Here is a 219,869-nt window from a genome sequence, read left to right on the forward strand (position 1 = left end):
GTAACAATAATAGCTGTGAATCAGTGATTTCACCACCAAATAACTCCTGCGAAGTGTCAAATGTAGCGGATGTGGTACTTGGAGTAGCACTGGTGGCTGCGGAAGATGAGGTGTTCTGTGTTAGTCAACCACATCCTGACAATCTTGGGAGTTGATTGGACATGCCTTCTTCTGAGCATTGTACTTTGGGCCAGGGCCGCTCGAAATCACGTCAGCACGACCTCGAACAGATCTGCTGGGAGGACTGCCTCTGGGTCTGCCCCTGCCTCTACCTGTTTTGTCCATACCGGGGGGGGGGGGGGGGGGGATGAAGTGAAAGGTATGCACTGACTTGACTAATACAATGTGCAGTCACACAGGTGCAGTGAAAGGTAGCAGTGACTGGTATTACAATACAATGTGCAGCTGTCACACAGGTGCAGTTAACAGGTATGCACGGACTGGTATACTAAACAGCGTGTGATCACACAGGGGCAGTGAACAGGTATGCAGAGACTGGTATTACAATACAATGTGCAGCTGTCACACAGGTGCAGGTAACAGGTATGCACGGACTAGTATACTAAACAGCGTGTGGTCACACAGGTGCAGTGAACAGGTATGCAGGTATTGGTATTACAAATGTGCAGCTGTCACACACAGGTACCGTGAACATGTGCAATGACTGGTGGTATATCACACTGCTTGCGCTCACGTAGGTAGGTGCACTGAACAGTGAACAAGTGCAGTAATTGGAATTACAAATGTACACCTGTCTCACACACACACACACACACACACACACACACACACACACACACACACACACACACACACACACACACACACAGGTACCGTGAACAGGTGCAATGACTGGTGGTATTAACAATGCGTGCGCTCACGTAGGTAGGTAGGTAGGTGCAGTGAACAGGTGCAGTGATTGGGATTACAAATGTGCAGCTGCCTGTCACACACACACACAAAGGTACCCTGAACAGGTGCAATGACTAGTGGTATTAATGCGTGCGCTCATGTAGGTATAGGTAGGTAGGTGCACTGAACAGTGAACAGGCGCAGTGATTGGGATTACAAATGTGCAGCTGCCTGTCACACACACAGGTAGTCACTGAATGTGCTGGGCCTGGCAGTGGCACAGTAGGAATTACCAAGGCTGTCTATGCAACACAAGTGTCTGTGGGACACACACAAAAAAAAAATAGATCACAAGAACAAGATTAGCTCTCAAAAGAGCTGTTGAGGGGTGCTTTTTTAGCAATAAGAATCAGCAAGGAGCAAGCTAACAAGCCTACAAGAGCCTAACTAAGCTTTCCCTATAGCTCTCTCTGCAGCAGCAGCAGCAGCTCTCCCTTCTCTAATTACTGTAGGCACACGAGTGAGTCCAATGCCAGATGCTGACTGCATTTTATAAGGGGTGGGTGGGGCTCTAGGAGGGAGTGTAGCCTGATTGGCTACAATGTGCCTGCTGACTGTGATGTAGAGGGTCAAAGTTGACCCTAATGATGCACTATGGGGGCGAATCTAACTTCCGTAAAAGTTTGCGGCTCTCCGCTCCCGTTCGCCGGCGAACAGTTCGGGCCATCTCTATTCTATTGGTCCATTTTCAAGCTGTATAAAATTGTATTTGGAATTTGCATAATCCTGCATCAATTATTTGCATCTCATTGGCACCATCCCTAGGAGGCACTAACTATAAGGGCCACTGCACACCAAAAACCTCTAGCATATCTGCAAACACTAAAGATTTTTGGAGCAGATTTTCAGAGCGATTCTAGGCATGTTTAGAGAGATTTTCTAAACATGCCTAGCGTGTTTTGGAGCGTTTTTGTGTAGCAGATTTTATATTTGGTAACAGTAAAGCTGCAACTGAACAGCTTCTGTAACAAAAACGCTTGAAAAACCACTCTGATCTACCGTTTTTCAGAGCAGTTTTCCACTTTCCTATACTTTACATTGGAGGCAGAAACGCCTCAGAAATCTAAATAATGCTGCAGGACCCGAGTTTGCATTTGGGGGAAAAACGAACCGCTCTGGTGTGCACCAGCCCATTGACATACATTAGCCAAGCAGTTTTTCACCCTCAAGCGTTTTAAAAAACGCTCAGAACCGCTCTTGGTGTGCACCAGCCCTAAGATGTGAAGGGAAAAAAAAACTTCATTGGGAATGCAAACATCAGATTATAAGCATTACCTACTTTACAGGATATAAAAAAAATGTTAAATATTAAATGAGTTATAAGCAATGCTCTTCTAAGTCTCCACATTTCTCTACTGTAACTGTTGGTTTAGCTGCAGCCAGAAAATTGTAATAAAGAAACAAAGTGCACCCTCTGGTGGTCACTAATAAGAGACGTGATAAGCTAAAATGGAATTATTTTGCATGAACAAAGCTATGTGTAAAATTGTAGGTATTTAGCAACAACAATGTTATATTGCAAATACTATATGCAATGTTTTACTTTGTTCATTATTTGTATTATATATTTTTCACTGAATGTATGTTGCCACTATACTTGCATAGTGTCCTTGACTTGTAATATACACACTGTCTGTCCTTGTATTGTTTTTGTTTGTGTTTGTTAAGCAACTGCCAAGACAAATTCCTTGTAGGTGCAAACTTACTTGGCGAAATAAAATTGATTCTTGATTCTGATTCTAAAGAAATGTTGTAAAGAAAATTTGGTACTTTTCCCCCCTCCAGGCCGCCATGGATAGTAGGGAAAGATAGCGATCGCTGAGGTGGCGTTAATTACTATTCCCCCTCTGGAGTTACATCTTTCCCTACTATCCATGTCGGCCTGGAGGGGGAATAGTAATTAGCTGTTAGCAACTAGCTGTTGCGCCCGGCTAACGGAAAAGTACCCAAAATTCTACTGGTACAATAAAACGCTTATGTTGTAATTGTCTTCTAACAAGTACCAATAAAAAGTAAAATTTGATTAAAAAAAAAGAAAAGAAAAAAAAAAAAGGAACTAGGATGTTTAGAAACTTCAGAAGCAAAGCCTTATATTTCACCAACACACTTCAAAAAAAAGTGCTTACATATAAATACACATATGAAAAGCTTCAGTTAGCTACTGCCATTCTGATGTCAAGACGTTGTAAAAGGCCCTTTTAAATTGTTCAACCACGGTTAAAGGACACCTGAAGTACTGTAAGAGGGATATAATGGATAATTGGGACTGACATTTTTAATTCCTTTAAACAATACAAGTTGCCTGGAACAAGCATGCAGCATATGAGGTGTTTGACTGGATTAGCTGCATGTTTGTTTTAGGTGTGTAATTCACACTACTGCAGCCAAAGAGATCAGCGGGACTGCCAGGCAACTGGTATTGTTTAAAAGGAAATAGGACAGCCTCCGTATCTTTTTCACTTCAAGTGTCCTTTAAGGTCCCCATTAACGATAGAATTTTAGCGAAAAATCGACCTTCCGATCCAATAACTGCGATCGGAAGGAACTGAGTGATCAGGCCCATAATTGGAATAAGAAATATAACCAATCTGATCCTTTCAAGTAGAATCTATCCACAAAACAGATAGTTAAAAGGATCTATAAATCCATTGTTTGATGTTAATTGGTCCCATCAACACTATCCAATCTAATCGATCAAAATCATTTGCTAAAATTGTATTGTTAATGGGCACCTTCAGCGATTACTGCAAAGATGTCAGTATTCAGGTAAAACAAGTGAGATGTTCGGTATTTTACGTCCAGCCTGGAGCTGTCGGTAACTAACAGCCATTCGGTAAAATAGAAATGAAAAGGAGCTGGCCTATAGGAGGAGCCACCCTGTCCAACTACTCACCTCATTGGTACCAATACACTGCCAGGCAGGACATCAAAAAAAAGAAGAAGAAAAAAAAAACACCATGCAAGAGCATAGAGGTTTCCCCTGTAATAGGGAAAGACTCTGGGCTAGTACACACCAAGAGAGCTTCTAAGTGCTTTTAAAAGCAGTTGGCTAATGTATGGGATGGATTACACCAGAGTGATGTGATTTTTTTCCCAAACGCGGGTCCTGCAGCATTTTTGAAGCGATTATGCCTCTATGTAAAGTATAGGAAAAGAGAAAAATCGTTCTAAAAACACTACAACAGAGCGACTTTCCTAGCATTTTATGAAAGCTGATCTCTTCCAGGTCAAAGTGTAGAAGGATAAAATCACACAAAACGCTCCAAAAATAGAAAAATGCCAGGCACATGCCTGGAATCGATTTTAAAAAGTGCTTCAAAAAACACTGTTTGCAATTATACTAGCAATTTTGGTGTGCCCTAGCCCGGATACAGAGAAGCAGATGGACTAGATGAGGCATGCAGATCTACAGTGATGCCAGGGAGATGCCTTGTACTCTATTACAGAACAGAAGCATCAACTTGCAAAGGAACGGCTGATGTTTTTGGCAGACCACTTTGTACCAGAAGAATCATCACACAGAAGTGGGAGAACATCACCATAGCGAAACACAGCTTGCTGCCGAGACGTATTCCACTGCTGGTTAGATTTCTACTTTTTACCAAACAGGACTTCATGATTTTGAGGCATGTTTTCTGGTAAATTACTGAATTATTACTGCTTGTGTGAAAACCTTAGTGAGTTTGGAAAAACCAGTCCAGCTTGTCCCCAGTGCTGGTATAAAAGTTGACAGTGGAAAGTGCAAGAACTACCTTGCAGCCTACAACCTAGTAGAGAAAAACAGCCTGAGAACAGGCACTGCCTGTTCCGATTGACTTTTATGGTGTCAGGTACCCACAGTGTATATGGTGTGTGGGATTACCATGTAAGTTATTGCGTACCACTCACTGGAACTTAAGCAACGGATGCTAGGCATTATATGCCTAGGAATACCGCTCTCATAAGAACATCTTTATACAAACAGTAAACCCTGCCAGCAAGCTTCTCTATGGTAAACTGACCTTTACCAGCACATCTGCAGTGTGTTATTACAGTCCACCATAGTGATGGGTCGTTCGCGAACGAGCCGGCTCTTTGAAGTGAATCAGAGGAGCCGATGCTCACTCTGAGAAGAGCCGATGCCTCAGCCGCCCCTTTTAGCTCTGCAATAAAGGGCGCTGAGGCATGCTGGGAGATGTAGTCCTCCTCTTGCAGCTTGTAGGAGTGTATGGGGCGGAGCAGAGCAGTAGCAGGAGGGATTGCCCCAGTCAGAGAAGCAGTCTGGAGTTGTCATGGAGATGGGGGCGGGGCTTTTACTCCGATTCTGAATGGTGTCTAGTGATATTTAATTAAGAGCCGATTCAGAGCCGTAAGAGCCGGCTCTTTAATGGGAGCCGATTCAGAAGAGCCGATTCTCTGAGAAGAGCCGGAATTCCCATCACTAGTCCACCAGACAGGCTTGCAGCATACTGCCACTTAGTAATATCCAATCTGTAATGTTACATACTGCACAGTTTACAGCAGAGGCTTGCGGTTCATGAAGTTGTCCACAGTGACACCTAAAGTGTGTCAAGAGAAGTCCAAGCGTGATTGCCAGCAAAGGCAGTAGTTATCGGCCGTCTCAGCTGACTTGAGTCAGCCGTGTGTACAAGGATTTACCCATTTTTACTTGATACTCATTTTGTTGCAATTTGAGTGCATTTCACTGATCCAGTTTTGAGGTTAACTTCCCTGGCAGTAACCACAAGGTATATTCAATAATTAAAGCGCAACTGGAGATAGGTTTAAAACAAGCCGTTTCACTTACCTGGGGCTTCTGCAAGCCCCCAGCAGCCATCCTGTCCCGCGCCGGTCCTCCACGAACCTCCGTTCTCCTGCCGCCAGCTGCTTTCGGTTTCGCCTGCGTGGCTCTGGCCATGCGTATCCTTTCTTCGTGTTCCAGTCCGCAATAGTGCTATTGCAGGCGGGAATGCGTAGAAAGGATACGCTTGGCAGGGCTGCGCTGGCCTCGACTTACAAGTCGAGGAACGGAGCAGCTGTGGGAGAACAGAGGCTTGTGGAGGACCGAGGCGGGACAGGACGGCTGCTGGGGGCTTGCAGAAGCCCCAGGTAAGTGAAACAGTTTGTTTTATTCCTATCTACAGTTCCGCTTTAAGAGCAACTCGTTTTCCACAATGCATCAATACCAAGTATACAAATCATCTCTTTTGCCCCCGAAAGCAAGGCTGCACATCCAGAACCGCTAGTGTGCCTCCCTATTATACAGCCGCCGGGAGATTTGGGCACAGGATAAAGCTGATAAACTGCTTACCCTGCTGCTCCTGCACAAGGTCCGGCGGTGTTAATTACTATTCCCCCTCCAAGCTGCCAAGGATAGTGAAGGTAAGATGTAATTTGGCTTCCAGCTATTGCTGGTGGGCGAATTACAGTGTTTTTACAGTAATTTGGGGTCTGTCTTTTGACATTTCCCAAATTACTCACCGAGTGCCACTATAGCTATAATTCCTATTACAGCCTATGGTGGCACCGGCTGCACTTAAATCTCCTGCGCTATTTGTACAGTGCTTCCGCTGGTGTATAGTGAGCCTGTAGCTAATAAATATTACATAGCCATACCCATCGGATGTATTGGTCCTCATCAGTTTATGGTATGGATTTACATGGCTCTCGGGCAAGATAGGCGATTTCAGCGCCAGCATTGTGTGGCTACTTTGGGTGCTGCACAAATTAGCGAACAAAGGTAATTTGGTCGATGGCAATAGCTGGCGCCAGAATCACGTGTTTTCCCCGAGTTGCTACAACTCGGAGGGGGAATAGTAATTACCATCAGGCAGGAGTTTGTGCCGGCACAGGGTGAGCAGTCTTTCAGCTTCAGCAATAAGGAATGTACCCCTTTATGGCATAGGGCTTGGACCAGTACTAAGGAATACTCAGACAGCTCATGGTGACCCGGAACTGCCTGGAAGGTATAACGGGCTTAAAGAGACCAAAAAGCGGCAATTCAACTGTAAGGGGTGCTGCACACTACAAGAGCTTTTCTAAGCGCATTGTGATTTTAAAAGCTCTTGCTAAATGTTATCCTATGTGTGTATTCTCACTGGAGCGATGTGATTTTGTAAAAATCACCCATAGCATTGCATTAGCAAGAACTTTTTAAATCTCTAGCATTTAAAGTGAACCAAACACCTTTTTAAGCACATAGGGAATCTCAATAGCACTTGAAAAACGCATGTTAAAAATATGTCTCATTAAAATAAACTTCCATTTTACAAATAAAGTTTAGCACTTCAATGTTATCTTCCTACTTCAGCAGGCCTGCCTGTACATCCCCAGAGATTTCAGGCTGCCAAGGATTTCAGGTAAGGGTTTTATTGCATTCATTACAAGGAGTAAACAATACCTTTTGACCAACAGAGGGGGTAGGTAATTAGGCCAACCTCTCTTCAAAGACCTCATCTAGAGGGAATGTGTTAAGATAGCATCTATGACTACTGTACATAATATAGATAAGGATGAGGGGGGGGGGGGACATGGTGGCTCCTATAGCCAGGATAAATTCCAGTGAAAGAAAGGGTGCTTAGTTCCCTTTAAAAAGCTCTTGTAGTGTGCACCAGCTTAGTACACACCATACAATTTTCTGTAAGATATTCTGTTAGATTTACCTGCCAGATACTTTCCAACATGTTGGAAATTATCTAACCATCTATCTGCCTAGCAATTAAAGAGAGTCTGAAGCGAGAATAAATCTCGCTTCAGACCTCATAGATAGCAGGGGCATGTGTGCCCCTGCTAAACCGCCGCTAAACGGGGGTCCCTTCACCCCCAAATCCCCCTCCGAGCAGCGCATCACCTCTTCCGCATAGAGGCAGGGCCAACCCCCTTTTTTTCCAATCTACAGAGAGCAACATCTTAATCCTGAGTGAGGACAGGTCTAATCTCCTCACCTGCATATACAGTGGTTGCCTGAGAGGCAACCCATGTTTGTGAGTATTTCTATCTCACGCTTTATTACGTGTTCTAATACATACTACATTATATTGGGCTCTCTGTGTTTCTTGTTTTTATTAAAAACTAAGCTTTCACCTCTATCATATTCATTTTAACATCCCACTTTCCTGGATCCAGTTGTTATAGGTACAGTGTGCATTCTGTGTAGGGCAGGCCTCAATATGGGAAACTACATGCAATTGGGGCAACTATGCTCCTTGTATTTATATTTTCAATTGAAAAAACCATGATCTTTTTTTCAGGTTTTTTTTTTTGTGATGGAAAAATCTGATAAAAACTCAGGCTGGGAGCACACTAGACAGTGCAGAAATCATGCGTTTTCTGCATTGTGCGTTTATTCTTAAGGCCAGTTTCCACTAGCGCGAATCCGCATGCAGACAACGCATGCGGATTCGCATAAGCAATACAAGTGGATGGGACTGTTTCCACTTGTCAGTTTTCATTTGCGTTTTTCTGTGCAGGATTTTTCTGCACGGTAGACCCTGCAGAATTCGCCTGCGTGTGGAATGCAGGCAAATCGCAGGCAATGTATTTAATAGGGAAATTGCATGTGTTTTTTGCATGCGTTTTTCCCCGCGATTTCGCATTGAAAGTAATGTAAATTGACACAGGCAGTGACATGGTTAAAAATCGCATATACCCTGCCTATGCAAAATCGCGGCAAAAACGTATGCAGAATCGCATCCGCATGCGATTTCATCAGCGGTGATATGGGGCGATTCCGCACCGCAATAGTGGAAACAGGCCCTTAATTTTTCGTATGCTTTTGCGTTTTATTTTTTTCAAAATTTTCCCTTTTGAAAGGAATAAAATCCAGTATATTTTTAAAATAAAAATGTATGTAAAACACAGCTCTCTGCATCTTCATTTAGATACATTATGCACATTTTACATGCGTTTTTGAAAACTATGCAGCAAGTTGTGCACTTGTAAAAATGCTTATACAGTATATGTATGTGCAGTTTTCAATGTAGCTCAAACTTTCCTTATCAGCAAAAACACTGGTTTTCTGCAACACTAGCGATTCTGCCAAGTGTGCCACCAGCCCTAAAGGACAACCAAGGTAACATCTAACATGATGAGATAGACATGTGTATGTGTGGTGCCAAGCACACAAATAACTAGGCTGTGTTCCTTATTTTCTTTTTCTGCCTGAAAGCAGAGCTGGGACAAGGTCCTTCAGCACCCAAGGCTGAGACTGCAAAGTGCGCCCCTCCATCCCTCCCACCCCAGCCGTCACACACTGATTGCTATTAGACTAAGAAGCGCCACAGGGCCCACAATCTCCCCAACACCTTAATATCTAGTTATCTGGCTTACAGTCACTGCCATGTATCCCTTTTTCTTATTTCTTTCTGCTTCAAACGCAATTAGGAATGACAGCTGAATGAATTGTGCGCCCCCTCCTACACTGTGCCCTGAGGCTGGAGCCTCTCCAGCCTCTGCCTCGGCCCGGCCCTGCCTGAAAGAGTTAAACATCAGGTATGCATGTGACAATTTCTGTCTGGGTCATGACCAGGTCAGACTATAGCATAACCCTCACTGATAAGTAATTACAGCAATAAAATACTTTCCTGTCAGTAAATGGTTTCTGAGAGCAGGCAAGAGATAAAAAGGTTCAAAAATTCATAGATTTGAGCTCTAGCATACTTCAGCGATGGTGGCATTGAGCAGAGACAATGAAACCGTAAAAACTTAAAAACTAGATTTAAATATAAAATAAAACTGGGATATAAAAAAAAAAAAAGTGATTTTTTTTTTGGACAGGGAAGATAGATACAATTGTTTTTTTCATCGGTGTATTTCACCTCTGATGTCCTTTAATGTTTTATTACATTGTTTTAATGTACAGTCTAAAAAGCATGTAAAGTATATGGTATATTAGTTTGATTTTTCAAATTATTCAGTCAAGTGGAAAAATACAGGTTTGCTAAATCACTGAGTGCCACACCCCCGCCACACTGTAAACGTGTGGTGCATTGCAGTGCACTGCACTAAGCTGCATTGCAAAGCGGCCTTTACACCTTGACTGAACATGGCCTAACAGTTTTAGAGACAGAGGCTCTGCATGACAACCAGGTATTGTTTAAAAAGAAAATAAGTGTCAGCCTCAAAATATCCCATTCGGTTCAGGTATGCTCTAGTGTTCCCCAACCCTGTCCTCAAGGCCTACCAACAGTGCATGTTTTGTGGAAATCCACAGAGGTATTTAAAGAGAACCCGAGGTGGGAATTTATTATGCTAGAGGGGCACAGAGGCTGGTTGTGCACACTAAGACCAGCCTCTATTGCCCCATGGTGTGCCTCAAAGACCCCGCCCTGCGCGCCGCTATACCCCCGCAGTGCTGTATTTGTCTGTCAGCGCCACTCCCCCACCTCCTCCGTATCGGCGCTACCCGCCTGCGTCACTTCCCTCCAATCAGCGGGAGGAAAGGGACACAGGCGGGTAGCGCGGATAAGGAGGCGGGGGAGCGGCGCTGACAGACAGCACTTAGATAAACATTGTCGCCAGCACTGCGGGGGTATAGCGGCACGCAGGGGGGAGGGGGCTCTTTGAGGCACACCATGGGGCAACAGAGGCTGGTGATAGTGTGCACAACCAGCCTCTGTGCCCCACTAGTATAATAAATTCCCACCTCGGGTTCTCTTTAATCAGCTCTGCTGAGACACTAATTACCCCACCTGTGCATGTTGGTGGTTTCCTGCAAAACATGTACTGTTGGTGGGCCTTGAGAACAGGGTTGGGGAACTCTGCTCTAAAGCAAACACTAAGCATCCAGCACAGGAGATTTGGGCGCAGCCGGCACTACCATAGGCCGTAATAGGAACTACGGCTATAGCAGCGAGCAGAGTGTTACTTCTGCGCCGTCAGAAAACGGAGCTGAGGTTACATTTAAAACACTGTAATTTGGCCTCCAGCAATAGCTGGAAGTCGAATGACATAATTCCCCACTATCCATGCCGGCCTGGAGGGGGAATAGTATTTGACATGGCCGGGACTTGTGCGGCACCAGGATAAGCCATATACCGGCAGTATCCTGCGCCGATTCATCTTGTACGCACTTTAAAGTGTACCTGAGCTTTGGCTGGGTAAAATGAGATGCTTACCTAAAGAGAGGGAAGCCTCTGTATCCTATTGCGGCTTCCCTTCCTGCTTTGATGTCCCCATCGCTGAGCGTGGCCCCCCAGAAGATTAGCAACAAGGCATTGTCACGCTGCGGAGCGTGGTTACCGTCAACGACGGGGGACATCAGACCACTGAGGGAAGCCTCAATAGGATCCCGAGGCTTCCCGCTCGGGATCGCTTTAAGGTGTCTATATACATCAATTTCACCATTTTATTGCCTGCAGATTCAATCGCTGATTGAATCGGACTGAATACCCTTAAAATGTCCGATCGATCAAATTTTTAACAATTTTAGCCAAAAATCAATTGAAAGATTTAGCTCAATTGGGCCAGGCAGGAGCAGCAGTAGATCCAGTGTCGCACTGTATCGAACAGTGCAATGCGGTCATTAGATCGATTTTCAATAGGCTCCCTGCTATAATCTATTGAAAAATGATGTGCTGTGTGTGGTAGGAGTAAATTCCTTTCAGAGGGGAAGCAATCATTTTGGAACATTGGCTTAAAATCTATACTGTATGCAAATGGCAAGCTTTATTGAAGTCGAAATCAGCACACACTGCAGCTGGTTTACTATAAAAGTTAAAACATAGTGTAACAGCTTGTACTGTACTTATAGGGATTGCCATGGTGCAAATTAAAAAATGCAAGTGAACACTGCTTTTGTCAGGTCTTCACTGAAGGTAACCTTGGATTATATAAATTGTTCATTAGACTAAAGCTACTTTAAAGTAGGCAAGTAGGTTCACACTTGTTTTAAAAATATATCCGTGGCTCCATTTTTGGGCCCAGATCAAAAACAGAGCCACGGTTACAAACCTTAAAAATAGCAGCCTTCTTTACTCAGTTTCAAAACGGATCAGTCTGTGCTCAGGGGGATCCGTTTTGAAAAACTGAACGGACTGTCTGGATTTGCACGATTTTCACGGACCACGGATGGGTAGTGAAAATCAATAGTAAACCAGATCCCCCTCTACACAGGCAGCTTTGGACACAGAAAGGGATCCATTTTCTGTATCCCAGCCTGTGGGTGGGAACCGGGCTGCCCTGCTGGAGGGGGTAGCAGCTACGACAGGGGTGACAGTGGTCGGCGGGGAGGGGGTTCTCTCCCCCCCTCCTCTTCTCACCTGGGTCCCCCGTCCCCACTCCACCTCCAGCTATTTGTGCAAAAGATGTTAAAATGTAATGTAGGCAGCGAGCGAGGAAGCTTACCTTCTCTCCTTACTTCCTCCGCTCGCCGTGTCACTTTCTGCAATGCCACCCTACGAAGTATGGAGGGCAGCATTGCAGGAAGTCAAGCGGCGGAACGCAAGGAGAGAAGATAAGCGTCCTCGCTCGCTGCCGACATTACATTTTAACAAGTTTTGCACAAATAGCTAAAAGTACAGATGTTCAACTCCAGTCCATGAGGGCCATATCCATGCCAGTATTTAGGGTGACTTGAGAAATTCAGTGTTCTACTTGATGAATCACACCTTTCATCATTCAGCTCACTCAATTAATTTGAGTTGTGCCACAAATGTGTGAGAACCTCAGCCCTTGAGGACTGGAGTTCAACACCCCTGATCTAAAGGGCACTAAAGTACAGGATCACCATTAACTATCATGACAGGGAAGAGGTTAAAGACCCTTCCCAGGCAACTGTTAATAGTGTGGTGTTCTTCCTTATCACTATGCATTGCATTTTAGGCTATGGTGCTTCGAAATACCTTTTATTGTTCGAAAAGCAGCAGCAGTCTTATGACCTCCATGAAGATTTGTTTTTTACCAAAGTGTGGATGCCTGTTGACATGGGAGGTGTAGCTGAGCTACTGCTTACCACTCCTGCCAATCAGGCACAAGGAGTGTGACTGAGTTGCCACTCAACCCCTCTCTTATAGGGGTCAGTGGTAGGTGGGCGTTTGGATGGCCCAACTCACAATGGCTGCAAAGAGCTGCCTGATCACTGGGAATTACAAAGACCACAATTTAAAAAAAACCCATAACATTTCTAACACTGTAACCACTTCAGGACCACAGTGCTAAACCCCCCTAAAGACCAGGCTATTTTTAGTTAAATTGGCCACTGCAGCTTGGAGGGGCATTTAAGTCAGGAATATAAAAATGAGTTTTACTTGCCTGGGGATTCTACCAGCCCTCTCCAGCCATCCCGTGGCCTCACAGTCACTCACAGAGCCTCCGGACCCCGCCGACAGCTAGTTTTGTTTTCGCTGACAGGCCCAGACAGGGAGTCGGCGTGCTATCTGCACCTGCGCAGGCCTGGCCACGTGTTTCCTTCTTCATGTTCCTGTCCTCAATAGCATCCTGCACAGGCGCAGAACACTATTGCGGACGGGAAGGCGTGAAAGATACGTGTGGCCAGGCCTGTCAGTGAAAACGAAACTAGCTGCCGGCGGGGGACCGGAGGCTCCGTAAGTGACTGCGAGGCCACGGGATGGCTGGAGAGGGCTGGTAGAAGCCTCAGGAAAGTACAACTGATTTTTTTATTCCTGGCTTAACCCCCCCCCCCCCCCCCTGGCGGTTTGTCATAATCCGCCAGGGGGCCGCAAATACGTTTAAAAAAAAAAAATTTCATGTAGCGAGACGAGGTCTCGCTACATGATAGCCGCTGCTCAGCGGCATCCCCCCAGCCCCTCCGATTGCCGCCGGCGATCGGAGATCAGGAGATCCCGTTCAAAGAACGGGATCTCCTGGAGGGCTTCCCCCGTCGCCATGGCGACGGGGCGGGATGACGTCATCGATGTGACGTCAAAGGGGACTCCGATCCACCCCACGGCGCTGCCTGGCACTGATTGGCCAGGCAGCGCACGGGGTCTGGGGGTGGGGGGGGGGGCGGTTGCGGCGACGCGTATAGCGGCGGATCATCGGCGGCGTTCGGGCACTGCACGCAGCTAGCAAAGTGCTAGCTGCATGCAGCAAAAAAAAAATTTATGCAAATCGGCCCAGCGGGGCCAGAGCGGTGCCTCCCGGCGGCATAGCCCGTGCTCAGCACGGGCTTACCGCCAGGGAGGTTAAGGGTCTCTTTAAGGCCAAGCTGCAGAGCCGCACAACTTAGCACACTAGCGATTTCCCCCCCCCCCCCCTTTTCCCCACCAACAGAGCTGTCTGTTGGGGTCTGATCGCCCCCCGTGGTTTTTTTTTTTTTAATCAATATTTATAGTACTTGCTTTTTAAGAAAAATGCCTATAGGGCCCGTTTCCACTAGGAGCGGTGCGATGCGGCTACGTAGCCGCATCACACCGAGGGTGTGCTGAAACACATGCACGGCAATGGAAGAGTTTCCACTGCGTGCATGTTGTGTGGTGCAGTGCAGAGCGATCCGAAAATCTGCAGCATGCTGCAGATTTTCGCACGGCCGCATCGGCCCACAGCCACGTCCCAACTCCTCCATGGACTTCCGCATCGGGAGATGCGGAAGTGATGCGGCCGGCGGGGGTAGGTAGCGGCATTCGCATCACTTACTAGTGGAAACGGGCCCTAGTTTTTTTATCTGGTCTTCCCTGCTCCTTCCCTTCCCCCGTAGGCCAATCAGCATGATCAGCTGTCGTAGGCTTCAGCCTATGACAACCGATCACTCCCCAGCGTCAGGAGTGGACAGCCGTGTCACACGGCTGTCCCCAGTACAGCGCTGCTGCTGCGGATCACAGCGCTGTACATGTTAATTAGACGGTGGTTTCGCAGTCTAACAGTCTCCCGACCACCCCCGAGCAGGAGATGCACGCGTAGCCTGCGTGCGATCTCCTGCAAACTGCAGGCCCAGGACTTGACGCCAATTGGAGTTAGGTGGTCCTTGGGAGGTTAATCTAAAAGCTGGTAATGCATAGGTTGGGGAAAAAAAACATTAAGGTTTTGCTTGGCTGTAGGTTATGGTTAAAGCTATAAGGAGGAGGGAAGGGGTATTAAGAAAATGGCAAGGACTCCTGTTAGGCAGGCTAGGGCTCTCGCAGAATCCAAAAGCAGACATTTCTTTCCAATATTTATATTCACCTGTAAGAAACCATCCTTAAAGAACACCTGAAGTTAGTAATATGGAAGCTGCATATTTATTTCCTTTTAAACAATGACAGTTGCCGGCCAGCCCTGTGGATCTATTTGGCTGCAGAAGTGTCTGAATCACACCAGAAACAAGCATGAAGCTAATGTTATCGGAACGGACAATATCATCAGAAATAGCTGATCGGCATGTTTGTTCAAAGTTCTATGGCTAAATGCATTAGAGGCAGAGGATCAGCAGGACAGCCAAGCAACTGGTATTGCTTAAAAGGAAATAAATAAGGCAGCCTCCATACTCCTTGTTACAGACGTCCTTTAGCTACCAGTAAACTGCAAAAAGAGCAACCTGGTTTTTCCCATCAAACAACCTTCCGGGGAAAAGTGTGTAATGGCATTGGTTTGCAGAAAGATGACAAAGCGCTTAAATAGAATGACCAATTTATTCCAAATTAGTTTAAAAATGACCTTAAAATGTCATGATACAGAAATTATGAAATAAAAAAAAACAAAAAAAAAGGAAAACAACCTAAAATACAAATTGTTGACCCTGTTTTCTGAAAGTTTTTAAATGTTTAAACACATGAGAACGCCAGAAATATTTATACCAGCCGCGCGTTCCATGCACATGTTGAGTAGATAACACATTCCTGACGTTGTGGTCCAAACAACGAGGCTGGGAAGAGTCTCCATATACTGGATAGGTCAGAGCGCAGATATGTAGCTGCCCAGACAAAGGGCAGTTAAGCCTAGCAGCTCCATATGAGTAGGAAGAAGTCAAATGTTATAAATATAGCAATAGCCTTCAAACACCCTGCTAGAATTCTGTGCAATTTTGAAGGCTAAAGGCTTCACCTAAACTAAACTCTCACTTAACAGGTGGAGAAAATTGGTCCGAGTATTATGTACCTACTAGAATTCCCAGCTTAGCCTCGTACTGCCTTAAAGCGGACCCAAACCAAACATTTTTTTTAATTCAAAATATTTAGTTGCAGCACTCTGACACATACAAAGATAAATAAACACTCCTTCAAACCTATGAGTATTTCAGTGCATGCTTTTTACCCTTCTCTTTGCATAACTAGGGTTATACTGGGGGCAGCCATTAGCAATTCCTCCATTGCCAGACACCTTATACTCCACCAGTTTGCCGGATTTTTTGCCGGCTATATGAAAGGAAGGGAAGGGTTTTTCGAATAAATGTAAAATATTTCATATTTGTCATCATGCAGCTGAAAAAAGGCTGCCATTTATTATTAGAATTTAGAAACTAGATTTTACTTCTGAAATCTTGTATTTTTAGTTTGGGTCCACTTTAAAGTGAACCAGAGACGAAGCACCCTCATGTATTTCACCATATATATCAGTGGGAACATAAGAGAAAACCCCTACCCTGCTACACCTACCCTGCTCTCCATTTCATTCTTCACTGCTCAGCCCGCTTCTAATCAGCCCTGATAAAATCCCTGACTGAGCATTCAGTCTGGCTTTGCTCAGGAATCATTATAGCAGAGCCACAAAAGGGCAGGCTTGGGTTTGAAAAGACATCAGAGAAGACAAACTCCGCTATAATGATCCCTGATCAAAGCCAGGCTGAATGTTCAGGTGGGGATTTTATCAGGGCTGATTAGAAGCAGGCTGGGCAGTGAAGAAGGAAACAGAGAGCAGGGTAGGCATTTTCTCTAATGTCCCCACTGATATATATGGTGAAATACATGAGGGTGCCTCATCTCTGGTTCACTTTAAAGCCTCTGTGCTCCCTGTGGCACTCTTCCCTAAGGAAAATGGATGAAGCCTTGCAGGAAGGACAAGAACCACCACTAGGTGGCATATTTCATTTCCTGCAAGCTACATTGCACTTGGAGCAGCTCTTCCATTGAAAGCAGTATGTGCTATAACAGATTTAGAACTATTTTATCTCGTCTGTTCTCCAATACATTGTTATAGTTACTCATGTGGAGAAGGATGTGCTCCATTTAATTAGGTAATGAACACATAAGGCTCTGATTTGCTGGTCATGATTATGTGTCACTTCTGCTTTAAAGCAGGAAGTAATCACAGAAAATCAGAGCTTTACAAAAATCAGTCACCTGATCAAGTTGGTCACATGCTTCTCTTCCGCTCTGATCCCTGCATCAGTTGTGCTCCATCAAAAGCTGCATGCACAGCCCCAAGACGTGTGCCTTCTTGATAGTGTTCCTGTTACTGGGAGCGCTCTGTGTTTGCACTTGAAGAACTTGAACCAGCACTTGCGCCAAACTCTCGACTGAGGTGCACAGCCATGGCCGTGCATGCGCAGTGGCTAGCAACTGGCGAAATCGGCTAGCTTTCTAAGGTGGCACAGCAGCTGAAGGGAGCAGTGTGGGATGATGGCGAGGAACCAGGAGGACTACTGGGGGCTAACAGAAGCCCTAGATAAGTTAAAGTGGGAAAAAAGGTTCTCACTTAACATACTCTAAGTCAGTTGGCTTTATTAACCAAGAATGTCCAGGTGGAGGTCAAGCCATTTATTAAAACATCTGCTATAGCAAAGAAGAGATACTGCAACCTTCTATGGGATCCTGTTGCACTACAGCTTAAGGTAGCTGAAGGGTTAAATAATTGGCAGTAGAAGGACTGCAGTCATTGTTCTTGAATTTAGGACAGCCTTTACTTAAAGGACAACTATCGCAAAAACAGTAGGCAGTTAAAATCTGCCAGAACCAACAGGTGTTGGGCCAGTCCATCTCCCCATGGGGTATTCTCAGGGTTTTCTTTGTTTTCAACAGCATTTCCTGAACAGAGGTTGCAAAGTCTAACTGACAAAATGGTGTGCAAGTGGCCCGGCGGATCGCTCAGAAACAGCCTATCAGTCCACCGACAGACTGTACACACGCTGTACTGTCTGCTGAAAACACGCCCAGCAGGAGGTGACGACGGACCAGTTGCTGCCTTTGATCAGGCGTGTGTACGGACCTTTACTATTTTGGCAGTTAAACTGCTGTTCAGGAAATGCTGTTGAAAATAAAGAAAACTCAGAGAATCCCCCATGACGAGATGGACTGGCCCATAACTGCCTACTTTTTTGTGACAGTGGCCCTTTATTAAAGTTCATATGACATCTGCTGCACAACTGCTGATTGAGCAACCATTCAACAACCATTGTTATACAACCAACTTTTGACACCAATTTTCACTGAATCCAGACCTGGATTACAGGATCCCACATGCTCTCCTACAATCTCTAGCCCTAGAGAACCCTAGTCAAGCAGTCATGTGTCTTATGAATCATGGAAATAATTCAAGGGTCAACTTGTGTCCACTTCCAGAGAACGCATCAGGAATAAAGAAACAAAAAAACCTTCAAATTTATTGCTTGGCTTTAAATGTGCTCCAGTTTAACCTAAAAAACAAACAAACAAAAAAAAAAACCTAGCTGAATAAATGAGATTACACATTACACCAAGTACAGACCACCATCAAAATACCTATTGCATTACTAGCTCAAAGTGTCACAACGCAGAAACACTTTCTGTAAATTCCCATCTTCCTCCAAAGAAGACCCACATGGAATAAAAACGGAAGGAATGCCGTACGTCCTTCTGCAAATATGCATCAACACTGTGTATTGCTCGCAACCAAAACTCATCTTCAATGGAAACGCCTTCCCCAGAACAAGGGAAAGTTGATTGGCACCCATATTTATGTCGATATATATGCACTTTTTATATAATCTATGAGCTCCCTAAAGAAAAGATTTTAGGGTAAAATAAAGACAAGCAAACATTTTTTTTTATCTTTACAGATACAATTCTCTATATTTAGAAATTATCAAATTATCACATACATGTTTTTAACTTTTAAACTTTTCGTTTGTTTCTGGGAATGAACCATCAGCTGACCTTATCGCCTGGACAAGTGCTTTTGGTAGGCCACAGTGTAAAGAGGAAAGGGAGGGGAACACCTCTATCCAATGTATGGTACAGCGCATGGAATTGTACCATAAACACATACTTTAAAAAACTCAAGAGATAAAAACAAAACCAAGTGATGCAAGCAGATTGGCCAAGAGGATTCCCAATGGAGTAATAGTAAAAAATACTTTTTTTTAAATCATACTGCAGAGATGGGGGGGGCAGTGAGGAATACAAAAACTAACCTTCCCCAGGACTGCTATAAGCTACGGTTTTGATATCTTTTTTTACGGAAAGGAAGCCAAACCACCCAGAGAGTAGAAGATAAAGCCGGCGGCCGTAAAGCAGCGTACTAGGAGAAAAATAAAAAAATAGCCTGTGTTTAGTCAGTTGCTGACTGCAAACAGAAGATGTAGCGAATAGGCTCTGTTGCTGAAGCCTTGCATTTGTAAAGAAAATTGGCAAATGAATCAGTATAGCCATCATAACAACAAAGAACAAAGCACCCCCCCCCCCTCCTCCCCATCCCTGGCCGAGGACATAACAGAAAAAAATATATATATATGACCGATGAGGCCAGAAGGGCACAGACAGGCCTTTCCAAGTCATATAGCTGAATGAGTTCAGAGATTGGCAATAGAGGAAATAAGGAAAGCTTTAGATAAGCAATGGAAAACTGGCAGTGGAGTTTATCGGACAGTCACACCAAGCTTCTCCAGAACCCGAACTCCCTTCTCCTGGTACTCCTGCCGGGTCATCCAGAAGTTGTCTTTATCTTTCATGATGTCTGCTAAAACAGCGCCCCCTAAGAATACCATGTGCTTACGGCGAGGAGGATCCTCAATACGAATCTTGAATTTCTGCAATGAGAGGAAACATCATCAATATACAGTAACTGTAGTAAAAACAAGGAAAGCATCTTGTTCTACTCACAAATTAGTATTTTATCATTTAAAAAACTTTTACAGTAAAAGCTCTATCTCAGAGCTGCAAGGATCAGCAGGTGTCAGCGTCAGTAACTCAACCAGCTCCCTGTAAATTGAGGTCGGAAACTGCGAAACTTGTGGGCTGGGTCAGGTAGTTTTCTCTTTTAGGGAAGGACGTGTTGGCTCCCCCCTCTAAGCTCCTCCCAAACTACCTTATGCAGAAAAAAAACTGGTGTAAAATTGCACTGTTTGTACAGAAAGTACCACTACATGACTGAGCCAGATAAGTACTTTCTTTAATGCATATGATGGTGAATTTGAATAAATCTGTAATTGCTTAAAAATATTAGAGTCTGAAGCCAATTCAAATACTTGTTTTTACCTTTTATTTACGTTCATGAATATGAGCAGTCCGAAAACGATGCATTGCCGTGGCAGAACGAGGGCTACCCCCCAAATCCCTGGGGGAAAAAAAAAAAAATCAGGGAGCGCTTCCTGGTAGAGGCAGAGCTTTGCTCTGTAGCTCTGCCTCTACTGGAGTCAATCCCCGACTCACCCCGCCCCTCTCAATCTTCTTTCACTGAGAGAAGCGGGGAGAGGAGGAGATCCACACGGAGATTGATGACGGAGATTGAGGTTAGAGACAAAGCTACAGTGCAAAGCTCCGCTTCCCTAGGCAGCAAAATCCACGACCTCAAAAGTTGTGGAATTTTGCCCTGGGATTTGGGGGGTATAAAGCCCTCGTTCTGCCGTAGGAATGCGGCATTTTGGCACTGCTCATATTCCTTAACATAAATAACAGGTAAAAACAAGTATTTAAATGGTCTTCAGGCTCTCTTTAAACCATGAGAAATTAAGCCAATTTTAATTGGCTGGGTGGCATTATAGACCCTTCAAACTAGCAGGGTGTCACTTGGAGTGCTGCTTATGCTCTGGTACCTTGAAGAGTGCGTTTTAAAATGCCTGAAAAGCGCTTACAGCGTGATAACTAACTAGATCAGGGGTAGGCAGCCATGAAGAGGTGGAGATCTACAGTCCAAAAGTGGGCAACACCAAAGGATGGCAGCAGCAACAAGGCAAAATTCGGGTGATAGTCAAGCTGCCATAGTTGTATACAGTAATACAGAGGTATGGCAATAACGATATTGTAACAGTATTAACAATACCAGACACCTACCAATGACATACAAATACCAGCAACAGGGAGAGATTACCAATGACCGTATAACCATCATTCAGAATCAGATTGAAATGGACCTGAACTCTAGCACAGGACAGAAGGAAAACAGAGACATGCACCATGTTTGTATTTAGAGAGTTTAGCCTGTTTAATTCCCCCTCCTCTTTGTCTAATGACAAGTTGTAATTTGATCTCTCCCCTTTGTCACATGACTGCCATGGCAGAGATAGCAGTTAAACTCATTTAAAAGCACAGGATGTTAACAATAGGTCTGCTACCATGAATAAGGAAGTAGAAACAGTGTTGATTTTAGGATTTGTATCAGCTGTAACAATGACATGTTTTTCCTTTAAAGGTTATTATGCTGTTGTGTAGCAGAGTTCAGATCCACTTTAAGGTTAAATGGGACCCTAGGAAAAGTTAGATCTGTGGGTGCACCTTTGATGGCCACCTATGTATTGAGGGGTAAGATGTGGTGGGAACTAGAATCAACTAGGCCCCTAGTCTTTCTCCAGGCCCTAGGCAAATGCCTTGTGGAAGATCCGGCTCTGCCTTCACTGGCCCAGTGCATCAATAGCTCCCCCCCAATATGGTGCTGTTCCCCCATGAAATCACTATACCACGGTGCTTCTTTGCACCTCCCCCTTACATCCCCCCACCTCATGCTTCCTTATACCCCTGGGGTGCCTTTACTATGAGGCAAGAATGCTGGCCACAATGTGCATCCTATTGGGCCATGAATCTATTATTTACCATCTTTAGAAGGTAAATAAAAATGCCAGCTGTTCATGGTATTGTGAAATCTTACCGACAGCTTGTCAACATCTCCTTTTAGAACTCGTTCTAGATAGAGTTGTTTAAGTTCTCTCTCCAGGCGAGATGGAAGACCGGGATACATTGTGGAGCCTCCAGACAGCACAATGTGCTTATAGAACTCTGGCCTGCAAAGAGAAACAAGATGTCAGACAAACAGATACTAGAGACCAGTCCATCCTGCTGGAAGATGCACTTCATGTTAACTAAATGGTATGCTGAGGTTTTTTTTTTGTTTTTTTTAAATTTAAAAGAAAGACACCAGCAGTCATTGTCACGCCACACCACACCACAGGATGACTAAAAAACCCTCAGGCCGGGGTCACACTTGCTAGATTTACACGCACTATACTGCATACAGCAAAATGTGCAGCACCGCAATAGCCAACAAAGAGAATGTCCCGCTTGCTCTCTGCTTTTTTATTATGCATGATGGGTATATCCCCAATAACAATGCATTTCGCTGCAATACAGAAAAACATGAACAAATGTGGTAAATCATGGACAATAAAACACAATCGCAGCCCACCAGGAAGCCTGATATTGCACAGAGAAGTGTGAGAGCAAGCGTGACCACTACCTCAGAAGAGTAAATCCAGAAGGTCCACACACTCGCTTGTAGACTAAGTCTGCTTTTATTCAATAGACGTGACACAATTCCATTCCATTATGGAGTGTGCAGACCTTCTGGATTTACTATTGACTGTCCTTTTGGTCCTGCACCTCCACAGTGATGTGCAATTCTTCTTCTGATCACGGACTACCTCAGAAGAGGTTTCACCTGTATCAGGACTCCTGTAGTAATGGATGTTTGCTTTCTGCCTTTAAGTGAGTTAACGGTTAAAACAGGAAGCCAAGCCATGTGTTTCCAATATTGTGACACTTGAAGCGGATCAGAGATGAAAAACTAACTATAACAAGCAACTTATCTATATTTATCTAAAGTTTAGATAGTTTACACAGCAAATCTAGCTGCAAACAGCTTTAATAGAATATGATTATTTCTTCCTGTGATACGACAGCAGCCATGTTGTTTGTAAACATTACACAGAGGCAGGCTTATCTGCATCTTGAGCAAAAAACACCTAATCCTCCCCTCTGCCTCTGAAATCTCTGGCTAGTAATACCTCCCCCTCCTCCTGCCCAGACTGAGCTCCCATGAGCCCTTGCTACTGTCTGAAAGTGCCTTGGCTCTCTGAAAACCTGTGGGTGTGGCTTGTTTAGTTTATACGGAATTTGAGTATTAAAACAAAAACAAAAAAAAGTATTTGGCTTGAGGAATGCCCTATAAACAATAGGAAAGGAAAACAATTATGCAATGTGTAAAAGTTCATCTCGGTTCCACTTTAAAGTAGAGGCAGAACTTTTACCTATGATTAGGAGTACAACATATGCAAATATCTGACAAATCAGAAATGTATTGCCTTAAAGAGACACTGAAGCGAAAAAAAATATATGATATAATGAATTGGTTGTGTACTATGAATAATTACTAGAAGATTAGCAGCAAAGAAAATATTCTCATATTTTTATTTTCAGGTATATAGTGTTTTTTCTAACATTGCATCACTCTATAATATGTCCAGATTACACAACACTCAGCATTCAAAATGAGTCTTTCAGAGCAGTCTGTGAAGTAATAAACTCTTCTCTGCTAGAGGAAAAGTAAACAGTTCAATTACAGTTCAGATAATAAAAGTCAGATAACAGCCCGCTCCATGACCAAGTTGGTCGGAGAGCTTAATAGCTTTTTTGCATAGAGATAACAACTGGAGTTTCTCAACTCTTCCTGCACTGGAAACAATTAGACTGATGTATCTGATCTTAATGTTTTTTTTCTTAGCTGTACTACACATACAAATCATAATATCATTTTTTTTTCGCTTCAGTGTCTCTTTAACCAGTCAGATTTTTTTTTTAAAACATTTGCAAACTGGAAAAAGTTAAAGATGGAAACTGAGTGGTTACCATGGGCAACATTTTTACACTATTCACATTATTATATGGCAGCCTCCATATTCCTCTCCCTTCAGTAGTCCATTAAGTACAGTCCTGCAGTGTCAAAGGTAGAAGAACCGTTGACTCAGCTGTGATGACGTGATGCGCATATACGGTCTTTGCTTGTACATCAAGTCAAAATTTCATATAAACATGTAGTTCTCTTGCAAAGCGCTCTTAAAGGATAACCAAAGCTGAATCATACAGTAAAAACAAAGGTAGCAGGCATGTATATGAAGTAGTTCTCATAATGGCACCCGCAGTCGGGAGCGCTCTGCGCATGACGTAGTTATGACGTCACCGGCGTGCAATCAAGGACGCGCGCAGCCAGACCTGGGCACTAATGCCAGAGCTGCCCGATCAAGAAGTGGCTGCAGGGGGCTTTTGCGAGCGAAAGGAGGCTGAAGGAGAAGGGGGGGGGGGGGGGTTTGTCATGAGGACTACTTCATATACAGGTCTGCTTTCCCTGTTTTTACTGTATGCTCTGGTATCCTTTATACCAGGTTTCTTGCTATTACTTTTTTTACCTTTACAATATGACTGTTTTGTGAATTAGAGCAGCATCTACAGTTTGAGTCTCCAGCACCATCTACTGGTAAAATCCATTACTGCTACGCCCTCATGTTTTAATCATTCGGTATTATTTTAAACCAGGAGCAGCATGAAACTCACTGTTTTGTGTCAGGGGTCTGTGGGCAGCCCTCCCCAACATCATATTGACTCACTAGCAATGGATTTCTATTTCCCATAAACATTTCCTTTATGCATTCCGACAATGAGACAATACAGGGATTATTTTACTCATAAGTAATGATGCTTTGCCACATTTTTTAAGAGAACAAGTCACATTGCTTTACTTCCTGCCCCTTAACCCATTAGCAGCTTCAAAGGAATTATCTGGTTTAAGAGAATTCCAAACGTGTTGTGCTGTAAATTCTTGGAATGCTTTGATGGCTCTCTGCTAGTAGAAGATATAGAAACAGAAAGCAGGTGTCCACTATTATTGTCTCACACTGCTCCCTAGTGACACCTGGCCATAAACACACATTACAGAAATACTAATTAGCATCCAGGAAATGTAACAAATGAAAACAAATTGCTAAAATAAATTGGCCTGGTGCACTTGCAAGATTCTAAATAAATTGGCTGCTAAAGTGTTCAATGGGTGCACAGTTTTTTCTGCTAATAGGGTCAGTTTGTTCAGAAGCTTGCATACCACAAGGCAGGCAATGTGCAGCCTTTGACCTCTTTGCCACATGCGGTTCCACATCTGTGATTCTAGAGCCGGCAGTGTTAACCTTTCAGTGGAAAAAAAAAAAAGAACGCAATCTCTCACCGAGTATCAATGTCAGCTGCCTGGATGGTGTTGAACAGCAACTCAGCAACGCCAACGCCTTCCACGTTGATAAGATGAGGCTGGAACAGAGCTTCTGGTGCTTCAAAGCGCTCTCCCCCTACTTTAATAACCCTGCCATCTGGAAGCTGTGCAATAAAAAAAAAAGGAAAGAACATTTACAATGCCACCCTTTTATTCCTGAAACCGCTGCACTTCTCCAGTCCTTATTAGCGGAGAGAGATTTTATTGTGCCCTCTGGTGTCAGAGGGACCTTGTGCTTTGCCTGCGCAGTAACTAGCTCACTGTAAGTGCTTGGCAATGCTTCAGTCACAATCATCAATGTTATTACCGACAACACTTTCATACACCAAATACATCAATTAGTGAAACACATAATAAGCAGTGAACAAAGGCATTGCTGTAGTAGTAATAAAGTTATTCCTATTTACAATGATTATGAAGCTTAGCAGGGCAATTTTATGCTATAGTCTCAAATGAAAAATAGAACAGAGGGCACAATAACCAAGTTTATAACATTTTAAAAATGCACGTACACACAAGATGTACATTTGACCTATAGTAAAATGCACTGTTACTTATTGCCTAAGCAGCTGCCATTGCAGCTCTGTACTCGCCACTAGAGGTCCAGGCTTCACTGCAGTCACATGACAGTGAAGCCTAGACAGGTAGCGCCAAATACAGAGCTGCAAGGGAGATGGGAAGATCTATACAGTTATAGTAAACACGGTATGAAACTACTGGAACAGAAAAAAATATATATAAATGGGTTTGAAGCTACTGGAAGGGTTAATACTAAAATATCCACTTCACTCATGAGCGAATTGATAAGATTGCCATACCAACAATGCTGACAATATTCTGCTGTATCCAGGTGGGGGAAGCAGAGAATTTTCTCTACTTTGTATGCACAGCAATTATTAAATTACAAGACAATCTGATCATTTCTCATGCAGCAGGCAATCTTATCAGTTAACTTTAGTGATATGTGACTATGCCCTTGAATTACTTTTTTTTTTTTTAATTTATTATGACCAGTCTTTTTCATTTTTTCCATGTTTAAAGTGGACTTGAACTCAGAACATCCTCTCTGCTCTAAAAGATACACAACAGCATAATAACCTTTAAAGGGACTCCGAGCTCAGAAAAAAAAGGAAAGTTGTACTCACCAGGGGTTTTTTCTAGCCCAGTGCTGGTCGGGAGGTCCCACGCCGGCGTCCTGGCTCCTCTCCTTCTCCCCGCTCCGGAATGGCTGGCAGGCCGCAGCCCGGGCGACACTCTCCCGAGTGTCGGGCTGCTTCTTCCGCATATGACGCGGATTACGTCACACGCCGGCCGCCTCGCGTCATCACGGCGGCCGGCGTGAAAGTACTGCGCATGCGCGCTTTGTTCGCGCATGCGCAGTACTTTCACGCCGGCCGCCGTGATGACGCGAGGCGGCCGGCGTGTGACGTAATCCGCGTCATATGGGGAAGAAGCAGCCCGACACTCGGGAGAGTGTCGCCCGGGCTGCGGCCTGCCAGCCATTCCGGAGCGGGGAGAAGGAGAGGAGCCAGGACGCCGGCGTGGGACCTCCCGACCAGCACTGGGCTGGAAAAAGCCCCTGGTGAGTACAACTTTCCTTTTTTTTCTGAGCTCGGAGTCCCTTTAAACAAAAAACAATTTTTGTTACACCTGATACAAATCCTGAAATCTTCTACTTCTCGATTCATGGAAGCAAACATATTGGTAACATCTTGTACTTTCAAATTGCCATTTCTGCCATAGGCAGTCATGTGACACGGGGAGATCAGATTACAATTTGTGATTAGTCACAGATTAAGGGGATTAGATAGGCTTAACTATCTAAATACATGAAGGGTGCATTTCTCTGTATTTCTTCAGTCCTGTGCAAGAGTTCAGGTCCACTTTAATGTTTTAGAGCAAAAATGTTATTTTGAGTTTCATACCACTTTAGGTTAGGAGCGGAATAAACCAGATCAAAAGGAAAGAGAATATTTACAACAACCAATCAGGTTTTAGCTGTTAGGCTGGTTTCACAGTGGGATGTTACAGGCGCACGTTAGAGCAGGCACCCCACCGCACAGCAATGAAAAATCAATGGGCTGTTCAGTGCCCACGTTGCGTTACTTAGTAACGCTGCGCCATAAAACAACGTACTGCATGCAGTACTTTATAAGCGGCAGAGCAGCGTTAGACTACTTGCACATGCTCAGTAATGTTGGGGTGGAGCGGAGAGCGGCCGGGCACATGGCTAATTAATATTCAGTGACGTGCAGTGTTTACTTCCTGGAGCGGCCGCTCTGTGCGGCGATTGGCCGGGCGGGATCACGTGATGCCGCATGCGTCCAAGAGTGCGCATCACGGACGCCAGAGTGAGCTGCACAACGCGGCTCACTCTGACGTCCACATCAGAAAGCACCAGGCGTTGCGTTAGGGGCACGTTATGCGACCTTAACGCCCCCTAAAACGTAACGTCCTGGTGTGAAACCAGCCTTAAAGGGAACCTAAACCCTAGGGAAAAAAAATGTGTTTCACTTACCTGGGGCTGTTACCAGCCCCCTGCAGCTATCCTGTGCCCTCAACATTACTCCTGGATCCTCTGGTCCCTCGCCGGCAGATACTTTTGTCTTTGCCGACCGAGTCGGTGGGCTGCCACGCATATCATTACACCCGTTACCCCGGAAACAGGATGCTATAGAGGGTGTCACCACGCATCTTTGTACGCGTTGACACCCTCTATAGCGTCCTGTTACCGGGGTAACGCGTGTAATGATACGCGTGGCGGCCTGCCGACTCAGAGTCGGCAAAAATGAAAGTATCTGCCAGCAGGGGACCAGAGGATCCAGGAGTGACAGCGAGGGCACAGGATGGCTGCAGGGGGTTGGTAAAAGCTCCAGGTAAGTGAAACTCATTTTTTTCCCTAGGGTTTAGGATCCCTTTAAGGAACCCACTAATAGTACAATGTTGACAGTACAATCTTACCAAATCCATGCAGTAAGCGTCCAAACAGGGTGAATATACTTTGAACAGAAAGAAATCTGAGCAAGAGTGGACCAGTAGCTCACAGCACTCTCCATAAATCTACCTCAGTGTGTATTCTGAAAAAGATATACTGGGAATGACCACAATGATGATGTGCTGAATGCTGGTTGTCCAATACTCACTGTGTAAGATTCTACAAGCACCGTCGTTTCTAATGCCAGCTTTTGCTCCTGCTCTATATTGTACCCAACATAGCAGAGCTTCTCCTTGATCATACGGACAGTCTCAAAATCTGCAGAGTGATTGAAGGCATATCCACGCAACAACAGCAACTGCAAAACATAGGGCCCAGTTATTGAACAATTTTTTTGCAAAGTTTTATTTCAGTCGAGCTTAACGTGGAAGTGTATATATAGCCATAGAACGCTGTGCTAAATCAGCATTCAATGAGACATTGAAAATGCTCCTAATCCTTCTCACATGCTCATTTCAGGATCAGCATCCCTGAGCCTAGGCTGGAACAGAGGAGTGAAGAGAATCTAACCAAAATAGATAAAGACAGCAATAACCTCCCTGGTGGTATGATTATTTCTGGATTTTAGGGTCCAAAAGTGGTGCAAATGTTTTGCATGCTTTTATACCCTAAAACCAGGGGGGGGGGGAATCATACTGCAGTGAGATCTGCGGCAGCCCCTGCACTCACCTCCCTGGGATTCAGCGCTGCAATTCCCCCTCAGTCATCCAGGTGTTGCTGTAACCTTGTAGTGAGATTGCCGTCTGTCTTCATGATGAAGAACAGCGATGTCATCAGAGGGATCCAAAGCCTCCAAGGACCGAAAGGAGAATGGCTGCCAGCGTCTGGATCCCGGGGGAGGAGAGTTGAAATGCCCACTGCACTTAAAGAGACTCTGAAGCGAGAATAAATCTCGTTTCAGAGCTCATAGTTAGCAGGGGCATGTGTGCCCCTGCTAAAACGCCGCTATCCCGCAGCTAAACGGGGGTCCCTTCACCCCCAAACCCACCCCCGCAAACGTTAGTCGTAGAATTGGTCGTTCCTGGAGGCAGGGCTAACGGCTGCAGCCCTGCCTCCAGTCGTGTCTATCAGCGGCGCATCGCCACCTCTCCCCCGCCCCTCTCAGTGAAGGAAGACTGAGAGGGGCGGGGGAGAGGCGGAGATACGCGCTGACAGACGCGCGTGGGGCAGGGCTGCGGTGGTTAGCCCTGCCCCAACCAGGAAGAGATTCCCGGCTGCACCGAGGGGATTTGGGGGTGAAGGGACCCCCGTTAAGCCGAGGGATAGCGGCGTTTTAGCAGGGGCAAACATGCCCCTGCTATCTATGAGGTCTGAAGCGAGATTTATTCTCGCTTCAGACTCTCTTTAAGAGTTGCATAGACCTCCCGGCAGCTACCCAGAGTCTTTTTTTCCACTTCGATCCTGACTCTGGGTTTCCGCTAGGGATGTTGAACACCTCTTATTTGTGTTACAGTTGAATTTTAATTATTTCCTGTCCTACATTAAAGAGGAACTGTCAGCCATACTATCTCAGAAAAGAAAAAAAACATATGTAGAGATATATATATATACATACATACATACATACATACATACATACATATATACATACATACATACATACATACATACATATATACACACACATTAGAGATAACCCCTACCCTGCTGTTTAATCCTTCACTGCTCAGCTTGCTTCTTATCAGCCCTGATAAAATCCCTGACTGAGCATTCAGTTTGGCTATGCTCAGGAATCATTATAGCAGAGTCTGTCTTCTCTGATGTCTTTTCAAGCCCAAGCCTGCCCCCCCCCCCCCCCCCCCGGCTCTGTTATAAGGACTCCGCTATAATGATTCCTGAGCAAAGCCAGACTGAATGCTCAGTCGGGGATTTTATCAGGGCTGATCAGAAGCAAGCTGAACAGTGAAGAATGAAACAGAGGGCAGGGTAGGTGTTTTCTCGAATGTTCCCACTGATATGTATGGTAAAATACTTGAGGGTGCTTGGCCTCTGGTTCCCTTTAAGTGTGGCCATTTTGAAGCCAATCCTAATGTCATTTCCTGCCTTACTCTCCTCTGCCTGATTTGCCCGCCCTTCACTATAGAAAGTGCATCGTCTCAGCATGAGAAATACTGGCCAATCAGAGAGGAGCAGAGGTGTGGGAGGGGAAACCAGGAGGGAAAGAGGCTTCAGCCAATCAGGATGCATTAGTTAAAAAAAATAAAAATAAATAAAAAAAAGAGTCAGGTAAACTGGGAAATGATCATTTATCAACAAGAAAAGTAATAGTGATTTTAGCTTTTGGATTGCCTGGTTAGCACCCTTATTACTTGTTTACCAGATAAAAATAAAAAATAGATTTTTGATTTTATGCCTGACAGTTACACTTTAAGCCTGAATCACGTAACCAGGACTTAAATCCCAAGGGTTGGTACATGCCTGCCCATACATGATACAGCTGTAACAAAAAGTATACGTTTCCCTCTGCTGCTATAACTGTAGGGACAATCAGGATACAGAAACAAAAATCCGACAGATCTTGTAACATTTCCCTCGACCACTCAAAAATCTGGATGACCCTAGACTAGAGAAAGAAAAAAAAATTCCGGTATATGTGGAGACCATAAAATCAGTATCTTATACATTCATGTCACATAGGTGACTAATCTTGGTGACTTGTCACTAGATGCTGTGACTAATTTCCAGAATTAGACATGCATCAGTAGCAACTGTTGCTGATCTCCTCTTTCTAGTGCATGTAACCCAGCAACTGAACGTTTTCAGTGTTTGTGAGGGGCCGCACTGTCACTGGCGATATTCACTCCGTATACAAGACTCCAAGGGGTTATGGTACATACATCAAGGGCTTAAAAAAAAAAAAGATCAAGGGCTTGGAAAAATTGGGTGGGTGCTAGTATATATTTTGATGACCACTTCTATTATATGGCTTAGTTTGAAAAGTCAGTGGATTTGATTGCTAGGTACTACAATCATATCAGTTATCTACTTATTTTAATACTGTATATACTCTGTGTAATGGCTTTTGAGCCCTGTTCTCACTGAAAAGGTGACAGTACAGCAAAAAAAAAAACAAAAAAAAAAACCTCTATCTTGTACTACCCATTCAGACATCTTGCACACTACATGCAATTCTGATTTTTATACGATCAGATTTTTTTAGTCAAAAATTACAGCAAGCTGCTACACTTTTTTAAATCGGAACAACAAAATCTGAGATATATATATAAATAAATCGGAATACCATTTAGTGTGCAAGAGGCCTCAATTGCAGTATGCAATGCATTTGCTGATCGCACCTCACTGCATTAGTGGTAAGAAAGCCCATAATACTGTGGTTACAAGAAAGCTGGTTACGAGAAAGCTGAAAAAGTTTGATTTAACCAACATTGGGATACGGACAAAATAATGAGTACATTAGTCCTTCACAGGGCTACTCTAGTAGAAAATATAATTCTGGAAAGGACCGCTGTCATGAACTACAAGCAGTTTGGAAAAATTCAAAACAGACTGGTAAAATCTAAAAGTCCTGCATGTGTGGATTAGCACAGCAAGATATTATACAGTCCCATGTCCATTCCAACTAACCATATATCTGTGGGTGCTGTAAATCATTCTATTTAAAAATGGATGATGGAAAACAAACATTGACAAAAATCTGTTTCATTATCCAGTTTTAGTAGGCATGGTAACAGTCAAGTATGCTTTACATTTTTACCACAAGATGTCACTGCAGACTCATCTACAGTACAGCAGAGTGTTTATGGAGCACTAAGGTCAGTGATTTGTCAAGTCCAGCATACATGCACATAAAGGCACTCATGATTACCACATTATCCTGAAGGGTATACAGAGTACCCTAAATCAGGGCAATTACCAGGATTTACAGGTATGACTCAAGGTATTAAAGAAATGATATTTGTCACCTGCTCTCGTAAAACTGACAGGGAATGGCTCCTATTTAAAAGAGGAACTCCAGTAAAAATAGAATAAAAAAGTGCTTCATTTTTACAAGAATTATGTATAAATAATTTAGTCAGTGTTTGCCCATTGTAAAATATTTTAAATCCCTTATTTACATTCTGACATTTATTACATGGGGACATTTTTACTGTTAGCAGGGGACGTAGCTGCTGCATGCTTTTTTGGCAGTTGAAAACAGCTGTAAACAGCTATTTCCCACAATGCAACAAGGTTCACAGACAGGAAACTGCCAGGAGTACCACGGTCCTCAGAGTTTCTTGTGGGAGGGGTTTCACCACAATATCAGTCACACAGCGGCCCCTGATGGTCTGTTTGTGAAAAGGAATAGATTTCTCATGTAAAAGGGGGTACCAGCTACTGATTGGGATAAAGTTCAATTCTTGGTCGGAGTTTCTCATATACACTGAGCCATTCACACTTGTTTAAACCATTGTGGTGAGTGGGCCGCACTTCTGTGCAGTCCGTGATAATCCTGGGCAGGCGGATGCGTTCCCCATATAGCCTATGGTGGTAACTCATCGGACAGGGGTAACAGGCGGACTACAGTGGACAATCGGAAGCAGACACTATACTGTCCACTCCTACTGGCTGGCTGTGCATGGTTGGTCTGATGGCAGATGGGAACTACCGAGTCTCAGCCAATTAGGCTCTAGGCCAGTACACAGTAATTTTACCACATCCATGTATTCAAAATCTCTTGGCCCTCATACTACATGGAAGTGGTAAAATCGGCCAACCATTGGCCAATGAAAATTAGATGTGTGTATGCACCTTCAAGGTCACCAGACACCCGATGTAACCAAAAGATAGATCCCTGTCAAATCAAATCTGATCAGAGAAGGATCAAATCCTTCCACACACTAGGCTTAGATTTAAAGAGACACTGAAGCCTCTTAAAAACCTGTTTTTTTATGACAAAATCCTGATTAACATCATAGCCCTACCTAAACCGCCCTATCTATCTAAATCCCCCCAAACTCACGCCCTCTCCCCTGCACAATCCACGACTTTCTTGGTCGTGGATTTTGCTGCTGTTGGAGGTAGAGCTATCAGCCGCGTATCTCCGCCTCTCCCCCGCCCCCGTTAGTGAAGACAGAGAGGCGGGGAGAGACGGCGATCTGGGCTGACAGACGCGCTGAGAGGCAGAGCTGCGGCTCATAGCTCTGCCTCTCACGGAGGCGCTGCTCAGATCGCCCCCCCGGGGAGTTGGGGGGGGGGGGGCGGATTTAGATAGTGTGCAGCGGCGGGAATGCAGCGGTTTAGGTAGGGCTGATATGTTAATCAAGATTTTGTTATAAAATGAGGATTTATTAGAGAGACTTCAGAGTGTCTTTAATCATTAAACCTAATAAAAATCTATCGAACTGCAGCAAGGCCCCTTGCACACCGCAAATCCGATTTAGGATTCCTATTTGCGATTCCGATTTTCCCTGGATGCTATTAACACAAGAAGAAAAATGCAGAAAAAAAATACAGCATATCAGTTGAAAGGGTCCGCACCGTCTAAAATATAAGTATTTATTGAAGCTCTTTAAAACATCATAGGCAGAAGATAAATGTGTGCCGGGTCACCATTGACGCATGGCGTTTCGGATACAATCCTTCCTCAGAATGGTTCCAATGCACACTATCTGTTGGCAACTGGATAGTGTGCATTGGAACCATTCTGAGGAAGGATTGTATCCGAAACGCCGTGCGTCAATGGTGACCCGACACACATTTATCTTCTGCATATGATTGGGGTGGTCACGGCACGTCAAATTCATTGGTGCGGATGTGATTGAATCATTGATATACAGTGGAGTAATACAACCAGTACGATGGAAGAATTGGGCGATCGAGCATCCAGTATTTCGTTTTCCTTGACAAATGAAGATGCAGCAAGCAATATGGCCCCGATTCCGGCTGGAAAGGGCTTTTTGAAAAAACCTGACCCGAAAATTGCTAAGAGCGATTTGGAGGCCCTGAAGAAACGTTATGTGGATTTGGATACACACGCCAAAGCCCTGGTGGAATACTACAGAGAGGGGAAAATTCCAAGGAACATACGGGCCCAGGTATCTCCAATACTGTTTCCGAAATGTAAGGACTTTTGTAAGACTTGGGAGCAAATTTGGAACAAAGCGGCGTTTGACGCTATCCTTGTGACAGTTCAGAGAATTATGAAAGAGTTTCCGCAATTGAATGGACAGATCTCAAATCTTAAAGTTAAGCTAGCAGAGATGCTGGAAAAGGCTGAATTTGACAGATATAATCAGGCTCTAAAATCAAAAATGAAGGAGTATGAGGCAGTTTTGGAGGATGCAAAACGTAACAAGTTTCATCGTGATGAACAAGACTATCAGACGGGTTACGTCTATCTTTGGCAAAGAGGTGGGGTTCACGTCCATTTTAGACGGAACAAGCCCAATAAACCAAGAAAATTTAAGAAGCATCCTAAACCTCTGGCTCCTGGGGATCCTACTCCTCAATCGTCATCTGATTTTTTACAATCGACAGACGACCAGTCACTGAACTCCGACAGTGCAAGCGGAGGGGAGGAAAGAAATACCAAAAAAAGAAACAAAGAGAAGCCGAGAGGAGGCTCCTCGATGGAGTTGAGGAATCGAAAGTTATTCCAGTCGATTTGGTGGTCAATATCTCTGACCATAAGCTCACACAAGTTGAACATCAAGTTCTAAACTATGGATTATCATTTTGTCCGTCTCATTTTCCAGATTTCTTTCAATTAGACATTGAGTTACAGAGATTTTTTAGAATTATTACGTTGAAACATTTTTTTGCTTCGGGTCCAGTCTTTTCAACTCCAAATACCGACCAGACTGAAGCTATCAACCTGAAAGAATGGGGTTTGAGGAATAAGAGCTCATTTTAACCTAGCAGTCATGTAGTGATTGAGAAGTTCATTTCTCAGGTTAAAATGGGTACCGGGAGATTACAAGTGGATTTTGAAGCCAAGAAATTGACACATTGAGAACAATGTAACCAAGGAAGAAAGATTGGCGATTAAACAGTTAAGGAAGAACTCTGCAATAACCATACGTGCGGCTGATAAGGGCGGAGCAGTGGTCATTCCAAATACTACATCATATAAGGAAAAGATTCTTTCCCAATTGAGTGATGAGGAAGTCTATCAAAAAGTACTTAGTGATCCTTCCAATGAGATTAAGAAAAAGATTGAACGTTTACTCACTCAAGCGGAAGAGAATATGTTGATTAATGGAGAATTTAAGAGATTTTTAATGAAAGAACATCCGAGGATTCCAATTATCTATACATTACCCAAGATTCACAAGGGACTACAAAACCCTCCCGGTCGTCCAATAGTATCGGGGGTGGACTCAATCTTTTCTAATATAGCAATTTTTTTAGACAAAATCCTTAATCCCATAGTACTTACTCTGGACTCTTACTTAAAGAGAACCCGAGGTGTGTTTAAAGAATGTTATCTGCATACAGAGGCTGGATCTGACTATACAGCCCAGCCTCTGTTGCTATCCCAAACCCCACTAAGGTCCCCCTGCACTCTGCAATCCCTCATAAATCACAGCCGTGCTGTGAGGCTGTGTTTACATCTGTAGTGTCAGTCTCAGCTGCTCCCCCGCCTCCTGCATAGCTCTGGTCCCTGCTCCCGTCCCTTCCCTCCAATCAGCAGGGAGGGAAGGGATGCAGGCGGGGATTGGAGTTCTGCAGGAGGCGGGGAGAGCAGCAGACTGACACTATAGAGATAAACACAGCCAGCTCTGACAAGCTGTTTGTCAGCAGCGTGGCTGTGATTTATGGAGGGATTGCAGAGTGCAGGGGGACCTTAGGGGGGTTTGGGAAAGCAACAGAGGCTGGGCTGTATAGGCAGATCCAGCCTCTGTTTGCAGATAATATTCTTCAAACCCACCTCGGGTTCTCTTTAAGGGACAGTCAAGGATAGTGTGCATTGGAACCATTCTGAGGAAGGATTGTATCCGAAACGCCGTGCGTCAATGGTGACCCGGCACACATTTATCTTCTGCCTATGATGTTTTAAAGAGCTTCAATAAATACTTATATTTTAGACGGTGCGGACCCTTTCAACTGATATGCACAAATCCCTGTGACTCCAGGGGTGGTCACGGCACGTCAAATCCATTGGTGCGGATGTGATTGAATCATTGAAAAAAAATACAGCATGCAGTACAGATTAAAAATCACAGATCGCATGTAGTGTGTAAGAGGCCTTACACTGCTCAATGTGGTACAACGCTATGGGCCAATGATCTGCCGCAGCTCCAAGCCTGTCGGTGGATATCTTCCGTCCCAGTCAATCGACCGATTCTGGGTCATGGGGACGGCATGTGGGGGCTCTATCTTGAATTTTTGATCCAAGTTATCAAATCTACCCGGGATCAACTGGAAATCAAATCAATAAGCATATGGGCTATCTTTACTCATAAGTTCACTGCTGACCTGTCCTGCCCTAACAGGCAAAAGCTGAAGCAGTCACAGAATAGGATTTGGTGCATTTCACTTGTGCATTACCTGAGATGAAGATAATGGTTACTTTATACTTACCCTCCAGCCCCATGAGGTGTGTAGGATCCCTCACCATCCTCTTCTAATACCCCCCCACCCCACCCCGACCTCCCATGCCCAGGAGCATTCTGTGCCTGGCACTAGAACACGGCTGACCACACACACACCTGATGGGGCTAGAGGAAGCCCCAGGTAAATCTAAATATAGCCATTATCGTCATCTCAGGTTCTCTTTAAGCTGCTGCATTAAACAGCTTTTTCCAAATGTTATTTGAACACATCTTAAATATGCATGCACCCAAGAGTCAGTTTACTTTATATACTTTATCTTAATTATGGGTTACCCCATTTTGATAAATTTTACACATTTTTCAGTAAGGAGAGGAGTGGCATAAAAGCGTCATTTTGCAACTTTCAAATTGGAAGGCAAAATCATTTGCTTTGGCATGAGTGAGGATTACAACCTGACTGATTTTATTAAATGCTCTGGGACTATCCGTAATTAGAACTACACCACACTTGTGGCTGCCCAAGCCTAATACAGCATAGTTTTAATGTCGCCCAATCCCAAGCACGAGACACAATAGCGCATCCCCACCCACACAGAAATCCGCTGTTTAAAGACACTTGAGTTCTGTATCTCGGTTAGAAGCAAATTTCACTTGACCCCCTAATCACTGTGAGCCTATCACAGTGGCCAGGAAGCAAGAAAAAATGAAAAAAAGACTGGTCCTCAAAGGTCCAAAGAGGTTAAAGGCCTATTTCCACTGCCTCGGAATCCTTGTCATCCAAATCGCATGCCAGTGCGATTCAGACGCCATGCTGCATATTACCGCAGCACGCACCCGAATCCCTATAGCCGTGCATGGCACAGCTACAGGGGTTCATCTGCATACTCATGACTGCAAGTCTTGCACGATGCACGCCGGGTCAGTGGAAAACAGCTGTTTGTGTCCATCAAAAAGGAGCATGGAGCTTGTTTTGTTAATACAAATCAATGTAATCAAAATGTAACCAGCATAATGATCTTAAAATTTTTATAGGTCTATAAAAAGTAAAAGAGGAAGAAACCTACTAGCGTGGACTACTACTTTAAATTGTAGCATGAAATAAAACAGGAGGGTTTTAAATGTACACTTATGCAAAACGTTTCATTCCATTCTATGATAGAGGAAACAGAATTATGCAGAATGCTATTTGCAATATATCTTCTCAGGAAGAGAACTCGAGAATTATTTCATGAACTACTGCAGTGGTTATTTTAAGCCAATGATTGCTTGGTCACGGCACATCATGTGACTTACAGACTGTGAAAAAGCTATACATCTTCATAAGCCTTATCTGCTTTCCAGCATCCCACGAGTGTGCTAAAGTGATCTGATCAGATAATCCTGCGGGAAGAGAGGAGCTGTTCCTTTCAGCCATAATGAAAATCCATGAGTAATGATGGCTCATCACTATAGATTTCAGAGAACAATCCCCCACCCTATCCGTACTCGCAGATATAGTGCTACTGGAAAGCGGAGGGGCGGAAGTGCCATGTAAAATAAGACCCAACTCGTCTGTGCGTTTTGAAATGTGTGCACTGTGTATTATGGCTTGTTTCTCCTCCGCTAGGGCACCTCAAGGTATATAAAATAGCCAATAGCTTCTCTGGTTTGCGGCACACCCCTCCAAGCTTAAAGTGGACCCGAGATGAACTTTTATTCATTTCATAATTGTGTTCCTTTCCTATTGTTTATAGGGCATTCCTCAAGCCAAATACTTTGTTTTTGTTTTAATACTCTAATTCCCTATAAACTAAACAAGTCACGCCCACAGGTTTTCAGAGAGCCAAGGCATTTTCAGACAGTAGCAAGGGCTAATGGGAGCTCAGTCTGGGCAGGAGGAGAAGGAGGTATTGCTAGCCAGAGATTTCAGAGGCAGAGGGGAGGAGGGAGGAGGGGGGATTGGGTTTTTTTCACAAGCTGAGTGCTCAAGATGCAGATAAGCCTGCCTCTGTGTAATGTTTACAAGTAACATGGCTGCTGTCATTGTATCACAGGAAGAAATATTCATATTCTATTGAAGCTGTTGGCAGCCAGATTTGCTGTGTAAACTATCTAAACTTTAGATTGTTAGTTACTTTTTCATCTCCGCTTTAAACATTCTCTGTATCACTTTCTGGCAGGATCTGATTTGAGGCTTCTTCCAGTCCCCTATAAACCCCCCACCACCACCACTGTTGTGCTGCTGTCCCCCTAGACTAGACTACTAGTGAGTGGCCCTGACAGTGTGACTCCTCAATTGCTTTCCCCGGAATCATTAATGCGCAGTTTGTGAATACTTAAACTGCACGTGTGCAAGACGCTGCCAGAACATGGGAATGTGACTAAAGAGGCGCACATGGCGATCTTTCTGAAGGGGCACAACAGAGGCGACCTGGAGGACTCTGAGGGACCTGATAGAATGCTGGGGGCTGGAAGAAACGGACGACAATTTAGTCAATTGGAAATCAGTAGCACAAGTTGGTCAGTTGATGGTGAAATAATGTCCTGCAACAATTTTTTTCTGATCGCACTTATCTGATCACTTGGACAATTGTTAGCTGAAAAATTATACCATTAAGTGGGCACCATGGATGAGCGCCGGATAAATTCCAAATGGGATAAGAGAGCTCAGAGCAAATATGACTACAAAATTTATTAGAGCGTTATGACAATGTAAACAAAACAAGACATGCATTAAAAATCCCCCCTAAAATCAAAGCGATATAGCTGGGCTTCCAGCAGGATCTTAGCATGCGTAGAAATTATCTTCAGGCCCAACTTATGCAAAAAATGGTAATCACCACTGCTCTGCTTAGAGTAAGCGAATCTTCAATTCAAAATTGCCTGTACAACGCTGGTGGTTAGATACAGCACACGGGGGGGGGGATTCTGAAGATTCGCTTACTCTAAGCAGAGCAGTGGTGATCACCATTTTTTGCATAAGTTGGGCCTGAAGATAATTTCGACGCATGCTAAGATCCTGCTATCTATAGGAAGTGCACTCCTATTAGGGACTCATGCTGGAAGCCCAGCTATATCGCTTTGATTTTAGGGGGGATTTTTAATGCATGTCTTGTTTGTTTACATTGTCATAACGCTCTAATAAATTTTGTAGTCATATTTGCTCTGAGCTCCCTTATCCCTTTATTGTGATTTATCAAATTTGAAGGTGAGATGAGCACTACATGATTGTAGTTTTTTCAGGTGGATATCCCGTGCTTGATGTTCGTTGTCCAGGGAGAATTCCAAATGGGTTTCATTCGGAATTCATCCAGATAATTAGAGCACCTGAGCAGGCGGGTGAGGAGGGGTTAACTTACCCATCAGCCGTCTTTAATGCGCTCCATGCTGCGATCCAATTCGCGGGTTAACGTGACTTCCACGCTTCCTCCTGTGTTGAAGGAAGCGTGGTAGTCACGTGGGTGTGAACTGGAACTCAGCGTGAGAAGTGACGTGGGACACATTAAAGTAGACAGACGATGGGTAAGTTAACCACCCCCAAAATTCGGTAGAATGATGAAAACTTGGGTCATCAAGCAACAGGTCATAAAACAATCAAGTCTGTTGGACAGCTTATGTTCTCAACTATTATTCAGCCTTAGTAATGCAACTCCATGCTATTTAAAGGGAACCAAGAAGCACTTTTCTTTTCCCGATTTATAATAGCTATAGGAGCCGCCATGCCCCCCCCGCCCCACCCCCTACCCTTCTGCCCATTATTTATCCACAGGAAAGGTGTGAAGAAAGCATCAGTGGCTTCTGTAAACTCTTTGTACCCGTGTTTCCCCAAAAATAAGACACTGTCTTATATTAATTTTCCCCCGAAAAGATGTGCTAGGGCTTATTTTCAGGGAGGGCTTATAATTATGAGGATGACACTACTGTATGTGCTCCCTCTTGTAAAATGTGCCCCCCATGTAGTCAGATGCGCCACCCCCCTGGTAGTCAGATGTCTCCCCACCCCCCCGGTAGTCAGATGTGTCCCCCGTGTAGTCAGCGGCAGCCCCCAGCATCCTCTACAAAGTGGCGAGTGGAGCCCAAAGTCCCCCATTTGCTCCCGCCCTCCCTATGCAGAGTGGCGAGTGGAGCGCAACCTATAAACCTACAACGGCTCTTGTCATGTGATGCACGCACGTCCAGGCGCATCATGTGACGCGCCGGGAGGTGCGTGCGTCACATGACAAGAGCCGTTGTCAAGGAGAGGAAGCCGCGCGCTGCTGAAGAGAGGTGTTAACGCTGGCCCCTCGGAACCCGGTGAGTTTCTTGTTTGCTTTATAGGTTGCGCTCCGCTCGCCACTCTGCATAGGGAGGGCGGGAGCAAATGGGGCACTTTGGGCGACCAACTAGGCCTTATATTCCGGGGATGGCTTATATTACAAGCTTGCTTGAAATATAAGCTAGGTCTTATTTTTGGAGTAGGTACTATTTTCGGGGAAAGACGGTAGCACATTTTTATCTACCACCCCTGCTGAGGTTTTATTTGCCATTACTAATGTGTGCAATAAAACAATTTTGCCTCCTTCACACAAAGATTTTCTGGCGGATTTATTGCCAGATTGATTATTTCCAACATGTCCGATCTGATTTCCGGTCGATTTTCCGTTAACCTCTATGGATAATCAATCAGAAATCAGATCGGACATGTTGGGAATAATCAATCTGGCAATAAACCTGCCAGATAATCTCATTGGATGTACCAGACATAACATCAGTTCTTTATGCCTGAAACTTCTGTGGTCGGACAAGCCCAGGAAGTAAGGATAATAAATGCCTCTGCTAAACTTTTAAATGTAGAAAGGAGGAGGTAAAATTGATTTTTTAATAAATGAGTCACATTGTTGACAAGCATATTAAATGTGCTATTGAGATGTCCTGGGTGCTAAAAATGGTGCTCTGTTCACTTTTAAGACCTGCTTATGACTTCCCAAAAGATATTACCTTTATAAGGTAGCGGGTGATGTCCCTGCCCGCAATGTCAAGTCTTCTGGTGAGGTGAGGCAAAGAGAAACCTTCGTAAACTGGGCAGATGTGAGTGACGCCATCCCCGGAGTCCACCACTACACCGGTCAATAGACCTGCACAGAACAAGAACAATGGTATGTAAGGAGTCTCAGATTCAGCAGGTGTGTCTCAGTTACATATTAGCCAGGTGATAGATATTTCAACACAAGAGCCGTGTTTTACAAGGTTTACCCTACTACACAACTCCAGCATCTAGTTATGCTGACCTCTGATTACTTTACACAGTCACTGAGTTACCAATAGAGCTGTGAGCCAAGCAAGAAAACTGCATCAGTATACAGTGCCTGCTCACACCTTCAAAGATTTGCTACGCCAGATAAAAGCAACACAAAAAATTCACTGCATTGTGCAGAGCATTCACTCTTCATTACTTACATGTAGAGATGATCAGCGAGATGCAAATTACGCCCAGTAGATGCAAATTGTTATGCCAATTTAACCAGCTTGAAAACAGAACAGTCAAATGTTGCTGCGGGAAAAATGTGTGAAATTTGGAAAACAACTTGAAGTGTGTTTTTTGGAAACAAGCATTTAAGGTGGCCATATACTGTATCACTCCATGTATAGCCAGAAGAGCCTATTAGATACATGCCTCTCTGGCAGCGCTGTGGAGTCGGTACAAAAATCATCCAACTCCGACTCCCAAAATGGCTCAGACTCCTCAGTCTAATACTTTCCAGGGCTGTGGATTTGGTACAAAATCCTCTGACTAATCAGTTTGTGAAACCACAAAACTCAAGACTACAGGTACCCAAAATTGCTTAGACTCCTCGACTCCAACTCCACAGCCCTGCTCGCTGGTTGAATCTGATCAGAGAAGGAGCTATTTGCCTGGCCACACACAGCACAACGATTTCCTATAGATTTTAGCATGAACTCTATTAGAAATCAGCCTGCCACCCCCCAAGTGTAAATGCAACCCCAATCCCGGTAGGGGGACAGGAGTCATGTTGGTGGATAGGCGAGACTTCACACTGGCACAGGGGAGGAGGAATCATTTAAAAAACAAAACAGGTTCTCTTTCGATTTAACAAAATTTTAAAATCAAAAAGTAAAGTGGGGAGCAATATCAAGTACTGTATTGGGCACCCTTAGAATGCCTGCCAAACCATCATGTGGATCTTTAAACAAAATTACTCTTTGGTCTTTCCAAGCAAAAATAAAATTAGTACTGAATAATGAAAATAAAATCCCTATAACAATTCTTTTAAAAGTCCAAACACTATCGATGAGCGCTAGTGGCTTGCGGCAGCGATTTCATGAATTGCGCTTATTTTTTGCTGTACATTTTCATGATTTTTGAGCGATCACAATTAGCGCTTTTTTTTTTTTTTACATTGCATGCACCGAGTTTGCGTTTACTTGCAAATCGCCAGCGGTCGTGGCAGTGAGATCACTGCTATATACTTAACATTACACTAATGCTTTTGTGCTCACTGGCGATTAGCAGAAAACGGACACTAATTGCCACAATGTGAATGTGCCCTCAAAGGACCACTATCGGAAAATAGTCAAATTTAAAATACATGTAAACATATACAAAGGAGGATAGGTTTCTTCCAGAGTAAAATAATCCATAAATTATCTCTCTCATATGTTGCCATCGCTTACAGTAAGTAGTAGAAGTCAGAAGTGACAGAACTGTAAGATTTTGAACCAGTCTCTTCATGAGAGATTCTCAGCACGGCCATTATTCTTTATAAAGACACTCCCTGAAAAGGATTTATACAACGATGCTGAACAGCCTCCCTGCAGACTTTTTTTGGCAGCTGGACACAGCAACGTCCATTCACTAAGTGCTTTTGAAACTAAACAAAACCATGAGAATCCCCCATGAGGAGATGGACTAATCCAAAACCTGTCGGTTCTGTCAGATTTCTACTACCTACTGTAAGTGACAGAAACATAAGATAAAAGTAATTTATGGCTCATTTTACTCTGGTAGAAACTTACTTCTAATTTGTACGGGTTTACATGCATTTTAAAATTTCGCGATAGTGGTCCTTTAATGTAGAATGCTGAGAAATCCTGTCTTGGGAGGTGCTTAACCTAATCACCTTTATGCATTACTTATTCCTAGGGATATTAATGACAAAATTCAGCGAAATGCCTTTTATCAAATACAAAAAGCAGCCACACAGCACTAGCATGAGAACTGCCGGGGCCTGGAGAGAAGGCATGGTCACATGACAGTAATTATGTGCCTACTCCACTTTAAGGAGAGCCTCACCAAGCTCCACTACAATTTTAAACATGGCCAGTAGTAAGGATTTCTATTAAATATTCTGCACCTGCTCAAAACCAGCTCTACCCAAAAGTTTATTATACAATCACTATTCCTTTTTAGACACAAAGCTTGATTCAATTGTACACCACTGTACTATACTTCAAAGAGAACAAGGGGGTAAGTTCAAAGTGCTTTACAGTGCTACAACATAAATGTGCAACATCCTAGAACATAACAAATCTGCAGATTTGTTATTTTCTATTAAGTTGCACTTGGCACTAAACCCTGACAAAGCCCCTTTTGTTTATGGGGTGAAACACGTTGGGTTGTGGTGGGGTGATGCATTAGTAATAAGATCAACTCAGTCTGAGCAAAAAGGGTATACTACAATATAATGTAAGCGGAAAATAAGCTACCTAACTCTAGGCAATCTACCTTCCCTTTCCCATAATAGTAATTTTTTTTATCTGTATATGCAGGCTCACTTTAAAGGATACCAGAGCCAAAAGGCTCTGGTAAAAAGAGAAGCTGTACTGAGTAGGGGGGCATAATCAAATACTCAACCACCCCTCCCCAACCCCGATCCCCTCCGGTCAGTCTCGTTCCAATGGGAGACTCCAAACCCGGACATACTGCACCGCACATGCACAGTATATCTTTTCTGCTCCCCTGTGGGCGCATAGTGATGTCACAGGACCGGTGTGAGAGCTGATTGGAGACGCAGGGGGAGCGAGCGCGCTCTTGTCCTGTGACATTCGGCGCAGCCACGGGGAGCAGAACGGACATACTGTGCATGCACAGCGCAATATGTCCGGGTTTGAAGTCGTCCCAAGAGTACGGGTCTGACCGAAGGAGAACGGCTCTAGTATCCTTTAGGCATAATACGTTAGAAAGTTACATTTTAGTTGTTCTCTTTGAAGTATAGAACTGTTGTTATCACTATTCCATCCATAGCTTTGAATGAGCAGGTCAGAGAAACACCCCACTGATTTTATCTCAACCAACTGAGAAGATATAGCCTCGGTGCATATAAATAAAAAAAGTAGTAAGGCGTCAATGATATTGGCAACCATACACTATTTGTGTGCTAAGGTAGGTTTGCAGAAAATAGCCACATTTCTTTTCAAAGGAAAAAAAATAACTTTATCTTTGGCATGTTACCATTTCCTGAATGCAAAACATCCATCTTTAACCAGTAAACTCCATCTCTCTGAAGGCAGGTGGTTGATCAGCCCACTCTGCAGCCAGCATGTGTTATAAATAAAGCCTATACTAGCCAGTCATATGAGCAGAGCCATTATGAAGAACCATTATCAGGGCCTAGCACGGAGTAATGGAGTAAATTGCAGTCACCATGGAAACTGGGTCTTTTTTGTAAGCTTTTTTTCTGGAAGAGGGCTAGTTAACTGCGTAGGATGAGAAGTAATTATACATTGTCACGCTCCCATGTTCACTTGTGACAAGCAAAAATGCCAAGAACTGTTCAACAGCTTCTCTTGTATCTTTTTTTGTGAATTTATCTTAACATAAAGCAAAAGTGTTGTGTAAGACAGAATAATTACATTTTTACCTAATGTGACCTAAGAATCTGGCTGGATGTATGCAGTTACCATCTACGGTTCATCATAAGTAGCAGTAGGACCAGCATCAATACACTGAGGAGCTTTAGGCCCCGTTCACACTTGCGGTTTTGTCAAAACCGCACCGGATGTCCGGACCGCACCGTATCCGGACCGGACCTGATCCGTACGGTTCCTATCCGGATCCGGTCCGGATCCGGTCCGTTTGCATCCGGTTTCCGTGCGGTGTGAACACGGTTGCGGTCCGGATCCGGTTTCTTAAGGAGATAACAACCTGTAAATACCTGGGGTCTGGGAGGTCAGCAAAAGGGTCTGGGGTCATTGTTGGAGACAGGTGGACGTGTGGAGACCATCCGTGGATACAGAGACTGCAGTTGGGACCATGGATCCAGGCATTTTTTACTCGTATACCTGGGAATTCTCTGTTGTTCGCCTCCTCGTTATCATATCAGACATGTTGCTGCCTAGAGCTCCAGCATGAAATCGCTGCTGCCCCACTCTGTGAACGCTGGGCCCATGTGGTCCCCATCCAAAATGCATAGGAAGTGGGGTAGAACGTCCGGTTTTTGTAGCCAGTGTGTTGTGCGCTCTCCGGTTCTCATTGCTTTGTATTGGCCGGATGGTGCAGTCCGGCTCCGCCCCGGATACGGCTGCCGGAGGAGCCGGACCAAAAAATAGCGCATGTTGGAACGGATGCCGGAGTCCGGATCCGGTCCGGCTCCGGTCCGGCAGAACGGACGCATGTGAACGGACGCATAGGCTTTCATTGCTATTGCCGTGCGTCCGTTCTGTCCGTTCTGCAAGCGGTCCGGCTCCGGCACGGCGATTCCGGACGGCCACCGCTAATGTGAACCGGGCCTTAGAGGATCTGTCTTACTAAAAATGCCAATCTAAACTTATAAGTATGGATTACCTACCTTGTGCGTATAATGTAAGGACAGCCTGGATGGCAACATAAACACCTGAAAACTGGTAAGTCTCAAACATAACCTATAGGGGGAAAAAAATATAAAAAAGAAATTACAAAATGATCACGTCCCGTTTAGAACAGCAATTTGAACTTTACATCAAATCCATGAATCAAAATCTTACAGGCATAATCATTGGTCAAGCACTGGTAGATTACATCTGGCTATTGGGGATTCCTTATACGGGCACATCTGGAAGGCTCTATAGCATGGGTCCCCAACCTGGGGGCCGCGGCCCCCTGGGGGTCCTTGGGCAGATTTCTGGGGGGCCGCGGCTTCTACCTCTCCCCCCGCGGCCGCCACTCCTGTTACATTATGAGCGGGCGGCCGCTTCCTTCCTTATATTCCTCCAGCTGCGGCTCTCCTCTTTACAGCATGTCGTATTACAGCAGCGCTTCCTGCGCGGCTGCTGTAAGGAGCCAAGGGAGCCGGGACAGCGGTTCCCATGGTAACGGTGATGCGTATCGCCGCTACAGGAAGCCGCTACCCCGCCTCCTTCCACTGTACTTGCTACACTGGGCTAACTGTACTTGCTACACTGGGCTAACTGTACTTGCTACACTGGGCAAACTATACTTGCTACACTGGGCAAACTATACTTGCTACACTGGGCAAACTATACTTGCTACACTGGGCAAACTATACTTGCTACACTGGGCAAACTATACTTGCTACACTGGGCAAACTATACTTGCTACACTGGGCAAACTATACTTGCTACACTGGGCAAACTATACTTGCTACACTGGGCAAACTATACTTGCTACACTGGGCAAACTATACTTGCTACACTGGGCAAACTATACTTGCTACACTGGGCAAACTATACTTGCTACACTGGGCAAACTATACTTGCTACACTGGGCAAACTATACTTGCTACACTGGGCAAACTATACTTGCTACACTGGGCAAACTATACTTGCTACACTGGGCAAACTATACTTGCTACACTGGGCAAACTATACTTGCTACACTGGGCAAACTATACTTGCTACACTGGGCAAACTATACTTGCTACACTGGGCAAACTATACTTGCTACACTGGGCAAACTATACTTGCTACACTGGGCAAACTATACTTGCTACACTGGGCAAACTATACTTGCTACACTGGGCAAACTATACTTGCTACACTGGGCAAACTATACTTGCTACACTGGGCAAACTATACTTGCTACACTGGGCAAACTATACTTGCTACACTGGGCAAACTATACTTGCTACACTGGGCAAACTATACTTGCTACACTGGGCAAACTATACTTGCTACACTGGGCAAACTATACTTGCTACACTGGGCAAACTATACTTGCTACACTGGGCAAACTATACTTGCTACACTGGGCAAACTATACTTGCTACACTGGGCAAACTATACTTGCTACACTGGGCAAACTATACTTGCTACACTGGGCAAACTATACTTGCTACACTGGGCAAACTATACTTGCTACACTGGGCAAACTATACTTGCTACACTGGGCAAACTATACTTGCTACACTGGGCAAACTATACTTGCTACACTGGGCAAACTATACTTGCTACACTGGGCAAACTATACTTGCTACACTGGGCAAACTATACTTGCTACACTGGGCAAACTATACTTGCTACACTGGGCAAACTATACTTGCTACACTGGGCAAACTATACTTGCTACACTGGGCAAACTATACTTGCTACACTGGGCAAACTATACTTGCTACACTGGGCAAACTATACTTGCTACACTGGGCAAACTATACTTGCTACACTGGGCAAACTATACTTGCTACACTGGGCAAACTATACTTGCTACACTGGGCAAACTATACTTGCTACACTGGGCAAACTATACTTGCTACACTGGGCAAACTATACTTGCTACACTGGGCAAACTATACTTGCTACACTGGGCAAACTATACTTGCTACACTGGGCAAACTATACTTGCTACACTGGGCAAACTATACTTGCTACACTGGGCAAACTATACTTGCTACACTGGGCAAACTATACTTGCTACACTGGGCAAACTATACTTGCTACACTGGGCAAACTATACTTGCTACACTGGGCAAACTATACTTGCTACACTGGGCAAACTATACTTGCTACACTGGGCAAACTATACTTGCTACACTGGGCAAACTATACTTGCTACACTGGGCAAACTATACTTGCTACACTGGGCAAACTATACTTGCTACACTGGGCAAACTATACTTGCTACACTGGGCAAACTATACTTGCTACACTGGGCAAACTATACTTGCTACACTGGGCAAACTATACTTGCTACACTGGGCAAACTATACTTGCTACACTGGGCAAACTATACTTGCTACACTGGGCTAACTATACTTGCTACACTGGGCTAACTATACTTGCTACACTGGGCTAACTATACTTGCTACACTGGGCTAACTATACTTGCTACACTGGGCTAACTATACTTGCTACACTGGGCTAACTATACTTGCTACACTGGGCTAACTATACTTGCTACACTGGGCTAACTATACTTGCTACACTGGGCTAACTATACTTGCTACACTGGGCTAACTATACTTGCTACACTGGGCTAACTATACTTGCTACACTGGGCTAACTATACTTGCTACACTGGGCTAACTATACTTGCTACACTGGGCTAACTATACTTGCTACACTGGGCTAACTATACTTGCTACACTGGGCTAACTATACTTGCTACACTGGGCTAACTATACTTGCTACACTGGGCTAACTATACTTGCTACACTGGGCTAACTATACTTGCTACACTGGGCTAACTATACTTGCTACACTGGGCTAACTATACTTGCTACACTGGGCTAACTATACTTGCTACACTGGGCTAACTATACTTGCTACACTGGGCTAACTATACTTGCTACACTGGGCTAACTATACTTGCTACACTGGGCTAACTATACTTGCTACACTGGGCTAACTATACTTGCTACACTGGGCTAACTATACTTGCTACACTGGGCTAACTATACTTGCGACACTGGGCTAACTATACTTGCGACACTGGGCTAACTATACTTGCGACACTGGGCTAACTATACTTGCGACACTGGGCTAACTATACTTGCGACACTGGGCTAACTATACTTGCGACACTGGGCTAACTATACTTGCGACACTGGGCTAACTATACTTGCGACACTGGGCTAACTATACTTGCGACACTGGGCTAACTATACTTGCGACACTGGGCTAACTATACTTGCGACACTGGGCTAACTATACTTGCGACACTGGGCTAACTATACTTGCGACACTGGGCTAACTATACTTGCTACACTGGGCTAACTATACTTGCTACACTGGGCTAACTATACTTGCTACACTGGGCTAACTATACTTGCTACACTGGGCTAACTATACTTGCTACACTGGGCTAACTATACTTGCTACACTGGGCTAACTATACTTGCTACACTGGGCTAACTATACTTGCTACACTGGGCTAACTATACTTGCTACACTGGGCTAACTATACTTGCTACACTGGGCTAACTATACTTGCTACACTGGGCTAACTATACTTGCTACACTGGGCTAACTATACTTGCTACACTGGGCTAACTATACTTGCTACACTGGGCTAACTATACTTGCTACACTGGGCTAACTATACTTGCTACACTGGGCTAACTATACTTGCTACACCGGGCTAACTATACTTGCTACACCGGGCTAACTGTACTTGCTACACCGGGCTAACTGTACTTGCTACACCGGGCTAACTGTACTTGCTACACCGGGCTAACTGTACTTGCTACACCGGGCTAACTGTACTTGCTACACCGGGCTAACTGTACTTGCTACACCGGGCTAACTGTACTTGCTACACCGGGCTAACTGTACTTGCTACACCGGGCTAACTGTACTTGCTACACCGGGCTAACTGTACTTGCTACACCGGGCTAACTGTACTTGCTACACCGGGCTAACTGTACTTGCTACACCGGGCTAACTGTACTTGCTACACCGGGCTAACTGTACTTGCTACACCGGGCTAACTGTACTTGCTACACCGGGCTAACTGTACTTGCTACACCGGGCTAACTGTACTTGCTACACCGGGCTAACTGTACTTGCTACACCGGGCTAACTGTACTTGCTACACCGGGCTAACTGTACTTGCTACACCGGGCTAACTGTACTTGCTACACCGGGCTAACTGTACTTGCTACACCGGGCTAACTGTACTTGCTACACCGGGCTAACTGTACTTGCTACACCGGGCTAACTGTACTTGCTACACCGGGCTAACTGTACTTGCTACACCGGGCTAACTGTACTTGCTACACCGGGCTAACTGTACTTGCTACACCGGGCTAACTGTACTTGCTACACCGGGCTAACTGTACTTGCTACACCGGGCTAACTGTACTTGCTACACCGGGCTAACTGTACTTGCTACACCGGGCTAACTGTACTTGCTACACCGGGCTAACTGTACTTGCTACACCGGGCTAACTGTACTTGCTACACCGGGCTAACTGTACTTGCTACACCGGGCTAACTGTACTTGCTACACCGGGCTAACTGTACTTGCTACACCGGGCTAACTGTACTTGCTACACCGGGCTAACTGTACTTGCTACACCGGGCTAACTGTACTTGCTACACCGGGCTAACTGTACTTGCTACACCGGGCTAACTGTACTTGCTACACTGGGCTAACTGTACTTGCTACACTGGGCTAACTGTACTTGCTATACTGGGGTAACTATACTACCTAACTAATTATACTAGGCAACTATAGTCCTTATACAGGGGCAACTGTGTTAGCTACCTATACTGGGGGCAATACCTACTTGCCTATATACTACACTCAAAATCAGGGGAAAGAGGGGGGCTGCCACCGCCACTAACCACGCCCCCCCCCCTGGGGGGGGGGGGCGAGAAAAGTTTGGTCGGGATAGTGGGCCCCGGGCTTAAAAAGGTTGGGGACCCCTGCTCTATAGGACCCAGAGCCTTCCCTCTCCTTAGGGGAGTATCTGCATTTTTTTTTTAATTAGGCTTCAGATTCCCTTTAATACTGGGGGGCACACTTCGGAATCTCCGCTTCTAGTGCTGGAAAACATTGTCCCGGGCCCTGTCTGCAAATTCAACTTCCTGTAAGCTACAAATCTACAGCAGGCTGTGCCAGCATGACAGTCAACACAGGCCACCTGCCCATTATTTGTGCATATATCAGAATAAAGAAGAGGTGCTTTGCTTTGGCCAATGTCTGTCACCACAGTTTGCCACCACCTTCAGCCACATTTTCTACTGCAATGCTGTCCCATAAAAAAAAAAAAAAAAAAAAAGGCACTGGGTCCACCACTTTGCCTCTATACACTATTTACTTAATGGTATAACCATTAACATTTTCCATCATTCAATTCTGGGTCAAGTTTGGCTTTAAAGGAGTTATCAGGCTTATTAGAGCAAAATAAGTGCTACTCACCCGGGGCTTCGTCCAGGCCCAAGCTCCCAGCATGTCCCACGCCGCAGCCGTTTGCCGCCTCCCGGTCCGCGGTGATGACGTCAGGTCGGTCTGTACTGCGCCTGTGCGAGTGGCGCCATTACTCATCGCCACATGGACCGGAGCGTACTGCACAGGTGCAGTAGTTCTGCACCTGCGCGGTACGCTCCGGTCCACGTAGCGGTGATTGACAGCGCCGCTCGTGCAGGCGCAGGAGGTCAGCCTGACGTCATCACCACGGACCAGGAGGCAGAGGCGGGGAACGGCTGTGGAGAGAGCTGCAGCGTGGGACATGCTGGGAGCTTGGGGCTGGATGAAGCCCCTGGTGAGAAGCACTTATTTTGCTCTTATAAGCCTGATAACTCCTTTAAAAAGAGAATCACTAATAAAAAAAAAAGTTCCCCTGCGAGGTACTCACCTCGGTAGGGGGAAGCCTCTGGATCCTGTTCAGGCTTCCCCAGTCCTCCTGTGTTCCACGGTGGTCTTGCTGCAGCCCACAATGTACAGCCGACAATTAGGCTGTGCAATATTTACCTTTCCCTGTTCCAGCGGGGGCGCTGTTGCAGCTCTCGGCTTGGAAACAGCCGATCTAAGTCAGGTCAGCTCTACTGTGCAGGCGACTTGCGCATGCGCAGTAGAGTGGATCCGATTAGGATCGGGTATTTCCGCCCATTTCCGAGCCAAGAGCTGCTACTACGCCTGCGCTGGAGTCGGGAAGGTAAATATTTACATGGCCGCTGTTCGGAGGGGCACTGTGAGACCACCGTGGGACACAGGAGGATGGGGGAAGCCTTGATAGGATCCTGATGCTTCCCCCTCCTGAGGTGAGAACCCCCCGGGGGAATTTTTAAATGTTACAGATCCTCTTTAACAGTAACTGGGTCTCATTTTTTCCACTTCAGAGTGTATACACTAGATCATCGTTGTTCACTTCTTACGGGTCTCTTTCATTTACATTAGAACTGGCCTCTCTTCCAGGAATTGCTGACATTCACCAGTCAGCTACTTCTATTCACCAGCTGAGGGCTTGCTAGTGCTTGGCACTGGGAGTGGACAAGCTTCTTCACGGCAGTTTCGGGGCCAAATTGCACCAAAGCCGAGGGTGTAAAAGTTGTGCACCCTTTCCTCCCACTCCCGTGGACTCGCAAACCCTTACTCTTTGAAGGGAAGTAAGAGGTATACAGAGGCTACGATATTTATTTCCTTTTAATCAAAACCAGTTGCCTGGCAGCCCTGCAGGTCTATTCCTCTGCAGTAGTATCTGAATAACACCAGAAACAAGCATGCAGCTAGTCTTGTCAGATCTGTCTTTAAAGTCTGAAACACCTGATCTACTGCATGCTTGTTCAGGGGCTATGGCTGAACGTATTAGAGGCAGAGGATCAGTAGGGCTGCCAGGCAACTGGTATTGCTTAAAAGGAAATAAACATGGCAGCCTCCATATACTTCTCTCTTCAGTTCCCCTTTAAGGGCAGTCACACAGCCACAAGTAGATCCGCCTACTTACTAATGACCAACCGCTCATGCAGGAGGAAGCATGGACCAGGAGAACACAAAGGCAAAGAGAGCCTGGAAAAGCCAACTCCTCCATAAGCGATGCGCACTGACAGCCGTCTGTACCGCTACAGGACATCGGGTGTCATCAAATGGTGGTGACGTGATGATGGCTTGATGTCTGACGCAGGCAGCAGAGGAGGAGTCAAGGAAGGTGATCAAGCTGGTAATCTTCCATTTGGCTGCACCACTCATCACCAGCTGTTATGTCCTTCTGCCTGCGCCCCCCTTTTTCTACTTTCCAGTCTGCGCCCAGGGCGGCCACCCTGCCCAAGAAACGCCCCTGAACTGCTTCCCCCATGAAGTTGAATCTGAGCACAGTGGTTGCCTTCCTCAGATGCAACATGGAACTGTTTTTGGCTGCCGGGTAATGCAGCAGAGTGTCTAACGTGACATGTAATTCCAGGTGCTTGTGACTGGCAACCAGGAGGCTAGAAAAGTGGCCTTGAGGCAACAGACTAGAACAGCACAAGGCCACATAAGTGACAATTTTAAGCTAAACTTTTACAGATACTGTTTACACAAGTTTGTGTGAGCATGCATATTGCAGTCACTGCCAGAACATTGGCCCATCGCTGAATACTAGCTCATCCAGATTATTATGACACTAGCCTAAAGAGGATTTACCTCGACAATCTTCTCGCGGTTTTTGGTTGGGTTCATCGGGGGTTCTGTTAGGAGAATTTTACAGTCTCTGGTGTCTATGTTCAGTTTCTCTGGCCCAAACGTGTAGTCCCACAAGTGCTTCATGTCATCCCAGTTCCGCACAATTCCGTTCTCCATGGGGTAGTTCACTTCCAGCATTGAACGAAGCTCGCTGGCCTCATCGCCAACCATGAGGTCCTGGAAAGGCAGACGCAACACTCAGTCTTGATCACACACAACTATGTACCAACTGATTGATGAAGTATTTTATAGTGCATAGCAACCCAATTATAAATACTAAAACGGTTAAAAAAAAAAAAAAAAAAAAAACCTAAATTTATAAATACACATACTACAAAATAAAAAGATTACATCAAAAATATGCATATTAGTTTGATCATAATGATAGCTCCTGTGAGCTATGATAGCCCTATGACAATGCCACACATATTATTGCCATGAAATGTCATGTTTTCAATAATAGGTATACATGAGCAGCCAATCTTGCAGGCCGTCGAGTTATTTCAATGTTCTTACTGGAAACTGATCAGATGGAAATACCAAATCAATGATAATGTGTATGATGGCTGGCTCTTCTGATGGAGCCCTGGTTCTCAAGCAAGCCTCTGATCTTGTCACATTGTACTAAATGACTTATTACTGTACTATGTATTTATATAGCACTGACATCATCCATGGTACTTTACAGGGACCTTAGTCATGTTACTAACTGTTCCTCCGGAGCAGCTTACAATCTTATCCCTATCATGTCATAATCTACTTTTCTTACAGGGACTATATTGGGGGGGGGGGGGCCTCCAGCTTAGTAGTATACTTGCCCAGATTTGAACCTGAACTCTAGTAGAGAGCGTGCTATCCAGTATTTCAGTGATATTCAACATTATATATATCTATCTATCCATCCATTTCTGAAAGCCAGTGTTTACCACATACCTTCTGGTATAGGTCAAATTATCCCAAGCACCCCTTAATACATATAAAATGTATTAATAGTACATCCTGCAATGTATGGAAATTTGAAAGCATGCCATACACTAAAAAAAAAAAAAAAAAAAAAAAGTTCTCAGTTTAGAAGATTTTTCATTTTCTAAAACTCAGATTTAAAGGCTCGATCATGTGCACGTCGCCTTAAGCCTCCTGCGCAGTTCTCGAAAGACTTAACTGTGCATGCGCAAGATGCTTATGGCGACTCACACATGATCAAGCCGGGTGCGGACAGGCCTGGCATGCGCAGTTACGTCTTTGGCTGAAGTCGCCAGGATAACGGGACTGCCAGAGAGACCATGGAGGGGAGCCCAGAGGGACCTTGTGGGCTACGGGGGACTAGAGGAAGCCCCAGATAGGTCCAGATTTTTTTTATTTCATTTTTTAATTACTACTCAGGGTCCTTTTAACTATAATAAGCATAAGTAACCCCTGAAGCCATCAGAAGCACTCATCAAGGTATGTACACCAGTCACTACACCATGCTGTTTACAAATGCACAGGGACAAGCACATGACTGATTGAAAGTTACAAACCTTGCCCATTACTCAACAGTCTAAGACTTCAATGAGTGTTTCCCATGAGTCTACAGCTGAATTTACTACTGATTCACTGCAACCTGACATTCCAGAACTGGTTAAACCTGCAGCAAGAAGTTGCTAGCCTGGAATGCAGGAAAATGCATTCTATCAAGGTAAAGACAGGCCTTTTGTTTAAACAGGTAGAATCGTTGCACACAGGAGAAATACACAAACGCTTTGAGTATTTGAATGCATGGCGAAGAGTAATCTACTAAGAATAAGCAATACAAACTTCTGAAATATTTGTGAAATGTCACCTCTGTAAAAAAATAAAAACAATTAACGTGCATCAGCACTGAACAAATGTTTATGTAATTTACGTTATTAAAATTTAGAGAGCAACGAGTTATCAAAACTGATTTAAGCACAAAATGCATTACATTTTATAGGGAACTTGAAGTGGGAGTGTTATAGAGGCTGCCATTTATTTCCTTTTAAACAATGCAAGTTGCCTGGCTTTCCCCCTGATCCTGTGTCTCTAAGGCCAGGGTCACAGAACCATATGGTGTTTCCCACTATGTTCTATGGGGAAAATGCATTTGATTCTGCTAAGTGTGACCCTGGCCTAATAAACAAGCAGTCTGACTGGATTGACATGCTTGCTTCAAGTGATGCTAGACTATCAATAAGAATGAAAGGCAACTGATTTTGTTTAAAAGAAAATTAGTAGAGCAGCCTCCATACCCCTACACAGAGCAGCAGAGCTGTGGAGACGGTACAAAAATCTTCGACTCCAACTCCTCAGTTTATGAAACCACGACTCCGACTCCAGGTACCCAAAATGGCTCCAACTCCGACTCCTCGACTCAGACTCCTTAGTCTAATACTTAACAGGGATGTGTATTTTGTACAAAAATCATCCGACTCCTGAATCCAACTCCTCAGTTTATGAAATCAACGACTCCAACTCCAAGTGCCCAAAATTGCCCTGACTCCACTCCACAGCCCCGCAGAGCAGGAGCAACTGTTACACTATTCGCACACCTGCATTACGTGACAAGCAGCCCACTGGCGGTCATAGAATAGGGGTGCCCATAAATTACTCTATTTTCATAATAATCAAATTTGGCAGGAATCAATGCTGCACCATGGCCACCCAATCGATTTTTTTATGCTGGAAAAAAGTTAGTTGGGAGGGCGCAGTTTGTTGGGTCGCGGCAACGGCATTTAATTTCCCGATGACCAATGGACCCCCAACTGGGCTCTCCCTCCCCAAGTGTATGTGTACCTCCCGGCCAGTGGTGAATGTTGCAGGCTCACCTATCATGCCGGCGTGACTCCTCGCCGCCTCCTGTGTCTGGTGTCCTTTCAGATTGCCACCACGAGTGCCTGTGCCACATGAAACTGCCACAGGTAGTGACGTCACTACATGCTGCAGTGTCACGGGGTACAGGGGCACGCGGTGGCAATTCAAGGATGCCGAAATCTACTCAACAGCACTGAAAAGGCTTGGTGTTTCTTAAGTTTCACAGCATCAGAACTTTGCTTTTCTTACCCAAGCCTCATTTTTAGCTGCGCAGAAGCTAAGCTCTGCCCCATCAAAGAAATCATCCGTGCATTTTCCCCCTGATGCTATGCAAAGCATGCTGGGATAGCGGATGTTCTCGTTGCCCAGCGCACACAACTGGGAGAGGTAATCAGGACACAGGACAGTTGAAACTGTGTCTCATGCTCCCTGTCACCTTCTTTCAACCAAACAGATGGCTGCCCCCATGAAATCACAAACATTTGCCTGTTCTTTTAAAACAGGGTGGGTAAGAGATTAAATTACCTATCTATTTTAATTAGCATAACTAATGTAACTTAATGACAGTATGATTGTTTAGGCTGAATATCCTCTTTAACCATGGATCTGGGGGGGGGGGGGAGGGGGTCATATGGAGGCTGCCATGTTTAATATTTTTTGTTTAAAATGCTATCTGCCATGACCTGCAATTAATAATGGCTTTGGCCCTCTGCTCCGGTTATTTACTTGTCTTGCTATATGTTCATGCTGACACCATGACCAATAAAGTATATTTTGTTTTCAGACAATCTTGACTCCACCAGCTACATGCATGTTACAGGTGTGCAGACACTAGAGTCAAAGATTATCATGAACATGTCTTCCTCTTTACCTTTTAACAGTTTCTCACATCTGTATAAAACCATCAGCATGGAGCATGTGCTGCTGATACTGTATGGTGTAGAAAGAGCCATCCACGTATTAATCAGCTTCACATGCCAGGAAACACAATCTCTGGGATATGCAAGTGCACACTTTACACACAAGTTAGTGTCAATTTAGCTGACCATTGCAAATACAAACCTTAACTTATATTTATGCATGTTTTGCACAAGTAAAACAAAAATATAGCACACTGAGCACACTAGTCTGTTCCTCTAGGCATGCATATTGAGGTCATACATAGACCAATTTTTCAAAACTGTTTACAATCTCCTGTCTTAACTTGGAAAAAGAGAAAGGAAGAAGATCTCACAGTGACTGTTGTAAATGGGATAGATGGCCCCTTAGACAAGTCTCACCTTAAAGGGAACCTAAACCGAGAAGGATATGGATCTTTCCTTTTAACCACTTGAGGACCTAGGGCTTTCTACCCCTTAAGGACCGGCCACTTTTTTTCCATTCAGACCACTGCAGCTTTCACGGTTTATTGCTCACTCATACAACCTACCACCTAAATGAATTTTGGCTCCTTTTCTTGTCACTAATAAAGCTTTCTTTTGGTGCTATTTGATTGCTCCTGCGATTTTTACTTTTTATTATATTCATCAAAAAAGACATGAACAAAAATGATTTTTTTTAACTCTGTGCTGACAGTTTTCAAATAAAGTAAAATTTCTGTATACATGCAGCGCGAAAAATGTGGACAAACATGTTTTTGATAAAAAAGAAAACCCATTCAGTGTATATTTATTGGTTTGGGTAAAAGTTATAGCGTTTACAAACTATGGTGCAAAAAGTGAATTTTCTCATTTTCAAGCATCTATGACTTTTCTGACCCCCTGTCATGTTTCATGAGGGGCTAGAATTCCAGGATAGTATAAATACCCCCCAAATGACCCCATTTTGGAAAGAAGACATTTTAAAGTATTCACTGAGAGGCAAAGTGAGTTCATAGAAGATATTATTTTTTGTCACAAGTAAGAGGAAAATGACACTTTGTGAGGAAAAAAAAAAAAAAAAAAAAGTTTCCATTTCTTCTAACTTGCGACAAAAAAAAAATGAAATCTGCCACGGACTCACCATGCCCCTTTTTGAATACCTTGAAGGGTCTACTTTCCAAAATGGGGTCATTTGTGGGGTGTGTTTGCTGTCCTGACATTTTGGGGGTGCGAAATTGTAAGCACCCCTGTAAAGCCTAAAGGTGCTCATTGGACTTTGGACCCCTTAGCGCAGTTAGGCTGCAAAAAAGTGCCACACATCTGGTATTGCCGTACTTAGGAGAAGTAGTATAATGTGTTTTGGGGTGTATTTTTACACATACCCATGCTGGGTGGGAGAAATATCTCTGTAAATGACAATTTGTTAATTTTTTTTACACACAATTGTCCATTTACAGAGATCTTTCTCCCACTCAGCATGGGTATGTGTAAAAATACACCACAAAACACATTATACTACTTCTCCTGAGTACGGCGATACCACATGTGTGGCACTTTTTTGCACCCTAACTGCGCTAAGGGGCCCAAAGTCCAATGAGTACCTTTAGGATTTCACAGGTCATTGAGAAATTTCGTTTCAAGACTACTCCTCACGGTTTAGGGCCCCTAAAATGCCAGGGCAGTATAGGAACCCCACAAATGACCCCATTTTAGAAAGAAGACACCCCAAGGTATTCCGTTAGGAGTATGGTGAGTTCATAGAAGATTTTATTTTTTGTCAAAAGTTAGCGGAAAATGACACTTTGTGAAAAAACACAATTAAAATTAATTTCCGCTAACTTGTGACAAAAAATAAAATCTTCTATGAACTCGCCATACTACTAACGGAATACCTTGGGGTGTCTTCTTTCTAAAATGGGGTCATTTGTGGGGTTCCTATACTGCCCTGGCATTTTAGGGGCCCTAAACCGTGAGGAGTAGTCTTGAAACGAAATTTCTCAAAATGACCTGTGAAATCCTAAAGGTACTCATTGGACTTTGGGCCCTTTAGCGCAGTTAGGGTGCAAAAAAGTGCCACACATGTGGTATCGCCATACTCGGGAGAAGTAGTACAATGTGTTTTGGGGTGTATTTTTACACATACCCATGCTGGGGGGGAGAAAGATCTCTGTAAATGGACAATTGTGTGTAAAAAAAATCAAAAGATTGTCATTTACAGAAGTATTTCTCCCACCCAGCATGGGTATGTGTAAAAATACACCCCAAAACACATTATACTACTTCTCCCGAGTATGGCGATACCACATGTGTGGCACTTTTTTGCACCCTAACTGCACTAAGGGGCCCAAAGTCCAATGAGTACCTTTAGGATTTCACAGGTCATTTTTGTTTCAAGACTACTCCTCACGGTTTAGGGCCCCTAAAATGCCAGGGCAGTATAGGAACCCCACTAATGACCCCATTTTAGAAAGAAGACACCCCAAGGTATTCCGTTAGGAGTATGGTGAGTTCATAGAAGTTTTTATTTTTTTGTCACAAGTTAGCGGAAATTGATTTTAATTGTTTTTTTTCACAAAGTGTCATTTTCTGCTAACTTGTGACAAAAAATAAAATCTATGAACTCACCATACTCCGTACGGAATACCTTTGGGTGTCTTCTTTCTAGAATGGGGTCATTTGTGGGGTTCCTATACTGCCCTGGCATTTTAGGGGCCCTAAACCGTGAGGAGTAGTCTTGAAACCAAATGTCGCAAAATGACCTGTGAAATCCTAAAGGTACTCATTGGACTTTGGGCCCCTTAGCGTACTTAGGGTGTAAAAAAAAGTGCCACACATGTGGTACCGCCGTACTCAGGAGAAGTAGTATAATGCGTTTTGGGGTGTATTTTTACACATACCCATGCTAAGTGGGAGAAATATCTCTGTAAATGACAATTGTTTGATTTTTTTTACACACAATTGTCCATTTACATAGAAATTTCTCCCACCCAGCATGGGTATGTGTAAAAATACACCCCAAAACACATTATACTACTTTTCCTGAGTATGGCGGTACCACATGTGTGACACTTTTTTGCAGCCTAGGTGCGCTAAGGGGCCCAACGTCCTATTCACAGGTCATTTTGAGGCATTTGTTTTCTAGACTACTCCTCGCGGTTTAGGGCCCCTAAAATGCAAGGGCAGTATAGGAACCCCACAAGTGACCCCATTTTAGAAAGAAGACACCCCAAGGTATTCCGTTAGGTGTATGGCGAGTTCATAGAAGATTTTATTTTTTGTCACAAGTTAGTGAAAAATGACACTTTGTGAAAAAAACCCAATAAAAATCAATTTCCGCTAACTTTTGACAAAAAAATAAAATCTTCTATGAACTCGTCATACACCTAACAGAATACCTTGGGGTGTCTTTTTTTCTAAAATGGGGTCACTTGTGGGGTTCCTATACCGCCCTGGCATTTTACAGGCCCAAAACCGTGAGTAGTCTGGAAACCAAATGTCTCAAAATGACTGTTCAGGGGTATAAGCATCTGCAAATTTTGATGACAGGTGGTCTATGAGGGGCCGAATTTTGTGGAACCGGTCATAAGCAGGGTGGCCTTTTAGATGACAGGTTGTATTGGGCCTGATCTGATGGATAGGAGTGCTAGGGGGGTGACAGGAGGTGATTGATGGGTGTCTCAGGGGGTGGTTAGAGGGGAAAATAGATGCAATCAATGCACTGGGGAGGTGATCGGAAGGGGGTCTGAGGGGGATCTGAGGGTTTGGCCGAGTGATCAGGAGCCCACACGGGGCAAATTGGGGCCTGATCTGATGGGTAGGTGTGCTAGGGGGTGACAGGAGGTGATTGATGGGTGTCTCAAGGTGTGATTAGAGGGGGGAATAGATGCAAGCAATGCACTGGCGAGGTGATCAGGGCTGGGGTCTGAGGGCATTCTGAGGGTGTGGGCGGGTGATTGAGTGCCCTAGGGGCAGATAGGGGGTCTAATCTGATAGGTAGCAGTGACAGGGGGTGATTGATGGGTAATTAGTGGGTGTTTAGGGTAGAGAACAGATGTAAACACTGCACTTGGGAGGTGATCGGACGTCGGATCTGCGGGCGATCTATTGGTGTGGGTGGGTGATCAGATTGCCCGCAAGGGGCAGGTTAGGGGCTGATTGATGGGTGGCAGTGACAGCGGGTGATAGATGGGCGGCAGTGACAGGGGGTGATTGATGGGTGGCAGTGACAGGGGGTGATTGATGGGTGATTGATAGGTGATTGACAGGTAATCAGTGGGTTATTACAGGGGAGAACAGATGTAAATATTGCACTGGCGAATTGATAAGGGGGGGGTCTGAGGGCAATCTGAGCGTGTAGGCGGGCGATTGGGTGCCCGCAAGGGGCAGATTAGGGTCTGATCTGATGGGTAACAGTGACAGGTGGTGATAGGGGGTGATTGATGGCTGATTGATGGGTAATTAGTGGGTGTTTAGAGGAGAGAATAGATGGAAACACTGCGCTTGGGTGGTGATCTGATGTCGGATCTGCGGGCGATCTATTGGTGTGGGTGGGTGATCAGTTTGCCCGCAAGGGGCAGGTTAGGGGCTGATTGTTGGGTGGCAGTGACAGGGGGTGATTGATGGGTGATAGGTGATTGGCAGGTGATTGACAGGTGATCAGTGGGTTATTACAGGGAAGAACAGATGTAATTAATGCACTGGTGAATTGATAAGGGGGGGTCAGAGGGCAATCTGAGCGTGTGGGCGGGTGATTGGGTGCCCGCAAGGGGCAGATTAGGGTTTGATCTGATAGGTAAAAGTGACAGGTGGTGATAGGGGGTGATTGATGGGTAATTAGTGGGTGTTTAGAGGAGAGAATAGATGTAAACAATGGATTTGGGAGGTGATCTGATGTCGGATCTGCGGGCGATCTATTGGTGTGGGGGGGTGATCAGATTGCCCGCAAGGGGCAGGTTAGGGGCTGATTGATGGGTGGCAGTGACAGGGGGTGATTGACGGGTGATGGACAGGTGATGGACAGGTGATGGACAGGTGATGGACAGGTGATCAGGGGGGATAGATGCATACAGTACATGGGGGGGGGGGTCTGGGGGGGGGGAGGGGGGTCTGGGGAGAATCTGAGGGGTGGGGGGGTGATCAGGAGGGAGCGGGGGGCAGGGGGGGGATAAAAAAAAATAGCGTTGACAGATAGTGACAGGGAGTGATTGATGGGTGATTAGGGGGGTGATTGGGTGCAAACAGGAGTCTGGGGGGTGGGCAGGGGGGGGGGGGGTCTGATGGGTGCTGTGGGCGCTCTGGGGCAGGGGGGGGGGGGAAATCAGTGTGCTTGGTGCAGACTAGGGTGGCTGCAGCCTGCCCTGGTGGTCCCTCGGACATTGGGACCACCAGGGCAGGAGGCAGCCTGTATAATACACTTTGTAAACATTACAAAGTGTATTATACACTTTGTATGCGGCGATCGTCGGGTTAACATCCCGCCGGCGCTTCCGTATGGCCGGCGGGATGTTGCGGCGGGCGAGCGGCGCCAGGCGGAGGATCGCGTCACGGATGACGCGATCGCTCCGCCCATGCCCATACAAGGACCGCCGCCAATTGTCAATACGGCGGTCCTTGCGGCGTCCACTTCCCGGCCGCCAATTGTATATACGGCGGTCGGGAAGTGGTTAAAATACCAGTTGCCTGACTCTCCTGCTGATCCTGTGTCTAATACTTTTACCACAGCCCCTCAACAAGCATGCAGATCAGGTGTTCAGACTGAAGTCAGACTGGATTAGCTGCATGCTTGTTTCAGGTGTGTGATTCAGCCACTACAGCCAAAGATCAGAAGGACTGCCAGGCAACTGGTATTGTTTAAAAGGAAACATCCATATGCCTCAGTTTAGGTTCCCTTTAATATATGGCTGTCAACTGCAGCAATAGCAGCTTTGTCCCACTTTGAACATCTGCCAGGAATCGGGCTCAAACTCAAGTGGCTTGTCCCAGAGACTCTGCCTGTGGTCTGATTCGTGCCACCAGAGAATGCAGGTGAAACGCGTATAAAGATACATGTTACCACCCACGATAGCGTCCTGCACCAAATCGAAACTAGATGACAGCGAGAGACAGGAGGAGACGTCACTGACGACGAGGGAACAGGATGGCTTCAGGGGCTGGTAGATGCCCTAGGTAAATGAAAGGTATTTTTTTTTCCGCCACAGTTAAGGTTCCCTTTACAGACTATAACCCCTTTCACACTACTAAAAACTGAAAAGACATTTCCTAAAACTGCTTTAAAGGGAACCAGAGAGGATGAACTATACATACCTGGGGCTTCCTCCAGCCCCATACGCCTGGATCGCTCCCACGCCACCGTCCTCCGCTGCCTGGATCCGCCGCCACCGGGTCCCGTCATTGCCGCGAGTCGGCAAGTCGGCCGGCGGACGCGGCCAATTCTCCGCATCACAGCGTGCTCTCCCCATACAGATACGCATGTGGCTGCTTACTGCGCAGCCGCATGCGTACATGTATGGAGGGAGCCCCTGTGATGCGGACAATTGGCCGCGTCCGCCGGAAGTGACGGGCCCGGTACCGGCGGATCCAGGAAGCTGAGGACGGCGGCGTGGGAGCGATTCAGGCTTATGGGGCTGGAAGAAGCCCCAGGTATGTATAAAATCTTTGCCTTTTTTCACCCCTCGTTCCTCTCTGGTTCCCTTTAAGGCTTGCATTCTGATTGCCCCTGGTAATGTTCTGAGAATGCAAACGCACATCATGGCGTGCAGAGCAGCCCTATCAGAAATACACAAAGTTTTCTTGTTTAAGTAGCAGGCAAGTTATCAGTTCAGGACACCAACATGCAAATGTTGCTAGGATCTGACCAAATGCAAGAACAAATCCTGGATTAGTTCTTAACACAGCAGAATATGAATGATGCACAGCCAATTAAGGGTCCTCAAACACAACTCTGCGACTTACCATCTTTTTCTTATTCTACTTGAAGATTTCATTAAAAAAGGAGAAGCAGAAGTGAAAAATATCAGATAAAAAGACAAAATGTTTCAACAAACACGAAGCACAGCACACATGTCTATTCAATACACTCTAAAGATAAATGGCCTACAGGTGTACCTATAAAAAATAAAAAAATAAAAACACTGATGGATTAAGTTATAAATACTAGAGAAAAGGTGGTGTGCCATTAGTCTATCAAGTGCAAGGTCAGGTACATGTTCTTCAATGAGGCTGGGCTCAAGAAAACCAGGAAGTGTTCACTGTTACTGGAAACCTGGCTGCACAATGCATCTAGGTCTAGATCGACATAACTACATTTCTGTAGTAGGAGACAAGGCAATGGAGGTCGTCACTGCAAGCAATCTGGTTTATTCAATGTATAAGTAGCAATCAGCGACATGTAAAAGTGCTGTCCAGTGCAACAAGTAACATACAGTGCAAATAACGTTCCTGGTGGGCAGTCAGTGGGTGGTGGGTGCTGTCGGCTGTCAGGCAGCTGTGCCCAGCACCCACCTTCCACTGACTGCCCACCGGGACCGGTATGTGCACAGTGTTTCTTGTTGCACTGGACAGCACTTTTACAGATCATTGATTGCTACTTATACATTGAATACACCGGATTGCTTGCAGTGCCGACCTCCATTGCCTTGTCTCCTACTCCTGCATTATTTCCTGTGGTCTGAGCACGCTAGCTTGGTCTTTTGCCTGACCAGCCAGCTCCGAGTGGTAGAACTGCAACCTTCTTCAAGTACACAGCAGTGCCAACGCTTGGTTTCCTGCTCCTTACTTTTTACTCATAATTATATTTCTTCCAGGAGAGCCATGACTGAGAACATAAAGGTGTCAGCTTTAAGGCCTACTACCACTGTGAGCTATGGTTTTTATCATTGTGTTTCAATAGATAAATGGGATATTATTGAAAAACTAGTGTTGAGCAGACTTTTGTATCCTGTTGTAAGGATAGAGTGTCATCTTCGTCTTGCACTGCCGCACTAGGTCTACCACTGTTTGATTTTTCTGTGGGTGTCTGAGTGGAGATTTTGCATTGGAAAGGGTGAAATCCTGTTCTTAGCAGCATGTTATTTTTCAGAAGGGCCTAAAAACATTTCCTTTTGAAATATTTAAAGAACACTTGAAAATAAACTACAAATTCTGATTTAATTTATACTGTGTTAATTGACTTACTCCAGAAACTCTACATGCTGGTCAGTGTGCTTACGGTTACCATCCTTTTTAATAATTAACTGACCCTTTATCTGAATACACCCTGTAGTAAGTACCAAAGTCTGTGCATGCTCACATTTGAGCTGGGCATGTGCAAGTTCCGACCACGCATGTCCAGTAAAGGGAAACACTCGTGTGTGAGGGAAGATACGCATGAGCTCCTCTTACTGGGCATGCACAGTTCCAACCCATGCATGTTCAGCTCAGATGCACTTCGTCCACAGTCCAAGAGATGAGAAAGACCCTGAAGTCAGGAGTAAAGTGCTCTGGCAACCTAAGAATGTTATATTAAGTTTCAGCACACTTCAGGAGTGCTTCAAACACAGAAGGCAAGCCCCCATAATGTGAACTAAACAGTTACCTTTATTTCAATGTTTCCCACTTTGGCTGTGGACCGAATGACAGGTCGCCCGACCAGGGCTGGGAAGATGTGTTCTGGAAAATTGGATCCTGCATATCCACATTTCACAAACTGCAAAAAAAACAAAAAAAAAAAACAACACATTAGATACGGAATGAACACACTATATAAATATATAGACTAGATGTATATTGCTTTTAATTAACCAACAAATTGAAAAAAAAAAAAAGATACGCAATGAAGTCCATGCAATTGATATGCAAGTAGGCAGGTTTGAACTGGCCATACAATAAAGCCAGAGCAATAAAACCTCCATATATAATTACAAATTACCTTAAAGAGAATCTGTATTGTTAAAATCGCACAAAAGTAAACATACCAGTGCGTTAGGGGACATCTCCTATTACCCTCTGTCACAATTTCGCCGCTCCCTGCCGCAGTAAAAGTAGTCAAAAACCGTTTTAAAAAGTTTGTTTATAAACAAACAAAATGGCCACCAAAACAGGAAGTAGATTGATGTACAATATGTCCACACATAGAAAATACATCCATACACAAGCAGGCTGTATACAGCTTTCCTTTTGAATCTCAAAAGATCATTTGTGTGTTTACATTCTGTCCCCTTCTTCTCTCATGCACTGAACATTACAGGCTTCCTGCAGACAGCTCTGCCTGTGCCGGTGTTTGTAATTCCTCAGTATGTGTGTCAGCCAGCTACTTTCACAGCCTAACAGAGAGGAGGATTTTTATCCAGCACTCTTCTATCACTGATAAGATAGCAGAGAAGCTGCTGGCTTATGTAAATAAAACACACACTGGAGTGTGCATAGAGGAACAGACCAGCACGGAAGAGTTGGCAGCCTTCCAGACACAGGCCGACAAGTCTGACAGGGGAAAGATACATTGATTTATTACAGAGACTGTGATAGTACAAAGTGCTGCAGTGAGCCAGAACAGATTAGAATAGGTTTAGGAACTTGTAGGATGGTAGAAAAAAAACTTTGTAATTTTTGTTACAGAGTCACTTTAAAGCACACCTGAACCAAAAAAAAAAAAAAAAAAAAAAAAAACCCAAAACAAGAATTAGCTTATAGGGGATATAGACAAGTGGCCTCTCAGTATCTTTTTATTCAACGCCTTATGCTGGGTACACACTGAGATTTTCTGGTCGATTTACTGTCAGATCGATTATTTCCAACATGTCCGATCTGCTATCCGATCGATTTCCGAGCATTTTCCGATCGATTTCCTATTAAAGTGCACAGAAAGCGATCGGAAAATGCTCGGAAATCGATCGAAAAGCAAATGTTGGAAATAATCGATCTGACAGTAAATCGACCAGAAAATCTCAGTGTGTACCCAGCATAAGGCGTTGAATAAAAAGATACTGAGAGGCCACTTGTCTCAGTGTGTACCCAGCAACAGGATTGCTCTGTAAAAGCTTTGACCTGGCCAGCCCTGCAGCTACAGGGGATACTTTGTCCCGGTCACATGTCTCCTCATTGCAATAACATTGCAAAACCAAATTTGGAGATGTATGACCAGTTCCATTCTTATTCATAAGCATGATTTATTTACTGTACAGTTTATTAATTGTATTAATGGTAAAAATTTTGTGGATTGTCTTTACAATAGAACTTTGAATTCACAGGTAACTTTCCGTTACCCAAGATTACAGAAAAATTATATTAGCTACACATACAAATACATACAAAGCTGATTACAGGGAGGGTTAGTGGAAAAATTAATTTAGTTTACATGTCCCTGATGACTGACGTTCAGCTGCCCGATGTCTGAATCTAAGGATTCCCCAAGGCACTATTTATGTGAGCGTAAGATTCTCAAAGTCCCATAGGGATTGAATAATCTGTACAAGTTCAAGCACAATGTTTCTGCAACACTAGTAAAACTTCGATTAATGGGAGGATTTACCGTAAGCAGAAAATGACTGTAGCACAGCAAATGACTGTAGCACCCTAGCTTTGGCAATGGTTGGGTACAGTGTGGCTGTTCCACTGTGGTTCTAATGGGAGGAATAGTACTTCACCTAAGTATTGGTGTTCACAGCTTGGTAGAGCACAGATGTGTCACAGGTTTGCTTATGGGAGGAGTTGCATAGAACTAGACTGCTCTACCACTGTTCTGACGGGAGGAGTTGGGCAGAGCAGACCTTTTCATGCATTTGCTAAGAGTCGACCACTCTATATAGCAGAGTTCTTTGACCCAAATGCTGGTGGCAGAAGCTGTGTAGAGCTCCGCCACCCTTATATAGATAGAAAGAACCATAGAAAAAAAAATCATAAAGGATTCGTGCAAGGTCTTTACGGTACAAAAATATCAAAAATCTTTATCGACACAAATACAAAGGGATTCCATAAAAAAAAAAATCTCTGTAAGGAGCTTCTTGCGGATATATAAATTCTTCCAATACAGGAATATAGCAACAGAAAGAACTTTGATGTAGACTTAAGCTCAACACACACCATACAATCTTGGTTGTACAGATTTACCAAATCTATGTAGTATAAGGGCCAACAGATTGAAAATACCTTGAATGGATTATTGGATAAGCTCTTATACTACATGAAAGTGGTAAGATTGAACAACCAAGATTGTAAGGTGTGTGTTGAGCCTTAGTGCAATATTAATGAGGCAACGACACTCGTTTCGGGGACACAAGGCCCTTCGTCAGGCTAAATGCACAGAGTACTATCTGGTAGAAAGTCCAGTTGCTAACATAAGAGCACTCCTATGTTAACAGCTGGACTTTCTACCGGTCATCAGGATTGTGCAATTTACATCTGGTTGGTGCAGATATTTTACTACATTCTCTGATGCTCCTACCGTGCATTGTCCACAGGGTTGATAGTACTCTGTGCATTTGGCCCGACGAAGGGCCTTGTGTGCCCGAAACGAGCATGTCATTGCCTCATTATTATTGCACTAAGTCTACATCAAAGTTCTTTCTGCTGCTATATTCCTGTATTGGAAGAATTTATATATCCGCAAGGAGCTCCTGACGATATTTTTTATGGAATCCCTTTGTATTTGTGTCAAAGATTTTTGATATTTTTGTACCATAAAGACCTTGCATGAATCCTTTATGATTTTTTTCTATGGTCCTTTCTATCTATACAAAGTTTATAAGTGGGTGAAGTGGATGACCCTAAAAAGGATCGAAAGGTTTTTTCTCCTTTTCCTGTATATGTAAAAAGGACGCTACTCCCAACTATTCTATTATTAGAGCTCAGCCACCACCATGTGTAATGAAGGAATGAGGACTCCAGGAGTGCAGTTATGGGAGGAGATAGAGTATAGAGCAGTGCTATGCCACAGATGCCCTGGTAGGAGGAGCTGTAAAGAGCTCAGCCACTCCCATGTAATGAAGGAAGGATTCCAGGAATGTAGTTACGAGAGGAGTTGTACAGAGCAGTGCCACACCACAGATGCACAGATGGTAGGAGGATCTGTAAAGAGCTCAGCCACTCCCATGTGTAATGAAGGAATGACTCCAGCAGTGATGTTATGGGAGGAGCTGTATAAAGCAGTGCCACGCCTCAGATGCACAGGAAGAAGGAGCTGTATAGAGCAGGGCTGCTACTAAAAATTAAATAGAAAGGGGGCTCTATAAAGGTGCTGACAAAAAGACACTGTAAAGAGAAGACTCCCCACTGGTCTTTCTAATGACAGGAGTTGGGTATAGCAGGGTTAAGCCCCAAACACACAATTATTGTCTGCACAGATTGGGACTTGCTTTAAGCCATGTAAATGCACTAGATTATACTTGGCTAGGGCAGCCAATAAAGGCCACCTCAGGCGAAAATCTAGCATGTGTATTCAGGCTCCCGAATCTTCAGCAACACCCAACGGGCCCCAAGCACACTGTTCTTCCACTCGCCACCAGACGCTATTCCATCATGTGCTGCAAGCTGGCAGATGATGAAGTGGCTTCCAGTGGGCTGAGCTTCATACAACCTCAGGGGGCACCTGCACACATGCTAGGTTCTTGGCTCAGATGGTCCTGAATAGCAGCTTTAGCCAAGCGTTTTCTAGTGTTTGCAACTATCTTACACATACAGTACGATATTCACTTACAATCTGATCCATGTTACCAAATAATCATTTTGTTCAAGATTCTTAAATTAGATCTGCAGTAGACTGATCAAAACCTCTGGTTGCGTAATGCTCAGACATGCAAGTATGGATGGCTTTTGCATGTACTGCATACACTACACATGTGATGTGTGAAAAACTGGACACCACTCAGATCAACTGCCTGAAAGAATAGCGGCAAAGCCACCGATGTATGTCGGTCCTGAAGGCTAGACCAACTTCTGATGCAATATATTTAAGGTAAGTACTAAGTAGGGATGATCAATGAGATACAAATGCTTCCAAAATTATGCAAATTTTTATGCAAATATATTCAGTTTAAACCTGGGTTTAAATTGATTGGTCCATTTTCAAATTGATTGTTCCATTTTCAAACTGAATATATTTGCATAAAAATGTGCATCAACTCAGAAGATTTTGCATATTTTTGATCATCCCTAATGGTAAGAATGGGATGATCAAAAATTGGCAAGCTATTTTGTGACATACTGATTCACATGAAGTCGTTACTTTATAGAAAAGATTTGTAAATCAATTCTAACAAGTACACACTTGAAAAATAGAAAAAAATTAGGGGCAGAGGAATCCAACATGCCTGACAATACTACAGCCGACCAGTGGCAGTAAAATGGGCTTACAGTCATGTCAATTTAATTCCTCCTTTAAAATGAATTGTGCAAAAAACCAAAGCCGTGGTATGTAACTGTATGTAATCCAGTTCACCCAACTGCTTCCTCCACTGCATAATTATATTGGCGATTCCCTATGGTAAACTCAGAGGCTGGGTGATGTGATATTATAGTTGCTCTCCCTGCACGTTCATAGAGCTGAGGATGTAACTATATGTGCCGGGCAGTTTTCTTTACCTCTTTTTCCACAAACAAGTTCTGAAAACCCCTGGTACCATGTCACACACTACTGCCACCAAAATGTGTCCTGGAAAGTTATGCAAACCACACAAATGTATGCAGCTAACAGGGGTGTATGCAATACAGGCTGTCCCCTACTTACACACAGGTTCTAATCCGGGAGATTGCAAATAAATTTGTAAATTGGTCCTGAGATAATATATGGTGAAACATGGATAAATGATTCAGGCTAGGTTTCCACTTGTGCGTTTTTTGTGTCAGATTTTTCTCTCAGAAAATTCGCATTGATTTTGCAACTAATGGTGGTGAATGGGGCCATTTCCATTCAATGCAAATGTTCGATAGCGTTCGTACGCGTGAAAAAAAATCGGAGGTCCTGTATCATTTTTTCGGGCATCGCGTACAATGCGAATTTTCGCGTTACTTGCCTGAAAATTCGCATTAGATCTATGTTACAGGAAGTTGTCAGCAGTCATGCCTAAGCTGTTACTAGGCAGATTATGTATATTTAACTAATGCGAACTATCGCGTACGAAAATTCGCATAAAAACGCGTACAAAGTTACATGCACATTTTTTGCAGGTGAAAATGTCACGCTACAGTGGAAACGTAGCCTCAAGGTCCTTTTCCACAGGCAGCTGAACTGTGCGCTCAGCGAGTATTTCCCAGGCAGCAGTTAGCAGTTGTCAGAGTTTGACAGTCTTTTCACTGCCCATCAACTGCTCCTGGAAAAGGGCCTTTACTTTCAGACAACTCTGGATTTGGACATATCATATAAAGTATGTTTTTGGTTTGTTTTCAATGTGCTTTAAAGTTTTTTTTTAAACTACTTTTAACCATTTACACAATACTGTAACATTATCGTTAAAAAATAAAGAAAAAGAACAGTATTTTATATTTTGCATATGACGACAACTTTGCATCTCTGAAACGTAACTCAAGTCATGTAGGTAGCAAAAAGAAAATGGGAGGCACTGTGCTTGCAAAAAGATATACCTTTAATCCTCGGTGGGGAGACACATCTGGGTGAACAGTGGGGGTGAGGGAGGCCTGACAGCTGTTTCGCTTAAAAACAAAGCTTCCTCAGAGGCCAAGGGTAAGAACCAACCTTGTCCTCTGAGGAAGCTTTGTTTTTAAGTGAAACAGCTGTCAGGCCTCTCTCACCCCCACTGTTCACCCCGATGTGTCTCCCCACCGAGGATTAAAGGTATATCTTTTTTGCAAGCACAGTGCCACCCATTTTCTTTTTGCTACCTACACAGTGCTTTGCTCAGAGCTGCACGTGCATGCATTGAATACGGAATCCGGTGAATCGGACCCATGCATTACTGTTGACATCTAGTGCCAGTCTTTTCTTCTTATCTTTGTGTAACTCAAGTCATGTGTAAGCAAGGAACGGTCTAATGGAAACAAACAGCTTGAAAAAATAATTTTGCTCCATTGTTGCTACGGACCAGCTTCCATTACTCCACAGCAGCCTATGTAATGCAGGCACTCCCTTTAGACTTTGTACACTCTAAAGCCTAAAAAGAGCAACATTGGGTAAGAAGAGGAATTGATAAGCTACTGCTAACGCCTGCTCATGAATGACTGGAACTATGAGGGAGCAGAATGTCAGCAGGCTGTCTGCATAACCAAACGCTGACAGCAGGGGAGGCCACTTTGAAATGTTGGTTTTTCATTTGTAACATGGTGACAGCTCCATGTACTTTTGGTGAGGAATATATATCAGCAAGAATAACTGAAGAACTACTGCGCAGTACAGACCTGATGACTTCGGCTAGACCATGTGACCCGCGCTGCGAAGCGCATAAGAAGCCGACCTTACGTTGCTTCACGCAGTACTGCGGAAGTATGAAGGTCTCATAGACTCATTGCCCAGTAAATATACCGCACTGCCCCAGTGTGAAAGGACCCTCAAGGTTCAGTTTTTATAGTAAACCCAAAACCATGGCATTATACTGAGTGGTGTGCTGATTCCTACTACCATTGTATGAAAGCACCTTAAAGAAAACCTGAACTGAAAATTAAAAGTCAAAATAAACATACACAAGTCATAATTACCGTACTTCCCGTGTATTCTACTCCTCAATCTCTTTCTCCTCTCCTGCATCCTGTTTGTCCACTGTGGTCAAGGGAATTCTCTGTCCTCCATTTTGAAAATGGCCATTGCCCCCTAACAGCTTCCTGGTTAGCACACTGTTAAACTGTAACATCGCCCACTTGAGCCATAGAGAAACATAGAAATTACCTGGCACATCAGTTGTCCTCTCAGCTATAACTGACAGCAACTGATATATTTCAATTCTGACAAAATGTTGTCAGAACTGGAAGGGATCGTTGTCAGAAGAAAATGGTGAGCTTCTGAGAGGAACTGATGGCAAAGGTCACTATGTAATGTTCATTTGAGGTTACCTTGTGTGTCTATTCTAAATTTTACTCAGTTCAGGTTCCCTTTAAGGGCCCATTCATACTAGAGCGTTTTGCCGCAATTTCGGCAAAATACTCAAACGCTAGCGCTTTTTAAAAGCGCTAGTGTAATAAAAGTCTATGGGCCCGTTCTTACCTGGGTGATTTGCGCTATTCACCGCAAATCACCCAAAATCGCCAAACACAAACGCGTCGCCTGCACCATTTCCAGGCGATTTCCCGGCGATCGCATTTCAGTGCTATAGAAGCGCTAAACGTGATCGTGGAAAAATCGCCACAGTGTTCAGTGATTTTTCCATGTGAAATCGTGGAGAAAATCACTTCTGCAAAACGCCGGCAATAATCACCGGCGTTTTGCAAACTCAAGTGTGAATGGGCCCTAAAGCCAGCTTTCAAACCAATTAACTTTTCTGTAGGTTTCTGAATTATGGGCGGCAACTAAATCACCCAGAGGAAATCTGTGTGTGGGGAGAACAACATAGCCCCATGCAAATATTCCTGGCCCAGATCTAAACAGGAAATCCAAGTCCCGCAAGGTGAGATTGTTCTCCCCTAGGCTTTCATGCATTTTCTTTGAGCAAAAGTCGTTGGGAGGGGTGTTAATTACCGAGTCCTCCAAGTACTCCTGAATCGTATATATTGCTTAACCTACTCCAGGTTCACTTCGCTGTGTTCTCCACCCTGTCAGTTCTCCCATCCCCCCACCATAACCTCTTGTATATGACGGCATTTTTGCCGCTATGGCGCTGACCAGGAAGTATAAAGTAATTGAGGGCACAGACAAAATAAAAATCTAAAACTAAAAGAACAAAAATAGCAAAACTTAGGCATCTTTTCCACAGGCGTCTAAAGCCAGCGAATTCACCGGCTGGGCGTTTGGCACAGCCAGTAAATAGGTGGTCCTACCCCCATAAAGTTGAATCTGAGAATAGCAGTTGCAGTCCTCAGATGTGACATGATCGGTTTTGGCCACTGGGTAACGCCACTGCATGTAAAACATGAGGCGTGCAGTGTTCTCACCAGAACTTTTTTCCAGCCGGGTGGCATGAAATAGTAGCCGGGTGGGGCAATATGAGAGAATGCAGAACCGATGCTTCTGTGCGCAACTCTGCTTATAGCCTAGGAGGAGTTGAGCCGAAGACAGCCGGGTGCTCATCAAAACTAGCCAGGTGGAGCACCCGGCTAAAAGAGCCTTGGGAGAACACTGGCGTGGTGTTACCCAGCTACCATTTGGCTCCATGTAACTGCAGCCAAAACGCAACTGTGGTCGGCAACTGAGAAGCTGGATTGCCTGTCAAGAAAGCAGTACAGCCGCCTGTGCAAAAGGGGCCTATTTTTAACCCTGAAGTGCACTTCCGTACAACACAAAATGAAGTGTAACATGAAAACTGTGAAATACCACTATAGCAATAGTCAGAGCAAAGATATGCTGACCTGCAAGTAGGAACTGTGACACTACATGCCTCACGCACAAGCAGACAAATTACACACTACTCACATACTAACAGAGCAGCCCTGCAGAGCCCAATTACTGCAGCTTATATGAATGACACAGACTATCCTCTGCAAACAACACATACTGCTGTACACTGGGCCTCAACGCAGTGACGCTTCATAAGGACATGAAAGATTTCAAGCCCATTCACACACATGCGGAGGATTACCACACTGAGTGATGGCAGAAACGCTCACTGAATGCCCATCTGTGTGAATGGGCCGTAACAGATATAGGCCTCAATTCACTAAGCTTATCTCCTGTCTTTAATATCTCTTCTAGAGTTGTTACCATGGTGATAAGGCATGTAGTATTCAGGAAACATTTTACCTCAGGCAAGCCTAAAGTTAACTCTTCTGTCTTTAAGTTAACTCTCCAATCCTTAAAATAACTCCAGAGTTAAAGATAGGCTGTTAATTAACTGCATGTGAAAATAACTACAGATGAGGTAAATTAACTACAGAGGAGGTAGCGTAAGGAATGAAGAGATAAGATAACTCTCTCACTGTGTGAGGTAAGTTTTCTCTTGCCTTATCTCCAGCATGATCTTAGTGAATTAAGGCCGTAGTGTTCAGGAAACATTTTACCTCAGGCAAGCCTAAAGTTAACTCTTCTGTCTTTAAGTTAACTCTCCAATCCTTAAAATAACTCCAAAGTTAAAGACAGGCTGTTAATTAACTGCATATGAAAATAACTGCATATGAAAATAACTGCATATGAAAATAACTGCATATGAAAATAACTGCATATGAAAATAACTGCAGAGGAGGTAAATTAACTGCAGAGGAGGTAAATTAACTGCAGAGGAGGTAAATTAACTGCAGAGGAGGTAAATTAACTGCAGAGGAGGTAAATTAACTGCAGAGGAGGTAAATTAACTGCAGAGGAGGTAAATTAACTGCAGAGGAGGTAAATTAACTGCAGAGGAGGTAAATTAACTGCAGAGGAGGTAAATTAACTGCAGAGGAGGTAAATTAACTGCAGAGGAGGTAAATTAACTGCAGAGGAGGTAAATTAACTGCAGAGGAGGTAAATTAACTGCAGAGGAGGTAAATTAACTGCAGAGGAGGTAAATTAACTGCAGAGGAGGTAAATTAACTGCAGAGGAGGTAAATTAACTGCAGAGGAGGTAAATTAACTGCAGAGGAGGTAAATTAACTGCAGAGGAGGTAAATTAACTGCAGAGGAGGTAAATTAACTGCAGAGGAGGTAAATTAACTGCAGAGGAGGTAAATTAACTGCAGAGGAGGTAAATTAACTGCAGAGGAGGTAAATTAACTGCAGAGGAGGTAAATTAACTGCAGAGGAGGTAAATTAACTGCAGAGGAGGTAAATTAACTGCAGAGGAGGTAAATTAACTGCAGAGGAGGTAAATTAACTGCAGAGGAGGTAAATTAACTGCAGAGGAGGTAAATTAACTGCAGAGGAGGTAAATTAACTGCAGAGGAGGTAAATTAACTGCAGAGGAGGTAAATTAACTGCAGAGGAGGTAAATTAACTGCAGAGGAGGTAAATTAACTGCAGAGGAGGTAAATTAACTGCAGAGGAGGTAAATTAACTGCAGAGGAGGTAAATTAACTGCAGAGGAGGTAAATTAACTGCAGAGGAGGTAAATTAACTGCAGAGGAGGTAAATTAACTGCAGAGGAGGTAAATTAACTGCAGAGGAGGTAAATTAACTGCAGAGGAGGTAAATTAACTGCAGAGGAGGTAAATTAACTGCAGAGGAGGTAAATTAACTGCAGAGGAGGTAAATTAACTGCAGAGGAGGTAAATTAACTGCAGAGGAGGTAAATTAACTGCAGAGGAGGTAAATTAACTGCAGAGGAGGTAAATTAACTGCAGAGGAGGTAACTTAAGGAATGAAGAGGTAAGATAACTCTCTCACGTGTGGAGGTAAGTTTTCTCTTGCCTTATTATCTCCAGCATGATCTTAGTGAATTGAGGCCATAGGCTGTTACTCTCTGCCTCATGAACAAGGCAGACCATGCCTGTACTAACATGTATTACGTAAGTGTTCTGAGAGATTACACTACGCTGCTTGCATGCTGGCACACATGCTGACACATGAACAGAATTCCACAGATTACATATGCAGCCAATGATCCGCCCGTCACAATACATCTACAAGCACTGCACAACTAATGGCTCTGGGTGTGCACTCAGCTCTCAAGAATGAAAAACAAGTTTCATAGGATTTAAAAAATTTTAAGAAAAAAAAAACCAAACGTTCGGTTTTAGTAGAAGTGGAGTGTGTTAGCTCTGCATTATTGCTGTCTTCATTCTTAGGTTAGAAGTACTTTTAGGGGGGAGCCAATTAACTTATCTATATGTTTTTTGGATGTGAGAGGAGATTGGAGTGGTCAGAGGAAACCCAAGCACACACTAGGAGAACATACAAACACCGTGCAGTCAGGCGCAATAGACAATATAGTCACATTGCAACAATTTCCTGTAAGAAGGCGGGGAAGAGCCGCCGCCATGAGCCAGCGGTCGGCGGCTCTTCCCGCATTCAGTAGCCGCACACACGGGGAGGCAGCCGCCTCCTCCCAGCGCGAGGCGGCTGTCCCCGTGGAGAGGCGGGCGAGAGGCACTGAAGCCGCCGCGTTGGACGCGGCGGCTGGTACACAGGTCCCCGCTGCGGAGACACCGCAGAGCGGGGCTGCTGGGACTCATAGTCCCTCAGTGTTCAGAGTGACGCGCGCGCGCGCACTCAGGGGAAATTTATGACAGTACTAAGGGAATCAGCTGACCAGGCTGGTCAGCTGACCCGAACTTTGCTTCCCATTGGTCCAGCACTTGGGAGGTGCTGGAGAGGCAGGTGTGTATATATACTGCCGGGTCTTCACTTGCTCTTTGTCTGGCGTTGCGTTCACATACGTGGGAGCACCCAGATCCGTTAGTGTGCCGGGACCAGCTGGAGCTGTAATCCTACACTAAGTTAGATTCTGTTGATAGCTTAAAGTACTAGTTTGATTGTGATTATTTGTTATGACTCTTGCCTGCCTTGACTATCCTCCTGAACTCTGACCTTGTACCTCGTTATATCTGATACTCTGTTGCCGACCCCGGCTCGCTCCTTGACTCTGCTTCTGCCTCCTGATTTTGTACCCCGATATCTCTGATACCTCGTTACTGAACCCTGCCTGTACCTTGACTCCGCCTTTGCCTACTGATTTTGTACTTTATCTGTCCGTGTGTATACGACCTGGCTTGTCCGACCTCGAGAACCGACCTCACGATTGGAGGCGGTTCCCCGTCCTGTTAGTGACACTCCCGCCTGAGTGCCACTTTCGGACTTTCCTTCCCACTGTCAGTCTGACTCCTCCCGTCTTGGAGAGCTCAGACCTGCGGGAGGAATCTGTGCAGTTCTCCTTGCTGCACTGAGGCTTGTCCTCTGTATTACTGTTGCACCAATCACAACACTCTACCCTGGTGACCAGAGGTTAGCTAGTATATTGGATTATCGGTGATACTGCAGATCACATATAATCTGGTATACGTCTGTATTTCCCGTGATACTGCAGATCACCGGTAATCAGACCTCTCTGTGCTTCACCGAGCGTTACATTTCCATTGCAATAATGCACATCATACTGTGTGTTACCTGCCAACATACAAGGGTGCATTGCAAGCATAGGTCTATGGACTGTATGTTGCTTTATACACGTCGCACACATCAGCGACGTGCCATGTGACATTTTGTCACCAATGTGTTGCAATCCTATTTTGCAGGATGCACAACACAACAGTTGTAGTGTGAAAGTGTGTGAGTGAAAAAAAAAAGGCTGTACGCAGCCTTGATATAGAGTCACCTACCTGCCACTGTTGTAGTTGACAGAATATACACTGCTCAAAAATATAAAGGGAACAATTAACAACACAAAGTAACTCCAAGTCCATCACACTTCAAGGGAAGGTCTTAGGTCTCCACCATTGCAGGACAGCATCTTCTGTACCTGCGCAAACACGCTCACATAGCTTGGAGAGAACTGCGCCTGAGCATAACTCTCCCGGCCACTGGAGTGCAATTGCGAGCGGCCATGCGCTCGCACAGGTGCAGAAGATTCCGACCTGGTGAGGTGAGCATCTGCAACAGAGGGGACCCCGGGACACCAGAGCTGCGGCAGGAAACCTATCACCTGCCAGGGTTTGGAGGAAGCCCCGGGTACTTAGAACTTGTTTTTATTTATTTTTTTATTTGTGTCCTTAAATTGGCAGCCATGGCCACAGGATTCTGGCCTGGTATAGCCTGGGACACTGGTGAGCATCGTGGGAAGTCCGGGACCTGGAGTTTTTTTTTCCACCTTGCCGCTGTCTCGGTCTGTTGTCTGTGCAAGTACAGGCTGAGTGTGCTGCTACCCAGGAGATCAGGGCTCCACTGAGGTAGGACACCGCGCTGATCTGGAAACCTTTGGCCTCGCTGGATGCCGGCTCCATCCATCGGCTGCTGCTCCTCCACCGCAGCAGGGGCCTCCAGGATACAGCCACTAAACTAGAAGTAAGGGCCGCCACAGCCAGATTCTTCTGTGACAGCCAGATCATCTTGACCAGCCGTGCTGAATGCTGCCCAGGAGTCGGGACCCACCACAGAAATTAACACTACTGCACCTTTTGAGATGGAAAACCTTGGCCAGCATTGACAGCAATCGGGATCCTCCGCAGCATCAGCCATCACCGCAGGTTTCTTTCATGAAGAACTAGGTCATCACTACTGAACCTTTGCCTCCCTCTGTCCCCCTTCCCCATGTCTCCTTAGGGATGACAGATTATTGCCAAATGTGACTGGTGGCACCATAGTATGGCAGCCACAGCTCTCGACTTTTGTCCTTCCAGAAACCTGTATGAACCAAAAACAATTCCGGGTACAACCCCCTGTTTGTACTTGGCAAAATAAATTATTTTGATTGACAATTTCACATGCTGTTGTGCAAATGGAATAAACAGGTGGAAATTATAGGCAATTACAAAGACATCCCCAACAAAGCAGCGGTTCTGCAGGTGATAACCACAGACATCTTCTCAGATACTATGCTTTCAAGGTGATGTTCTTGTTACTTTTGAATGCCTGTGGTGCTTTCACTCTAGTGGTAGCTTGAGACGGAGTCTACAACCCACACAAGTGGCTCAGGTAGTGCAGCTCATGCAGGATAGCCCATCAATGCGAGCTGTGACAAGAAGGTTTGCAGTGTCTGCCAGCGTAATGTCCAGAGCATGGAGGCGCTACCAGGAGACAGGCCCATATATCAGGAGACGTGGAGGCGACCGTAGGAGGGCAACAACCCAGCAGCAGGACCGATACATACACCTTTGCACAAGAACAGGAGGAGCACTGCCAAAATGACCTCTAGCGGGCCACAAATGTGCATGTGTCTGTTCAAAACGGTCAGACTCCATGAGGGTCCGACATCCACAGGTGGGGGGTGCTTACAGCCCAACACCATGCAGGTGGCACTTGCCAGAGAACACCAAGTTTGGCGAATTCGCCACTGGCACCCTGTGCTCTTCACTGAAAGCAGATTCACACTGATCACACAAGACAGAATCTGGAGATGCCGTGGAGAACATTCTGCTGCATGACTGCTTTGGCAGTGAGTTAGTAATGGTGTGGGATGACATTACTTTTGGGGGGGGCGCAAAGTCCTCCATGTGCTCACTAGAGGTAGCCTGACTACCATGAGGTACCGAGATGGGATCCTCAGACCCCTTGTGAGACCATATGCTGGAGCAGCACATTCAATTATGTAAAGAACAAAGTATTTAATAAGAATATTTCATTCATTCAGATCTAGGATGGTTTTGTTTTTGTGCTCCCTTGATTTATTTTTTGTGCAGTGTAAATTACAGTTCAGAATACTCCCGCCGGATTTAGTAAACTAAATTTGCTGCCTTTTCAGCACATCTCTAAACCCCCACAATGTTTCTGGAGAGAGTTTTTTTTCTTGAAGTCCTGACAGGACGTCTCAGAAAGGTGCATTTTCTCTTCCTATACTGTGCTGACTGCACGCTGCGGCTTACATACCATATATAGAAATGTGTGGGTTCACTTCCTATTGAGTCATGCACAGCTAAAGCACACAAAGGCAAAAAGATGTAGCATGGCACATTCTCTATTATCCGAGAACTGCTAGGGAGCTGCTGCAAAGTCTTGTGCAATTTACCATTTAAGAATCAGAATTAATACAGCCTTTACTTTATCCAGCACAGCCGATTACAAAATGGAAAACAAAGCATTTATGTGATGCTGGATAGTAAATAAAATCCCTATTCATATAGAAAGAAATTAACCATTTCATGCAGATCTGCCAAATATTAGAGCTAAAATAATGGCTTTGACGTTAAGACCTATGTACAACACATGTGCACAGCGCTCCTGGCTAAGGGTGCGCAATCAAGGACGCGTGCCACTGGGCAGAGCCTGCACACTGTTCGCTGACCTGGCCGACCCGGAAGTAGCTTTGAGCTGCCTTTAGAAGGTAACGTAGGGGGATGGAGAAGAAAGGGGGGACAAGTGGGCCTGAGGGAGTTTTTTTTTTTTTTTAAATTTAGGAGCACTAAGGTATCCTTAAAGGAGTTATCAGGCCAAAAATAAATAAATAAATAAATAAAATGGGAGTGTCACTTACCTGGGGATTCTACCAGCCCCATGCAGCCATCCTGTGCCCTCGTAGTCACTCACTGCTGCTCTGGTCCCCCTCCGTCAGCTAGTTTTTTGTTTTTTTTGTAATTTTTACGCGTTGAACCACTAACGAGTAAAAATGTATGTGTTAATGTTCCTGCACCAGCGGGAATGCGTAAAAATGTACGCAATGCGGCCCGCCGACCCAGAGGTCGGCAAAAACTAAACTAGCTGACGGAGGGGGACCAGAGCAGCAGTAAATGACTACGAGGGCACAGGATGGCTGCATGGGGCTGGTAGAAGCCCCAGGTAAATGAAACCCTTTTTATTTTGGCCTGATAACTCCTTAAAAGTGCCTAAACACTGACATTCCTCAGCAGATTTGATCACTGTGATTTAATCAGTTAAAAATTGTTGCCCCAACATGCTGTCTGATTGTAAATCTGATGGATCTTGCAGAACTCGACATTACCTACTGGAAAAGGGATCTCTGCTGATTGATAAGCGGGGGAAGTGTCCCCCCCCCCCCCCTCGTCAATCCCGCCCTCCCTGAGGCCAGATGCAGGGAGCACAGCGAAGAGTTCCAATACTCACCTCTCCAGCTGTCATCTTGTCCCCATGCCCATAGTGACCTGGCGGCATGGCATGTCCTCACGTACTCACACCACCGGTTCACGGGGTTACTACAGGCACCGGGAGATGGTGGCAGCACACAGGAAGGAGCATGCCGTATGAGATGAGTGAGAGCCTCACGCTAATATTTTGCACAGGGCCAAAAAAAAAAAAAAAAAAAAAAAAAAACACCCAAAAAAAACAAACAAACAAAAAAAAGCAGAATTAGCAGTATATGTCTTTCTGTTATCTGCCTTGACAAAGGGGACCCTAAGTGGCCCCAAAACGATCGTCGGCCTTGCAGGTCGGACATGTATTGCACATGTGATGGGACAATAAATTCAGCACTGGTTGTTCCTTTAGGGCCAGTTTCCACTAGAGCGGTTTCGCCGGCGATTCTGCAGAGTTTTCCCGCACATGATTCGCACGGGGAAACTCTGCCATAGGGGATGACTGCGCCGCAGCGGAATCGCTTGCGGGAGCGATTCGCCCGGAACCCGCCGCGGAGGCTGCGAATCCCATAGCCGTGCATGGCACGGCTCATGGGATTCGCCTGCGATCCTGCCCACCGGCTCAGTGCAGCGTGCGTCTGCGAGACGCACGCCGTACTAGTGGAGATGAGCCAAGCCTGTGTGTGGACTTCATATTTTAGAATTAGCAGGGAGGAAATCTGGGGGAGCAGTAGTAATTAATAGGTTTTATGCTGGATTCTATTAAAAATCTTTGACCAGATGTGGATCAGAAAGGGAATAGGCATATGAAGAGAGAGTTTGCCAGTGTATGGAAGGCTGTACAGTGCAAATCACAGAGCATAAGCCATTAGTCACAAGGGTGACACTGCTGCTCCAGGGACCGTAGCTCGACCACCAGGTCACTACTCTGACTTGTAGAGTGCAAAGTTCAGACTGCCAGTGATTGTGTGAGGAAGAGGGGGGAGCTTGAGGACACAACAGGTAGTCTGAAAAAGAGGCATTGTGCACTGGTGATGACTTGCAGCAGGAATTTTAAAATTAAATTTTTTTAAACTGAGGCGAGAAGAATAAATATATTTATTTACTGTTATACAATACCAGTTGCCTGGCAGCCCTGCTGGTCTCTTTGGCTGCAGTAGTGTCTGATTCACATCAGAAACAAGCATGCAGCTAATCTTGTCAGATCTGACAATGTCAGAAACACCTGATCTGCATGTGCTTGTTTAGGGTCTATGGCTAAAAGTGTTAAGGCAGAGGATCAGCAGGATAGCCAGGCAACAGGTATTACATAAAAGGAAAAAAATATAGCAGCCTCCATATCCCTCTCACTTCAGTTGTCCTTTCCAAGGCAGAAATGAAAGGGGGGGGGGGGGGGGATAGGGGTGACATCCCATGTCGCTGCATTTGTCTGCTGGGAAGTTTTTTTTCCCAAAGATAGCCATGACCCTGGGGTCACGATGCTGCCCTGTCTTAGCTCTCTGCTTTGGAGCTGTGCGGGGAAGGGACGTTCCTAACACCGGAGTGGGCCTTTTGGTAGATTAGGGGGGCAGTGGAGAAAGGGGGAACAGAGAACAGATGACAGAGGCATGTCATTAAGGGAACATGCCTCTCTGTACCGTTTGTTATTAAAAATCTGCCGCCTTGGATACACTTTAAATCAAACATGTGTGCAGCGTTATTTTAAATGTGTAGCTATTTAAATGTATTTTCTAATAAAGGCATTAAACCATGGAAATAGTACTAACTACACTAATTGCAAAGCTGTGAGAGGAATCCTCGTCTTCCTTGTGTCATGCTCTTAGCTGGCCTCGAGTTAATCTCCACCATTCATTTTATGCACTGGATAATATGCTGTCACTGTGTAATAAAAAGGTAATATAATAATACAGGAACAGCAGCAAGAGTAAAGTTTGTGAAATAAAACAATGACAGCCTAGGAAACGGACTGCTTCATGAGGTCAGAAGGGAAGGTGTATGTGCATTCCACAACAATCTAATCAGGGCAAGTATCAGCGCAGAGACTGCATATGGGGACTGCTAAACTATGCTGCACCCATGATAAACCACACTACGTCCTGAGGTGGATGCAGAAACTGTGTCCGTTTTTTGTATACATAGTTCACAGAACTGGAAATGAAAAGCAGATTACAATTCTCAGATGACAAAATCCTGTTTTTCTAGGTGAAGCTTCTTCTTGATAGTAATTGGAGTGGGCCGGGTCCCAGTGTTCAGGGACACTAGTATCCTAATAAGTAGGTTTTCCACAAGGAAATACAGGAGATCAACAAAACCTCTTTGTAAGTTGGAGAATGTATCAAGGTAGACACACACACACACACACACACACACACACACACACACACACACACACACACACACACACACACACACATTCTCCCAAAGGCCCCCTGGTGAAAAATATTTGACCAACAGATAAACTACGTCTTTGGTCCTTCTCAGGCAGTCTTCAGAAGTACTTATGTCCCCAAGCACGATCCATACCGCACAGTAGCCTGTCCAAGCTCACACGTGCCCAGTACGGATGTGCCCCTCTGCAGAAGCACTTGGTGATGCAAGTGCTTCAGAAGAGTCCCGAAGGTACATAATCTGAATTGGGGACAGCGGTGGAACAAGGTTGCGGAGAGAGGCAGAGAAGGCTCTATGAGATCCAGAGCCTTTCTAAATAGATATCTAACTTTTTCCTACAGCTCGCTTCAGGTTTGATTTAAGGTAAAAAAAGTGTCCCATAGTCCCCTAACATAGGATAGGCAATTAAAAGGTTAAATTAAATTACTCACCTGTTCACTATGAAATGGGTATTATTCTTAAAGCCCACCCGCTATGGAAACCCAAGCCACGATGAGAAGTCCGGAGCTTTGTGGCCACCCCCACCTGTGTTGCAGTGACCTGCCTCCAGCTCAGCGGCCACCTATCAGTCCACGGCAGCCGAGCATGGGGCGAGCCAAGACAACACAGGTTAGGATGGCCACATCCCCGTGGGTGTGTTTAACTGCTTCTTCTGTGGCAAAGGTAGAAGCAAGATGGAGGGCCACGAATATGGGGGGGGGGGGGGGGGGAGAAATCTAGTGAGCTGCTCTCCATAAATAAATGCTCGCTGCCCCCAAAACACACACACCACTTACGAATCTCAATCAACCCCCCTCAGACTGAGAAAGCTGTAAAATTATATATGTCATTGTTGTACCAAGCATAAATATATAAAGTAAATAAAACTAGTGTTAAACAGAGTTTGTCAACTTCTCAAAGGAATTTATGAAAACAGAAGTAAAAAAAAAAAGTAAACACTCCAGCTGTATACCATTAACAGGTCTGCACAGCGCAGAAACTCAAACAGTAATTACCGAAGAACAGAAAGGTGTGGACTGGCTGCAGCCTCGTGCAGGAAGAGCTGTATTTGTGCAGGCTATCATTTCTCATAAGAGCTCAAAGTCTGCTTCCGCATTTATAATCAGAAAGCAGAAGCCACAGCTCCATTCCTCTGAGTGAAAAAGAAGCCAGTGTTATTACTCCTCTGCTAGACAATAGTCTACTGTGTACCTACTACCACCACTCATACCTCATAAGTATGTTATTAGGCCTGCACTGTGTAATTGCTTCATAGGCTCAACTCATTTACAGAGAAGATGTCAGACATGACAGGGATGCACAACTAAGGGGTGTATTCCTTAAACTGGTAAGTAAAAAACAACGTGTCAAGTATTACCACACCATGATAAGAGTGTAATGCACTATATTACATGCAATGCGCTTTACTTATTGTGCAGTAAGATAACACACATTTTTCTGCTTACTGCAGTTTAGTGAAGACATCCCTAAACTCCAAACTTTGCTGGGGAATTGGGATAGAAGAGAACTTCTGCTGGATTTTTATTCTCATCTGTTTCCAAAGAATTCCCCTCAGGTATTCTCAATGTCAGAAACAGCAGGAATGGAGAGTCTAAAGCGAAGTACTCACCTGGCGATACATGGAGATGGATCAAGCGACGTCTCCCTCACGATGAGCGCTCCACCCATCCATGTTCCTGCAGGTATGCGCGATGTTGCACGATGGGCACGACAAGACTTCAAGCGATCGCAGTACTTTGCATGAGAGTCATCGGGTATCTTAAAGATCCGATCCACCGTGACTGTCTAAGCGACAGTCACGCGATTGTGCACCTATACCCACGTCACGAGATCCCATAAACCGCTTCTTGCTCAACAAATCGTCGGTAAAATCGTTGGAAGAATCGCGAGCTGGGTACGGGCCTTTAAGCCAAAGACACAGACAGCAATAATGCATTTTTCCTCTAAACTGACGAGACTCATACCTACAGATGTCACCTAAGACAGGAAGTTAACACCAGTACACATGCTAGATGAAAACTCCCCTCTGTCTAGAATCCAGTGTGTGTATGGCAGCCACCAACTTCTCTTTACCGCTCAGCCAGCAACCCATCTAAAGCTCCATCTACACGGAGCGATGTTCCTTAAATGGTCCGATTTTGCCGCCGCCGATTCCCTGCTCGTTCCCCACGAGGGGACAATGGCAGGGAATCGAGCGAAAGATAAGCGACGCGGGGGGATGCGGATCACCTCGTATAGACGGGGCTTTCAGCCAAGAGCATTGTTCCATCGCAACCATGTGTGCAGAAATGATTTCAGTGGTGTGTGTGTGTGTGTGTGTGTGTGTGTGTGTGTGTGTGTGTGTGTGTGTGTGTGTGTGTGTGTGTGTGTGTGTGTGTGTGTGTGTGTGTGTGTGTGTGTGTGTGTGTGACACAGAGGAGAAGGCAGGCAGTTAGAGCAAACCAAATTGGGAGGGGACTCCCACATCAGCAAGGCTGCTTACTGACAGAGAAAAGCGGTCACGTGATATAATACACTTCCAGGAGGCTTTCAAATAGAATGTTTCCTCTAGTATCTACATGTTAGCAAGGTAATCAGGACTTTTTATTTTGCCACAGAGACCCTTTTAAAGCCGATACACACCATGCAATTTCCCATCAGATAGATGGGTTGATAGATAATTTGACAGATCTGCTCACTTCTATTCAAACCGATCAGAAAACCAATCGGAAATCAGATTCGATCTGTTGGAAATTATCTATTCGACCCATCTGACGGGAAATTGCATGGTGTGCATCAGGCTTAATGCTGGGAATACATGGTGCATTTTTGCAGCAGATAGATGGGTTCGATAGATAATTTTCGGCATGTCCGATCTCACGTTGATTGCTTTGCCACTCGATTCCTGATACGAGCGGAAGATAAGCGAATCGAGCGGCATAAACCGATTGAGCGGCAGAAACGCATCGTGTATTCCAAGTCGATGAGACATTTGCAGACAATGCCTAGCTCAGTTTTCTCTTTGTAAAAACAAAAAGGAAATCGGAAATGTTTTTCCAAAATCGAATGTCATTATTTCCTCAGATGTGATGGCTGGTGACATCCACATCAATGCATAAGATAACATCACTTACACATTCACACGGATGGTTTGGCGGCAGCTAAAGTCCTGCTGATTCACTGCAACCTCATTTTTCCCAACTGGAGCATTCAAGCAGTAGTCTGGATCTGCAGTTATCCAGGAGCTCCACAAACGTTGCATGTGGAGGCCAGGCAGGCAGCAGTGCTAGGCAGATTTCAGAGAGATTTCATGCTGAAATTGAATGGAGATCGGCCTGCAGTGTAAGGGCTGGCAAGAGATCCCTTATCGATGATTCGATCGGAGAGATCTCTCATGGTTGATTTGCCAATACGTCACCTGATGTGTGAGCACTAGAGATGATCATGGATGCAAATATTTCAGAGTTTAGGCAAATTTTTATGCAAGTATATGCAGTTTGAACATGGACCAATCAATTTAAACCTATTTTGAAGCTGCATATATTTGCATAAAATGTGCATACATTTGCATCAAGAAGTAGTTACATGTCATTGATCATCCCTAGTGGGCACCTTCAGTGTATCAGGTGCAGTTCTGTGGAATTTTTGCATAATGCAGTGTTCCAAAGCCAGTAGAAAAATATACCTGGTGTCCTAGAGTACTCTGGGAGAATTCTGTATAGCTAAACATCCTAGGCTAGGAGGGTAAGGCTACATACAGCAATATATAAATATAGGAAGGGTTTTTGATGCTGAAATAAAAAACAGTGGGTTGTCTTAATATCACTATAATGCCTCTATGTATTTAATCTGCATAAAACAGCCATTCCAAATTACAGTATTCTGTGTATGTGGTAAAAAAAAAAAAAAAAAGGTGCGAGGAAATTTGGGCGCTGGCAATAGCCAAAGGTAGACAACATTGACCAATATTCAATTTACAGTGGTAATATCTGTCAGTAAAATACCAGTAAATATTACCAATATTTTACTACAGCTAAACCTAACCTTACAGTACAGACCCCTCCCCCCTCCATTGCCTGACTCCAACTTTAACCCCCCCTCCCCAACCAGGAAACCTAAACCCAAATGAAAAAAAAAAAAAAAAAAAAAAGTTTCTCTTACCTGAAGCTTCTACCAGCCCCCTGCAGCCGCCCGTGCCCGCGTCGTCTCCGTACAATCCTCCGCTGCAGCAATGTTTCGTTTTTGAGCGACTGGCCAGTCACTCAAATACTAAACTTAGCTGTGGCGGGGGACCAGAGGATCAAACGGAGAAGGCGCAGGCACAGGGCGGCTGCAGGGGGGCTGATAGAAGCCCCAGGTAAGTGAAACCTCTTCATTTGGTTTTAGGTTCACTTTAGCCACCTATCTCCTGTCACCACACACTCGGCTGCCCATTAATGGCAATAAAACATAGCACAGTATCAGAAAGACTATGTTAAACAAACTCAAAGAACAAAAAAGGAAAAAGAAAAAGCAGAAGCAAATGTTGGAAGAAGGAAATTGCTAAAAAAAAAAAGTGATACAGCAGAAGCTAAGTAGCACAGAATGGGGGAGGTGGAGCAACCGCCTGGGATGTGTTACTGCACAAACTAATACAGTAGGAAACATTCTTATGTCCTAACCTACTGGAGTTCCCACAAAATAAGAAAAGCTGTAGCACAGGTGTTTGGGCAGTCATATTAACTCTGTCATTACATGAAGATCAAGATGCAATCCTGGAATTCCATAGCCCGGCTGATGCACACACTGTTTACTGGACATCTAAAAACGGAACCAGAGACGAAGCAAATTAAAAAATAGGAAAAGCTTTTATACATACCTGGGGCTTCCTCCAGCCCTAAGCCTGGATCGCGGCGGACGCGACCAATTTTCCACATGCACAGGGGCTCCCTCCGTATCCTTGCGCATGCGCCTGCGTAGTATGGAGGCGTATGCGTAAGGATATGGAGGAGCACCTGTGCACGTGGAAAATTGGCCGCGTCTGCCGGCAGTGACGCACTACGCGTGCGTGTCGACTGGCCGAAAGTACAGGACCCGATACCGGCGGATAGAGGCAACGGAGGACGGCAGCGTGGGAGCGATCCAGGCTTATGGGGCTGGAGGAAGCCCCAGGAATGTATAAAAAAAAAATATCCCAACGTCTCTGGTTCTCTTTAAGGAATTATGATTCTTAAAATAGCTTTTCACAATAATTGTCAAACCAAACGGATGGGAAATCTGCCTGATCCGCCCACTACAATATGATCACTGCAAGACACTCAGTTCCTGGGATAATCAGTTACCAATCTCACAACACAAGACGGACACTATGCATTCATTCTACATATGTATAGCTGTCTGAATGTACCTAGAGGAAAGGGTGAGGTTAAAGCTGGCCATACACTAGACTATTTTACCCACTGATATAAAGCAGATTTCACCACAGTGATCGAATCTGCTAGAAATCGGTAATGCCAGATCGATTTCCATTCGATTTGGTCGGTCGTACAGGACGGAAAATGTTGTTCCATCACCGGCAGGAAGAGAGCATGTCACTAGTGGCGTTTGATTTGACGATGACCGACCAAGAGTATTGGCAGTACTATCACCTGTGCCGCTGTTTTCATCATGCCACGGGGTCTCCTACTCCGTGTCCTCTTCTCTTCCTGGTCACATGACACAAGTTGAAGTTTAAACAGAGGTCCGTCAGCATACACATCAGACCTCTATTTTTTGACCTGCAGCTTGAGTCACATGTCAGTTCCAAATATGGCTGCGCACAAGGACACTATCATACAGTTTTCCACAGTCCAAGTGGCAGGCGTTACGTCTCCTTCACAGATCAGGCAAATACTCCACTTCAGTGAGATACCACCACACCACCCCAAGCAGTGGCCACTCACCGTTACAAAAGACCCTCAGTTAGATGGGTCCTCAGCGCTTGCGGGGTTATTTGGCCACCCCCTGCCGTATCGAGCGATTCCATCCTCGCCACTGACTGCTACTGTAGCTGGTTCCTTTCACCTCAAAAAGACATATACAGAGCTCCCATAGCGTAAAATTGTACGTAATAATTAAAAAGAATTTGCACTTACAAACATATCCGGGGTTAATCCGCATAGAGTTTTTATGGGCTCCACCCCAAACGTTGGCCGCCGGGTTGGCTATGGAGCGCTGTTCTTTCGCCTGCCCCTCTGCGTCCACGTCTATCCCCACGGATAAGAGTATCGGCCACGCTTGCTTGACCGGTTTCGTCGCACCAGGCAACTCTTCAGAAGCATGCGCAGCCTACGCCTGCCTGAATAAAAAAAAACCTCTGCTTCGATAAGGAAACCCTCCCCTCCCTCACCCGGAAGTCAAACCCTCTCCTCCAATAGTAGCCCTCCCAGCTCCGGAAACAGCCTTCCCGGTCACTGGGCGGTTCCACTGTGCGTCTCAGGGTAGTTCTCTACCCTCCCAGATCGAGCGCTTACTTCCTTCCCACATTGCGTCATCGCGTATAGGTTTCCATAGCTAACCCAGACTCTCTGAATGCGGCATACACTACGCCGCAGTGCGTACATCTCCGCACTCCTGGGCTTCACGTACCGCATTACTATGCGTGCGTCTCTGCCCTCTATCCTACTGTGATGGTATTGTTCCCATCTTCCCCATTCTATCCCTATACGCCATCTATGCGCTCCAGAGCCCTCCCAGTGGCCATTTACATTTAAGTCAGATTATATATTCACATATAGCTTTTCCAATTACTTTAACTCATCATCATTCGCATAGCTAATCCTGTTTAGATGTTCATACAATTAGAGTATATTCTGATGTTACTCTTGTGGGCTGGTCGTGTTCACTTCTTATATTTTACATACAATAATCAGATTGGATTAAATATTTTAATTAAAGCTCAAAATAATATTAATGCAAACTGGGCTGCATCCAAGTCTGCAGATCCTCATGTGCCCCTAAACATAGCAGCACCCTCAAATGCATATATATATATATATATATATATATATATATATATATATATATATATATATATATATATATATATATATATATATATATATATATATATATATATATATATATATATATATATATATATATATATATATATATATATATATATATATATATACACATACACACACACACACACACACACACACACCTGGGGGTGTCGTTCCCACTCCCCACCGTCTGATATAGCTTGAGTCACTTGACCAGGAATTCAGATAAGTTAAAGGGGCACTATGGCAAAAAAAAAAAAAAAAAAAACAGACAAATAAGAAGTACTTTTTTTTCCAGAGTAAAATGATCCATAAATTACTTTTCTCCTATGTTACTATCACGAACAGTAGGTAATAGAAATCTGACAGCAGTGACAGGTTTTGGACTAGTCCATCTCTTCATGGGGGATTATCAGGGATTTATTTATTTTCAAAAGTACTTAGTGAATGGCAGTTACTCTAATAAAATCAAAACACAAGCGCCTGAGACCTCCAAACTGTCAATATCCCTAATTCGCCTCCTCTTTCGAGCTTAACCACATTACCAGGAACTAGATACTAAAGGAGAGGCGGGCGTACCACGTGGGCCGAAGCCGGAAGTAGCACGCAACGAACGGTGGCAGCAAGCACGGTGGGACTACAGGAATCAGCCAGCCTGGCCAATGTAGCAGGGGAGAGCCCGCTTGCCAGCAAAAACTCTATGCTGTACTATCTACATGATACATGTGAGTGCAATATGATTTTATATTCCAATAAATGTAACACGTTTTTATGCTATGAGAGGCTATTCCATTGAGCTTTTAGAGAGTGTTTGATGAACTTGATCAAGACTGTGGAAGTTTCTGAAGTCATCCAGGTGTTAAGTTGCTAAAGTATCACATAAGTAGAGACAGAAAGGAAGAATGCTGGCACTGCAGTCAACCAGGTGTTGCCAGAGAGGTGGGGACGACCCGGTAACAGTCCCAAAGCTACATTAGAACCACTGGTGGGTCTTAGTGGACATTGAGTCCTGCACATAGGGTGTGGTGGAGGCTATACTATCTGGCAGAACGTGAATCAGAGTGTATACAGGAAGATTGAACTGTTACTATATGGAAAAAGCATATGAAACCAGGAGTTAGCTTACCTGGTAACGACATTTTAAGTAACACTCCAGGACAGGTACACATTGAGACTTGGCTCCTCCCAGGAACAGGAAATATCCCTCAGCCTCTCTATAAATTAAACATGGACCAAGGGTCAGGCAGTATATCATCAAGGAACAGGAACAATATACATTAACATAACCCTACTATATTACATTAAAATACATATAATATAACATGTATATCATGCAATATATGATATATATGGGGGTGGGTACCCCCACCTGTCCTGGAGTGTTACTTAAAATGTCGTTACCAGGTAAGCTAACTCCTGGTTTTTCCAGTAACACTCCAGGACAGGTACACATTGAGATGATCAGCAAGAAATCAATCACCAACCTTAGGGTGGGCTAACTGCCTTTAAGACAGTTCTTCTGAAGCCTTGATCGGTCTCCGTTATCCGGTCCAATCGATAGTGCTTCCTGAAGGTTCCCAAACTCTTCCAGGTCGCAGCCTTGCAGATGTTCAGCGGTGAAGCACCTGCCCTGTAAGCCCACGTTGTTGCGGCTGCCCTGGTGTAATGGGCCTTTAAGGTTCCCTGGAGGATCCTTACCCATAATTTGTATGCCTCCAGAATACAATCTTTAATCCTTTTGGCAATTGTTTTTGTAGCGGTTTTTAATCCTTTGGATTTTCCTGCATCATTTATGAACAGTGATTCTGATTTTCTGAACTCTAACTTTCTCCAGGTAAGTTATAAGGTTATCTTTTTCTGATTTTGGATTAATACAGAAAGATGGCAATACGATCACCTGTGTTCTGTGGAACATGTCACCAACCTTTGGTAGGAATTCTGGGCTTGTCCGGCGAACTACTCGATCATTAAAGGAGGAACAATATGGTTCTTTGTATGAGAGAGCTTGGAGTTCACTAATGCGCCCAGCTGAAGTGATCGCTGCCAAAAATACTGTTTTAAGAGTACACATTTTTAATGAATCTTCATTAAACTCAGATGTCAATGCTTGCGACACTAAAGATAAATCCCATTTCGGGAATGGTTTAACCATAACTGGTCTCTTGATTTTACAAATCTGATTATAAAAAGGGTCTAAAGCTATCTTTTTATCCACACAAAAAAACTGATAGGGCAGAAATTTGGACCTTAATTGTACTTAAGGCCAACCTTTTTCCTACGCCCTCCTGCAGAAATTCTAAAATTGTAGCCATTTCTGTTAACTAAAAATTAGAGTTTTCTAACCACAAAATAAGAGTTTCCCAATCCTTTTGGTATATTAGAAGAGTATTGTCTTTTCTACTTTTCAAGAGAGTATTAACTACTCTTGAGGACAATCCCTTGACTTCAAGCACTGCCCTTTCAGAAACTACGCTGTAAGTTTTCACTTTTCTAGGTTTACTACAGCCTGGTCTTGTACCTGTATCATGTTCTCTGACACTGGTATTTCCCATGGTTGGTCTATTAACATTGATAGGAGAAGCGGATACCCTGCCCTCTTGGGCCAGTTAGTAGCAATGAGAATCATGTGACAGTCTGATTCCATATCAGAGTCAGGCATCAATTGCTACAGGATTGTCCATTATATTAAGGGAATGTAACTGTTTGCACTTCCTGTTGGATTTGTTTGTGAATAAGTCCAGTTGGGCTGGCCCCATTTTCTCACAATTATTTTGCATAAACTCTGATTCCGAGACCACTATGTGTTCGTTATCTGGAGTCTGCTTATCTGATCTGCCAGAACATTGAGCGACCCCTTCAGGTGCCCTGCTGTTAGTTATAGCAAGTTTTGGTCTGCTATGTCAAGGATCTCCAAGGTCAAAAATAATGACCTGGTTCCCCCCTTGCGATTCAGATATGCTACCACAGTTGCATTGTCTAATTGTACTTGAACATGACACGCTTTCAGAATATAAAATGTGCTGATTAGTGCCATTTTTGCCGCCATCAGTTCCCTGAAGTTCGATGAGTGTTCCATCATTGACTGATTCCAGACACCCTGAACCTGAAAGGTGGCCACATGTGCCCCACATCCTGACAAACTTGCATCTGTTGCCTTGTGTGAGGTTTTGAACTACTTGCCACCATCGTAAACTTTTTTTTTTTTTTCTTTTTTCACTTGGGGATCCACTGCCACCATATTGTCTAGTGTATCCTGTTTGTTCCAATTGGTAACATCCAATATTGTAGAATACTGGTATGCTTCAGAGCCCACTGAGCTCCTGGCACAACTGAAGTCAGAAGACCCAGAAGCTGCATGATTTGTCTGAGTGTTACTGACTGACATGCATTGAACTTTGTTTACAATCATCTGTATCTTTTCCTGTGGAAGAAATATCTTTTGTTGTACTGAATCTATTATAAACCCCAGAAACAAAATACTCTGTGTTGGAACAAGCTGCGATTTCTCTTTGCTCACTATCCAGCTTGCCTCCTGCAGTTGATGTAATACAGTCTGTGTTCCTCTATCAGAAGATCGTCCAGGTAAGGTATTATGATAAGGCGTATTCTGTACATTGCAGCAATCAATTCTACCATAACATTAGTAATTTTGAAGCTGATGTTATGCCAAATGGGAGGCAGCAAAACTGAAAGTGCTGAACCCCTTTTTCCATTTGTACTGCAAATCTTAGGAACGCTTGAGATTTTAACTCGATTGGTATATGTCAATAAGCATCCTGAAGATCTATGCTTGCCATAAAGCCGTTTGGCATCAGAAGATTTCTTATTGAGTAAATCGACTCCATACGAAACTTTTCGTATTTTATGTATGGGTTGATTGGTTTTAAATTCTAAATGCAATAGTATTCTGTATTTTCCTTACGGCTTTTGGATCAGAAATACTTCTGAATAGAAGCCCTCGCCTCTCTGATCCACAGGCACCACTGATACCACTTTTCTATCTAGCATGTCTGTGATAATCTCTTGTAACATTTTCTGATGTTGAGGCAAAGTTAACTCTTTAGTGAAATTAAACTTTTTTTTTTTTTTTTTTTTCCCTGGTTTTTAGGTTTGTCTGTTTTGACGAAAAAAACACCTCTTCCCCTGTTTAAATTGTCTCTTTTTAGGGAACAATTTTTTTCTATTAGCAGTTCTTTCAAGAACTTCTAATTCTGGGTCGAAAAAAGTATCACCCACTACTGGAATGGAACAGACTATCTTTATATGTCATACTTCTATGCAATGTTTTAATCCATAAATGTCTTCTTGCTACATTAGAAATACCCGCTGCTTTTGCTGTTAACCTTATTGACTCTGAAGCTGCGTCAATTATATAAGCAATTGCCTTATGCATTGCTGTCATGGAGTTTATTAATTGATCTTTAGGTGTATCCTTATTAATATCTTCCAATTGCTGCAACCACAGTGCTATCACACTTGCTACACAGGTTGTAGCAGCTGAAGGCCTGAAGTTAGCACAGATAGCAGGCCACAGTATTTTAAATACATATTCATTTTTATCTGATTGGTCCTATAAGTGTCCAAGATCCTCAAAGGCCAATTCATCATCCTTATTGCCTTGAGAAAAAGTTGCATATAGTTTAGGATTCTTGTCCCACCTTTTGCAATCTTTCTCAGAAACCGGAAACAGTCTTTTAAACCCCCTAGACATGAATAACTTTCTAATGGGGTTCTTCCATTTACTTGTAATAAGGTTGATTGATGAACTGGAAAACACAGCTCTTGTGGATTTTCCATACCTTCATATAATTCATCATGCATTGAAGCAGGTTCAGTAACTGTTTTACTTAAATTTAAATTTTCATATATGGCCGTTAATAAAATGTCAGTTTCCGCCACAGGGAATTTAAACTTTGACGGTTTATTTTCTATTTCTTGCCCCTCATTAGAGTTTGCAGAATCACCATTATCACTAATTTCCTCTTCATCAGAACATTAATTGATTTATTAGTCTTCCTAGTAGCTTTTTTATGCTTAATGATTTCCGACACCTGAGGCAGAGTCGCCTTATCAGCTTGAGTATTAGCTGGTGTGTCAGGTAGAAGGTGTAGTAGTAGCTTTAAATATCTTTACAGTATCTTTTAAATCTCATCTCAAAACATGTATGTCTCTTTGAGATGCAGATTCCTGCCTCATTACTTTGTAAGTGCAATCTCTGCATAGCAGTTTTGTTAATGCAGGATTGACTTTTTGAATTACACACAGGGCACTGTTTAATTAGTTTAGCAAGGTCAGGTACTTTAGTCGAAGTGCCCTGCAAAAAACACAAAACAATATTTAGTTCCACATAACAGCTTTAAAGCCCAATGCACAAACAAATAGTTATATCTGCTTAAGGCTTATATGCTTATATCTGTTAATCAAGTAGTATAAACACTTTCAGCTTTCCTCCACAAAAAAATGCATGGAAAATGTAATTCATTTGCAGACTTTAAATGAGCACACAAAAAAGTCCTTAAATTAAATCCTCACAACTTATCATATTACTCTTTAACACAGCAGAAAAGTGTGAGCACATTGCTTAAACAAGATGATGCATAATCTGTTTCACAAAGCAATGCCTTTGTGCAGCACAACATACCACCAAACAAATTGCTGCATGCGGAAAAAGCGCTCCCACAAGAGTCACCACCGCAGCCCGGGTCCCAGCAGAGCAATCTTACCCGTCCTGGCTCCTGCTCTATCTCCGACATCCTTCCACGATGTGCCAGACGCTGGGACTCCGGACGGCCACTCCTCTCCACCCGGCAAACCGGTAGTGGCGTCACGCGACCCGGGAGTTCTCCCCGAGGTCGCGGCCGAGAGACTTCCGCAAACCGCCTCCGCCATGCGTATCTGTCGGACGCCACTATCGTGCCGCTGCCTCCGCTTGGTGTGTCCTCAGAGCGACCCCTCCTGAAGCGATGCCTATCCATCATCCAGGCCGACCGACAGGGCGCAATATCCCGCTGAAAGCAGCTACCTTAAGGCAACCCCACAGGTACTTCCAGGGACAGCAGATACTCTGTATCCAGAGAGCATGCTGCTCTGTGCCAACACATTCCCTAGCCACCCAGGCTCTCCGGGACAGCGAGCACATAGAGAGACCTGGTTCCTGGACCAGGAAATATCCAATACTGCCTGACCCTTGGTCCATGTTTAATTTATAGAGAGGCTGAGGGATATTTCCTGTTCCTGGGAGGAGCCAAGTCTCAATGTGTACCTGTCCTGGAGTGTTACTGGAAAAAAACTATTGCTGCTGTATGGACTAAATATATATATATGTCTGTTAATGCATATTTGTGTACCTGAGTAGAGCCACCTCTGGAAGGTGTATTTTTTTATTCAAAAAGAGGAGGCGAACCAGGGATATTGACAGTTTGGAGGTCCCAGTGCGCTTGTGTTGTGATTTTATTAGAGTAACTGCCATTCACGAAGTACTTTTGAAAATAAATCCCTGAAAATCGCCCATGAAGAGATGGACTAGTCCAAAACCTGCCACTTCTGTCAGATTTCTACTACCTACTGTAAGTGACAGCAACATAGAAGTAAAGTAATTTATGGCTCATTTTACTCTGGGGGGAAAAAAAAAACGTCCTTATTTGTATATGTTTGCACATATTTTAAATTTTACAATTTTTCGCCATAGTGCCCCTTTAATTGGCTTCCCTCTAAATTGGCCCTAGACTACGATACATAAACTATTCAATGCATACAAAGACATATGGCTATGGTAGGGATCAGATTGTGAGCCCGTCTGAGGGACAGATAAGTGACAAGACAATGTATTCTTTACAGTGCTGCTGAAGATGTCGGTGCAATATAAATACTAAATAATAATAATAATAATAAGTGCTAAACTGGCCAGGTTTGCAAACAGATAACCCATACTAATTCCCGATTAGCAGTCTACGGGCCAAACCCCGTCATCCTGACCCATGTGACTAACCAGTTGAGCTGTTCCTTTCCTCTGGTTATGCGTGCCTCTAGCATATGAGCTGCCAGGTAGCACATCCCCGTCTCTAACATCGCTTACCAGTCCACTAAGGCACCCGAGAGCAATATGCCTGCTTGGAGGGCTTTCCTTTCCAGGTTATGACAGATCCACATGTCACAAGGACAGGAAGATGCATGCACTGTCCTGCACAGTGGATGGAAGACACAGAAACATGGCCGATTTTCATGGTAGTAGTTGCATCAATCTGAGTGTTGAGAAATCTGATACTGCCCCATACTACTTACCATTTATGAAAAAAAAGCCTGCAGGCTGAACTACAGCTTACGAGAACACCCCAGAACACCCCATGAATGACCCCTTTATCAATTCTCCTTCCAATTTAAAAGATTATCTTATATTCTCATTTCGTAAGTGAAACTAGAACATAGGAAAACCTGCCCCGGCTGCCATTGAAACATTAGATATCCTATTGTAATAAACTCCAAAGCATACACCACGGGCTAGAAACTGTCTGCAAGCCAAACATTCTTTTGAACCACTGAAGAAAACAAAGATGAAAGTTCTTAGTGTGAATATAGAAATGATGCATTATTATCCGGCACATTTAGAAGCTTTTCAGATGGAGGCACTTAATCTGACCATAAAGCAGCTCAGTAGTCCATTAACAGCATTTACAGTCAATGATGGAAGATTAAAGCTGCCCATACATCTAGCTATTTTGGCAGCCAATCGACCAAGAGAGATCTCTCTCTGATCGAAACCAAATCTGTTGGCCGCTATAAACCACAGGCCGATTCCCTTTTGATTTCAGCTTCAAAACTTTCAGGAATTGGCCTTGTGATGTCACCACCGGCCGCTGTCCCCAGTTTATGACCCCCCCCCCCCCCCCGGTGCAGTTATACTTTGCCTGTCCGCTCTGAGTGTCCTCATTGTACTTTGCATTTGCGTCCCCACGCGGTTGCCGGAATTATAGCACATGGCGCACGTGTGAAGTCACGCGCACCACATGTGCTATATGCCGGTAGTCATGTGGGGCCCAAATGCGGAAATAGGGCACTAACACTTAGTGTGGAGGACACTAGGCGCACCAGGAATGGCATAAAGATTAGTGGTAACAGTAGCCCAGGGATTCCGTCCCATTCGCAATTATCCCATGCTGTTACCACCGCGCACCAGATCGAGCATGCTGGACCGAGATTTTCCAGCTTATCCGATAGATACATGCAACCAATTACGGCCGATAACTGTCTAATCAGACTCTTGGCAGCACAAATTCATCAGATTAGATATGAATTATCAAATATGATGAAGGTTGTTAGTTTTGCTACAAAGTGTTGTAGTAAAAAAGAAAAACAAAACCACCAACAAAGTGAGCAGCTTCCTAATGCAATACACTATTTTATGCAGAAGGTTTCCTACTAAGAAACTACGCTGTATTTTTTTGAATACAGATTTAAATTATTTTATTATATAACCTTGTCCTCAAATCCCTCCATGGGCATATATTGAGCAGGTAAAGTAACAGACTGGAACCTATGTCAAACATACTTAATTAAGCCTTAATATTTTAAATGTATTTACAGGCATAAAGAGTGATAATTAGAAGTTGCCAGCTGTATGTTTTACTATTCTCTGCCCTGTAGGTTTGCTATTTAATTCATGCTTTTAAGTTAACCTGTAAGACCAAATCGGTATATTTATTTGCATAAACTGCATACAAGAACAGTAATTACCATACAATATGACTGTAGTGCATACAAAGAGCAATGTTTGTAATGGGACGTAGCATAAACCGCAAAACTCACCCTTAAGGTCTGTACACACGCCGGACTGGAGGCAACGACGGGTCCGTCGTCACCTCCCGCTGGGTGGGCGTTCCAACGACAGACCGGCGTGTGTACGCACTGTCGGCGGACTGATACGGCTGTTTGAGCGATCCGCCGGGCATACTATTGGGCATCGGCAGCTTCCTATTACAGCTGGAGGGGAGTGCAGATCCCCACCGCTAGGCCCAATACCCTCGTCCTGCCCGCTACCCTCCCCGGCTCTGCGGCCCCCCACGGGGGCGGGGCGGTTGTCCGGCGGCAATTTCTTTTATAAATTTGCCTCAGGCGGCAAAAAGTCTGGGGCCGGCCCTGGCAGCAGCACCACTTTCCACCATCAGAATGTCACTACCACATGGAGCCACACCCAAAATGTTTCCGGTGTTCCAGGTCGTATGCCACCACAGCGGCACAAGTCAATGCATTTTGTCCCGCATATATGGGGCTTCCTTAGAACACAGACCAGCAAGAAAAGACGACTGGGTCTCCACCTGGAGTTAAACAAACACAGAACATTTATATTGCGCTTTCTCCTGGCGGACTCAAAAGCGCCAGAGCTGCAGCCACTAGGACGCGCTCTATAGGCAGTAGCAGTGTTAGGGAGACTTGCCTAAGGTCTCCTACTGAATAGGTGCTGGCTTACTTAACAGGAAGAGACGAGATTCGAACCAAGGTCTCCTGTGTCAGAGGCAGAGCCCTTAACCATTACACTACCTAGTCCCCAATGCAGTTATAGCAGAAAACTTTTTATTCCATAGCAGCAAAAAGCACACAACGTTTCGGCACTAGGCCTTTGTCAAGTGTTTGCCTTTGCCTAGTGCCGAAACGTTGTGTGCTTTTTGCTGCTATGGAATAAAAAGTTTTCTGCTATAAACTGCATAAATCCAGGTGGAGACCCAGTCTTCTTTTCTTGCTGGTCTGATTTATGTGCACCTTGTTGGATCCAGGTGCAGACTGGTTGACTCCCTGGTGTTGAAACCCTATTACACAGTTTTTTCTATGGGTTCCTTAGAACACAGCCCATCTTGAGAAGGCACCAAGAAAGAAGGCGTAGAAAAATGCTTTAGCACAGCTTCTCTTGTGAGAGCAGCTATACTAACTGAATGTAAACAGGTATCCACTAAACTGTCACGATCACCTGACTAGCTATGTAAAATATATTCGCTATAGGCTCACTATCCACCAGCATTTCTAGATGTGCAGCCTTGCCTCCAGGGACCTAAAGAGATTTGCATATTCAGGAGTGATGCATCATGGGAAACCACATGCTTGCTTAAAGAGAATCTGTATTCACAAAATGAAGTATAAACAAACATCCCTGCCTGTTTGGGGTAATCTCCTAGCCCCTTCTGTAATATTTTTGCTGCACTCCGCTGCAATAAAGAGGGTAAAAAACCTGTTTTATAAACTGTTTTGTAAACAGAAAAAGATGGCCACCAAAACAGGAAGTACATCAGCAGAACAGTGAACTCAGTTAACACACAGTAAATACGCAGAGAATTCAGTGAGTTACACATTGAATTCAGTCTTCAGAGGTTATGTGCAAGTTTTGAAAGAGCTCTGTGTCAATGAAGCATGACAAGCTGTGTCTTGGCTCTGCACTGGTGTCAGCCTGATAGGCAGATTCCTCCTCAGCCAGCTATTCTTTGTTCAGTTTATCAGCCTCACAGATAGCAGACAAGCTGACAGTGAGAGCAAGGGACATTGTCTGTGAGGAATAATCCTCACAGGAGCACTGGAGGGGCTTGGAAGGATTTAACTTGGTCACATTACTGAAGAGTTGGCAGCCTTCCAGACAAAGCTGACAAATCCGACAGGGGAAAGAGAAGTTGATTTATTACAGAGATGGTGCAAGTAGAAAGTGCTGCAGTGAGCCAGAGCACAATGAAACAGCCTTAGGAACTTGTAGGATAGGAGAAATACTGCTAAAATTTTTGTTACAGCGTCTCTTTAAAGACAAATTATCCCAAATATCTTATATTTTAAGAAGGCAAAATTACATTTAACAATGATTTTTAATAGGAGTTTTCTATCTCATAAGAGCATTTGAACTGCGGACAGCGGGAATGAGAACCCAGAGAGGAACGGAAAGGGAGAGATCCAGAGCCCACCCTCCATAGGAGTAGCAGACTTTTTTTTTTTAAACCACTTCAGCCTTCAGTGTTTTTTCACCTTACGCATGCGAGCAATTTTCACATTTCGCGCTCCTCCCATTCATTTGCCAATAACTTAATCACTACTCATCACATCTAAATGATCAATATTTAGTTTTTTCGCCACCAACTAGGCTTTTGGGGGGTGGTATTTATTTTCAGCAATTACTTTATTTTCTATGCATTTTAACGCGAAAAACAAACAAAAAAACCACTATATCTCCATTCCCATCCACCATGCTTTTAAAATAAACAATGCTACATAAAATCCACACGTTATGTTCCCATTTGTCCTGGTAAATCCAACATTTAAATTATGCCCCTAGTGCAATGCATGAAGATAATATATTATTTAGAAGTAAAGGTGTATTTTTTCTGTGTCGTATTTCACATTGTACCCTAGCAAGAATTTCAAGCCCTCATTTGCAAAAAACAACAGTAATACACCCTTCATGGCATACATATTAAAAAAGCAGAGTTCATACATGTAATATTTTATGTATTTTAACTTCTGTCAGTTTTTACTAGCTTTTTATTTTTGTACTGAATATATGAAAATAATAAAAAAAAAAAAAAAAATTCCCTTTGATTCAGTTTGTTACTAAATGTAATTCCCCCAAATCCCCTAAAATGTATTCTACCACATGTCACAGTTAAAAGGATACCCTATATATGTCATCTGATAACTATCTGGGCATCTAGCATGCCATGTATGAAGAAGTGTCCATGTGGCTTTGGACGGGCCAATTTTTTCCCACAAAGCATTTTAGTGCCATACCCACAAATGCCACCATTATGGAAAACTAACAACCAGAGCTAGTCAAAAGTGGGTGTTTTGTAAGCTATAATTTTTTTCTCCTCATAGTGGATTGAGTTTGTCACTACCTATTTTTATGTGACAGGGGTGCAAGCTATAAGACACATCAAAATGTATTCTACAACTCATTAGGATTAAAATTAGGTCACCTATACATCATTTGATAAACTTTATGCACAGCAATTCATTATTCTCAAGGTGCGCCTATGGCTTTTTTGCAAGCCATTTTTTTTTTTTTTTTGCACTAATTGTTACAGCATCATTTTTTGTTTGCATAGCACCAGAAGTATCAGGACACCAGAAAAAGGACACAGTTGTGGAAAGCGAACAACCAGAGCTATTCAAAAAAGTGGGTATTTTGTAAGCTACCGTGCCCAAGTTTGATCATAATTTTGAAAATTATTTATTTTTTTTTCATGATGGATTGACCTGGCCAATCTTCATTATAAGTCTATGGGAGCAACGCCTGGTACAGTAAACTGATATAATAAAACTTCTGTTATTAAACTTTTTTTGCCCCCTACGTGATGCTGACTCTGGATATAGTAAGCGGTGGGCGGCGCATGCGTCATATGTCAGTGTGATACCCATGGTTGGCTGCTCTCTTCAGGCTGGTTGCAGAGGAGTTGATGCCTATTAACATTTGTAAGACAAGAAGAATGGAACAGGCGCTGGATATACAGTACGGTACAAATAAGCAGTTTGGGGAAAATGAGGAAAAATGTGAACATAAACAAAAGAGGATGCAGTGTTACCACTTCCACTTTGTAATCACTGATAAAAGTATCGTCACAGTCCTCCCACGGATTGTATGCACTCCCGTTATCTCTTCCCTTGTCGACAATGGCGCTCCTGGTAGCGTGTGGAGCATACCGGTAGTACAGGCTACTTTCACTTGTAGTGCAGTTCAGAGCGGGTCTACTTACTGTATAACTAAGGAGAGTAGAGAGGAGAGTGGCAAGACCCGCCTGCAGAGGTATCGGAGCAACTCGCATGACTGCTGCAATTTTTCAAGGAGCGATACTGAACTAGCGATTTGTCCAGCCTGGCTATGTAGCCCTAAGGTATACTTAACCTTGCAGTCCACCAAATATGCAAGTCCTTTGCAGCAGAGAACGTACCAGGGCATTCTGGGCCATTTTTAGGACAATTTCTGCTATAGTAAACCACTTTTCCTGGTCCCTTGAAGTTTAATATAATGAGATTATACTGTATGACATTAATAGACCCATAGTAGTTGGAGTCAAAGTGCATAAAGAAAAAAAAATCCCCCATACAACCAATCCAAAAATGATCCAAAAAAAGAGATATCAGCTTAATACTCATTTTTGTATTAGGCACATTATTTTATCAGACATGCCCAGTTATGTACTGCAGTGCAACACCATAGATTGCACCATTGCCAGCATTATTTGCGCATTCCCAAAAGTGATCCTATTGTTAGATTCATGGGAAATTGCATTATTATACTTCACATGTTCTTATTTAACTTTCGAGTTTTCTGTAGCACAGAAGCCTACATAAAAGTTTTAAGACAGATCATACTGATGTTTTGGAGTTTCATAGAGCACACAAGTAGAAGGTGAGGGAAAGTGTAAAGTGGCTGCCTCAGCAGACATCAGAGCTCTGGGACCAGATGTGCACATCTTAAAGTGGAGGAAGGACATACTTGTGGTTAGCAAATTTTATTTACAATACGGGCTTTCTCCAAATCATACCAGAAGGAGTTACTTCTCCTGGGCTGGCAAACAAGCATCGAGCACTAAGTGAAACAGTACAGATCCTTAGAGAATTGCAAATCTGCTGAAGTTTAGGACAGGAAAGATGAGTCAACTCTTTCCATAAGATGGGGGAAAAAAAAAAAAAAAAAAAAAAGGAAAGAACTCAAAGTTTATGCACAGCACAAAAGGAACTAAGTTAACACAAATCTGCAGAATGCCTGTTTGATAGAAAATATTTTTAAACTTCACTAAAGTTTGTTTTAGGGCCAGATCATACTAAGTTTGCTGCACTGCAGTTTATAAGACCAAACAGTAGACAAAGCAGAAAGGTCCCAGGACAGGAATTATTCTACATGGGCCAGTCTATGTAACTGGAAGTAATTAGGATTGTCAGTTGACTGAAACAAACAGAGAAGCAGCATAGGTCACATGACTGAGCTGCTCATGGCAAATTCCAGGCATTTAAAACACACCTGAAGTGTTTTAAAGATGATATAGTGCATTATGTATACTTACCTGCTTCCTCTGGCCACCTTGCTGTCCTCCCCAGTTGCTCTTAAATTATCCAGTTGTGCTACACTACACATGCTCTGTCCGCCCAGTCACGTGCGATCATCACTCTCCTGTGGCTGGGAGCATACTGCACAGGTGCAGGACGCTCCTGGCCTTGGGGGTGCGCACTGCTAGGCCACGAATGGGCATTGTTACAAAACTTTACCAATTTAACAGAGCATAATTAAGAAATTAATTTTTTAATAGATAAACTTGGCTGAGATAGTGTTTCAGTTCAATGGTAACCAAGGTTACTGCTATTAAGCTCTGTGCACACCTCGAAAATAGTTATCTGAAACTATCTATCGTGACCATTTTAGATGGACTTATCCTGTACAAAGACACTGCTCAGCCGTTTCCTCTGTGGAGAGAGAGGCACAAGCAGGAGCAAGAAAGAATGATCGGGCATGGTTTTCTAGCATGCCCGATAGCCAAGAAGCAGTTGGCGGGCGACATCTGCATACACTGACAAGGTGTCTGAAATGATTATGAAGAATCGTTTCAGATGCCCTAAGCTGAAAGCGTGTACAAGACCTTAGAAACTGCCCATGGGACAAAGACTTGTCTCAAGTTTAACCATCTAGATAGGACAATCCCTCAGATGACGGGGTTTGAAGCAGAGTTCTGCACAGGCCAACAACGCATTCTGATGCTATGGAGTAGGGAGGAGGTGTGACTGGCTGCACACCATGGAGCAGACTGGGTGAAAACAATGGTTTCAGGCTGCGCTTGGACGAAATTGTCTGGAAGTCCAAAGTGAATATGGAACTAGAGAAGAAAAATAAGGTAGAATAGAAGACTGAGATTAAGTCTTGAGCAGTTGGTCAATGAGATGCAAATAATTCCAGCTTGCATGCAAATTTATAGAGAACACGAGGCAAACCTCAGGTAGGAGAAAAAAAAAATAACATACTTACCTAAGGAGAGAGAAGCCTATGGCTCCTCCTGAGGCTTGTCACGCCATCCTCCGCCACTGCAAAGGACCCTCCTGCACACCATGACCGCACTCCTCTTCAAGCATGAGTACGGCCAAGCTTTTTGCTTGAAGAGGAGCACATTTGCAAGCTTGGTATTCGACAAGAGCTTGTCAGATTCCTTTAAAGGGTCTGGGCTCTGTATGGTGGACTGGAGGGTGGCATGGGAAGCTTTTAAGCTCTAGAGGCTTCCCTGTCCTTAAGTATAAGTATTTCATTTTCTTACCCGAAATTCACCTCAGGCACTCCTTAAAGTGCCTGAGGTGAATTTCCAGAAAAAAAAAAAAAAAAAAAAAAAAAAAAAAAGCGCTATTGTGGGCCACAACACGTACAAAAATACGCGTTGCTGCATTACGTACGCATAGATATGCGGCAATGCGTATTTTTGTACGCGTTGTGACCCGCAATAGCGCTAATTACAGTCGGGAATGCAGAAAAAGCTACGCGTAGCCAGTCCTGACGGGCCTGTCGGCAAAAACGAAACTAGCTAGCAGCGGGGGACCACAGGATTAGTGAGTGACTGCGAGGGCACAGGACTGCTGCAGAGGGCTGGTAGAAGCCCCAGGTGAGTAAAACTCTTTTTTTCTGGCTTAAGTGTCTCTTTAAAACAAATTACATGCAGATTGGAATTGGACAAATCAAAAGCACTTCTTATTGATTTTGATTGGCCCAAGCCCACACAACTTGCATGCAAGCCACAATTATTTGCGAATCATTGTCATCTCTAGTCTTTCAACAGTTATTTCTGTTTATTGTACAAACAATATAACAGTATCAGCATTATTCCTTTTATACTCAGCACTGTAATACACAGTATGGCCTAGTGCACACCAGAGCGTTTCGGCTGCGGTTTGCGATCCGCATGCGGGTGCGGATCCGCTTGGGTAATGTATTTCAATGGGCTGGTGCACACCAGAGCGGGAGGCGTTTTGCAGAAACGCATACTCCCGGGCTGCTGCAGATTTTGGATTGGGGAGGCGTTTCTGCCTCAATTTAAGTAGAGGAAAAACGCAAACCGCTCTGAAAAACGTCACTTCAGAGCGGTTTGCCAGGCGTTTTTTGTTACAGTAGCTGTTCAGTAACAGCTTTACTGTAACAATACATGAAATCTACTACGCCAAATCCGCTTCCCAAAACCGCAAAATGCTAGCTGAAACACTACATAAAAATAAGAAAAAGCGTTTCAAAATCTGCTAGCATTTTTTGGTGTGCACCAGGCCAAAGAGAACCTAAGAAAAGCAATAATGAAATGTTTGTAAGCACTAGCAGAAACTCAATAACCGTTCTTGGAGACAAAAGCAATAGTTACTATTTAACACAAGATAAGCTGGCGCCGGGCAGCCCATATCGCCCTTCGGTGTTACCAACAGACAAAAAAAAAAAAAAAAAATTTAAAAAAAAAAAAAAAATGTAAAATGTACACAGTGGGGCCAAGTACTGTATACATATTCCGTGAGCATATTGTCACATTTTTCCTTCAAGGTTATGAACTGCATCCTGTGTAGGAACCGGACAGCTACATGACAGGTACGGAATACCAAGTAGCTGCTCAGAGCACAATCTGCCTACATAAACTAAGCTATTCATATAATACATAGTATCTTTACTGTGCGAAATTCATCGTATATAAATATAAAACTAGTGCCTTCGTTAACAGATTCTGAATGAAATTGGGTCAGGAAAGTCTACAACTTATATTGACTCAGTGGGGGTGACTGAATATCTCTTTGCTGCATTTATCAAAAATCTGGATGAGGCATAAATGCTCAAATTGATTTTCAAACATATTTCAGCTAAAATTTGACCAAAACCCAGTGATTCACGAAGGTGATAAGATTATAGCAGTGTATGGCTAGCTTTAGGAAAATAATACAACAACTTGTCATATCAGGGACCCGTTACATAGTGTATAGCCAGCTTTAGGAAAAGAATGCCTGTGTAGGTTTATGTAAAGCAGCTTTTCTCAAACTTTTTTTTTACCCCGGAGGAACTCTTGAAATAATTTTTGGATCTCAGGAAACCCCTGCATTAACGGAGGGAGAGGGGATTTATTTTATATTACTCGTCTCTCTTTCCTCTTCAACTGCTGTACACGTATGTTTAGTTCCAGCACTTCACATGCCACATTTTTATTCATAGCCAATGTGTCATAACAGTTCCGTGGCCATTGCACCAGTGAAGAACGAATAGGGAAGCAAGATTTCAGGATGGGAAGAGAATGAGTGAATAGGACATTTAAAAGCTAGAGACGTAATTTTGAAACTTTCTTAACCTGCTTGCTGAGGCAGCTCACATCGAAAGAGAAAAATGCCAGTGAAGCCCTGAAGTTTCCTCAAGAAACCCTGGGGTTCCGGGGAACCCTTGTTGAGAAAGCTTTCATGGAAAATTGTAGAGACAGAAGTATGGAGGCTCTCATCTCTTTTCTGTTTTAAAAAGGCCAGGTAGCGGGCTATCATGCTCAGTCATCTCTGCGTTACCCATCTGGAACAAGCACGCAAAAAACCTGATCTGCAGGTTTGTTCAAAGTCAGTAACTTGGATCAGCATGACAATCAATTGGAATTTATAAATAACTATGGCAGTTTTCCATTTTCCACAGTTTAAAGAGAAACCGTGACCAAGAATTGAACTTCATCCCAATCAGTAGCTGATACCCCCTTTTACATGAGAAATCTATTCCTTTTCACAAATGGAACATCAGGAGGCTCTGTATGGCTAATTTTGTGGTGAAGCCCCTCCCACAAGAAACTCTGAAGACCATGGTCCTGGCAGTTTCCAGTCTGTGAACCTTGTTGCATTGTGGGAAATAGCTGTGTACAGCAGTTTCCAACTGCCAAAAACGCAAGCAGCAGCTACATTACCTGCCAGCAGTAAAAGTATCAGCATGAGATAAATGTCAGAATGTAAATCAGGGATTTAAAAGCTTTTACAATGGGCAAACACTGACTACATTATTGATACATACTTATTGTAAAAATGAAGCACATTTTTGTTGCATTATTTTCACTGAAGTTCCTCTTTGAAAAAAACCTGAAGCGAGTAAAATTATTTAAAATAAACACATGTAGCTGCAAATATTACATACTAACCTCACCGTCAGTTCCTCTCAGAAGTTCACCATTTTCTTCTTACAGTGATCCCTTCCAGCTCTGACAATATTTTGTCAGAACTGAAGTATACCAGTTGCTGTCAGTTATGTATCAGCAGCTGTCAGTTACAACTGAATGTGCAAGGTAATGTCCATGTTTCCCTATGGCTCAAGTGGGCAATATTACAGTTTAACAGTGTGCTGACCAGGAAGCTGTTATGGGGTAATGGCCATTTTTAAAATGAAGGACGGAGAATTGATCACAGTGGACAAATGGGACGCAGGAGAGGAGAAAGAGATTGAGGAGTAGACTACACAGGAGGTAAGTATGACCTCTGTATGGTTATTTAAACTTTATTTCAAGTTCAGATTCTCTTTAAAGTGGTATTGTCACCATAAAAAAAAAAAAAAAAAAAAAACACATTTCAACAGCAACTGGTCTGAGTGTATTAAGTGATAAAGATGCTAATCCTGCATTCAAAACTTGCAAAACTTTTTCTGCTGTTATGGTTTGTAGTTATCACACACTTTAGGAGCACTGGCCCTAGTGCCAAAGAGTTGAATGCTGGGAGTTCTTTTTATCTATAATATATTCCTCTTCTTCCATTTATTTCCCTGCCTAGCTGCTTATCAGAAACACCCTCTGATTACTTGTGTTTACAAGCAAGGCTGAGGTGACTCAGTGATTGGATGTGTAAATAAAAAAAAGACAGTGCAGTTGTTAGTATACCCCTCAGTGGGAGTGTCTGAAGACTCTGGGAGGAGGGCAGCTAATGAATACACAATGAGCAAGAGAAGGGAGGGGGGAAAACAAGAGTCAGGGAGGATAGGATGTCAGCATTAGCTTGGCAAGATGGCCACTGCCTAGAATAGGATTTTCTGCTTTTCCTTTATAAAATTCACAGGAATCATTACATGGATAGCACAATACATCTGTTATGTAAGTAGAAGTAGTATTTATCTACTTATGTGTTTTTTATTTCTAGGTTAGCATGGGTGTCGCTTGTTCTTTAAAAAACCCTGTAACATCAAAAAGTTCCCCTGGGGGTACTCACCTCGGGAGGGGGAAGCCTCAGGGTCCCAATGAGGCTTCCCACGCCGTCCTCCGTCATTCGAACAGCGGCGATGAAAATATTTACTTTCCCGCCTCCTGCGCAGACGCTGTGGCAGCTCTCGGCTCCGAGATAGGCGGAAATACCTGATCGCTGTAGGGTCTGATCTACTACGCAGGCGCAAGTCTCCGGCGCAGTAGAGCGGACCCGACTGAGATCGGGTATTTCCGTCTACTTCGGAGCCGAAAGCCCCAACAGCGCCCCCGTTGGAGCCTGAAAAGGTAAATATTGAACAAGCTGTCAGATCCGTCGGGCCGCTGTTCGGAGGGCTGCAGCGAGTCCCCCGTGGGACAGAGGACGGCGTGGGAAGCCGCATTGGGACCCTGAGGCTTCCCCCTCCCGAGGTAAATACCCCCCAGGGGAACTTTTTGACGTTACAGTGTCTCTTTAAGGAAGAACAGCCCTGATGAGTCAGTGGTATGGGCATTACATAAGAATAAGGTTGCAATTTATATATTTTTTTCCCCAAAATTAATCAGTTTCAGAAGGTTTAAACTCTCTAGCAAGCTGACTTATGTATTTAGAGGAGTCTAGAAATAGTTTTTTGCATTTCCCTTAATGCTGTAAGGACAACCAATTTATCTTTAAAGAAAACCTGAACTGAAAATTAAAAGTCAGAACATACACAGGTCATACTTGCCTCCTGTGTAGTCTACTCATCAATCTCTTTCTCCTCTCCTGTGTCCTATTTGCCCACTGTGATCAATGGCTTTCTCCATCCATTTTGAAAATGGCCATCACCCCATAACAGCTTCCTGGTCAGCACACTGTTAAACTGTAACATCACCAACTTGAGCCATAGGGAAACATGGACATTACCTGGCTCATCAGTTGTCCTTAGTTATAACTGACAGCAACTGATATATTTCAGTTCTGACAAAATCTTGTCAGGAGTGTACAGAATTGTTAGAAGAAAATGGTGAGCTTCTGAGAGGAACTGATGGCGAGGTAAGTATGTAATATTACTGTATGCAGGTACAACATGTGTTTATTTTAAATAATTTTACTCAGTTCAGGGTCCCTTTAAAGCCAATCTACACTTATGTTTTTGGTCCTTTTCTGATAACCAACATTAAGGTGGGCACTAAAAACTCCAACAACTATTATACTTGCCTGGACCCAGAAATTTGAGCATTGACTTCACACTGGGACTTCCAACTGGGTCTCATCTTCTGAAGGCAGATATGCACATTATTACAGATGCTCATTCTCTTGTGGTCAGTGCTGGGAGGAGGCATGGCACCTATGCCACTAACTGGAGGAGAAGCCACTATTACAGCCACTAACCTCCTCTTAATCTATAAATGGGTATGTGGACTCGCAAGTTATGTGGCAGGACGGGGGTGGGAACACAGAAGTGATCAGAGCAGAGGTAGATTAAAGATTGCCAGGCCATACACTGTATAATGTGGAAAAAAGGCACTGCTATTACTTTCTGTATTCCAATACTTTGTTAACAGGCTTGTCACAAGTTGAATAAAACGTGCTCTTGCAGACATAAACATACGGTACCAGGTGGTGGTTGGTGATGGGCACTGAAGCCTGGGTGCCGTTTTGCGCTTAGAATGCGGTTCAACAGAGGCTGCACTATATAATATTTAGTGCAATTTCACATTCTAGCATCAAATTAGGTAAAAAGTTATGTTTACGACCAGAGCACACAGACGCTGTAATGTTGATCATGGTTTTAGTCCGGTCAGCACCGCGGACAAGGAGTTTATGGGTAGTTTTAGCTTTCATGCCTATCTCTGCCCAGATGCTGAAGTCAAAGATTACTAACAGTAACTCAGGAGATGTATTTATTTAGCCAATTTCCCCATCCGTGTGCACACTGGCTATGGAGTAGCACTTCCTACTATGCAGGTCTGCACTTGCCTTGCATTCCTTATGGTCACTTAAAAGGAACAGAAGCTCTGTGATGACCTTTGCTTAGTAATATTGCTACTCTTAACATGAACTAGATGTACCCAAACTGAGCATGCCGTATTTAACATAGCAGCAAGTCTAGCAAGATAAAAGACACTATGTTATTGTAAGTAACATCAAAATGTGTGACAAGGGCAATTTCACACAAATGCAGATTAATGTTTCAAGAAATGTATCCTGTTATTGAAATCCAATCATACCCTTTCTTCATGGAGTAATCAAACCAAGAGAGGCATATCATTCATCAGGTTTTTTTACTGCCATCTTTCTACTGGGGTGGTTTGCTTCCTTCCCTGCACTGTCCCAAGAACACCAGGAGCTCAATTATGGGAAGAGCCCCCCCCCCCCCAAACACACTGGCAGTCCATATATGAAGGGTAACTACACTTATAAATAAATATATTAAACTGGCCCAAACTGCTGCTACCTAATCAATAACGCGAGGCAGTTGAGTTTGGCACAGTGCTGCGCCAAACTCCGGGCACCAGTGCTGCGTGGATGATTTTGGCATCTGGAGTTTCAGCCGGGTGATGCACAAATTACTAACAACAAAAATAATATATCGATATAGCTGGTGTCCAAATTATGTGTCCATCCCCCAAAATGATTGCAATTTGGCGCACTCAGATGCTCAGCATACTTTATGTAGCAGTTTCCTCAATAAACAGTAGGCTTAAATGTGATCTTAAGTAAAATAGTTTCCCTGAAGTTTGGTTTGCATAAGGCCACGTTCACAGTGGAGCGGCGCGATGTAACAGACATTTTAACATGCAGTATAGTTCTGCGATTGTAAGTCTATGTGACGCTCAGAGAGCATGCAGTGCAATTTGATTCAACAGACTCAGGTACTCCAACCCAGAACATGCAATGCATTACAGCATACGTTAATAGTGGCATAGAATCACACTTTATTGACTGTATGCTTCATTGTATGGGCAGTACGGTGGCATAGTGGTTAGCGATCTTGCCTTGCAGCGCTGGGTCGCCGGATCCCAGCCAGGTCAACATCTGCAAGGAGTGTGCATGTTCTCCCCGTGTCTGTGTGGGTTTCCTCCAGGTACTCCAGTTTCCTCCCACCTCCCAAAAACACACAGATAAGTTAGTTGGCTTTTGCCTAAAATTGGCCCTAGACTTTGATACATGCACCACATGATACACACATAGACGTATAACTATGGTAGGGATTAGACTGTAATGCTGGGGATACGCGGGTCGACCGGCGGCTCGATTAGCCGCCGGATCGACCCGAGCCGTGTCCCCGCGGGGATCGATAGCCGCTCGTCCCCGTCGGTGGTCCTTATCAGCCCCTCGATTCCCTGTCATTGTCCGCCGGCGGGAATCGAGCGGGCGCGGGTCGAGCGGCATGATCGGGCCAGCTGAATATTATCAGCTGGCCGGATCAGCTGGTCGATACACTGTACATTAACGTACCGTGTATCCCCAGCATACGACCCTCTGAGGGACAGTGACAAGACAATATATATTCTGCACAGCGCTGCAAAAAATGTCGGCGCTATATAAATACTAAATAATAATAATAATAATAATAATTATATGCGCCACAACGCTGCACAATTTGTGATGCGACTTTTCCCCGTGTTGTGTTCCTTTTTGTACAGGAAATGCAAAGCAGTTCCTACTTATGCCAACTTCACAGTGGGCGCTTCATTACATTCCCTGTAAAAAACAAACACAACGGAGGGTAAGAGTCACATTACACATTATGTGCGCGTTGTGAAGCATACAGTCTATGAAATATATGCTTCCCTGCCACTTAATGCATGCTCCCACATAGGCATCGCACCGGATGAACTTCGCATAGACTTACAATCGCAGAGCGATTCTGTGCCTTAAAAAATGCCGTTGTTACTTTTCACCACACTACCCCACTGTGAACACAGCGTTATACTATCCGCATGTTAATATTCATTATTAATTTAGTATTTATATAGCGCTGACATCTTCTGCAGTGCTGTAGAGAATATATTGCCCTGTCATTTAACTGTCCCTCAGAGGGGCTCACAATCTAATCCTTACCACAGTCATGTCTATATCATGTAGTGTATGTATTGTAGTCCAAGGCCAATTTAGGGCGAAGCCGTTTAAGTTATGCTTAATGTTAATTACTTATAGCTCTAAGAGCAATATCATTTATAAAGTTAGGAAAGAAAAGTTTACCAGAGAAGACTGCCAACACACTATAATCCCGAGCACACTTTAGACTTAAAAAAAAGAGCTTACTGAAAGATTCAGTTCCTCTTAATCACTATGCTTCCTTTATGACTACAGAAAGCAAGGGCAAGCTTAGATTACAATAGGAAGTCTGAAAATAAACACATTTACAAGTCAGACGATTTAAAATATAACATTTTGGAGTAACATCGACGAGAGTTAGCAAAGCCTACTAGCTTGTGAAAGCCTCATAAAATGAACACCTTTCCTCCAATCTAAATAAACCCAGCCCAAGCATACCTGATAGGAAAAGGGCAGATCCTGACTTGCTTCCCGGCCACATGCAATGTTCTATTACATATTGTTAATTGCTATGTCACACTAGGGATATCCCGCAAGCTAATTTACTAACAATTAGATAATAAACCATTTAAACAGATGTAAAATGGCACATTTCACTTCCCTGAGCAATTTGATCCAATGCATAACACTCTTGAGCGTTTTCAAAACTTTTAAAATGATTTTAACTGGAATCGGATTACACAGCAAGTAGGGAACTGTTATCTACACAGCCATCTAGCCTCTTCCTGTCATTGTGAAAACCAAAAGCTAAGCCTGGTGGCTCAAAGTCTCACAATCATACAGAGATACAGACTACCCCAGAAAGCTCATGGTGAACTAGAACTCAGGAGTGTGTAAGGGGCTCCAAAGGACCAAAAAAACCTCCTTAGTAAAATGTTAAGCAAAACAAATGTTTGCCTTCTTAAAACAGAAGAGATTTGCGACAATTCAGATTGTAGTTAGCTCTGAGATTTCTTGCACAATGCTTCACTGCTGCATATGCTAATCATCTTTTGTTGTTCCTGTAAACTAACCACACCTCCAGAACCGCTGGAATATAATGATGTGTCAGCTTGTTAATTGTACAGAACCACAATAATCCATAAGCACGATCACAGCACAATCCTAAGCCTATATTTTGTAATGGAAATAAGCCTGTATAACACTACAGTACATAAAATCTATAGACCAAACATACAAAAAAAAAAAAAGATCTGGCTGCTACTTTTTTTCATATTTGTGGTTTTGAGTGCTTTTGCAATCCCCAATTGTGAAATCCTGGATGGCTACCTGTCACAAACAATAAGTAGTTTCGGGGCTTGTGTTACAGTAATAAATGCAAAAAAGAGACAAAATAATTTATCAAGATGCAATACTTTATATCATAAAATATATTACTGCATACTGTACTTCAGTCCTTCAGGATGCTAATTCATAGAATTATTTTTTTTTTGCAAATGGCATGCAGATTACTAATGCCAAACAAATGCAGAAGCTGCTGATTGATTGGGTCATTTTCAGACTGTATGCAATAAGCATCTCTGATCATTTCTGATTAAGAGCCAACTTGAATTGCACCCCCCTGCCACCTCAACACATGTCAAGGTATGCAGATCCTTTGATCTGGCTAGGGCCTGCAACGTCTCTCCCTATCCAGCAGGCGGGGACATGAAGGAAGGCGTTAACCCCTGCCCTGCCTGGGCCTTCTCACAGAAGATGCAGGGAAACCCCACTGGTATATGAAGGAAATGTCAATGCAAACGACCCTGGTGCTGAAAAGGATTGCTTGGCAGATCTCACATGCTTCAAACAGAGAAAGGAAATCACAAATACACTTAGATGAATGACAGGAGTAAATGGATGACACTGCATATGGGATAGTAAAATCTTCACCGCCAAAAAGAGACACAGGGTGCATAAATGATGCAGAAAGGTGATGATTGGCATGAAATGTAAGGAACCAGAGTTGGCACAGCCCATCAATGGAGCATGCAGCAAAGCAATCCTGGCACAGGGGACACCAGGCATTATAGACAGCCGTCACTGGAACTTACAGAGAGTACACTACATGATATGAGTGTGGGCACTGGGTGGGTAAGATCAGAGTGGGCACTGCCCATTGGAGGATGAAGCAAATAAGAGGAGACTCCAGGCATCATCTACAGCAGTCACCCAGTGCTAACACATACAAAGGTTATACTACAGAATGAGCATCAGTGTGGGCACAGGGTGGCTAAGATCAGAGTGGGCACTGCCCATTAATGGAGGATGCACCAGTGCACTGGAGAGACAGTGACAACTAGGCACCACATAAATATGTCCCCCAATAAAGCTGGCACATAGAGGCTGTGCATTTTAGAGATGATAAGCACAGGGCGGCAGGGATAAGAGGGGGACACAGCCCAGTAATGGAGGATGCAGCAGTGCTGCCTGGGCACAGGGGTGACAGACATAAGCCAGTACATACAGAGGATGTATTCATAGTAAACTGCGATGAATACTGGTATGGACACAGCACGGAAATAGAGGCTGTGGCAGTGTGACATGAGAATAGCAGCAGCCCGGTGACACCAGCCCAGGCTGTGCTGCAGATGGCCACTGACAGTGGGTGTGAGCCCATCCCTCGCAGACAGCACTGACAACCAACGCCCAGCGTGCGCCCGGCTGCTTCACTCACCCCCGTCCCGTTGTCGCACACCACCACCTTCCTGCCCTGGCTGTCCATGTCGCTGCCTCCCTCCTCCGCCCGAGCCGCCAAGCTCTCAGTCACTGACTAGACCGGAAGTGCCTCCCCCGCCCGACACCAATACTACTTCTCCTTCTCCTCCGGTAGGTGGGAGCACGTGATGCGCCGCGTCACCAGCAGCCTCCGCCCAAACGGCCAATCAGGAAGACGGCGAGGACTCTTGCGGCGAGAGTGGGCGAGCGGAAACAGCGGTTGGACGAGGAGGAGAGGAAGACGGAAGTTCATTCATCCATTGCAGACGTGGGGACGCCATTTTTCTTACTGGCAAATTACACTAGCCCTTTAGCCATTAAAGTGACACGGAGAGAAATCTTAGCAATAGATATAGGCAATGGAAAGTCTTAGTAAGGTGAGCCTGCGTGAAAACTAAAGTACATTTTCAGCTGTTCCAGAGAATAAGGATCATGAAAGGAGAACCAGGGGTCAAAATATCTGGACTCCTGCTATTCTGTTAGCCATTCATAATATTAAAAGGCCCATAGGACAGCTTGAAACCCTATTAAAGGGTACCTGAAGCCCCCCTGCCAGGGCTGTGGAGTCGGAGCAATTTTGGGTACTTGGAGTTGGTGTTGGAGTCGGAAGATTTTTGTACCCACTCTACTACAGCCCTAACACCTACTGCTGGTGCCAGTGTTGTTAATTTTTTTGCATCTGGGTGCAATAATTTATAGGTATAAATATCAGAAGTGAAACCCAACCATTGACTTTAATGTATTAGCATCAGAAAATACAACCCAAACTAACCCTATTCTCACACAGAACCCTCCTATGGCAACTAATAACCCCCCAAGGAAGTAATAACCACCACCAACCCCTTGGTGGGCAACTAATATTCCCCCTTAGAGGGGATGTATAGCTCCCCTCTATTGGTCAGCAACTAATACCTCCCCAGTCCCCACCCCCCTCCCAAGGGAAATAAACACCGGTGGTTGCAAATTCTTACAGTCGGGATAAGTGAAAGATGATGCGCAGTTATGCACAATACTTACAGCGCGCATGCGCTGTACGGCAAGTCACACAATTTTATAGGTGGCAATGTTTTTCATTACACCGGGATCGACAATTCTACATCTTACAAAATTTCATTTCTACAACCACGTTATGCTTTGTAACAATGGAATCAGTTGCATTACAATGCAACTCATGAGGTGTAAACTGTCCATAGACTTTCAATGGCACCACATTACAGTGCGCTAAACAATGTGAGTTACAATGTAACAGAATACCAAGGCAGACAGGGTAACAAACATTGCAGACCAAAGTAACTGGAGTAAAGCTAGGAGAGAACAGGGCTGGGTGGACTGTCTAGCAGACATGACTGGGTAACAAGACTGACATATCAGGACGGGGACAGTTTGTGGACTGGCCAGGTATGCAGGACATGGTAGCAAGACTGAGTGTCTTGCAGGACAGGGACAGGTTGACAACTGTACTCGCAGGTAAGATATGATAGCAGAACTGACTGGCAGGAAGAACAGGTAGAGGTTACAGCTAGAAGGCAATAGCGAAACAGGAGCAGACCAGGGTAGCTGAGGACCAGGAGGAACGGGTGAACATCATGCAGGAGCTGTGTACGCTAACAACATATGAACCGAGCAGCATTTTTAGCCCCCAGGGCATCTCAAAAGCACATTAAAAATGCATGCTAACAATGTGGATCATAACTAAAAAAGTTTCCATTCAACCTCTTATTTTTTCTTTTTACATTTAAATGTTTGTTAGAGATTAATTGCCCTACTTTCATGGCTTGCGGTCTGCAGAAAGAGCAGGTAGATAAAGACGGCTGTAATTAGCAGTATAATGTGCAAACAAAAGCATTTCAATATCGGGTTGGGGTTGGGGGGATATAGAACACTGCACTTCAAACAGTTTAGAGACGTCACACTTGATTACGTTAACACCTTCCCCTGGATAAATAAGGGCAGATGAAAGGTGAGGGGGGCAGCTCCTACAGCTATTAGAAAGCAGGCAAACTGCAGAGAAAAAAAAGCTGCTTGGATCCCTTTAAGCAATGTTTACCCAGGGTTTAAATAACATTGGCTTTTGAGCCAGTGTTGTAGCCAAATCGCTTGCTAAGTCCAATAATGGAGCCAAGCCCCACATGTGCCCAATGGGGAAGTAAGAAGTACAGCGAAGACTCCAGGGTCCTGCATTGGTCAAAGTAATCGCTCGATAACTATGACTCCCGGTGAGTATCAAAGCTTGACACAAAATGCATGCTCTACTGTGTATTCTCCATAGAGGCAGGGTGGGTCAGGAATGAGTGAGCAAACAGGCCTAAGGCCTCTTGCACACTGCAAGTGATTCCGATTCAGATTACGCTTTTTAATCAGTTTTTACATCCGATTCAGATTCCGATTTGCAGTTTGCTCCCTGCACACTGCAAATCGGAATCTGAATCGGATGTAAAAACTGATTAAAAAGCGGAATCTGAATCGGAATCACTTGCAGTGTGCAAGAGGCCTAAAAGGCGGCATATCCTATCAAAAGTCAGAGAACTTCTGGACTTGCCTATATGGTTTATTGTCACTCACTTCTCTTATCTTGCTCAAGGGATCAGTTTGATGAATCACGGTCACATAGTTTGGTTGTAATAATAAACAACACGTTGCAGTCAAAGATGTCTTTTTAATGTGTCCATGTAGAACACATGAGAGATATTTGAATTGTGATTTTTGTGTATAGTTGCCCCCTCATTCTCAGAATGTCAACATTCATAGAGATGATTTACTGAAAGATCATTGATTTAATAAAAATGGTCTGTCTTGTGATAAAGGACACCTGTCACAAAGCTATACAATCCAAACCGAAGACATTATTTAAAAAAAATCACTGGTTGCATTCAAGGACATAATAACAAAAGTTGTTTGGGTGATACCTTTAATGAATTCCTGTATAAAAGTTCTTTGCAAGCTTTCGAAACCTTAAGTTTCTTCTTCAGGCATGATACAGAACTGAATCAGATCCGTACAAAAGTGATGTAACAAAGGCTTATATATGATTTTGTAGGGTATACACAAATTTGACATCATCATGTTACACACACAGCTGAATAGTGTACTGGTCAGGGTTTCTGCCTCTGACACAGGAGACCTGGGTTTGAATCTCGGCTCTACCTGTTCAGTAAGCCAACACCTATTCAGTAAGGAGTTCCTTGGGCAATACTCCCTAACACTGCTACTGCCTACTGAGTGCACTCTTGTGGCTGCCTTACAAGTACTTTGAGTCAGACAGGAGAAAAGAGCTATACAAATATGGAATTATTATTAGTTCTAAAGGAGGAAGACTGTGTAACATGATGTTGTCTTTTCATGGCATAACAATGTAAATTCATCAGTGTACAGCTTGTATAATAGTGTAAATGTGCTATCCCATCAAAATAACTGAACACGCAGCCATTAATGTCTAAACCCGCTGGCAGCAAAAGTGAGCACAACCCTAAATGAAGACAGGTTCCTCTCAGAATTGGCCTCACCATGTCAAATCCATATGTCATATGGTATTCTGTTACGTTGTAACTCCAGAGGTTGTCTTTTGGAAATAGATATATGAGTGCTGCCAGCATTGCTGTATAGGTTGCAGGGGGGACTGATTTATCCAATCATTTTTCATATTGTTTCATATTATAATAGGAAAGGATCCTTGGGACGCACTGTTACATGGAAATTAGTAGGTTGTTCAAAAAACACTTAGATAAGCTGGTGACTGTTTTGTTCTTAGCAGCTAAGGTAACCATTGCCAAACACAGGAAGTCAGTGGTTGGCCCCTATAAAGAGGTAAAAGCCAGAATTAATTTTTGTTGTTTTTATTTATATACCAAAAACTCACTTGTAAATTACTCGATAAACATAAGCAGTTCCTTAAAACTTGGCAACCCTGGATTCAAATGGACGATCTGTCCCTATATACCTTTGTTACGTTACATTACACTCCTTCACTGTAATTTGATTTTCTCCTCCGCTCTTCTCTTGAAGCCCTTTGTTGCACGCTTTTTTCTGCCGTGTTATCTTCCTCTTTCTCTTGGGTCATCCTGGCCAATTTTTTATTCACTTAAAGTTGCCTTTAAAAGAGTAGCTGTCAGCCATACTATCTCAGAAAAAACACATATATAAGTACTTGCTCTGCTTGTATAACATATGTATTGCACTGTTCAAAATTCGATTTTAGTGATTTTTCTAAAGTAAAAAAGAGAAAATCCTTCTTAGCATTTCCCATTTAAAGTGTGGCTATTTTGAAGCCAATCCTGATGTAATTTCCTCCCTTAGTCTCCTCTGCCTGATTTGCCCGCCTTTCACTATAGAAAGCGCATTGTCTCAGCATAAGAAATATTGGCCAATCAGAGAGGAACAGAGGTGTGGGAGGGGAAAACAGGAGGGAAAGAGGCTTCAGCCAATCAGGCTGCATTAGTTAAGTCTGAGGGGAAGTAGAGAAGCAAAAAAGGACAACCCAGCATGCCCTGCAACTTCCTTTTTGTGTACCACATTTTGTGTGTACCAAATAAGAGTCAGGTAAACTGGGGAATGATCATTTATCAACAAGAAAAGTAATATTGACTTTAACTTTTGGATTGCCTGGTTAGCATCCTTATTACTTGTGTACAAGTTCAAAATAAAGAATTGATTTTTTATTTTATGCCTGACAGTTACACGTTAAGAACACAGTCGATGGTATGATCCCCAAAAAACAAGCCAACAAGAAATTCACTGGTAAGCATCTGAGGAACTGTAACTTACAATAGAGTAAAAGAGTCAAATAAAAGATTGTGCTCCCAAATACAAATTGGAAATCACAAGGGTTCGCAGTTTCTGAAAAGTCACCAGCTCTTTGCTTTATATTCCAAATAAAAATATGTTGCTGCGCTCTAAAACCACTTATCCCCAATAACAGAGGTATCATTGGTTTAACCTGCAATAAAAAAAAAAAAAGAAAGAAACTACACATAGAGCTAACTACTGTATGATTGGAGGACCCTGAAACCAGCATACACGGCACTCCACCGGGATGTGCCCAACATCAGGAAGCCACAAAAAACGGTCCCCCCTTTGTGAGAACACTGCTTGCTCAATTGCGTATCAGTACTAAAAAAAATTTCCCGTTCCAGGTCTGTTGTGTAATCATCCAAGACAGTTCAGGTAAATAAAAGCTTTTAATAGACAAGAGGTAACAGGATCGGCACCACAATCACTGCACTGCAGAATACAGATGCTAGCAAAGACAAAACAGCAATTTGAAATGAAGAACGAGAGAGAAAAAAGAAGAACAATAAAATAATGTATAGCCTGTGTAAATCAGGAGGGTCACGATAATTCCCAATATAGATAAATAATATATTTTTGATACTGTTAGAAATCTAGTCCTCAGGCACATCGTGCAGATTAGGAAGGCTACGGATTGAGGATGCTATAGCTCCCAATATTACTTTCCCATGGTTCCCATCTTTTTGTCATCTGGCCTCAGGATTCCGCAGAGATGCCGTAAGCTTTTCTATCAATTTGGTCTATCAATTTGGTTTTTACTAATATCGCTGACAGTTTTGGAGGGGCAACCTTTTTTCCAGTTGGAAAACAAAGCAGATGGAGAGCCCCAATAGTGCAATATGTCAAACCAATTGGTCAAAAGAATAAATATATCAGAATATACTCACAAAAGTGAGTTACCTCTGGTAACCACTCAGTAGGCAGGTGGGTAGATAAGACCCAACCCCACTCAAGTTAAAAATTTAGCTCTCCCTAGAAGTAGAAGAAAAGGGTGTAACACCCCTCCACCAAGGGTGGACACTCAGGATAAACAATTGTTTAAAATGAGGCGCCAGATAAGGCTAAAATAGTTAAAAACTGTTCAAAAAAAGGGAGGCGCTCATACCTGGTCTTGATCTTTACAAACTCCATATACTGCCTGATGAAGTGGGATGTAACCCATGAAATGCGTTGCTATCACTCAAAAGTCTATTTGAATAAATACAGTATATTTTTCAGTGAATAACTGATCGTGTGTCTACTTGTGGGAGGTAAGTACACCACTACCTCCCCCTTTTTTAAATGGTTTTTAACTATTTTATCCTTATCTGGCACCTCCATTTTGAACAATTGTTTTTCCAGTTGGAGAATATACAGTAGTAAGCCTTGCTGCAATAAACATGCAGTTAATTAGTATATTATCAAATTTATGAGCATCAGAAGTAGATTTATAACCAATATCATAATTAAGGGATCCATTGGTAATGAAACTACTACAACTATATGGATTAATTTTTTAGATAATATTTTTTTTTCCTGCCAGTAGGTGAAATAAATGGGACAGTACCAAAAGATATTCTCTATCGTTCCCTTATACCCACATTCTCTCCAGCATAGTTCAGAAGTGTCCGGATATATCCTTGAGAGGAGGGCTGGAGTCAGATACAATCTGAACAATGTTTTATAGATATGTTCTTTAATTTGGACGCATGGAAGAATCTTTGGCATTTCACCAAACAGTCCCAGTCTTCCATAGATATTGGTTGAGAGAAGGCCTGTTGCTAAACTCCTTCTGAAGCAGGGTTAGTTGGGAAGCCGGTACTACTACTGGTAAAATCTCAAGCAGATATAGAAGCCTTAAGAGTCCAGTCCTATGACTTTAAGAAGTCAAAAACACTTCAAACTTCCCAGTTGATCTCACAAAGATTATACAGATTAAAGTTCATCTCACAGAGAGTGACACTGCAGTGTCCGTCCCCCAAATATGAAGTGACTCACCAGATGGAGCAGCCTATGCTGGGCCCGTCTGCACGTCAGGGGTATTGGCCAGCCCTCAGCCTCTCCGGCAAAACTCCACTGCTGGGCTCCACAGGACCAACTTAACCTTGCCCTGCCTTGCCTAATGAAAGCCACTCAGTTCATGTGCTATGTAGTAGTACAACTTTCCGATGGTGGACCACCGCGTCCCCGCCTGTCTGCGCGGATCGATCCCCACTCGTCCCCGCCAGCGCTCCTTATCAGCTGCTCGATTCCCAGCTATTGTACGCCCGCGGGGATCGAGCGGGGAATCTATCCGGCGGGTCATCGGACCTGTCGGATATTATCAATCGAGCCATCAGCGGCTCGATTTATAAGGAAGAAACTCCTCGTGTATGCCCAGCATAAGGTCCTAAGGTGTCCTAAGGTGTAGTGGAACACCTTAGCGGTGTTCCACTACACCTATAGTTATATCAATATACAGTATTATGGTACAAGCAAATGGAAATAACAAGGAGCCCAGGAACCCAATTATGAAAAAATCGTCTTCATCTTTAATATTCCAAAATTGCAAAAAATATATCAATAGTGTCTTCAATAGTGAATAATATCTCCATCCAATAACGGTAGTAAACAACTCATGCCTTGGTCATTCTGCTTCCTTGTGGATCCGGTTGTTGTTCTCAGGGGTGGCTTTTTTAGTGGCTTTGTCTTGTCCAGATTAATTTTTGTATTACTCTTGTACTTTCCAGATATACATTGTATTTATCAGGCCTGAAGAAGGGTTGTCAAACCTGAAACAAGTTGGTGTTGTTGCCTAAGAATACAAGTCTTATATCTTTCTATAGCCTCAATGGGCTTGAGTTGTTTACTACCGTAATTGAATGGAGATACTATTCACTATTGAAGACACTATTGATGTATTTTTGCAATTTTGGATTTTAAAGATAGATAAGATTTATGTTTTGTAATTGGTTTCCAGAGCTCTTTGATATTTCCATATCATTGTAATCTATTGTTGCCACTTGCTTCAGCCAGTTGAAATGCTGAATCAACTGGTAATTTTCCTAATTGGGAATCTTATCAAATGATCCCAACAGGTATTCTCTCTGAAAAGGAAGCGTGTGCCTTCAAGACACCTTATGCTGGATACACACCATGCGTTTCCGCGTTCGATGCGTTCGTCGATACGCATCGATTTGATTATTTCCGACATGTCCGATTCAAGCTTCGATGGATCGTTAGGTCGATTTGCCATACTTTACATGGCAATCGACCTAAAAATCATCGAAATGCGTTCGGAAATGCTCGGAAATAATCGAATCGACGCGTATCGACGGACGCATTCGACGCGGAAACGCATGGTGTGTATTCAGCATTACACAGAGGCCTACATTTCAGAGAAGCCTCTGTTAATTATAAAAGGTTTTCTGGGTGGTCAAAGATGATTCTCATTAACCGCAAGCACTACACCATAGTACTTCTGCCTGGGAGCAGACAAGATTGGATATCAAAGAGACTCATTTATTACAGCAGCCTTGCCTTCTGGAAACACGTTACTTATTCATATGAGCGCCGGTCTAACATCAGAAAGATTTCTTTCTTTTACAATGTTTAAAGGGGATCGGATAACTGGATGTCTTAATTGTCATGTTTGCTGTGATGGCCAACACCTAAGGATACCCTGATAATAGTTAAGATGCCATTAAGCAAACACTATCAGGTTTATTTAATAAGTCATTGCAAAGAGCAATTTTAATGAACGTAGACCAACTTTCCATAGCAACCAGACTTCACTGTTTATCAGTACAGAGAATTCAAATTGGTGAAAAATGCTGGCTGGTTGTTATGTGACATCATATTGAGTACATTTTTCTACAACAAAAATGTGGGAACTTAATTTCAACATACAAACCTGCATGTCAGCTGTGTATGTAAGTTGTTCTCTAATCTCTAGGCAGTAGAGTATGGCCTCGTTCACAATGGGTGCGTTGAGAAATGTGTAAAAGCGCATGATAAAAACGCATGTGTTTGTGCGCGCTTTACTGCGCATTGCGGTGCGCTTTTTTTACGCATCTTTTGCTTACTGTAGCAGTTGTCAATAAAGTTTTCATATAAAAATGTGCTTTTTTTTTAAATTGGGATAAAAAAACGCATGCGCTTCTATGCATTTCTATGCGCTAAAAAAGCACACCCATTCACTTGCATTGATGTGCAGTTTACAGCTCAACGCACAGGAATGCATGCAGCACTACGTCAGCTCAGCGCATAGATGTGAACCAGGCACATTTTATTACATGGGAAAGTCAATACCTTTCTAAACACACGTTAAAAGCGCACAAAAAACGGGCCTGATGTGAACAAGGCCTAAGGGCCCAGTCTCACTTGACGTTGCAAAACCGTTTTGCACGGGTGATTTTACCGTGGTTAGCGCGGTAAAATAACTGTACACTCTTGCGATTCTGGAGCGATCGCGATCAGTGCTTTTTTAAACACTGTATTGCGATTGCTCCAGAATCGCTGAAAAATTCTGCCTCAAGCAGTATTCCCCAACCGTGTGGGGAAATCTATGAAGGTAGTTAATCATCTTCTGGGACACAAATCAGCCCACCTGTGAATGTCTGTGGTTTTCTGCAAAACATGCATTGTTGGTGGGAGTGTCAAGGTGTTATGTTGTAAGGGGCATAACCATAACCCATGTGGTCCCCCAATAAGATTTGATGATGCCCAGGGCCGGATTTGGGGGCAGGCACCCAAAGCCTGGGACTAGGGCGCCAAAATTCACCAGAATATGTGGGGCGGGTGACAGCTTAACTGTATCTGGCTGTCACCCGCCATAGCTGAAAGCCACTACAAGTCCGCAGCCAGCCGCCCTGCTTTGCTGTGTCTCTAGCGTTGCCTGTGTTACAGCTAAGCTGGCGGGGCGGCTGCTGGATACGAGTGGAGCCAGCAGTGCAGACTTTGAGGATGGAGACAGCGTGCAGCAGTCAGTGTGAATACGTTCATACAGTAACGATGGTACACTCGGCAGCTGCAAGCAGATGCTTTTTCCCAGAGTCCAGTGTCAGCCCTGAGCCCGCCCAGCCAGGAGTGTGGAGTGGTTCTCGTTCCGTACCTTATGCTGCCGATGCCCAGTTTTCTACAAGTCACAGGTCAGGACGCTATTCTGTCACCTCTGTCCCCTGTGCCTTTAGCTTTGAGGTCAGAGGTCAGGAAGCTGCCTTGCTGCTTGGGCCAACACTCGTGATCCACGCAGTAGAGGAAGGAGAAAGGCTTGGTAAGATACATCAGTGCCTGTTCCCCCTGCCTGTTTAGCAAAGGGAGATATGCATTGCTTAAAGAAAACAACCCCCCCCCCCCCCACACCCTTAAAGTAAACCTAAGGTCAGAAGAAATAAATAAATTATATATATATATATATATATATATATATATATACATCTGTGGCTTCCTCCAGCCCCCTTCAGGCTGGTCGGTCCATCTGCATCATCCACATTTAGCCCTGGTAATGCAGCCAGTCCGTGTACGCTCAGTCCGCCGGCGCTTTTTACCCCATCGTGCTCCTGTCACCAGGGGCGTTCTGCATGGTCCAGGCATTGGTAGCATGATTTGGGGGCACATATGCGGCTGAGCAATCCGACCCCCAACCCGACTGGCAGAATTACTGGGGTTAATTGGGGACGATGCAGGTGGCGGAGGAGGATGGCGTGGGACCGATCAGCCTGAAGGTGGCTGGAGGAAGCCACAGGTAAATATATATTTTTTAAATTTCTTCTGATCTCAGGTTTATTTTATAACAAAAAAAATGTAGATATATGGACAATTATCTCATTAGTGGGATGCCTGTATGGGTAGTCCTGAGGTTTCCTGCATCTTCGCGTACCCCACCATTACAGTGTTAACCCCCCTCTATGGTCGCATTGGTTTCCTCAGTGTGCATGTGTGGCCATCCATACTGGACATGCGAGATTTAAGTCTGTGCATAACGAGTAGAAGAAAGGTGCCTGTGCACACAAGTGCCTTTATTCTACTGGGCATGCACGGACCTTATTTGTGCATGCCCAGTACAGGCACACTTGTCCATGCCAGCGCTCACACACACTGAAGAAACCAGGAGGCCCAGCACTGGCATGATGCGGTCCAAGAAGACCTGGGAAACCTCTCAACCATCCTGAGGCTTCCCACTGGTAAGGTAAGTAACTACATATAAACGTATTTATTCTCTTTAGGTTTGCTTTACACAAAGAATATTAAAATACATTTTAGAGAAAAAAAACTCACAATTCAATATGTGTAGAACAAGTAAATTAATTGTTAATTATCATCATGAGTTTTATTTCCTGACGCACTTTTGGTAGAGAACATTCTCCCAGAGTAAAACAGAATGCCTTCAGGAGGCTATGGAAGTAACATTAATTTTAATGATTTCCAGACCTCCCGCTGGAGCACTAGAGAATTGGCCCCCTTTACTGTCTGCTTTGCTGCCCATATAGCAGTGCAGCTCTCTGTGTCCATGGGAAACTTACAAGCTCAGCTCTGGCCACTCCTTCCTTTCTACACTGCGTAATGTGCATGTGCCAATTACTGACATATGCAATATGCGTTGCATGGGTGTGTGGGATGACGCAGAGTACAGCAGATCTTTTAACTTCCCTCCGGGGTAACTAGAGATCTACACTGCTGTACAGAAAGCATAGATTATAGTAAAGGGTGTCATAACCTCTAATGCCCCATGGGAGATATGGAAGTCAAATGATCCAACATTACTTCTGTAGCCTCCCCGCGGGTATTATATTTAATTTAAAAAATTTCAGCTTATATTGTGGGAGAATGTTTCTGTGGAGGGTGTAGTTGGCAGGGGCGGCGCCAGGGGGGCGCTTTTGGTGCTCAAGCACCCCCTACAATTGTCCAAGCACCCCCTGGCTTGAACTGACTTCAGGCGTCTAAGAGACACCGAGTCATTTCACAGCGGCAGCCCGAAGCAGCAGAGCAGGGCTATGGTAAGATGGCTTCCGAAAGCCCTGCTCTGCAGACTTCGAAAGCCCTGCTCTCAGCGCGGGGTAATGCAGACAGGAAGTCACGTGATGTCGGGAAGGAAGAGGATCGTGGGAGCTGCACGCCACAAGGAGGTTGGGACAGGAGGTCTTCTGACTGTAGGTGAGTAAATGGGTTTATCTTTTTCAACAGATGGTGCTGATTGTGGTCATAACTTCTGAGGATTGTGCTGATTGTGGTCAGAACAGCTGAGGATTGTGCTGATTGTGGTCAGAACTGCTGAGGATTGTGCGGATTGTGGTCAGAACTGCAGAGGATTGTGCAGATTGGGGTCAGACCTGCCGAGGATTGTGCAGATTGGGGTCAGATCTGCCGAGGATTGTGCAGATTGGGGTCAGATCTGCCGAGGATTATGCAGATTGGGGTCAGACCTGCCGAGGATTGTGCATTTAGGGGTCAGATCTGCCGAGGATTGTGCATATTGGGGTCAGATCTGCCAAATTATTGAACGTGTTTTTTGTTCAAATCTGCTCACATTACGTGTATTTTCTTGAGAAAACCTGCACAATTATGTGAATTTTCTCGGGAAAGGGTCACCAAAACTTGGGCCCTCTGTCTTTGCGTTGCACTTTTAAAGGCAACCCGAGGTGAGAATAACATTGAGGCTGCCATATTTATCTCCTTTTAAGCAATACCAGTTGCCTGGCTGCCGTGCTGGTCCTCTGCCTCTAATTCTTTCAACCATAGACCCTGAACAAGCATGCAGCAGGTCAGGGGTTTCTGATAATATTGTCAGAACTGACAAGATTAGCTGCATGCTTGTTTCTGGTGTAATTCAGTTCACTACTGCAGCCAAATAGATCAGCAGAGCTGCCAGGCAACTAGAATTGTTTAAAAGAAAATAAATATGGCAGCCTCCATATCACTCTCACCCCGGGTTCACTTTAAATTACAGTTAGCTAATATAGCTCATCCGGTCATGGCCACGCCCATTCTTCTTGCCGCGGCGCGCTTTGCGCGCTGCATGTTGTAGCCACACCCATTTTTGGCACGCCCATCAGCTACCCCGGAAATTGACCCAGCATCTGCATAGCACTCCCCCCAAAAAAATCCTGGAGCCGCCACTGGTAGTTGGTGACGTTGTTATTGGACAAGGGGGCCGGGGGGGGCGGGTTGGAGACAGCGGGCCTTGGGCGGTGAAAAGTACAAATCCGGCCCTGATGATGCCCCCTCAGTCATATCACCACCTGTGTGCAAGGTGAAAAAATAAAAATGATGGCAGCACCTGACTAGTTGACACTAGCCTATTTAATTGTTTTTTTTTAATTTAGTGACTTGTAGTGTGAGAGATCTAGAGTATACATGTCAAACTCTGGCCAGCGGGCCACATTTGACATGCAGAGCCATGGAATTTGGCCCTCAAGTGGTTTCCCCACTTTGCATTATGTTTGGCCCTCTCCAGACCACCAAGGAAACTATATTGGAGGTGAACCTCTAGATTACCAGGGAAGCCATATGGGGGAGGGAGGAGGAAAGCATTAGACACCACGGAACTGTATAGGGCTTGATGGGGGACCACTGGAAACCAGGGAACTGTATAGGGGAGGGAGGAGGGCCACTACACTCCAGGGAACTGTAGAGGGGAGGAAGGGGGGGGGCGCACTAGACAACAGGGAACTTTTTAAGGAAGGGAGGTGACCACTAGATATTGAGGTTGGCCTGCAACTTAGTCCCAGTGTTCAATTTTGGGCCACCTTGTATTTCAGGTTGACAACCAGTGGCATAGCAATAGGGGGTGCAGAAGTAGCGACCGCATCGGGGCGCTTGGGCTAAAGACTCAAACACAGTATTAGCTCTTTATTGGTCCTGTGCTGATAATATTCACTTCTATAGTTGATTTGAATAGTAGTGATCATTAAAACACAGTTTCCCATGCCCTTCTTGCACCTCTGACACTGTGGTTGTCCTTGATTGGTTTTGGTGTGTTGTACTGGTTGAACGTGATGGACGTATGTCTTTTTCAACCCAAATAACTATGTAACAATGTATCAATTGTTATCTATAGCATGCTTGGGGGCCCCCAATGCTAAACTTGCACTGGGGCCACAGGGCCCACTGTTGACAACCCTGATCTAGAGCATAATCCCCAGGCTGCAGACTTGTTGCAGGTGGATCAGACACTTCTAAAGATCAGTATGATTGCCAGGGAGTTGGAATTTTTTAAATACTGTATATTACGTACAGCACGCTCCTGATTTCGCTCCCTATAGATTTACAAAACTTTTCAGAAGTAAAAAAAAGATCACATGACTGTAGAATGGGAAAAAAAACTTTCAGAAATTGTTTCCACATTTCAAATGCTTGCTGTCAGTGCTGAGTAATCATCGTTGGGAAATCAAGAGGTTTGGCGCCTTTTATTTAATAGAAAGCTGCGGGATAAATTTAAATAAAGCCAGTGAAAAGAAAAGCTTTGTGTTTACCTTCTTGGCAGTGGCAGTGCTGTCAGATATGTACACCAAACACACCTCTGTTCCTGGAAAGCCCAGAGACAACTGCAGGAGCCAGAATAGTGACCACTGAGAAGGATGCTCTGCCTGCTGCCAGCTCTGCTTTTGATCCCTGTCACTCTATAGTTTGTTGTGTAAACTGTTGTTGCCAAAAATGATAATTCATGGCGATTTCAGGTAACAATCTACTGTGCGTGCACATATTTAACAGTGTGGGCTACCTCCTCTTTGTAAAACCTTTTGCTGTTGCCAGCTGGGAACCTGGTATGACCATTGCATCTATCACATTCTACTAGTAGATTTCAAAAAGCTTTTGGGTAGATTGAGCACACATGCACAGAGCGGAGGGTAATCTTTCCTGACGCGTTTCTCTCAAAGATAACACATGCAAACGGCCAGAAGCAGAGATTGTGGCAGCGATATTTTACAAAAGTCACTATTTCAAAGTCAGCAGTTGTCACTAGGGGTATGTTGCATTTGCAACGTAGGCCTCAATTCTTAAAGGGCTGTGCACACAAAAAAAAATCTGGTTGTTAAAATACTGCATTTGGTATTTTAGACTTTTGTTTGCTAGTTCATAAAATTGTTCACAGGTGCGGTAGAAGTTCTGTAATTTACCCCCCAAAAAACCTGTGCGGTAACAGCAGAGCAGTGTGGAGTTATCTCTGTTTTGTTACATGCTGTTCCTGCAGTGAGGGCATCCCTGACATCCCTTTGTTATACTGCCTCTGCTCCCTCTGAATCTGTCCATTAGCCTTTCTTAACATTTTATTTTAATGCCACAGCTTACATGTCATTAGCCTTTCTTAACATTTTATTTTACTGCCACAGCTTACATGAACTCCAAGAAACTTTAAACATGCCCTGCTTAGGTGATTTCCCCACTAGCTCCTCTGCATCTTCAAACAGGAACCTAAAGGGTTAAACATCTGAAGGGCCGCAGGGGAAATATCTTTTGTTCCATTCTCTCTCCTCCGCTGCCTGGGGGTAGAAAAGCTTGGCCCTCCCCAGAAGGCTTCGGATCCTATCACAGGGACTTGCAGGAGGCTGTTTCTATTGGCTTTCTGCTCCTGTCAGCCACAGGTAATCCCTCTCTGCTTCTGTGAGTCACGACTCCGCACAGTCTATGCACTGTTTTCAACATACCAGAACTGCCAGTAATGTTTTTGAGCTTTACCGCATGGTCTAGTCTTTATGAATTAACATTTACTGACATTTAGCGATATGTGAGGTATTTACTGTACAAGTCGGTAATTTACCTCGCTGCTCAGTAATTTCTGCATGCCATGCGGTAACAGCCTTTATGAATTGACATTTTGCTAAGTGCTTTGGAAAGTCAGATGTTTTCTGCATTACCTCATGCTCTATGAGTCGAGGCCTTACTGTTCGGTACTGAATTTTTTCTTCAGCCCTTTTTAAGACTAAAAATGAAAGTACCGACAACTTTCCAGTGAATTGAAGCACTGCTTTCTTAAAGGTATGTGATCACTTGTCTTTGTAGAAAGTGCAACACTAATAGTGCCTCGGTGCAGGACAATGGGTTTAATCATTTAAATAATTCCTGTTCCCTCCATGTGCCAGAACATCCATAACTATTTGCTTAAAATTGATAGCAGATGCCTAACATCTGAGTTTTTCTCCAAGTTTTTCAGAACCCTGAGCAGAGGAACAAAATGGAAATCTGAACTTTCTTGGGGCTTTCTTCAGCACCCTGTAGCCTGCGAAGTCCATTAGCGTACTCTGGGTCCCCTCCATGGTCCTGCTGTTGGCTGCATTGGGTGCGCAACTTCAGCCGATGTTGTGCACAACTGTGCATGTGCAGCCTGTCCGCTCAACCAGCTTGATCACAGGCCTGTCGAGAACCGCGCTTGCACAGAACACTCACGACTATGGGCACGTGATTGAGCTGCTGAGGGACCTTGCGGGCTGGAGGAAGCCCCAGGTAAGTTCAGATTTCCATTTTATTCCTCTGCTCAGGGATATCCTTTAACAGTTCTTACTGGCTCCAGGATTGCACAGTCTGGCTTTAGAATATTGTAATAATTTCTTGATCATTGTATTAGACACGCTTACATACAGTTGTCTGGGGTATTTGCCTCTCATCAGTACAAGGTATTGATTTGCATGTATCTGTATTTGGTAAGGCTTGCAATAGGATTAATACAGAGTAAGGCCTTGTTCACAGTGGTCAGTTGCATTACAGAATAATTCCACATGTTAACTCACTGCCCATACAATTCAATGGACCTGTTTACAATAACAGATTGCGTTATTCTAACTCGCTGTATGCAAGCTTTGTATGAATGTCTATCTTCAGTCTCCATTGCAGTTCACATTCATTATATGGGGTGTAGCAATGGGGATAGCAACCATAGAGTTGCTATGGGGCCCCTACCTCACAGGGGGCCCGCAGCAGGATGCCCCGCTAGGTGCTGGAGGGGTCGCAGCATGAGGGGAGAGCTTGGTGGCACGTCGGTGGGGAGGGGGGATGGCCCCCCCCTCCCTCACCTCGGGCTCTCCCCTCTGCGCTCCCCCCCAGCATTGAATAAACATTGTATGCAGGCGGAGGCGGCAGGGCATATACATACCTTCCGTGCGCTTCACCGATGCGTCTCTCTCTAGCCTCTGACGCGACTTCCTGTTTATACCGGAGGGGTCAGGCTGCGACCCCTCCAGCCCTCAAAAACGGCCCTGAGCAGGCCCGGGGGGGGGGGGGGGACAGGGGTGGCCTAACCTGGGGGGTGCCGCCTGTCAATCGCTACCTAACCTGGGAGTCCCTGTCACTCACAACTTAACCTGGGGGGCGCCTGTCACTCACTACCTAACTGGGGGACGCCTGTAACTCACAACCTAACCTGGGGGTCCCTGTCACTCACAACCTAACCTGGAGGTCCCTGTCACTCACAACCTAACCTGGGGGGGCGCCTGTCACTCACAACCTAACCTAACCTGGGGGTCCCTGTCGCTCACAACCTAACCTGGAGGTCCCTGTCACTCACTACCTAACTGGGGGTCCCTGTCACTCACAACCTAACCTGGGGGGTCCCTGTCGCACACAACCTAACCTGGGGGTCCCTGTCACTCACAACCTAACCTGGGGGTCCCTGTCACTCACTACCTAACTGGGGGTCCCTGTCACTCACTACCTAACTGGGGGTCCCTGTCACTCACTACCTAACTGGGGGTCCCTGTCACTCACTACCTAACTGGGGGTCCCTGTCGCTCACACCCTAACCTTGGGGTCCCTGTCACTCACTACCTAACCTGGGGGGCTCCTGTCACTACCTAACCTGGGGGTCCCTGTCACTCACTATCTTACCTGGGGGTCCCTGTCACTTACTACCTAACCTGGGGGTCCATCACTACCTAACTGGGGGTCCCTGTCACTCACTACCTAAACTGGGGGCTCCTGCCACTACATACACTTGGGGTCCCTGTCACTACCTGAACTGCAGGGTCCCTGTCACTACCTGAACTGGGGGTCACCTGTCACTACTTATACTGGGGGGCTCCTGTCACTGCCTGAACTGGGGGGCTCCTGTCACTGCCTGAACTGGGGGGCTCCTGTCACTGCCTGAACTGGGGGGGGCTCCTGTCACTACCTAAACTTGGGGACTCCTGGCGCTACCTTAACTAGGGGGCACCTGTCACTACCTAAACTATCCAGGCCAGCCAGCCCAGCATCACCACCAGCCCAGAATCACTGTCAAAAAGGCCACAGCATCACCACCAGTCAGGCCAGCATTTACTTCAACCAGCCAAGCACAGCCTAGCATCACCGCCAGCCAACCCAGCCACAGCATCACCGCCAACCCAGCCACAGCATCCGCCACAGCATCACCGCCAGCCAACCCGGCCACAGCATCACCGCCAGCCAGGCCACAGCATCACTGCCAGGCCTTTCAGCCCACACATCATCCCCAATCCAGCCAAAAACAGTATTGCCAGGCACAGCAGCCAGTACAAGAGAATTCAGAAGCCAGGTAAGAGGTGTCTACCATATTAAGGGGGCATTCTACCTATTTATGTGAAATGCTGTCTATTTATGTGCCTCATGACTGCTGAATTTGTCTTGTTAGGGGCCTCATGATTGCTGAATTTGTCTTGTTGGGGGCCTCATGATTGCTGAATTTGTCTTGTTGGGGGCCTCATGATTTGTTGGGGGCCTCAAGATTGCTGAATTTGTCTTGTTGTGGGCCTCATGATTGCTGTGATTGCTGAATTTGTCTTGTTGGGGGCCTCACGATTGCTGAATTCGTCATGTTGGGGGCCTCATTTTTGCTGAATTTGTCTTGATAGGGCCTCGTGATTGCCTAATTTGTCTTGTTGGGGGTCACATGATTGCTAACTGTGAGACTATGGGAAAAGCTGAATCATCATCATATGAGACAATAGCATTAAACCTACTTTTTTAGCTTTTTAAAACAGAAAATAAAACTAGGAGGTTGTAAAAAAATGAATTTATTTTTCAGGAGTAGGATGGATGAAATTGTTTATCTTCACAGTTTATTTTCAACTTGGATTTTCCATAATGTTCATGTATGAGTTAAAACGTTTGTACAGTATTTAGTTTAAATTGCTGTTGCCACAAGGGGGCCCAGTGATTTCTAGTTACGCCCCTGACTACTACCTAAACTGGGGACACCTATAGACCTGGCTACTTATACTGTACTTAGAGGGGTGTGGGAATGTTGGGGTGGAGGGTCCTGGAGGAATGTTTGGGTGGGAGGTCCGTGGGGTTGGAAGGTCAGGGGGGGGGGGGCCCATACATTTTTTTTGCTATGGGGCCCAGTCATTTCTAGCTACGCCCCTGCAACTGACCACTGTGAACCTAGCCTAAGCTGTAAAGTTATGGTGATGAGCTATAGGTGTGCTATAAATTAGTGGTTCTATATGGCTTACAGAGCCAGAGGCAAAAAAATATGATTTGCAAGGGTTCACTAAGGGCCGGTTCAGACAGCTGGCAATTTTCCCCGTCGCTTACCATCAGGATCCGTCACATCCCACATTGAAGGGAATAGAGGCGATCATCTCAATGCATTTATCAACTATTGCAGCCAGTTGCGCGAGTGCCAAAGTCGATTGATTTTTCCGAGATGCTGCATGTAGGTTTGTGGTTCTGTACCCCCTCAGGCCCAGAACGTGATGGGATGATGGCAACTGATGCCAAATGCTTCTGAGCATGCCGAAATAACTGCCGGCAGCCGGCCATATAAACCGTTCTTCACCTTCCTGAAGTGACACATTGTAGTGGCTAAACTTTGTACAAGAGGAAGCGATTATATGTGAGTACCTACTCTATATTTTAAGAAGGCAATGCTTCACTTTGTATCGTAATTCAAGCAACTCTAAAGTGAAAATAAACTTATAAGATAATTAATTATATGTGTAGTACAGATGATAAATACAACATTAACCACTTGCCGACCGCGCACTCATAACGCGCGTCGGCAAAGTGGCAGCTGCAGGACCAGCGACGCAGTTCTGCGTCGCCGGCTGCAGGCTAATTAATCAGGAAGCAGCCGCTCGCGCGAGCGGCTGCTTCCTGTCAATTCACGGCGGGGGGCTCCGTGAATAGCCTGCGGGCCGCCGATCGCGGCTCGCAGGCTAAATGTAAACACAAGCGGAAATAATCCGCTTTGTTTACATTGTACGGCGCTGCTGCGCAGCAGCGCCGTAAGGCAGATCGGCGATCTCCGGCCAATCAGCGGCCGGGGATCGCCGCCATGTGACAGGGGACAGCCTGTCACTGGCTGCACAGGACGGATAGAGTCCTGTGCAGCCCAGATTGCTAGAGGGGAAAGGTAGGAGAGGGAGGGGGGGAATTTAGCCGCGGAGGGGGGCTTTGCGGTGCCCCCCCCCGCAACACCCAGGCAAGGCAGGAGCGATCAGACCCCCCCCAGCACATCATCCCCCTAGTGGGGAAAAAAGGGGGGCGATCTGGTTGCTCTGCCTGCACCCTGATCTGTGCTGGGGGCTGCACAGCCCACCCAGCACAGATCAGCTGAAACAGCTCTGGTCCTAAAGGGGGGGTAAAGGGTGGGTCCTCAAGTGGTTAAAGGAGCAGCAGAGAGCCGGGCACTCGGTAACTTCCTTAGACTTTATTATCCTTGTATGGAAAGTTCTGCTTTGTCAGAGTCATGTATGTAAACAGTCTGTTTGCATACTGTATGTGCCTCTGACAACGCAGAACTTTTTTGCGAAATGGCTGTCAGGCCAAAGATGCACCCCCACTGCTGTTCATTGTCTGTATTTTAATGTACAGTACCTTAGATGCATACAAGGATAATAAAGTCTAAGGAAGTTACTGCTATGTTAAGTTACTACTACGTTAAGGAAGTTACTGTTACTGCGTCGCACATGCACGCTGCTACGTCATTATGTGCGGCCACGGGGGAACAGAAAGGACATACTGCCTATGTGCGGCGCAGTATGTCCAGACTACAAACCAGGAGAGTCATCTAACTTGCGGAGAAGACTGGGAAGGATTACAGGAGAACAGCAAGTACAGTGTCGGACTGGGAGGTGGAAAAACTGAGTAAATCCACCTGCTGGCCAAGCAGCAGTAACCCTGTGTTATTACTCCCAATAGAAACCTGCAGCGAGTCTTCACTGTGAGCAGCAACACATTATTTGCTGCTTGGCCAGCAAGGGGATTTACTCAGCTTTGCAAGCTCCCAGTCCGACACTGAGGAAGTAACAGTAAGTATTAGCTTATACTCCCCTACCCACTGCATATTCATTTTTTTTTCCATCTGGGTGCATATGTAATATTTTTTTTTTCACCTGAGTTATCTCCTATGAGACAATTTTAATCTTCTTTTTAAACTACCAGTAAATTCTCAGCATCTTACAATTAAAGGTAAAGGCAAGTTTAACCACTTTAGGATTTCACAGACGCATAACTACGCCCCTATTAACTTAATGAGCGGATCAGGGGCGTAGATAAACGCCCTTGCCGCTATTGTGGTTTGCGGGCGCGCCCCCGCGTGCCCGCCCACAGGTGCGCGCCCCCGTGCGTGCACATGCGCGCGCACCAGCTTCTCTTATCTCTGGGAGGGATTGATGAATGGGAGTAATTACTCCCATCACCAATCAGATGCCTGTAACCATGAATGAGCACTGCTATAAGCCAATAGCAGTGCTCATTCATTTGTGAGGTTTACAAACAATGTTGCCAGCACTTGAGAAGATACAGTTACCTTGTAATCACTCCTGAGAGGATTACAAGGTAACTGGATCTTCTTTACTTATATTCTGACTGCCACCTAGTGGATTTTATAAATATACCAGGACTATATACCCCTGATCTACCCTGATCAACTCTGATCAACTCTGATCAACCCTGATCAACCCTGATCTAATCCTTGCCTCCCTTGCTGTTTTTTTTTTATATATAACATACTTATTTGTGCTGTATTTTTGTGGACTCTTTTTTTTTTCTTTCTTTTTTTTTTTTTTTTTTTACAATTTGCCTCTATACAATTATATAGTGTATAGCCTATATACATTTTCTATAAAGATGGCAAAGAGAATGTATTCTTTGCAAGAGGCGTTCGCCATTCTGGAGCGTGACAGTGACAGTGACAGTGACAGCAGCAGCAAATCAGCAAATTTGAGGATGATTTGGAGTCCACAGATATTGATTGGCTGCCGTCCGAGTCAGAAAGCGACTCAACGGACAGCGATTCTGAGTCTTCTGGGCCATCCACAGCTCAGCCATCTAGGAGCGAGGGGCAGGCAGGGGGCATTAGTGACACTGACACTGCTTCTGAAAGAGGGTCACCTATAGCTACCTGCAGCAATGCCATCCCAAGAGGTCAGAGGGCTGCCAGGCCAAGGCAGAGCATGCCAGCAAGGGTACCACAGAGGGAACCGCTACCCTATGATCTAAGCCACCCACAATGGTCGGCATCTAATATGGAGACCCCTAACCTCCCTCCCTTCACAGGCAGGAGTGGCCTATTAGTGGACACCAGCAACATGCACCCGATTGACTTTTTTAAACTTTTTTTGCCAGAGAGCTTCCTGCAGTATGTCTGTGATCAGAGCAATATCTATGCCCAGCAACGCATAGCAGACCATCCCACCTGTGTGTTAGCTTCCCACTGGACCCCTGCAACTACCCGCGATTTGAGAGTTTTTTTGGGATTGACTTTCGATATGGCCCTTTGTCCATTACCTGAACAGCAACTGTACTGGATAAAAAATCCAATCCTCTGCATCCCAATTTATTCGTCCAGAATGTCCAGACGCCGCTACCAAATGCTGCTAACCTGCTTGCATTTTAGCAATAATGCAGACCACCTCCCACCTGACAACCCAGCCCATGACCGACTATTTAAATTAAGGCCCTTCATCGACCATTTAAATAGAACTTTTGCAGAAAAATACATGCCAGAGCAAAGAATAGCCATCGATGAGTCCTTAATCCCTTTCCACGGGAGGCTGGCAATCAAACAATATATACCCAGCAAAAGGTCACGGTACGGGATAAAACTGTACAAGTTGTGCGAAAGTGGGAGTGGCTATATCTATTCACTAAAAATTTATGAAGGGAAGGACAGCTTAATACAGCCTCCTGGATGCCCTCCCTACATGGGTACAACAGAGAGGATAGTACTGGACCTCCTCAACCCTCTACTCCACCAAGGTTACCACCTTTACGTAGACAATTTTTATACGAGTGTCCCACTATTCAAACATTTATTTTCAGTCCAGACTCCAGCCTGCGGAACTGTCAGGGCAAATCTCAAAGGCCTGCCATCAGAGGTTGTTCATAAAAAACTGAAGAGGGGGGAGACCTGCAGCCAACGGAGCAACGAGCTGCTCGCTTTAAAATATAGAGATAAGCGCGATGTCTTAGCCCTCACCACCATCCACTCCGAGACAACAACAACTGTGAGGACTCATAGTCGGGAAGTAGTAAAACCACTGGCTATCGCTGAGTACACCAACTTCATGGGGGCAGTGGACTTGTCAGACCAGGTTTTGGCACCATACAGGCTCAACAGGAAGAGGAAGATCTGGTACAAAAAAGTGGCTCTATATTTTTTCCAGGTGTGCCTCCAAAACGCCTTTGTCCTGTACAAAAAATAAGGTAACAAGGACTCTTTTTTACAGTTCCAGCAGGCAATAATTACATGTCTCCTTTTTGAATCTGGACAACCTGCCCCAAACCCAGACCAACTTCGTGCAGAAAATGTTGCCAGATTTGAGGGAAATCATTTTCCTGCCCCACTACCCCCAACTGCATCAAAACCATACCCCCAAAAAAGGTGCAGAGTTTGCAGGAAAAATCACGTTCGAAGGGACACACGGTATTATTGTCCGAAATGTCCGTCCAAAGCAGCACTATGCCTTAATCCCTACTTTGAGACCTATCATACAGTCCTTCATTATTAGTTTTTTTTTTTTTTTTTACCCTTTCACTGCCCTTTTTTTATGGTATCATTGAACTGTATTTGACTCTCCGGATCTGACCTCTGGCATGGCTGACAACCACTCTATGGAATTTGACCCCTGGCATAACTAACGACCACCCTCTGAACTCTGGCATGGCTGCCGAATTACCCTCTGACCTCTGGCATGGCTGATCTACCAAACTCTGACCCTTGGCATGGCTGCCAAACACCTTCGGACCTCCTGACTTCCACCTTTCTACAGCTTCTACAATGGTGAGTACCAATTTGTGTATGTTTAGAGACATTCTGAAGCCCTCAGTATACTTTGCTAAAGCCTTGTGCACACTTTCAAGTATGATTATTGGCCAATCACTGATCAATTTTACTATTGAATCTTGAATAATATGAGTTGATTGTGTAGGTAAACCCTCATACTACAGTATGAGCGTTTACCTACACAATCTGCTCATACTATTCAATATTTGTTGACTCTCATACTACATGGTAAGGTGGTACAATTGGTCAGTGATTGGCCAATCTTAATTGAAAGTGTGTACTGGACTTAAAAAAAGAATGACACTTTGGGGAGAAAATTGGCGTTGAAAAAGCTGTTGGTGCTACCTGTGGTTATCAGTGTGCGGTATGCCCAAGAAGCTATCTGATGATGTATATAGGAAATCATTTTAACCGTGACAAGCGAGAGAATATAATTTGGGATGTAGTATTGTTGAAGTCTATGTCATGTGATTTTTTTTTCTCGCCAAACTGAAGAAAACTGTAAAAAATGCTATTTTCAAACTTCTGGTACAATTTCAGCAAAAAGGCATGAATCCAAATGTTACAAAATATGTTTATCTGAGTAGGCCTAGGTCTCTAGTTTTCAGAATGGTTTGGTTTATGACCTGTACTGAATGTTCTGAGACACCAGGGGCTTTGCCAAGAAAGGATGACTGTATTACTTTTGTTGCAAAAAATGGCCTTGAAAAATCCAATGGTGCTACTTGTGGTTATCAGTGTGCGGTGTGCCCAAGAAGCTATCTGATGTATATAGGGTATCATTTTAACCGCGACAAGCGAGAGAATATAATTTGGGATGTAGTATTGTTGAAGTCTATGTCATGTGATTTTTTTTTCTCGCCAAACTGAAGAAAACTGTAAAAAATGCTATTTTCAAACTTCTGGTACAATTTCAGCAAAAAGGCATGAATCCAAATGTTACAAAATATGTTTATCTGAGTAGGCCTAGGTCTCTAGTTTTCAGAATGGTTTGGTTTATGACCTGTACTGAATGTTCTGAGACACCAGGGGCTTTGCCAAGAAAGGATGACTGTATTACTTTTGTTGCAAAAAATGGCCTTGAAAAATCCAATGGTGCTACTTGTGGTTATCAGTGTGCGGTGTGCGCAAGAAGCTATCTGATGATGTATATAGGGTATCATTTTAACCGTGACAAGCGAGAGAATATAATTTGGGATATTTGACAACTGAAACCTATGTCATGTGAATTTTCTTTAGCAAGAAACTGAATGAAAAGCAATAAAATTGTTATTTTCATATACTCGTCACCAAAATAAAACGCTTGTAAAAAAAACCCACAAGTGACATAATTGAAAATACAATACATAAATAGCTACCTTAGTCACTCAGCTTTTTAAATATGTATGCCATGATGGTATATTACTGTTACTTTTACAGATAAGGGCTTTTAATTACTGATAGAGTACAATGAAAAAACAGAAAACAGAAAACTGAAAAAATGTACCTTTATTTCCAAATAATATATTGTCGCCATACATTGTACTAGGAACAGATAACCGGGACAAGTGGGCGGATAAAATGTGTTGGCGAAAAAAACAAGCTATAGATCATTCACATGTGATGAGTAGCAATAAAGTTATCAGTGAATGAATGGGAGGAGCGCTGAAATGTAAAAGTTGTTTTGGTTTTAAGGGAAGAAAACCTGTGATCCTGAAGTGGTTAAGTACCTTAAAATTTGTGAAAAAGTACTATCAAATCTATTTTGAGTATTTTCTTGATTTCTGGTGGCTTAAAAGAAATTTTATGACAAGTTGTGAAAATATCACCAAGTAGAAAACTCAGGAAAAAAGTTTCTCCTGGGTGATATTTTTAAATCTATCAATAATATGCATTTTAAGCTATCAGAAAGCAAGAAAATGCTCAAAATAATTTTGATAGTACTTTTTCATTTACTTTTTGGTACTTTTTTAGTTGAAGGTTATTTTAATGTGAAGATGAAAAATGATCTCCTAGGAGAAAACTCAGGTAAAAAAGTGAATTGGCCCCTTGTCAATAAAATGCCATTTAAACCCCCGGCAAGCAAGTAAATACACAAAATAATTTTGATAGTACTTTTACTACTACTTTTAGTACTTTTTTCATTGTAAAATGCTGAAAAGTTATTTTAAAGAGAAGATGAAAAATTATCACCAAGAAGAAAACTCAGGTGAAAAAGAGAATTGCATATTGACCCTGGCATCCTTTAAAGTGACACTGAAGCGAAAATAAAATGATGATACAATGAATTGGTTGTATAGTACGGATAATTACTAGAACATTAGTAGAAAAGAAAATATTCTCATATTTTTATTTTCACATATATAGTTGTTTTTTTTTAAACATTGCATATTCTCTAATATTTGCAATTTACACATTACACTCAGCATTATAAATGACTTCACAGTGCAAGCTAGTGAACTTTTGAACTTTCCTCTGCAGAAAAAACAAAACAAAATACAGTGTCAGACATTTGAGATAATAAGCTTCAGAAGACAGAGCTCTCTGCGACTTTGAAAGTCATAGAGAGATCAGTGGCTTTTTTGTATAGATAACAACTGGAGTTTCTTAACTCTTCCTGTACTGGAAACAATATTAGACTCATATCTCTGCTGCTAATGTTTTCTTTCTTAATTGTACTACACATACAAATCATTATATCACAAGTTTATTTTTACTTCAGATTCCCTATAAGCTGTAAAACAAAGCAGAAGTAATGAGCCTTTGAACTTTCCTATAGCAAAACCTTAACTCAAGCTGTCTCTTACTGTTTCAGAAAACAGAATTGGCTTCAGCCAAGTCGGTCGACTAGCTCAGAGAAGTTCATTTGCATAGATTAGTACAACCCTCCTGCCGCAACTCTAATAACACCCGAACCACACCCCTAATCAAACATACCACAAAGAATTCAGAAGCAAAAGACATACTCCTATATTCATAAATAATAATTATAATAACAATGTAATGTTTATTATATTAATATTTGAAAATAAGAAATATATCAATTTAAAGGGTAGGAATAAAGTTTAGAATCAATTAAACACTTTTTTCAGTAGAAAAATAAATGTATTTATATGGATCTGTTCAGCAGTCCTGAGAGAGGGACAAATGAAGAAGAAAGAGGGACAGGGGGATTTAATTCCCCAAGAAGGACTGACCCTCCAAAAAATATACAATTGTCAAATATGCAGAGCATTTCAAACTGTGCCAATAGGACGTAATAGTGCAGATAATAAAATTCAAAAAAGCATCCTTCAGTAAAAGAGCTTTGCTGCAGTCTGAAGAGTGTGAAAGTGATATTAAAGATGGCTTCAAATTTTAAAATTCCACTGCCGAGCAATGAATTAGTTTCTGCAAGACAAAGACAAGTAAAGAGTTGTGTAATGCTGTAACAAATGCATTCTGGGATTGATAATCAGGCTGCACATGAATTCTGTCCTGTAGCACAGCACCCTCTGCTGTTATTTCTTTAAATTATCTTCAAAATAAAGAGCGATTTTTGCTTTGTTTTTACCTTAAAGAGAACCCAAGGTGGGCTTGTGAAATCATATTAGGACACAGAAGCATGTTCTGTATACAATGACCAGCCTCTGTGTCCTTTCATTCTGCATCCAGCCCTTCCCCCTGGGCTCTGCTGTCCCCCATTAAAAAAAGCTCCAGGCTAGCGACACGCAGATTGTCGCTAGCCTGCTATTTACCTCTGCTTGTCAGTCACCGCCGTTCCCCCGCCGCCTGTATAGCGCCGTTCCCCGCCTGTGTCCCTTCCCTCCCTGCCCCTGTAAGCAGATTGGAGGAATCGGCTTACAGAGGTAGGCTATTACATGGGTAAAAGGGATGCTAACCAGACAATTCAAAAGTTTAAAATCAATCTTACTTTTTTTCCAAATAGGTTTTCTCTCCCCATGCCCCCAGGCTCTAACTTCGTACGCAGACGCAAAAGAGAAGTGACATGGCATGCTGAATCATCCTGTTTGGCTGAAGCCTCTATCACTCACCTCTCTTATTGGCCACCTGGCCTCCCTTCTCTGTGGTGGTCGCAGCAGGAGCTAGGGTGCAGGGAGGGGGACCAGAGGCTGTCTCCTTTCTCTGTCCTCGGCCCCCTCCTCCAGTGTCATGTCCGCCCCCTATCCACACTCCTGCCGCATCTGCCGCCACCGCATTACCCCTCCTCCCCGCGCTGCACATTGGGGAAGGATAAAGGCGGCGCACACTGACTCACCTAATAATGGTTCCAGGCGTTGCAGTTCCCTTCTATTCACCCTGCACTCTCTGCAGTAGTAGATGGACCGGCAGAGCTTGGATCCATTAGTAGGTGAGTCTGTGCCTGCTGCATTTATTCTTCCCCGCTGTGCAAAGAATCAGTGCGCGGAGGAGAAGCATGTATTTTACACTACACTTTATGTGTGTATTTTTTTAATACTAGATTTCCTCACACTCACTGTCTCTATGCTTAGAACGCGCGCGTTACCAAAATAAAACCCTTGTGAATAAAAAGCGGCCGCATTTTCAAAAAAAAAAAAATAATAATAATATTAATACATAAATAGTTACGTTAGGGACTACACTTTTGTATGGCGTATTACTGTTGCATATATGTATATATGGGCTTGTAATTAGTGACGGACTGCTCTATACCAGAGTAATTCCTGACACTGCGCTAGGCAGGTTCCCCTAGTGCAGTTAGGATTGCTCTAAGCTGAACTTCAAACAAAGAGTAAGGCTGACACTCCTTCAGGAGTGTTTCACAGGAAGGAATCGTTATGACCAGCCACGGTCTGTGATATCACATGGTATATATAGAGCAGGCCTACAAGGGATGTGGCTAGGCAATTTGCATGACAAACGTATGCAAATTCCTCAGCAACAGCAAGCTGAAAAACTGACAAAAGGTCTCTCTTCCAGAGACCTGCAGAATGCAGACCTGAACAATGGTCAAAAAGCTGCCTGCCTGCACAGGCAGCTGAGCAGATCATTACAGAAGCATTTTATAATTGAAAAAGTACCCAAAAGTAGGTGAAAACGTACTATCAAAACTATTTTGAGTATTTTCTTGCTTGCTGGTGGTTTAAAAAGCATTTTATGACAAGGTGTGAAAACTTGGAGTAAACTAAGGAGAAAAAGTAAATTGCATATGGGCCCAGATGTTTTTTCCTAGGAGATTTTTCATCTTCAAATTAAAACAACTTTCCAGTACTTTTCATCTAAAAAATAAAGTACCAAAAAGTAAATATAAAAGGACTATCATAAATATTTGGAGCATTTTCTTACTTTCTGATGGCATAACATGCATTTTATTGACAAATTTAAAAATATCACATAGGAGAAAAGTCAGGAGAAAAAGTGAATTACATATGGGCCAAAGACTCAAAACAGATACTGACCAACTTGGACAGTTTATCAAATGCACATGTAGAGAAATGGTTGGAGTGTGTTGGAGAGGTAGGAGCATGCTTGGAGTGTCTTAAAGAGGCACTTAAGTCACACAAAAAAATTAGTTTTACTCACCTGCGGCTTCCCTCAGCCCCCTGCAGCTGATCGGTGCCCTTGCCGTGTCTCTCCGATCCTCCCGTGCCCGCCGGTGACCACTTCCGGTTTCGCCGTCAGGACCCGACAGGCTGGGAACGCGAGTGATTCTTCGCGTTCCCAGCCACAATATCGCACCCTATACTGCTATTGCGGCAAGGAAGCCGGTGTCGAACTAAAATCTACACATGAGCAAGGCCCGCTTTGGATACTTGCATAAGCCAAGCCAATGCAATCTTGAATGATCCGGAATGAACAGAATTTCTAGATGAAAGTGAAGTGGGTTTATACCTGAACTCATCAAGTGATGATGATGATGGAATAGATGGCATCGATACAATGGATGTTTTGCACCCAGTATCTTTTGGGACAGTTATGATCTTCAGATTTCAAGGACTGAAACAAGTTGCAGTGCAACACTTGTGACTTCTGCAACTATGAAGATCTGATGCGCATAGAGATACAAAAAGCTTCTGACCACAATGAAGAGAAACTTGGGTTTTCTAATTTGTGGCTAAACAAGAGTAACAGCACTTTGAGTGTGTTGTGCACAGGACATGAAGACCTCCCTCTAACAGGGTTCAAAATGGCTTCACTAAGCTGACAAATGTACTACTTTCCTGCTGTATTTAAATTGGGTGGGAGTTGACTATTGGCCTAATTTTGAGGGCACTCCAGTAACTGGGATCTGTAAGTTATTCCGGTAACCTGAATGTATAGAAATGTGTAGTATCAGCATAGTTCAGAATCAAACCAGGTGTAAAACTAGACATGACTAGGCCCTTCTCCTCCCAGGCCAAACTACTACATTAGACAACCTTTTTTAACCCTCCCATCTAGAATTGAGTACTTAACAGTATGTGCCATCCATATGTGCGCGGAGAAGCATATGCTACATGCTTCCGGCAATGGATACCATCATGGGCGTCCGCAGAAAATTTTCCAGGGGGGGGGGCAAAAAGGTAGGGAAGAAGTGGTGCAGCGCGCCGCAAATTTTTGAGAAGATGTGTACGCCGAAAAACCTGAGGGCTATGTTGTACGGCGTGCGTAGCGCGCCGCGCCGAAAAATGGGTGCGGCCATGGACCAGAATGTGGGTGTGGCCATGGGTGGTGACAAATTTTAATTAACTTAGCAATGTGGGACATTAGATTAGGACAGTGGTGGCGAAACTTTTGGAGGCCGAGTGCCCAAACTGCAACCCAAAAGTCACTTTATCTATCGCAAAGTGGCAACAGCAATTTAAACTTCATACAAACGTTTTAACTCATACATGAACATTATGGAAAATCCAAGTTGAAAATAAACTGTGAAGAAAAACAGTTTCATTCATCCTACTCCTGAAAAATGTATTCTTTTTTTAGAACCTCCCAGTTTTATTTTCCGTTTTAAAAAGCTAAAAAGTAGGTTTAATGCTATTGTCTCATAGGATGATGATTCAGCTTTTCCCAGAGGCCCCCAATAAGACAAATTTAGCAATCATGAGGCCCCCAACAACTCATCAGGCTCCCAACAAGACACATTCAGCAATCTTGAGGCCCCCAACAAGACAAATTCAGCAATCATGATGCCCCAACAAGACAACTTCAACAATCATGAGGCCCCCAACAAATCATGAGGCCCCCAACAAGACATTCAGCAATCTTGAGGCCCCCAAAAAATAATGAGGCCTTCAACAAGACGAATTCAGCAATCATGAGGCCCCCAGCAAGACAAATTCAGCAGTCATGAGGCACATAAATAGACAGCATTTCACATAAATAGGCAGAATGCCCCCTTAATATGGTAGACACCTCTAAAATGGCTTCTCAATTGTCCTCTACTGGCTGCTGTGCCTGGCAATACTGTTTTTGGCTGGATTGGGGATGACGTGCGGGCTGAAAGGCCTTGCATGATGCTGTGGCCAGGCTGGCTTGCGGTGATGCTGTGGCTGGGTTGGCTGGCGGTGATGCTGTGGCTGTGCTTGGCTGGTTGAAGTAAATGCTGCCCCCTAGTTTAGGTAGCGCCAGGAACCCCCTGTCAGGAACCGGCCCGCGGCACGCCTGCGTATACGGTTCCCGACTGCGGGTTTGACCAGATTAAGCGGGGAACAGCCTTATTTAAGCTACAAACAAGGCTGGAACCCCTCAAACACTTCCCACTGCCACCACTAGCTTTGCTAGACACGTCCCCTCAGCTGTTGAGGGCTGAACACGCAATCTGCGTTTTCGTATTTGGGTCAGCTTTGTGCTTAGGCCGAATACGAGAACGCCACGCACCCACACACACAGTACAGTTGTACAGTAACACAGCACAATCAGACAATGATTTGTAATGCAAGTTACACTGTCGTGCAGCAAAACCACTAACAGTCGTTCCGAACGATACTGTTAGCTACTCGCACTGGCGTTTCGTACGTTGGGTCAGCTGCGCGCTTTAGGCCAACGTATGACAAACGCCCCCACACACAATGCAATTACAACTTTATATGGTAGTGTTGCTCAAGCATACAATTAGGCACGGACTTATACACAGCTACATTGCAGTCTCCTCTAGGCTATGAGTGTTAGTTTAGTACGGCAGAAGTCAAGCTTATTAAATAATAATTTAATATTCCAGAAAAACATGGGACAATGCAGAACAGAATATATACAAAAGATTACCAAAAACAAAGTAAAAAAGGTACAAAATTAAGAGTTACAAAGATAACACACAAAGCGATTTTGCTTACCAAAATACAGGAATCCAGATAGAAGAATCTTGGACTTTTGTGGACGGACACAATTCTGGTTAGACCAGGAGTCCACTAGCTTGGGCCAGGAGACCAGCAGCAGCTACCGTCAGAAGAGAACTGATTTGAGGTAGCTGTCCCCTGGTTTTTATAATGAAATATTCGCCTCGAGGCTGTAAGCCTGTGTGGATGGGGGGAGACTAGATTTAATTACATCCTCAGTCATAATTGGATATTCAGAGATCCAACATCCAATATAGTACCCACACCCAACAAAAGACTTCCTTAGCCCAATTTCTCCAGGTTACAATGTCTATACATCAAGAGATTGTTAAGTGAGGCTTTTCAACTCCACCAATAATTTAATTTCCTCACAGTGAAATAGGGTTTCTTCACCACAAGCTGACATGTTTTAGACTTTTCCTGACTAGGCTTGCTTTGTGTATTGAGACAATGGGCCGTCTCCTGAGTTCAAAAAGCCAGGCAGATAATCCCATTAGCAGAAACTCAAAGCACCTCATATGGTCAAGACAATACCCACTTCCTTGCCCCAAGCAATCAACAGCAACAGCTCCCTTCTAGCAGACCTACATGGAACACAGGCAGAAAAATGAAAGAATATGTTCCTGTACCTTACATCCTAAGCACCCCAATATATTCCTGACACGCCCCCTCTTCCAGACGGCGCCGGCAGATGATTCTAACGAATCGTCCTGCCAAAGCTGACACTGACGGCCGGGCCTGGGGGGGTAACTCCTTAGCTCCAAGCTACAGGAATGGAAAAGTTGGTCAGGTTGCTGCAATGTGTCGTTGCTCTTGGCAACCTGACGTAACCAACCAGGGGAATGCGAGTCAGTGACGACCGTGAATTCGCGACCATAGAGACAGTGCTGCAACTGGGGAAGGGTTCCAACCGTCGCTACACGCACTCTCTCTATAGTGGCAGGAGCTATCTCTCGGTCCCTTTGGGGAACGAGTATCTGCCGGACTGCCTCCTCCACTTCGGACAGCTCCGAGGGAGTAACTTCCCAGAACCCTCTCAGCCTGCCCCTCCCAGCTGGTGACCTGCTGGCTAGCCCCCTGAGCTCTTCCAGGCTGCTGTCAAATCGAACAGCCCCAGAGAGCTCAGTGCTGCTTGTCACACATTCCAGGAAGGCTGCAGACGGAGAGGCTCCTAGGCCCTCAGGGCCAGGTTCCGAAGTGGATGTCGCTGACCCAGCGACAGTTGTCACTTCAGTGGACAGTCCCTCTGCTGTAGACTCGCTAGCGCTGCGGGTTACCACGGCAGCTGAGGGAGCGCCCACCTTACACATATCATACCCCACATCACCTTTGGTCTTGAAACCATCTGAAGGGGAAAGATCTGGCCTGGTGCCATCTGCCCCTTCAGTGGACAGTCCACCTGCTGCAGCCCAGCGACCACTGCTGGTTGCTCCTGCAGCCGACGGAGTGTCCACAGGACAAGCATCATTATGTAGCACAACACATATGATATCAACATTATCCGTCTTATACATATTGACATTTAGAACATCACATAAAACATCCACATTATCTGTATCATTACACACATTGCTACTCAGCACTTCACAATTATCATCAACAGTTCCTGCATCAATCGCCTCGATAGTCCGTGCGTCATAAATTACATCATCAGTTTCTGCATTCTCTGTGTCAACAGGTCCCACACCATTTGGCCACAAGATGCCGACAAAGAACCCTGAAGAGAAGGGAGATGTAAATTTGGTAGATAAATAAAGATATGTAGATTGAATCTGGGATAGACGTAATAAAAACAGATTATCTGCATGAAGAGCATGGAAATGAAACTCTGACAATGTATGTGATACTATTTTTATGTGCTTTTATGTATTTTATGATCGTAATGTAATGCGGGCTTTCCCTTATGCTGCACAATTAGGGGATCCAGCAGCCACATTGCTGCACTTGTTGGAACGCACTGCGTGCGCACACCCGGATGGGCAGATCTTACTGCCTATGGGGAGGTAATATGTGGAGAGGAGGTTGCAGCTTACCAGCATTATAGCTGGAGGGAGGGCCTTTAGCGTATATTTAACCTGACGTCCGGGTAGCAAGCCACGCCCCTGCTGAGTCACACGCTGTGACGAAACGCGTCGGGTGGAGCTACCTCGGACTGTCAGGACACTACGAGCGCACAGTGCGGAAGCAAGGGATGTTTGCATAACGGACTGGCGGCGGATTTGGAGCGGCACCAACGGGCCTGACCGGGAGGCACGGGGGAGAGCCCATTCTTAAAACTCTGTGCGCAGTCATATGACCCCAAGTTTGTGAGTATTTTTAAAGTATTAAACGTCATTTTTACAAACGGAGCTGTACTATGTGAGGTTTTTCCCATCTCATGAGGTACAATTGCACATGGAATAACGGTGGCATTAAGGAAGAAGGAGAGGAGGAGCAGATTGATCAATCAGGGAGGTCTGGTGTGATCGAGTAGGACATCGCAGAGTGCGTTCTTTGACCAGTCTCATAGTGGTCAAACAGGATCTGGTGAGTGTAATCACTTATATAAGAACGGGAAATTGTGTGGAGCGCTATCTTTTACATCCAAAGAAGGTCCCACTCCAGGCCTAGGCACTGGAGACTCATTAGGGCTGGCTCCTAGTACACAGTCCATAGCCCCTGGGGCCTCGCCAGCATTCCCCACTTGCACAGCATTATCACACAGTACCTTGCAAGAGTCCTGAACGTCTGCTGGGGATGCAGGCCCCACAGGGTTTGGAGTAGGCTCATACCGGGCCACTAACCGTCCCAGGTCAGTACCCAGCAAAACGTTGGTGGGGATTTTGTCGGTTACCCCAACTTCTTTCAATCCGCTGCCGGCCCCCCAATCCAGGTGGACCAAGGCGGTGGGTATTGCAGGGGCGACACCCCCAATTCCTCTGACAGCAATCATTTTCCCAGGTATGTACTGCTCCGGGTTCACAAGCAGGGGATGTATGAGAGTCAGCCCAGTGGCAATTGTACCCCCAACCGTGACCAGCTGCAGATTCTCTGCATAGCCAGTGGCATTCCTGGTAGCACACAAAGCAGTTGGGACTTCACGGGGGTTTGAGGCCTCACTGGATTTTGGGGCCTCCCTCTTCCTCTCTGGGCAAGTCGTGCTGATATGACCCACCCTGTCACATACAAAGCATTTCCGAGTGTCAGTGGATGGTTGCTTGAATCCAGGAGACAGCGGTGCTTGCCTCCTCTGGGTGCTGGGTGAAACAGGTTTAGCAATCTGCTCTCCCCTCCAGCTGGATGGAGTAGCCCTCCGGGACTCGGGTGCTCTATGGGCCGTGTAGGAATTGGCCATTTCCGCAGCCTCATCCACTGTCTTTGGTTCTCGATCCAGCACAAACAGCCGGACATCAACAGGACACGTGTGGAGGAACTGGTCTTTTATCATCAGTTCCTGCAGGGCATCCAAGGTTTTCACTGACAGTCCTTTTAGCCACTGCTGGAAGGCAGTGCGCAGGTTGCAAGCATGATCCAGGTAACTGTCATTAGGACCTCGCTGCACTGTCCTGAAACGTTTGCGATACACCTCTGGCGTGAGGTGGTATCGCGCAATAATGGCTTTCTTAATTGCCTCAAAGTCTGTTTCTTCTTCCTGGGGGAGCCTCACAAACGCCTCCAGGGCCTTGCCTCTCAGCCCTGGTGTGAGGTATCTTGCCCACTGCTCACGGGGCACCCCATACTGCCGACAAGTCCTTTTAAACCCCTGTAGGAAAGTGTCGATGTCAGAGTCCTTGTCCATAGCGGGGAACTTATCCAGGGGGATTCTGTGGACTTGCTCACCTTCGCGTTCTGCGGGTCCAGCAGACCGGTTCTGCTGCTGAAGTTTAGCCAGCTCCAGCTGGTGTTGCCGTTCAGCTCTCCCCTCCTCTGCCCGGCGTCTTTCACTCTCGGCCTGGCGTCGCCGTTCAGCTCTCCCCTCCTCTGCCTGTTGGTGCAGTAGGATCAGCTTTAGGCGCAGTTCAGGATCAGCCGAGTTCAGTAGCTATAGATCAGCTTCCAGAGATGGCATCTCCCTGCTCGGTGGATCGTCCAGGACATCATCTCCACTCGCATTCTGTGGCGGGAGCGATTCCTCCTCTGGCGTGTCGTGAGCTGCATCCGCTGACGTTGAAGCACGGGCTTGCTCTGCCTCATACTCCTCGAGGGCACGAACCAACTGCTCCTTCGTCTGGCCGCTCACCGTCTCGATGCCTCTGTGCTCACACAGGTTGAGTAGCATCTCTTTGTTTTGCCTTGCATAGCTGGATGCTTTCTGAGCCATCGTGTTGCAAAAAAAAAAAAAAAGAGAAAAAAAAAAGGGGGGGGAAGGGAAAGCAAATACCAAGTGTGTATCTTTGAACAAAAAAAAGTATATAGATTCTGCACTGAGTAGACTTCTGTAGGCTAGTTGCTTCTAGCAAGCTTCCAGCCTTTAGTACTCAGAATAGCGAGCTAAACTGCGTACTAATGTACTAAACGTTCCCACCACTGCCAGCCAATTATGTCAGGAACCGGCCCGCGGCACGCCTGCGTATACGGTTCCCGACTGCGGGTTTGACCAGATTAAGCGGGGAACAGCCTTATTTAAGCTACAAACAAGGCTGGAACCCCTCAAACACTTCCCACTGCCACCACTAGCTTTGCTAGACACGTCCCCTCAGCTGTTGAGGGCTGAACAAGCAATCTGCGTTTTCGTATTTGGGTCAGCTTTGCACTCAGGCCGAATACGAGAACGCCACGCACTCACACACACAGTACAGTTGTACAGTAACACAGCACAATCAGACAATGATTTGTAATGCAAGTTACACTGTCGTGCAGCAAAACCACTAACAGTTGTTCCGAACGATACTGTTAGCTACTCGCACTGGCGTTTCGTACATTGGGTCAGCTGCGCGCTTTAGGCCAACGTATTGACAAACGCCCCCACACACAATGCAATTACAACTTCATATGGTAGTGTTGCTCAAGCATATAATTAGGCACGGACTTATACACAGCTACACTGCAGTCTCCTCTAGGCTATGAGTGTTAGTTTAGTACGGCAGAAGTCAAGCTTATTAAATAATAATTTAATATTCCAGAAACACATGGGACAATGCAGAACAGAATATATACAAAAGATTACCAAAAACAAAGTAAAAAAGGTACAAAATTAAGAGTTACAAAGATAACACACAAAGCGATTTTGCTTACCAAAATACAGGAATCCAGATAGAAGAATCTTGGACTTTTGTGGACGGACACAATTCTGGTTAGATCAGGAGTCCACTAGCTTGGGCCAGGAGACCAGCCGCAGCTACCGTCAGAAGAGAACTGATTTGAGGTAGCTGTCCCCCGGTTTTTATAATGAAATATTCGCCTCGAGGCTGTAAGCCTGTGTGGACGGGGGGAGACTAGATTTAATTACATCCTCAGTCATAATTGGATATTCAGAGATCCAACATCCACTATAGTACCCACACCCAACAAAAGACTTCCTTAGCCCAATTTCCCCAGGTTACAATGTCTTTACATCAAGAGATTGTTAAGTGAGGCTTTTCAACTCCACCAATAATTTAATTTCCTCACAGTGAAATAGGGTTTCTTCACCACAAGCTGACATGTTTTAGACTTTTCCTGACTAGGCTTGCTTTGTGTATTGAGACAATGGGTCGTCTCCTGAGTTCAAAAAGCCAGGCAGATAATCCCATTAGCAGAAACTCAAAGCACCTCATATGGTCAAGACAATACCCTTTTCCTTGCCCCAAGCAATCAACGGCAACAGCTCCCTTCTAGCAGACCTACATGGAACACAGGCAGAAAAATGAAAGAATATGTTCCTGTTCCTTACATCCTAAGCACCCCAATATATTCCTGACACCCCCAGGTTAGGAAGTGACAAGGACACCCCCCCAGTAAAGTAGTGACAGGGACCCCCAGTAAGGTAGTGACAGGGGACACCCAGGTTAGGAAGTGACAGGGGACCCCCAGGTTAGGAAGTGACTGAGACCCCATTAGGCAGCGAGTGACAGGGACCCCATTAGGCAGCGAGTGACAGGGACCCCTTTAGGCAGCGGGTGACAGGGACCCCTTTAGGCAGCGGGTGACAGGGACCCCTTTAGGCAGCGGGTGACAGGGACCCCTTTAGGCAGCGGGTGACAGGGACCCCCTTTAGGCAGCGGGTGACAGGGACCCCCTTTAGGCAGCGGGTGACAGGGAGCCCCCAGGTTAGGTAGTGAGTGACAGGGAGCCCCTTTAGGCAGCGGGTGACAGGGAGCCCCTTTAGGCAGCGGGTGACAGGGAGCCCCTTTAGGCAGCGGGTGACAGGGACCCCTTTAGGCAGCGGGTGACAGGGACCCCCCAGGTTAGGTAGTGAGTGACAGGGACCCCCCAGGTTAGGTAGTGAGTGACAGGGAGCCCCTTTAGGCAGCAGGTGACAGGGAGCCCCTTTAGGCAGTAAGTGACAGGGACCCCTTTAGGCAGCGGGTGACAGGAAGCCCCTTTAGGCAGCGGGTGACAGGGAGCCCCTTTAGGCAGCGGGTGACAGGGACCCCTTTAGGTAGCGGGTGACAGGGAGCCCCTTTAGACAGCGGGTGACAGGGAGCCCCTTTAGGCAGCGGGTGACAGGGAGCCCCTTTAGGCAGCGGGTGACAGGTGCCCCCTCTCTCTAGCCGCCGCTCTTCCCCCTCACCTTGCAGCAACTTCAGACCTCGATCAGCGGCAACCCGACCAGTAATGCGTGCGCCGGACGCACCCGCTCTATATGCGGAAGTGATGTCACTTCCGCATATCAGTGCGGGCGCTGGGTCCTAGCGCCCGCACGATTGGTTGCCGCCTGATCGAGGTCTGACGCGGCAGCCAGGAGGGGATGAGCGGCAGCTACAGGGGGGTGAGCGGCGGCCAGGGGGGGGGGGCAGCGGGCGGCCAGGGGGAGGCAGTGGCACCCCCCTGGCTCTATGTGCGGATGCCCATGGATACCATCTACTCTTCTCTCTTCATAGCACAGCTCGGTGTGCAGCCACATAGCTCCATTCGGCTCGCAGGTGTTCCTTCATGTGCAGCTGCATACTGGGCTGTGGAGGAGAGTGGCTGTGACCCAGCACCTGAATTGGGCAACCCTGCACTACTCTTCATATTAGACATGGGCAGAGAAGGCGTCCCCCCACAACTGTTGGGTCTATTGTTACATGCCTGGTTAAAACACGCGTTTTTATTTTCCTACCACTGTATTCATTCATAATATGTAGGATTCTTTAGAATTAGAAGCACATGGGCACACATTTTGTACTCTATAGGTTAGCCAAGAAGTGGTGGGATTCACTGTCTACAGAGTGTATGTTTCAATTTTCACTGTTGATTTGCATAATTGTATGTAAGCACAACATCCTCTATGGATCGCTGTCGTCCTCTGTTATCAGTATCACTTAGGCTTCTTGAACTAGCTTAAAGAGGAACTGTAGCGAAAATCTTAAAATTTAAAACACATACAAATAAGAAGTAAGTTTCTTCCTGAGTAAAATAAGCCATAAGTTACTTCTCTCCTATGTTAATGGCATTTACAGTAAGTAGTAGAAATCTGACATTACTGACAGGTTTTGGGCTAGTCCATCTCTCCATAGGGGATTCTCAGCATGGCTTTTATTCTTTATAAAGACATTCCCTGAAAAAAGATTTATACAAAGATGCTGGCCAGCCTCCCTGCTCACCGTACACTTTTTTTGGCAGTTGGACGGAGCAACTGCCATTCACTAAGTGCATTTTGAAAATAAAGAAATCCCTGTGAACCCTCCCACGAGGAGATGGGCTAGTCAAAAACCTGTCAGTTCTGTCAGATTTCTACTACCTATTAAAAGTAACAGCAACATAGGAGAAAAGTAATTTATGGCTCATTTTACTCTGGAAGAAATGTACTTCTTACTTGTATAAGTTTACATATATTTTACATTTTCGGATTTTCACGACAGAGGTTCTATAAGGATACAATTGCCTGGTTAGACACCAGGAGCGTTGCTAGGATCCTAAGAGATCCAGGGCACTTTTGGGCACTCTAGATGGAAGCCAAATTTACATTAACTTAACAGCGGGCTAAATAGGCCTGCCCAGCAAAATGATGGATGAAGCCCCATCTGCATTAATACAAAACAAACAAATATGCAGCATATCACATACGTAGGCAGTGCCATTTAAACATAACGAGTTCCCCCTTAGCATTCCCTAACCATCTAGTGGACCCCCTCCCATGCTCCCACGGGCCTGCTATTGAGGCACCACAACTCCTAGCATGCCCCCATAGAAAAAACACAGTTCCCTGCATGCCCCATAAAGGCATCACAGCACCCAGCATGGCACCACAGCACCCAGTATGCCCACATAGAAGCACCACAGCACCCAGCGTACCCCCGATTGATCCACCACAGCTTCCAGCATGCCCGCCATTGAGGCACCACAGCTCACCCAGACTAAGGGACATCCAGGGCACCCCAGAATAGATCCGGGGCACGTGCCACTGATCTTTGGGGCTAGCAATGCCCATGTTAGACACACTTGATCCCCTGGATGCTCTAACTGTCCTCCCTACACAGCTCAACTTGCACCTGAGATAGTGTAATTAGAAGAAAAGTACATGACTTCATCCATGGTGCCTGTATTTAGGCCTAAAGGTAAGCATTACTGTCCTCATGAGGCTTCTTTACTTCTACCCAAGGTATGGATTCTCATTTATGCCTGCCTTTACTCCGACCGATCCCAGAAGGATCAATAAAGTTAAAGACATCATTGACTAGTGATAACTTCATGGACATTATTTTGGCCCACATTCATGATGTTCCTTTTCTGCAGAATCAGTTCCAATCCATATTATAGTAAGTTTGAATATATTCCTTTACTTCTCAGCTGTATTGGATAAGTTAATAGTAATTGGTAGGACTCCAGAAATTAAGGTATTAAAGGAGTACTGTAGGGGGCCCTTAGGGAAAAAGAGTTGAACTTACCGGGGGCTTCTAATGGTCCCCCGCAGACGATCTGTGCCTGCACAGCCACTCGCCAATGCTCCGGTCCCCACCGCCGGTTACTTCTGGAATTTGCCACTGTGCCTGCGCGACCTTCTTCTTGCTCTCGCTGACATCACGGGAGCGTACTGCGCTGGCCTGCTCCTGCGCAGTACGCTCCCGGGGACGTCCGCGTGAGTGAAGAGGAGGCCGCGCAGGCACAGTGGTTTTGCGACTTTAAAGTTGCAGATTCCGGAAATAACTGTCAGCCGTGACTGAAGCATCGGCGAGTGGCTGCGCGGGCACAGGACGTCTGCAGGGGACCATTAGAAGCTCCAGGTAAGTGCAACTCTTTTTCCCTAAGGGCCTATACAGTACTCCTTTAAGTAGCAGCATCATTTTATTGCATTTATCTTCCCTTTCAAAGAGATATTGAATTTATTCCAGACATGGAATGGTTCTGAAATTGCAAAAGTGTCCAGTGATTTTTACCGCGCTAATCGCGTAAAATCACTCGCTCAGAGTTTTGTGATTTTAAGTGTGAATGGGCCCTTAGGGCTCATTCACACTAAGGGCGTTTTTGCCCTTTTTTCAAGCGCAGACGATTTTCAAAATCGCCCTAAAAATGCTTGTGCAATGACTGCCTATGAGAGAGTTCACATCTGAGCAGTTTGTTTCCGATTCGCTCAGCAAAGAGGTGCCTGTACCATTTTTGAGGCAATTTTGCCTCAATGGAAGGTATAGGAAAAATGCAAACGCTCACAAAATCGCTTTGTGCAGGGATTGCGTTCGCGTTTTTAAGAATAAATACATTGTATTTATTCTTTTCCGGGTCAGAGTTCACTTCCTGACTTGAGTCAGGGAGTGAATTTAAAAACTGCACTGGAAAAGCGCTTCAAAAAGTGCTTTTACCGAAAAACCAGGGCGCAGTGGAGCGCCAGGAAGGGGGAAAAAAACCCTGCACAAAATCTCAAAACTCTTGCATTTGCGATTACGATTTTAGATGTGAACGAGGCCTTAGTGTGCTTTGTGGACTTCCAGGAATTTTTTTTTTAATTCAACTCAACTGTTTTCTGTGACTTACTCCATAAAGCGACATTTGTACCCATTTTTTCGGTCAACTGAACTCAGTACAAGACAGACAGCCAAGATGGCTACATATTTGTTGTACTGATGTGATTGATGACGTGAATTTAATTACTATCTATCGTTCTATGTTGAATCATGCAAATGGAAAATGAAAAATATCACAATAAACACAAGTGTTTAGTAAATGGAGCTGGTGACATAAGTGCCTGTTTTCATCTGGATATCCGTTTCCCAGCAGAGAAAGGGATGCTGCATGACATGACTTGTAGAGGCCCTTTTTACACTTGCTTTGCAAGCGTGCAATGCGTTACCCTGTTTTGCCACAGGGTAGCGCAATGACAATGCAAAGCAATGAGATCTGGCACACTTACCACGTTGCGCCGATTCCTGATCGGCGGAGGAGCCATTTCAAAGTCAACAACATGTTAGTGACGACACAGTGGCAACAGAATGCATGTAAGTAAATAAATATACATTGTATGGCATGTAAACATCTGATATAGTAAACAGAGTGTATGTTTCAATGGGTGTAACAATCATCCCTGCGACCCCTGCCATTGGGGGGGGGGGGGGGTGCGGAGGCTTTGGGGGCCCCTCCTCCTGTCTCTCCCTACCGCAAGTGCAGCCAATTCGCAAAAAAAAAAACCCACCCCGTTCACTCACAAAAAACACCCTTACCACCTCCTCCTGCCATGCAGAGTAGCAAGTAGCGGAGTGTCTGTCATTTTTTTCATGCTTCCAGACGCTGCTTCATAGCAGAACACTTTCTGCTGCCATTTGCCGGCTCCCGATCACGTGACCCTCATGGGGTTCGGGGACCAATGGGGCCCCATGCTATCATTTTTTGGAGGGGGGCCCTATTCCATCTAGTTACGCCTCTGTATGTTTCCCTGCAATACGTGTTTTTATTCCTAAGGTGAAGGACAATACAGTCACAAAATTCCAGAGCAACACACTCTTCATTTGCTAGAGAAAAGAAGCAGTAATTATTAGACAACTGGATAATAAACGTTATGTTAACCAATATCAATAACTGCACATGCGCAATTCAGCTATATATGCACTATATATGCATGCAATTCTGGCTTTTTGAATCAATTCAACTCATTTTTCAAAGAATCAGTTTGTGCAAGGTGCTGCTTCTGGAATATGGGGTCCATCAGAATGCCAAATACTATACAAACAATTAACCTGCTGCTCAGAGATTGTAGCGAAGATGAAAACTTTGCACATGGCACATTACTTTAAACACACAGGACTTAACCCCCCCCCCCCCCCCCCATTAAATAATATCAGCTTTTTGGTTGGAGGGGTCTTCACTCATTGCATGAGTACAATTCTCAATACACACTGCAATGATCGTTTACGCAGTCCTTGCCAGGCATGTGCTATAAAGCATGAGAACTGTTTTTGCTCAAAGTATTGCTTCATCGTGTCAATATTCGGTCAGCAGACCCTTAATTTTACTTACAGTTCAGCAATGAATACAAACAATTCCTTCTATGTATCCAACAAGGCTGCAAAATGTATATCCACAGGCTTAAGGAACAACGGAAAGTCTATATGTAACCATGCTGCGTCTGCAGCACTCACCACCCTCATGCATATATGTCGACTGTGACGCCTTCAGTATGTCATATCGAATCAGTGATCTGTTGGATTGGCTGGGGTCTGCCAACTATCAACTATCTAACGATCATGGATCTGAGTCGCGGATACTGGCAGATTCCATTCGTGTCTGAGGCACGCAAGGAATCTGCATTCATCATGCCATTTGGCCTTGACGCCTTGATGCGGATGCTTTTTGGTGTGAGGAATGCCCCTGCCACCTTTCAACAGGCATGGAAAGCCCTGTTGGAAGGCAAGCACAGTTGTGCAGTCGCTTACCCGGATGACATCACTGTGTTCCGCCTGACATGGGAGCAACACCGCGATCCCTTGTCCCTGGTACTAGGAAAGCTGTCAGCTGCCAATCTGACTGTTGGACCGGACACAGATTGCCACGACAGAGTTACAGGCCTCTCTTGGGACGGCAGGGAGACTTTATTATATAGTTTTTCATAGTTCGCTAGCAGGGGCACCACCAGCGTACAAGCGAGGCACTCCTCGCTTGGTGCTCTGCTGCTGGCGGCCGCCCATCGACCTGCCCTATGCGGCCCTGGGGCTCCACAGTTACTCACGTAACCCCGTTCCTGCGCAGACTCCTCCCGCCACACTATTCTCTTGTCACCGGGCCTGCTCTATCCTTCTATCAACGACACCGGGGAACGCGTCCTATTTCCATGGTTACCCTGCAGCGCCTCTCATGATGTCAGGATGCCGACGGAAGTAACCATTGTCATAGGATGCAGCAACAGGAGAAATGCGCGGGGAGAGCAGGAGAGCCCGGCGAGAGGAGTCCACATTGGAACGGAGTTAGGTAAGTCACTCTGCCACATATACTAGGGCACCACCTGGCAACTTATACTGCAGCACCTATAGCTCACTTTAGTTTAGTGTAGCGTTTAGTGGAAACAGGCCCATAGGCATTCATTGGAGTCAGTTTTTCTGCATCCATTCTGCATCCAATCTGCATGTAGTGGAAACAGACCCTAAATGTCAGAATATAAATCAGGGATTTAAAAGATTTTACAATGGCCAAACACTGACTAAATCATTTATACATAATTATTGTAAAATGAAGCACTTTTTTATTACATTATTTTCACTGGAGTTCCTTTTTAACCACTTCAGCCTACAGCTTCGAAAATCTTATGCATCCAAGCAATGTTCACCTCCCATTCATTCGCTAATAACTTTATCGCTACTTATCAAAATTAATTGATCTATATCTCGTTTTTTCCGCCACTAATTAGGCTTTCTTTAGGTAGTACATTTTGCTAAGAGCCACTTTACTGTAAATACATTTTAACAGGAAGATTAAGATAGAAATGGAAAAAAAACATTATTTCTCAGTTTTTAGCCATTATAGTTTAAAATTAATACATGCTACAGTAATTAAAACCCATGCATTTTATGTGCCCATTTGTCCCGCTTATTACACCATTTAAATTATGTCCCTATCACAATTTATGGCGCCGATATTTTATTTAGAAATAAAGGTGCATTTTTTCAATTTGCGTCGATCACTATTTACAAGCTTATAATTTTAAAAAATGTAATAAGATACTCTCTTGACATGTATATTTAAAAAGTTCAGACCCTTAGGTAACTATTTATGTAGTTTTTTTTTTTTTAATTGTAATTTTTTTTATTATTTTTTTTAATACAAAAATGTATTTGGGTAATTTTAGTTTGGGAGGTAAATAGCCAATTTTAGATGTAAAATAATGTATTTTTTATTCAATACAGGTATGTGGGTGCAGTTTACTATTTGGCCACAAGATGGCCACATTCAAAAAGTTCCTAGATGCGAACGATGTCGCATCTAGGAACTAAAATGAAGAGAAGTTGTTTCCTGGGGGCAGAAATACCACGCTCTCTGATGAGAAAGCGTCGGTATTTCTGCCGGGGACTTGGATCGGTGAATGGGAATTATATTCCCATTCACTGATCGGGGGGGCAGCGGGAGGTAGCGGGGGCGCGCGCGGGCGCGCGCCCGATCGCGCGCAACACACGGCTGCAGCACCACTGCCTATCTGGACGGATATATGCGTCCAGATATGGCGAAGTGGTTAAATACCATTATGGGAGATCATGTGACAGTCCAGACCTCCTCCTAGCAACAGTCTGTGGAGAAATACCATTCCTGGAGAAGTGAGCCCTCTGCTGGTGGGCAGAGAGAAGTTCATGCTGCCAAATCCCTTAGAAGAATGATGACATCTGCTGGTGAAACAAAGGTAGTTTATTCATGACATCACCAGCAGATGCAGATTGTGACAATATAAAAACATATACAAATAAGAAGTATGTTTCTTTCAGAGTAAAATGAGTCATAAATTACTTTTATCTTATTTTGCTGTAACTTACAGAAAGCAGTAGTTTTCTGACAGAACCAACTGATTTTGGACTAGCCTATCTACTCGCGGGGGATTCTCAGGGTTTTCTTTATTTTCAAAAGCACTTAGTGAATGGCAGTTGCTCCGTCCAACTGCCAAAAAAATGTGCAGTGAGCAGGGTGGCTGGCCAGCATCTTTTTATAAATATTTTTCAAGAAGTGTCTTTATAAAGAATTAATGCTATGCTGAGAATCCCCATATAGAGATGGACTAGCCCAACACCTGTTGGTAATGTCAGTACTGCAAGTGACAGCAACATAGGAGAAAAGTAATGTATGGCTCATTTTACTCTGGAGGAAACATGCTTCTTATCTTTATGTGTTTGCATGTATTTTAAATTTTAAGATTTTCGCGACAGTGGTCCTTTAAAGGGGTTCTGTAGGGTATTATAAAAACAAAAACTGACACTTACCTGGGACATCTACTGGCCCCCTGCAGCTGTCCTGCCCCATGCCATCCTGGATGATCCCCCGTTCCCCTACTGCTGGTCACCGTCCAATTATTTGTCTAGTTAGACGAATGCAAATGGCCCTACGTGGCCATGGCTGCTTGCGTCCTTGCTCCCACTCAAGTGTCCAGGAGCTTCCTGCACAGGCGCAGTACGAAGTTTTCTTATACTGCGTCTGCGCAGGAAGCTCCCGGAGACGTGAGCTGGAGTTTATGAAAATAACATAGTACTGGAACAAACCTGCCAAGAGAGGGACGCCCACCAAAACTGACAGACCAGGCAAGGACGGTATTCATTTGAGAGGCAGCACAGAGACCAAAGGTACCCCTGTGTCAGGCTCTGTCTCTGCTGGTGACATCTATGTAAATACGCTTCATGAACTTCCTTTCTTCACCAGCAGATGTCAGTATAAACTCATCTTGAATCATGTTGTTTCTCTGCCTGCCAGCAGAGGGCTCACTCCTCCAGAACTTGTACTTCTCTACAGACTATTGTTGGAAGGAGATTTGGATGATCACCTGATGTCTCTGCCAGGGGCGTAGGAATAGACCCTGCAGCCCCTGCAGTTGCAGGGGGGCCCCTAGCAAGTCAGGGGCCCGGAGGAGGAAAGGCTGTCACCACCGGCGTACCTACCGGGGATGCGACTCTCTCAGCCGCAGGGGGGCCCGGCCGCCCGGGGCTGCTCTGGGGCCCGCTCACTGTCCGTGGGGGGAGCGCTGCTCTGGACCCCCCAGCAAGGTGCTCAACTGGCCGCAGCGTCTAATAGACGCTGCGCCAGTTCATTCCCCGCAGCCCCGCTTCAGCAGCCTGCATAGTCTCCGGCAGGCAGAGCAGGGCTACGGCAAGATGGCCACCGAAGAAGCCCTGCACTGGAGACTATTTGTGTCTCTAGTACAGGGCTTCGGCAGCCATCTTGCTGTAGCCCTGCACTCTGCCTGTCAGCACGGGAGATGTGCTGCAGGAGGATCGTCGGGGAGCTGCGAGCCAGATGCCGGGAGAGGAGAAGACTTCTGTCAGGTAAGTGAATTGTTTTTTTTTCACAGGTGCATTTTTTTTCTAGTGTCTGCTGCCTACATTGTGATTTTCTGGTCACTGCTGCCCACATTGTGATTTTCAGGTGTCTGCTGCCCACATTATGATTTTCTGGTCACTGCTGCCCACATTGTGATTTTCTGGTGTCTGCTGCCCACATTACGATTTTCTGGTCACTGCTGCCCACATTGCGATTTTCTGGTGTCTGCTGCCCACATTACGATTTTCTGGTCACTGCTGCCCACATTGCGATTTTCTGGTCACTGCTGCCCACATTGCGATTTTCTGGTGTCTGCTGCCCACATTATGATTTTCTGGTGTCTGCTGCCCACATTACGATTTTCAGGTGTCTGCTGCCCACATTACGATTTTCTGGTGTCTGCTGCCCACATTGCGATTTTCTGGTGTCTGCTGCCCACATTACGATTTTCAGGTGTCTGCTGCCCACATTGCGATTTTCAGGTGTCTGCTGCCCACATTGCGATTTTCAGGTGTCTGCTGCCCACATTGCGATTTTCAGGTGTCTGCTGCCCACATTACGATTTTCTGGTCACTGCTGCCCACATTGCGATTTTCTGGTCACTGCTGCCCACATTGCGATTTTCAGGTGTCTGCTGCCCTCATTACGATTTTCAGGTGTCTGCTGCCCACATTACGATTTTCAGGTGTCTGCTGCCCACATTACGATTTTCTGGTGTCTGCTGCCCACATTACGATTTTCTGGTGTATGCTGCCCACATTAGGATTTTCTGGTGACTGCTGCCCACATTAGGATTTTCTGGTGACTGCTGCCCACATTGCGATTTTCTGGTGACTGCTGCCCACATTGCGATTTTCTGGTGACTGCTGCCCACATTAGGATTTTCTGATGTCTGCTGCCCACATTACGACTTTCTGGTGTCTGCTGCCCACATTACGACATTCTGGTGACTGACTGCTGCCCACATTAGGATTTTCTGGTGACTGCTGCCCACATTAGGATTTTCTGGTGACTGCTGCCCACATTACGATATTCTGGTGACTGCTGCCCACATTAGGATTTTCTGGTGACTGATGCCCACATTGCAATTTTCTGGTGACTGCTGCCCACATGGCGATTTTCTGGTGACTGCTGCCCACATTGCGATTTTCTGGCCCACATTACGATTTTCTGGTGAACACTGCCCACGTTACGATTGTCTGGTGAATGCTGTCCACGTTACGATTTTCTGGTGAACGCTGCCCACATTACGATTTTCTGGCCCACATTACGATTTTCTGGCCCACATTACGATTTTCTGGTGAACACTGCCCAAGTTACGATTGTCTGGTGAATGCTGTCCATGTTACAATTTTCTGGTGAACTCTGCCCACATTACGATTTTCTGTCCCACATTACGATATTCTGGTGAACGCTGCCCACATTACGATTGTCTGGTGAATGCTGCCCACGTTACAATTTTCTGGTGACTGCTGCTCACGTTACTATTTTCTGGTGACTGGTGCCCACATTACGATTTTCTGGTGAACTCTGCCCACATTACGATTTTCTGGCCCACATTACGATTGTCTGGTAAAATGCTGCCCACTTTACAATTAATTTACAGTGAAACGCTGCCCCATTACGATTATTTGGCACCTATGGGGGGGCCCCATCCAAATATTCGCAGGGGGGCCCAGTGATTTCTAGTTACGCCCCTGGTCTCTGCACAAGGATATAAGCCAAGCCGGAGGACTACTCAAGTGCTAGCTCATCGTTTGTTCTGGCCCTCCTAGCCTGAGTTACTGGCCCTTGAATCTTGTGTTCTGTTTATCCTGTGTTCTTGCTGTCCTGTGTATGATTGACCTCTAGCCTTGCTCTCGACGATTCTTTGCCTAAGCGACTACATTGTATGGTTTGATATCCTGGTTCATGTTTTGCCTGTATGACTGCTAATTAGCTTGCTCCTTCTGTACTGCAAATTATCTCTTGTATTTATTTGTAAATATCTACTGTGTATATTTAACCAGGTTCCGGGGTCTGTGTGCACACAATAGTATATATACATTGGGTAGCTCAGAATTACTCCTTATGCAGGGAGATCTACTTGTATATACTCCGGATGGCATGTGTAATTCAATCTGAATACATTTGCCTACAGAGTTATTATCTTGTGTATATGTCTAAATATAAATATATGGACTCCTGCGCACTATGCAAAGATAAATTTTTTGTTTTATTAGAATAAAATCAATTAAATGAATACAATTCACAGTAAAAAATGCTCAAAGATGCCTCTACCAAATATTAGAAAACACACCCTTAGCTGTCTAGCAAAATATCCTGCGAGCAATCTCACACCTCATCCACACCACCATACACACTGCGAGATCTCGCACAGATAATTGGACAGATCACAGGGATCGCTCCTGCAGTCTTCCTGTAGATAGAGTCTCCTTCTGGCTCCTAAATCAAGATAAAATTCACAATATGTAAACACCATTATCCCTAGGTAGATAGCATAAGACATCAAAATCCACTTAAGTGTATCTCCTTGTACTCACGGCTCCACTCGATTAGCGTGTCTTATGCTGGATACACACCATGAGTTTCCGCGTCGAATGCGTCCGTCGTTACGCGTCGATTCGATTATTTCCGAGCATTTCCGAACGAATTTCGTTGATTTTTAGGTCGATTGCCATGTAAAGTATGGCAAATCGACCTAACGATCCATCGAAGCTTGAATCGGACATGTCGGAAATAATCGAATCGACGCGTATCGACGGACGCGTCGAACGCGGAAACGCATGGTGTGTATCCAGCATAAAGGACCACGATATGCTGTACTCTCTACTTTATGGGAGAGTGGCCATAAAAAAGCCATTACTTAGCGTTAAAAGTAAGAAAGCACAAGGAGGCGCATGCACGCGCATAACCAAGATGGCCTCGAGTGACTGAGCTCCGCTCTGACAGCTCCGTAAGCTGACTCCCAGACGAGCAACCACTAACTATAAGAGCAAGAGTCTTCCATTCTCGGGTTTGGGAACTGTAGATGGCTAAAGACAAGGTGAAAAAAGCCACTTCGAAGAAGGGAGAGGCCGGTAAGATGGAAAAGTTCCTCCGGGACACAAGAAGCCAAGATGGCGCCCAGGCCACCCAAAGCACGCCACAACCACCACGCAACGCTGAAAAGCAGAATAAGGCTACTCAAACAAGTCCACCTCAGCCATCTCGTTCCACTGAGAAGCAGACAAAAGCTACACAACAAAGCCCACAGAAGTCTGACATTCTTGGACATATCGAAGAGGTTCTCGGTAAACATAAAACGGAACTCTTGGCGAGCATGCAAGATATGATTAACTCCTCCACAAAAGAGCTAAAAGCAGACATTGCGGCTATCGGTGAGAGAAAAAACTCACTTGAAACCAGAGTGGATGATTTTATCACTCGCCACAATGCTTTGGAAGATGACTCCGCAAATGTGCAGGCAGATATCCGCTTCCTTCGGGCTAGCACAGGAACATTCCGAGACAGATGGCAGAATGGCAAAATACGTGTGGTCCCGAATTCGGTGGAGCAGGACGAGTTCCGTGAGTACCTGACTCGTTTTTTCTCTGCTATGGTCCCAGATCTGCCATCTGAAATGTGGCGTATGGATAGGGCCCACAGAGCCCTGGGAGGCTTCCCTAAAAACTCTCAAGCCCCGAAAGACATAGTCTTACGATTTCACTACTATGGAAGCAAAGAGGCCTTGCTCTCGGCTACACAAAACATGCCTCGTATTGAATTTGATGGAGACATACTAGGAGTCTTTAGTGACTTATCCCCGGTCACATTAGAAAAACGACGACGGCTCCGACCGGTGGCACAGGCTCTTAGAGATGCGGGCATAAAGTACAAATGGGGATTCCCCTTTTGCTTGCTGGCTACGAAAAATAACAGCCTTCAGGACATAGACGATGCCCAGACCTTCTTGCAAAGCATGGGTCTAACTATCCCTCTCTCTCAGCTGAAGTCTGATCGGAGGGCCTCATCCTTTCAGGAATCTGTAAGGCCACGTTTACACCCAGACTGGACTGTCCACAAACCACAAAGGCAAAGCTCAAGAGCTAGCACAATGTCCCCTCCAAATTCACCACCTCTATTGGAAGAGCAAACGGATTAACACACTGCATTCTACCTTGTTTATAAACTTTACTATTGGAGAACTTTGCTTTTCCCCAAGCCTCTACAAAATGGAGAGGGCCTAGTCCTGGCACTTCGTGCAAGCCGTTTGCTCCTCTCTACTCTGCTTGGTGCCACTCCGCAGAATTATGTGGGGTATGAAGAGCACTGCAGATTCGCCTGCCCTGGAGGGCCGGCTGGTTCCACTATATTACATTTTGATAGCTGCACACACCCCCGCATACCTACTTTGGGATCTGTTACCTCTTGTAGTGAGACAGGAGATTTCAACATAGCTTTAACTTGTTATATACTGAGATGGTGAATATTATGTCAATCAATGCTAAGGGTCTAAATTCTTCTAGGAAACGTCAACTATTATTTAAAGAGGCTGCTCATCAGAAAGCTGACATTATCTTAGTCCAGGAGACACACTTTAAATGGTTATCACACCCGAGATTGTATTCTAAACATTATCCTACCATGTATTACTCATCGAGTCCAGCTAAAAAGGGGGGAGTAGCTATATTAATGAAATCTACAGTTCCTTTAAGATCTTTTGTAGATACTAAAGGCCACTACATTTTACTGGAAGGCCTCCTCGACTCTCTCGAGGTGGTTTTGGGTTTTGTATATGTTCCATGTGGAGATCAGGTGAATTTTCTTAGAAAACTTGGGAAAAAACTTGAAGGTTCTGCAAATGGTAACTGGATATTGGGTGGAGATTTTAATGGAATTCTTTCAGCGGAATTGAATATGACAGATCTAATATCACTAATATCACTGCTCAAGCAAAAGTAAACCTATTATCTAGAGAATTTAGAAGGTGGGTAAGGCAACATCACTTGGTTGATTTATGGAAGATTCAGCATCCTTTCTCTAAGCAGTTCACATTTTATTCCAACCCCCACTCCTCATACAGCAGGCTGGATTATTTATTGGCCTCAAAGACATTTATTAGTAGACTCATTAGCTCTGACATAGAGTTGATCACCTGGTCGGGCCATGCCCCTATTACCCTTTCTATTGTCACGGTCACTAACCTTGGTCTGGCGGCAGGTACACATGGGGGTCCAGCACGTGCGTGTGTGTTGACATGCTCTCCTTCCGGGGGGCGCGTTGATGCACGTCGCGTCCGCTGACGCATGCGTATGGAGGTCCGCATTGGACGCAGATTCTTTGTGCACATGCGCTGGCGTGACGCGTAAGCACGTACGCGCATGCGTACACCACTTTGGTGCCTAGAGGCCTATTTAAACCAGGAAGCAGCACTCACAACTTGCTGTAGTATTGCAGCTTGTGTTGTTAAGTGACCTGATCGTTATCTGCCCTGATTCCTGTTGATGATCCTGGATTGTATGACTATCCGTTCCGTTGCCGACCTCTGCTCTGTCCGACTTCCCGCTCTGGTATTGATCCTGGCTCGTCTGAGAATCCGATCCGTTGCCGACCTGTGCTCTGTCCGACTTCCCGCTCTGGTACTGACTTTGGCTTGTCTGAGGATCCGATCTGTTGCTGACCTACGCTGTGTCCGAGTTCCTGATCCATTGCCAATCTCTGCTAAACTAACTGACCGAGAGCTGTTCTGGAGACTACCCGTTTTAACATTAAGACTCCCTGGTGCTGGTTCAGCCGGCCCACCGTTTCTTCATCAGAGATACACTTCATCAGCCACTGAAGTACACGGATTATCTGCATCTCCAGCTCTCCTGCCATTCGCTGCCTTGCGCTTCCTGTTCCAACTTCAGGGGCAATTGGCAGTGACCTGCAAGAGAAGCTGTCCTCCACGTCTCGGTATTCGAAGATTCAGGTACGTGAGTTCAACTAACCTGACACTATACTTACTAAGAGTCAACTAAAAGGTGCGTTTTATTGGAGACTCAATGATACTCTGCTTAAAGATGAAGAGATTTGTCATTCTATATTACAATCCCGCATTGAATATTCCCGCCTTAATAAAGGCACTGTTTCTCAGGTGTCTACTCTGTGGGAGGCCCACAAGGCCTTCATTTGAAGATGTTTTATCAAAGAGGCTTCCCGGAAGAAGCAAAGTGATGTTGCCTTATTGAATTGGTATAAGTCTCAATTGCAGCAAGAGGAGAGTCGATACAGATCACACCCTACAAACACTAACTTCGCAAAATGGCAGACAGCTATAGCTAAGGTTTTTGATTTACAATCTCGCAAAGCGGAGTAGGCACTATCCTGGACTGGGCAATTATTTTATGAGATAGGAAACAAACCCCATACACTGCTAGCTAGAAAATTAAGAAAATTCAAAAATCAGAGATCAATCTATGCTGTTAGGAACAATAGAGGGATACTGTCTGCTGATCCAAATCATATCTCCAAAGGTTTTCAAGACTACTATAGAAGTCTATATAACCTGACTACTGATGCAGACAGTGCTTCCACCAATCATAGAATGACTGAATTTTTAAATGGAGATCAACTCAAGGAACTTAATGAACCAATTAACCTTGAAGAGATTAGTCTAGTGATAAAATCTCTCCCATTGAAGAAAACCCCCGGTCCAGATGGGCTTTCTTACGCTTACTATAAAAAATTCTTAGGAGCCCTTCTCTCACATACGGGCCCATATGCAATTGACTTTTTCTCCTGAGTTTTCTCCTAGGTGATATTTTCACAGCTTGTAAATAAAATGCATTCTAACTTACCAACAAGCAAAAACATACTAAAAATAATTTTGACAATAGTTTTTCAACTACTTTTTGGTACTTTTTCAATTGCAAAATGCTGAAAAGTTATTTTAAATACAAGATGGAAAATTATCTCCTAGGTATGCAATTCACTTTTTCTCCTGAGTTTTCTCCTAGTTGATAATTTTAAACTTGTCAATAAAATGCTTTTTAAGCCAGCACAAAGCAAGAACATACTCAAAATAATTTTGATAGTACTTTTTCACCTACTTTTTGGTACTTTTTTAGTTGAAAATTGCTGAAAAGTTATTTTAAATCGAAGATGAAAGATTAACACCTAGGAAAAAACTCAGGTGAAAAGGTGAATTGCATATGGCCCATGGTGTCTATGTTTAACTCTTATATGGAGGATTCTCCAATCCCAACTGATATGATACGCTCCCTGATCACCATGATACATAAAGAAGGTAAAGACCCAAGATGATTGCAATTATAGACCAATCTCACATCTTAACTCTGATTTGAAGATTTTTTCTAAGATCCTAGCTAACAGATTAAACCCTATACTTCCCAATTTGATACATGGTGATCAGGTGGGTTTCATTTTACAAAGGCAGGCGGGTGATAACACAAGGAGGGCGATAGATATAATAGACTGGTTGGGGGTCTGTCGGAGGCCTTCTCTGCTCCTTAGTTTGTATGCGGAGAAGGTCTTCGACAGACTTCTGTGGCCATACCTGTTTAAGGTATTGAGCTGCTTTGGCTTTGAAGGAAAGTTTCTTCATTCTGTGAGGGGTCTTTATTGTATCATATTTGCCTTTTTGTGCATAAGTATTATTTTTATAATTTATCATTTAGAAATTATACGTTCTCAAAGTACACTTTTTTTCTCTGAGAGCTGACTTTGCATTTTATTTATAACTGCTTTTTTCAGAAATGCTTTCTGATTGTCTGACTTTGTTCAGCAGAGCCTGCAGTGTCAGAGAAGTGTTTATTTACATTCCTCACTTGATACAATTAAATACAAGATAACATTATCTACACTTCGGATGAGTCCAGCTTTGCTGGCAGGGAACTTGTAAGTCCTGTGTGTAACCCTTTGAATGTTGTTCTAGTAAAAAAAAATGCTGGTTGTATATAATATGCTGTAAATAATCTATTAAAGCAAAGAACAAATGCTGGGTTTCATTCCGCTTCAAGGTAAACCTGAGATGGGCAATGTCAAAGATTGTATACTTACCCAGGGCTTCCTCCAGCCCCATGAGCACCAATGTGTCCCTCTACTGAGTGCCTCCGTTCGCCTGGTATTGGTACCGGTAATCTGGCTCAGTCGCGCCAGTCAGCTCTTCTGCGCATGGGCGGAGGGGCTATGTATACACAAAAGAACCGACTGGTGCCACTGACCCAGATTACCGGATCGGATACCACGTGAATGGAGGAATTTGAAAGGACGGCGAAGGACGCATTAGTGCATATGGGGCTGGAAGAAACCCCAGATAAGTATACAATCCTTTAGTGTGCCAATCTCAGGTACACTTTAACTAATTCAATAAACTGTTTTAGCTGGAGTTCTACTGTAAACATTACCATCAGCATTTTTCTCCTTTTCCCACCTTAAAGAGAAGACCATACTTGGTAAAAGCTGGTGAATGGTAATAATTGGTAATACTATTTGCTCACTGTTCTGCTTTACGAAATCCTGTGCAATACAGTGGCTTATGTAAAGATCACATGAAATGTTTTTCCTGTTTATGCAGTTGTACAATGCTCCACTTTTTACCCTACAACTGATGCAATGAATAGGAAGTATATAGTATGGAGAGATATCGTAGGTTATTGAATTATGAAGCCCATTATTATGCACAGTTTGGTAAAGGGAGGGGCATCCACATCATTTCCCCCCCTTTCAACTCTAAGGGCCAGTGCACACCAAAAACCTCTAGCAGTTCTGCAAAACGCTAGAGGTTTTTGAATCAGATTTTAAGAGCATGTTTAGGGCTCTTTCACACTAGAGGCTGCGGTAGAAAAAGCTGAAAGTCAGCCTTTTGCTTAACGCCAATACATAGCATTTTCAAAGCGTTTTGAAAGCGTTTTACAGCTCATATGAAAACATCCTTTTTTTGTTTTTTCTATAAAAATAAGTGAACAAGTCAGCTGTAAAACGCTTTGAAAAGTTTTTGAAAACGCTGAAGTTGGCGTTTTCCATTGACTATCATTGAAACGCCAACAGCCAACTTCGGCTGTAAACAGCCCTGAAAAAGCTCCTGGGAGCGTTGAAACGCAAAGCTCAAAAACGCTGAGTTAGATGTGAAAGGTAAAATGAAAGTCTATGGACTTTCATTTTACCTTAGAAAACGCCAACTTCGGCTGTGGCGTTAAAACGCCGAAAAAGTCCTCTGGGGCCCTTTTCCACTAGCGCGTTTGCGCTGGCTGAATCGGAAAGTCGCAAACCGCTAGCGATTTTACAATCGCTACGGTTTGCTTTTTAACATAGGAATCGCAGTAGGTCATTTCCACTACCGCGATTCGTTTTTTACAGGAACGCGAACGCGCGGCGGAGCGATATTTGCCGCGATTTTGCTATGCAGTGCATAGCATAGCAAAATCGCGGCCGCAAACGTCGGGAAATTGACGGTAATTTTTTAGATTTTCGATTCAGCAATCGCTAGCGTTCAGCGTGAACGCTAGCGACTGCTAGTGGAAAAGGGCCCGGTTTTCTAAACATGCCTAGGATTTTTTGGAGCGTTTTTGTGTAGCAGATATCAGATATTGTTACATTAAAGCTATTACTGGACAGCTTCTGTAACAAAAACGCCTGGAAAACCACTCTGATCTAGTGTTTTTCAGAGCGGCTCTGGTGTGCACCAGCCCATTGAAATACATTTCCCAAGCTGTTTTCAAACAGCTAGAATTTTTTAAAATGCTCCAGAACCGCTCTGGTGTGCACCAGCCCTAACAGCTCATTGCTATCTGCTTTCATCACTGCGCTGCCAAAGTGCCAATGCCTCTGTCTGTAGATGAATTGTGGGCAAAAGCTGACAAGTAGGGATGATCAATGAGATGCAATTTTTTCAGAGTTTATGCAAATGTATGCAAATTTGTAAGCAAATATATGCAGTTTGAAAATGGACCAATCAATTTAAACCTGGGTGAGACTTGATTGATCCATTTTCAAGCTGCATATATTTGCATAGAAATTTGTATAAACTGCATTTTACTGATCATCCCTACTGACAAGTAGGATTGAGAGCTAACTCCCCTGGCAGTCTTGCAAGATATTTCCTCAAACTTCATCTGGTTCTACAAATTATCACCAAAACAGTATCACAAATTAATCGATCCCTGAATTGATCTATACATTTGTGATTGAAAGGAAACAATCGATGAAATGATTGATAATTTTGTGATTGGAAAGAAACAACTGATACATAGATCGTTTGTTGTCAATTGGCACCATCCAAAACAAGCTGGAGGACTACAGATAGCAGCTGTAACTAAGCGCATACAGGTTTTAAACTATGTACATCTATACAATTTCTGAACAGCACACAATACACATTTTAAGTAACAGCTGAAAGTCGGTAAAACAGATCTAGTGTAACTACAGCGATCTCTCCCTGAAGCATACACTTCTCTCCCTGTCTCTCTACCTCCTATCACTCAGACGACGCAAGATGGGGTGATAAACTCCTCCCTCCACCCCCCTTTATATCTGCCTGTGGTGGGATCTGTCCTCATTGGCTGCTAAGGCTTGATGTGCATCTTGGGAGCAGATTATTAGTTCAGCAGATTCCCATTCTGCGCTTTCCACCAAAATGTAGGCGCCGTAATCCCCCTATGCAGGGTCGTTACTAGATGGGAGCAGTCCCAGCGATCGCAAGGGGCCCAGAGCAGTTTTGGGGCCCCAATTACTAACCATCCCTTCTTCTGATACAGTGGACTATCCTTTAGATCCGGTGTTTTTGCTGCTTCACTTGTTATGGGTGCAAAGATCATGATGGCCTCACTTGTCGTATGACTCTTGTGAGATGGACCCCAAGGCCTTGAAGGGCAACAAGGGGAAGCAAGGGAACATTGGTGGTGGGCCCATCAATGTTTAGCTGGAGGGCCCCATGAATTGTAGTTACACCACTGCCCCTATGTTTTGCCTGCGACCGTTCAGTGAGAATAGACTGCATGGAAAATCACTGGGAATTCTTGTGGGACACTTTGGTAAGCGAGAAAGGACCGAATCGCCACGAGATTAAACTTGATTCTCGCTTGCTCATCACTACTGACAACTGCTTCCCTCCCCCTGAACATAAATAATGTCCCCTTGGTGCTCAATTCTTCAATGTTTCAAACCTATCACAACTCTTCCTTTCGGCTGGGTGCACACTTAGCAGTGCGGGAAACGTTGCGTTTTTATTGTGTTTTCTATGCGTTTGTGTTTTACGTTTTTTGTTTTCACACAAGTTTTTTTGCATTTTGCCTGTGTTTTAATGCGTTTGCGGTTCGCATATACAAACGCATATGCGCTTTTCTATTGCGCTTTATGCAAATCTCTAGGAAGACAACAGGAAGCGAAAATACATCAGAAAACATTGTTTTTGTTTTGTTTTTTTAAACGCATATAAAAACGCATTAAAAATGCATACAAAGCGCATTACATTGCGTCACCATTGACTTTTATTATGTGCGTTCTTTATGATGCTTTTGAAAAATATGCAACAAAACCAGCGTTTTTAAAAACATTTCAAAAATATGACCAATGCACCACACACGTATGTTCAATTTTTCCCCAATTATGATAAAAATGATTGGAAACTCTGAGAAAATTGCTAGGGTGTGTATATTAATAAATTGACAATCCAACACACACCATACAATCTTTAGAAAGATTGAAGAAAAATATCTGGCATTCCGGATCGATAAAAATCGAAGAAAACGGGAAATCCGATCGGATTTTTCAGTCGAATGAAAAAAAAAGCTTTCGATTTGTTGGGAGATCTGATCGTTTTTATCGAATTGCCGTAAAATCGGATCATTTTATTGTATCGTGTGTGGCCACCTTTATGGTGGCCATACATGGTACAATTTTTTCACTTTTTTTTTCAATTAGATAATTTTGTTTGATTATTCCATTACATCAAATATAAAGATATTTCCAACATGTTCGATAGGATTTTTATAAAAGAAAAAACAAACAAAACAAAACAAAAAACAACAACAGGATAATCGTTCTTGATAAAAAAAAAAAGATTATTTTTTACTTTCATTTGTTTCGATCGTTTTGGTTGAATAAACCGGAAAATCGATAGTTTTTATTGTACCGCGTATGGGCACCATAACACTAAACAATTTTCCCCTTCTACAGGTGCCCATACACGCATCGATTTTCTTATTCAATTTCCTACAGACTTGAATTATTTGCCAGGAATCAATACCTCAAATGTCAGATCAATTGACCAAAAATTCATCTAAAGTATCGATTGGATGGAAAATTTAGGTTGATTGGAGGCCGGGTGAGACCATCAATAGATCAATGGCCCATAGCGGTAGATCAATGGCGGGGTGAGAGCATCGGTAGATCAATGGCCCATAGCTTTGCTCTGCATTGGGCAGTATGATGCAGCGGTTCCATAGATTTTCAATAGATTTCCTGCTGGATTCTATTGGAAACTGGTGTGCAGTGTGTGGTACAAATCGATTCCTTCTGAATGAAATCTTTTCAGGAAGGAATGAATCATTGTGGAACATTGGATGGAAATCTATATGTGTATGGCCAGCTTGAGGCCGGTTTCACACCAGCAGTCTGCATTTTGGTGCAATCGAATGATTGCATTGCACCGCAACCCTCAAAATAGGCTTCAGAGATATCCGCGGTAATGTAGTTTATGGCTGCAAGCCAAACTATAAGTGAGGCTCCCTAGCACTGAGGGCTAGTGCACACCAAGAGCGCTTCTGAGCACTGTTAAAAATGCCAGCGCTTTGAAAAGCGCTTGGCTAATGCATTTGAATGGGATGGATCACACCAGAGCGATGTGATTTTTCTCCCAAAAGCAAATGCATGTCCTGCAGCATTTCAGCTCATTTCTGAGGTGATTCAGCCTCAATGTTAAGTATAGGAAAGTGGAAAATCGCTCTGAAAAGCGCTAGATCAGAGCGATTTTCCAAGCATTTTTGTTACAGAAGCTGTTCAGTAACAGCTCTACTGTAACAAAAAATAAAAAAAGCTACACCGAAACGCTCCAAAAATCTCTAGGCGTGATTAGAAAATCGCTAGGCACATGCCTAGAAAATCACTTCAAAAAGCGCTGAGCATTTGCAATTACGCTATTGCTTTTTGGTGTGCACTGGACCTCACGTCCTGTGGCTGAACTACGAATTGCTCGGAAGTGTATTGAAAAAATACGCTTCCGCACATGTGCACTGCAACGTGAACAATGTTAAAATATGTGCATCACCATTGACTTACATGATATCCATTCACTCCACCTTGCCGCGCATGCTGAACAGTAACTGATGCTTTTGCGTCAGGTTGGATGCTTTCGGCGCATCGCATCCGATCTGCAATGTCAAAATGACTTTAATTGCTTCAGCGTTACCATGTGGTAAAAAAGGGTAACACAATGAAAACATCCTAGTGTGAAAAGGGCCTTAGGCTAACATAACTGGTGGCAGATTCCACAGAACCTGTCCAAGTCTGTAACATATCAGTAGGGCTTGTTATATGTGTTTGGGCTGGTGAGGTGTATCTGGTCTGGTAATAATTTGTGCATAAAACCTATCAATCAATCTGTTATTGGTGCTTCCAACACTAATGAATATAGGCTACAATCTTCATATTCATGAGATATTCATAATTGTATCAGAAAGGGATACTGTTTTGCCGTTGACTGATACTGTATTTACCAAATGATTGCATACATCCTACTACACTTGTGCAACGTCTTTGTATTAACTAACAATTAGACACGCTGCTACTCCTAATTGGATGACTCAAACCTTACGCACAATGAATGTACAGCTCGGTGTTTCAGAGACATGCAGCGCAACCATGAATCACCCAGCAAAGGACCTGTTTTAACATGAGCAAGTCATACAGGAACATTTGCTGGGAACACATTAGATGTGCATTTCAGAATACAGGCGGTCCCCTACTTACAAACAGGTTCCGTTCCAGGAGGTTGTTTGTAAGTTGAATTTGTTTGTAAGATGAGTCATGTCATTCATCCTCGGTCTCATTGGCAATGACGGAGAGCAAGCATACGAGATAGAGCATATCTGCAAATGGTGCTATGAAAACAAGCTAGTACTTAGTGCAGCAAAGACAGTAGAACTGGCTGTGGACTTCATAAATAGCCCCCACATACTCAACCCAGTCTATATTGACAGGATTGAAGTCTCCAGAGTGTCTAGGGCTTGACTCGTAGGCACCACCATCACCAAGGACTTGAGGTGGGGGAGAACTCCATCAAAACCCAGCAGAAGGCTCAGCAAAGGCTGTTCTTCTTAAGACAACTGGGGAAGTTTGGAATGCTGCGGGATCTGTTGACCTGCTTCTACACGGCCACCATTGAGTCCATCCACTGCTCCTCCATTATCATGTTATGTGGGTGCAACTGCAAGTGAAAGGCGCAAACGTCAAAGAGTCATCAACTCTGTGGATCTCCTACATGCCTCAAGACTGAAGTTGTAACGATTGCAGAATTATTTCCATGGTCAGCGCACAAGATGTGCGCTGACACTGCGGAAATCCTCCACAAGCGTGTAATTTAACAGAACCCAGCTATGGTGCTCTGCACCTGTAGAGGGAAATTCCCACCGGCAGATGGAGCTGTGGAGTGCAGAGGAACACAGCCTCTGCCCTGCCACAGATGCCAGATGGGAATTGTACGAGTTGAAGCAATGCAGGGCAAGATAGCCCTTAAAGAGAGAGAGAGCACAGAAACAGAATGTATGTGTGTCCACCAATCTAGTCGCCACCCAGCGACGGTGAACACACAACAGCGGAAACGAAGTGGGAACGCAATCGCAAGAGTGGTGATTGCCAATAGTGACACAAGACCGAATCAGACAGAGCACAAGTGTAGCAAGAAAGACATAGCAAATAACAATGATCAGAACGTCAAAGAAAATAACAAACGCTAAATAACAAACGCTAGCTAAACGCGAACTCCGCACTCATTCGCAACAACGAACACTTTAAAGACACGATCACCGCGCGTTAGGCGCCCAGTAATAAGCGTGCCACCCTAACTAACCAATGTAACACAAACACGAAAATAGAACTCGCGAACGCTTGCTAAACGGTTACCTCACCAAGCCTACAGCAAGCGTTCGTACCAGACAAGACAGAGAGAAGGAGTAGCCAGCAGAAACCGCAGCTCTGGCCTACACTCCCAGACAGAGCACAGAAGGAACCACCGCCACTACCTCTAGGGCGAATGCGATCCAGACAAACAAACAGATGGAGCAACCATAAGCAACCGCTGCTCTGGCTTGCACCCCTACAGACAGAACGGTTTCCTGTCGACCACCGCTGGCGACAAGACAATCGCAACAGACAAACAGTTATAAGGCAAAACAGATAATACAACCTGACTACGCTAGAAGGGATGCCTAGTGCAGTCCCTAGGAATTACTCTAAGATCATCTTAGCAAACAATAGCAAAAGGCTGATACTCCAGGTGAGTTAGCAGGAACAAACCATCATGACCAGCCAGGAATTCTGGGAAGAAATGGTTTTTATACTGCAAGCCATCAGAGGAAGCAGCTAAGCAATTTGCATGACAAGTGGATGCAAATTCCTCCCCAGAACAGCAACTCTGCAGCTTGCAGAGTGGAGACAGGTCTCTTTTCCAGGGGAATATCTCAAAATTACTACAAAAATGGATTAATTATTTAGCATGAATTTTGTATATCTATGCAGTATTTATCAAAAAATAGGTGCAGACACTGGCAAAACCAGTGTATATATATATATATATATATATATATATATATATATATATATATATATATATATATATATATATATATATATATATATATATATATATATATATATAGACAAAATATAGACAAACCCACAAAAGCTACCAAGCCAGTATATGTCGCACACTACTAATATGAAAAGAAGTACCCTGCAATAAGATCATGCAAAAATATAAAATTCTTTATTTTAATTAGAAAAAAGTCAAATAGTGCTAGTATAGACTTAAATCAGTGAGTGCCAGACCAGACTAGAGCCCACCCATATCACCCATCCCATCATAATATAGATATATAGACTACCTCACTGAATAAGGAGGTCTAACTTGATGGTAGCTACTTTTTACACTTGTTGCTGCAGCGAAGACAATCATCTATGCACTGATGTTGCTCTCTTTGATATATAGCCGGAATATTAGACTCACTGTGTCTTGAAATATATACTTTTTTGAAAGCATGCTATATATATAATATTTTTTTCTGATGGTACCACAGCTCTATTGATGGACATTAGTGAATAGCAGGCCATAGATTGTTACCATTGGTAGTCACAATGGACTTTACTAGAATATGATTCTTATGTGACAGATTTACCATGTGCACATTGGTTGAATTTTAAGCTGGCGGCAATATAAGCGTGATCATATTGGTCCTATACTTTTTCTACCTCTGTGAGAGTATTATAATTGTTGTTTACCTGGTCATTACCCATTAGGGGGGCTCAGGATACCTCACGAAACGATTACTGGAGGTAGTGTGGGGTACCAATATGGTCCATTTTTGAGGCGAGGGTTTTTTTTATGATGGGATGGGTGATATGGGTGGGCTCTAGTCTGGTCTGGCACTCACTGATTTAAGTCTATACTAGCACTATTTGACTTTTTTCTAATTAAAATAAAGAATTTTATATTTTTGCATGATCTTATTGCAGGGTACTTCTTTTCATATTAGTAGTGTGTGACATATACTGGCTTGGTAGCTTTTGTGGGTTTGTCTCTTTTCCAGGGACCTGCCGCACTCAGATTTCCAAAATGGTCAAACAGCTGTATGCCTGTGCAGACAGCACAGCCGATCATTACAGAAGTCATGGGCAAGAAGGATTTTGAACAACCCCTCCCATCCAGGAAGGCGCTACTTCAAGCACCCCCTTCAGGTCCATCTTCACCAGAACCACCAGGCACAGGAGCACCTACTTCCCACAGGCTGTCTTTCTCCTGAACTCTATCCCCGGCAATATCCCCTAGCACCCATACTCTCCCCTAGAGACACTCAGGTGTCTCTCTATTGTCATTCCTCCTTTAGACTCTCTCTGTAATTCTGCATGTATTCTGTATAAATGTATATTTCTGTTATGTATAATTGTATGTCCTCAGTCTGTCAATTGCACTATTACCAATGCCGGGTGTGCCACAAATTATTCTGGGCGCGACTTTGGTCATACTTGGTGAATAAAGTCAATTATGATGTGTTTTATATGGTGAAACATGTATACATTTATATTTGGCCAACTCTGGATTTGGAAATATAGGGCTTGATTCATTAAATGGAACCTAAACTGAGAAGGATATGGATGTTTCCTTTTAAAATAGGACCGGTTGCTTGACTCTTCTGCTGTTCCTGTGTCACTAATACTTTTAGCCACAGCCCCTCAACAAGCATGCAGATCAGGTGCTCTGACTGAAGTCACACTGGATTAGCTGCATGCTTGTTTCAGGTGTGTGATTCAGCCACTATTGCAGCAGGACTGCCAGGCAACTGGTATTGTTTAAAAGGAAATACCCATATCCCTCTCAGTTAAATGGGAACTTCAGCCTAAACAAACATACTGTCATTAAGTTACATTAGTTATGTTAATTAGAATAAATAGGTAATATAAATTTTTACCCACCCTGTTTTAAAAGAACAGGCAAATGCTTGTGATTCATGGGGGCTGCCATCTTTGTCATGGGGGCAGCCATCTTTTTGGTTGAAAGGAGGTGACAAGAAGCAGGAGACAGTTCCAACTGTCCTGTGTCCTGATAACCCCTCCCAGCTGCACATGCTAGGCTTCAAATGTCAAATTCAAAATGAAAAAAAAAAAATTGCACCAAAACAGAACGAGAGCAACAACATCAGAAATCCCATCATGCTTGGCACAGCATCAGGGGAAAAATGCCCGGGCAGTTTTCTTCTGTGCAGCTAAAAATGAGGCTTGGATAAAGGTGCATACACACGTCAGATAAAAGTCTTTGGAAAATGAAAGATCACAGACCAATTTTACCCCCTTCCATGTAGTATGAGAGCCATACTCTACACAGTCTATTCTATGGAGCTGAACTCCCCATCAGATAGAAATCTTTGCAAGATGCTGCACACAAAGATGCTGTACACATGCAACAGATCAGTATCTGCAAAGGATCCGTTCCTGCAAAAGATCCGTTCCTGCAAAATGCATTAAAAGCCTATGATATCTGCTGATCTCATACACACCTTGTTTAATGGACAATTATCTGCAGATCAGATCCATCAGGTTGGATCTTCAGATCTGCAGATAATTGTCTTATCTGCAGATGATGGTCCGTTAAACAAGGTGTGTATGAGATCTGCAGATATCATAGGCTTTGAATGCATTTTGCAGGAACGGATCTTTTGAGATACTGATCTGTTGCATGTGTACAGCATCTTTGTGTGCAGCATCTTGCAAAGATTTTTATCTGATGGGAAGCTCAGCTCCATAGAAAAGACTGTGTAGAGTATGGCTCTCATACTACATGGAAGGGGGTAAAATTGGTCTGTGATCTTTCATTTTCCAAAGACTTTTATCTGACGTGTGTACCCACCCTAAGAGAAACAAAGTTCTAATGCCGTGAAACTGTTAAAGAAACAACAGGCCTTTTCAGTGCTGCTGAGTCGATTTTTAGTCCGGAGGTTCACTTTAAAGAGGAACTCCAGTGAAAATAATGTAATAAAAAAAGTGCTTCATTTTTACAATAATTATGTATACATGATTTAGTCAGTGTTTGCTCATTGTAAAATCTTTCCTCTCCCAGATTCACATTCTGACTTGTATTACATGGTGACATTGTTACTGTGGGCAGATTATGGAGCTGTTTCTAGCTGGTCTGGCTTTAACAGACAGCTATTTCCTGTCTGAACATTGTTACATTGTGACAGTTTGCCCAGAGTACCGTACGGTACCAGAGCCTCTTGTGGGAGGGGTTTCAGCACAAAATCAGTCATACAGCGCCCCCTGATGGTCTGTTTGTGAAAATCATTATTTTTCTCATGTAAAAGTGGGTATCAGCTACTGATTGGGATAAAGTTCAATTCTTGGTCGGAGTTTCTCTTTAAGGTTCCCTTTAAAGCTAAAGCAGCACATTAAAGCAGCAGCACATTAAAGCTAAAGCAGCACAGCTGCAATGAGAAGAATACGGAGGCTGCCATATTTATTTCCTTTTAAACAATACCAGTTGCCAGGCAGCCCTGATGATCTATTTGGCTGCAGTCATGTCTGAATAACACCGGAAACAAGCATGGAGCTAATCTTGTCAGATCTGACAATAATGTCAGAAACACCTGATCTGCGTAGGCTTGTTCAGGGTCTATGGCTAAAAGTATTAGAGGCAGAGGATCAGCAAGACTTCCAGGCAACTGGTATTGTTTAAAAGGAAATAAATATGGCAGCCTCCATATACCTCTCACTACAGTTGTCCTTTAAAATGAAGGAGCGGCCGCTATGCACGCCTTACATAGCAATGGCTGCTATGTGAGGAGCGTGCCTTCCTTAGTTATGTGCATTGCTTATATAGCAACAGGCTTAACGTTAAATGTGGGTGGTCCCTGTGAAGTATTGCGACTCGATACTTCACTAGCGACCACTTCTATGTTAATTAACACAGTAGCGGCCGCTAGTGAAGCATTGCGGTGGCGATACTTCACAGGGACCACCCACATTTAACGTTAAGCCTGTTGCTATATAAGCAACGCACATAACTAAGGAAGGCACGCTCCTTAGCTATTGAATAGCGCTACATGAATTACACGCATCATTGTGCGCGCAAAACTTCATGTTAACATTTGTCAGCTGTTTGCTTATATAAGCTTTCCTCAACAGCACTTGCTTCAGAATAGTGTGAGACTGGGCAAGTAAGTGTTATTTGTGTGTATGTGTCCTTTACAATTTTCTCCTGTTTTTGGCCTCTGTGTAGTTTTTCATTTTTTAAAAGTAGTAATTAAATTGTGTTGGTCATATGTACAATGCCAAGCAACCATAACTTTTATTACTTGTATATCACTGTATGCATTGTAACACGTGGATACGGTGTAGTGTGACTTGTGTTGTGTGCTGTGTAATGTGTGCTTTCTGGGAAACTGCAGCACACTGTTGGGGACACTGTGAAGCTGGGACACAGTGTGTGCTGGAGCTGACATAGAGGTAAAGGGGACAATTGGCCCAGGGCCCCTGAGCTCTGAAGGGGATACTGCACTGCTGGACCCCAAGTTGCCTCTCCCTCCTCCTGCACCCCAGGTTCCCCACCATAGGGTACATGTATTTACATAGTGTTGTTGGCCCCTAAGGCTGCTTTCACAGTGGGACGTTACAGCCGCATGTTACAGCAGCCTGTAATGCAGCCCAACTCACGGCAATGAAAAATCAATGGGCTGGTTCACAGTGCCCACGTTGCGTTTGAGTATAACGCAGCACGTTAAATGAAAGTGCAGCTTGCTGTGCGTTATACTCGTATGTAGCTGCGTTCGGATGTTTGCACATGCTCAGCAATGTTTGTTTGTTTTTTTTAAATGTGCCGCATGCGCCGTTTTCGTTTGATTCATATGCGTCAAAAAGTATGCATCACGAGCGCATCAAGAGACACATAACGCAGTGCAATGTAACGTCCAACTTCAAAGCTAACATGCGTTGCGTTAGGGGCACGTTATGTGACCTTAACGTCGCATCAAACGCAACGTCCAAGTGTGAACGAGCCCTTACAGATGCTCAAATGTGCTTGATCACATAAATTAGTATTTATGACATTTAAAAAATATGAATAGTCCTGGACAAATACTTTTTTAATATTTTTGTTTACATTTTCCTTCAGTGATGGAACCATTTGAGGTTTGGCTGGATGAGTGCATGTTAGGTAATGAATGCTAACTTTGCTATGTATTTTAAGCATACACTATTAAACTACACACTATTTAAATTAATAACACATAATTTTGTATGCGCGTAATTCTTTAATGGTGCTAAGTATTATGCGCATTGAAAACATCACCGCTCTTGATTATTTCACTATCAATCCCTATCTAATGAACGCGCTCTACCGCACTTGCTGATAGCGCTTGTGGTGTTACGCTTGTGGCGTTACGCCATACCTGCATTATGAAATAACACACTATTTAGTAATAAATGTTAACATGAAGTTTGTGCTTTTAATTTGTTTTAAACTACTTGCAACAGTGGGCGGATTCACTAAACTGCAGTAAGCTAAATAATGTGAGTAAATGATGAGTAGGGCAGAATGCAATACATTATATGCAATGCGTTCTGCTCTACTGGTCAGCAACCTGCGAGTGCATTGTTCCCCTCCTTACTTCTCCTGCTCTGTTGTTCACCATGCCATCATTCCTCTTCCCATCCCATTCCCATAGCTACAGAAGCATCAAGAATGGATTTATCATTTTTCTCCTCTAGCCGATCTTCCTTGTGGCTCCTTCTCCATGTGCAGCAGCATTCCTCCCTATCCATGTGCAGCCCCTACTCCCATGGGTGACATACATGTACAGCAGCCACTCTGCTTTCATGCACAGCTCCCCTCTGCCATAAGTGGCTCTCCATTTGTAGTAAGAGATGTCGCGAACTTCCGCGGAAGGTTCGGTTCGCGGAAAAGTTCGCGAACCGCAATAGACTTCAATGGGGAGGCGAACTTTGAAAAATAGAAAAAATTATGCTGGCCACAAAAGTGATGGAAAACATGTTTCAAGGGGTCTAACACCTGGAGGGGGGCATGGCGGAGTGGGATACATGCCAAAAGCCCCGGGGAAAAATCTGGATGTGACGCAAAGCAGCGTTTTAAGGGCAGAAATCACATTGAATGCTAAATTGCAGGCCTAACGTGCTTTCAAACATCTTGCATGTGTATACATCAATCAGGGAGTGTAATTAGAGTACTGCTTCACACTGACACACCAAACTCACTGTGTAACGCACCGCAAACAGCTGTTTGTTGTGTGTTGTGACGGCCATGCTGGACTACTGCGCAACATGGCGAGATTGCTCTTCCTCACTCAATGATGTCAGGTAATGTGTGACTTCCTTCTCAACTTTCCATGGCATTGTTAAAAAGCTTACGTTTTGTTTTTAAATTACATTTTCTACTTGCTGTGTACTTGTTCAGTACCGCTACAATGAGAATCCTGTGGAGGCGGGCAAGTCTGCCATTGTGACCCCGGGTAATGGCCGGGGAATGAGGGGTTTGAATCCGGTGTGGAGCCTGAGCAACGGCTACCACTACACATCCAAGGAGGGCAGCCGGCAGGCATGCACGCCCGCCCGCCCCGAGGTAGTGACCAAAAATAACAATACAGAAGGAGGACTTTCGAGGCCCTGCTGTGTATTTGAAATGAATGTACTTTAAATCCTTTAACGAGAACCAGTTATGGCGGGCAAAGATGACACCACATTCCTTTCACGAGAATCATATGGAGGCGGGCAAGTCTGCCATTTGTGGCCCCGGGTAATGGACGGGGAATGAGGGATGGAATCCGGTGTGGAGCCTGAGAAACGGCTACCACTACACATCCAAGGAGGGCAGCAGGCAGGCATGCACACCCGCCCCGAGGTAGTGACCAAAAATAACAATATGAGGAGGACTTTCGAGGCCCTGCTGTGTATTTGAAATGAATTAACTTTAAATCCTTTAACGGGAATCCGTTATGGAGGGCAAGTCTGCCATTGTCACTGCGGGGAATGAAGGTTGGATTCCGGCCCGAAGTGGGAGCCTGCTGAGACCCATGCTGTAGCTGCCCTGACCGTGCTTTGCAGACCAGGCATCTATGGTCAGATGGACCCTTGAGCCAGCGGAAGACAACCCAAGTCGAAAGCATTTGCCAAGAATGTTTTACGGAGGGCAAGTTTTTTTGCCCTTTTTTAAAATTTGTTGAAAATGATAGATGGTTGTATTTTTAAATTGTTTGAAAGTTTAGATGGTTGTATTTTTAAATTGTTTGAAAGTTTAGATGGTTGTATTTTTAAATTGTTTAAAAGTGTATCCATTCTTCCTCCCCCCAGCCACGAACAATACCATGGGAACGTGGAGAAGCAGAAGCCCCCTGTGACGGCTGCCGCGGTTGTTCTCCGCAGCTTGTCTTTTGAGGGGTGCTGCTTTTCCTCAGGTGTTCTTGCCATAGCTGTTTGTGCTTTCTCTCCAGGTTCCTTCGTAAAGAACTTGTCCCTACGTGACAGTTGGCCTTTCCACGGCTCAATTTTTGCTGGCAGAGACAACAGATGGCTTTGCTCCGATCTGAGACACACACGTGAAAAAATTTCAAAACCGCTGAACCCCCCTGGGGTGATGGCGCTAGGGTGGCATCAGCAGCTGACGTTGAAGGGCATGTTGGCTGGCTGGCCATAGCTGCTGATACATGGCGCTGGACACTGCCCCCAGCTGTTTCTGAGGACGAACTCCCTCTGCTTCTATCATGGAGTCGTCTCCTCCTACTCCTCTCTGACTCCTCCTCTGAACTGTCCCCCTGGTCATCTCCTCTACCGGGAACATATGTGGTATCCATATAATCGTCATCATAATCCTCCTGGCCAGCTGCGCTTTCCTCAGACACCTCCTCAAGTGCACCAACTTCAGGTGGTCCACCATCATCCCCATCCACACACGTTACGTCCATACTATCGCCACTTAACTCAGACGTATGAGGTGGTGTACCTGCGCCTTCTTGTTGTTGTTGCAGTAGTGGCTGGGAATCAGAGATTTCACCACCACCACCAAATAACTCCTGCGAAGTGTCAAATGCAGCGGATGTGGTGCTTGTTGTAGCGCTGGTGGCTGCGGGAGATGAGGTGTTCTGTGTTAAATACTCAATCACCTCCTCACGATTTTGGGAAGTGATGGCACGTGCCTTCTTCTGAGCACTGTATTTTGGGGCAGGTCCGCGAGAAATCAGAGCAACACCACCTCGCACAGCCACAGACCTGCCGGTGCCTGGTGGCCTTCCTCTGGGTCTGCCTCTACCTCTTTCTCTACCTGGTTTGTCCATTTTGTCCATCTCGGGGGTATGCTAGCTATATGCAGTGAGGTGGGTTCTCACTCAACACAACAGGCAGTTAGATGCAGTGAGGTGGCCAGGTGGGTTCTCACTCAACACAACAGGTAGTTAGATGCAGTGAGCTGGGTTCACTCAACACAACGCTAGGTATATGCAGTGATGAGGTGGGTTAAGTAAACACAACAGGTACTGGGTAGTTAGATGCAGTGAGCTGGGTTCACTGAACAGTAAAGGTACTTAAGATGCAATGAGGTGGGTTCTCACTCAACACAACAGGTAGTTAGATGCAGTGAGGTGAAACATGTTTCAAGGGGTCTAACACCTGGAGGGGGGCATGGCGGAGTGGGATACATGCCAAAAGTCCCGGGGAAAAATCTGGATGTGACGCAAAGCAGCGTTTTAAGGGCAGAAATCACATTGAATGCTAAATTGCAGGCCTAACGTGCTTTCAAACATCTTGCATGTGTATACATCAATCAGGGAGTGTAATTAGAGTACTGCTTCACACTGACACACCAAACTCACTGTGTAACGCACCGCAAACAGCTGTTTGTTGTGTGTTGTGACGGCCATGCTGGACTACTGCGCAACATGGCGAGATTGCTCTTCCTCACTCAATGATGTCAGGTAATGTGTGACTTCCTTCTCAACTTTCCATGGCATTGTTAAAAAGCTTACGTTTTGTTTTTAAATTACATTTTCTACTTGCTGTGTACTTGTTCAGTACCGCTACAATGAGAATCCTGTGGAGGCGGGCAAGTCTGCCATTGTGACCCCGGGTAATGGCCGGGGAATGAGGGGTTTGAATCCGGTGTGGAGCCTGAGCAACGGCTACCACTACACATCCAAGGAGGGCAGCCGGCAGGCATGCACGCCCGCCCGCCCCGAGGTAGTGACCAAAAATAACAATACAGAAGGAGGACTTTCGAGGCCCTGCTGTGTATTTGAAATGAATGTACTTTAAATCCTTTAACGAGAACCAGTTATGGCGGGCAAAGATGACACCACATTCCTTTCACGAGAATCATATGGAGGCGGGCAAGTCTGCCATTTGTGGCCCCGGGTAATGGACGGGGAATGAGGGATGGAATCCGGTGTGGAGCCTGAGAAACGGCTACCACTACACATCCAAGGAGGGCAGCAGGCAGGCATGCACACCCGCCCCGAGGTAGTGACCAAAAATAACAATATGAGGAGGACTTTCGAGGCCCTGCTGTGTATTTGAAATGAATTAACTTTAAATCCTTTAACGGGAATCCGTTATGGAGGGCAAGTCTGCCATTGTCACTGCGGGGAATGAAGGTTGGATTCCGGCCCGAAGTGGGAGCCTGCTGAGACCCATGCTGTAGCTGCCCTGACCGTGCTTTGCAGACCAGGCATCTATGGTCAGATGGACCCTTGAGCCAGCGGAAGACAACCCAAGTCGAAAGCATTTGCCAAGAATGTTTTACGGAGGGCAAGTTTTTTTGCCCTTTTTTAAAAATTTTTGAAAATGATAGATGGTTGTATTTTTAAATTGTTTGAAAGTTTAGATGGTTGTATTTTTAAATTGTTTGAAAGTTTAGATGGTTGTATTTTTAAATTGTTTAAAAGTGTATCCATTCTTCCTCCCCCCAGCCACGAACAATACCATGGGAACGTGGAGAAGCAGAAGCCCCCTGTGACGGCTGCCGCGGTTGTTCTCCGCAGCTTGTCTTTTGAGGGGTGCTGCTTTTCCTCAGGTGTTCTTGCCATAGCTGTTTGTGCTTTCTCTCCAGGTTCCTTCGTAAAGAACTTGTCCCTACGTGACAGTTGGCCTTTCCACGGCTCAATTTTTGCTGGCAGAGACAACAGATGGCTTTGCTCCGATCTGAGACACACACGTGAAAAAATTTCAAAACCGCTGAACCCCCCTGGGGTGATGGCGCTAGGGTGGCATCAGCAGCTGACGTTGAAGGGCATGTTGGCTGGCTGGCCATAGCTGCTGATACATGGCGCTGGACACTGCCCCCAGCTGTTTCTGAGGACGAACTCCCTCTGCTTCTATCATGGAGTCGTCTCCTCCTACTCCTCTCTGACTCCTCCTCTGAACTGTCCCCCTGGTCATCTCCTCTACCGGGAACATATGTGGTATCCGTATAATCGTCATCATAATCCTCCTGGCCAGCTGCGCTTTCCTCAGACACCTCCTCAAGTGCACCAACTTCAGGTGGTCCACCATCATCCCCATCCACACACGTTACGTCCATACTATCGCCACTTAACTCAGACGTATGAGGTGGTGTACCTGCGCCTTCTTGTTGTTGTTGCAGTAGTGGCTGGGAATCAGAGATTTCACCACCACCACCAAATAACTCCCGCGAAGTGTCAAATGCAGCGGATGTGGTGCTTGTTGTAGCGCTGGTGGCTGCGGGAGATGAGGTGTTCTGTGTTAAATACTCAATCACCTCCTCACGATTTTGGGAAGTGATGGCACGTGCCTTCTTCTGAGCACTGTATTTTGGGGCAGGTCCGCGAGAAATCAGAGCAACACCACCTCGCACAGCCACAGACCTGCCGGTGCCTGGTGGCCTTCCTCTGGGTCTGCCTCTACCTCTTTCTCTACCTGGTTTGTCCATTTTGTCCATCTCGGGGGTATGCTAGCTATATGCAGTGAGGTGGGTTCTCACTCAACACAACAGGCAGTTAGATGCAGTGAGGTGGCCAGGTGGGTTCTCACTCAACACAACAGGTAGTTAGATGCAGTGAGCTGGGTTCACTCAACACAACGCTAGGTATATGCAGTGATGAGGTGGGTTAAGTAAACACAACAGGTACTGGGTAGTTAGATGCAGTGAGCTGGGTTCACTGAACAGTAAAGGTACTTAAGATGCAATGAGGTGGGTTCTCACTCAACACAACAGGTAGTTAGATGCAGTGAGGTGGCCAGGTGGGTTCTCACTCAACACAACAGGTAGTTAGATGCAGTGAGCTGGGTTCACTCAACACAACGCTAGGTATATGCAGTGATGAGGTGGGTTAAGTAAACACAACAGGTACTGGGTAGTTAGATGCAGTGAGCTGGGTTCACTGAACAGTAAAGGTACTTTAGATGCAATGAGGTGGGTTCTCACTCAACACAACAGGTAGTTAGATGCAGTGAGGTAGCCAGGTGGGTTCTCACTCAACACAACAGGTAGTTAGATGCAGTGAGCTGGGTTCACTCAACACAACGCTAGGTATATGCAGTGATGAGGTGGGTTAAGTAAACACAACAGGTACTGGGTAGTTAGATGCAGTGAGCTGGGTTCACTGAACAGTAAAGGTACTTAAGATGCAGTGAGGTGGGTTCTCACTCAACACAACAGGTAGTTAGATGCAGTGAGGTGGCCAGGTGGGTTCTCACTCAACACAACAGGTAGTTAGATGCAGTGAGCTGGGTTCACTCAACACAACGCTAGGTATATGCAGTGATGAGGTGGGTTAAGTAAACACAACAGGTACTGGGTAGTTAGATGCAGTGAGCTGGGTTCACTGAACAGTAAAGGTACTTAAGATGCAGTGAGGTGGGTTCTCACTCAACACAACAGGTAGTTAGATGCAGTGAAGTGGCCAGGTGGGTGCACACTCAACACAACAGGTAGTTAGATGCAGTGATCTGGGTTCACTCAACACAACGCTAGGTATATGCAGTGATGAGGTGGGTTAAGTAAACACAACAGGTACTGGGTAGTTAGATGCAGTGAGCTGGGTTCACTGAACAGTAAAGGTACTTAAGATGCAGTGAGGTGGGTTCTCACTCAACACAACAGGTAGTTAGATGCAGTGAGGTGGCCAGGTGGGTTCTTACTCAACACAACAAGTTGTTAGATGCAGTGAGCTGGGTTCACTCAACACAACGCTAGGTATATGCAGTGATGAGGTGGGTTAAGTAAACACAACAGGTACTGGGTAGTTAGATGCAGTGAGCTGGGTTCACTGAACAGTAAAGGTACTTAAGATGCAGTGAGGTGGGTTCTCACTCAACACAACAGGTAGTTAGATGCAGTGAGGTGGCCAGGTGGGTTCTCACTCAACACAACAGGTAGTTAGATGCAGTGAGCTGGGTTCACTCAACACAACGCTAGGTATATGCAGTGATGAGGTGGGTTAAGTAAACACAACAGGTACTGGGTAGTTAGATGCAGTGAGCTGGGTTCACTGAACAGTAAAGGTACTTAAGATGCAGTGAGGTGGGTTCTCACTCAACACAACAGGTAGTTAGATGCAGTGAAGTGGCCAGGTGGGTGCACACTCAACACAACAGGTAGTTAGATGCAGTGAGCTGGGTTCACTCAACACAACGCTAGGTATATGCAGTGATGAGGTGGGTTAAGTAAACACAACAGGTACTGGGTAGTTAGATGCAGTGAGCTGGGTTCACTGAACAGTAAAGGTACTTAAGATGCAGTGAGGTGGGTTCTCACTCAACACAACAGGTAGTTAGATGCAGTGAGGTGGCCAGGTGGGTTCTCACTCAACACAACAGGTTGTTAGATGCAGTGAGCTGGGTTCACTCAACACAACGCTAGGTATATGCAGTGATGAGGTGGGTTAAGTAAACACAACAGGTATTGGGTAGTTAGATGCAGTGAGCTGGGTTCACTGAACAGTAAAGGTACTTAAGATGCAGTGAGGTGGGTTCTCACTCAACACAACAGGTAGTTAGATGCAGTGAGGTGGCCAGGTGGCTTCTCACTCAACACAACAGGTAGTTAGATGCAGTGAGGTGGCCAGGTGGGTTCTCACTCAACACAACAGGTAGTTAGATGCAGTGAGCTGGGTTCATTCAACACAACGCTAGGTATATGCAGTGATGAGGTGGGTTAGGTAAACACAACAGGTACTGGGTAGTTAGAGGCAGTGAGCTGGGTTCACTGAACAGTAAAGGTACTTAAGATGCAGTGAGGTGGGTTCTCACTCAACACAACAGGTAGTTAGATGCAGTGAGCTGGGTTCACTTAACACAACGCTAGGTATATGCAGTGATGAGGTGGGTTAAGTAAACACAACAGGTACTGGGTAGTTAGATGCAGTGAGCTGGGTTCACTCAACACAAAGCTAGGTATATGCAGTGATGAGGTGGGTTAAGTAAACACAACAGGTACTGGGGTATATGCAGTACTGGGTAGTACAATGTGCAGCTCCCTGTCACACACACAGGTAGTCACTGAATGTGCTGGGCTGCTGGCAGTGGCACACACAATATCAATTAGCAAGGCTGTGCATGCAACAAAAGTGTCAGTTTGACACACAGAAAAAAAATGTACAGGTTGAGCTCTGAAAAGAGCTGTTGCTGGGTGCTTTAAAAGCAATAATAATCAGTCAGGAGCAAGCAAAGCAGCCTAGAACCTAACTAATCTGTCCCTAGGAGAAAAAGTCTGCAGCAGCTGTCCCTTTCCTCTCTCTAGGCTCTAGCAGGCACACGAGTGAGGCTAATGGCCGCCGGACCCTGCCTTATATAAGGGGGGGGTGGGACTCCAGGGCTTAGTGTAGCCTGAATTGCTACAATGTGCCTGCTGACTGTGATGCAGAGGGTCAAAGTTGACCCTCATAGTGCATTATGGGGCGAATCGAACTTCCGCAAAAGTTCGCCTGGTGCAGGCGAACGCGAACCCCCTAAGTTCGCCTGGAACCGTTCGCCGGCGAACCGTTCGCTACATCTCTATTTGTAGTCTTCCTTTTCCATTTACAGCCTTCTTCTTCATGCACAGCTAACTAGGGCAGCAGCAACCCTTCTTCCAAGTCCAGCCACACCCTAGGGCAGCAGCTACCCAATACCTGGGCCTTTGTGGCCATTCCAGAAATCCAACCCTGAAAAGCATTACTTTGCTACAGCAGAGTGAGGGGTTTGTACAGTGCTTGGTTCCCTAAGTGTTGCTTGAGGGATTGAGTCCTAATTCCTTTGGATGGAAATCACTGAATGTGCATGCACTGTATGATTTATTTATTCAACATATCCTATAAACCTTGTCTAATCGGCTACATGCCAAGATTGGCCCTACTCCGTATCAAATAAATTAGATTATAAGCCCCTTTGAGTTATACACAACAGCCATATAAGCAATAAACAAAACACTCCTTATCACCATTGACCTCTGATCCCAATCAGAGAGAAGATGTTGGTGCTGCCTCTTCAGCAGGTACACCACTACTGCTAATCCATAGTCAAACAAATCATACTGAAGATGTCACACCAAGGGCTCAAATTTGGGTTTACTTTATCAATATGCAATACACGTCTTTTGGTACTTGATGACGCTTCCCCACCTGAGTACCTGTAATAAGTAATGTGTTTACCTGAGGAAGGGTCAAAGTATCCACAATACCTAAAAAGTGTGTTACTCATCCATGAAATAAATGCTTTTTGAGCATTTGAGCCTGTTGGAGTGTCTTAATGAATTGGTTTTACTGGATCTATAATGAGCCATTTATATAGCAGTGACATCCTCCACTGCACTTTACAGAGTGCACAGCCTTACCACTAAGGGCCGGTTCACACTTGTTTTAAAAACGTGTTCATGGAATACGTTTTTAAAAGCTCTGCAGAAATGCTGGGCGCTGATTCTATGTTGAAAATAGGACCCGCTCCCATTCGTGCAGAAACACGGATCGCACACCGATCCGTGTTGCATGGAATGAAAACGTCACGGAGAGTCCGGATTTGGCACATTTTCCTGGACTGGACGAGAAAACGTGTCCAATGCAAGCCTATAAGTATGGACACTGTCTGCTCTCACTAGGCTAGTCGCTGCATCCGCATCGCCCATTTTGGGCGCATCCCATTGCGACGTCATACTCACGTGTCCCGCCATCCTTCACCGCTGCTCGGTCCATTCTAAAGAGCCTAGAGGCCGACAGAAGCATGAGGATTCTCCATTGCGCTGCGATAGACCAATAGGAATTCTTAGCAACAGAGAGAATTCTCAGTGGTTCACGTTGAACCAATTAAAATTCTTCCTGTTGCTAAGCAGAATTGGCCTGTTGCAGCCTATGGAGAGCCATGCGTCTGATGGCCTCCAGGCTGTGGAAGGACCAAGTGGTGGGACGAGCGGTGGCGGCGAGAGGTGAGCAGGGACGTGACGTGATCAACGTGCGTGCGTACCCGAACATGCTCTACCGTCTAGATGAGATCCGTGTCAAGGGGATCTGTTTTTCAAAAAACCGGATCCGTTTGATACGGATCCGATCTGGAACCTGACAAGTGCGGACCGGCCCTAACAGTCCCTCAGAGGAACTCACAATCTAATTCTTACCACATTATTAGTCTAATGTCCCTATCATAGTCTAAAGCATTCTACACATGCTAGATTAAACTTGGCTGTGGCTGATAAGGACCACCTCTGTTGCCCTCTATGAAACCTTATCTAGACAGTTATTCTCCAAAAGAAAGTTTTGTTGGTTGCCCTCTAGGCAACCTTATCTTGTGAGTACCCTTACTTATTACATTGTAATCTACATGCTTTAAAAATACTATACTATTGGGCTCCTGTTGTCTAAGCTGTGCTTTGCTTTTTTTAAGGCAGCCAATCCTTATTTCTCATGTACAGCAGCCCCTGACCACCCTCGGCAGCTTGGCCAGCAATCAGCCTGCTGGATCAACGTGGCTGAGTGCTGATCAAGTTCTTGTTCTCCAAACTCATCCATCCCCATGACATACACACAAGTAATATGGCCGTGTGCTCGGTAAGAAAGGGACAAATGCAGGACATTCTTTAGGTGGAGTTCACAGGAGGTGGATGATATGTAGATATTGAGATTTGAACAAGTGTCAGGAACTACACCGAGGCAGTACAAATGGCATATGACAACATAGATTGTTATGTCAGGAGGGGAGTTTCATCTCCTGGTGGAAAAATAATTATTTCAGTTTTGTCCATACTGAGTTTCAGAAAGCAAGAGGGCATGGGATAGGACATAGCTTTGAGACAGTTGGGGACACAAGCTGTTAAGCCTTATCTACACGGGTAGATGAGGCGGCGATCCAATCGCCTCTTCTGCGTCCCCAACGCGTCCCCACTCGCCGTGCGTGCGCCGGAATCAATACCCGCTCGATTCCCGCTCGTCCCTGCGCCGCTTATCTTCCGCTCGATTCCTGCCATTGTCCCCTCGCGGGTAGCGAGCAGGGAATCGGCGGTGGGGAGATCCGTCCTGTCGGATCTTATCAATCGAGCCGCATCAGCGGCTCGATTGATAAGGAACATCGCGTCCGCATCTACGCGTGTAGATGCGGCTTTAGTGTAGCTTAATTAGGAGACAAGAGATGGATTTGGGTGTCATCAGCATAGGTGGTACTGAAAAACCAAGAGAGCTGGTAAGCCGACCAAGACCATAAGTATAGATTGAGAAGAGATGGGTCTTGAGGACTGAGCCTTGGAGCACCCCAAAAGAGTGGGGGACAAAGACAAGGAAGGTGGTGACAGATTGCACACCTCTGATGGTCGTATCTGAGAGATGGGGGGAAGGCCAGGAGAGAGCAAGATCCTGAAGGCCCAGTGAGGAAAAGAATTAGAGAAGCAAAGGATGGCTCAACGTGTCAAAAGCTTAGAAGAAACCAAGAAGGATGAGTACAGAGTAGAAGCCTTCATTGAATGCTTTTACTAGCGCTGTTTGCGTTGAGTGATTGTGGCAGATGCAAGTTTGGAGTTGATCAAACAGGGAGTCAGCATTGAGGTGACACACCAACTCTGAGTGAATGTGTAGCTCAAGTAGTTTGGAAGAGAAATTAAGGCAAGAGATAGCCCTGTAATTGGGATGGGTACTAGAGTCCAGAGAAGTTTCCTTGAGTAAGGATTTTACAAGAGCTTACTTCAGTGTGGATGGGAAAGAAAGACAAGGGGACTTTTCAGGATCACCTCTGTTGTGGAGGACGGGTGAAGCCTCTTTCGGATCCCCCTCCTGAGGTATCTAACTTTTTTTGTCCTGCTTCAGGTACCCTTTAATGTTAATGGACATGATGAAATCCCCAATAATAACTGAAGGGATGTCAGTTAACAAGAAGAAAGGAATCCACGACAAAAAGTGGTCCAGAAAAAGGGTGGACCGTTATTTTATTAAAAAAAAAAAAAAAAATTCAGGTACAGTTTACATTTAACTTTAGAATGAAGGTACAGTATGTAGGTAAAAGTGCTGCAGCAAAACATAACTGTCCCACAGTTCATCATATGTACACTGGGTCCCTGGCTTGAATGTGGACCAGGACACTCTCTCCAGGGTTTTTATGTTCTCCCATGTTTGCATGGGTTCTTTTACTGGATAGTCTGGTTTCCTCCCCAAAACATACAATTATTTGGCTTCCTCTAAAATTGGCCTTCAAGGAAACCCGAACAAATTTTTTCTTAAATTTCACTTACCTGGGGCTTCTGCCAGCCCCCTGCAGCCGTCCTGTGTCCATGCCATCACGGACCGATCCACCAGTCCAACGCTGAGGCTAAGTTTCATTATCGCCGACTTGCAAGTCAATGGCCACTGTGCACTGAAGCCCCGGGTAAGTGAAACTCTTTTTTTTTTAAAGTTTGTTCAGGTTTCCTTTAAGGTGGCCATACACTGGTCAGTGCGCCCAACACATAGATCTCTCTCAGATTATGATCAGAGAGGTATCTATCTGTACTGTACCCAAATTTTTAATAGACTTCAGCATGAAATCACTTAAAAAACTATGCGCACTGCCTGCCAGGTGTCTACACCTATGTCCCTCGGCCATGCAGTGTAAAAGCAGCGGAGCTTACACTCACCTGTCCATTGGTGCATGCCTTCTCTACACTACCAGGTGCTCCTCCCTGTCTCTTCTGTCCCGGGGCACCTGTGTCCCGTGACTAAACGCTAGTGGCCAAACACTAGAGCCACCGTGGCACTTCCCTTACCGGACCACTAGAGGTCTCTAGTGTTTGTCACGTGACATAGCCGCCCCAAAAGAGAAGCGACAAGGAGGAGTGCCTGACGGTGGAGAGAAAAAATGGGAGAAAGCGCAGATGGACAAATTAAAGTAAGCTCTGCAGCCTCGGTTGTACTGAAATCAAAAGCCGCTTGTGGTGACCAACCTCGTCACCAATCAAGCAATATCTTTTGTTTGGCGCCATCAACTGAATTGATCAATTTTGGCCAAATATCACTTGATAGTTAATCATTTGAAGCATCGATTTCTAGCAGATTCATTCAAATGACTGAAATGGACAGATATTGATGGAAAATATGGCCACCTATAGACTATGATAGGGACATATGATTATGATATGGATTACATAGTGAGCTCCTTTGAGGGACAGCTTCCCTTGTTTCCCTCAAAATAAGACAGGGTCTTATATTAATTTTTGCTCCAAAAGATGCGTTGGGGCTTATTTTCAGTGATTGTCTTATTTTCTATGAGCATCACCTCAAAACCTTTGGAGCCAGAGCCTTCTGTCATGCTTCCCCTACACTTTGGAACTTCCTGCCACACCCAATCAGGACATCCCCATCCCTTCATCCAAACGGAAAAAACACCTGTCTAGTCTGGCATTTATGAACACCTATTTCCTCTGTAACCCAGTCCATCCTGCAGCCCTGTATTGATCTGAGACATATCTATGCAATTTGAGTCCTATGGGAGAAAAGCCGCGCATTGCAAATGTTAATGTATTGTATATAACAATCAACCTTTATTCTTGAACAAAAGACAACATTTATTGAAATATAGTCATGCCATCCCATTCTGGAACATCAACATTTCAACAATTCAACAACTCTTCAAACCCTATAAGGAGCCATACACCTAGAAATGATGGGCAGATTCGACCAAGAGAAAAAACTCTCTGATCGAATCTACTTAGAGATTAGATTTGTTGGCTTCCCATTCACTGCAGGCCAATTCCCGATCAATTTAAGCATGAAATCTCTTGGGATTCGGCCAAGCCTGCCACGTCCACTGCATTCACCGCTGATCCTCTAATGTATAAATGTGCATGTATATATGTATTTTTTCCCCCTCCTCCTCCCCCGTTGTTTACATGGTGTATTAAGTAGATACCAGCAGGTTGGCCCTATGATATTGTTGGTATTTTAAAATGTATTTTATATGTATGTCTGTATGTATCTGTGCAATACGCTGGAGTCCACTCCCCTTCCACTAGGGCTATTCCCCTTTAAATATGTAGTCACATGTGGAGGTGTGGTAGATAGGGGGCGTGGCCTCCAGGTATTTAAGACCATCTGTGATGAGTCACAATAGCTACGACTAAGGACCCCGTGGGGTCAGAAACGTGTCCGCAGCTTGCATGCTGTTCTATTGTTGCTATTTTTCTACGATGATTTAATAAAAGGACTGGTTTTACTCTATGGAAGGTGTGCAGAGGAATCCTTTTGATCTATATATACAGTGGGTTGCAAAAGTATTCGGCCCCCTTCAAGTTTTCCACATTTTGTCATATTACTGCCACAAACATGAATCAATTTTATTGGAATTCCACATGAAAGACCAACACAAAGTGCTGTACACATGAGAAGTGGAATGAAAATCATACATGATTCCAAACATTTTTTACAAATAAATAACTGCAAAGTGGTGTGTGCATAATTATTCAGCCCCCTTTGATATGAGTGCAGTCAGTTGCCTATAGACATTGCCTAATGAGTGCTAATGACTAAATAGAGTGCACCTGTGTGTAATCTAATGTCAGTACAAATACAGCTGCTCTGTGACGGCCTCAGAGGTTGTCTAAGAGAATATTGGGAGCAACAACACCGTGAAGTCCAAAGAACACACAAGACAGGTCAGGGATCAAGTTATTGAGAAATTTAAAGCAGGCTTAGGCTACAAAAAGATTTCCAAAGCCTTGAACATCCCATGGAGCACTGTTCAAGCGATCATTCAGAAATGGAAGGAGTATGGCACAACTATACACCTACCAAGACGAGGCCATCCACCTAAACTCACAGGCCGAACAAGGAGAGTGCTGATCAGAAATGCAGTCAAGAGGCCCATGGTGACTCTGGACGAGCTGCAGAGATCTACAGCTCAGGTGGGAGACTCTGTCCATAGGACAACTATTAGTCATGCACTGTACAAAGTTGGCCTTTGTGGAAGAGAGGCAAGAAGAAAGGCATTGTTAACAGAAAGCATAAGAAGTCCCGTTTGCAGTTTGCCACAAGCCATGTGGGGGACACAGCAACCATGTGGAAGAAGGTGCTCTGGTCAGATGAGACCAAAATTGAACTTGTTGGCCAAAATGCAAATCGCTATGTGTGGCAGAAAACTAGCACTGCACATCACTCTGAACACACCATCTCCACTGTCAAATATGGTGGTGGCAGCATCATGCTCAAGGTGTGCATCTCTTCAGCAGGGACAGGGAAGCTGGTCAGAGTTGATGGGAAGATGGATGGAGCCAAATACAGGGCAAACTTGGAAGACAACCTCTTGGAGACTGCAAAAGACTTTAGACTGGGGCGGAGGTTCACCCTTCAGCAGGACAATGACCCTAAACATAAAGCCAGGGCAACAATGGAATGGTTTAAAACAAAACATATCTATGTGTTAGAATAGCCCAGTCAAAGTCCAGATCTAAATCCATAGAGAATCTGTGGCAAGATCTGAAAACTGCTGTTCACAAACGCTGTCCATCTAATCTGACTGAGCTGGAGCTGTTTTGCAAAGAAGAATAGGCAAGGATTTCAGTCTCTAGATGTGCAAAGCTGGTAGAGACATACCCTAAAAGACTGGCAGCAAAAGGTGGTTCTACAAAGTATTGACTCAGGGGGCCGAATAATTACGCACACCCCACTTTGCAGTTATTTATTTGTAAAAAAAAAAAGTTTGTAATGATGTATGATTTTCGATCCACTTCTCACATGTACACCACTTTGTATTGGTCTTTCACGTGGAATTCCAATAAAATTGATGCATGTTTGTGGCAGTAATGTGACAAAATGTGGAAAACTTCAAGGGGGCCGAATACTTTTGCAACTCACTGTATGTACATTTATACATTACCTGTCCTGTGTCGCGGTACCTGTCTGTCTTCCGAACCACTGCTCTTCCCTATACATACGTGGCACATGTGACGTCACACGTGTGCCAGCGTGCAATGCGCCGCCAGAGTCTATGGGATGTGTAGCAGAGAGTGGCAGATTCGGAAGATGGATGGGCACCGCGACACAGGACAGGTAATGTATAAATGCACCTATATACGGTACATTAGTGGAACAGCACCGGGAGTTTTCTCGCTTGTCCCGATATCGCTCCCTGCTACAGCCGTGCACCCAACAACGATGGCCCAACATCTTGCAGTATGTCTGACCGATTAATGCGACCAATTTCGGCTCAAAATTGGTCGCATCGACGATCGGCCATGCATTTGCCGGCACCGATTTTCAGCCGGCAAATGCAATTATAATTCAATTATAATGATCGGAACTGTATGGTCAATCGCCAAGTCACCTGATGTATGGCCACCTTTACAGTAATTCCATCAAGAATTTCTTGTGACTCCATTTCCTTTTTTCATGTACAACAATCAACATGTATCAAGAGCCCGGAACTTGCCAACCCTTATTGTTTTAGTTACTGGGTGTTTTGAGTGTGATTATTGCGGTGGTGTCTGCGTTATTTGGTGATGGGTCTAACTGTTGTCTAGCTGTCCTGTAGCATTCTATTGCCAATTAAATTTACTTTTCATGTGTATACAGTAGCTGCCTGAACACTATTTACATTGACTTTTAATGAACTGTAACTACAGCTTACTTTTGGAGTAGGGCTTCAAGTATCCTCAAAAATGATACTAGGGTTTAGTTTTGGTGAAATGGGGTAATAACAAGACTATATTCAGTGTAAAGTGCTGCAGATGTTTGTGCTATATAAGAATTAAAAAAATAAATCAGGCTTATGTTAAGGTCGCATTCACAGTACCACGTTGCGGAGCTGCGGTATAAAGTTTTATAACGCAGTTTACCGCACTGCAATGCTAATCCTATGGTGCGTTCAATGTAGCATTGATAACTCACAGCTTTCAGTGCGTTACCTCTTAACGCAGACATGTTGCGACTTTAACGTCGCATTACACCGCAACATCCCACTGTGAATGCAACCTTAAACACTTTTTCCATATGTCTCCATGGCAGCACGGTCGGGTTAAGTCCCCGCCCACTTGACCCCCATAGGACCCTACCTATACATTTCTCCCTAGACCCCCCCCCCCGGTAGTCTTTTTTTTGTCTTCAGAATCACACGACTCATGGACCCATACTACAAGGCATGCTGTACAAAATATGAAGAAATCGACAGGACTTCCTACCTTTACCATACAGGTTCAGCCTCTCCTGTATGAGGGCCCTGGTAAGGTCTAAATGGCCAGTTTGTGGGCATCTCCATTTCTGGTCATGGAGTTGTGGGCATAGTGAGGTAAGTCCTCCGTGTGTGTCATATTACAGTTATTATCCGGGATCTGTGGGCGGCTAAATGCTGTCTGTGCAGCCTGTTCCTTACTTCGTGCGTGCTCGGATGCAGCCCTGGACTGTGTGGCGTGCGTTCCACCGTTAGGTAACTTCGGTTGGCAGCGGGGGCGGGCGCCTAGCGTGACTTCCGATGACGCACTTCCGGTTCGACGCTTCCTCCCTCTTGGCTTCCCTGGTATTATTGGTTGCCGGAGGATAGGCCCAGCCCTCGCTCCTCATTGGCTCAGGAGCGGAGGAGGGCTATTTAAGCTGGCCAGGCTGATGGTAACTGCGGCCAGTCCATCTTTGGCGCGGAGGGAGGAGGACGCTCTGTGGCTGCAACATATAGACATTCTGACACAGTCTCTATGTAAGTGCAGCTATTCAGGTGATACTGATAGCCAGAGTCAGGTATCAGGCTTAGAAAAGGGGGAAATAATCTCTACTGTCTTGCTGATAGGTCATTTTTTCTTTTTCTTCTTACAGCAGTGGCTGTATAATGGAACAGGAACTGCAACAACACATTGATCAACTGCAGGTTATAAGGTAGGAAGTAGCCCTTATAGGTAAGTTTTCTCTCCTTAGGGAAAAGAGTGCTGGTCTGACTGAATGTTTATAATTACTTTCAGCCTGCCAGAAGAATTACTGATTCTGGGCCATCGTGGGCGCTACCGGTAGAGAAACCGGGCCCGGCAAGGGAAAGATCAAAGTCAAGATCCCGTTCCCGTAGAAAGTCCAGCAGGAATCGGTCGAGAAGTAGATCGCGATCTCGCAGACGATCTTCAAGGAACAGAAGACGTCATAGTAGATCATCGAGCAGAGAACGCTACTCGTACAGATCCTCACAGAGAGGCTGCTGGGCCTGTGGGAACAGAGTGTTGCCTGGCAAAAGAGTCTGCCAGGAATGTTTTAGAACCATGTCAAGGAACGTGGAACAACCCAAGGACGTGGCAACAATGATCAAGGAAGCTGTTAAAGGGAAGGTTCAGGGAGGGTGGGTAAAAAATAAAAATCAATTTCCACTTACCTGGGGCTTCCTCCAGCCCGTGGCAGGCAGGAGGTGCCCTCGCCGCCGCTCCGCAGGCTCCCGGTGGTCTCCGGTGGCCGACCCGACCTGGCCAGGCCGGCTGCCAGGTCGGGCTCTTCTGCGCTCCAAGGTCCGGAACTTCTGCGTCCCACGCCGGCGCTCTGACGTCATCGGACGTCCTCCGGGCTCTACTGCGCAGGCGCAGAACTACTGCGCATGCGCAGTAGAGCCCGGAGGACGTCCGATGACGTCAGCGCGCCGGCGTGGGACGCAGAAGTTCCGGGCCTTGGAGCGCAGAAGAGCCCGACCTGGCAGCCGGCCTGGCCAGGTCGGGTCGGCCACCGGGAGCCTGTGGAGCGGCGGCGAGGGCACCTCCTGCCTGCCACGGGCTGGAGGAAGCCCCAGGTAAGTGGAAATTGATTTTTATTTTTTACCCACCCTCCCTGAACCTTTCCTTTAAGGAGTCGATGGAGCAATATATAGCTTCGCTATTGCTTCCTCGTACATCACAATCTGAGAATTTACCAGCAGAAGCGGGAGAAACTAAGGCACAGGACATGGAAATTGAGCAACCAGAAGTAGGGTTTAAGTTTGGTTTAGTGCAGCCCTTTATAGCATCCGTAAGGGAAGCGATAGAGTGGCACGATGAGGAACCTCAGGAATCTACGTCAGGTAACCAAAAGGAATATTACGCACATCTGAAAAAAACCTCAAAACCTTTCCCACTCATATCGGCAATCCATCAAGTTATTCTCGATGAGTATAAGAAAACAGATAAGAAGATAGTACTAGCAAATCGGCTAGGTAAACTTTATCCTATGGAAGAAAACAAATTAACAGCATTAGATGAACCGCCAAAAGTTGACGCATCAGTAGTGGGACTGGCTAAGCACATAACACTGCCAAGAGAAGACGCGGTTTCTTTCAAGGATCCACTAGATCGTAGAATGGACGCAGAATTCAGAAAAACGTACACATCGGCAGGAGGAGCCTGCAAGCCGGCAATTGCACTGACTTCCATAGCAGAAGCACTGAAAACGTGGATCGATAATATCGAAGAGGCGCTACATACAGATGCTGATAAGAAATCAATTATTGCCGCGTTAGACGATATAAAGCTCACAGCTGACTTTATGGGAGAGGCTGCAGTGGACATAATTAGATGTTCAGCAAGAGCAATGCTACACGCAGTCGTAGCCAAAAGGGCCTTGTGGCTAAAAAACTGGTCAGCAGATGCCACCTCCAAGCAAGACTGGTGCAAGATACTGTATGACGGTAAAAGTCTCTTTGGAGAGAAGATGGACACTGCAATACGCCGAGTAACCGGGGGAAAATCGGGAATCATTCCACAGGACCGAAACTCAAAGAGACCCTTTTTCCAGAGAAACACATTTCAGAATAAATACAGAAATAGAACTACTACACGTCCTTTCCGTGATTATAAGAAAAACTGGCAAAGTACGCAGTCATCATTATCTAGACTGAACAGACAAAAGAAAACGTCTCAGCCATCGACACAGACAAAGTCGTTTTGATGCGCAATCCGTCCAGATGTCTCCAGTAGGAGGAAGACTAAAGCTGTTCGGACACATCTGGACGGAACACATCCAGAACCACTGGGTGATAGATACTGTTACCCACGGACATCGTTGAAAATTCAAGAAACAACCACCGGATATTTTCAAAAAGACAAACATCCCAAACAATGTAGAGAAAAGAAAGATACTATTCAAGTATGTACAGGAACTGAATCTAAAAGAAGCGGTATGTGTAGTCCCAGACACGGAAAGGGGTTTAGGTGTTTATTCACCTCTATTTTTCGTTCAGAAGAAGACAGGCGATCTGAGACCAGTCATGGATCTCAGAAGACTAAATTCATTCATTCACCTTCAACGATTCAAGATGGAGTCGTTACAGACTATTCTTCAGGTAGTGAGAAAAGGAGATTGGGCCATTACGATAGATCTGGAGGATGCCTATCTTCATTTACCAATACATCAAGAGTACCAAAAATATCTCAGATTCACGATTGGGGATCTACATCTACAATTTCGTGCTCTACCCTTTGGGATCTGCACAGCACCAAGGACATTTATGAAGTTAGTTCTGGCATTGGTAGAGTTTCTGAGGCTCAAAGGCCTCAGACTCTACCACTACTTAGACAATTTGTTACTACTCCATCAGGACAGCAATCAGATTCTGGTTCACAAACATCTGCTAATAACTCAATTACAGACATTCGGTTGGAAGATAAATCTAAAGAAGAGTCGGTAGAGCCATCAAGAGACTTTGTTTATCTAGGAGCACGTCTTCAGACCAGCATCAATACGGTGGGCCTGCCGGAAGACAAACTACAAAAGATGGTACAACAAGCACGGAATATGATGTGCTGCCCAGTGATCACGGCCAGACAATGTCTCAGCCTCCTGGGTACCATGACCTCTACTATTCCTATGGTCAAATGGGCGCAATGGCACTCCAGACAGTGGCAAACAGGGTTCCTATCGCAGTGGCATGGGAAAAACATGAAACAACTGATACTATTCACTCGACAAATGAGAGACAGTCTGGTCTGGTGGACGAAACCAAGAAATCTGGCTACCTCCTTAAATATCCAACGGCCCTTAGGGATCATTCTTACTGCAGATGCCAGTCAGAAGGGCTGGGGGGCATACTTCCAAAACCAGTACATACAAGGTCTGTGGAAACATCAACATCATACAATACCGGCCAACAAACTAGAGATCAGAGCGGCCTTTCAAGCTTTGACCACATTTCAGGATCAGCTGGCAGGCAAAGACATTATACTACAGATGGACAATCGAACGGCGGTAGCATATATAAAGAGGCAAGGCGGCACTCGATCAGGAACGTTGTTGAGGGAAGTAGATCCGATCTTCCAACTGGCGCAGAAAAGCTTCAACAGCCTATCAGCGATTTACATACCAGGCAACGAGAATGTAACAGCAGATTTCTTAAGCAGAATGTCGCTCAGCAACAACGAGTGGTCACTGAACGGAGAAATATTTCAACAAATATGCAGGCAGTTGGGGACACCACAACTGGATTTGATGGCGACGAGTGTCAAAAGCAAATGTCGCAACTATATCTCGAGGTACCGATCGATGTCAGCGATGGCCACAGATGCTTTGACGACACTTGGAACTTCAGAACGGCTTATGTCTTTCTGCCCCAATACCTCTAATTCATCGACTGTTACTAAGATTGTGCCAGGAGGAGGTGGTACTGATAGCGGTCATACCATTTTGGCCCAAAAGGCCCTGGTTTCCTTTACTGTGGGAACTAAAAATTCAGCAACCATTTCCTCCATCTAATACCAAATCTGCTGACACAGGGGCCAATCTGTCACCCCAATCCAGCCAGACTAAACCTAGCAGTTTGGAAGTTGAGAGGAGGAGGTTGGAGAAGTTAGGTTGTTCACCCCAAGTAATAGATACAATAATGACAGCAAGAAAACCGTCGGCAAAAGCCGCATATCAGAGAGTATGGTCGAAATTTCAAGATTTCGCAACGGTGACAGACTTTGAGCCAACGGAAGCATCGGTTATCCATATCCTCAAATTTCTGCAGTCAGGTTTAATCAAAGACTTAAGCTATTATACGCTAAAGCAGTGGTCCTCAAACTAAGGCCCGCGGGCCGAATGTGGCCCCCTGAGTCTTTTTTACCGGCCCCCACACACAAAATGTATTACAGATGCGGTCAGCTACATCTTTAAATATTGGTGTTCTGCATATAGAATGAAGCCAGAAAGCAGTAATTCGCTGGTTTTCAATAAAATTCCACAATAGGTGACACTGCTGTCCGAATGGACTGCAGGCTGACACCTGGGTATGCGTCACTGTCTGGCCCGCAAAGACTTCTACATCATTTTATGTATACTCCGGCCCCCCAGCAGTCTGAAGTATGTTGACCCGGCCCTCGACCCAAAACGTTTGGGGACCCCTGCGCTAAAGACTCAAGTTTCAGCATTATCAGCTCTTACAGATCAGAGGTGGGCGTTACACCCGCTTGTAATACAGTTCTTGAAGGGCGTAATGAAGAAAAAACCTCCAGTGAAATCCCTTTTTCCGCAATGGGACTTACCACTAGTTTTGAACATGCTATCTGAAACGCCTTACTTCCCGACAGAGGAATGTACACTGCTACAGCTGACATAAGACGGTGTTCTTAGTTGCTATGTCATCGGCAAGAAGAGTCTCAGAGCTGCAGGCATTAGGCTGTCAGGAACCGAGTCTAACCTTCTATCCGGATAGAGTAGTGGTCCGGCCAATACAACACTTTATCCCAAAAGTATCCTCCACATACCATTTTAATCAACAATGGACTTTACCAACCTTTCATGAGGAAAACAGTGTGAATCCACATCCATTAGATGTAGGAATGGCCTTAAAAACATATCTAAATAAGACGAAAGAATTACGTAAGACGGACAGACTTTTCATAATTCTTGCTGGATACAGGGCAGGTTACCCAGCCATAGCAAGGACTATCGCACAATGGTTGGTAAAGACTATTCAAAGTGCATACAGGGCGAAAGGGCTTAATCCCCCACAGCAGGTCACTGCACACTCCACGAGAGGGCTGGCAGCATCATGGGCTGCTTTTAATAAAGTTCCTGCAGACAAGATTTGCCAGGCAGCTAACTGGGCAACCATTCATACCTTCATGAGACATTACAAAGTTGACCCGGCAGCCAATTCATCAATAAATTTTGGTGTGTCTGTATTAAATGTGAAGTAACATTAAATTTTGTTTAGCATTGCACCTCATCCCTGTCTGTTTATTTCTAGTTATCTCCCGACCATGCTGCCATGGCAGCACAGGGCTCCCTCCCTGAGATTCGGTGTTTCCTAGTCCAAATTGGAGACTACAGGGGGGGGGGGGGGAGTCTAGGGAGAAATTTATAGGTAGGGTCCTATGGGCGGGGACTTAACACGACCGTGCTGCCATGGATACATCTGGAAAGGAAAATTACCGTCAGGTAAGTATTCAATTTTCCGTTATCCCAAAAATAAAGAAGGGGGACCCATTGCTTTACAAACATGCAGATACTATTACTTTCCATATGTTTCCATGGCAGCACGATAGGGTTAAGTCCCACCCACTTCACCCCATAGGACCAAGAATGAATAAATTAGATCCCTAAAGCGTCCCTCCCCAGTCTTTTGTCCTCGTGAATCACCTCACCCCTGGGACCGGTGCTACTCAGAAGCCAGGATTACCAATAGGAACGTTTAGTCTGCTTCCTCTACCAGCAGGTTCAGCCTCTCCTGCTGAGGTTCCCTGCCAGCAACTAAATGGCGCTGGCTGGCGAAAATCACCATTTCTGGCCATGGTGCAGGTCGTATGTTGCAATGCTTCATTTTTGACCTTATATTATTATGCTTAGGCGCAAGGCGCCCACTGTGCAGGTCTCCATACCTCTCCTTTCTTTCGCTCTCTACTGCGTTCCAGCTTCCCTCCATGTGCTGTATCGTACTAGCGTGCGTTCCATCTCCCCGGCGTACTCTTCCGCCTTCCGCTGACGTCACTTCCGCCAGCGGCGGACGCTTTGGATTGGCCGCTGTGGCTCGGAGGCGGCGCCTGGCTCCAGCTCCGGTGCTCATTCGTCGGGGCGGAGAGCTGGGAGATTTAAGCCGGCTTTCTCTGCCAGTCCGGGTCTGCATGGCTATCGGAGAGGAGGCGAGGCGGTGCGCAGCATTAGATTGCTCGAGTTGGTGTGACTTGAACAGCATTTACTAACTTTTTATTTCAGGTAATGGGCGCTGATGGGGATGGGGCTGCAAGTAGTTCCTACATACTACATCATTACTCATTTCAATCATTCCTCTTCCACAGCAGGTCTGCTGTAGTATGGAGTCTTCATTACCTGATAGTGACCAGCCTGATGGCCTAAGGTAGGAAGCAGACTGTAAGTGGCCTTTTTTGTTTTAGGTAAAAGAGTGCTTTCTAATTAGGCTTTATTTTCTTTCCAGCCTAATTCAGGAACAAGTGCGTGGATTGGACCAGTCAAGCTTATACGAAGGTCCGGTGGAGCCATACTCTCCCAGGAGGAGATTAACCCCTAAGAGAAGATCGCCATCTCGATCCCGCTCTCGTTCCCGATCACGCTCCAGCAGACGCTCCTCCTCTAAGAGAGGAGACACGCCGCCTAGGCATACAGACTCTCGGACGGAGTCAAGGAAGAAGTGCTTGGCCTGCGGCAATGATGTGATGAGTGGGAAGCTAGTTTGCAGAGCTTGCTTTAATTCTATGGCCAGGGAGCCGGAGCAACCCATGGACATTTCCAACATGATTAAACAGGCAGTACAGGAGTCCATGGACCAGTACATTGCCTCCTTACCTGCCCATGCTAGACATCAGAATAGAGACTCTGAGGCTTCGGGGGGCGCCTCGGATAGCACTGAGGTGGAACCCGACCAACCTGCAGTTGGTTTTGACTTTTCACTGGTACAACCTTACATCAAGTCAGTAAGAGAGGCCATGGAGTGGCAGGATGAGGAGGGGCCATCTACATCAGCACAGTCACGTAGAGACTATTACGCTCACCTGAAGAAGAGTACTAAGACGTTCCCGTTTATCGACAGGATTAACGAGGTCATTCTTGACGAGTGGAAGAAAATTGACAAAAAACCTTCTTTACAGAATAAATTTAATAAGCTATATCCCCTGGAAGAGAGTAAGACGGCAGTATTGGATGAACCACCTAGAGTGGATGCATCAGTGATGAATTTAGCCAGACATGTGACATTGCCCCGAGAAGACTCAACTTCATTTACGGACCCATTAGAGAGGAAAATGGATTCAGAACTAAAGAAATCGTACACTTCTTCAGGTAGTGCCTGCAAGCCGGCGGTGGCGCTAACAGCGGTCGCAGAGGCACTAAGAGGCTGGACAGATAATATTGAAGAAGCCATAAGATCTGATGCAGACAAAGAGATAATAATAGCAGCTCTTGACGACTTCAAGCTGACGGCCGACTTTGTTGGTGAAGCAGCTGTTGATATTCTCCGTTGTTCATCTAGGTCTATGTTACATTCCGTAGTTTCAAAGAGAGCCCTTTGGCTCAAGCATTGGTCGGCAGACCAAGGGTCCAAGCAGGAGTGGTGTAAAATTCCGTACGACGGGAAGAACCTGTTTGGGCAAACTATGGACTCCGCCATCAGTAGGGTGACTGGTGGAAGGTCTGGAATGATTCCCCAGGACCGTAGGGGAAGAAAACCAAACACAGCTCAAAGGCCAGCTTATCAGCAGGGAAGATTTAGGTCTACAGCCGGATATAGAACTCCGGGATCGTTTAAACGAAACTGGCAAAGTTCACAGACAACCTTGCAGAGACTAAATAAGCAGAAGAAAACCACACAGGGGTCGAACCAGCAGAAGCCTTTTTGACGGGCGGACCGCTCAGGCATTGCCAGTGGGGGGAAGGCTTCAAGCCTTTTCGGAGGTCTGGGCGGACAAGATCAGAGATCCCTGGGTAATACAGACAATTCGTTACGGACATCGGTGGAAATTCAATACGATGCCCCCAAGAATTTTCAAAACGACAAATATTCCAATATCGCAAGAAAGGAAACAGATTCTAATGGAGTATGTTCAAGGTCTTCTAGCAAAGAACGCAATCATTCAGGTTCCTCAAGTAGAGAGAGGGAGGGGTGTCTATTCCCCGTTATTCTTTGTGAAAAAGAAATCCGGAGATCTACGACCAGTGATGGATCTAAGAAGACTAAACAAACATATCAACTTAACAAAGTACAAGATGGAGACTGTTAGCTCAATTTCAGCGGAGGCAGCTACAAGATGACTTAGCAGAATAATCTGCAACCCAGGTTAAAGTTCTCCCCCAATCCAAGTGAATACCCTCTCTTCCAGCTGGGAGATACAGAACCACAAACACTTAAATTGGTGGAACAGCATCTGAAATCTTTATTTACAGGTCAATCTTATATACACCCTGATGTTAGGGAAAAAACCAGATTAGACCGGAGTGCACATAGAAAATATTTGAAACAATAGCATAGACATGGTACAGACAGCAGAGACAATAGGATTTGTTATTCTGTAAACAACTGGCAGAGGTAGACTTTGTTACATGTGTTAATTTCTCAATAGACCAGGTTTTTTAACAACAATGCATGAATAGGTCTGAGTCTTCAGATCTCTGTCACAGTGGCTTGTATGGTAATATACCAACTGGGTATTGAAATACAGGTTTTGTATTCAGGTGCCTGGAACTTCTAGAGTGTTAATTATTAATGTATCTGTAAAGCACTGTCTGGAGGAATGTGCTGCTGAAGCAATGATGTCATTTTTAAGAAATTGTGATGTGCTGTATATATTTTAATATCGGGGTGATTTAAGCAGCACATTATTACAACCTTTCAACCCAACCTTTGATCCCAACCTTTTCTAAAGGAAAGGGCGGGATCACTTAGATACTATGCACAGCTCTATGTATGTTAGAGATCAATGAGTTAGTGTTGTCATTGGTACACAAATACAATATACAGTTTAAAGGGTTACACAACTACACGATGAATTAACAGTAGTTAGCTTTGCTAGTATATCATCCTAATCTAGCCCTGCATAACTTAATGGAAAACTGAATGTGGTAAACTGTAACAGGTTGCCTAAAGCCACACCTCACCCATAAGGTTAGAACTCCTTAATGCATTTTGGAAAAAAAATGATCCTCGAGTGGGTCCAGGAAATGTCAGTTCATTATTGCAGAGTAGAATATTGTTCATTTGAAGGGTGAAGGAGGACGGTGAATTCATCACCACAAGCCCTCATGATGAATGCAGATGTTTTTCTGCCAAGCTCTCACTGTCTCGGGGCAAACAGACAGTGGCGGCTGAGAGCTGGCCGTGTAATCACCGTGGCTACACCCAGTGCCTTTTTGTTAGCAGTTTCATTGTATGGCATTGGGCACCCATAAAAGAAATGGAAACAGATTTATAACAAGGATGTAGCAATTGCAGCCAGGTTGTAGAAGGCAGGGAAGGGCAGACTCAACTTCTCATCCCAGTTGAGAAACCTCACAGTTGCAACAGCAGAGGCGGAGTTCTTCCCAAAGGATGACACAAAAGAAAGGCTTGAAGCAGCCATCACCAACACAGGAGGAGGGCAGGTGCAGGAAGGGCTCATCCTTACAGCAGAGGGTCATCCTTCTAGGGCTGCATCAGTGCAGGAGAATCATATCAGATGATCTCCAAAGTATTCCATAATCAGGTGATATCACAGGCAGGTCTCCAAGTGAACAGGTAATAAAGAACACTTGTGCAGGCAAATTAGTAAAGATGAATCAGACAAGAGTTCAAGGTTTGTCAAACTGCATGAGCCAAGTAATTGATAGCTCAGTCTCAATCAAAGCAGTTATGTAGAGGTCCTCAATGGTAATAAGAAGTTAAACAGCTTAGTGGGTGTGTGCAACCTATTTACCACATGCGTAGCTATGTAACAATATTTTTGACAAAGGTTACTCTCTCTATTCAAATTTCTTTTACTAACATCATACTGTCTGTAAATCCTAGTACTATAGAGTTCTGACACTTAAACACATTTCTCTGACCTTGCTTTATACAGCACAGTATCAATACAAACAGACATATGGAGACAATTACAATCAAATCAACCAATAAGTATTTTACATGACATATTTGTCTCCACCCTCTCCAGGCATGTTAGAACACTGATGTGGGCCCGGTTATGAGGCTGTGTGATTCAGCCACTTGCAGGTTTAGTTGGCCCCCCATCTCACCCCGTGCACAGTAGGTGGTACAGGGGGTCAACGTCTGCTGTTCAAAACCCTCCCCAAATGCACAACACCAGGGTTTGTTTCCCACACCCCTCAGATTGTAACCAGAGACAGACCAGAAACCAACAAAGAAATTGCTGTAAAAGCATTTGTTAGAATTTTACACAATTACAAGTGAAAAAATATAAGTATGTCACTTTGCTTAAGGGACTCATCACCATTAATATTATACACGTACCCAAACATTCACACAATTGTTTGCATTATTCTTGGCAATATGAACAGAAAACCTGGCATGAGCATAACTTCTAGTAATTTGAGCAAGATGATTTTGGACACAATCTCTACATTACATTCATATCGGCATGAGTGCAAGCTCAAGTTAAAATGATTACATTTCATTCACAGCAACTTAATTCCTACTGGAAGATTTACAAACCTAATTCACCCATTGACAGCAAAACTGTTGTGTGCTTTGAATTCTCAGGTATATGCAAAAATACCTGACAAAAAAAAAAAAAACCCACATAAAAAAACAAAAAACTTCAGATGGAACATGCCTTTCCGTATGTTAATTTTTTATAACCAACTTTAAATTACAAATTTTAAGACATGTTACATCTGGTTCACCTGAAATAAATTGTTTCCTATGCAAAACACTAAATTCAAAACATCACAATGGCCAGCAACTTTGTGCATGGGTCATTCATTATATGAGGTGAAAACCAATTACACATTCAATCTCACCTGCCTTGCCTCAAGACAATTTACAAACCCTCTCCTATAGTAGACAAAGAAAGACAACACATGCACATTTACATAACCACAGTCCGCATACCTTAGACTCCAACAATAATTTAGCTTTTGACTTTTCTGACTGTAGAAAAAAACGATCAATTAAATTAAGAGGTTTATTCCTAACTCTAAAAAAAATATTTGGATACTCTCTGTGCACAGACACATACACAAACAGACAAACAACATATAGCTGGGATCTTCTTTTGTTTCTGTTTCCTGACACTCTCCTCATTGCCCCCAGTCTTTTCAGGGAAGAGGAAAGAGAAAAAACAAAAGCATTAACACAAGTCTCTCCTAATACATTGAGGGAAGGGGTAGAAACCTGCAACAACTCTGAGCAGATGTCCAGAGATGCATATTTAAAGTACAACCTAGCTGAAAAAGTGCAACCAGTCATACACAAGCAATTTAAATCACAGTTCCACAGAAACTACAGTGAGAGGAGATAGACAAACACATTTATAGTAATTAGAAGAAAAGGCTCAGAAACATCTAGTAGCCAGGCCAGAACATTTTGGAGGGACTGATAAAAAAAGTTATCCTGCGGCCGCAATGCCCATTCAAAATGTCCTGGTCCAGAGAGACACCTGCAACTGCTGAGTGTCTCCGAGAAAAAAAAATGAAACTCCTAAATAGAGTTAGTCAGAAATAAGATTCAAAGCAAATTGTGGAACATGATTCTTTCTAAAACTTACAAATCTATATATCCGCATTAAACAGCATCACAGAATATGATACATCATAAATCAAAAATAACCCGTGGGAGTCCCCTTACCTTGAGACTTTCCCATTATGCCAAGCTAAAAAAAAATAGAGTGAGATTAGCTGAGTTTGAAGGTTTATCTAGGGATGGTGACGTCAGTATTAGACTTTACTGGCAAACCTGGTCTCCAGCTTATGTGATTCTTCTATAGTTTCTAATCAGGTTTAAATACACCCGATTTATGGTTTGAATTTTAACTATCCTCTGTGGACAAGTTTATACCTTCAATCTCAGCTTAACCTCACATACAATCTACACAAATCTATACAGTAACATGCAATCTTATATAACTAAAATTCACTTAAGCGACTATACAACAATATACAAGGTTTAGAGAGAATATTCACTTAGACACACAGTACTGCTTTCTTAATTGGGGCATCAGACCCGCTATTTACTTTAGGAATATCAGATTCCTGGGAGAGGCGCTACAGAAGCACTTTCCCTCCGGGTTCTATTAATCCGCTCTGACAGTATAGGGTGGTAATCAAAAAATAGAATTACTCACCCGATACTGTATATGGCGGATCCAACTTCTCGACACCAAACTGTTAGCTCAATTTCAGCGGAGGCAGCTACAAGATGACTTAGCAGAATAATCTGCAACCCAGGTTAAAGTTCTCCCCCAATCCAAGTGAATACCCTCTCTTCCAGCTGGGAGATACAGAACCACAAACACTTAAATTGGTGGAACAGCATCTGAAATCTTTATTTACAGGTCAATCTTATATACACCCTGATGTTAGGGAAAAAACCAGATTAGACCGGAGTGCACATAGAAAATATTTGAAACAATAGCATAGACATGGTACAGACAGCAGAGACAATAGGATTTGTTATTCTGTAAACAACTGGCAGAGGTAGACTTTGTTACATGTGTTAATTTCTCAATAGACCAGGTTTTTTAACAACAATGCATGAATAGGTCTGAGTCTTCAGATCTCTGTCACAGTGGCTTGTATGGTAATATACCAACTGGGTATTGAAATACAGGTTTTGTATTCAGGTGCCTGGAACTTCTAGAGTGTTAATTATTAATGTATCTGTAAAGCACTGTCTGGAGGAATGTGCTGCTGAAGCAATGATGTCATTTTTAAGAAATTGTGATGTGCTGTATATATTTTAATATCGGGGTGATTTAAGCAGCACATTATTACAACCTTTCAGAGACATTACAGACAATTACAAGAGTAATTATGAAGAACGATTGGGCCCTCTCGGTAGATCTAGAGGATGCCTATCTGCACATTATGATCCATCCTCATTTTCAAAGATTCCTCAGGTTTGCCATCGGCAATTTTCACTTCCAGTTCCGCTGCCTCCCCTTCGGGATTTGTACGGCGCCAAGGACTTTTTCAAAAATACTGGTATCTCTGGTGGAGATTATGAGAATGCAAGGACTCAGACTGTTCCATTACCTGGACGATCTGCTACTACTAGATCGAGACAAAGATCAGATACTGCAACACAGACAGATATTACTGTCACACTTACAGAACTTTGGATGGAAACTAAATCTAGTAAAGAGCCAACTAGAACCTTCAAAGAGGATCATATTCTTAGGCGCCCTGTTCCATACCAACTTGAACACAATAAGTCTTCCACTAGAGAAACAAGAGAAACTGATCCAGAAGGTACGGAACATGATCTGTTTATCCACAACATCAGCAACTCAGTGCCTAAGTTTACTTGGGACAATGACGTCAACGATCCCTATGGTTCGGTGGGCACAGTGGCACTGCAGGACTTGGCAAATCGGATTCCTGAATCAGTGGCACAGCAGGGAGATGGCCCAACAGATCCTGATTACTCAGCCAATGAGGAGCAGCCTGTTCTGGTGGACAGACAGGAGGAATCTATCAGTTCCGCTACAGATCTGTCCATCTGCCCCACTCATAGTGACCACGGATGCCAGTCAGTCTGGGTGGGGAGGTCACCTATTAGGAGAAGTGGCACAGGGTGTCTGGGGACACCAAGAGACCAGTCTTCCAGCAAACATACTGGAGATACGGGCAGCCTGTTTAGTGCTACACAAATTCAAGGCACGCATAAAGGGAAAGCAGGTTCTCCTACGGATGGACAACCGTACCGCGGTAGCCTATGTCAACAGGCAGGGCGGTACAAGATCCAGACGACTCCTGCAGGAGGTGGCGCCGATATTTTATCTGGCGGAAAACCATATACTCAACTTAACAGCAACATACATTCCGGGACCCGAGAATATACAGGCGGATTTTCTAAGCAGGAACCGCCTGGACAACAACGAGTGGTCCCTCAACGACAGCATATTTCAAAAGATCTGCAGCCAAATAGGAGTGCCAGAAGTAGACCTAATGGCAACCTCAAAGAACACGAAGTGCGAAGCCTTCATGTCCAGATGGCAATGCAGGAAAGCTATAGCAACGGATGCATTACTGGCGGAGTGGAACTTTTCAGTGGGGTATGTATTCCCCCCAGTACCCTTGATCCACAGACTGTTGCTGAGATTACTCAGGGAACCAGTCACGTTAATAGCAGTAATCCCGTTCTGGCCAAGGAGACCCTGGTTTCCGCTGCTATGGCGTCTAAAGACGTGTCAGCCGATGAGACTCCCACAGAGCTGCAGCCAGCTACACCAGGGACCGATAGTCCACCCCAACCCGGACAAATTGGAGTTGGCAATATGGACATTGAGAGGAGGAAACTGGAGTTACTAGACCTCCCAGATTCGGTCATTACTACCATACTGAAAGCACGGAAACCATCCACAAAGACGTTATATCAGAACATCTGGCATAGATTTATTACAATGATGCATCTAAGGCATCTAGATCCCCTCAAACCTCAAGTGAACGATATACTTGTATTTCTACAATCAGGTTTGGATAAAGGGTTAGGATACCACTCGTTGAGAGTTCAAGTCTCTGCTTTATCAGCGCTTACTGATTTCAGGTGGGCTCTGCATCCACTGGTCGTTCAATTCCTCAGAGGTGTAATGAAACAGAAACCTCCCAGGAGGACTTTCTTCCCCAAGTGGGATTTACCGTTAGTCCTGGAAGTATTATCGGAACCGCCATTCACACCGGTGGAAAATTGTGACCTATTACATTTATCCTATAAAGCAGTATTTCTGGTTGCCATAGCGTCCGCTAGGCGAGTTTCAGAGATCCAAGCTCTAGGCTCTGTGGAACCATCTTTAACCTTCTTTCCTGACAGGGTAATACTCAGACCAATTCAACAGTTTATTCCAAAGGTTGCAACCCTGTATCACTTCAACCAGGACTGGACACTACCTACATTATGGCAAGATGGGGACACTGTGCCTCACCCTCTGGATGTGGGCGCGACCTTGAAAGAGTACATTTCAAGAACCGCCTCTATTAGAAAGTCAGAAAGACTCTTTATTATTTCTACGGGATATAGGAAGGGCTTACCAGCATCGTCTAGGACGATAGCCAGCTGGCTGGTCAAGACTATCCAAGAAGCATATAAGATACGGAGTCTGGTTCCTCCAGAACAGATTTGTGCACACTCAACGAGAGGTTTGGCAGCCTC

The 219,869-nt window shown here is 44.5% G+C and overlaps 1 protein-coding gene across 1 annotated transcript; it reads right to left on the bottom strand.

Moving 5' to 3' along the window:
- Positions 1 to 15,436: 15,436 nt before the first annotated feature.
- On the bottom strand, positions 15,437 to 118,011 carry ACTR2 (actin related protein 2). Its single transcript, XM_068232325.1, has 9 exons — positions 117,778 to 118,011; positions 66,446 to 66,556; positions 54,164 to 54,379; positions 46,458 to 46,530; positions 41,650 to 41,786; positions 28,344 to 28,493; positions 25,159 to 25,304; positions 21,820 to 21,952; positions 15,437 to 19,765 (listed from the first exon to the last, which is right to left on the bottom strand). The coding sequence occupies exons 1-9, from the start codon at positions 117,823 to 117,825 to the stop codon at positions 19,595 to 19,597; spliced, it is 1,185 nt and encodes a 394-aa protein (XP_068088426.1). The 5' UTR covers positions 117,826 to 118,011; the 3' UTR covers positions 15,437 to 19,594.
- Positions 118,012 to 219,869: the final 101,858 nt, after the last annotated feature.

This window comes from Hyperolius riggenbachi, chromosome 4, assembly GCF_040937935.1.
Source record: "Hyperolius riggenbachi isolate aHypRig1 chromosome 4, aHypRig1.pri, whole genome shotgun sequence".
Classification (NCBI taxonomy): domain Eukaryota; kingdom Metazoa; phylum Chordata; class Amphibia; order Anura; family Hyperoliidae; genus Hyperolius; species Hyperolius riggenbachi.

Excerpts from the sequence above, each read along its gene's own strand:
- ACTR2 (XM_068232325.1), bottom strand. The coding sequence starts at position 117,825 with ATGGACAGCCAGGGCAGGAAGGTGGTGGTGTGCGACAACGGGACGGGG. Across the intron at positions 66,557-117,777 it reads TGTGCGACAACGGGACGGGG|TTTGTGAAATGTGGATATGC; the intron begins GTGAGTGAAGCA and ends TTTTTTTTGCAG. Across the intron at positions 54,380-66,445 it reads TGGGAAACATTGAAATAAAG|GACCTCATGGTTGGCGATGA; the intron begins GTAACTGTTTAG and ends CTGCCTTTCCAG.